General features: G+C 37.1%; 1 protein-coding gene and 2 long non-coding RNA genes across 12 annotated transcripts; 2 read left to right on the top strand and 1 right to left on the bottom strand.

The window, feature by feature from the left end:
* Positions 1-6,853: 6,853 nt before the first annotated feature.
* On the bottom strand, positions 6,854-173,869 carry NIPBL (NIPBL cohesin loading factor). Of its 9 annotated transcripts, none has more exons than XM_065047569.1 (49): positions 173,746-173,869; positions 172,108-172,259; positions 164,081-164,189; positions 102,159-102,302; positions 99,237-99,402; positions 97,932-98,062; positions 92,385-92,484; positions 90,987-91,138; positions 89,837-89,997; positions 85,904-85,997; positions 76,310-76,942; positions 61,919-63,544; positions 45,696-45,878; positions 42,643-42,840; positions 41,660-41,731; positions 41,484-41,573; positions 40,190-40,293; positions 37,870-37,956; positions 36,112-36,343; positions 34,206-34,357; positions 33,346-33,426; positions 31,413-31,513; positions 29,734-29,872; positions 29,457-29,539; positions 28,311-28,443; positions 27,256-27,399; positions 25,435-25,524; positions 25,012-25,226; positions 24,818-24,920; positions 23,849-23,947; positions 23,600-23,746; positions 22,345-22,479; positions 20,849-20,947; positions 19,627-19,680; positions 18,570-18,678; positions 17,852-17,988; positions 16,415-16,555; positions 16,002-16,095; positions 15,743-15,897; positions 15,382-15,472; positions 13,881-14,054; positions 13,266-13,456; positions 12,415-12,522; positions 11,673-11,873; positions 11,115-11,261; positions 9,385-9,680; positions 8,913-9,087; positions 8,125-8,310; positions 6,854-7,560 (listed from the first exon to the last, which is right to left on the bottom strand). In XM_065047569.1, exons 4-49 carry the CDS (start codon positions 102,220-102,222, stop codon positions 7,195-7,197), a joined length of 8,439 nt encoding a protein of 2,812 aa, XP_064903641.1. In that variant the 5' UTR covers positions 102,223-102,302; positions 164,081-164,189; positions 172,108-172,259; positions 173,746-173,869; the 3' UTR covers positions 6,854-7,194. The 9 variants fall into 9 exon arrangements, with proteins under 9 accessions (XP_064903641.1, XP_064903642.1, XP_064903645.1 ...); XM_065047570.1 differs by having other exon boundaries at positions 173,248-173,764; XM_065047573.1 differs by lacking the exon at positions 76,310-76,942.
* LOC135577463 (uncharacterized) lies at positions 163,314-166,301 on the top strand. The gene is made up of 2 exons (XR_010469271.1): positions 163,314-163,848; positions 164,000-166,301. It is a non-coding gene; the product is annotated as an uncharacterized LOC135577463 (long non-coding RNA).
* LOC110362979 (uncharacterized) lies at positions 168,288-183,884 on the top strand. 2 transcript variants are annotated; one of them, XR_010469273.1, is made up of 5 exons: positions 168,288-168,406; positions 169,609-169,666; positions 170,414-170,448; positions 174,176-174,264; positions 183,770-183,884. It is a non-coding gene; the product is annotated as an uncharacterized LOC110362979 (long non-coding RNA). The 2 variants fall into 2 exon arrangements; XR_010469272.1 differs by lacking the exons at positions 174,176-174,264; positions 183,770-183,884 and having other exon boundaries at positions 170,414-170,551.
* The last annotated feature ends 23,713 nt before the right edge of the window (positions 183,885-207,597 follow it).

Raw genomic sequence — 207,597 nt, 5'->3', positions numbered from 1 at the left:
TAAGGGATTCGGAGAGTAATAAAGAAAATGGTACTTACCTGTCACTGGCTGCCTTTAGCTACACATCTTCAGATGAAGTCTGTCTCTTTGTCAGAGCTCTGGCTGAGATATTTAAACTAAGGGACTACTAAAGAGATGTCAAATTGTGTGAAAAAGCAGCTTAAGATGCACAGGACTGGCATCTATTTAGTTTCCAAAAGGAAACTAAAGTAAAGGAAGTAAAGGAAGAGAAATAGGTATGTTCCACGAGGAACATAATCATACAGTGCAAGGTGGGCGCACTTTGTGCTCCCCAGCCCCTCACACCTCCTGAAGCTGGAGGAGAGCGTGTTCAGCTGTGGAAAGAGCTGCTTTAACCATCCTGCACAGGCTCCTAGAAAATCTGCATGGTGTTGGAACACGCACAAAAGCTAAGTCTGCACTACAATTTGCAAAATTTTGTGGGAAAAAGGAACAAATATGCATTAATACCTACCCTCCACACAATAAACGCAATCCTGAAGCTTGCTTTTGAAATCATATTGCACAGCTGCACGTGAGGCAGAAGAGGTAAGGAGTCAACAGGCTGCTCTGATCCCCAGCTGGAATATTTTCAAATGAGCTAAAATAATGGAAGCATTTTTCTTGTTCTGATGTATCAAGACATGCCGATAGAAGGAAGGTAAATTCAGAAAGCACTCAGAAAGGGCCTGGTGAGAGAAGCGAGTTCCTCGTGATGACCAGCGATGTGCAGCCTCCTAAAAACATTAGAAGTGTCATTTAAGGAAGTGGCCTGTTGCAGCAGGTTTCTCAGCCACCACTTAAAATCGAAGGTTGGAAGGAATTCCACTAACCGTGCAGCATCCAGGTCCAGTCAGCATTGCCCAGATAGAAAACGTGATTGTGCAGAAGGCTGCACACAGCTGGTGAGGAGAGTTTGCTCTGGATTACTTGAAGGCTGAACACAGACTCAGTGACAACGTCTGCCCCAGTTCTCTCATGTGGATTTCAATATAGAAGGAAAGGAATTCTCTCTCTCAAGAAGAGCAACACCTTTGAAAGAAATAGGCTTTCTAGTTCAGAATATAGCCCTGCCCCTTCCTTATGGTGTTCTGCTTTTAAAAAATGGCTGATACTTGGAGAACGTAGCAGGCAGACCCACTGCAGGAATAAATTGTCTGAGGATCAAATTTCTGCCTTTCCAGAGATCTCTAGCAACTGGACACCAGTTTAATCAACACATCATAGATGATTTTGACAAACTGAGTTCTAAAATAGTTTTTGTTAAAATTTCAGGTTTTCCAACCTGCTACTGAGCTGGTCAGAACTGAGAATTTTATACAATGTGTAACAGCTGCTGGATTTTTTTTAGAAAATCCCACTATGCGCATTGTCATTTTCTCCCAACCAGTACAAAAAATAAAAATAATTGATGAGGACTAACCCAAATGACAGAGAACTTGGTAGTACATGAATTTGGGCTGCAGATTTGCATGTGGAGATGACGTGGAACTGTTCAGAACCACAGGGATGCATCAGACAGGAGATGTTCAAAGCTGACCATGAATTTGAGAAATCAGTCTCCACTCAGGACTGTCCAGAATAAAAAAGCTCTCATTAAGCAAATGGATTTTATTAAGGAAGTATTGCACCTTGTTTGCCTGCGCTCACAGAGCATGTTCGGTCTAAGCAGGAAGCACAAACCCACTGGATTTCTCCTCAACACATGTATTTCTGGCTTACAGGAATTTAAAGTGCAGTTCAGGTTCTGTATTGTTTCTCTACAGACATAAACTCTAACAGGAGAACTAAACAAGTAAAAGAAGAGACAGAAAGCAGGCTGTTAACCAAAGAAAGCTTAAGTCTTCAGTCTGTGCCTGTGAAGTCAAAATGGGAACCAGATGATTGCTTTGTATGGTTTCCCAAGAATAAATTAACTGAAGTGACGAGACTTTGGCTGTTCCCAACAAATTTTGTAGCTCTCTGTGGCTGGGAAGAGAAGTGCAAATAAGCGGTAGGTAGGAAAAACAAATTCAGAAGTTATTTTGAAAGACGGAAAGGAGAAAATACACTAAGTTGATTGACAAAAAATGGTGTTGCGGTGCGGGTTTCACAGCCAAAGCCAGCAGCTGAAGCCGTGCCCCAGGCACCGTGGTTTGGTGCCAGTAACTACAGCTCCCGCAACACAGCGGCTACATCACAGACACAGAAGTATCCTGCTGAATCATTGGTCCCCTGGGGAGGTGGGGATGGGAATCAGCTACATCACCATTCCAGCTTTTAGGAAGCAGGATACTTGTTTACAAAACAGAAATATGAGCCTTTCAACACAGCAGCACTAAGTGCAGCCATGGAGAAAAGCTCTTTCAAAGTAAATAATAAATAAATCTTTAAATAGTCACTGAAATATGGAGAAATGCTTGTCTCGCTGTGTCACGAACTGTGACTGGGACCGTGAGCGACCTGGTGATGCACTTTCACAACGCTCCCTTGCCTGGATGGACAATTCAAAACACGCGACAGCTTGTGCAGCCACCGGGCTGGTGTGGGGCTGCCCCACTGGTGACCCTCCCCTCCCACCGCCTTGGCTCCCCCAAACCAACCCTCAGCCTAAGGAGTCATTGAGGAGGCTGTCTGGAGGAGACACATAGCAACCCGGGCAGCTGTGGGCAGCTCTTGCAGTTACATGCATGCTAGTGAAAGCTACCCCTTCCTAATACAGGGAACTCCAGAAGTAGGTTGGAAACTGCATGAGAATCATAGCACAGTTTGGGCTGGAACAGACCTTCACAGGTCATCTAGTCCACCCCCCTTGCCATGAGCAGGAACATCTTCAACTAGATCAGGTTGCTCAGAGCCCCGTCCAGCCTGGCCTGGGATGTCTCCAGGGATGGGGCATCGACCACCTCTCTGGGCAACCTGGACCTGTGTCTCTCATAGTTGTAAAAAATCTGCTCCTCATGTCTAACCTGAATCTCCCGTCCTCTAGTTTAAAGCCTTTACCTTTGTCCTGTCATAACAGGCCTGCTAAAAAGTCTATAGAATGCAGAAATTAGAAGGATGAAGTTATGTCTGATGGGTTGAACATGGACTGGCAGTAATTCTGTCAGAATCATCCGCAAATGTATTCCCTGGATGCCCTGCAGGTGAGCCAGGCATCACTGGAGCCTTGTGAGCAGAAAGCCATCAACTACGCGTATGCGCATTCTAGGAGAAAAACTTGCAAGTTCCATTTTGGAAGGGTCCAAACTGAACTCTTAAAACATTTATTTTAAATAAATGGAATATGAAAATACTATGAATTTATTCGTATATAACAATAACACTTTAACATTTAGTCAAGGAACCATGAAATCTAAAAACTCACTACTTACATTAAAAACTCACCCATTACAACTCAGTACTTTAATGACGACAGATTCTCTGAGGCACATGGAAACTCTGTATGGTTGTGGTGTGGCTCTTTGCTGAGCGGAACCCACCCGGGACACAGGACTTGTGCCTTGGGCTGTTTCTAGGGCACGAGATTGAGGAGCGTTGGGCATGTAACAAAAGCATGAGGTGCTGGAATTCAGTTCCACCAGTACCCAGGGTTTAGAGCTAAAACATGTTATTTTTACAGTAAGGATCGGCTGAACTCAATCCACTTACTACCTGGAACATCATCAACACCTGCATTTGGGCAGAAGACCCTGCTGTGCAATGAGCACCACAGGACCCGGTCTCCGTTACAAACTCGTTTGTCATGAGCAAATAACATATTTACGAACTATTTCAGTGCCACAAGGTATTTCACGTTAGAGCTAATGTTCAGCACAGCCTAATTATTCCATAGTAAAAACATTCTCACTAGTGACACCACAACAGCAAAACAAAGGCTCAAGTTTTACTCAAATTTTAAAATATTAAATAGCTTTTTTAAATGGCCACACCTCACTAAAATACGTATGCTGAAAATTGCCCATGCCTACATTTATACATGTTAGAGTTGTTAATATAAGCAATAAAGAACCTCAAAAAAATACAAAAAGGGCATTACTGAATAATTTAAAAAAATACTTATTTATAATTAAAGTTTTTTCAAAAACTATTGTGATCTTTTATAGCTGCAGATAATGAAAATACTCAAGAATTATTCTGCAATTTTACAGTACTGAAGTGGAAGATTAAAAATAATAATTTCATTCTTATTTAGATTGTGGAAGTGTCCATGTCTTCTTAAAAAGCACAATATGGCTAGTGTTAGTTCTAAAAGCCTGTCAATATCCCTTTGATAGGTAAGCTACCACAAGTTTCTGTATGCAGAACTTGTATTCAAAGGGAGAAAGTAGTAAGAATAAAAAAATTCAATAATTGTTATAGCTATGTAGGTAAAAATCTATAGCCATACAGTGAAAAAATACTACAGAGCTATGTCAACATAAAGAAATAAAATTCTGTCATTGTAACCATTACTGCACTGCAGCACTTAAAAAAAACCCCAACAAAATCAACAAACCCAAACCAAACCAAAACACCAACCCAACCCAACCCAACCCAACCCAACCCCCCAGAACACTTATTTTTTAATGTAGAAAAATCCCTATCTCGGTGCGTGCTGCTGCCAATAACGCGGCTGGTGCCGGTACCGGTGCCGGTACCAGTCACAGCCGCCACCTCGGGCTCTGTCCTCCCTCAGCCCAGTGACAGCCCGCAGGAACCCCCTTCCCAAAAACGAACACTTTGTCATTCACAGCAAGTAATCTGAATGTTTGTGACGCGCTACACAAAACTAGACATTACTCTAGGTGCTACAGAAGGGGAAAACCCAACTCTCAACTAGTGAGAACCTTCTTTAATTTATTCTGTAATTAGTGTGTATTATAGCCAACAGATCCCATCAAAGAGCACGTATCCCCTTTGGCATATCACATAATAACAGCAACGGTCCAAATCCTCTCAACTAAAACAACTCCAGACTTCAGGTTTCTATTGATTAATTATAACTTCTTTCTGATAATTTTATTCCAATAAATACCAAGCAAACTGAATTTCAAAAAAACCTTATTTGCTACTGGAAAGCCACATGACAAGGAAACAATTTGTTTAAGAACAAGGAAATATTTGTGTTACCTATTTAAAATAAGACACTTCAATAGAAATAGCATCAGAAATGGCTAACAGACAACTTCATTTTAGACTCTATCTGCATTAAATCCTTGTTTCTATCATTTCAGAGTTTCCTTGTGAAGCATTTTCAGCTCTTTCAACTCGTAACATACACGTCATACAATCCCTCTGTTCTCAAAGTATGAATTTCCCACTACAAAAGCTGCTCCTGGCCCTGAGAAATACAGTATTACATTGTTTGCTACAAAAATGTTCTGCTTCCAGAGCTGCAGGGGAGTGACTTCGGATTCTTCTACTTCTCCCTACTTTAGCAACACCTAACTTAGCCTGAGAAGTGGCTTTTTATACAGTGATGAAAACACCATTAACAGTGAAAACAAAAACATGCCAGAACATTTCTGTTCAGAAAAATTCCAGTGGTAAAACAGCAAAAAGGCATTTCCCGTAGGAACAATTACTAACTAGATTCTGAGGAGTTATGAATCATTTCAGTTTAATGGTTTTGTGTTCTTTTTTTTTTCTTTTTAACATGAGAATATTTTGGAATACTATTCCTCACAAACTGAATAACATATTTGAATTCTGCAAGCTACTTTGACAAGAATAACCTCCCACCATAAATTAAATTTGGAAAAGAAACATAATACAAAGAATTATTTACCTATGGAGGAACACCTGTTTTAGACAAATTCATCTGAACACACAGCAAGGTTTAACAGTCCCCAAAAAAGATTAACTTTTGGATTTTTCTCTGTTTGCAAATGCTGCTTTCCTTACTCTCTAGGAAGGTGAACTGTTTCTGAAAGGCTGTGCCAACACAGTTGAAGCAAATGCTTCTGAAAGCTCGCATCGGATTTTTCTCAATTTACAAAATGCGAAAACATCTTTCGGTTAGTAAAAAAATTAGTCTAATGTACAAACATTTTTTAACAAATTCATTTGTGAAGGAATGTGGTGTAGTTACCCAGACATACCCATTCACTCCTCAGATGCTGGTAGCTATCTCCCCTCTCTGTGTGAACCCAGAGAAATGCAGACACGGCCAGTCAGCCCAAGCACAATAGTGACTCAGCTTTCCCCAGATTTAATCTGCCATAAATTACCATTTGGACAGCACTAGAAAGAAATTGAAGCATACAAGGAAAAAACTATAGTTTCTTTTTATATCAAAATGTACTCTTGAAAATGTGTTTGGCACAGTGCTAAATCATATAGTTAATACTAAATATTGCAGGATACAATAAAAACCTGGAGTTAACTTGTGTTTACACCCTTCAAGGGATAAAAATAAAAAGATACCAATTATTCAGAAGTCAGCCTATACAAACTGTATAAACAATATTTTATGCCTTGTTTTGAAAACCACTGATATAGTAAATTTTACATAAAAGACTGCAAAATAATATAAATGGATTTAAACAGATCTTTACAATAAGAAATTCAAATGGAAACAGACAAGTAACAAAGAGAAGTAAAAAAATTTATTGCAGTATTTGTTCCACCAGGTTTGCTGGGGATCCCTTTTCTTGTATTATTTCAGGGTGACCTAATACATCAAAATCTACATTTACAAAAACTCCTCCTGCAGATAGGTCATAGATACTGCATGCTTTTTTTTTTTTTTTTCCTTTTTTTTTTCTTTTTCCTTTTTTTTTTCTTCAACAGAATAAATTATATATCCAGGAGATTCTGCCATTTTACAGCCTGGAAAAACAATGCTTCCCTGGAAACTGGGCTAAGCTAAAGAAAGCCATCCGCTGCTAGGTTAAACTCCAAGAACACTTTATTAAGAACATTAACAGACTAATTTCCAACATTCACTTGTTTATTTTTTTTAAACAGAAAGTTTTTTTCCAAGATATAAACAATTTTTTTGTTAAACTATAATACAGTGGGAGTAAAAATGAACTGAGAAGTTTCTGCTGCACAACAGCGAAGGAAGCTCCCACAAAAATGTTTACCAAACATTTCCTTCTTTTTTCCTGCGTCGCAGGTTCCATTCTTACTCTTCATTTAACTGATTTTTTTTTTTTTTGCCAGAAAGTTGGTATTTCAAGTTTTTCTGTTATTTCAATTCCTGTAAATTTGGCTGCATGAACAAATTCATTAGCTGGAAGTTCCATCCTTGGCGGCATACAGCGATCGTAAAGTCTGCACAACTTTATTAGTCAGCTTATTAGCACTCGTTAGAGCAATTTTTTTGTAAATAATGTCTGACTCTTTAATAGTGTCTACCCAAGGCACCAGTTTGCGGCCATCACGGCGCTTAGCCTCAGTCCAGGAGCCACTGTAGGAGCCTGCCATCCACTGAACACTGAAGCCATTGCTGGTTTTCTGTACTACTCTTGCAATTTGTGGTCGGTCTTTGTACTTTGGACAGCAAATAGCGATGACATCCATGACATCAACACTTTCATTCATCTGTGCTGCCAACTCCGTAGAGTCTGAATTTCGTTTTGACCTTCTCAATGACTAAAACATTGGGGGGAAAAAAGACCAAGTGTTACACAAAAGAACTTTAGTGAAATTATTGCTTTTATTGCTTTTAATCCCTTGACGCCGGGAGTTGGGATTTCCCGGCACACATTCCATTGCCGGCAATGAGACGCACCGCGACCGCCAGCGCCAAGGGGTTAACATATCCTTGTAAAACCACATACTCTTAATTTGTACCCGTGTCTTTATCTCTTATTGATATATAAAATTATATATACACATGAATCATAAAGCTACATATAAACTTGGCAACAATAGAAAGGATAACACACAGTACATTCCAAAGGAAAATTAATAACTTTTTATATGGGATAAATCTCATTGTCTAGGTTTTTTTTTTTTTTTATTGTCTTTTCTGTTAAACTTTCTACAAAAGTTGTATAAACGGTTAAGTAGAGAATCTCTATCTACAAAATGCTTTCTTTCATGTGGATTACATTACTTCGTGTACATTTAATATAATAGACTGACATTTATAAGCACATAAAAATCATTTTACGTAATACGCTGCGAAATACGTTGACTCCTCCTCCGCCTCACCCCTGAAGTGCCTCCTCCTCTATCCTCCCCATCACTTTCATCGTCCTCTGTCTCAGCTGCATTGTTTTTAGGGCTGCCTCCTCCAAGCAGCGAGGTAATTGCTTTGTTCCGAGCATTTGTGCTAGCTGACACCTCTCCATCTTCTTCCTCTTCATCAGGATCCAAATGTTCCATAAGGAGCTTGAACTATGAAAAAACACCAGATAGGTCCACATTGTAACTTCAAAAATAGACAGTTATATCACAGTTATACTAAATAAAAAACAAATGGAAAGGTAAAGAAACAGGGTGAAACAAATAGCAGACAACTTCAAACTTCAATAGCTTATGTTTGTTCTACAAGATTTTTAGTTTCCTCTCTTGTTTTAGTAGATATGTAAAAGCTTTCTTCCTGTGTTTCCAAAATTGCAAGTTTTCTCTAATTGATATTTAAAGACTACGGGTAGGTGAGGCGGCTCTCAGTTCCTCTTATGGAAACAGTCACAGATAAAGTGAACAAGTTATATGGGAGAGGTATACAAGATGGATAACACAAATTAGAAAACACTCCATAAAGATGAATATCCTTTAGCTGAAATTAATTTTCATTGTGTTTAAACTTATTAGAAGTCTTTGAAAGATAGATCTGCTAAACATCCTGAAAAGAAGTGGTAGGTTACCAGTACATTGGGTAAGATTGCCAGGAAGTATTAACTTTCGAAACCTTCATCCAATACATCGGCACCTAATTTCACACTTATACTGTGTTACCTAGTTTTCCAGGGTTTCCACAAAGAAAGTTTACTTACATCTAAGTACTGTTTTACTATACTCCTCTTCACTTCTTCAGTGATCTTGGAATTAGCCATATCACTCCGCAAAAAATCCAGAGTTTGTTTTGGATGGAAATGCACTCCTGTCTTCCTGTTTATCGCTTTATCATAAACTTTTGCAGATTCAGATGGAGAATATTTCTGAATTTTACTGTTTAAAGAAAACAAAAGGGAAGGGCTTTTAAGGAAAGTTCAAAGTAGCTTCAAGGAAAAGTTTTTAAAATTCTATTCCATATACAAGAGACATCGTGGTAAGAAATGAAATAATTGCTTTTTTGAAGCCAAAGTTTCATTTCATTCAACTTAGCACATTTGTTTTTTCTCTTATACAAATCTATGGCTTAAACAATTAATTACAACCGACTATAAAAAACACCTTCCAAACTTTATCCTTACAAAGACCTTACTAGATTACAAGATGGTCTATTACCTAAATAAATAGCCTTACCTATCAGAGAATCCACAGAGGTTCTTTAAATGCTGTTTCAGCATCAACAGTAACAATATGCCTTGGGATACATTTGCAAATTCAATTAAAGGAGCTGAATTTTCTGGTAAACATTTCATCACAGAATTTATATCATTTTCTTCATCGGAATCTGAATCAGATTCTACTCGTTTCCGTAACCTCCGAGGCTTTGAAGCTTCCTCCTCACTTTCACTGTCACTACCACTGTTACTGTCACTCTCAGTCTCCTCATCTGATGAAGGTTTTCTTTCCTTTTTTTTGTCTTTCACCATAGACTGCGAGACAGAAATTAACACACATTCCAAAATTAGAGTAAGTAGCATCATATATGTTTCTAAAAAAAAGAAAATCATTCAAAAATAATCACTGGCTTAAATTAACAAGAATTCCCTGAACAATGTTATTAATTTATAACTTGATATTCAAAACAAAAATTATTTATGGCAAAAAGATGCTGAAAATTTGATCCAAAGCTCATTTTTTGCAAGGTGGGTACAGAAGGAACTGAAGCAATAAGTATCCGCTGATAGGTTACTCCTAAAAAGGCTGCTCAAATTTGCTAGGGGTGACAGTAAAATGCAGTAGAGGGCCAAACACAATAAATCAGGAAGAATATCTGTTTCTCTTTTAGCTGGATATAATTTCTCTGTGTCACGTAGATTTCCATATGTACACTGGCACAGACAAGTCCAAGCTTGCTTTTAATCCTTGTCTCTTAAAATTCTGCAACACTAAGTACACTGTTGACCAGCGAAACCTTCAAGTGACCATACACAGTAGTGATACTAACCAATTGTACTACCTGTAGAGCTACAGAATTTCATACGTGCATTATTACACACATAGTGTGATTTTTCATAATATAGAACATAAGATATCTTAAGCAGGATCTCATTCTTTCTGTGCTGGATGGTACACACTGCTCCCCTATTTGAAGAATGTACTGTCTCTTTCTAGCAGCTTAAAATCGAGTTGGGTAGGGTGAGAGTTCAAAGCAGTGTACTTTCCAGGCACCAACACTGACTCGTACTTACTAGTCAGATTGGACATTCTAGAAACAAGTTTGCTTCCTGACAGTTTGTTACCTTCTATTGTTAAAGTTGTCCAGGAAATGAAGACATTGAAGTCTTTAAGCAGCAGAGGCCTTTTTGTTACAGGGTTGTGTATTGCCATAACAACAGATACCGTATTGTGATTTAGGTTCTTATATTCTACCTTAAGAAAAGATATATTGGGCATTCTTTTCTTGCAACAAACAATGTATTTCAAGTCTCTCAGGCAACACACATGCAATTGCCATCAGCTACTTGATAACAAAATGAACATACAACTGGACTTTATTATTAAAATTATAAAAACAATCACAATAAACTAGTATTTCATGATGATTCTGGGTTCATGGGCTTCCAGATGCATGCAATTACTTATTATTCAGCCATATCAGGGAATGATAATAGATTTGATATTAAGATCTCAAAATTAAAAATTCTTTTTTAAAACTGTAGGCAGCAATATAACAAGAGTTTTTAACTACTGTCTACCAGATGCAGGGCAGAACAGCATGTGTTGCTTGTTTTTTAACTTCTTACAAAGTAATGCTACTGGTCCATATAATAATAATGGTACTGTATTCACTGAAAAATTGACCAAATTATATAGAAGCTTATGTTGCCACCATAATAAATATACTGAAATATAAATGTACATACCTCTTTAAATGACTGTAGTAGGTTACTACCAGAAACTGATAGTGTAATGTCTATATGATGCATGATAAACAATGGCTCCTCCTGTGTTTGATAAGGAAAACAAGCTAGATTGTCTGCTATGTACAAGAGCATATTCACCTCTGTTTTCTGGAAGTTAAAAAAACAAAAGTACACATAAATACACATAAAAATATCTTAGATTTACACACTTAACCTCTGTTCTTAACAATCTAGAGCAAAAACATGATTACAAAATTTACTCTACTTTCACTCTCAAACCCACTCTAAACAACACATGTAGATGCAAAATTCAGTCATACTTGAAGATGTATTATTTCTGATCAGTCCAAACTGGGAATAGAAAGGTACAGAATAATGGAAAAGGAACAAATGCATTATACTATATAGGTAAATACCTTATATTGCAAAGCAAAACAAAGCACACTAGGAAAACTAAGTTACCAATAATTATGCCATAAAATACATTGTGAAGGGAGAATTTGAGCTTGTAATGCTGTATTTTGGTTTCTTTTTAAGTGAAAGAAATGCCATGCTTACTGCAGTATCATCAAAGAGGTTGAGTAAAGAAATTAGAAATGCTCGTCTGTGTTGACGGTTCCCTCGGATCATGGAGTACAGGTGTGAACACAATGCACTGGATGATTCATCATGTCTAAAACCTCTTACAGGATCTTTTGGGCAGGTATTGATAGCCTGTTGTACTTGGTAAGACATCTTCATACCAGCCACCGCTTTCATCTGAAATGGAAATATACTTATTTTTATTTAAACTACTGTTTTCAGTAGTAGTTTAAAATTTAAGAGGATGCTTACCTGAAGTTTAACTTTAAAACATGCACTGAGGTGATACTATCTTTTGAGTTGTCAAGTAGATTAAAACAGAACTTGTGGCAGAGATCAAAATGTACTGTGAATAGCTTTCACTGTAAATTCGTTTAGAAACATCCCGCTGATACAGGAAAATCATTACTAAACATTATGAAACAGATATCCTTACCTCTTATAAAATAAATGCTCTTAAGAATTATTCAGTGAGGAAACTATTATTATGAACTATAAATTAAATTTTTGACTGGAAGAGACACTGCAAATTATGTCCTTTTTGTTTCCAAGAACAGGAATCTCCGAACAGGAGAGAGTCAAGATCTTACTTACAAATGCTTATAGTTATTGTTTAGCTGTTACTTTATATTCTTTTTCTGCAGCTGAGGAATATTCAGGTTTAAATCACTAGAGAACATAACAACATTTTGTATAACATTAAATTAGAATTACTTACGTGAATGAACCCAGCATATTTTTTGTCTATTTCCACCAACTGCTGGTCAGCTTTATTTCGCATAGAGGGCTCTGGATCTGTGCCCATAGCAATTAAGTACGGCACACACTTGAAAAATAAACGAAATGATTATTCATTGTACCTCCTCTTTCTCAGTCTTCTTTCTTCTACGATACTGCTGTTCTTCCTATATTCTGACTACTGCAGAAACTAGATTAGGGAACTACGCAACTTACTTCCCGACTACTTTCTGCAAGCAAATAGTATAGAAGAAAGGAGAGACCAGCATGATGAATGACAGAAGTGTGTGAGGTTTCAGCTGCTATTTCCTTTTAACTCTAAAGTCAATTTACACTACAAAAAAATGCCACTAAAAAAACCCCACAATTATGACTGAACATTCACAATGGCAGCAGTATAAAAAAATAATTACAAAAATATGATGTAAGCAAGGAATAATGGAGGTGATGACTGAAATTCTGACAATGACTCTGGAATTCCACAGTGTTTGGAGGACATTGGGATTGAGGTAGAAGCTGATGTTTTCCAGGATAAAGAATCAAGTGAAGAAAACAAGTTGGCATACACCTGAAATTTATAACAGAAATATGCTCCAATGTACATTTGTACAGGGGTCTTTAGGCACTGGCTGGGTTTTTACATCTCGATCCAAAACCAGAAAACACAGCATTTGAAATCTCATTGGCTAAACAATGTAAAACAGATTTAAATACGCTTTCTGCGAAGGCCACTTTTTACAACAAGAAATTACTGTAACATAGCTGGAAGAGAAAAACTGGATATTTATATACCAAGAAAACCTCTGAGAACCTGAGTAACAAATACCATACCTGAACAGGATGGATGAGACCCTGGTTTAACGTCAGTGCAATGACATTTAGAGCAAAGTGGCGTACATTGGACTGGGTATGAAAGAAAGCCTCAAGGACCTGTTTGAGATATAGCTGCATGATGGAACTACTCATCCCTGAGGAAATATCACCCATTTCTTTCAGGTCTTCCTGTTTTGCTACTTTTTTCCCTGTAAAAAGGACAAAAGCAATAGCACACTCAACACAGTATAATCATTTACTTTGCCACTACTTGACACATGCTGATCCTTAAGGTATTTAATTTAAAATATTTCTTATGTTGTATTTATTATTGTCTATCTGCAAGTTAACCTTAGAGGAGCTTTTGATAAGAAGCACTACTACCATAATTACAGTAATTATGCATTCTGGATTACTTCCAGGATGTATACATCTCTGAAGTAAATAATGCATGTATAATGTGTATATACCTATGCACATAACGAACTTTCAAAAAATAATTCCAAGATACTTTGTGTGCAATATTATCGCTCATAGAACGATCTTACTCAACTCAGTTCACATATCTAGTAATAGTATGCCAGAAAGTTAGATTTTGTGTGCCTCATTAATACAGAAGAACTTGACACTTACAGTCTCTATCTGCCTGCTGCATACGTGTATCCTCCTCCTGCAAGTAGGTCTGAAGGTTTTTTAATACCTGGATTTTTAAGTTTACCGAACAGTTCTTATCTGAAAGAATGCTGTTGTAGAGAGTCTTCACTTCCTGCTCAAACATTAAACTTGGGTGTTGTATAAATGCAAATCCTAAGGGTGGGGAAAAAATAGGAAATAATTCCACGTTATTATCATCTAGAAATAGTATTTCTGCTTTTTAAGTCTTTCTTCAAAATAGAGGTATGAAATTTGTCTCCTCACAACAGCATAGTTTTTTTCTAGTCCAAACAGTATTGCTTTTCTACATGGACACCATCCATAGCTGTCAGCCATGAACGTTCTATTAACCATGACTCTGATGGATAAAGATGGGGTGTTGACCAAGGGCAGCTGCACTAAGAAGAGTCACATGGGTCTGGGCGCATGTCAAGCTCACTAGTCTGAATCTGAATGACTAGGAGTTCTCACAAGAACAAAGGAATAACGTTACTAAAAGTTACTCATTGTGGAGAAGAACATCCTGTTGAAACTGTGAAGAGTTATTCATACAAAGGCAGAGCAGATGTGGAAAAATTTATAAATATCACAAGTGTTTCTCACTGAATATCAAATAAAGATTCAGTCTTGGTCCTTATCCTCAGAGCCCTCCCCACCCTGAACTGAAGCAGGATATCTAAAAAAGCCACTTAAACAGCAGGATTAAGAGGCAAGTTCTTGTCCACAGTTAAACTCTAGAATGCAAGCTCAGGTGCTGGGAAAACAACTTTCTTTAGACTAAGCCATAAACATGAACTGAATTTTTCCAGAAACTGAGGCCTATTTGCCCCAGAAAGATTCTCTCACATGTACAGCTTTAGTCCATAAGCAGAGGATGGACATGATACAAACCATCTAATGGCTGTTCATGTACAACTGCAAGTCATTGAAATACCACACTAATGCCTTCAGATAACCTATTTAAAAGTGAAATATAGCTAAAATCCCAAAAGAAACTCTAACATCTAGACTATGACCACCTCAATGCCTTGTGAAATCTCAGAGCACTACCTGGCTGCTATAAACCGCCTGAGTCCCCTTGACTCCTGCAGCATATCTGCTCCTATGCTTAAAATGTTCAAAGTTTTTGCAGCACTATTTTTAGGTTTATTTTTTTTAACCATACTTTGTGGACAGAAAAACAAGATTTGGACTTACAAGATACTTGCATGCAGAGAAAAAAATAACATTTACATTATTTTGGAAATCCACTACAATTTAAGACTTGGTCACACATCAAAAGGCATTCACTGTCAAAAGCATCCACTCTGCTGCAGAAGTATTCAACTAGCAACCTTTTGTACAGCCAGTTCTCAAAAAAAAATGCACAGTAAATTCTGGTTTAAACAAACTCCCTTGCTATTAACAAATACATTAATTTTTACTGATATGCATGTATTTTTGCAATAGCAGAATAATAAGAGCTATTAATATTTCTTACCAAGGCCAATAATAGCTTTTGTCTGTACTTCTTCATCTGAATGTTTTGTAAAGTACATCAGCAGTTCAAGTACTTTATCCTTAATGTTAACCTGAGCAAATGAAAACAAAAATAATAGCTATTTGAAAATGAAACAGGTGTTTTTAATCTCTTATTAAAAGCATATAAGTATCAAAAAGAAAGGGAGAAACATAATCTTACTGCATGGTCTTTGCAAAACCATGTATTTAAAAACCAAAAAGGTATACTGTATGCATTACGAAAAGACATAGCTTTAAGGGGCTAGAAATAATCTGCTTTCAAATTAAAGTGGAGCATTCAATACATCTAAGACATGGAAAGTAAATGCAAGTTATTTTACCTTACTGCTGCCCTTAAAATCTTCCTGATCAAAATCAAAATGCCGACACAGTGCTCCAACAGTGAAAAGTGATCTAAGGAGTGCTGGTTTATTGGCAGTAAGTATTGTACTGTTGGGGTCTTCTTGGTGTTGACTTTTTAATTTCGAAAGTGCACCTACAGTAAGAAATGTTTTGATCACAGTAATTGTGGTTGGTCACCAAGATAAGACTTGTAGCCAAAACTGAAAAACGACAACTACATGTTGTGGTTCTACCTACCATAGTATCTATTAAAACAGGCCCACACAAATTTATAGTTCTGGGTGACCTTGTTCACAACAGCCCCAAGACAGCTCACACAGTGCTGAACAACCTAGGAGGAATAAAGAACAAACGAATTATATGTTTAGAGGTTAAACTGAGATTTTTGTGAAGTTATGTAGGAAAAAGCTACGCTGAACTAAAGCTAACAGTCTACCAGATGTACTGTCCATCTCCTAGACCACTCTGAAAACCTGCTCAAACTTATTAAAATATAGCCACAACACATACAAACTTCAGTAAAACAAGTACACTGATTTCTCATGGCTTGAAAGTTATCTTCATAATGAAGACAGACTTTCTTTAAACCAAAATCACGTACTTCATAATGTGAAATTGAATCAGTTGAACAGTAGAAATTAAAAGCTTACCGTCATGCCATATTTGATGATGAGTTTCATGAGATCTTCCTCAATAGTGGCAAGAAAAGTCTCACTTGGGTGCTCCATTAGTGGCACTACAAGCTCTAAGATTTTTGCAACATTGCAGATCACCATGAAATCGTTCTGTGTCTGAAACAACAGTATTTGTAGCATTTAACATTTCTGGTCATGTAACCTATAAGCTAAATACCTGTAAGTATTATTAACATGCAGTCATAGTCAAATATACCAATTCATGTAAGGTATTTGATAATGATCTAGAAGAATGTTTACAAAGTTTGCATCTGCTATGAAATTACATCCTATTATGACAGCTTGTTCTGTCTTCTACAGAACTTCTGGAAAGAAAAAAAATCCATCCAAACAGAAATTCACCTTTCATCAAGGCTGCGACAGACCTGAAAACTTGTCTGGATAATTTTTTGAAGTTCTACAATAAATCTAGGAACTCTTCCTGACACATGCACACTAGCGAACACACAACACCTGCGAACAGCTATCAGCAACAAAATGAAGTTGCGTTATGACTCTATGTGCCTTAAACCAAACAGACAACAATGTACAGAAATGTAGAAATTACAATTAAAATTATAACTTGTTTGCATTATCATGACTGTATATGTACTCTAAGCAAGTAATCTATTGAAAGAATTTATCTATTACAGATATAACCTGCTAGAAATCTACTTTTTTGACATATTAAGCTCACTAATCAGGATAGGATAATTCCCAAATGCTACTATCAAGCTATTCAACATATTCAAGCTGACAGTGGTAATTCTACATTTTATCTCAACTGATGTAACCCCACTATGACTGCAGCAAGTAAATTATCAGATAACCCGTTCCTATACTGTTTGATCAGAAGCAGCTCTAAAAGTCTGTTGCAAATGTGCCTAGAGAACGATTCAAGGCTCAGTCTGGAAAATGCTAGGCTATACCTACAGTCTAAGCTGTTAACAATGACTCTCAAGCCTGCAATGTGCAGCTGACCTAATGTAATGGATTGCTGCCACCCTCCAAGCCACGCTCCTCCTTGAGCCATGGCTGCATGATCCTGCCCTGCTCCTTTCTGCCAGACCAAGGGTTCATCACAACCTCCACTGATCCAGCTGTGCTAATCAAAAGGGCAGAATGTGCCACAGCATTTCAGAGAAGTGGGGACATTTTACTGGAGTGGGTGGTTCAGCATTATAGCTCTTGACCATTTTTGTGAGATAGACTGTCTTACAGGGGAAGACAATACAAAACCACTAGCCCTAGCGATCACCAAAAAGATCTAGTGTTTTCAGAAGCCATGATGCCCACAAAATAAACCCACAATTTTAATTTTTCTTTTCCTACCTTCAATTTCATCAAGTATACAAGACAGCCATTCACTTCCATGCTTAATTATAGAGGGGAAAAAAAAATTCCTTTACTTACACTACATTTAGTGGTCAGGTATGGCTGCATGGTCATGGCATGTTTGACCATTAGCTGGGGCCTGATTTTGCTGAATAAGAACAAAGTGGTTATGCAAGCAACCAAGCGACCAGAATTCACACCTTTGTTGTCAGAATCTGTAAGAAATTAGAAAACATAAAAAGGATATTAAAACAAAGTAATATTTGAGCAATTAAAAAGACATGGCTTAAGCACCATATGAATATCTTTTTCACAAAATTCAAAATCAATACAGAATATTCTTATTAGATTAGAGATGAGAACATAATGTCAATATTTGTATATGACTACAAAATATGTGAAATAAGAAGCAATGCTTTGAAGACATCACTAGCTTTTAAACTACTTACTGTACACAGGACACTGCTCCAGTCAATGATTTATATTACAACTGCAGAACATACTAATTTGAATAAAACCTGCCTGTTTGTTTTGGTTTTAGTGATCTAAAAGTTTGAACAAGCTACATTAAAACTAGTTTTGTTATCTGTGGTTAGCTAGTGACAATTATGGAAGCTTTATTATTATACAGTTCTCAAAAGTTCACAATGATCTCAAAAGCAGTAATGCACTAGCATCAGTTTTGTGACAGGAATTCTGTAACAGTAACTTCTCCTGGTAGTCATGTGAACAACCACTGTTACAGTATCATACAAAATTCAAACGAGTTTGGGTAAGGGGTTGTAAATAATATTACCTGATAAAGATTCCTCATATTTAAGAATGTGCTCAACCAAATTGTCAACAAGTTGAGTACAGGCTTTCTTCACAGGTTTATATGAGGCATCCTCTTCTGACTTCAACAGCTGTAGCAGATGAAATAGAAAATGATTTAGTATTAAGAGAGCTAACTTTGTGCTTAATGAAATAATGCCAAAACCAAAAACAGTCATACTTGCCAGCAGTAACTAATAGCATTTGAAGGTTTTTTTGAAATGTTTAGGAAAAAAAGAGCAAATTCAAAAGTAATGTTGTTTTTGACACTAAGGAAAAGAAAAATTCAGATGAACATGAAACATAGTTTTATGAACATTTTCATCAGTTAGCTGCTTTCTGTATGACTTCAGGTACTGAAATTGTGTCCATGAAGATCCTTTAATACCTAAGAAGGATTGAGACCATACTATAGCCTTTTCTTCAGCACAGGCATTACGAAGCTCTAGTTTACTTGGCTACCTATTTTCATGGCAGTCCAGGCTAAAGTAAAATCACAAGGGTTTTTCGCTTAAAAATTAACCAGTGCATACAAGAGGTAGAGCAGAATAACAACACAGGCTGAGAGATAAAGACAAAGCAAGCTCAATTCTTAGAAAAAACAAAGTATAATATAGAAGCAACCTATACTATGAAGATTCTCTTCTTCTATAAACCCCGTAACAAACACATTGGTTGTGAAAACACGCTTATCATTTAAAAAAAAGAAATTCTACCCTACACTAGATGCTTCAGTTCAGAATTAAGTACCTTAGCTGTGGACTTCATGTTCTGTCATTATTGAGAAGACTATGAAATTAAAACCAACCAAAACCCTTCCCATAACCAAGAAGTGAAACATTCTTAAAACAGATCATATGGAAAGACAGAAACTGTTGGAGACAAAATTGCATCAATGAAGATTAAAAAAGGTCAGTATTTAAAGAGCATGAATTGAATTTGTCCACTGTAAAGGATTGCTTTTGTAGTCCCCCTTCAGTGTGCTTTAGTACCAAAAGATATGTTTAAATTCTATCATACATTCAAAATTCATTACTTACATTTTGAAGAAGCTGTTCAAACCAATCATACCCTGTATCTCTACAAGCCGCAACCTAGGAGTATTTTCGAGAATAAACTGGTTAACAAAAACAGGTATCTGAAGGAAAATTTCTTAAATACAGACGGCATTTTAAAAGACCAGTAAACACGTATAGATACATATTCATATTCATTCAGTACAATGATTTTATCTCTTTTGACATACAAAACTGTCTTCTGCATTTGAAAAATATTCCTCACCATTTAAATGACTTCAGAATTCTTGTTCCATACAACACAAGGCCTACACATTTTACTGCAGATCATAGAACATTTTGCTTAGGTTAAAGCACAAATATAAGCCTGACATATTAAAAATGAACATGTGTATGTATGTATATATATTTTTATACAAACAAAGCCTTCACTGGTATCATATGTCAGGAACAGCTCACAGGTGCTCCAAAGTGGAATTGGCAGGAGAACTGAAAGTTAAGCTGAAGTCAAATCAACTGACTTCTCAGTCTGGAAAGACACAAGCTGGACTACCATTTTGTAAAAATATTGAAAAGCAGGATGAAGTTTAAACCCATAAGTTTAAGTAGTGAAATGAGTACTTTATTTGATACTTACATCTTGGTATAATTGATATCAAAACACCTTCTCGGCACAGTGATTTTACACAACACATTTTCATTACAAGTTAAAACATGTTATCTGAGATAGATAGTGTTATTTTGGCGACATGCTATTTAATTTGCAGCTCCTAAAAACTGCAGACAACTATGCAGATACTGGTTTATTTCAAGTGAGAACATGATCCTGTATTTGTTAAAACAGCTTATTAACCTTTCAAAATTAACGTTATCAGTTGTTCAAGAAAAATGTTCCTTTAAGTGACAACTTCTTAGTTACGCTCAACTATATGCCGCTACTAGCATTTCCTGGAAAAATGTTAAACGTAATAGAAATTTGTTGTGTTTTAACCAAACAAGTCTTTAATCCAACCTGAATATAGTGTGGCCTCAGTTATCATTGCCAGCAGATTAGTGAGCGTTTAGTTTCCTACAGCCTGTTCCAACACATGAATATTTTTGGCACATATTCAATGCCAGCAGATATAAAAAGAAAACCATCTGACAATTAAACCACTGTACTTTAAAAAAACATACAATATTTCAAAGATACTAAAAACATAATCAAATTTTGCACACAACCTAACTCAAATTCATTAAAACATACCACATCAGTGATGTTTAGTATTTTCCTTGTCATTGCTTCCTTGTCATGGTGTGGAGTTGGAGTAAACCAGAGCTTCTGGAATGTCTCATTTACTAATTTCTGAAGGAAAAAAAAAAATATTAGCAGAAATACATAAACTTATCTTGGCATATAGGTATTGTGTCTAACACATCCATACAATAGATTTGTTGACTATCCATGCCATTTTGTAGGGAATTATTCAACTTAATTCAGACCACCGTAGCAAATGTTATCTAAGACAGACACAGTTCTACTGCTAAGCTGAGATCTAAGCAATCTTCAGCAAAAGGACCACCTGGAACTTGTGCTACAGAAAATGGAGTTACCACCTTCCTGCATTGATTTGCATTCCTCAAGGAAAACACAGTACCCTGAGAAGCTGACGACTGAGCACAAGTTTATGATTTCTACAGCAGAACTAGCAGCAATGGTAGGTAACCCTGGAGTTTTGAAAACAACTGTGACAAGGTGTGCAAGAGAGAAAAGCCAAGCCTCTCTACTCAAATGCAGGAAGTACATTCCCTTCCCATGTTTTTGGATGATGGAAAAAATGGAATTGAATGAAAGTGAACAAAATTATTCCTATATTACTTATAAGGCATATGATTGTAAGAAGCTCTCCTCATTCATTGAAGATAATGCCTAATTTGTTCTCACATTGTTAGAAAGGCAAAGGGAAGGGGGAGAGAGAACAACGTCATCTTCCTTTGACAGCAGAACATTGCATCCAGCTGTTCATCTACTTCTTAATTAACAGTCTTCTCAGAAAGCTACTTGGCATCTCCGTACCTCAAGTGGTAAAAATATATGCTGCAGCTTTAAAGCTGCAGATTTCAAATACCAGTGAAAGTGTGATACAAAATTATTACAGGTGTGTTCTTAATTACCCCAAAATTTTAAAATTATTTTGCCAAATCAAACAAAGCCATCATTGTCAGGTTTACGATTTAACAAATAATCTGAGTTCTGTGCTCTTCTGCATACACATTGCACAAAGACTACAGTATGAACAAGCAAGTAACATTTCAGGGGGAATAACTGATTCACTGAGCATTCAGAATTAATGCAAAATCAGCACAGATATATACTTTATATATTTTATATGCAGATCTTACAAATCTGGCATATACTAACATCAAATACTTAATTTTGACTTAAAGTTTATTTTCTTTGCAGAAAGAAGTTTTATATGCCAATGTTACTTTTAGAAAATAGAAGTATCAGAAACAACAACTGCATGAAGGAAAAACAACTCTAGAAAATAACTTTTAAAAATGTCCTGATACTCAATAAGAACTTCAGGAAAATAGAGAAGAAAAAGAAAGAAAAAGAAGTTAAAGAGCATTTCAGAAAGCTAACATACTTGCTCTCAAAAATTAAAAGTGAACAGAAGCAATGCAATACCTTTATTGGTCAAAAAATAAAAACACTAAAATAACGATAACTGAAATCCTGAAGGATATATTTCATTCTACCTTAATGCCTTCTTCATCATTGACTCTCCGAATCATCTTGACGCACATCTCTGTAATTTTGGGAAATGTTGGTTGTTCAATGCAGATATCCCTAAGTATCTTTATGACTCTTTTTCTGACACTGATACCAGTATCCTGTGAAGAAAAAAAACATCACACTCTTTAAACACATCAGCCGTGGGAATTAATTTATGCATTATATGAATTAATATTTGAAGACCACCCAGTCTGACTTCCAAAGTTTACTTAGAAAAGGCATCTAAAATATTCTGGAGTGCCTTTTTACAAAAGGTTAGCAGCAATTCTATCAGAGGCCCCAGAATGCTGAAGTGCTTTCCTCCATTTATACCCTCACATCTAAGAGCTCATGATGTTGCAAATATGTAATTCCACCTGCTAAACTGAGATCTTACAAGATAGATGTGATGATGCTTTAGCCACTTCATTAGAAAACAAAAGATTCTTTGTAGATCTGGACTGTAATACTGCAAGCGTTTCGATAAACATTATGGATAGATACATGCAACAAATACTTTCCTAGATGGATGAGGAGCTTTATATACCTTATTCAAAACCTGTTGAATCGGAATCTCAGGATGAATTGCTTTACGCATGCTCAAATGCATGGGAGGCTAATCATCTCTAAAACCCTTCACAAACATGTTTGATCATGTAACTACAGCAAATGAGTAGTAATAGACTAAAAAACTGACACGGATGTTAGGAGCTAGTGCTATCTTACAGCTAAATTAACGTTGTATTTTATCTGAATGCCCACACAAAACCCACTTTTTGTACAAAGGCTCTAATAGGAAGCCTTTTAAAACACCAAAAATAGCACGGAAAAGCAAAGTAGTTTTATCCTTTTTTTTTTCCTTTTGGATTACAAACAGAAACTTTAGATTACTGCTCTTCATCACCAACACTACTGAACTGCCATCAGTGACACATTACTTCAAACTTCATAGATGTGGTGAAATTCCTCATTTCGCCTCATTTGTGCCTTAATAATGGAATCAAAAGGAATATAATCCCAGTTCTGATGCAGTACAACTTTCTATATATGTTCACTTTTTGATGTAACAAGGCCCCACTGGAAACAAGCATTCCATCAAAACATGATGTTCTCCATTAAAACAGTAAGATGTAATTTAGTCTTGGGGTCATCATTCAATATTATTAAACAAGTAAATTCAGTTGATGGCAAATTTTCCAATGCCACTTATTTTATCATAAATACCACAAGTCACCGTACCAATATTCTTTCAATCAGCATGTCATAATACTGCTCAGCAAGCTGAGGACGACAGAGCACAAATCTGCCAAGAAGCTCTACAGCTGCTTCTCGTACACTAGTGGAATTATCCATTAACCGTCCATGAACACCTCGTTGCATATCCAGCTAAAAAAGAACAAATAAAACAGAGATTCAAAATAAGAAATGAAGATTTATTTTAAGCATGACATAAGAACATATGTGCATGATGGATATTTCATTTTTTACCCTGGCTAGAATACTGGGGTCTACAGCAACAACCTCAGACAAACACTTCATGGCTTTTGTTCGAACAGCAATTGCATTTTCACCAAGTACACGCAGAATCTATTTAAGAGAACAAAAAGATTCAGTCACTTTGGGAAGGTAGCAAACAATGTTTAACAGGCAAAACTGTAGCAAAATAACATGAAAACAATTGAAATAAAATAAGTATATCTGTCTACTAAAAATAGAATATATCTTCTCAGACAGTAAAAAGGTGCATGCATGGCACTCATAACTCAGCATAAATATTTACTAGGATTTCCTACAGGATTTTTACAGGGTCCTTATGTTCACGTTAAGTCCCTTCATTTTAAACTACCTTCTTCATTTAGTTATGGCTTTCAACATTGTTCTTTTAACAGGAGAGCTGGATTTGGGCACTGTAACTTTAGGAATGGCTCTGTATGCAAATCAATTAGAAGTAACACAACTTTACTATCGGAGTTAAGCATGTCATCATGCAACATATCAGTGTTCTACTCTCAGAAAAAATGAAGAAACAACACTGGTCAAACAACAGCTTCCAAAGTGATAGTAACATGCCCTGCAAGCAACTAACCAGCATGGCTTCTATTTTCAAATCAAGTTCCATGAGTTAGTATTACCCAATGCACACATTTTACAGAAACTGTGAAAGTGATTTCAACATTTTGTAACTATTCTCTTACCACATACATCTAATTATAACGATTTTGCCATACACATACATGGACAGGTAAAATAATGTAAGTAGAGTATGTCATATGGAATGCATACAAGAAACATAATCACTCATGTTGTCAATTCAGAATACAAAAAAGCGCGGGGTACTATCCTGGGCTGCTAAATACCTGTGCTCAACAATGAACAGATATTGCACACTACTGTAAAAGTGTTTAGAATCAGAAAGCAACTGCATTTCACTGTTCTAAGACTTCTGGCATGGTTTACCTGTGTCAAATAAATATCGAAGCTCTGGGCAAACGGCCTCATAGAGGCCAAGTAGCGAACAATCAAACATGCATCTTCATAGTCCACAGTATCAGAATTCATCCTGCAACAAATTACATACGTTAATAAGGACATGTTTTATTTAAAACATCAAATGTATGGCTAATAAAGAAATAAGTGGTACTGAAACATACTTAAATGCACCAAAATGTGATGGAACAGTTTTAATGATGCTCCGAAGGAACTTTTTGCGACTTTCTGCTCTATGCATGATTTGTCCTGTGGTCTCAACATCTTTTGCATGATGAGTTCCTTCAGATGAATCCTCATCCTTCTGAGATTTAATTGCTTTCTCTGTCTCCATAGTTGTATCACGGAACCACTGAGCTATATAAAACTTCCGAGAAAACTGGAGAAGTATAGCAGGATGCAAAGAAAACAAAAACAACAGATAAAAAATGAAAATCAACAGATTTATAAGGAGACTGAGCCAAAAGTATATGTTAGAGTGTGAATTTAACTGAAGCACTAATATGCATAACTGAAAATTATTTTATTCAGTACATGTTACTGAAATAGTTTTTATATACACTTGACAATAGAAAGCTGAAATTTACCACTAAAGATGCATCAGTTTCTGTGTTCACATCCAGATAATCTAGTAAAGCCTTTTGCAGCTGTTGAATTTCATCTTCTCCTCCTGAAACCTGTCAGAAGTTGAAAAAGAGTTATATAAAAAAAAAATGCACAGTGGTAATTATAATCTAAAAATCTGAATGTCCACATACAAAATACACGGATAGCAGTAGTTTTGATAATTGCAGAACATTAACAATTTTTCAACAATTCATTATAAACTGCATAGGGACTAAAACAGACTGTGGCTTTGAAGCATAAAAAAGGTAAAGGCCAAGATAAGACTGTTTCCTCATTCTGTGGCCTTGGTATGAAGACCTTCTTTCAGAGAGGAAAAAAGAAGGGCTGAAAACACACTTAGCAGACTGACACAAAGTTTAACCAATACAAGTCACTGTTAGCTGTCTCGCCAATACTGAAACAGTGTTTTCTCACATGAACAAGTGATAAAAGGTAAAAAAGCAAAATAAAAAGAAACAGCAATAAAAAGGTATGGGAATCATCAAAGAAATAAAAATAACTTATCCCTTTGTAAAAATATTTGGTGTAACTGTTTTCAGGGATAAAGCGTCAATACAAAGAAAATGCAGCAAGTGCGCACGAACTAGAAAAGAACTTAGAAGAGGTTGTTCCCAGAACCATGAGAGCTCCAGCACTGAAGAATCATGCTCTTTGAGATTCAACTAAGTTTCTATCAGTCAAAAAGCTTCTGAACAAACACACATTTATAAAAAAATGCCACCTACTGCATAAAGCCTATCTGCAGAACAGGGCAATATTGATTTTCCTGTGAAGTACTTTTAAGATGCACAAAAAACATTAGATATGAAATACTCATGTGAACACTAGTGGCAGAGACTATATATCAGATTTGCAATATCTAAACTCTATGAATTTTAAAAACAGAATGTATTTTTTCCAGAAGGTTATTTAATAGGAAACATATAAGGAAATATATATTTCCCATACTTATTTAAGGCACACCACGAAATACAGGGAGGTGATTCAAGACAGTCAGTAAGAGCTTCAGCAAGGGCAAGTCCTGCCTGACCAACCCAGTGGCCTTCTGTGATGGAGTAACTACATTAGGGGACAAGGGAAGTACTGTTTAGTATCTTCATCAATGACACAGTGCATCGAGTGCAGATGACACCAAGCTGAATGGTGCAACTGACACACCTGAGGGGCTGGATGCCATTCAGAAAGACTTTGACAAGATCAAGAAGTGTGCCCATACGAACTTAATGAGGTTCAAGATGGCCAGTGCAAAGCCCTGCACCTTCTGTGATTCCATGTATATCCTGATCAAACAATGACCTTGTACATGATCATTAGACAATGTACTTCTCCCCATATACAGGTTATATATAGATATCCTTAGGTCCTTGCAGCTGCTAATGTTACAGCAGCCAAAAGGATCTAATCTTACAGGTCTAATAGTTTAACTCTCTACATCTGTACATGAATGCCAGAAGCTCAGATATCCCTTTGAAAATACACATACCTACATATTTTTAAGGTCACTTAAGACAGAACCCAACTGTTGCTCTGTTATTTCCTCTGTATTGTCACAAGAAAACTCACTTAAACACTGTAATTAACCACTTAATACAGTCACTACAGAGATGGTGCAATGAAGATGAGCTAACAAATGTGATACTTAAAACCTGAGTATATTTGCTTCAGAAATCTGAACAATGAAGACTGACTCTCCACAAGCCCAGTTTTTCAAACATATTTAAAATTTTCAAGTATTTGTGTGGATACATTTCAATCCAGCTGGCATTCGATCTCTTACACACCTGTTTGAGGATTCTGGCTATAGAACCTTGATCCATTTTGCTGGTGACAGCATCTTTCCTCAGTCTTGCTGCTACAGTTCCAAGATAGTCAAGTGATGCAACTCTTAATGCCATTTCTGTAGATTTGTTACTGAACTGATGAACCTAAGAAAAACAGAATAAACTGTTAAAGCCAAATATTTATTTATGCATTTGGGATTCTTCTCACAAAACATTGTTTGACCTTATTAAAAATTCCACCTAACTTTCATGCTGCATAAAATAATGTAATTTCCTATTCCATCATAGATACGCTATTTACATTAATGTTTCTCCCTTTACTGGGTCTCTATCTCTCTTTCTGCCGAGCGTGCCTGTTAGTTTTTTAAAATATGTATTTTCATAAAAACTGCACAAATAGTACAGAAGATATCCTTTGCAATAACACAGAGTTTAAGCACAGTAATGTAACTTCCCCATTATTCACACAAGTACAAAGAAAGCTACATTTTACCAGGAACAGGATCATAAAACATTTTTCCGAGAAACAGCTCAAATTACTGTGTTAATTATAATGTAATACTGAAGAGCAACTCTCAAAAACTTGTTAACAAAAATATTCACATTCTGTAAAATGTAAGTAAATCCTATTATTAGTATAAAACCAAACCACTTAATTGTTTTCAGGTTCTGCACTAAAGGAATACTCCAGAGAAGATACTTAACATAAATAATAACAGCTATTAGTCTGACTTTACTCCAAACGAATATCTACACTTATTTGATGCTATACAATGGCACTTTTTCAGGTTGAAAATGTCATGGAATAGTTGAAGTGGACTTCCATGACAAACCATATACAGACGACCTCTAAAAAGATCCACATCAATGACCCTCTAACTCAAATCTCATTATCTACATATTATGTAATAGTGACACATGTAAGAAAACCCTTAAATCCTGCATGTGTGTCAACAATCAGAAAGCATTCCTGTAGTAAGTTCAGTTGAAATAAACAGGTCTTATTATAATAACAACTAAATAAATACAATTTGTTAAAAGCAAGAATCCCTTACCAACAGCCTTCCTAATAAGCTAAGTAGCAACTCTGCAGCTGGCCATTCTGGCTTATTGACTGTGGAAAGAAGATCTTGAATGAAGTTCTCAAACAGTGGCCTGTAATCTTCTTCCCCTTGTTTACTGCCACATCTGTTTAAAAGAAAAATGCATTTTGTAAGCTAATTTAAGAGTCATTTAAAGCTTTCTTCTAACATAAAGAGAAGCAATCCTATGTTTAATCAGAAAAACTGTTCTATACAAGTCTAAAAATGTATCTGAAATATTATCAGAAAAATTGTTTTGTTAATTTATGGAGAAATAATTTAAACAGTTGCACTGCAAATAAAGCAGATAATTCCTGATAGCAGATTTTTTTTTCCTATGTTTTTTGCATTTATTGCTTTAAGTCTGCTTTAACATGGTAAAATTCTAAAGCTCATGCTGGAGTGAATTATTTAGGAAGTGTTGTATCTATATTCCTGAAGCTTAGCGTGATTTATCTGACAGTGATGTCTCAGTATTACGCCCCACAAAGGTTAAAACCAGAATGTAAAAAACAACCAACCAATCAAAAACACCCCCCCCCCACCCCAAATCCCCGCACCATACCTGATAGCATTTCATTTTTATATGGTGTTCATATAACTCTAATGATACCAGGAGTATGGAGAGAAATTCCTAGATGACTATTAAATAGCCAAGAGTAAAAATTAACACAATGAAAACCTCAGGACTTATTTTTAGAAATCCTTTGGTTATTCAGGTATACTCTATTTTTTTTTCCTCTGTTGAGCTATTGACATTCCTAAGCTAAATGGAAGTAATTTTTAGACTTTTTTTTAATATCTTGGTTATTCTTATGACTAAATAAATATGGTTTCATTGCTTAAATATTTACTCAGCCTTCTCTTCCAGACTTCAGATGAGTAAGAGACCCTTAATAAAAGGATCTTAAATATCTAAAAAACTTCCCACAAAACTTCTGTTTCGTAAAATTTTTTGTCCAGATGGGTAGCTCTTCTAGGGATCTACGAAGTACATGTAACAAATAACTTTATGAGTAGGTATTTAGCATTGTGAAGAAGTTAGTTTTGTCTTAAGATATGACAGACTTTATTTGGAGTTGGTTTCATCAATACGCTAAAGAATGTAACTGTACTTACTTCTTAAGGAAAATAGAAAGGAAGTTTTGTGCTGTTCTCATGGCTGTTTCATATGAGTTAGTAATAAGCACATCTTGATCCACCTAAAAATAACAAGATACATTTATCACAGGAATATGATTTCCAGATCAACATCTCTCATGCATCAGATAATTATAGCAGACATAAAACTATGTTTGATTATTAGAGTACCATAATACAATACCATACCTACAAACACACAGACTGATTCCTACATTAAAAACAAAATGTATGGCATTTAAAAAAAAGTTCTTACTTTTTTATTTGATTCCTCCTCTGAATGAGAATCTTTTTCTGCTGTTGGTAGGTGCACCACACACTGAATAAGCTGCAGAACTAGTGCTGTTACCATCTGAATATACATAGGCTCTCCATCGGTGTCACTACTGTTTAACCTGTGAATAAGGAAAGACAGCATTAATACTAAAACTAAACAAAAAAGACAAGAGAAATCAAAAAGTTTTGGTCCTATATGATACCTTTCTAAAATTATTACCACAGCTAGAGATCTGTATTCTAAACAGTTATCTAGTCCTTTGCTTCTCTCTTATGCAATGTAAGATTTGGTCTAACAAAAGCAGTGTTATTCTCAAGCAGAAGAAATGAACTGAAACAGACCACAGATAAGCTATCAGAACAAGTGAAGTTCATAATGCCACATCCTTTTCAAATGTAACACACAAAAAAATTACACCAGACCGTTTCCCTAATAATTTATTAGTTATAGATTATTAAATGTATGTGAAATGTGCAGGACTTTCAAACAGATAGTGACCATGACCTGGACTGACTCCTACAAGAGTTATACCTATGATAGTATGAGGTAGCATGACAAGACTATGAACTTCAGCATGCAAATGTGTAAGTGTATCTTAAGTGTATCTTTAATTTAGCAAGACCAGTATCCAAATGATATATAACTTGAGCAACATTGTGGTATTTACTACTGACAGATACACAAACATCACCTATTGTTACCCTGTTACTGTTACCCAGGTGGTAAACCCTGATGTCATCCTCCTCAAATTGTCAAAGTACTAAGGTCACATAAAACAGATAGTTATTATTATCTTTATGAAGTTATCTTTGACTACTTTTTGAGAGAAAAACCTTTAATATCAAATTTTGTGTAAGCTATACTCTTCATGACTGTAGCCAGTTACAAAATGCCCTTTACCAGACCAGAGTTAAGGCTTTATGAACAGTACAGTCATTGTTGCCTTGAGATAGTGACTTCCTTGTGATACAGCTCCTAATGCAAAAAGCATATACACCATTTATGCTCCTATTCTTACCACCTTCCTATTTGCTAGATCTCTCTGTGTCTATAACTAAAACAACAGAAAATAATAGGAACAAGCAGTCATGTTAATACTGGGGTCACCAAATTCAACTTTGAAGTTTCAGTATATATCTTTTCCTGGATATTTCCTGTTCATCCACCCTGGAATCTTCAAAAAGAGTTAAACAGAGTAGTTCCTAAATGAAACTAATTCAATGGGATAGTAGATTGATTTCCTTCCTGCGAAGAGTGTTCTGTGTGTGGCCTCAAAGAAATTCAGTCAGCATTTTCCTATTGAGCTTTAGCAACAAAGTAATTATGTAACTCCATACAAACAGAAACAAGAATTGGAAAAAAAAAAAATCTCTGAATGCACACTAACATTACACTCATTTACATCCTTAGTGAGACAAATAATAAGATCTTTCAATTACTTTTGTAAGGAGGCACAAATATGATAGCATAAAAACCAGTGACTAGTACAAAACATTTGTCAGGCAGTTCTGATCTCACTGTTTTGAAATATCAACCTCTAACAATGCACAGCTTGTGGAACTGCAGATGAGAAGTAGTTAATATTGAATCCTAAAATCCCACAACTACCTAACTGTAAATAATACTGTCTAAGAGTTATTATCTATTTCGGAAATTACCTGAAGTTTCTCAGACTCCTCTTGCTAGTCGGTAGCCTTGCAAGTGAAGTGAAAATTTCTTCTAGTATTAACTGCCTATGTTTTTCATACCTGGAGAACACCTATTTAAGAGTTACAGGATTGTTAAAAAATTACTTATTGTTCTACAAAATACCACTTGTTAAATATATTGTCGAAAATTATATACAAAGACAAACTTTGCATGACAAATAAATATAAATTAATGCACATCTTGTTTTTTAATATATTACGTTGTCTTTTCAAAGCAAGAATTTCTTTATAAATACATAGAAACTTTTAAAAATATAGATTTCTAAACATTTTCAAATAACATAAATGTTTAATAGCTCTTAAAATCCCTTAGGTTTTAAAAATTCCTGTCAATGGTAGAGTACATTGTAGAGGAAAGTCAAATGGTGTAATACGAAGCTTTCAGTACAGAGCAAAACTCTGTGGTAACACAAATTACATGAACAAATGTATGGTTGTAGAGCACACTTGAGAAATCTGTTTTACTTCATACCCTAAGCTTTAGTGTTTGCCTGACATGACATATTCTTTCAGTTTACAGGGTTAGGACTGTAGAGTTTGCCCCCCCGTTTTGTTCAGGCAGAATACTGGAGTATTTCATCCATACAAACAGAAAACTCCCAGTGGAACAAGCACATCTCTGTTGCACTGCATTTTTTCTGAAATTATATTTTACCTCACCTGTGAATTTTTCACATTGCTACTTCTTCTGAGAATAATTTATTCCGTTACGCAGAAGTATCCTACTTGTGCAATCCCAAGTAGGAAAATAATTTATTACAAAGACATATGCTATTTATGCACAAATACAGGCTGGGTGGAGAATGGGTTGAGAGCAGCCCTGACAAGAAAGACTTGGTGGCGTTGGCTGTTGAGAAGCTAAACATGAGCCAGCAACGTGCACTTGCAGCCCAGAAGGCCAAACGTACCTTGGGCTGCAACAAAAGCAGAGTGGCCAGCAGGCTGAAGGAGGTGATTCTACCTCTCTAATCTGCTCTGGTGAAACCCCACCTGCAGTACCACATCTAGCTCTGGAGCCCCAAACATAAAAAGGACATGGACCTGTTGGAGCAAGTCCAAAGGAGGGCCACAAAGATGATCAGAGGGCTGGAGCACCTCTCCTACAAAGACAGGTTGAGTCAGGGTTGTTCAGTCTGGGGAAGAGATGGCTCTAGAGAGACCTTACAGAAGCCTTCCAATACCTAAAGAGGCCCTACAAGAAAGTTGTAAAGGGACTTTTTACAAGGGCATGTAGTGATAGGACAAGGGGCAATGGCTTTAATCTGAAAGAGGGAAGATTTAGATTAGATATACAGAAGAAATTCTTCATCATGAGGGTGGTGAGGCACTGGAACAGACAGCCAAGAGAAGCTTTGGATGCCCCATCCCTGGAAGTGTTCAAGGCCAGGCTGGATGAGGCTTTGAGCAATCTGGTCTAGTGGAAGGTGCTCCTGCCCATGGCAGGGAGGTTGGAAACAAATGGTCTTTAATGTCCCAAACCATCCTGTGATTCTATGATTCTACTAGTTCTATACTTTATTCCATTGCATAAATTAAAATCTTAACATAGCAAATAAGGAAAACCACATTGCTAAGATTTATTACAACAAGAAAGGATAGGTAAGAGCAAGGGGTTTGTGTTTACACTTTAAACAACATAATCAAAACTAAGAAGTTCCTTGCTTAAATAGAATATTACTTCCTATAGAGTGCTCTGCAGACAAGGGCAGCCCAGGTAGATTTAATACTGTTCCTAGATTATGATATCAAACTATAAAACATGCAATAACAACATCAGTTCTAAACTTCAATTCTCCACCAGAGAGAAAATACATCCTATGTGAATGCCCTAGTAACTCTCAGAAGTGCAAGAGCATGAAACTTCAAACTAAAAAGTACTTACTGCAGTCACTAATTTGATGGCACACAACTGTAGTTCACTGACGTTTTCTACAAAGAAAGGTGTTATTCCCATAGACGATACCTATCAATGGAAAGAAATTATTATAAGTGTATTTGACTAACAGAAATGTAGGCAGTTTCACAAGTAGGTTATTCATTCAGCAGGTATTTAACAAGATGTATTACTTCACATCATTTGCAAATAAAGTTATTAAAGGATATTAGAGAACAAGACTTATGACAAGCACCTGAGGGAACTGGGGCTGTTCAGCCTGGAGAAAAGAAGGCTGAGGGGAGACCTTATCACTGTCTACAACTCCATGAAAGGAGCTTGTAGCATGGAGGGTGTTGGTCTCTTCTGCCAAGTAGCAAGTGATAGGACAAGACGAAATGGCCTCAAGTTGTGCCAAGTTGGAGAATTTAGATTGGATATTAGGAAAAACTTCACGGAAAGGGCTGTCAGGCACGGAAGCAGGCTGTGCAGAAAAGTGGTGGCGTCACCATCCCTTGAGTTATTTAAAAGATGTGTAGATGTGGTGCTTAGGGACAAGGTCTAGTGGTGGACTTGGCAGCATTATATTAATGCTTGGACTTGAAGATCTTAAAGGTGTTTTCCAAACTAAATGATTCTATGACTCTACATTTGAATACAATCAGGTACAAGCAAAGCCATTAAAGATTTCAATATCAAAATGTTCTCCTCCTGCTATACTACAGAACAAACTAGTCACTCTGATGTTAATAATTCCAAAGTTCGTACTGACTTCATACTTCATGTCACTGAGACAATCATAATTCACATTCTTTCTGGGAAAAGAAAAGCAAACATTCTCAGACAGAAATTCTTCCGATAAAACATACCTGAAGAATAGTTGTATCAGTAAGAAGCTGTATCTCCAGCAATTCTGACAAGCTGTTGACAATGTCACAAACTTTGTTATACAACATCACTATAACTCTTTGCTTGTGGGTTGAACACTTGGCACGTTTTGCTTTGGAACTTAAAAGACCACCTAGAAAATAAAGAATATCTTCATTAATATTTCCAATGTTTCAGATAAAATATTAGAAAAACCATCGTCCTCAAAAAGTGTCCCCAGAACAACTGCAGGCCTACAGCTTTGTAAAAGCAACTGCTTACATAAGATCAACTACTTAGTAGCATCTGCTGAAAAGCAAGAATTCCACATATTAATTTTACATAATTGCTCTAATTTTGGATCCAAGATTTTTAAAAAGGTTCTTGAAGTTGGATACCCACATCTAAACGCAAAAATTTAAGTTTTCACAGAAATAAATAATTATATACACAGAAATTATAACCATAAATTGATGTATTCCTACATACACTAACTATACCATTCAGAGGGACTTGGGCCCACAAGAACTTCCCTGTGTTGAACAAGGCCAAGTGCAAGGTCCTGCACCTGGGTAGGGGGATGAAGGGATTGAGAGCAGCCGTGCAGAGAAGGACCTGGGGGTGCTGGTGGATGAAAGACTGGACATGAGTCAGCAATGTGCACCTGCAGCCCAGAAGACCAATAGTATCTTGGGCTGCATCAAATGAGTGTGGCCAGCAGGTCGAGGGAGGTGATTCTGTCCCTCTGCTCCGCCCTGGTGAGACCCCACCTGGAGTCCTGTGTCCAGCTCTGGAGCCCTCAGCACAGGAAAGACGTGGACCTGTTGGAGAAGGGCCTGAGGAGCCACAAAAATGATCAGAGGGCTGGAACAGCTCTGCTGTGAGTACAGGCTGAGAGAGTTGGGGTTGTTCAGCCTGGAGAAGAGAAGGCTCCAGGAAGACCTTACTGCAGCCCTCCAGTCACTAAAAGGGCCCTATAAGAAAGATGGGGACAAACATTTTAGCAGGGCCTGTTATGACAGGACAAGGGGTGATGGTTTTAAACTAAGGAAGGGGAGATTTGGATTAGAGATTAGGAAGAAATTTTTTACAGTGATGGTAAATTATGGGAACTTGTTGCCCACAGAGGTGGTAGATGCATCGTCCCTGGAGACATTCCAGGCCAGGCTGGACAGGATTCTGGGCAACCTGATCTAGTTGAAGATGTCCCTGCTCAATGCAGGGTGGCTGGACTACATGACTTTTGAAGGTCTGTTCCAACCCAAACTATTCTGATTCTACACACAGAAGCTGAAATCACAGAATCACAGGATCGACTGGGTTGGAAAAGACTTCAGAGATCATCAAGTCCAAACCTTGGTCCAGCTTCAGTCCATTTACTAGATCATGGCACTAAGTGCCATGTCCAATCTCAGTTTAAAAACCTCCAGAGACAGTGACTCCACTACCTCCCTGGGCAGGCCATTTCAATGCCTCACTACTCTCTCTGTAAAGAATTTCTTTCTAATATCCAGCCTAAATTTCCCCTGGCAGAGTTTAAGCCCATGCCCCCTTGTCCTATTGCTAACTGCCTGGGAGAAGAGACCAATCCAGACAAACTTCTAAATAAATTAGTCTAAATACTTCGGTTACACTGACATTATTGCATTAACCACGAGTTTATATGATTAAGTTATTCAGAGGACATATTTAATTCATTTTGGTTTTATGTTACATTTCATTATCCTCAAACTAACATAAAGCATTAATTCAGGATGCTCTATGTAATGTGGAAGAACTATCAGTATAAGGTTGCATACAAAAATCTTATTCCAGAAAGTCATATCACTTGCATCATCATACAATAGATTATGTTTTGATTTTTTTTAATGTGGAAAGATTATTTTAAAAATTTCTTAGCATACTAACCACCATGAGGATCCACTCTATACACAGGATCATACTGAGGATAGAGAGTGTTCTGCAAATGAAATTTTGTGTATTGAATCACTCTTTCTATTACGTCCTCAATATATACAGCTTTAGGCATATTTGGTGATGTCATAATATTGATAGCAGTAAGACAAGCATCAGCAGACTTTGTCACTCTCTCCATAATAAGATCTCTCCATAATCTCTCCTCATCTTCAGTGTCATTGTTCTGTCACAGGCAAGAAAAATAGGATAGTATGAGCAAGAAGTCAAATTTTTATCCTTACCAAGTAAAAGATGATAACATTAGCTTAATATGCTTACATGCACTAAGGTATAAAATGTTGTATTCCCTTTTTGATACAGAAGCAGTTCAGTTTGTTTTAGAAATCAAATGTTTATTTTACTAGTAACCCATTTGTAATATGTCTCCCCAAGTTACAAGTCTACAAAGTCTCACCATATCCTGCCAGAACACAAAGAAGCTTTCTTTGTACCACTGGAAAGCACTATGAGGGAAGACTGCTGCATACTCTACTCAAGACTGATGTAACTTAAGCAAAATCTGAACTCATTCATCTAGTGTTTTCTTCAGTGGCCTCTGCACACCAGGTGCTGCTTTGATCAGTCTAATTTTTGCCACTAGAGGGAATTATTACACAAAAACACTGTTACAAGACATACAAAACTCAAAAGTATAGAACTTTAACTGCTTCATAGACTGACCCATCTGTGAATGGATTTGAACACATTTGATAAGATAAGTTTTGTTTAGATTTAGCATAGGGCACACAATGTCTTTATTTCTGTGTTTGTATGAGTTAGAAAAACATACATGAGGTTAAGTATGACCACCCAGCACTACTGAAATATTGTAATAAAATTAGCATAAAGACTTAATCACAGTGAACTACAGCAGGTAAACCAGCAACTTATTTTTCATATTGCTAAACACATTCGGAACCATATACTGAAACATTGAAAACCCTACAAACTATCTAAAGTATTTAGTTACAAATTGTGTATCTCTGATTTTCATTTCCAAGTTCAAATTCTTCCTTTCCAATATAATGAATTAGTCCCTATTCCTGCAGACCAAGGCTTTTTTTTCCTCATAAAAATCTAGAACCCTGTTCTTGCTAAAATATTGTTTTGACTAGAAAGTGTAGAAATAAATAAATACATTAATTGTGAAAAATCACATATCAACCTCATAAAAACTCCAAAAGCCCAAGTAGATTCAGGTACATAAGGAAAAAACCCCCTAAAATCTTAAACTTCTCATTGATTTTGTTTATGTTGATAACATTCATTTTGCAGTATAAGAACAGACTTAAAGCACTTCGTCCTGTCTTAATGCTCAGGAGAAGAATAAGCTCTGCAAAAAACCCGTAGTATTTCTTTCATTGTTTCATGGACACATAGCGAAGTAGCAAAGAAATGTCCAATGGTGCAAATTACACCAGTTACCATGAATATTCAGGATGAAACTGTGACATTCAAATTTAAAACAAAAGAAAACTCAGTTACTCACAATACACCGGCTAGTTATCAGTACTATTGCAAAACTTGTTTAGTATTGAGAAAAATCTATCAACTGAATTTTACTTCAAATCCTAAAATTTGGCAATCATATACATATCAGAAATTCCTTTCACAAACATACACAGTATTTGAAACCATCACTGAACAGGACTCAAGTGAACAAGACTCTATTCTACACATTGATGTGAAATTATGTAATTTGCAACTCACATGGTTAAGTAATGTAGAAAGTTTTGATCCATCCTGAATATTCTTCTCCAATATATTCAGGACTTTCACTGTTTTATCTGCTGAGATCTAAAACAAGAAAAGAAACACATCAAACACTGTAGGAACATAGAGGCTTCCAAAGTGCTAAAAAAAAAAGTCCACGGATAGAGAATAAAAACACTTAAATTGTAAGCAATTTGAGATAAGGATCGGTTTCTGACACCACATGATTGAGAATTCTGATTATACAAATAAACTAGGTGAAATATATTCTAAAATTGCAATCAAACTGTGTTTTCCAGCTGCAAAAACATAGAAATAGATTTAAAATTGCATACCTGTCATTAATGTTGTATAGTTATATACTTCTGCTTCTAGAAACATAAATCGTAACTGACTGCATAAAGCTTTACTAGGAGAAAATCCAAATTCCACAAACAAGCAGAAATAAAATACCCTATACTTGAGTCCTAATAAAAAGGAGATGTATTCTTAATATTAGTGTTAACTTTAGAGAACCAGCATGTTGAAAAAATTAACTCAAACTCACTCATTGATTTTCTACAGAATTATGATTAAATAATTTATAGAATATGCTAGCTCAAGGACAGCCAGTTTCACTCATCCAGATACTTTTGACACTCAGCTTTAGAAGCAACAAAGTTCTGATTTTATACATACATACATACATTCATGTATGTATGTGTGACAAACAGGCAACAGAGATTAAGGGTGAGAATTACCAGGAAAGAGAAACAGGCTGACAGGGAAACAGGCCACAAGGGAAGTCAGGGAGATGGAAGAAAAGTCCAGGAAGAATATTTGCATTTTGGATTAAAGAAAAACCTTCAGAGTGACTTTCACAATAACTGGCTTCACAGATGCTCCATAAATATAGTACGCAGTCATGAGTAGTCAAAGTTTTACATAAGACTGCCTGTGCTGGTTTGACTAAAAATGAGTTAATTTTCTTCACGGAGTTAGAAACCTCTCTTTTTCATAGCAAGCACAATCATTATTCAGACTTAGTTTGAGAACAAGAGATAACATGCCAGCACAGAGTTAATGTTTTTAGTTGCTCTGGTCTGAAAGCCAAGGGCATTCTGAGCACTCTGCCCACAGGTGGGAGGCATCACGGAAGGAAGGCCATGGATGGGGCAGAGCTTGACTGACATCCAGACTGGTCAATAAGAGTATTCCATCCCATTAGCATCATGCTTCATATTTAAGGAGAGTCGGGATCTTCTTGTCTCACTCTCTGGCTCTTTGCTTTCAGAGACCTGTTCATGGGTGTTCTGTTTGGGATATTTAGTTCAGCCTTTTGCCATTTTGCAGAGGCCTCTGGGCCTTTCTGCCTGTTTTCCTTTTTCCTCTCTTTGGCATCAGCTGTTCAGGACCAGATGCAGTTTCCTGGGACTGTCTGCTCAGTGTGGACAGAGTTCAAGAGGAATTGCATTGAGTATATTTTATTTTATATTCTCTTATATATATATATTTACTACTAGTGTATATTAGTATTTTGTTATCTTATTAAACTGTGTTTATCTCAATTCAAGTTTCTTCCTTCCCTACCAATTCTCTCCCATTTGGGAGGTTGGGAAGGTGGTGAGTGAGCAGCTATCACGGTTGTATTGCTAGCTAGGGTTAAACCGCTACACTGCCCAAAGCCAAGAGTTCCAGGAAGGTAAAGCAAGAACATTGTTTCTAGGAGGCTGGCACCAACAGCCTGCACCAACAAACTGCTCCCTTGAACAAAAGTAGGGAAGAGTATAGCAAAGAAACCACAGTATGTAGCCTACAGAAAATGAATCTTATTATCACCTGTGGTGTTAAATCTTTTAAGTTTGAAAGACCTTTTTGGAGAAATGGAGAAAGCAGGCAATTCAGTGTGATGCTGGCTGGACATCATACATTTATATTGCACTGATGGTATATATATGAAAAGGTGGATTTGTCTACTTTGTCAGCAGGTTCTGATTTACTGTGGTTGCTCACCAGCAGCTGCAAGAAGCAAACACTATGGGCTGAGGTGCTTTTGTCAAAGTAGATAAATTATTTTATTGCTCAGGTATGGGTATTACATATTGATAAAGAGTCAGCATTGACACAGAGAAGGACCACTCAACAAAGATGTCTCAGCCTCAGACACAGTAACAGTTAAGATATGGTAACTTTTTAAGTACTTCAACTAAGTCAAGAGAAGCACAGTATCTGTCAGATGCAAACCTGAGGAGGGTGGAATGCTATTACAGAAGACATAAGTTTTTGTATGCTTATCAAAATTTTATGTTCAAAAAGAGTTAAAACTACAGAGATGTACCTTGTCCATAATGCCCATTGCCTTGATTTTTGCAGATTCACTGCCCAACTCACTAAGCTGATGTTTTCCCAGTAGCAATTCCTGTGGAATCTCATCATCATCACCTTTAAAAAAAATAAAATTAATAATCAAATTTCTAATTAGACTTCAAGGAAATCAGTATTCTACAGCCAATATGAAAAGCTAACTGAAGAAAAAACTCATTTTCCAAATAGCTAGCATCTAATACTTCCTCCTAGAGAAGACTGATGATGACAACTTTTGGTTGTGTTGAAACAATTACTACCGGTTAAATATGACTGGTTTTGAAGTATCATTTAACAGCCTAAAATGAGGCATCCATTTCTGAAAGTCATAAACCAAAAATTTTTAATATAGCAAAACTAATTTATTGCAGCTCTTGTGCCATCACCTTCGTTACAGTAAAACGAATCTTAAATGTTTGTATTCCTAATTTTAAATATCCAATCTAGGGAAGTGCAATAGATCAAAAACAGATATGAAATTAAGTACTTTGGGATACACTGTCTCAATCGTATTTACCCTTATAAAAAATAAGGATGTTACCAGACACAGAAATAACTAATGACTTCACTTTCAACTTGGAGGTTGTAAACACTATTGCTTTAAAAACTGTAGTGATTTGTTTATTATGCTCCTCTCCTTGTTCTAATCCTGGGACAAAGATGGTAGGCAAAAATTAGTGAATACTCCCTTTCAATAGAAAGTCACCTTGGTCAACCTGAACTAATTCCTCAGACACTTACGCTAAGCTGGCTGAATTTCCACTGAAATGGATAAGGAGCATATAGTGATTCAGTGCCTCACCCACAAATACATAGAGACTCTGCTGCTTGAATTGAATAATCAAGCTGTTGGGTCAAAGGCCACAACAGATGCAAAATCATGTGCCTCAAACATTACTACAGACATTGCCATCTTATGCTAGTGTTGTTTACAAAGATGTCTGACAGAAGGTAACGCTCTAATGACATCGCAAAGAGGTATCCTTTCCACTCCAGGAGGCTACTCTTTGTCTCATTGTGATTTATGCTCCTTTTGGATTCTGCAGGGATGAGGAAGGAGGATTTTCTTCCTGCAGCAGCAAATAAAATTGGAAAGGTAAAGGCCACGACTCGAGGTGGAAATGACATAAATGCAGTATGCCCTAGCATGTACCACAGGCAACTAAATCACCAAGAAGGAAGTTCAAAAATACTGACATAATTTTTTTTTGTGTGTGTTTTTATGTTTCAAATAGTGGAAAACATTTTGAAAATTTCTGACATATTACCAAAAGCTGTAAAATCCATGTCTTCCAAGTTTTCCAAAATATTCTCTATTGAGGCAGTAAACCTCTTGAAAGTTGAAGAATCCATCATTTCTGGTGAAATAAGAAATTTATAAGTAATTATTTTATATACAAAAGATAAAATAAAAATTGTATAAAAATAAATAGTCTAAAATTACCTTCAGGTGTTAGTTTAGGTTCATAAGCTCTCCTCCTCTTTTGTTTTTCCTTTTTCTTCATTTTTCTAGCCACTAATGAAGAGAATAAAGAGTGAAACAAATGCTTTCTCAAAAATGAAACAAAGAATTATTTACATTTCTTACACTCGTACTCAATACTGCATGTAAGGATGTTTATTTTAAACTATTTAACATGTTGTCCTGGTTTTGTTGAAAACAGGACCAGTTTCTCTTTTAGTGAGTTTTCCTTTCAGCTAAGTTCTTCTAAGTAACTGCACTTTTCTGAATCTGTCTGCATGTTTTTCAGACGCTGTTTGCTCCGGAGGTGATAAAAGTAGCAATAGGATGCAGAAGAGACCTAGGTTTAGACTTATTGCTATTGCAGCCCAGGTTGCTGATAAATTTTGCATGTCCCGTAAGTGACAGGGGTGTATTTGCAAGGAGGGGTGTGATCAGAATAGGTGACTAAAACTGACCAACTAAGTATTCCATCCCATACATGTCATACACCCTAAAGAAGTGGGAGATCATAAGGGTCTCATTCTCTTGGACCATGGCTGGCATCTGAAGAGGACTGTGCCTGTCATGCCTGCGATCTGAGGCCTGGTTCCAGACTCTGAATCCAGCTCCAGTTTACTGTGAAATCCAGCCCAGGACTTCCGGGTGCCTACCCTGCAGCCTCTGGAACAACCAGCTCCCAGCTCTGCCGCAGGCACTACCCTGGGAAATTCAAGATTGGTTTTGTATATTTTGTATTATTTTCTCTATTGATTAGTGGCATTAGTAAAGCATTTTTAACTTTTTCCAGTTTGCAAGTCTCTCTCCCTTTTCCTCCTATTGCCTTTCCTTAGTGTGGTGGGTGAGGGGTTAACAGAGAGCATCTGCCATGGTTTACTGTTGCTCGGCAGTAAACGGTGACACATATCCATTAAAAATGCACTAGCACTATAGAATAAAATTAAATTTTTTAAATGATCAGTTACCATCACTGAGGCTAGGGGGAGAAGAATGATCATCCATATCAGAGTCATCAGGACTGCGATTACGGTAACGGCCACTACCAGAAGTCCTCCTTCCTTCATGAAAATGACCACTTCTCCTATGGTCAACAGAACTTCTTCTGTCATGTTCTTCATACTCCCAAGCTTCATCTCTATCCCTTTTATGTCTTTTACGAGAAGCTGGAAAATAAATGCATTTTCATTCTAAGTACAAAAATTCTACTTTTAATTGCTTAAAGTGAAACATTTTTAAACATTTAAAAGATGTGCAGATGTGGCACCCTGGGAGATGGTTTAGTGGTGGACTCAGCAGTGTTAGGTTCATAGTTGGATTTGATCATCTTAAAGGTCTTTTCCAACCTAAATGATTATATGACTTGCAAGTTAAACTGTACTGTATAGCTATTCTGTAAAACACGTGAACACTCTAAAACTTATATAAAACTACATAAAATCAAACCTGAGGTGACAATAATGCTCTGCATTGCACTACAGGTGGCTCCCACTTCTGAAAATGTTGCACAGAGGCAGTCCAAGTCTTTAAGGTAATAACTCATTCCAGGCTTTGAGCCGTACTGCTTCTGGATCAAACTTGCATCTGGAAGCATTACGGTCAAGATTCATGATACTTGAGCTACTAACACCACCTAAATGGCTAGAGTTAACTGTGACTGAAGAAATGGAGGGCCATCTTGGATACCTGGAGTGAGCGTTCAGGAGAAGAAATAAATATTTTATGGGAAAAGACTTCACACATATTAACTGATTCTTTTTCTGACATGGGACAGTATTTTGTGGAGGCAGACAACACCTGTCTCTGCACTTTAGAATCAATTTAAGCTCCATAGGATCAATTCTGACTCCAGCTAAATCTCCATGAGAAAAGTAACTTTCAATATTGCTTTCCAGCAGAATTTTAAATTTACGAGTTTAATCAATGTTGCATGACAAACCAGAATGTGTTACCGTTGTGCTGGCTCTGGAAGACAAATAAGATGAACACAGGAACACCTAGTCACAATCACTACTCTACAAAATATATTTTGAGGCAGATAAAATGGACTAAAAATGTAAGTATTAATAACATTTCAAGAGTTATTATAAATTTATACATAAATAAAGACTATCTGGAACATAAACACTCAATTTCCTTCTAAGTTCTGCCAAACATTTATGCAATAACACATTTAGCAGTTATTGGATGAGCACTGTTTAATAAATTTTAAATTTCTCATCATTTATTTAATGGAATGCACCTTCTTCATGAGATACTCAGAGAAATTTCTCTTCTTCTATAACAATCACTATTTCAGATTTTTTTAAAATTGATTTTGGACAATCAAAAGAATTCCAAAATACATATTTGTAACAATACAAATCTATTCAGTTTACTTGCCACAAATCTTTCATTCTCTTAATCATTTTGTCTTGGTTTACTTCAACTCAGTTCTGCAGTACTCCTTGAGAAATATTAGAATTTATTTTTAAACCAGATGTCCTCACTGAATTGTTTATAATGATGGTCAGACCTCTTGAGTGCATATAAGGAGCCTAGCATACCTTAAAACATATAATTACTGTGAAAGTTTTCCTTAATTTGCTTTACTTTGTATTTAAGAATTCCAACCGCCACAGTGGTTAATAGGCAGATTAAGATATCTGCTATTCCTGACAATCCTCTCCATTCCCAACCAACTTAAAAAAAATTGCTTTACTTTTTTATTTTTTAAGTCACTGTTCCAGATTATAAACATCATGAACAGGTGATATGACATGGTAAACAGAGAATATAGAATCCTGAATGAAACAAATCATCATTAATCCTTTTCCATAATCAAGACAGATTACATATTACCTCAAGATCTCATACTCGCAGTCAAAGCAGCACTATGCAGTTATAAGTAAAAGAAAAAACAAACAAAAAGACATTTTCTGCTTCACTTATAAGGAGCAGAGGTATTTCTATTATAATTTTTGTGTGTATGTGTGCATAAGCACTGCATATCTGTTGGATGAAAACACGAAAAATTAAAAAGCAGGACAAATAAGTCTTTTCTTGACCCTAAGAAAGACTAAAAAGCAAAACATTGTGTTTTAGAAAAGCTCAGTAAGATGCTTATAAAAGTGGAAAGACCCTAAAATTGGGAAAAGATCATTATAAGCAAGATGCATTCCCAGGTAACAGTAATAAGCCCTTCCGTAGAGCTGCATGGGTAACACAGGTAAGATGTTCAGTCAGACCAAACTGATTCATTGAGCTTTAAGAGTTTCTTTTCAGTGTTGACTAACTGAACAACCATGGAAACAAACTAACCACACTCTTAATAGTAAGTAGGAAACCCGTTCCTAGCTTAAAGGCACAGAACAATTTTCTGACACTTGGGAATTTCATGCAATCACACAGGAAAATTCTAACAACAAGCTTCCTCTCTTCCTTTGAAAACACTTAATCCAGGAATGCATGATCAGCAAACGGTATTTTGAGAAGCCATCAAAAGCCACTCCACTTTTTCAAGCATTATATGAGAGAAATAATAGAAGAAGAAATATATTAAGAAACTTCTGTGTAGTAAGTCTCTCAGTTTATCATATCAGAAAAATTCAAGAGGGAATCCTTTGCTTTTCTTATCAATAAAACTAAGAATAGTTTAAAATTTCTTTACTGAAATTCTTCTTTGCATACCAAAGTATGCAAGTTTTCTGTGCTGCTTTAGAGAATATTTTCCTTAATCTGACTGGCTAAAAATGTTCCATAGCCCAACTGAAAAAAATAAAATCTAGGTAGCAGCTTCCCATAAAGAAAATAGGAAAAGAACTTTAACAACCAGCTGCTTTTCATCTTGAGTGACAAACTGAATCTAAGTCATTTTTCTTGTAAAAGAAGAAAAGGGTTCTAGGCCAAGCAGCTGTAAGGACAGCAAACTTGTTTTCATGTGTTTTATATGTTCAACAACTTAAAAAAAAAAGTGGACGTTTTCATAAAAGCAAAATATTAGCTTTCTTTTGGATTAAGAACAGAACAATGTACTACTTACATTCAAAAGCTTCTTCACTGTCATTGTCTTCGTCAGAACTGATTTCAGCATATTTTGGCTTCTCATTAACTGTGCTACGTTTGCGCTTGTTCATTTTCACACGTTCACAAAGTGGCATGGTGGATTCGATTTCTGCCAGAAGCTCAGGAGGCAACTCTTTTAACACTGACTGATCTATGCTACCTATTAACGGAGAGTAAGAAGAGTAAAAGTGAACTCAAAGACAAAAATAAGGGCCCAACACGATAGTCCTTTCTCAGGAACTGCTTACATTATATCCACTAGTAATACCACAGTTAGATGTACCTGGATGTATTCTACAGCCATTTCTAAAGTTGCATTTATTGTTCAGACTACAATTAGAAATTAACATAATAAATTTCATACACACCTTCAATAAAATATTTTATCAGGAATATAAATATAAAAAAATGTCAAACAGTTGAGTTTCCTTTGTAAAAATATATCCTTGCTCTGTTCCACAAAACTTAGGCTTATTTCAGTGCATGCTCTGAATTCAACAGGTTTCCTATTCGCATAGGCAAATTAAGGATTCTTTGTGCATCATTAACAGTTCTGTTTAGTCTCATTCGCATTATTTAGTGTACACAAGACAGTAATCTTCCATCTTCCAACAAGCAGGGACAATCTGTGGCAGAACCACTGCAGTCTGATCCCTGAATACCATCCAAATCACCAACATCCCAACCTCTGCCTCAAGAGTTTTTTCTTACCTCCTACTAGTAGTTTTATAATGCAACTGAGATTTTTGCCTCTTTTTGTTACAAAGGAAAGCTGAAATATTTTATCTAACATAGATGAACAGCAAGCTGGACCACATCAGGTTTCTCTTCCACAGAAGTAAACAGGTAGACTAGGCTCGAAGGGGGATGGGGTTGTAGCTGGGCTTGTCCCAGTGGGGCAGCATTCTAAAACTGATGAGGACCGGGTGGCCTCCTGTGCCCCTAGGGAGAAATTGGTGTGCTCTGCTCGCTCCCTGAAATGCCTGTACACCAATGCGCGCAGCATGGGGAATAAGCAGGAGGAGTTAGAATCCTATGTTCGGTCAGGAGATTGTGATCTGGTGGCAATTACAGAAACATGGTGGGACAGTTCACATGACTGGAATGTGGTCATGGATGGCTGTGCCCTTTTCAGGAAAGACAGGCCAGCCAGGCGTGGTGGTGGAGTTGCTCTCTATGTGAGAGAGCAGCTACAATGTACTAAATTCAGCCCAGGAGTGGATGACGAACGAGTTGAGAGTGTATGGGTCAGGATCATGGGGCAGGCTGGCAGGGGTTATACTGTTGTGGGTGTCTCTTACAGGCAACCAGATCAGGCTGAGGAAGTTGATGAGGCCTTCTATGGGCAGCTGAGAGTGGCCTCACAGTCTCAGGCCCTGGTTGTTGTGGGGGACTTTAACTTCCCTGATGTTTGTTGGAAGGACCATTCAGCCAGCCAGCCACAGTCCAGGAGGTTCCTCCAGTGCATTGACGATAACTTCCTCATGCAGATGGTGGAGGAGCCGACTAGGAGAGGTGCACTGCTGGATCTCATCCTCACTAACAAGGAGGGTCTGGTCGAAGCAGTAAAGGTTGAGGGCTGCCTGGGTTGCAGTGACCACGAGATGGGGGAGTTCAGCATCTTGTGTAGCAGGAACAGAATAGCAAGTAGAATTGTAACCCTGGACTTTAGCAGGGCTAACTTTGGCCTTTTCAAGCAATTGCTGGGGGAAATCCCATGGGCAAGACTGCTTGAAGGAAAAGGGGCCCAAGATAGCTGGATTGCATTCACAGATTGCTTATTCCACGCTCAGGATCAGAGCATCCCCACACGTAGGAAGTCGAGGAAGGGAGCCAGGAGGCCTGTGTGGTTGAATGGGGATCTGTTGGGTATGCTCAAGCAGAAGAGGAGAGTTTACAGGTCATGGAAGCAGGGGCTGGCCACTTGGGAAGAATATAAGGCTGCTGGTTAGAGGATGTAGGAAGGCAGCTGGGATAGCCAAGGCCTCCTTAGAAGTACAGCTGGCGAGAGGGGTCAAGGACAGCAAAAAGAACTTTTTCAAATACATAGCAGATAAAACTAATACCAGAGGCAATGTAGGCCCACTGATGAATGGGGTGGGTGCCCTGGTGGCAGAAGATACAGAGAAGGCAGAACTACTGAATGCCTTCTTTGTCTCTGTCTACTCTGCTGGAGTAGAGGCTGTCCTGGCTGAGCCCTGTACCCCTGAGACCCCGGATGAAGCCAGGTCAATGGAGGAGTTTGCTTTAGTCGATGAGGACTGGGTTAGGGAGCAATTAAATAAATCCATGGGTCCAGATGGGATGCATCCGCAGGTGCTGAGGGAGCTGGCTGAAGTCATTGCTGGACCGCTCTCCATCATCTTTGCCAAGTCTTGGGAAATGGGAGAGGTGCCCGAGGATTGGAGTAAAGCAAATGTCACTCCAGTCTTCAAAAAGGGCAAGAAGGAGGACCCGGGTAATTATAGACTGGTCAGCCTCACCTCTGTCCTTGGGAAAGTAATGGAACAGCTTATGCTTGGTGCCATCTCAAGGCATATCAAGGATAAGAGGGTTATTAGGGGCAGTCAGCATGGCTTTACCAAGGGTAAGTCATGCTTGACCAACCTCATAGCCTTTTATGAGAATGTAACAAGGTGGATGGATGATGGCAGAGCGGTGGATGTGGTCTACCTTGACTTCAGTAAAGCCTTTGACACAGTCTCCCACAGCATCCTCACAGCTAAGTTGAGGAGGTGTGGTGTAGACAATAGAGTAGTGAGGTGGGTTGCAAACTGGCTCAAGGAGAGAAGCCAGAGAGTGGTAGTCAATGGTGCGGAGTCTAGTTGGAGGCCAGTATCTAGTGGAGTGCCTCAGGGGTCAGTGCTGGGGCCAATGTTATTCAAGATATTCATTAACGATTTGGATGAGGGAATAGAGTGTACTATCAGCAAGTTTGCTGATGACACCAAGCTGGGGGGGTGGCTGACATGCCAGAAGGCTGTGCTGCCATCCAGCAGGACCTGGACAGGCTGGAGAGTTGGGCGGGGAATAACCTGATGAAATTTAACAAGGGAAAGTGTAGAGTCCTGCATCTGGGCAGGAACAACCCCAGGTTCCAGTATAGGCTGGGAAATTACTTATTAGAGAGCAGTGCAGGGGAAAGGGACCTGAGGGTCCTGGTGGACAACAGGATGACCATGAGCCAGCACTGTGCCCTTGTGGGCAGGAAGGCCAATGGCATCCTGGGGTGTATTAGAAGGTGGGTGGTTAGCAGATCGAGAGAGGTCCTCCTTCCCCTCTACTCCGCCCTGGTGAGACCACATCTGGAATATTGTGTCCAGTTCCGGGCCTCTCAGTTCCAGAAGGACAGGGAACTGCTGGAGAGGGTGCAGCACAAGGCAACAAAGATGATTAAGGGAGTGGAGCACCTCCCTTATGAAGAAAGGCTGAGGGAGCTGGGTCTCTTTAGTTTGGAGAAGAGGAGACTAAGGGGGGGACCTCATTAGTGTTTATAAATATATAAAGGGTGAGTGCCATGAGGATGGAGCCAGGCTCTTCTTGGTGGTAAACAACGATAGGACAAGGGGTAATGGGATCAAGCTGGAACACAAGAGGTTCCACTTAAATTTGAGAAAAAACTTCTTCTCAGTGAGGGTGACAGACACTGGAACAGGCTGCCCAGGGAGGTTGTGGAGTCTCCTTCTCTGGAGACATTCAAAACCCGCCTGGACGTGTTTCTGTGCGACCTCACCTAAGTGTTCCTGCTCCAGCAGGGGGATTGGACTAGATGATCTTTTGAGGTCCCTTCCAATCCCAAACATACTGTGATACTGTGATACTGTGAACATCAGACCATTCTCATCACATGTTGAAACTGTGATTAGACCCACACGCGGCCAGTATCAATGAGACTTGCAGCCAAAACTTTTATAGCTGACACAAGGAAGCCAAATTAACTCAGAAATATTTCTTGGGATTTTGTTTATCTGATGTCTTTATCACATAACTTTCTAAAATTTATTTCCATTTTTTCACTAATATTTGATCTTCTAGTCCAAGATCAGTCTTTTCTTTTTTTCTTTCCCTCTTTAAACATCTTTAACTGGAATCAGAAGAGACTTAATATGAGAAAACAGGTTCCGGCAACAACTTTTTTAAAAGGGATCATATATTACTGTTTAACAAATACCTGCATCCAAAAAAATTGCCTACAAGCCATGAAACTAATGATCAGAAAATTAGTTTTCCTATAATTCTGATTCAAATGCATTAAAAAAAAAAAAAAACCACAAAATTTAAAATATTCACAATTTTGTAGGGAAATATCCATAAATAAAACTGATAGCCAACTGCTTCCCCCATGCTGTGGTCTTACTTCTGCTCTAAGCTGCCATCCTTAGATAATCACCATGTGCCAACTTTATCTCAATTCTCAATATTGCTTTCAAAAAATCTAGAAAACACTTCAAGTGTGGTCGACCATGTTGCTGTGACAATTATTCTTTGTGGGCTGGGGACTTGATTGAAGACAGGCAGAACTACACTAGCACGGGCAGATCAGGTCCTCTTTATGCACCACCAGCTGACTGGATGATAGTCAAGGGTAACCTGGATGCTGCACAGCTGTGCCTGAATGGTGGTGTCCCCACACTGATACTTCAGGTCTTTCTGTATGCCTATAGTGCCTGAAGAGTCTTCACTTACATCCAGCCCCAGACTACAGGAAAAATTAACATACAACAATTTTTAACACAATTTCTACAGGTGAAATCGCTAGGTGACCTCAGATCCTGGTTCTCTAAAACACATTTGTAGTTTTATGCACTGTTGGTAATTTTATTGAAATCAGCAGGACTACACACAGAGCATAAGGCGCACAGCAAATCTGGCTAAACAAACACTTTGCAAAACTCAGCTACAAGTAAAGGAACAAAAGTTGCATTAAATCCCCAAACAACAAACAAAAATCACACTCTCCTGCCTCCTAGGAATAGCTATTCTTGTATTCATTATTGATTTTATTCCCAGGTTAGAACACTACCCAATCTTTAAAAATCAATCAAGGGCCACTGTGTTAATTAGACATCAGTGAAAAAATAAAAATGCAACTACTTTAAACACTCAGAAAAATAACTTTATTTCCTTCTCAAATAGTCCGAGTTCTCTATGTTCTCCTGTGCTACATTCAATTAATGCTTGAATTGCACTCCTTCCTGTTACAGATATTTCAGGTGATAACATAAGCTTCCCTTTTTTCTTTTATTAGGGAACATGTACAGCTTTCTTTATTAAACCAGGGAAGAGAAGAAAAGAGAACAAACAGAATTATTGTAAAGTTCTCTATAACCTATCTTTAAAGTTTTTGTTTCTGTCACGTTTCCTGGAGGAAGTCTGCTGCATGTCCAGTTTCCTTAGCTGCTGAGGATTGTAAAACCAAATCTGAAGAGTACAAAAGAGTTAAGCGTGACTGCACAGGTATCTACCGTTCTGAAATACACAGAAAAGGACTCCCCATCCTTTCTGAAGAAATCCAGGGATACTACTGCGGGACTCCAGTCAAGAGCCTGTTAACAGTTATTTTGCTTTGAGTCTATTGCTTTGAGTCACAGCAATCCAATCTTCAATAGAAACATATTACTGACTTCCTTCTTTTATACCTCTCTATTTTATAATGAAAGTACTGTTAATTTGTTCTGGATAGTAACAAAATACTTAAGGGAATACAGTTCACCATAAGAACACAGGGGAACAAACATTAGCTTATAAAATGCATGCTAATGCCTTTTCAGTTTATGGGATACTTTTCAAAAACAATTAAAAGAATATACAATACAAGACTCTTTGAAAGTATCCACAAAAACCTGTATGACCACCTTCAGTTTTTAAATTTCTTTGATAAGCTGGCTAATACATGGTGCCTACTTTTATATTTTCACTTTAATCAGTAACATTCACCTCTACTTTGCATGGGTTTTTACATAGCTAAGGAAAAAGTAACTTCACTAACAAGTTACTCCACAGGTTAATAAGAATGCCCCAATACATTAGCTTTCTGAAGAGCTGTCCTCATCAATGGAATAACTCATTTTTTTGCAATGTGTGTAGTCAGTGTACACAATATGCCTGAAATGGGCTATAGGCAACAGTGTTCTTCAGGCATCACTTACACACATTCTCAAAGCTGTTGCATCTACTAAAATAAGCAGGAAACAAACAAACCAGAAGAAAAATACCATCATAACAAAAGCTTTATCTCACTGCAAATAACAGCATGTTAACAAACTCCACATTAACAAAACTGAAGGGCAAGTCACAGAATGAGTGTAAGAAAAATTTATCTCAAAGAACTGCATACATCAGGGGTGTCAAACCCATTTTCACCGGGGGGGGCACATCAGCCTCACTGCTGCCTTCAACTACACCTACATTTATACAATCCTAAAATCACATTTGCCCTTTGAAGGCAATGGCGAGGCTGATGTGGCCTGCAGTGAAAATGGGTTTGACACCCCTGGCATACCTGAACAGCCACTTCTTCAGTGCTTCTCCAAACCTATGCAATGCTGTCCATGACTTACATAATAGTTGCTTGCTGGAGGAAGAACAAGTTTTTGTTGGATTGCCATTACCAAAAGGTTTCTTAGAGAAGGTATTCAAGAATCTTCAGTTGTTACTGAATATCCACTGGCCATCAAGATACTTGTTTTCTCACCACGCAATAATGGGCAAAGTATAATTCAGTTGGAGATCAGCCAGAGGATTTTAGCTAAAAATGAATTAGTCTGAGAGCCTCCTCACGTATTCTGTTTTCATCTGGAAAGTTTGTCAAAGGGTTTTGCCATGTATAGTAGCAAGATTTATACAAATATCTGCTGGATGTAGTTTTTCTCTTCTTCATGTATGGCTTACAAAAATAATGGAAAGGCATAGAGTCAATTCAAATTTCAGCAATGATTTTTGTTCATAACTTGATGGGTAGTTTAGAAGTTTGTAGAACAGCTTTTAGCAAATATTTACACATATCTAATCTTAAGAAGGATCCAAAAATCATCTTGCCTTGAATTTGCAAGTCAACTGTATCTCCCTGATTCAGGCAGATGAATGTCTTCAAAACAGGTTGAACATTAAGAAAAAAGTAACAACATTATGGACTTCCACTGGATCCACTCAATACGGACAGCACAATTATTTCTTGACACAACAACCAGTGTGTTCATATTAGTTTCCCCTGGCTTGATATAACAACTTCAAACAAACAAGCAGCTACTGTAAGGGGGATGATGCTTGCTCATCCTTAGGTCAGCTGTCCAAGATCAGAGGGCCATTCCCACAATAAAATCAAAACCAGCACTAATAAACTCTATTATCTGTTCAGCAATGACTTATCTTTGCTTTCCAAACTGTGGAAAACAGATGTATAGTTTATATTTTGGTGCAACTTCCTATGAACTAATAAGCCATCAAAATTCAAATGCATTTAGAAACCTAAACACCAAATTGCTACTTCCATAACTATAAGAGACAGATAATACAGTGGAAACAGTTCTTATCAGTTTGCTTACATGGTTACTTTAAAAATCCTTGTGATGTCAAAATGACCTGTTTGCACATACATCTGTTGTGGCAAATGAACAAGTGCTTCAAGAGAACCTGTCTCTGAAGTTCATTTCAAAACTGAAGTTTATGTTAATGAAGTCTTTTGCATAACTTAGCCTCCCACAAATGTTGTGTTTTTCATTTCTGTATGCTAGTAGATTGTAATAAGCAAAACTGCAGTTAATGCAATTTCATATTTGTAATCTCTCTCTATATATTTGATTTTAAAATGCAACTTTATCCAACTATCAAAACATATGAAAGAACTCACATGGGTCTAAGAAGGTACAATGCCACTTGTTTGAAGTGAGGACGTCAATCTTAACTTTGCATTTCTCAGCATTTAGAAATTGAAGTTTAACCACTCCCCACGTTCTAGAACTTCTACAACTGTGAATTGCCACGCACCTTCATTTTGACATTAAAAATAAAAATCTAGATCTGCAGCTCAATTTTGCCCTCCTCTTCCTCTTTTTGTTTTGTCACAGAAGACACTACCTGCTTCTGGACTCATTTTGCTAATAACTAATATATCCAATCTTGCTGTTATTCCACAGAGGCCAAGCTCACCTTCCTTACATATAGTCCCTGAGCATGTGATAGAGGATGTTCCAGCGCTTTTGTGTATACCTCCCCTATGTATCACCAGCTTAATGTGTAACTTTCTCAAGTAATTTTTGGTCACCACTACAACTACACTGATAAAACCTCCTATGTCAGACCTATATGCAGAAAGGAAAGGTTTATTTCTGGATAAGCTCAAATAACTTTCAAACTCTGTGCTAAATCAAATAAAATGTGCTCTGACTACATAAAAAGAGTGCTGCCTTCCTGTCGGATAGCCATGTCATTGTAACTACAACAGCACAGACTCACAGCTTAATTCTATTATGACCACTCATGCAGATAAGGTCCTATTTTAGATAAAAAACTAAAATAAAAAAGAGGAGATAAAAGTACTTTGCACATCTGGAAAATAAACACCCCTTTAGAACAGTTAAGTACTGTTACAATATAGCACTTGGGCACTACAGTGCAAAGGGCCATGTGACTGACTGTGATTGATGAACAGCTTACTGGTTAAAGCCAAAAATTTTTTTGCTATTTCTTGGTGTGCAAATTCAATTATATCCTTTCCAGCAGGCTCACCCTTAAAATGCTCCACTATGTTCTTTATATGGTGCTCAGAGTCCTTGGTGATCAAAGTCCCTTTCCCACCAGCTTAACGCTCCTTCAAATAATTCTATGCCCTGAAAATTTTCAAGAACAGAAGTGGAAGCACAGGGAAATGGCAATCCTTTTCTCAAAGAGGAAATCAAGGTATCAGTAAGGTACCTCTGCTCAGAAGACTTTTATCTCAATAGCATATCTTCAGCTGAAAAAAAACATCATCAAATGAATGCTGGTGAAAATAATCTGAGAAGCAGTGCATTTAATCAAGTGCCTTTCCTCTTCTCCCATTTTTTGCCTTAAAGGTTATGGAAGGGTATACAGCTACATCCTATAAACATGGTATAACCCTCTACTGAGACCCTTACCCTCAACTTTTGACAATATCCATGAAGGGATAACCCCTGAGCTCAGCTTGCACACACATATGTCAGAAGAGGGTGGGAGACTGAGATGCTCTCACTATCACCCAAGGGACTGTGCCCACAGGATTCTCTGCTGCCACAAATTTGGCAACAGAAACAGTGTCAGCCAGAAGTGTATCCTATATGATTCATAGGATCTACTTGAAAACATCTTTCAAAAATCACTTTTCCTCATCTGTCCCAATACTGGCACAAAGCAGAGACTCCCAGCCTTGGGCTAAACAGAAGAAGAGGTTCAGACTTGCTGTTTATATCGCAGTCCGTAGCTCTGATCTTGAAAAATGGGACCCAGCCAGGCTGGTGTGTCAGAGAAGAATCTGGACACAGCAATAGAACTACTTCATTATACAGCAGAGGTCATAATTGCCCACAGCTAAGCAGCACAGATTCAAAAATAATTTTATGATAGTACAAAATACTCTCAGAAGCAAGAAACATTTTTTGATGGAGGTAAGATATTTCCAAGAAAATCCTGAAAGATCCAGGAAGAGAGCAGGGAATTTACCCAGCATGCGCTCTCCGAGGATGCCAAGAGAACTCACATTTACGTTGGTATCAGTAACTTCCTCAAGCTACCTGATTGCTGTGGCAACTGTAGCCGTAAGTTATTTTATTTCTTATTGCTATTCAGTGTCTTTTTTTTTTTTTTTTAGTAGAAGTTCATAAAAAAATACTAGAGCAGTCTAGTCTTGCAAGATACTTCACAAAAACCCCCTGGTACTTAGAGTGAAATGGAGCAAGATTGGGAATTGAAACAAATGCAGTGGTGCACAAAACCCCTCACTTTTATGAATCAGTGTTGGAACACTGCTTTTAGATTTTGCTGTCACTGCTCTTGAAAATATGCATTGAAATTTAAGCTAACTCAATTTTTGTACTAAAAGGTTACAACGTTTTTTTAGAGCTGCAAACCCCAGAATGTAATTTTCTGTTACTATTAATGTTTGGAATCTGAAATTTACGATTGATGGATTTTCCCAGCCATGCATTCAGATTAACTTAAAAACTGAGCGATAGGGTCTCACCTAAGAAAAAAAGGCCTTAATTAAATAAAATCAAATTACAACTCAATTTTTCTTCTCATTAAAGAAAAACTCCTGTATAAGAAATATAATACAATCAAGATCTTTGCAAAGAATAAGCAAAACAAATGCCATGATTTACATCTGATCTGTGACTATAAATTCACGAAGAAGATCTGTTTTTTCTTTATTCTATCACAGAAACATTCTCAGGCTTTATCTTTGAAAATATTCCTGTTCTCCTTCTTCAAAGTAACTTAATTACATTAGCAACAACAACAAAAGATTGCTGATGTTTTAACTTTTAACATAAAATACTACAGGAAAGTGCTCGGAAGGTAATGAAGCAGTATGTGTATTTAAGGATCCTTTAATCGATACAAACAACAGTTTGGCAGTTTAAAGAAGATAAAAGGTCTCATCCTTTTCTGTTCACTCAGATGTTCACACAGAACAAAAATGAATTACAAATTTCAAGTAAACAATTTAAATTTTCTAACACAAAATCAGTCACATATTACAGCTGAATATATCAAGGAACAGAAAAGCTATTTTATCAAAAGCAAACGTGAGGCTTTCCTTTATTTTCATTTTTCCAAATTTATCCTTTGTTTAGAAGAAAATTCAAACAAAAAATTTTGAACAAATATCCCTGCACATAAGCCAAGAAACAACATCCACATTGAGACACTTGGGTGTATGAACAGGTCTGCATTGTGTATTGTAAGTGATGTAAGACAAATTGCTGTAATGCATCGTTGCAAAACTGATTTATGTAAAATAGCCATAGCTATTCCCAGAAGTAAGAGGTACCTGATCAAGCATCCAAGTCTAGGAACCAAAGGCTGTTTAAGACTTTGGCACGTGATAGAAATTTAGTACCTAACTTGTCAGAGGAATTTGTTCATAGTAATTTTTCAAAAATGAACTAATTAAACAATGCACTCCTAAATCTGCAGACAAAGCATCGTATTTCAGATGAACCAAAGTACAATGAAACTAGTGACTTTGGTTGAATTTACTGCTGCTAAGAACTAGATGTGTAAAATATAAAGTTCACTCTTATTACCCAGAGAAAACTTCACAATTAAGAGAGCAAGAATCAGAATATTTACTTTAGTTGCAAAGACAAAAGTAGTAAATAACTGAAGTGGCCTCCAGGCAAAGCACTGCGCTGAAAATGTGTCCTACTCTACTGCTAACAGATCAACACAAGAAAGGATTCCAGTGTGCAACTGCAGAATTCCTGCTGCCTACCAATACCAGTGTATCCAACATCTACTTCTGAAAAACTGGCAGCAAAATAACGAATGCTCAAGAGAGTAGGTACAATGCTCATACAAATCCCAAGAAGTTTTCTGGGATAGGACTGACATGCCATACCTAAAAAAAGCCCTGCAAATAGAAACAATCTATTTGGGTGAAAAGCATGCTAGACAAATTAGATCTTCCTAGACTACTGGATTTAACAGGTTACACTTAGTTTGGTTTTGTCTTTTAACTAAACAACGCCTGGAATACTTTTCAAACTATGACTGTGTTCAGTTATTTTCTTGCAGAACAGCTGCTTGCCCCACTGATTTCAGTAAGTACAACAGCATGACTATTTCAGCAGCAAGAGACTGGGTTTTTTGGAAATAAATTTGAGTGAAGTCTAAAATTTGCTTAATGTATGAATATCCACATTGGTTTGCCAATTTTGTCCTTACAGGAGTCCTACACACGAAAGATTTAAACAAATGTTTAAAACTGATTCTCCCCTTTTGTCCACAAAACTGTGGACAGCTGTTTCAGAAAGCATTTGTGAGTAGCTCTGCTGTGCTAACTAGAAGACTGTGAAAGGCATCACAAGTTGGATCATGGACCCAAAACAATCTGGATACAGCTTTTCATCCTGGAATACTCTCTTGTCACTCCTACCTAGACAATGAGCATTTATTGATCATGCTGCTTCAGAAGTGAGACTGTTTCCAGCAGTGCTACAGACTACCATGTTACACAAATGCTAAGTTACAGTTAATATAAGCTCTGAAAAGTCACATGGAATTAAAAATAAAAAACAAACTATAAGAGAAACACAACAAAATACACAAGCATAGAACACAGAAAAATCTAGCAGCATTGTTTTAACTCTGTGACATGAAGATGATGAAGCAGTAAATTTTTTAGTTCCTCAACACTAGATGCTTTTAAGATTCAGAAGGACAGGGTGCTGGGTTATCTTGTCTAGACTGTACTCTTGCCAAGAAAGGTTGGACCAGATGATCCTTGTGGTCCCTTCCAACCTGGTGTTCTATGATTCTGTAAGAATATGTATGAGGAACACCTTTGAAGAAATGGCAAATCTTGACTCAAATTTCACAGCAGCAGAAAATGCAGTATATTTAGAAAGAGTTGTAGTGATCAACAAAAACCTGTGTTTCAAGTTCTGTGTTGACAGAAAATGATATCCTAGACAATCTACACAATGAAGGAGTACCATTCAGATATTTTTTTTTTTTTTTTTAAACAACAAACTATTTGTTGGTGATACTGGAAGACCCAAAAGGTGTTTTTGCACAAGTCTTAAAAACACACACACTCATTTGTGCTAGAACTACAACTTGCATTACATACATGATGTTTATTTTGGAAAGACAATACTTCAAACATTAAAAAACTCAGACATCTCCTTGTACAGACGGTTATAGCTTCTCTCATTCCTTTGTTAGAGTATGAAACAAATATGAGTAAAATTCGCCTTGGTCAGAATGCAGTAACCGTGAAACTGTTAAAAGCTCCCATTCCCAACACAGCTGATCAGTACAGCTCTAAGAAGCAGCAGACATGGTATTTGTGAAGCTCTGGAAAGCAAGGATAGTAAACATGACCTCCTCATTGCAGGTACAAACTCAAAGGGAAAAGTTTTACGGATTCACCAACAACATATATTTACATTAAAACCACAATAAAAGCCATTCACAAATGTTCATACCAGAAGAAAAAAGCAATAAAATTTATTCTGATCCACAGGCCACAAAATTTCACCTTAAGACCCCTTAAAGAAAATATTATTTTTTTAAAAATCCATAACTTTCATCTGAGGTAGAGCAAAACTTTCAGATAAATGCTCAAAGATCAGGAGAGAGATAAAAAAAGTTGCTTCGGCTATCCCTCCCATTCATATATTAACAAAATTTTAAACCTGTCTGTAAAATTGGATTAAAATGTTACTTTGTCTTTTTGCAGTACAGTTCAAGGCTTGTCTACACCCACAATGAAGGTATGATTTTCAAATTTAAAATTTACTGAAACAATGTAGAAATTGTATAGACTTTCAGTTTGCAAAGCTTTAATTTTAGCTTAACACACATCATAATGAATAGGCATTAGTCCCTTAAGACTGAGTGACTACCTAAACTGTACTTTGAATTAGCTCAACTAATCCTATTTTAAACTGGAATCCAGATAAATCACAGCAATGATGTTGTGAATGACAAAGCCAAGAAAAGACATTTTCTTGGGCGAAGAGTGGATGAAAAAGCAAAAACGAAGGTCAAGAAATACAAGGAAGTAAAATAAAGAAAGATGAAGCAAAATTCACTAAGCTATATGGAATAAGAAGGATGTGAGATGTGGAATAATGATGCTAAAAGGCAACACTAGAAAAGATTTGCTACAATCTAGTAAGAGAAATACAGGATGAACTAAATAGAGAATGTTTATTGAGATCACATTTACTAGCGTATTAAAATGTTTACAACTAAAAATGGCACAGGGTTAAATAGTGAACACTATTTCTCTCAGGTGGAGTGAGGACATGGTGGCAACTGCATTAATAGTTTCTATATCAGCCAGCTGTTGACAAATAGACTTTGGCTTATGAAGAGACACCTTTCTAAATTATGAACCTTTTCAAACATTGGCATTCACCTAGTTATTTAGCATAATATATCCTAGGAAGTAAGACACCAGGAAGCTGAACAGAAAACATGTACAACTAAAAATACATATGAAATATCTCAAGTTCAAAGATACTTTCTCCCATATCTGCCTGGTTGAACACTCAAAACTTGGCTTGTAAGAGAAACATAATTACAACACCATTCCTTCCACAAACGTCTTTCTAGAACCATTGTAAGAACCTTACTCTGAATACAATAGCAAAAAGACTGTTATTTAATTCAAATATTTTCTTTCCCTGGAAAATATGTCCCAAGTAATTTGAGAGTATGTAAGAAATACATGACTTTAGAAAACAAAAAATACACAAAAACATTGCAGAAAAGTTATAAACCTGATCTTAAAATTAATGCCTTGTTCATGTGGCACAGCTACTAGTCATGCCAATCACACAAGAGTCATTAAAACCTTTACATATTACTAAAATATTCCATTTAACTAACCGCATACAATAGAGAATACAAAAAAGTACTTCAGAACATTTTAGAAAGAATACATGCACTGTGTATGGTTCTGAGAGCTCTAAAAATTATTGATTTTCTGCACAAATAATTGTATGAATTCAAAACTTATCCTTCTGAGAACAGACCCGAGTTCCATCAGAAAATTTTTAGTATTTCCTATCAAGAACATAAAGGTTCCACCCAAAATTTTTAGATTAAACTGACGACAAGGATGTAATAATTGTATGTCAAACTCTAGATACCCATTATTTAAAATGGAATTTTTGCCTGTTCTGTATCTCAAAAAAGGACAGGGGAAATGTTTGTATTTCCAGAATAAAGAGAAAATATTTAACAAGGAGGCTAATATTTTACAAATAAGTAATACACATCCTGAATTAATAAGTCTTTAAGAGTTAATACAAATGAGTTAGTAGACAGAGAACAGACACGGCACAATAAATTCATTACACAGATATCACCTCTGTACACGTGCACATAACCACAGGTATACATTCATAAAGACAATTTCTAGGTAATTTCTTATCAGATCAACTACATAAGAAAACATTTTAATCTCAAATTCATGATATACCTGGAACTGCATTCATACATCATCCTGCATACAGCTGAAATGCTCTGCCCTACTGCTTGATTTCTCTATTTTCAGACATAACATGTCTATGAACATAACTACGCAAGAAATTTAAATGCTTTCAATAGTAAACATTAAAAGTGAAAGGAGCCCTGACCAGTTAGCAACATTGATTTCACAATGTGAAATGATCTACTTAAGTCTGAAACCAAAGAACTGAAACTTACGGCACCAAAGAAAGCAATCTTATTTTAAAAGTATGAAATCTGTAGCTGAGAAAATCAACCAGATATTACAAACTATCCTGAATTATTTGCTGTCCATATGACTAATCTGAAAATGCCAGCCAGTTGTTCACCAGTTCCTTTTCTCTTTCTGCATACTATGGACCCTAGAGACAATGAAGCCTGAATTCGCTCTCTTGAAGACAGAACCTTTTAGTAAGCTTATGGTCACACAGCCTCAAGTGCAGAGGCTCCCCAGAGCTGTATTTATAGTGTAAAAGAAGCAGATGGCACTCTGTAACTGTGTTCTTATTGCATCATGTCAAAACATGCCTTTGAAAAACACCTTTCAGTTCCAATTAAAAATATTAAAATCTTAGGGCTTGCATACATAGTATTTCCCACCACTTCAGCTATACTAATTTAGTTACAGTAGTATCAGTTCTTATACAGACACACTTAAACCAATTTAAATCACATCTACAACAGTTATGTTTTACTGGATAAAATACCAGGTTAAACTAATATTGCTGAAGTACAGCTTAAGATCATTTATTTAAGTGTTCCAACATTATGTACTTGCACTGCAGAAAATAAATATTTTCAGATACATTGTAGCAAGGTTTCCAATAACGAGAAGCCTGCAGATGCATTTCACTTTGTTCCTTAAAATTACCATGTAAGCAAGCATATAAACTGACTATCAAATGTCCATGTTCCATTTCTAACCACAGAAGTAGCAAATCTAAAAGAACAGGAGTGTAAAAGATATAATGCAATTAATATTAAAAAAAATCTTACCTTTATTAGATTTTGATGACTTGTTCTTGTTAGGTTTAAAACAAGAGCCCCTTGATTTATCTTCTCTATCCTTAATAAACTTCTGCACATCATCCAAAGAAAGCTTTTGAAGGACAACTACAGGCTTAGCTCCTTTATTTAGATCTTCAACTAGACCAATCTTCTCTACTTTGTCCTTCTGTTCACCTCTAAATTCAGTTTTCCTTGACTCCTGAGTAACATTTCCATCTTTATCACGCTTGATTTTTGGAATGACAAAATGTTTCAATGCACCAGATCTTGCCCCCAACAAATAACTGGGAAACTCTGCTTTATTGTCAGCATGTGCTTTATTACTATCTACTTTACTCTTATTACCATCTGTCCTTCGTTCATCTTTGCTGTTGGGCGACTTAAAACCAGGTTTATCAGGTCTTGATTTACTAGAATCCCCTTTACATTCCTGTTTAATACGAGGGCTGTCAGGTCTTGATTTCTGATCCCCAGAAGAAAACCTTTCCCTTGATTCACCAGACTCATGCCTATGTTTCCTTTCAAATTTCTCAGGTTTTGAAACATCAGATTTAATACCGTGCTTAGACTCATGTTCATTTTTGTTTGAGGATCTCAAATATTCAGGTCTTCTGACCTTGGATGGATCTGCTCTGTATCTCTCTGACTCCCCCCTATCCTCACATCTTTGTTTAAGGCTATCATGGTCACGCCTCGGTGTATCAGAAACTGAACGCCCATCGGGCCTTTGTTTTGTTGGATCAGCTCTACTTTCAGGTTTTACTCTTGAAGGATCGGATTTCACATCTAGTTTATTCCTAGATATTTCAATTTTCTTATCTGACAATGGTTTACTGGAGTCCTTCCTATTATCATGCCTATGTTTTGGTGTTTCAGGCCTGCCTTCACTCTTCTGTTTGGGTGTTTCAGGCCTGCCTTCACTCCTCTGTTTCGGTGTTTCGGGCCTGCCTTCACTCCTCTGTTTCGGTGTTTCGGGCCTGACTTCACTCCTCTGTTTCGGTGTTTCGGGCCTGACTTCACTCCTCTGTTTCGGTGTTTCGGGCCTCTGCCTTATTTCCTGTTTGCCATTATTTTGTTTTCCATCATTTTGTTTCATCTCCATCTGCCTGCTCTCGTTTTGTTTTGATTCTGTCTGTCTGTTCTCATTTTGTTTCACTTCCATTTGTCTGCTTTCAAGTTTAGCTTCTAACTGTTTGTTCTCATTGTGTTTACTTTCCAATCGTCTGCTCTCATTTTGCTGAAATTCCATTTGTCTGTTTTCATTTTGCAGGATATCCATCTTTTGACCCTCGAAGTCTGACTTTCTCCTAAAAATCTCAGGATGGTTTTCAGGTTTAAATTTAAGAACTCCAACAGCATCTTCTTGGGGAACACACACAAACCCGTCATTATACTGCTTAATTTCTTCAGGTTTTTTGATGGTGTCCAAATCCTGAGTTACCATTGCCTGAGAGTCCGCTCTTCCCGCTTGCTGCAGATCTATACTAACCATCAACGCTCGTCTTGCCCCATTTCCTGCAGAACCTGTCTCCTGAGAAGCTGCTCTATTCCCTCCAGTAGCACCTCCAGCCTCCTGTGGTTTGTTTTCTTGTTTTCGCTTCTTCAGAGGCTTATCTACAAGTTAAAAAAGAAAAATCACAAATTATATACATAGACTGGCAAATGACCAAGCAAGCATGTCCATACCCCACCAAATAATCCTCCCCAGCATATATGCACAACACACAAACCCCACTGAATTTAAAATCAAGAATAAAACTTCTCTAGCTAATACTTTTTCATCTATTCAGACTATCACTCATTATCAGTCTACAACAGGTGCCAATTAATCATTAAAAAAACTTCACCCTCAAAACATATGAAATCGAAATCCCTGTATAATTCCCAAGAGAACCATCTAATACAGCAGCTGCAATACACAACAACCAAACCCACCTTCAAGAAAAAATAATTTGAAAATCCAAACTAATCAATTATGCTTGAAGCAAAAGTCTGCAAACATAATCTTAATGTACACCTCCACAATTACTTTTTGAGGAATACTACTATAAAAAGATCCTCTTCTGCAGATTCAGCCTGCTTCATTATGCATGAACTAAGCAAGGATCTGCAACGCCTAAGACAGAGGTTCTCCCTACTTTGTTCAGTCCATCAGTTGAACGTCAGATGTATTTTAGAGTGGGAACACACAAACAATAAACAAAAATCTTTAAAATAACTCCAACACTCCATGCTTCTATTGAAGCAAAGCAGTATACCAAAAGTTGGAGTCTACACCATAACACATGTACTAGTGGGTGGTCACTACACACTTAATAGCTTGAGTATTTTCCTTTTGCAACCCTAACGTTTTTCATGGATGAAATAAAAGTTTCAGCAATAATTTTATGTACTGTCAAGAGCCTGATCCTCTAATAAGCATTTCAGTTTATACTAAAGAATTATTAAGAGCAGAAAAAACAAAAATAAAGTAAGCCCCGCCCCCCCCAGCCCCGTAATTTGGTAGAATTCATAGAAATGAGAAGCACACAGAAGTATCCAAAAGCGTATGTTCTTTTCATTTAAACTACAACCTATTTATGTTACTAACATGGTATTCTAAAATAAAATTAATTTCTGCCACGAAAATCAAACACCCTACCTGCACAAAGGCTTATATTCTCATTTCTCAACTATCATGGTGTAATTTGTCAAAAAAACAATGACTTTCTCTGTAATCAGGGAATACGAATAAGTCTAGGGAATGACTAAATATAGGTTGGAAATTCTGTCCCGGATCTATTGTCAAAATATCTAGACCATAAATGAAATATAAGAAACATAACTTATTTTGTGCCTACATTTGTAGTGCCTTATCACCAGATGCAATGAGCCAGGTCTATTTTTGGGAGCAGGACAATGAATGGTATGGAGGATGCAATCAAGGAAAAGGGAAATAAACTCCAAGGAAAAAAATGAAACAAAAACCAAAACAAATGCCATCCTCTCAAGTTGTAAACCAGAATTATAACATCTGCCTTCTAATTTCTATATTTATAGAGCATTCTTATTTAGAAGAATGGAAACCTTTAAGGACCATCTCCAAAATTAACATCAGAATACAGTAACAAGTAGTAACATGGTCAGTTCCAGCAATGTGAAGTGGCTTTTTCCCCCACCATTTTCATTCTTGAATCTATTTGTACAGCTCTAATTTCCTAAAACTCCAAAATTATGTGCAACATTTAAGATAGATGCAATAAACTCCATGAAGACACTGGTCAACTGCAAATAAGGAACTTTCCAAAGTTCAGTAAAAACCTGTAGGAATGCTTGTCAACTTTATGATAGAACTGTGAAGCAAAAGAAATTTCCCATGTCAAAGGCACAGCTTTTTGGTCTGAAGATTTTTTTTTTCTCTGAGAACTTATATAAATTAATTTCCCTACACTACTGATTAAAATGAACTTTATTTATTTTTTTTTAAACCTTCATGCAAGGGCAAAAAAAAAATATTTTTCTCCCTATGACTAAAAGGGCTTCGACCTCATTGAGTTTCATGGGAGGTCTTAGGAATGGTCATGAACTAGAAGCTTTCAGACTAATAGATTTCAGATTAGAACAAAAATATCTGTTTCTGTTTATATATATACATATATATGCATACAGCCACACACATCGTTACCTTGCTTCACGACTGCAACTCTTAGAAACACAAATCGAGAAACTTGTGTTAGGAAAAAGTCAGCTTTTTCATCTGAACACAGCCACACTGAAAAAAGTCCTTTAAAGCTCTGATGGTGGATCTAACAGTAGCCTTTCAGACATTACTGTTATCTGCCCTATTCCTTTAACTAATGTTATCACCTGTAGCAGAAGGGAATGCACATTTGTATTTCCACAAGCGCATTTCATCATCCAATGTTATCACCTTACGGCACTAATGAAGATGGCCTGCATTAACCTAGGAGGCTGAACAAGTCAGTTAAGCGCCAAGCAAATGTTTCCCTCTGCTACCCCTACTATAGAAGCAAGGTAGATGGCCAGGAGCTATGATACTTTAAACAGCTGTAGCTGGATGAACCAAAACTCACCTTTCAGAGCCCTCATGCGGAAGGCTCCAAGATTAAACAACCAAAACCATTCAAGTAGGACCAATTTTCTCGCTTGAACTTCTGTAACTGACCAGGCTCAAAATGCTGCTGCTCTTCATCATCCCAAACGTCAAATTGTAAGTCGAGAATATGTAAGTAGATGCTCACATCCCAACTTGGCATACATATTCCCTCTAAATACAGAGCTCTTCTGATGTACCTTCTTCATTTCTCTTGACAACTGAATATTGATGTTTTAGTAAGTTATTATAACCACAACCTATTGACATCTTATCTGAGAAGAAAGAGACACCTTCAAAGTTTTCTCTTCCTACATGGCAAGGTGATTGCAGAGTTACAGTTTACTCCTAGATGTCTTCATTTTCCAGTCCATCTTGATGGTGTTCCTCAGAACTAGACTTGATCATTACTGTTTTGCCTCTATGAGATTTTTGAATCTAGGATAAAAAAAGCTGGCCCAAGTATATGAAAATATCAGGTTGTACTAGGGCACAAAAGGTAAGAAGAGTACCTACTACCACTGTGTTCATCGAGCATAACGAAAAAACTCCATCAAATGAGCAAAAAACGTTTTAAGTTGCCATGAGAGCTGTGGAAGTCTGAAAGATGAAATACACCATTCAGCTTCAAGGGCTTTATAAAATCTTGAACTCATTTTGAACTATATGAGAACAAGAATCAGAGAGCCAAGGAGAGAGTAATTAACCTCTGAAAACAGATGTCTTCATGTCTTCTCTTTTACAAACAAACATATGTTAAATTTGCGCACATCTACTTTAAGGCATGAGTCCCAAGACTTTCTAGGGTTTTGATGTACAGATGAAGTTTGGAACTTTTACAATATCCATTCAAATATACTTCGTATCCTTCAAGGCATCAGTATTCAAGCTTCATCCACCACTTCATTCCATAGACAGTAGAATTTCTTTTTATTTTCAGGATCTAGGACCTAGCCAAAATATCAGACCAAAGTTTCTCTTTCAAATCCTGCAGACCTAGATTCATAGCTTGCCACAATTCTGAACATGTAGGCTTACAAGCTCTTGAGACCAGTAAAGTGTGATCAAGATCTTTTTGCTTTGTAACTGTTTTCATAATAAAAGGAACATATAGTAAGCCACAGAAGAGTTTTCTAACTATATTAAAGATCAGGTATCCAAGTTCTTTGTTTTCAGATTTTCTTTTTGTGGATGTCTTTCACTCCTGCCCCCTGCCCAGGAATGTAGATACATCCAAAATATTTTTACATTTTGTTCAACTCTTCAAAAAAGTTTATGACAGTTTAGAGCACAGTCTGATCCCAGTTATTCTCTCATTTACACATCCTTTTGGCTTGGTAAATTCACATGGATGTAATCTTTACATTGCAACATGCTTACCAGAAGGCAGTACCTTGGTAGTCAAAGCAAGATCATAAACTACCTTATTCTAAAAAACATTAGGAGGTATTTTGTCAAATTAAATGGGTCACTGTGGTGCAACAAACAAAACTTTACAGGAAGCACAAGTTTGAAATGTAAAAAAAAAATAGATTAGCTAGATTTCCAAATGGTTCTCTCTCACTTGTCGTCTTATGAACAGCATTCCTAGAGACAGGTTGTGGCATTCATCTTTGGAAATACCCGTATGTCAAAACGACAAGCAGTTTCACATTTAGAAATGAATTAATTACTCTGGAATATTTGTGCAAAAAAACATTGCATTGGAATAACCACAGATACTGTGAGTCAACTGTGATTTGAAGAATATCCATCCTGCAATTGGATATGCCTGGAAGCTGAGCAAGTGTTAGGGACAGCAGCTGGATTAAGAGAGTTGTATTAAAGAAGTATCTTCATTCTTCCATTTAACCTGCAATCTCTCCAAAGCAGCAATGAGAACACCATTAGTGTTGAAGTCTCTGATGTTACAGTTTTCTTGCAAACCTCATAATTGCCTTAAATCTCAGATAAAACTCGTTCAACAAGTGTAATAGGATGATAGCCTAAAAAATTTCTAGAACTGCTTGTCCCAGCAAACAGGGCTTTATAAATGTATGGGAATAGGCAACAAGCCTAAATAATAACCATATCCCTGGTTGCTAGGCTCCATTTTAGCAGAATGGCAAGACTCCACTTTATTAATACTGTTTGGTAGACTCTAAATTCCAGAGATTTCTGAACGATCTTGAATGATATCGAAGACACAACAGAAATTATCACCTCCCCATTTAAACCTTGTAAGGGACTCAACTGAAGACTTAATATCCAAGAAGGGTAAATGTGAATGTACTCCTCTTCAGACCCACAAAGAAGCCTGATCCTCTAACACTGAATTCTGGACAAACCATTTTTATGATTCAAGTACAAACTTTTTTTTTTTAAAGCATAATAATTAAGTCTTGTATCTTAAAGCCCTACACTTTTCAGAAGTGACTGGGATATGCCTCCACTTATTTGAACTATTGAAATCAGCAACAAATAAATTTAACCCAAATATACCATTCCTAAGCAGGTATTACTTATTGCCAAACCTTCCATTTTTAACATCAGAGAGAAGTCAGCAGAGATCCAATTACAAGCTTATCTCATTTAAGCTAATGGCCAAGGTTAGGAATTTTCAGCAGATAACATATATGTCTAAATAACAAAATTTATGTTTACTTACAACTGCTTTATTTTCTTAGTTATTTTTCACAGATCAAAGCACCATGTCCCCCACCTAACAATATTTTGTAGACCACAAAAATCTAAAGCAATTAATCTAATCTGGGTACAAAGGGGGTTTAATATTACTTTAATGGTACTGATGGGTGACCTACCAATGGAGTGAGGGCAAATATCCATACTTATCATTCTGCTACTCCATGAACTTTCAGCATTACTGACCATGAGAGCTTGCTCTCACCTGACATCTCCTCCAAGTCACATTCCAATAAATAAAGAACTGAACAACCAAAAATAACTCTTTTGAGTTTCCCACAGTACTAGGTCCTCCTCTTGAAGGAGAGACTTGGCACACACAGGTCAAAAACTATTTTCACTGCTTGCTCCTTACGGAAGAAACTAAGAAAGCAGAGTAATGATCCTGATATAGGAAGCGTTAAAGAACAAAGTCTCTGAAGCAGAGATCAGAGCACAGAAGGCTTCCAGTTGCTGCAGTTCAGAGGATGGGATTTTTAAGAATCTGAACAGAAACAGCTGCTAACTTTTAGTAACCCCTTAAGAGATTTTATCAAAGTTACGGTCACTGTACAAAAATGAAAGCCCATCAGGAGGGATGCCCAAACTCCTTCAGGACAAAACACAGAAAGAAACAAGAGTCTCTGACATGCCTTAAGGTGTAGGAGACTTCAGAACCTTAATTTTGGTTTTAGTTTTTTAGTTTTGCTTGCTTTATAAAATGTAATAATAATGTGATCAGGATAATGGGAGAATGAAATATGACCTTAAAAATTTTTGTACTTAAGGATGTCTGGTAACTAATTATATACTGTCAACTATAGTAATACAGTATAAACATTAGACTAGAAAATAACAAAAATAGAACTACAGAAAAGTATAATCAAGCACCTACACTTGTTTAGAGACTGGAAGCTGTAACTTAGCCTCCCTGAATTTAATAGTACTTTTACAAACAATACAATTTTAACTCATTTATGAGATAGATTTTTCTGATACAAATGCTGGGGTTTTATCCATGTGATTACTTTCTGAAGAATTATAGTTTTGTAAATTCAATTGTTCAAATATCTGGCCAAACCTGAAGTGCAATTACTTTTGAAATACACAACACCTAATTTCACAAGAATAATGCAATACACAAACAGCAGACTTAATTAAAGCTACTTATGTATCACTTGCAGATTAACATATCCAATTAGTTTTAAATTCATTTATATAAACATCAAACTTCAGAAATAAGCAATGACTTTAAAATCTCCCTTCCAGATGTTGATTTGATTCTGCCAGCATACTTCGCAATCTTCAATTAACTAGATTAACATTTACACTGCATGATAACAAATAAAAGGTCTGTGTCATCTTAGGCTGATGTCAAGAGTAATCTTGAGACTATGAACTACAGAAATACTGGGCTTAAACTCTTAAGAAGGTTTATTACTTATACACACTATTTCTTTAGCAAGATTTAAATTCATTATACAGAAGTGACTGTCACAGAACAAAATGAAGTCATTACTAGGTAAGAAATATTAAAAACACCCATCAATCCAACAGAGACAATCAGGGCCATACACTACCTTCAATTTATATTTAATTTTCTAATCTTAGTTTATGCTACAGATTTAAAAAACAAACCACAAAACAAACAAAAAAAAACAAAAACCAAACCAAACCAAACAAACCCCACAAAAACCAAGAAAACACCAAAACCTCCTTACCAAACTGGTAGGTTTTAGTTGTTTTCTATACCTGCTGACAAGAGCAGGTTGTCTGCTCTACCCTCCATAAAGCACAGCCTGCGATAAACAGGGGAATTTGACTTCATGTTACACAGGCACACCAAAACAAAGCAAATGCCATTAAAAATACACCTCTACTGTTTTTTTAAACCTGTTTTTCATTCAATCAGTATTTCATTCTTTATATAAAATAGAAAAGAATGCAATTTTTTCTAGATAGACAGATAGATAGAAATATTGCAACACTTCATTGCAATTTCTCTAGACGGCAGAGGAATTTCTTCCCCTTTTCTTAAAACACATCTGAACACACACACACACACACAAATCTTGCAAAGCTGCTTTTTTCTTGGGAAAGCTATGTGAGGTGCCAGTTTCATCATTCATGTCACACTATGAAAAAACAGACCTAATAAAAACTCATATACACAAAATACCCCATACATAATACTCACATTGTCCTACTACATAGGGATACAATTATTTAATATTTTACACTGTATCATTTAATCTTCTGATGTTAGAGACTGTAATCTTCTTCAAGATTACTACACAAATGACTACACTTGTAGCTCCATTTTTAAGGACATAAAATCCCTATAGCATATTTTTTTAAATGAATGCCAATATACTAGTTATAATTAATTTCTTTAATTGGCTACATAAAATCAGACATAAACAAACTATCAATTCTTAGTGTTCTTATCTTAGTTTCCTCTTTGGGGAACTTTTGAGGGGAGATCACTAATGGAGAGAAAGGGATAAGAGCTGGATAAGAACTTAAAAGGTAAGAGAAAAAGGTTACTTACCTATAACTGTAGTTTTGAGAGTTTTGCTCCGGCAGATTCACACTCCTGGGATGTGTGTCTCTGCTGCTATGGGCTTGGAACAAACTAAAAAAGAAGGGCCCACAGCAGGCATCCAAATGCCCCCTAACTGATCCAATTATTGGAAATTAAGTTATTACAGCTTCACTTCTTCCTAATTCAAAGAATCCACAGTAAGATTCCAAAGAAGTGGGTAAAATGGATCCTCAGAGACAAAATATATAGGGGAAAAAACCAGAGATACGAGTAGGTTTGTCTCATTTTAAAAACGATTCGAAAGATTTAAGTTTAAAAAAAATATTAGCCTCCCAATGAAATGGTTAATGATTAATGATTTCATTACTCTTCTCACAAACTCCAGAGAACAGTGCCCTTTTACAAGTAAAAGTAGAACTCCTTAATCTGTTAAGACAGCTGCTTAATATGAAAGTGTCTTTGAAGTAGTGCAAAATGTACCAATGAATACACGATAGTATGTACGGAAGAGTTCAAATTAAAATTTAACAATCTGAATAAAATTAAAAAACTAAAGCAATTTGAGAAAGAGTCTCTGAAAAAAAGATGGGTTATTTTCTATTTTTTTAAGTAATTTTCAAGGTTATCTTCCCTCTTTCTCTTCCTAGATAACTCAGAGCTCCTGTTCATATTTGTATCTTAACTATTTTTGATTCACAATATGTGGCATTTTTAGAAAAACATGAAAGTTCTTGAGCTCAACTCAAACCTGAAAATTAATTCAATAGCAGGTCTAAATCTTGAATAATAACAAGAGTTTAATGTAGGAAAGGTTTAAACTGAAACCAACTGACTAGCTTTGAACTACTTGACTATAGACAAAAATAACTGACTTGCATCTGAACAGTGGCAAAGCAAGAGTTAAGGCAAAGAACTGAGGTTACCAAAATGAAATTTATCCCTCAGCACCCCTTCCCAGAGCCAAACAAGAATGGGGGGGGGGGGGTGGGAAAGAAGATTCCTGAGAAAAACAGAAACATAATTTTCTAAAACTCAACAGGATTTCCTGTATTTTCTTGGAGTAGTCAACTTTAAAATGTGAACAAAGCACAATTCCAGTTAAGTGAACAAAATACATTTGGAATATGGAACTCTCCCTGTTTCTTAAGTATTCAACAGCACCAAGTACTACAGAAAATATGACTACTGATGGTGATGAGAAGAAAGTATGCATGAAGCTTCATTACCTTTCTAAAGGGATTACATAATCAACATATCACGATGCATGTAAGCAGAGGATGGTTCACTTGTTGACTGTTGTGGAAAAATACAATTCCTTTTCTGTATTAGCCCTTCTGAATAACTTTTTTCCAACTCAGATAGAGTGAATCTTTATAAATACTAGTTGAATCTATCTGTAGTACTACACATCCTTACAAAAGAGAATATATTATCTAGTGTTGATTGACAGTTTGTACCTGATGAGAGTACAGAGGCAACTGTGAGGGGGCAATGACAACTGAAGATCTGAGGCATGCCACATTTCATGGACTTATTTATCTGTTCTGAGGCTATTAAACATAACAGATGTATCAGAAGGTACCATTTTGTGCCAAGTGTCTTGATTTCCAAGATCTCCAACTATTTCTTTCCTTAACAGATACAGACAAATTACTTGCAAAGTTAATCAACAGAAAGAGACTTCATTGATGGAAGAAGTAGGAAGAGGAGATGGACTATTGTCCTCCCACACAGAGGACAAAGATGAAACCAGCTTTTTCAAACTTTACGTCTATCATGATGAAAAGATCACATAATCCACTTAATTCAAGATCCAAATAGACCAAAAGGATAGAATTATAAAAACAGAGTTCTGAAAAACACTCAGATGTGAGGTAAAGATTCATATTATAAAGTCTCTCCTCATGCATATATGACATATGTTAGGACAAATATAGCAGATCTTGCATTAGTGATTTTTTCACTAAGAATTTATTTTTCAGAAGGCAAAAGCATGACAATCAGGTTCCAGAAAGCTATGCTGCTCTTCAAAGAAGGTACTTCTGCTAAACCCCATGTTAGTTTCACCTCTGAAACAGAGACTGCTTCCCACTTTGAGAGACTTTGTTTGGTGGAAGCTCAATGTTTTAACTGTTTTGTTCGAATTAAGGATTTATTAAGAAAAGTTCTGTAATTATCAAATGTCTCCAAATCCCCATTTCCCACCTGTACCAAGCATTATAAAAGGAATTCAGCATTATAAAAAACAAACAAACCAAACAAACCAAAACAACAACAAAAACCTCAGCATTGCCTTAGGCAAATACAGCAGTTGTGTAATTTTTAGCAAGAACTCCCCCCAAAATATCTCTGCCTCTCCTCTGGAATAAAAAGTTCTACTGCACTACTGGTTCCTCAGAAAGAACATGTCATATCATCCGAAGCCTTAAAAGGAAAGCATCTGAAAACCTTTGATGAAGTGCAGTACTACAGAGATTTCATGTCTGGGGAAGACAAAAAAAAAACTACAGCAGAGACCACTAATCTTCTACGAAAACCTGTGAGTACAAATCTACTCAAAGTAATTTATGGAAGACAACATCTGCCTACACAGAAAGTGTAATGTCACTAATATGTATTCCCATGCCTTACTTAGAAAAGCAGTAAAGATGCTTTCATGCAGATTTTAGCATGTGCTGGCAATTCGAGTAAGTTCTCTAGCGGGATGCTTGCTCTTGTACAGCATTAGCTACCACTATGCATTCCCACTCTATTTAGTCTGAGTACATGTCACACTATTTTTTTGAAATAACGTGATCAAAATTTACAGTATATGTACTAAAATGCATAAATGTCAGACTTTTGCATAAATATAGGATGAGGCTTTGCAAAAATGAATAACGTATTAGGAGTTACTGGATGTGTTTCTAACATAGATATTCCCATAGGAAGAATAAAGGAAGCTTCCTCCTGAAGTCACACCAAACTGAACAGCTATAATGAGTATAAGAGTGTATCAACTTCTTGATATAGTACAAATTTACAAGCCGTGACAAAAGTATAACCGAAAAATAAGAACCACATGCTTCCAAAGACATAACTTTTCAGGAAATCTGCCCAAGACTGCTAAAAATCCTTCTACTCAATACCATTAATTCCTGGCTAAAACCTCAGTGAAAAGAGCTGGTTTCCAGCATAGGGGCAACGTAAGTTGAATAAATAGTGATGATTAGTCCCAATATTATACAGCAGCTCTTGCACCTGATTCATAGCAATTGGAGGAACTCAGAAAGAACTGAGACCTGGCAGAGGATGCAAGTACAAGGGAATCATAAGTTTGGAATCCTTATTTGGGAAGACGGTTATTGCACAGTAGTGAAGGGGAGAGATTACACTCTGAAAATCACTCCTTTCCTCCAAAAGAAACAAATCAGAGTCTATCTGTGTCTATGTAATTAAGGCAAACAAACTTTACAACTAATGTTCAACATTTCCTGAAAGCCGTAACAAAAGAGAAATCATGTTTTAGTCTTGTTCTAAGTGTTTGAAGGCTGCTATGCACCATCAAAAATGCACTGTGTTTTTCCAGATGCTTCTCAGCTAAAACATGTTGGAGATTCTACTCACAGTGTGTCAAAACAGAAGTAGCTTTTGAAGTACCAGGAAACAAGCCACAAGTTTTCCATTAATAAATTTAGAATTAGTAGAAGAGATGTAAGCAAAGTAACAAATTTCCCACTTCACTACATCAAAATTTAAGACAAAGATCTATTTTGAGGTGATCACACATTTTCTTCATCTATTCATAAAAAAGGTTTCCTAGAAAGACTTGATTTAGTTACCAAATAAGAAATATCTAAGAAGTTAAGCCTTTTACTAACTGCAACAACCACATTTACAAACACACAAACACTCTCTCTTCACCTTCCCCTTCAATCCCCACCCCAGCATACTTAAAAAACAATTGTTGAATAGAGAGAAATATTGTGCTCTTTCTGCTGATTAAATACCCAAACCGTATGTAAATTCAGTTGTGTCCACATAAATATGTCCAAAATTGAAAACTTTTTCCTATGAACTTTCAAAATAAGAATTTATGCTGTTTTCCACTGAACAACATTTTTCTTGGGAGTATCTCATAAATCAGCATTATGCTATGGGAGACTTTTTTTCTCAGAAGTTAAACACAGTGCAGAAGAAGCTTCTGAAAAATACTTATGTTAACCTATTAGTATCTAATATATAAAATACATCTTCTCTTCAAGACTTACATGGGACTTTGCACTTACTTTTGAGATTTCTGAAGCCTAAGACCTTCAAACCAGTTACCAACAGAGAAAAATACAAAACAAAACAAACCCAAAGACGATAGATTAAATGAAATCAGTTATATGATCATAGCTACTGAAATGAAAACACTTCAGATGCTAATCTGGTTCTGTGCTAGAGACCATACAGATACATGGTAGTACTCTAAAGTTTCTAATGTCTACATAATAATAAATATCCAGTTAAACAGACAATGGAGACAATATAGTAGTATGTATTACCCAGTCATTATACTGCCTTTAAAAGAACAGATATGATTTTGATCTAACACCTCCTTCACATTAAGTTCAAATGGGAACATGAATAGAAATGGCATAAAGGAGTTTGCCTGTATTTTCTCAAATCAGGCAACATGAGTAGTTAATTCATAATTCTAATACCAATACTTATTACAAATTTTGACTCATGGTGCTGCTGGGGTTTTAGACACTATAAACCATGTCAACTGTACTTCAACCAGTCACGTGGTTCAAAATAAGAGTAGCTTAAAAAGAATTTTGAAACAGAAGAGCTTCAATTTCCACCCATCAAGACCCCAAATAAAGAATAACAGATATTAAAAGTATGCATATATGGGAGATCACAGTTCATTGCTGGAGGGGAATGGAGGTGAATGTTGTAGAAGAACCTATACTGAATAAACAGATTTGAATTATGTGACAGTGACAGGAAGCTTTTATAGATATAGATATATATATATATATGGGGTTTATATGCATATATATATTTATATAAAATATATAGTGTATAAACACACACACAAGCCTTTTACCTTTATCTTGCACTTCTTTTGAAAATCGCTCCCTTTCAATAGCTGATTCACGTTCTATCCGCTCAATTTCAGCCAATGCATCCAATTCTACTTCATCATATGACGTTATAGTTCCTTGTTGCGAAACCTGTTGTTGTGTCTGTACCACAGGAGTCTGAGGTTGTTTTGCAGCAACTGAAGTGTTCTGTTGTAAAACAGGCACTTGTTGTGCCTGAAGGAAAGCTGTCTGTTCGTGCTGCGGCAAACACTGTGCAGCGTTTAGTGGGCGGTTAACATCCTGTGGAGTAACGGGTGTTTTAGAAGTCTGTCCTGGGTACTGCACATTAAAAGGAATATCACCCTCTGACACACTGCTGTTTTCCAAACCAGAAAGCATATCATCCTGCTGGTCCATATCCGAAGATCTTATACGAGAGAGTCTTAATGTAAGCTTAGTGGAGTCCTTGGAAGGAGAGCTAATGATATCATACATTGCAGCTTTTTCAGTCTGGTCTTTTTCATCCTTGCCTAACTTCATTTTCTTTTGTTTCTTTTGCTTTCTTTCTGGAGAATCTAACAGTATGTCTGGGGGAACATCTCTAGGTGATGAATAAGGTGGAGGCTGAGATTGTTGGATTAAAGGTTGTCTTGATCCTAGAATAATAATTCAGAAAAACTGAAGAGTTATGTTGTTTCAGGTTTATATAAAAACACACTAAACATAACCTACAGAATTTTAATGTGTATTTCTATATATATCTGTGTTCACAAAAGGGCTAAATAAGATTGGTAGGAAGCACATCATTCCTAGATCAAGATGTAACCCAGATAGTTGTGGTGTTTTTCCTAGGAATTTTAGCAGTCCGCTGCAGGTAGAGAAGGGATAATTTCAGAGAAGATGAACAAAAAAGTCCACCACCAAAAAAGAACACATAAAAACCAGTACCTGCATGTTTAGAATATCAACTATTAGAAAATGGTCAATGAAAGCAAATTGACTACAGAAAAAGGAAAGAAAAAGTATTCTTAATAAGGCCCAGTGATGAAGACTTAGTGATCAGTGCATAGGCATTAGCCATTTCAGCCACACATTTTTAATTAAAGAAAAAAAATACCAAAACATACAGTCCTTAACGTTAATTCTGACAGTTCATTTTTTACTTAAAAAAATATATATATATTTTAGGTAAACTTATTCCAACCTCCCCCACTCACTACTACCTAGAAAACACTAATTGTCTTAGGCAAGAAATGGTAGAAAAATGCCTTATCTCCCCCATGCTTCATATTTTTTTTTTTAAACATATGAATTTTTACTTCTGCATGCACTCATTACAAGCTTTCAGTGTATCTAGAGAAATTTTTTAAAGAGGACTTTTTAAATTAAGAACATTCTCCAGTTAATCACAACTAAAATTTTTGTTCCTCAAATTAAACCAGCTCCCCATAACTGTCAGCCCAGAAAGCTCTGAAAAACAGGGAAGCTTTTCAACCTGTCCCAATTACAATTTTGAGCTATAATTTTTGGCTTAAAAAGGAATACTGGGTGAGGGGGAGGGTGTAGTGGTGGTGAAGAAAAGCCTGTTGCCTGGACCAATAGGGTCAGCCTCCTCTTGTCAAAGACAATATATACCAGGTTCCATCCACCCATTGGGAAACACTGGTCCTCGGAAAGCAGTGACTGAGATTATTATTATTTTCTCTTGCTCAGGTCATCATAGGCCAGTACTTTTAACAACAATCAAAAAAATAATCTGAATACAGGTGCCAATACACTTCCCTGAAGAAACACCGTTAAACAAGAAGCAGCTTTAATCTGGAGCTTAATTTTTTAACAGATATTTTAAGAAATATCAAGAATCACTAAGGATTTACTGACCTGTAGATGAAAAAAAGAATGGATACGTCTAGCAAAGGTATTCACATGAAAGATATGCCTTTACTGATGACTTCTTTGCATAGACCACTACACTTATTTTCTCTTTCTAGTACATTCTGTGCAAAGTCCTATAACTTCCATGTGTAGAGAGCACCATATGAAATGGGTTTATGTCACCTGTTCTTGACCATGAGCAACAAATCCATATTCTGCCAATAACACCCACAACATTGGGAAGGCCTGTTTTGACTCATTCTGATTCTCGAGATCTTTCCACTACTTCACTTCACCTCCTCAAATTAGATACCACACTCAACCACCAGTACTGAAGTCCCGGCTAAGGTCTCTCACTTGCCTTTCACCACAGTTGCTATTCTTGTGATGCTCCCTCCCCCACTCCAATTACTGCCTCTTTTGGTAACTTACAAGATTATCTTAGTGTAATGTATACCAGAAATCATTAGCTACTGATTTCTTTTATGGTAGTAGCTATCACTCAGGAAATACAAGCTACATTTTTATTTTTACAAACATTAGAAGCAGCTCAGAACTTTTCAAAGACATCTTACTGACATCTTACTCTTGAATTACCTCTTAAGTGAATACTTCCAAAGTTGTAACAGTGGAACATTCACTGCTTTGCACAGCTAAACTTTTAATAGAGGACATGGATATGATTCTCCCTTGTCGTAAACTTTTATGTAAGTATGACAAGATTGTTCTGATTTGGTATTAATCTGGTATTTGTCATGCTGAAAAATAAAACTGCAGCAAGAGATAAGGTGGTTCTTTTTATCTTTCAGTAGACTTGAGGAGGTCAGAAGGATTTCAGTGCATTCCATTGAACATATTTAGAATCCAGTAAATGAAGAAACAAGTAAAGTTTTTCCTCTCCTAGGCAGCACTACGAATAGGTATATGAAAGTATTTTGCTCCTGAAGGGAATTCCTGAAAGGTGTTCACAGTGAGGCCTATCAGCTGTATTTTAAGAGCACATGTTCTGGCAATAATTTCACATATTTCTGAAACGTTGTCTCTGGCAACAAGGAGGCTTAGAAGCTGCAATGCCTATGTTTTGAGGTGAAAAAAAATTGAAAAACATGAAGCATTCTGGAACAGTTTCATTCTACCGTAGACGTTAGCATTTTTGAACAGGTATCACACTCTGAACACGTACCACATTCTTTTGGATGCTTACACTTCAGAAAAAATGTCACCCACTATACAGCGGGAGTTGTGCCTATTGCTGTTAAAGTCAGTCTGGAATACTACCAATGGGAGAAGGCTCGGGCCATTTGTATCTGTGAACAAAACTCTTGCAAGACTTGTTGATGACAGAAGAAATGTTTTTGTGGAAAAAGTTCACAGACGGGCACGTATGATCTGTTTGCTGAACCAGTCAAGATTCCAAGCTTCAGAAGGTTTATTCTACAAAATGCTCTCAATGTAGTAAATCATACAATGATCTTCGGAAATGGTCTTTGGGAATGAACTGCATTTCAGAATATTATCTTAGAACAGAGAAATATGTAGGCATCTTTTGAATCTACACCTAGGGCTGTGCAGTAATTGAGGAGGAAAAAAAGTCTGATTTTCTGTAGATGATCTTCCATAGTACCAGCAAAAGAAACGTGTGCTATTTCTTGTTATATGGCAGGAATATGTAAAATTTGCAAGATATAAAGAGATTCTCCACTGATTTGGGAAGGTCATTGTATCTTTACTGAAGAGCAAATACTGATGGTCAATGAGATAACACCAAACATAGCCAAGCAGCAAGTAACATCAACAGGAAATAAGGCCTCTACAGAGAATAAATACACCCATCAACAATACCTCCATAGTCTTTCAGTAACAGTCATTCTGATCACCCATTACCATCCTGGGACTAGTTTTCTATATTAATTAGTTTTCCTGATGGTTCCAAGTGGTAGGTGGCACTAAGTATGGAACAACTTTCATCAATTGTTCTATCAATTTCTAAACACCTTTCTTCTGTGACTCTTGACTGATTTTTTACCAAATCCTTTATAATGCAAGCAACTATAAAATGCATTACATTGACAGTGACTCAGCCTTCTTAAAAATGTAAAGTTTCAAATCCACTTCTTGTTTACCCATGGAATGGCTTCACTTGCTCCTTGTGCCTCAGTAAATTGTGTAGCAAACAAATAAGCTCCTGTCCAGGAGACTGCACAAATTACTGCTATCTCTATTTTATGTTTTTTTGTCAGCGCGCTTTCTAGTTGCACCACAGTACTCGCATTTTATTTAAGCATTCATGATACTTCCACTGATCATCTTTGAGCCTCTTCAGATGAAAGACTACTTGCCTTTCAAAGCTGATGCACCAATGTCACACAACTGATCACATCCATCATTGTGATCCACATGGTTAAAAAACAACTATTAAGGTAACCAGGAACTTGGGAGTCACATATTTTACAGATTTTTAAAGAATTACTAGCTTTGCACATGTACACCAACAACTTCCAAAGCATCACTCCAAACAGCTTCTTCATATTCCTATAACTGCCTTGAAGGTAGATTCCCAGATGTTGACAGAAAGTCTTTCACTTATCCTATATTTTCTTTGCCAAAAGTAGGGTTTCCTATGCATGAAAGCTGGAAAAATCTCCTAGTGAATAAATGAGGACTAAGGGCTAATACTTGGTTCACAGCACACTGGGGAGAAACTTTAGGAACATTCAGGTGCTATGCCTTTTAAAATCCATAGCAAAGTGATCCCTGAGACTCCAGGAACATTATTTAAGTGGGTACCAAATTGTTGTACAAACCTGGACACAGCATTCCAGACCTTTTAATGGAAAAGTCTTTGGAAAGAGAGACTTTAAGGAATGCATATGTGCTACACATGGATTATTTGACCTCATAACCAAATAATTATAATGTAAATAAGTTCCCAAAGGCAGAAGCTGGGGAAGAGAGAAAAGAACCACAGCACCCATATTGCCTTCTTACTGATGTTTGTCTGTTGGAAAAGCCGAGAACCTGGTGATGACAGAACCTGAGGAACACACTACTACCAAAAGATTTTAAGAGACTGCAGTAACAATGTGTAATTGGAAGTGTCTCAATTTTTAAGTTTAATATGATCCTATTCACCACTCACATAAATTAAATGTTTTCATGAAAATGTGATCAGAAAAATTCACCCTGGAACTCTGGCTAAACCAATCTCTGGCAATAATCATCCTGAGAATTTGTGCCTCCAGCAGACTCAAAATGGGAAACAGTCCCTTCAAAATGATGGTAAAGGACTGCCCAGGGTATTATACATAGTTTGAATGATTTAAGAAGATACTAGAAGAACAATTTCTCTGTAACAGAGATAATAATAAAGAGGTAGTATTCCAAACTGATATTGTTAAGAACAAGCATCAAAGAAAAAAAAAAAAGTATTCTCTAAAGTAGAAGGCTTTGTGGATTAATGAGAACTGAGTGCCACATCTGGACTTTAGCATGGCTTTCTATACACCTTCTCATAATAATTTCACTAACAAGCTGAGGAAGTAAGATCTAAACAAAAATACTGTAAGATTCCAGTATACCCTATTGCAAAACTGTGTCCATAGACTATTAATTATTCTTGGTAAAAATGGATTAAGAGAGTATAGATGAATGAATGCAGCTTTCCAGAGCACTGTCTTAAGAATAGTCATATAAATATTTGTCATTAACAACTTCTTGTGTAACAGAATTCGAGTGGTTTCTTAATCTAAAGATCATAACAGCTTTTGGTGTTGAGTCTTAGAGAAAGAGGCCCACAATTGCATTTAAAATCAGAATCAAAATTTACAATTGTATTGACTAACTTGAATAATGTTTTGAAAAACAAAAGAAATTCAGTGAGAAGAAGCACCAACTTTTCATTCATCTGAGAAACAGCAATTGTAACAACATGAGAAGAAGATAAATAAGCTCTACAGAAAGACGGCAATATGTTCAAATCAAGCTGCAATATGAATCTGAGTTATCAACAAAGAGCAGCTATACTGTCATATACAACAATAGTGTCATACAAAGTTTGTGTACCACACTTTCCTGACAACTCATCCTTTAAAGTCTTCAAATAGAGTCATAGATACATCTTAAGACAGCACAACATCAAGACAAATGCAGACCGATTAGAATTCAGATAAAAACAAAGACAATTAGAAGCTCAGAAATTATGACTTATGTAAAGATGATAGGAAGAAACCATGCTGTTCAGTCTGTAGAAGATCAGATTAGTGCGAGACAAGATAATGTTCTTTGATATGTAAATGACTGCTTATAAAAAAAAAAAAAGGACATTACTTCTTTTTCCTTGCCCATTGGAAAGAAGTCAAGAAGTGTCATGCCTAATTGCAACAAAAATAATTCAGGCTAAGCATTAGAAGAAAAGGTTTCTAGCACTAAGAATTCGAACAAGTTGCATGACAAGAGTAAGGAAACTCCATTACTGAAATTTACCTAAAAGAAAAGAAAAAAAAAAAAAAAAATGGAATTATTTGGAGTGATACTGGTACAGCTCACCCAACATGAGGCTAAGAAAATGAGAAGTCCCCAAGCCCTTTCCTGCTGTATTTTCTGAAAATCACAGAATCTTCCTCTGGAAATCTTCTTAAGTTTTATACTAGATACAAAGAAATTATTACTTCTTTTGACTAACAAACTATGTTGATATTCATTTCCAAAGAGCATAACTTAAATTAAAATTCAAACATAAAGGTAGAGCATATGAGAGACAAAGAAGAGAATACATTTGGTGAGGGACAGATTGTATTCACTTTGCACATACTGTTTCAACAGTTTTCGGGAACAATCCCAGCTCCTTTTCCAGAGCTTCAAATGCCTCATGAAAAACTCAGCTTTGGCTGTATTCAGAAGCATCCTTGCATTAAAAAAAAAAGAAGACTTGAAGAAAGAACCAAGAATGAAAGTTTGGTTTTGCCCTGTCAGAAAAAAATCTTTGCATAAATTTCATCCACCTTTCTTTTGAAGGAAAGAGGGTGAGATGATAAATTTTCTTAACAAGTATCTTTGAGAGCACTGAAGTCAGCACTACAGATTCTAGAAGATTCCTAATCTCCAACCTACATTCAGAGATCAAGTGTAGAGGAATCTCTCTTGAGAAGTCCTATAAATCCCTAAGACAATGAAATTAATATTTCCAAATTATTCAGAAAATAATCAAATACCCATTAACAATTTCTGGAGGAAATATAACTTATTTTAGGAAAAGAGTGCAAAATTATATAGTTTCATACCAGTTGTTGCTAGTCCTTACAGGTATTTTCCCAGGAGTTTAGGAAACTGTATGGAAACAGGACTAGAAATTATGTGAACCCTTTAGAAAGCATCGGGCTAAAAACATTGCAGAAGGATCTCCTTTACACTCATCTTTAGAAGTCGTCTCAGAAAAAATAAAATTAAAAAAAAAAAAAAATTTTTTGAGGTTTCAGAACAGTAGAACAAAGTGGAAAAGTAGAACAGATGGATAAAGGCTTTTGATGAGTAACCAATCTCAAGTAATGGAACCCACAGAATATTTTTATGAGATCAACAAAAGGAAAATACTCCATGTTAATTTTTCATAGATGAATTAATAAAAATGAAGTTTTCAGAAGTCAGATGTGGTAACAGATGATAGCATGAAAGCAGGGTCACTATTCTGTTTACATAGCTAAAAATAAAAAATCTACATTAAAAAAAAAAAAGAAAGTATAAAGACCAGCCTATATAGTCTGCATAAAACTTCAGCTGCTCTGGTACCTTTACTGGAGCAGAAGTGAAGCAAAGATGTCTATAACAGAGAAATTTTACTCCACTGAATAAGCAAATAACCAACCAAAATTAAAAAATGTAACTTCTTAATCTCTCAAATATTTGCCAGAGTTGCAAGCAGAAATTCCTCTTAATTCAGATTCTGTCAATCAGATGCTATGTTCAGTCTTAAAGTAATTCAAAACTGTGCAACCACATTCTCCAAGTCTCCAAAAGTCCTTGCTACTTCCATGTCAGAAGTACAGAAATACAGTTTACCTGTACCTTTGGTAATTGTCTGAAGTTTCTATGTCTTTAAGAAAGCTTATATGATATAACATCCTTCCTGAGACCTCTCTCTGGACTGATGATGTCTAGTGCCATTCTTTTCATTCTCCCAAACAAACAACGAAATATTTTGCTAATTTTCTGTGATCTGTCAACCAAACTTTTAAGGGCCAATTAGAGTAGCAGCAAAAAGCTCAGCATAGACACTTGCTGTTTGTTCATCCCTGGAAAATTTATCAGCACAACTTTCACTCAAAATCATAGGCCAAAAAACTCACTGACAAGGATCTCATGTTTTAAGTAACACTGCAATTATCCACATCTCTTCCATATATCACTAAAATACGAAATTAGAGGAAGTAAATGTCAGGCCAGATTCCTGCAGCACCCAGAACTGATTCTCTCAATCAGCATTCATTAATCTCTTCAACAAGGCAAAATGGTAGCAACACTAGTAACAGTATTTCAGTTGTGTGTTTTGGCAATGGGAAAAATAAAGCTAACATACAGGTAAACAAATCAAAAAGCACTTTTTCAACCTCTCTAATGCTAAAACACCACAATCTGAACTGTACAATCAGATTGTTTTCAGAAAAAAAAAAAAAATCTGAAAAGGTATGCCTTTAAAATGGGGTTCTGAGACAGCCAATTGAAACAGCAGCAACTTTAATAACTCAGATATTCTTATGGCTGAGTGGTAAACGTGTACCTGAGCAGAAATAACTCAGAGTCACAATGTTGTTAAACTGGTGAGATTGACAAAGAGAAAAAAACAACTAAATTTAGTCTTCGGCATTTACACAAGTCTCGCAAGCCCTTTAGCACAAGGCCTCCTGAAAAACTGATGCTTCTGGAATTTCATACATGCATTTCTAACTTGCCACTTCACCCACCTTCGCTCTATTGTTGTTTAACATAGTATATGCCTACAGAAGATGAACCACAGAGGTCATTTGGTAGTCACAGCATCACAGGATAACTCAGTTAAGAAGGGACCTCCAGAGGTCTTTAGTCTATCCTCATGCTCAAAGGAGGGTGAGCAAGGTCACATTATGCAGGTTTACCCAGCCTGACCTTGAAAACCTCCAAACACACAGATATCCAGGGCAACCTTTCCCAGTGCTCAACTGTCCTGATAGTGAAAGAATTTTTCCTTAGAACAAGCCAGAAATTCCCATTTCAATTTAAGTCCATTACATGTCATCCTTCCTCTACAACACTGAAAAGCCTCACTCAGGTCTTTCTGATAGTCTCCTATGCTATGTGTATTGAGTTAATTGAGCTGCTTTCTAATTTCATGTTCTTAAAATTTGATTATTGCAATTAAGACAGGCATTGCATGTTAAAACACTTTTGAGCCAGTTAAGAGTTCAATACTCGTAATGCTGCCTTTAAACCATTTCCTATGCAGAGCAACTGAAATCATTCTTACAAAGAATTTAATCCTCATATTGGAAAGGATTTAAAATCCTTCTGTCCTCCATGAATTTGAACTTTGTTTTGAAGATAGTTAGTCAATTTTTGGACCTTCAGAATTTTTTTCTGGATCAGGGCTCAAACTAATTTTGTAACCAAAATGTAATGACATACTCTCTAGTACTACTTGAATACAGAAGTCAGAAGGAATAACTAAACACCTCTTTAAAATCTTTGTTGTTTAAAACGGGGAAATAGACTACCTTTAAGGGTTCCATCACTTCCAGCTGGAGAGCATACTGACTGTGGTGACCTCAAGGAAAAAGATGCAGCATTTCTTATTGAAGGATCGCCATCCTAAAGTGACAATGATAAAAAAATTAACATTATGAGGATGAACACTTGGTAAATAAAGACTGAAATTAGTACATATACTGATAAAATGGATTGGACAAAAAGGCATACAAGAAATATTAGAAAAATATTTATTTACATTAAAAACTTAATAATTTAGATTCCTATTAGAGTACTATATAGGCAATATTCCAAAGCACAATTAGTCCTAATAAAAATCTATAACCAAAACATGCACGCAAAAATAAACCCATGTACCTGTCTTTTAGCTAAATAAGCACTTTTGATTTACATTAATATTCCATTTAGAAGTTTTTTTTTATTACAAGCAGGCATAGTAAAGAGCTGAAAAGTAGATACATGACCTCTATACAATACCAACTGAAAGAAATCAAGCATAAAATACAGATTTTTGAAACAAATACCATTTTTTCACTTAACCTACCCTTGAAGCTTATCTACAATGCCATCATACTTTTACAGTTGAACAAGTAAACGCTTTGTATTTATTTTCTCCAGCATACACACATTAGGACAGAACAAAATCTCAACCACTCCCATTGTAGCAGCTGAGATCGTTTTGTGTAAAACACAGCTGGAGTGACTTCAGCTTGTTATCTGCTTGTCTCAGCAGTTAGACAGGAAATAACTCAATGGCAATATGAAGCACTTTCCCAACATGCAAAACATGTTCTCCTCTCTTCTCAGTTTTGCACAGAACAACCTGCTTCAATGGAATTCATCATTTCTGACAAACTTCTTCATAATGTAATACTAATTACAATGCAGGGATGTCTGTGATTTATCTTTAAAAATGTAAATTTGTCTTTTTTTTTAATTTCCCTCTCCCCCGTCATTATCCTAAAATTAAATATGAAACCCACTATTTAAATTACCATTTAATATTCTACTTAGGATTTATATTCCTTTAATGGAGCCCTCTGCTGGTCAGGAGTACACTCATTCACTCAATGGTCCAACTAGATTTAAACTTCTATACAATAGTATTTCCCATTTTTAACACTGTTTTTTTTTTTTTTTACAACAGCTACAGCAATGTTTTGCAAAGAGGAAACTGACGACCAATCTATGAAGAAACAATTTCTATTATTATAAACAAATTGCAAAATGTCCGTTCTTTTAAAGACTAAAGTCATACAAAGGAAGATTCCAAAGAACTTTTATGGTTATTTAATCTGTTTCTTAATTAAATTGGTTATTTCAGTAGCAAATATGCTAACATGGCTCCTATTAAGGTATTTTTTCATATAACTTTTATTCCCCAAACTTGAATTATCTGATAAATACCTTTTATCCTTTCAACCTATTTCAATCCAATTAGTAGAATGTTAAAACGCTCAACGGTAATCATGTTTTTACATGTCTGTATGAAAAAATTCAGCAGCTGGCAGTAAGTTAAAAAGCTAAATTGGCACTTCAAGGAGACAGAAACCAGCAAAGCACACACTCCCTCAGCCAAATAGCTTATTTCCACACGCATAGCTGTAAACTAGACAATATAAATGTTACCCCTCGTGAAGACATAGTTCACACTGCTCAGGTAAAAGAAGGAGTTTGAATTTTATAGACTGAAGGTGCTTTCAAGTCAAAGACTATAAATCCATAAGAAACTAGATTTCATCACTCTCAACATCCACAAGCACTTAAAAAACAATTCTATTAGATTTTTTTTTTCCCCAACAAGACAATAAATCTAAAACTCAGGCTGTGCTATTAATTACACTTATTTTTGCAACATGCTTATAAAAAGATTTGTTGCCTCACACAAAGAAAGTCTCATATGCAAAGAAAACTAATATTCAGATTCAAAGCAATAAAAAGAACTGTATCTTAAACATATATGTCGTTACTTTAAGTCAAAGTGAATTAATCTCCTGACGAGTTACTCATTTATCAACTAGACTGAAATTACAGAGTTGATTTTCTTTCCAAACCTGACTTATCTTCTATTTGTAATAGATCTCAAAAAATAACCCCTGATGTTCTAGGAATGCTCTGAAGTCTACCATCATCCTTAAATTGAGGGGTGTACTTGCTGGTTTTGTAGAATCATGTATCACAAATACACAACATACTGTAACTATTCGCTTTTTTTAAAGCAATAAAATCCTAAAACTAAGAAAAAGAAGAAAAAATGAAGAGTTTAAGTTTTATGATTTAATAACCCTAATTCATTACTATCTTCACAGGTCGCACTGCTTCTGAAAAAGCAGCAATGTTATGATTAAACTTGTTATTCATACACAGATGCAAAACTTTAATCCAAATTTGTTAAACTGTTTTCTGAATGATAGCTACTAAAATCAGATTTTAAAGATATAATTACAAATAAAATACATGTAACACATTTGCTCCATTAAGAAAATGCACCAAGGGGTAGAAGTGCAAGTTTACTTCTACATTGTACATTCAGTATGTCTCCAATTAAACCAACCAATGAGGGTATGCTTCACGTTTTCATAATTTGTACACTTCAGAAGAGTTTCATTTCTAAGTTTTCATGAACTAGGATGTTGTTCCATTTCTTGGATCACAAAATTAGGGATTAATATGTTTAAATACTTCCTCTTTAAAAAATGTGAATTAAATTATCCTAATATTACCTTTTTCTAAAATCCTGTCTTCAACAACAGCAACATTCTCTTAACAGTGTACCTTTAACATAGCTGGGGTATATACATGTACATTTAGTGCCAAGAAAAGCTTCCTGTTTTGAAGAATTTGCATTGCTGAAGCAGAGACTGAAAAAACATCTGATGATTGTATATTATTATAGATTCCTTCATTACAACACCCTCTTGTTTAAGATACTACTTCTTAGCAAATATTTTTAATCAGCACAATTCTCACATTAAAAAAAGACTATTAAAACTAATAATTCTTTTGACGTTCTACTGTATTAACCCTGGCAAGGTATTTAGGTAGCCTGGTGCTAAAGTAGACTTGTTGAATATAACACTTTTTAGTTCTACAAGCTAATTCAGGAAGACAAGAGTTGCCTACAGTTTTCCTAAGCTAAATAAAACATAAATGCAATCACACACACACACACACACACACAAAGCCTCCTTGCCACCAGGTTTTGACAAAAGAATACAATTGAAACTTAAGTACTCTCTTCCCTGTTAATAAACTGAGTGCCCAACTTGTAAAGAAGAATCCCAACAAGCTTCATCTATGGGATGAGATGCTCATTAAGAAGAAAATTAATTAGCAGTTCAAAAAAATACAGGAGAAAGGTTTTGTTTTGCTTTTTCCCTTCAGATTCAAGCTTTATGAAAGAATTTCTTCCACATTAAATAGATTCACTAGGGGAAAAATTCTTACAATGAAACCAGGCCAAAAAAGCACATAGTAGACCAGTAAGAAAAAAATGTCCATAGCAATTTTTGCCTTTGACAACACTACTTTATTAAGTAGGAGGTTATTCAAATATGTCAAGTCTAATTGATGATTGGAGAGATCTTCAGAGAGACAAGTTAACTATGCATCTATTTAGAATCTTGTATTGTTTGCATCAACATATTGCTACAGTAGTTGTAGAGACACTTCACATTATGTGAAGATTTTTTTACTTTTGCTAATGTCATCAGAATTAATGTTATGGCTGGTTCCAAACTAAAGAGAGATCTAAAAAAAATTAGATCTCACACATTAAGCTTGCATGGTTGTGTGCATGCATCTGAAATTGAAATATATTTTCAGTGGTTTTACACATCAATAACAAAGTAAAATATTTACTTCTAAGGTAGATGAGCACATAGTTGCTTTATCATACTAAATATTTGCTTTATGATAAGAAATTGATTTAGGTAACATACATCACTACTTAGTCTGTGCACCATCTGTAGGTAGTCTTCACTTGAGCCATGTCTAGAACTATCAGCATGATGATTAGCTGAATTTCCAGACAACTGACTTGAAACTTTATTTTCATGGAGATTCCTCATCCCAGCTGTGACAATGGGACTGGATACTGAAGCTGAAATACAAAAAAATATAAGCAACTGTACTGATACATTCACATACTCATTAACTCTTAAAAAGTTTCAGAGAAAACACCATAATAGTGGATATTAATATGCTGGATGCAAGCAGTCTGGAATCTGAACAAGAATTGGACTTTTTAAACTGAATCCTTTCCCCACAAATACCTTCAATAAAATTAGACAACAATTAGTGGATTTATAACCTAAATTCCACGTACAGATTAGTCAAGCTTCTCTCCACATCTATCCTAATTAGAGTCAGTATCATACCCTTACTGGTTATAGAAGACTTTGTTTTCCTCTATATGATTTGTATTCAGTACGTTTAGTAACTTCCAAGGTATTCATGAGACATACAAGATTACATACATAACAGCTATATATATTTTAAGCATAATGCTAAACTTTAAGAACAAATTATTTAAAAGAATCCAGTAAGAACTGTACTTATCAACCAAAAAATGCCTAGATACTTTAACAGTGTTCAGGTTGTTCAAGATGGTTTTCAGAAAAGTGAACAAAAAGGAAATGCTTTCATTCTGAAGGTCATCTTTGCCAGTTACTGCATACCTTGAGCATAATTCTAACCAACTGCTTATTTGGCCTTAGCAAAAATGAGGTTTTTGCTAGTACAGATAAATGATGTCCACAGCTAATAAATAAAAGTTTTTAGTTTGTTTTGATGTTTTCTATTGTCATGTATACATGACAACTATGCAAAAAGGGTGTACATAGGGGAGCAATGCCACACAAACAGGTGTTTCACCTTTTCTTTTCATTTTACTTAAAAAAATATAGTATATACTACCACTCCGTACAGCCAGAAAAGCAAAGCTTAAACATACTCCAAAAAATCCCCTGCCAACTCAAAGATTTGCATGAAGCATGTGACTCCTTTGAAGAAATTAGAAAGCCGTGAAACATACATATCAAGGTAAAGCTGATGTGATAGCGGAGAATAAAACAAAGAACACAGAGTTACCTTGTTGCATCTGAGGATGTGGTGTATAACTTGGAGGATGTGAATATGGCATGTATCCTGCAGGACTTTGAGGAGCATATGGACTAGGCACTGGACTGTTCTGTTGAGCCAAGAATCTGTTACCAGAGCTTGTCTGTGGTGGCACAAACCGGCTAAAAATACAAATTAAAAAAGCTTTTAAAAGTTGGAAAAGCAAACATAGACAAATTTATCATTTCTTCTGGAATATTGTCCATTCAGATCATTACAGTTTCTTTAAGATACAAAATTCCAACACAATCAATAATCTCCCTCAAAAGCAGTATTTTAAACTATCAATACCTTCCGAACTTCACTTATTACTTAAGAGTCATAGCTTAGGTACTGCATTAGCAAAAGGAAAGAACAGATTAATAACCATTCATAAGACCCCCACATCAAGGGAAATGAAACACTGACACAAGAATCTACTAAAATAAGATCTGCAATTTCCAAAAGTTAGTCCTAGAAGTCTGAATTAAAGTGACAGCTAAGTTTTAATCAACAACTAGGTCACTAGGATTAACAAGGAGCCTTGTACTCTAAATATTATTTTTCCAGTAAGATTTTAATTATAACTTACATTCTTATAAATGTAAATCAAATAAACACTTCAGAAAGTAGATTACATGCTTTCACAACCCCCAGTTCTAGATAGCAACTCTATTAAAGTAAGCTTCTATAGAAAGAAATGGCAAAGTATTTAACACAAAGATTTTGCAAGGATTTTGAGAAGACTTTTTAATATTCATTGTAATGTTCATAATTCAGAAAACCTTCTTCAACATCCCTTTTACATATAAAGGTAGAAAGGTGCAGATACAGAGCATTTAATTTGCTAAAACAGAGTAACATGAAGTGAAATAAGTTTATTTTATAATGATATTATAGATGAAATCTGCTAAAGCCCAATAACTGCACTGAAACTACATGCAGAACTCTTTATTCTAGAGTATTTTACTATATTAATTAAGGCCTGGATTATAGGTACATGCTACTTGTCGACACTTGAAAGTTTAAAAAAGAACCAGAAAGTTGACAAGGATTCTGCTGGAAGACTGGCCAAATTACTTGGCCTATCCTCCTCTGAGTTGCCATTTGTATAACTGTTACAGCAGTACTCCATGCCTTTGCAAAAATTTTGGGAGGGAAAGAAAGTAGAGAATCATGACTAATCCTCAGAATACAAGGATTAATTCACAGAAAAAATGATGTTTATTTAACAGCTGAAGAAACTCACTCTGCTGTCAGACAAATGTAAAATTCGTCTTGACAGCAATCACCTTCCACCCACATATTTGCAACATGAATTGACTGTCACCATAGGAAGAATTTGCACTTTGCTGACTGTCTCACTCCATTTAAAAGAAAGTGTTTTACCTGGAAGGGCTATGTGAGATAGTGGTTTGTTGATAATTGGAAGATGCAGGACTACCACGCATGGAATTCTGAGAAATATTAAACTGTGACATCATCATCCCTATTAAAAAGAAGATAGTCGCATTACTTCACACACATTTCCTTTTTAATCAGTGAAGTCTCATTTCAGAAATTATTATATTCAAAGAGATTATAAACTTTATAGACACTATCATCATCTGCTCACAACACTCTGAAAAACTAAAAATTATCAATTCCACATAAGGTGTCCATTTTACATCATGACATAAAAAAGTGTTAATTTAGTTGTAAATATTAATAGTAGTTCCTTTCTTTGTTCCTTAGGGCTTCCAAAGCCCAAACCTACTAGCAAATAGAACCATTTTATAACAGGACATATATTGCATACCCCAGCCTGGTGTGTACAGTACTTACTGTGTCAATAAGTAAGAGATTTGGAAACTTCACAAGTCAGAAGAACACAGAAACTTATCTCCCATTTTTAGAGCAAGTACAGCAAACAATCACCTTGGGATGAATGCTTCAAGATATTCTCCTGGCTCCCATAATACCTTAGTGGTTGCTTTCTACTAAAGGACAAAAGCTTTCTATTCCACAGCTGCTACACTTACAAGGAATGTTATCAAAACATTTCAATTGTAAAGCAGAACCAATATCCCAACTGTAGGCTCCCACAGCCTTTAGATCTCCACAGTCATGCTTTGAAAATTCAGGAGTAGTACTAGCTGGCAAGTCACAAGTACCAATGTGCTTGAAATGAGCTAATGTAAGAGGCATTTGGACAACACCTTTAATAATTTACTTGAATTTTTGGTCAGCCCTGAAGGGGTCAGGCAGTTGGACCAGAGGATCATTGTAGGTCCCTTCCAACTGAAACAGTCTGCCCTGTTCTAATTCACATCATTATTAGGGAGAACTTAAAGGAATCCTTTCTTTCCCCTCTTCAATACTGGTACAAAGAATTCTTGAATAACAGCATGACACTGGAAATGGAAATGATGCAGAAACATAAAAAACATAAAAACTCAGACGAACTTTAAGATATTTTAATGATAGAGCTGAATGTCTTGCAGCTAAACATGTCAGAATTCATGTGAAAGCTGCAGCTTGGGAAGTCACAAGCGATCCATAGCTGTAGGTAAAAGCACATCAGTGCTACAAATATTTTAAACCAAAGGTTAGACAGAGGGCTGACAGAAGTCCCCCATGCAGAGTGTTTGGGAGCTGTAAATCCTTGAACTGCTATCACTGAATTCAATTACTGCAACGTTCACACAAGTAAAGCTAGTTTCAGAAATCCTCCTTGTCACCCTTTTTCTCTTCCCCTCTCCCTAGCAGAGAAGAGATATGATAATCCCTCAGGAATGCAGGCATTACTACCTCCTGGTAGGTGTGAAGTGCTGCATTCCAAGTATGTGTGCACACCAAAACTAGCCTAGAATAGAAGTGAAACTCCATGTTGTGCTGGAAGGAAAAAAAAAAAAAAAAAAAAAAAGCAGAGATCTCCATACTTCAATACAGAGCACATTTCATTGTCCTGAGTAACAGAAGGGGACTCCTCAACTCCTGCAAGATTTCACAGTATTACAGTATGTTTGGGATTGGAAGGGACCTCAGAAGATCATCTAGTCCAATCCCCCTGCTGGAGCAGGAACACTTAGGTGAGGTCACACAGGAACATGTCCAGGCGGGTTTTGAATGTCTCCAGAGAAGGAGACTCCACAACCTCCCTGGGCAGCCTGTGAGATTTGTGTAAATGGACACTGGTTGCCTTGCATAGAGGCAACTGAAGAGGAAAGTCCAGGAGTTTTGTGTTGAAGGCAGCACCCAGCAGGCTACTGTCCGCTCACCTCTCCCTGCCACTCTCAAGGAAGCTAGGTATGATATTTCAGTCAAACTACTTAACATTCAGGTACTGAAAGCTGAAGAATGTGCCCATACAGGCATGAACTGTGACACTAAGTTTCATTTTATGCTTAAAACACAGACTACACTTTTAAAATAGTTTTAAAACACATCTATTTCCTCCTCCCTACATTTAAAACATGTTTTGAACCACAAATGTGGTAGTTTTTGGTTTCCAAAAGTAACAGAAATGAATAATTTAATTAACGTCACTTAAAAACCCATAAAACTTATTCTGTGACAGACAGCTCTCACTTCTCTGTCTGTTGAGCGAGGTGTGCAACATGGGAGGCTCAATCTAGGTAACTTAAAAGAAAAAAGAAGAAAATAAATAACCATCCAAAACCAAAATAAAACAAAAAACAACAAAAAAAAAATCACCAAGAGTAAAAACAGTGTATCTAAAGTTTCCAAACAGATAGCAAGTATGCCTGATAATGATAATGAAAGAAGTAAAAATAAGCCAACATTTAGTTTGAAGAGGACTTGAAATTAGTCTGTGGCCATTAGCACTAAAATATCTTTTTGTACATTTTTACATTGTTGTGACATCACTAAGCAGCAGATTTATGGCTTCCATGTGTATTTCCATACCTTAAATATTTAAGAATCTCTTAAATGTAACCTTAATTTTGGATGTTGGTAATGTTCAGGTTTAAGAAAACATCATCCTAGTAGTAACATTACTAGAATGGATTTTACTTAACACATACTGCTAGTCTTGACTACAACTTTTTTGCTTGGAAAACACTGATATGTATAAACGTATTTTACCAATCCCACTAAATGCCAAAGAATGTGCTACATCACAGCTTGAGGCCACAGAAGAAATCTTGTATAATTTAACTGTATTACAGCATTATGCATGCTTAAGATAACTGCTCACCAACAGGTGATTTTTCAGTTATTGAAAGTGTATGTCTGCAAAGTTGTTCCCTTTTACAAACACACTTACACTTGACTCCTTGTATAAATGAAAATAATTACACAAGAAATTGACATTATTGAAAGATGCTTAAGATCTTAATGCCCCCAAATCCACAAGTTCTGATAAATAGCTTAAAGTAAGTATTAAGTCTTTTCTGAACCCTAAGCGATGCTATGAATACTAACCTATTGCAATATACTATTTTAGCTGATATTCCAACACATATTTGCTGAAAGACACAGACAAAACACTGAGAGGAAAAAGTGCAAAAATTATAAAGAAAACTGAAACTAAATAATATCTTAATTTTAAATAAATAATTACAAAGAAATACTCTTCAATCATCTACTACAAGATGCAAGACAGATATAGTTGCAAGGTGGCACCCATAACCTTCTATGTCATGTGATGAAAAGTTCTAAAATAAAATTAACATTTTGCCCTTTGTACAATGTTAGGCCTGATGCTGCATGGTGATTTGACTCAGTGTATTCAGACAACCTGGTAACAGAAAACAGACTGAAAAATCTAAGTAAAAATCTAATCTAAAAACCTAAGCTTTCATAAGAATTGAAAACAGACTATTCAGCTTTCTGAAGATGTCTTTATTTCCTGACAAACTCTATTGAACCTAGAATTTTATTCTGTGTTTAATGTAATTTTTTAGCCAGGTGATCCTCCTGCTCTTGCATCAAAAATGAAGGCTAGGAGAAACCAGTTTGAGTTCACTCTGTCTACAGTAATGCTGGAACTGACACTCAAGGGATCATGGTGCAGAGACCCATGCCAGGCTGAGTAAACAGACAGGGGGGATCCTGCTGCCCTCGCTCCTTCTCAGTTGTGGGTATTACAAATATGGGGTCACAGTACCTAGCACTGATTTCACCATATGCTGGACCCAAAGGTGGAAGGACAACATTCAGAAGGAAGACAGTAAGAACAGCAGAAGACATGAATTTGAAACACTAGAAAAGAGCCTTACTTCATTCTTCTACACCTATGCTTTTCCCCTCTTGCCCCTTTCTTTCCACCTTTCAGATTTCACACTTACTTTCCAATGCTTGTACTGGCACAAGCATTTATAACAATATAAAATAAAATTAAATATTCAAGATAATTTTAAAGTCTGATATCTTCTGGTTCTCTGAAACACCTCTGTTAATTTTACTAAAATAACACCAACTATTATTTTAAGTTTCATGTTGAATTATCTTTTATTCTGAACTAATAACTTCCTCCGAGCACAGGCCAAAGCATATTTACTAAAGATAGAGGTGCTTTTATTTCATTAAGGATTATTCTTAACCTACTGAATCAAGCTACAAAAGCATTTCTCCCTGTAAAGCACATGAAGAGCAAAAATTAGAAAGAAATTAACTTGCTTTGTCTTTCTTTCAAAAACCTCTGTTGGAACAGATAATTTCAAAAACGATGTCTCCTTTTTGCACTGGCAAAAATTATTCTACTTTACAAAACTGGTGGAAAACTCTAATTCGGGTGAGTATTTCTTTTGGACCACTCTGCAAACTGGCAGAACAATCACAACTCTTCCCACAGCTGGAAAAATCATACTCCACCACAGCTACCACTAAACACAGAATCTGGAGACTGTTTTCAGAGCTTGCATTTCAGGATATGTATATATGTATATATGTATGTATGTATGTATGTATGGTTTTGTGTGTGTGTGCATATATATATATATATATATATATATATATTTGAACTTACAAATATTTAGTACTGTCTTTCACATTTCCATTCCAGCAGATTTTTGCTTTCTTTCAAGGAAAATCATATATTCCGTCCTTAGCAAGTTCTTTTAAAATATTGTGCGGCTTTTTACTCACCAGCCTAGACGAACAAACCTAATAATCTCATTTTATTATTTTTCCCCCCTCTAAAAACACCCAACACTTCCTATCCCCTGTGGACTCCAGTAGCACTTCTTTCTGTATCACTTCAGTACAGAGATAGCAAAGCTCTTCCTCAGTGTGAGGATAAATCTGTAAATTCTCCTACTCATTTAATAGTTTGGTATTTAAAGAACATCCTTCAAGTACAAGTCTCCAGATCTACACCTAGAACCTGTTCAATTAATCCTTTGCTTGGTCTCTCTCCTCCTTCATCTTTGCTATCCAGCAGTGTATCTCACTACATCTGTCAAAACAGTAAAATCTGTAGGGCATCGCGAATTGCCACGATGACGAATGACAGGGGGGAAACTCTTAAGTATGGGTCATTCAACTTTATTCCTTATCCCAGAACTATTAAAAACTACCACTGCAATGACACACCGTAATGCTACAGATTTTCACTAAGATTAAGGCATATTTTTCCAACTTCAATCATTTACTAAGAACAATATATGAACCTAGCTATAAAGAAATTCAAATAAAATAATTGTAAAATAAAATCCAATCACTCATCCTAGAGATTAAATTTAGTAGTGAAATGAAACTTTTTTTTTTTTTTTTTTTTAAAAAAACCCACCTGGTAGAGCTTATTTTCATGGTTATTCTAACACAATTGCGCTTAGAAGATGTCAAGGTACATGGCTTTATACAACTATCAAATACAAGGTAGGGCATAAATATCACAATTGTGCTCCATATATAATTGTGGTTAGTATCAGTAACCTAAACTTACAGAACAACATAAAATGCAGACAATAAATAATCAAAAATCCTTACCGCTTTGTACCCCGTATCTGTTTTGCATGCTTTTCTCCCTGAAAACATTAGGATTCCTTGCCAGGATAGCCTGCAGCAAGACTGGTATATCTCCCTCTGGATCATCACTGCCAAGGTTATCTTTCAACTCTCTGGAATTGTGGAAGTAAGCAAATAAAGAGGCAAATGCATTTTCAAATTATAAGAAACTATGAGTCAAGTAGGAGAAAACAAAACAAAACAAAACCAAAAAACCAAAACCAAAATGAAAGAAGACAATTTACTATTAAAATGTAGAAAAAAACACGTCTGCAAAGCTCTGTTCCCTGCCTCAATTTCTGCCCCCCCTTCTTTAAAGAATGGATGAAGAGCTCTTCCTACTAGTCTCCAAAATTATTTTCTGAAACTAAGCACTTATATATACATGGCTGTCAGTTTCAGACTATTATAAAAAGTTTCCTATGCCCACTTTTATACCGCAATTTTCTCCACAAAAGAATATTTTGGCATAACACCAAGAAAATTTTATCGTAGAAGTGAAAATAACATACGCATGAATGTATAAGATTGAGGTTGCAGCTCAATGCTTTGAGAATCTTTTATTTTAAAAATTGGAACTGGCATTTCTTTGACATGACAGGATTCCCTCTGAATCATAAAAAAAAAAAAGCTATGAATTTGCTGTAAATGCATCCATGCTTTCACTTATTGTTTGCTTTGAGGACTTTTAAAAGCTACTTCCACTTGATCAAAACAATTGGTTGGAACACGTAGGAAAAAGACAGAGTTGGTTGTTGACAAAGGACACTGGGGAAAAATGAAAAAATTAAAAATTAACAGAAAAAAACCCCCCAAAGATATTACATTAGCATACTTGCTGGTTCAATTCTTAAAATATTTAAGTTGAACTCCTAATCAGAATTGGCATGGGCTTTACATGGGCATCTCGGAAAATTTTCTTTTTCTGTGATACTGGGTATATAATTCGTCTTTGCACATTACTAACCAAAGTGGGACACAAATGAGTATTGCACAAACACCACAAAGTCTGCATTTCTAACTTGGAAGAATGGAATAGCAGCAGATCTGTTAAATAAAATAACCCCTACAGTTATGAATAAGGGCTGCTGGACAATTAACAACATTCTCATGGACTGACCATTTGACACTTAATACAGTTAAGCAAGTAATCTGCTAAGCAAGCCTAATAAAAACCCTGCATGTTCTAATTTTCAGATTCTCACAAACATACTTCTCAATCCAGTTAATTTTGATTTCAAGGAATAAGGACAGTTATCTGATACAGCTGAAGTTCAAAATACATACATGTGATCTGTTGACACCTGATTGAGACTGTGTACAAGCTGTGAAACCAGATTTTCATCCCTGCAAGCCAGAAGGCAGTTCACCTCTTCAGCTATCCGTCCATTGAAAAGCAGGCTTTTCGTTGTTGTAGCAGGTAAAGGTGATGGAAGAGGCAGCTGGTTCAAAACTGTTACGAGAAAAGAGAAAGGAATTCAGAATCATTGCATGAAACACAAGCATACAAAGACTGGCACCTTCTTACTCCCTCATGTGACAGACAGAAAAATATAGGGAAGATTTTTTTTAAAGTCATGAACACAAACACACATGCTGGACCCTGTTTTAAACAAAGTAATGCACTCAAGGCCACAAGTTATATTACTATATTACTGTAATTTTTAAATTGTGCTAATGCAAGTATTATTTAAAAAACACACACTTTTGTAAGTTATTTAATATGTTATGGCAGCTTTGGAACCCATCACAATATTTCAATCAGATCATAAAGAAGCACACTTTACTTTCAGAGGTTGTTCCTACATCTACAGATGTAACAAGGAGGTGTATCATATAAAGAAAGCCTTGACCAGATGACTGGCAGAGGAACAGAGACAGGAGAGGCATGGGCCAGAATAGGCTAAAATGATAGCTACCTACAGAATTCACCTTCATGGGTCCCTGAAAACAAGTTGACTCTGACTTCAAGTTCCCAGGCTGATTAAAACTCTGTGATAAAGGTTTTAACTGAACCATCAGAAATAGCTTGAGAAAAAAAAACAGCTTAAGTGAAATAGACTCTTTTGGCTCCTCTGTATTTGGAAATTCTTTCTTTTTAAAAAAAAAGGGGGGGGGGGAAGGCAGTGGGGGAAGAATTCCATTATTTTACCCCTCTATATAGTGTATAACATTACTGTATTTAGAAATAAATTGCAATTCAGATAGAAATGTATAATATTGAAATAGCTAGCTTTCATTACTTTCATCAGGTTACCTTAAGTGTGCCAGAAATTTGGAAAAAAATGTCAAGACCAGCAAAATATATCTATTAAACCAGTATAAATTCAGCTAGACTATTCTCCTGCCTCTAGTCATCACGTCCTCCATGTTTTTAGGGCAAGAGGACTTGCTCATTCCAGTTCCTTCTTTTCATGCAGAGAAAAATAAGGTGAAGCAGTTAAAAGCCTTTTTCTTTCAGCTGCTCCTGAGTTTCTAAACATGAGATAAATACAACAGATAAAGAAACAAATGCACATAGCAGAAAGGCTAATCCCACAAAAGGTAGTTCAGTGTTTCAAGAAAGTCTTGCAACAGGAATATGGCCAGTGACTTTTACCCGTAAAGTATTTTGACTTCCTTTATGACCTTATGTGAAAATACTTAATGCTGGAAAACAGCCCATGGCCGAGAAACTTATGATTTGCATCTTGATGGCCCATTATCAGGCATTCATAATGATACACATATACATTTCTACATACATAAGCAGCATCTTCCAATCTGATATTTCAGAATATCAGAAGGACATGAAAACTTTTTTTTTCCTCAAATATATCTGCTTTTTTTACTGTAGACAATTAAATTCAATTGCTGGGCATATACTTTCATTGTCTCCTGGAAAGTCTCCAAATTTCAACAGTATAATAATAAAAACAAGAGCTCAGAAAAAGTACCTGGGTCACTGAGTCCAATTATCCTCAGACAACTGAGCTATAAACTCTTCCTTATACTTTATAAACAAGATGCATCTTTGTCCCAACTGTTCTTAGTGCAATGGTTGTTCTAGAACGTCATTACAGTAATTATAAATCTCCTCTTAGTTTTTGTGAGAAATGTATTTTTGGTCACATTATAACCATTTGGTTTAGTGCCAGTATCAGCTTTTAATGTAAACAGTGCTTTTCCTTTCCTTGCATTCTGTTTTCCTGACATATTTAAAGACAGTGCACACACCCCATCTGCTCCTTCTGTAGGCTCAGCAGCTGAGAAAGAAGACTCATAGCTTCAGCTGCCTATTTCCATTCTAGCAGCCATGCTTTGCGTCTAAAAATGAGAATAACTTTTTTGTACTTTGTCCAAAACTAAGGAACTAGGTTTCAAGTATATTCACCGTATTCCACAACTCTTTAGTTAGTTCAGCATCAGCTTAATCCTCTCTCTTTCTCAACCCCCAAGTGAAGATGGTGAGATAAATTTTTTAGGTAAGAACTGTATCATCTGAGGGAACTGGGGCTGTTTAGCCTGGAGAACAGGAGGCTGAGGGGAGACCTTATCGCTGTCTACAACTACCTGAAAGGAGGTTGTAGCATGGAGGGTGTTTGGTCTCTTCTCCCAAGTAGCAAGTGACAGGACAAGAGCAAATGGCCTCAAGTTGTGCCAGAGGAGGTTTAGATTGAATATGAGGAAAAAAGTCTTCATGGAAAGGGTTGTCAGGCATTGGAACAGGCTGCTGAGGGAAGTGGTGGAGTCACCATCCCTGAAGTCATTTAAAGGACATATAGATGAGTTTCTTATGGACATGGTTTAGTGCCAGAGTTAGGTTACGGTTGGACTCAATGATCCTGATGGTCCCTTCTAACTGAAATGATTCTATGATTTATGTTTTTTCCTTTTTTTGTGGGGTACCCAGATATGCTACTGAATGATAGTCCAAGCAAGCAATTCCTATATTTTGTTTCAGGTTTTTTCAAGGTTGTTTTTGTTTTTGTTTTGTTTTTGCTTTTTTTTACCTACATTTCACTTCATGTTTAAATTAGCAGGATTTGAATATATTTTTAAAATCCAAGCAATGACAAAACTAACATTTTTAATGCCAAATCTGATTTTGAACAGACTTACCTATAAGAACTTATTTTATAAGACTATTTTTAGTATTTTGAAAATGCAGATATCTATTAAAGAGGTAGAAAACAGCATAGCAAATATAAGAAAAAGAAGAGTACTCACGGTCTGTAAGACTAGCAATCCCTGCAAGAGTAGTGATGGGAACATGAGGCATATCCCCATTCATCCTGAAGTTCTGGGATAGTAGTGCCTACACAGATATTTTAGTTCAGGTGCCAGCTATCATTACTTCCCATCTCCCAAGCACTAAGGAAAAAAAAAAAAAAAAAGAAAGAAAAAAAATTGTCAGTTTACTTTTTTAGAATTTTAAATGCAGTTACATAAATGCAACACATATAAAAACCTCAGATGCATACCAAGTAAATTTTGTCAAGAGTGGGTAGAACAATGCAGATTTTGTATATCAAATGGTACTAAGGAATCAAAAGGCAAGCTTCAGGTCTCAGAGGCAGAACCCTTCATCAAAAAACATGCAACATAAGGCAATCAAAGGAAAATTTGTTCAGGTCTTACAGTACCAATTTGAATATTGGTAACAAGGCTTCTGTTAGTTCATACTGAAGTGGATAGCTCTTAGTCCATAACCAGCCTAAGTATCAGCTGCTATATTCACTTTTCAGTTTTGCTAAGGAAGTATTTTTCATATAAGACGAGGCTATAAAGAAACAAACGCAAACAAAAGGAATAACCTACAGATGTAAAATTCAAGGAGTAAACAAAGTGACAAATATAAAATCTTAGTATGCCTAATAACTAGTAGGTATTTCCAAATTGATCTGAAATTAACACTTTAATATTAAACACTGTCTGGTTAAACCACCAGAAACTGTATCACCTCCTCCACAAAAAGAAAAGGTTTAGACACCACTGGACCAACTCATTTATTTCCTGTAAAACAGAACAGTTTACATTCAACTACTGAAAAAAAACTGTTTACCCCATTACTGTACTTCCAAAACAGCAAAGATTCACAAAGATCACACATTACAATCCGCTATTACACCAATGTAATGAGGAAAACCGAACATTATATTTTCTGAAGACAAACAAAATAAATTTTAAAAAAGAACTTGATATATAATGAGTTTAGCTATTATAGAGAGGCACCTGTGTTAACAGTTTGGAAAACAGTAAAAAGACTTCTTCTGTAAGCATTTATATTATGTACTGAAGATGTTGAAATCATGATTTGCTGACAATTACTTCATAAGCCAACATTTTTGAGAATTACATATACGACACATACAAACAAAAGGATCACTGTCATTTCCTTAGTAATTTTTATCTCATTCTTTCTTATGTCCCACCAATGACAATACATAGGACACCACCGCTAATAAATAGATTCCAATCAGCACAACCAAATGTTTCAAATATTTTTCCTGCTCAAAGTTGTCACAAAACACTGAAAACTTTCAAGGCTTCCCTATCTAGAAAAACAACTTAATTATTTGAAAAAAATACCAACACTGAGGTTACAGAGAACTGACAATGAGCTTACTTCCTTTGCTGCACCTGCCACAGACTCATTCTCACCACTAAACTACATTTGTTTTAAAAAAATAGAGTATGTGTACAGAAACCTGGTTAAGGAAACTGCTACAGATAGATATGCTTTGTGGGTTGTTGTGTCTGGGTTTTTTTAATCCAGGAGAAAAGGTCCTTCAAACACCCAGAAAAGTTTCAAATACTACTCAATACTTGAGTTTCTTTACCCCAAATGAATACCAATATACACAGAATTCCAGTGGTTTCTTAGTTTCACAAATGAGGAAAGGAAGAGCAAGCGAGAGTACAGGGTAAAAAAAGAAAAGATAACCTAATGTTTTCCACTATGAACCTGCAAGAGCAACCCACAGGAGTGAATACTTTCAGCATTTAAGATTTCAGTGAAAGGTTAGTAATTGAAGAAATTAAAAAACAGCTTCCACACTGAAATTATATGTACAATAAAAAGGTCATGTCTGCATCAAAGCTGACTATGTCAGTAGTCAATATTATGGGAAATCTTGTGTGTAACCCAGAAACAACAACATCACAAATAAATAAATAGATAGATAAATAAATGGATGAATAAATAAGTGACTGGATAAATAAATAAATAAATAAATAAATCTGCCCATTTTTCCTTCCTGATCACCTGGCAAAGTGGTAAGCATCAGGAGCAGCCACTACTAATGCAAGTTCTTTCCTGGGATTACTGCCACAATAATTTAATTATGCTGATACTCAACGGGAAAAATTCCTCCAAAGCCACACACTTAAGTTAAAAACCTTCTCCACAGATACATGATAAGAAACCCAAACTGGTAAGATCGAGACTTGAGAGTGTAGCAAGTGCAGTGAGCTACGATGGTCAGAGGAAGAGTAAACTTTCTTTGTAAGAGGACTGTAGAAGAGGTTGCTTTGGTTAGCTAACAAAACAAAGGTCAAGAGGGGATGTGGTTGCTCTCTCTAAGGTAGTCAAAGAAGTCTACAGAGGAAGAATGATACTGGGCAATGCTAATACAACAATAAATGGAGGCATGAAAATAAACAAGAAGAAAATCAGAATGGAACTTCTCGCCATCAGAGCTGCCACTTTCTGGAACGGTCTTCCATTAGGACCAGCAACAGAGATAAGCAACACCATTACTTTAAAGATGGATCACACAGATGTTGCAGAAGGCAAAGGATGCGGTCGCCTGCACCAGCTGGGAACAAAGCACAACGGTTCAAGAAGTCTCTTACACTACAAAGTCTTTGTAACTATGACGATGTGAGTAAACAGACAAGAGTAAAACAAAAGACAAAGGGAGAGTGATGGGATTAAGTGATAGGATTAATTTATACAAGAAACAATACAAAGAAACCACATAGGAATATCTGGGTCCAAATCTGTTGTGTTGAAAGCAAATGATGTCTCTTATACAACTGGCAAACAAGGTGGGATTCAATTCCAGAACTAGAGACACAGATCCAGTTAAACTAAAACCCAAATTTGATGTCTCTGAGAACGTTAATAAACTCACTCATTTAAAGAATTTCAAATATGGCAGCTGAAAATGAGATACATTCTTTCTTACAAAACATCAAAACAGTAGCCAAACCATTAATTGTTCCATGTCAGGGAAGTTTTATTGCTTTGGTTGGTTGGTTTGTTGTTGTTTTTTTGTGGTGTTTTTTTTTTTTTTTTGGTTGCTTGGTTGGTTTGGTTTGTTTTTTGGTTTTTCTTGTTTTTTTTTCATTCTCCAGCTGTAACAAACACTACATTGTAGCAGCTCACAATTAATCAAGAATAATCAACATTTCCCAGTATTAAAATAATTTTACATTATAATCTTTGTACAGTAGCTATTAGCAGTAGTACAGCATTTCTACCTCTAGATTGAAAAAATAAACCTGTTAGTTAATTTTAGCTGAATTAAGGAAATCAAAGAACTGCTGCATCGGTAAGCTTGTAAACAATGCAGTGTGGTATAGCAGTTCAGACAGAGAAGCAGAAATCCAAATTGCACACATGCAAATGAGGTCTTGCATATTCAGTATATATGTATTTTGGCTTTTGCTTCTTTGTAAGAAACAAGGAATATCATAAAAAACATTTAAGGGAAGAAGAAACTACAGTACACAAAGGAAGTGATACAAAGAACCCCTCAATGAAAGAAAACCAGTGAAACAGCAGCATATATTGAGAATAAGTCATTCATAATACAGAATAATTAAGTAAAGCTAAGCCAAGATAGAAGGTAACATTTTAAAAAAATCATGCTAAAGATAATAAGCACACATTTGAAGTGCTATTCCTGTATGTTAACTTCTTCCTTTTTACCACAGTATCACAGTATGTTTGGGATTGGAAGGGACCTCAGAAGATCATCTAGTCCAATCCCCCTGCTGAAGCAGGAACGCCTAGATGAAGTTGCACAGGAATGTGTCCAGGCGGGTTTTGAATGTCTCCAGAGAAGGAGACTCCACAACCTCCCTGGGCAGCCTGTTCCAGTGCTCTGTCACCCTCAATGAGAAGAAGTTTTTTCTCGAATTTAAGCAGAACCTCTTGTGTTCCAGCTTGATCCCATTACCCCTTGTCCTATCGTTGTTTACCACCAAGAAGAGCCTGGCTCCATCCTCATGGCACTCACCCTTTATATATTTATAAACATTAATGAGGCTGCCCCTCAGTCTCCTCTTCTCCAAACTAAAGAGACCCAGCTCCCTCAGCCTTTCTTCATAAGGGAGGTGCTCCACTCCCTTAATCATCTTCGTTGCCCTGTGCTGCACCCTCTCCAGCAGTTCCCTGTCCTTCTGGAACTGAGGGGCCCGGAACTGGACACAATATTCCAGATGTGGTCTCACCAGGGCGGAGTAGAGGGGAAGGAGGACCTCTCTCGATCTACTAACCACCCCCCTTCTAATACACCCCAGGATGCCATTGGCCTTCCTGGCCACAAGGGCACAGTGCTGGCTCATGGTCATCCTGTTGTCCACCAGGACCCCCGGGTCCCTTTCCCCTACACTGCTCTCTAATATGTAATTTCCCAACCTATACTGGAACCTGGGGTTGTTCCTGCCCAGATGCAGGACTCTACACTTTCCTTGTTAAATTTCATCAGTTTATTCCCCGCCCAACTCTCCAGCCTGTCCAGGTCCCGCTGGATGGCAGCACAGCCTTCTGGCGTGTCAGCCACCCCCCTAGCTTGGTGTCATCAGCAAACTTGCTGATAGTACACTCTATTCCCTCATCCAAATCGTTAATGAATATCTTGAATAATATTGGCCCCAGTACTGACCCCTGAGGCACTCCACTAGATACTGGCCTCCAACTAGACTCCGCACCATTGACTACCACTCTCTGGCTTCTCTCCTTGAGCCAGTTTGCAACCCACCTCACTACTCTACTGTCTAGACCACACCTCCTCAACTTAGCTGTGAGGATGCTGTGGGAGACTGTGTCAAAGGCTTTACTGAAGTCAAGGTAGACCACATCCACCGCTCTGCCATCATCCATCCACCTTGTTACATTCTCATAAAAGGCTACGAGGTTGGTCAAGCATGACTTACCCTTGGTAAAGCCATGCTGACTGCCCCTAATAATCCTCTCGTCCTTGATATGCCTTGAGATGGCACCAAGCATAAGCTGTTCCATTACTTTCCCAAGGACAGAGGTGAGGCTGACCAGTCTATAATTACCCGGGTCCTCCTTCTTGCCCTTTTTGAAGACTGGAGTGACATTTGCTTTACTCCAATCCTCGGGCACCTCTCCCATTTCCCAAGACTTGGCAAAGATGATGGAGAGCGGTCCAGCAATGACTTCAGCCAGCTCCCTCAGCACCCACGGATGCATCCCATCTGGACCCATTGATTTATGGATGTCCAGACTACTTAATTGCTGCCTAACCCAGTCCTCATCAACTAAAGCAAACTCCTCCATTGACCTGGCTTCATCCGGGGTCTCAGGGGTACAGGGCTCCCCAGGACTGCCTCCGGCAGAGTAGACAGAGACAAAGAACGCATTCAGTAATTCTGCCTTCTCTGTATCTTCTGCCACCAGGGCACCCACCCCATTCATCAGTGGGCCTACATTGCCTCTGGTATTAGTTTTATCTGCTATGTATTTGAAAAAGTCCTTTTTGCTGTCCTTGACCCCTCTCGCCAGCTGTAGTTCTAAGGAGGCCTTGGCTATCCCAGCTGCCTTCCTACATCCTCTAACAGCAGCCTTATATTCTTCCCAAGTGGCCAGCCCCTGCTTCCATGACCTGTAAACTCTCCTCTTCCACTTGAGCATACCCAACAGATCCCCATTCAACCACACAGGCCTCCTGGCTCCCTTCCTTGACTTCCTACGTGTGGGGATGCTCTGATCCTGAGCGTGGAAGAAGCAATCTGTGAATGCAATCCAGCTATCTTGGGCCCCTTTTCCTTCAAGCAGTCTTGCCCATGGGATTTCCCCCAGCAATTGCTTGAAAAGGCCAAAGTTAGCCCTGCTAAAGTCCAGGGTTACAATTCTACTTGCTATTCTGTTCCTGCCACACAAGATGCTGAACTCCACCATCTCATGGTCACTGCAACCCCGGCAGCCCTCAACCTTTACTGCTTCGACCAGACCCTCCTTGTTAGTGAGGATGAGATCCAGCAGTGCACCTCTCCTAGTCAGCTCCTCCACCATCTGCATGAGGAAGTTATCATCAACGCACTGGAGGAACCTCCTGGACTGTGGCTGGCTGGCTGAATGGTCCTTCCAGCAAACATCAGGGAAGTTAAAATCCCCCACAACAACCAGGGCCTGTGACTGTGAGGCCACTCTCAGTTGCCCATAGAAGGCCTCATCAACTTCCTCAGCCTGATCTGGTGGCCTGTAATAGACACCTACAACACTATCACCCCTGCCAGCCTGCCCCTTGATCCTGACCCATACACTCTCAACTCACTCGTCATCCACTCCTGGGCAGAATATAGTACATTGTAGTTGCTCTCTCACATAGAGAGCAACTCCACCACCACGCCTGGCTGGCCTGTCTTTCCTGAAAAGGGCATAGCCATCCATGACCACATTCCAGTCATGTGAACTGTCCCACCATGTTTCCGTAATTGCCACCAGATCATAATCTCCCTACTGAACACAGGATTCTAACTCCTCCTGCTTATTCCCCATGCTGCGCGCATTGGTGTGCTGGCATTTCAGGGAGCAAGCAGAGCACACCAATTTCTCCCTAGGGGCACAGGAGGCCACCCGGTCCTCATCAGTTTTAAAATGCTGCCCCACTGGGACAAGCCCAGCTACAACCCCATCCCCCTTCGAGCCTAGTTTAAAGCTCTCCAAATGAGCCCAGCTAATTCCTGCCCCAGCATCCTTTTGCCCCTGCGAGATAAACCTTTCCCGCGTGACACTGTCGGGACTGGTGTCTTATAAAACCAACCATTATCAAAAAAATCCAAAGCCCTGCCTGTAGCACCAGTCTTGGAGCCAACCATTTAGAGACTGAATTTTCCTATTCCATCCCACATCGTCACTTGAAGATGGAAGGAGTGAAGAGAAGATCACTTGAGCCCCTGAGTCCTTCACCATCCTTCCCAAGACCTTGAAAGCATTCTTCATTCCCCTCAGACTACGGGAAGCAGCTTCCTCCCCATCTGTCTGGAAGACCAGCGGTGGGTAGTAGTCTGTCGGGTGCACCAGTTTGGGGAGCTCTCTAGCGATATCCTTGATCGGGGCTCCAGGTAGACTAGAAACTTCCCTAAGATGAGGGTCAACTCTGCATATTGGGCCCTCTGTTCCTTTCAGAAGGGAATTTCCTATTACAAACACCCTTCTTTCTTTCTTATCAGAGGCAGTCTTAAGTTGTGAAGTCAACCGCCTCTTCCTATGTGATCTTATAGGCAGGCTTGGCACCACCTCCTCACCTACCTCTTCTTCAAGATCCAGAGCCTCAAACCTATTACGGAGGGGCACCTGGGGAGACAAAGCAGGCAGGGAGGGGGGCTGCCCGTGACGCCGAACCGGAATACACTTCCAACCTTCGTCATCTTTTAGGTCCCCTACCTCTGCCCGACAGCAACAAGGGCGGGGCCGTCTCAGGACTTCCGCCTCTGTCGGAGAGGGCAGGATGTCCATCTCCTTTTGGGGGGTACCTCCCTGGGACCTTTCCGACTGGCACATCAGGGTGTTACTCCACCAGTCGATCTCCCTTTCGCACTCCCTGATGGTCCTCAGCCTCTCAACCTCCTCTTTAAGTTTCACAACCATGTCGAGCAGATCTTGCACCTGCTCACACCTCACACAGGTGGAGTGCTGGCCTCCCTCCCCCGGCAGCAGCAGGCTCTGGCACTCCCTGCAGCCGGAGACCTGAACAGCCACCGTTCGGGACAGAACCTCCTCAGTCTACGTAGCCACGGTCTGTTTGAGACAAGCTCTCCACCTGGAGGCAACCGTGGTCGTCAGCACTCTGGGATGCTGGCAATAAGTTAGAGGGGCTGACAAGCGACAAGTGCTCTCTGCACCCTGCTATACAAGGTACCACACCTGCTGCTGCAGCACAGTGTGAGTGGGACTCACCCGCTACACAAGCTGGTTGCTCCTCTCAGTAATGGTCAGTAATGTATATTCTCCTTTAATGCAAATCAATATTTCAAAGAAAATTCTTATCAAAATGTTAAAGTGTTGTGGGTTATTAGGTTTTGGTGTGGGGGGGTGGTTGTTTGCTTTTTTGGTTTTGTTTTGTTTGAGGGTTTTTTTTAAGAAGAAAGTAAAGACGTGGTTGGTAGAACGGCAGCACAAGGTTTGGGCTGCATCATGTGCATCCTCTCTGCAATTCATCTCTCTATATATTCTGCATTTCTTCACCATAGTACTGGCTAAAGGCAGAGTGGACAACTAACAAGAAAAAAAATCTCTTTAGAGAGAACGGACAGGCACAGGTAAAATCAAGGGAGGAGGAAAGGATTAAAGTTGTGAACAATTTAGGTAAAGAGTTTGTGATTGCCAGTGAAAAGAAGAGGCACCACAACCAGGGAATGAAAAACAAACAAACAAAACAACAAAAAGCCACCACAACCAACCAAAACACAAAGCACACAACCCAAGCAAACAACAGATACCCTCCCAAAAAAAAAAATCCAAGAAAAAAAAGAAACAAACTGCAATTGCATTTTTTTTTGCAGATACTGCAGCATCTGACTATCAAGAAAATGACGAGAGGACTCTGACCAGTAGTTACCATACAAAGGTTCAAGCTCTGCATTTATGAGGCTTTCGTCTTGGCTGAAAAACATTCTTGTCTCCTAAATGAATACACCAGTTCTTCCACAACTCAGCTATGTACATACATGAGAATGGTGGAAAACATAATAAAAGGAAAAATCTGTTTATGTGCAGTAATACAAAGACTCAATAGTAATGCAAAGATAAGTAACCAAACCCAGGATTCAGAAATTTCCTATGTACACTTAAATGTTTAATTCCCCATACTCCAGGATATTCTTTAATGTATTAGATCTTTGTACGTTAAAAATAAACTATATATGATTGAACTAATATATTTCCAAGGAGAAGATTAAAGATGAAACTAAGTGGATTAAAATTAAATTTTAGAGAAGAGCTATGGTATTAGGTCTCCATATTTTTCTTTTTCTTTTTTTTTTTTAAGCATTCTATTCAATAGAATACTTTAAATATAGTTGTTTCATTTAGTTTATATTCTGAAATCTTTGTTTAAAATAGAAAAACTTTAACAAGTGGTTTTCATTTCTTATACATTGAGTGACATCATATTGATGTAACCACAGCACAATAATCAAAGCTGACTTCTGCAGCTGCACACTCAAACCACTACAACTCTCATATCAGCTATTTTATAATTCAGGTGAGCAGGGAAATTCTATTTTAAATCAGCAATTATGCTATTAGAAATTTAAGAAGCCTTGCCTCATAGCCAGTTTTAAAGCTCCGCATTTTGCAATAAACTACTTTTCTTACTAGTTACTACCTGAATCTCTGCCAGTTATCATGTCCAGAAACTGTCTCTAAAAAAAAAGATTTTAAAAATCTCTTAAAGAATGAGGCAGAGAAGCAGAAAGACAATGAATGAATATACTGTAGTTCTCATTTAAGTAAGATACCATGAATGAGGTACATTACACAGATTTACCCACAAGAGGGCGGATTTCTGGTTTCCATACCAGAGCTACAGTTTGATACAGTGACGGTAATTCTGTTACAAGTTTACAGAAGTAAATGCTTTTAAAAATATTTCAAAGAATACTAAGGAAAGAGATCTGGTTGCTGAAACATAGTCTAACACTTAAGTACCTTTGGGGGTAATATATATATTTAGATATCTGGATATATATATTTTCACACACACATTCACAATATTAAGCATCTTAACACTAATTCAATCCTAGAAAAAAGTCTGTATTGGAAGTGACCAACTTACTTTTACTAACACTATAGTATTACTATCATTGATGCAGCCATCTAAGGTTAAAATAGAAGCCAAAGCCAACTGGTATGAACCTAAGTTTAATAACCAAAGTGGCATGGCGGTTGTGGCATGTGGGAGAAGGTGAAAAGAAAGGGCGGAGGGGGAGGGAGGCAGTGCTGGTGTTGTCAGAAATCCAGAAGACTCATTAACAACAACAACAAAAAAGCCCATGAAAACACATCACCATTTATAAAGCCAGGAAATTCACAATATGTACAGAACAGTTTCAACTTTCTACAGTACTGGCTACAGAAAAAACAAAGTTTGAAAATACAGACACAGAAATCCCAGAAGCACAAAACCAGATGAAATTCCGTGTACTAGTGAAATATGTATGTTTGGTTCACAAAGTGATCAGCTAGCAGAATTGGTGATGCTGACAAAGCAAGTGAAAACTTAAAGAGCTTTAGATGAAAATTACCTAGCACAATTTCTATGCCAGTATTATCATGCTGTGTTCTTCTAGAACTATTCCAATAGCATGTGGCCAAATCACTACAAACTACAACCACTGTAAGAAAAGAAACCTTAATGAAAAGTACTGTACTGGAAAAACTTTAAGTTGCTTCTCAACATAAAGCACCCTTCAGAAAAAAATTTTAGAGCAACCTGTTTCTTCCTCTGGCTACAACAACACTCCCTTCAGTCCCTGTAACACTGACACGGATGTCTCAGCTGCCTATGTGCGAGCAGAGGCAGTGACACCACAGTAAATGGCAAGAGAAGGCCCAGTGAAGATGGTGGAAGCACACACAGCCCAAGAGGCCTGTGGATTCAAGGAAAGATGCCCCTTAACGCAGGAGCACACTCATTTCTGCCAGGGTAAACTAACATAGGGCATAATTGTGCTTTACACCTGTAATAACTCTTCCTGGGGCAGGAGAGAAGGGAATTGACACAATCAGGCCACATATACACCAAAAAAAAAAAACCAACAAGAAAGCAGACTAGGCCATGTGCAGAGGCCAGATACCTATGCGTAGTACGCAGCTTCACTGATCTACACTACATAAACATCTAGCAGGAAATGCTGACCTTTCTTGCTACCTTGCAATTACGAAGGCTGAAAATTCACTAGAACACAAGTCTCCTGGAAAGAAGGAATGGGTCCTCAGCAGCATTAGGACCATTTTTCTCTTAAAGTAATTTCCTTCTTTCAAGCCCAGGAATTTCTCCTTTTTATTCATTTTAATTCACGTAAAAATTAAAAAGCACTTATAAACAGCGTTCTGAACTTTAAACAACATCTCAAATATTTAATTTGGATGCTTTCACACACGGAACTCTTTAAAATTACCCCATATCAAGTCCTTCATACATAAATAAGACATTTAAGCACCAAGAAAAGTCTATTCTTTCAGGCCATATAACCTCACCCAAAAAATTGCAGAAAATTAAATTATATTTACAAAGTGTTGTGGTGATCAATAAGTGTAGTTTATTTCAGCAAAAGAGAAAAATAATGTATCTCAGAATTACTGATTTTCATGGGAAACACCCAAAGCATCAATGGGGCTATGTAAATAACCAAGAATGCTGTTCTACAGGAAAGTATTTCCTGCTAATTTATTGGAGAACTAACACAAAACAGAATCTACTTAAAGAGCCTTACTGTTAGGCAGCTCAGTTGTCCTCTTAAAACATGGGGATTAATTTTAAGTGAATGGAACAAAAATCTTGCACCTCGTTCCAAAATAAAATACTACTGGTGATACAAGATTAAGTCCTACTGATAAGGTTGGAAAATGTAAACCAAAGAACTTATATGTTTTTAAAAGCTAACCTGTATAAAATACACATTATTTCTGCAAGTACAATTACACTGACTGCTATTAGACATTAAATACTTCAGTAGGGTAGTTATGTTCACTGGTTCTGTAAAATAAAGCAGCTAAAACTTCTGTCAGGGAGAATCCCATTATTCAGGGAGTTTGTTACTGTTCTTTTTCCAACTTTTTAAGCAATACATGTTCTCTCTATGAGGTTCTCCTTTCATCCTTGCACTATTGAGAACTACCGGTTTATTTTTTTTTTTTTCATCCTGCAGAAGCAAACACAGAATTAAACTGTAAAAACCTGACTCTGCCTGGCAGTAGTCACAACATTAAGCACAGTTGGGAGCATCAAACATAAATGAACAACTTCAAGCTACTTCAGTATTTCATACATTTATTTCCTATCAGCACTAAATATTCCACATGCAACTTCCAACAAAGCACAACTATAATTGTGCTCCTTTTGGTGGGCACAGCCCTTTTGCTTATTCAAGCACACATGCAACAGCTGATATTAAAGTTCATTTTGTTGAAAGAAAACAGCTAAGACGTGCAGAAGAGCAGGAGCAATTAAAATGGTTCGTTACATCAGCTCTGTCAAATGAAGATGCTTTAGGTTGCAACACACATCTCTGTTAACAGAACAGTTTTAACAGGTATGACACAGGAAGTAGTATCTTCGTTTCTTTCAACTTTTTTCTTGAATGTCTCATTTATGTTCGCTTGTAGTAGTGCTGTTCTTTTCTAAAAACAGTTGTGTACTGACATTTACTTATATTTTAAAGGCTTTTCGTTCTTTAATTAGGTTGGATACTAACCAGGCTAAAACCCTCGTGAGTAAACACTGAATCAAAACCTACCTAATTCAGGAGTCTTCTCCAATTTTTAACATTGCATTTCTGTCCTTTTACTCTTTCAAGTGATTTACAGCCTTTATAAAACACAACTGGGAAGAAATAAACCTGCTAAGGTAGCAACTTTGCCTCCTTTTTGGCTTTGAAAAATAATTAAAATACCTCTAGGCTTCTCAAATACACACTAAAAAAACAAATGCACAAGAACAACATTTCTTCAGAGATCCACAATAAATGCCAAAGTAAAATTCTATCTAAACATACTTTGTGTGTTGCATTTCAAAAGCAGGCCACTGCCTTTTCATTTTGGAATTAATATGTTACTCCCTTTGTCCTAATACTCATCTTATTGTCTGTTTTTCAACTTAAGTGCCTTACACATATGAAAGAGATGCTGGGTAGCACTGCAGGTGGTTAAGATGCTTTCCCTGTGGATTGTTGTATTACTTCCCCTCATCCTCTCGCTACAGCAATGCAATTCATCTCTCCGAAGGCTCCATGACAGCCCTCTGTAGCACACCCAGTTTCCTCCACTCACATCAAATCCATTCTCACACCTCTCAGCTGCTAGATGGAAGACAGAGCATGCTGCAGCCTCTTCTTTAGTGAGTACATGGTATCTCCTCTATCCAACAATTAATTTTCACAACTGGAACTGTCTAGAGACTTCCAGCCCCAGTAAAATATAACTGGAATTAGGTGCTTCTTTCCAAAATTAGACTGAGGGACTTACAGATAAACAAATGCCATAACAATTAGGCAAATAATGATCAAATAAATCAGTGTTTTTACCGACTACATGCAGAAACACATGAAGAGCTTTGGTTGTACTGTCCATTTGCAATTACTGGTAATGCAATTATTATTGTAATTTTATAGCATTCACTATACAAAATTTGTTCCATCTTGTTCATTTTACAAGAAGTAGTTTGTACCGCTCATGCAACACACAGATAAGATTCTCTCTAAAGGAAAATATGCTAACATTAAAAAAAAAAAAGTAATTTAACTTTTTAATTAAGATTACTAACACTTTGAAAAGCATATTGCTTGGGAAGACTGAACATGAGAGCAAAAGTAACTTAAAATAAATGCAGTGTTAGTGTCTAACAAATAATAGACTTCATATATAAAAAAATTTTAATCTCTTGATAATTGATTTTTATTGTTTATATTCTAAATTGAGGATAAACTTTTTGGCATATACCATCCAACTTAGCAATCCTAAAAACATAGAACTCCATGATTTTGTGACTACAAAAGTATGACTCGTGTCAGGAGTCGCTGACTCTTTCCTTTAAGGCATTTCTTAAAAATCACCTTCTTATCCTATTTAACCATTCCTATTAACATTATAAACAAAATTATCAGTAAGCATGTAAAACAATAGCACTAGTCAGTCAAGATATTCCTTCTTCTCAACTGAACTCACAGTGTGGTCACTAAAGGCTTTTCTTCATATGAACATTATAGTCAACTGAACTTTTGCAGCATGATGAACTTGAAGATGTAGCACGAGACTACAGCTGCAAAAATCACACATATTCAAAGTTATTAATAGGCTCTGAAGCATAGAGCACACAACACCTAGAGGTATCGTGTTGGAATTACTGCTAATCAGCTAAGCTGAAATTATGACCAGTTCATCATGAACAACTGGGCTGAGATGGTAACAATCAGGCATCTCTCAATAGCTATGAAAGATACTACTACATTGAGGCGTGTTCTTTATAGGTCTAGGGATGGATTCATACAGTTACCTAGGAAAGTGCCCTATGTCATCCTGAACTTCTGCTGTTGCCAGTTCTCCTATGTCAGCAGCACAAACAGAAGTTTCTTAAGCTGGCAAACCATGCTGAAATGAGGAATGCATTTACCTAAACAGGTGTGTCTTTCACCTAGCTGATCACATTCTATGTGCTACCCTTGATAGGCTGCAGATGTTGCAAATCTAAACCAAAGCTACCTAGGAACTGAAGCAATTCGTTTGAAAAACCGCTCACAGGCTTGGTCAAGTTCACAGCATCAGTCAAGCTTAAACTTCCCAACTTTCAAATTTTCCAAAAATACCAACATCACAGAATAAACAAACATTCCATCAATAACAATCAGGCAGAATCTCAAAATTATGATGACCATGCAGAAAAAAGCTTGGGGATTTTTTATGTTTGACCTGTCCATGTTAAACATTTTCAACACAACTGAGAATAAAAGGAAACACAGAACAGTTGTCAACAGTGAAAATATACTTGGAGAAGCAATAATTTGGAGCAAACCAAAAGGTATTTGCATGGAGACAACTACCACAACCCAGTTATTACAAAACAAGCACAATGAAGTACACTCCTTTGAAGAAAATCTCTTTAAGCACAGAAATTCCCTAGAACACAAAACTCTTTTTTTTTTTTTTTTTTTCCCCCCTTCTTTGTTTTCTTTAAGAGACTTAACTACCTCAAACCAGTTTGGATTTTTTTTTTTTTCATACTTAAGGAGTTCACTTAATGTAACTTAATCTTACAGTAAAATAAAAACAACTGAATCCAAACTCCTAATTCTGAAAGAGAATGTAAACTCAAACGTTTAATGTAGCTCAAGTAAACCACTTGAATACTTCCTGTCAATTTACATTAAAAGCTGTAAGTATGATTTGGTAGACAAGGTCTGAGTAATCCCTTTATTTCTAATTATTTGGACAGTCAGTCACACATCTTGAAATAGTTCAGCTGAACACAAACAATACATCTGTGAACTAGCTTCAATTTTGTTTTTTCTAATAAATAGGGAAAGTTTCACATTTAAGTTACACATTGTAAATGTCTGTTACAACTTCTGGTACAAACTTACCAATAAGAATAAAAGTGGGTAGGACAAATAAAAGAAGATATTTACTATGACATTTCAAGATTGAAACATTGTCAATCTAGAGGAAAACAAAGGCATATCACTAGAGACCAAGTAGAAACACTGCAGATCATATGAAGAGATCAGACTGTGTACAATCAATAGCAGATTTTATTTTCCCTCCAAAGAGCTAAGCAGAATCATAGTCCATGACACCAAAAGCTAAGGAACTTTCCCACTGAGGAACCATGCTAGAAATTTTCCCTTCATTTGCAGACTGTTTTGAAAAACACAGAATACGGCTGTAGTGGCTACATTTTCCTTGCACAGCAATTCCAGAAGGCACAAGGTTGAAGGAGCCATAGCAGGCCAAATATCCTAGAATAATTTCAATTGGAAGAGACCCTCTGTACCATCTAGTCCAACCATTTAACAGAACAGTCTATGAAACTAATGTGAATACCCACCAAACAGTTTATTCTTCACTACCCTTTCTCCAACTTTTTTTTTAATATCACGTCTTTGTATTCTAGTCTGGTTTTGTTCTGCTTCCTCAGGTCTATGTTTTGCCAGCTGTCTTTCCCAATTCCCAAGGATGAGGCTGAGTGACAGAGTTAGAAAGCTGCAGCTCAGTTCCTCAGACAGATGGGCATGCATACATGCATGCAGACATAGAGAGCCTGGGGAAGAAGCTGGAGAATGAGTTTAGATACATGCAATCAGTAACTACAACTGGGATCCCGTCCTCTTATGGAATAGGCCTTCTGCTGACTCAGAGGACAGCACAAAGACAAATGAGTAACAAGGCAGACAGTTACACTTTTATGAACACAGCTTCTAGCTGACTGAAGGCAAAACACACAAACTTCCTGATGTGCCTTTCTCCTGCCTCAACAACTTATCATTTTCCTCATATCCATGATTTATGTATCAATCCCATTCCTCCACAAAACATGTAATGCGCATGAAGATATTTTTATAGAGCTCTTCTTTTCAGTATGCAACACAAGGAACAGCAGAAAACACGTCACTTTAAATTTGACATGACTAAAGATTACCACCAAGCTAACACTGGAAGTACCCTACACTGCATTGAATAATGCCTTTCAGTACTAATGAGGTAAATAGTCCACAACAAGTTACCAAAGACACTGCATATACTCATTTTCTCTCTTCTCCCCTGCCCTTTGAGGGAAGAGGAAGGAATAGAGGACTACTTCTGTGCTCATGCATCCATGATTTTGCATATGCTCAAGCAGGGACACCAAGATCAGGTTGCTCAGAAAGTAGGGGAGGAGGGGGAAGGTTCAAAAAGAGGAGGAGATGATAGAAAAAAAGCCCAAACACAAAATTATCTCAAGAATGTACTCCCACTGGCTACAAATTTTATTTTCTTTAGCAGTACTCTTTATTATACCTGGCATATAACTACCTGACTTGCTCTTCAACAAAATAAATCCAAACACAATTCAACCATTCAGACAAAATATTTTATTAAACTAAGAACGTATTTCCCAAAATCTGAGGCTCCCTATTCCAAAAATAAAAGTGTAAACAATCAATTGAGCAACATTTGTTAATCATATTAACAAAATTAATATTTTCAACAATGGCAGAACACTCAATTTTTTTTCAGCTCCACTAAAAGCAGGCATTTTCTCCATTTTCATTTTAAAGAGAAGTAGCGAGACTCAGAGTACAAAGGCCCCAAGGAAAGTTACATCTAACATTTATAATCTTGACATGGACAGCAACCAAGCAAAAACTTTCCCTGAAGTTCACTACATAAACCTGTTTAGACCAAGTTATAATTAATACATACACTTTAAGAGTACATACACTTTAAAAAGTCATCACAAGGTAAAAGAGCATCTGTAATCCAGAAATTGCAAATTCTGCAAAGAATTAAGTCTACACTTAAGTTTACTTGTTTAAGTTTACTTGTTTCCCAAAGCTATTCCATCTTACAGATTTTACTTTTGGCTTGTAATCCTAGTTCTGTGTTACATTGATGGAAGGCAGAAACTAAGTTATTCCTTGAATAGAGTTGACACATACATTGAAGAGTTGTACTGAAAAAAAAAAACAAACAGAAAACAAACAAACAAAAAACCAAAACCTAAACAAAACAAAACAAACACAACATAAAAAATCCCTTTTACTGCAAGTGAGAAGAACAACGAAGAAAAAAAACAAACCAAATACAAACCACCAGTGGCATTTTAAATGCATCTTGCAAAAAGAAATGGGTAACTCAACATCTCTAACTGGAAAAGTATTTTTAAACAAAATTAGAAATATCCACAACGATGAAGGCATTTTTTTTTTCCCTTATGTGGTTAATGGATGCAACAAAGTCTTCACTATTCTATTCAAAGATTCATGAAACTGGAAGAGATTCAGCTTCCAGTTCCAGTTCTTGATAGGAGCCAAAGGCTTCCTATTCTTGCTTTCACAAATACAAGGACCTTCAGTCAAAAGATCTCTCTGCAACCAGATGAAGTGGATGAACTTGAAGCACTGGATCCCAAGACCTAACACTACCCCTATTAGACTGTAGCTATAGTTTAGTACAACCACCACAGTTATTCAGGATGAAAAGCAGGTATGTTCATTCCTTAAGAAAAGATCTCCAGCCAGCAAAGCCAGGCCCTTTACAGTTGCAGAAAAAAAAGTATTAAAATAGTTGTGTACGATCCTAAATTTCCAGTCTGCATTACAATAGTTTGGATGTAAACCTTCAATTCTGTTTTGTTGAACTTTAATTTATTACACCTGCAGAGTTTTATTAATAATAAACTACCCTGAACAGTATATGATGCACTACAGAGCTGAGCCTTAAACATAACATTACCATTACAAGATGTTATCTATCACTATGTAATCAAAGCTAACTGCTTCATCTGCTATTTCCATTGTACTTGCCTCCCATTTATTTTCTTTTGGAGAATATGCAATACAGTTTGCAAACATGCAATTATAATAAAAGGGTAAAAGCTTAACTACAATGCCCACGACTTTGCTATGATTGGTAAGAGAAATTAAGAGCTCCAATAAGATTGAACCATTTCCAATAAGGTGCACTTTCAGAGAAAGATGAAAATCTACCTGTCCCTAAGATTTCTCCTTTACCACTAATTGTTCTCTCAAATCACTAAATACAATGCCTTTGATTTGCTGAAGTAACCATTTGCTGAAGTAACCACGGAGCATACAGATTCCGAAAGCAAAAGGTTTGATTCGCAAGCCTTGAAGGAACAGAACATTTTGGCCAATTGCTCAATTCTTCCAAAGTAACTTTTACCGCATGTGATGGGCCTGAATTTTTTTTTGCTGGTTTCAAAGCAATGATCACAACTATTGCAACTGTTTTAGAAACATATATGGCTGCTTGTAATGACTATCTGACCGCTCTTTACTGACTTCCTTCATTTTGATTCAATTCAGTCATCCAGCAGGACTTTGCAACTCTGTACCTTGACCCAAGGGAAATCATCGTTATCTGTCACACAGAACTTGATAGTACATCATCCAAAGCTTGAATGATGCTGAAAATTACACCCTAGTTTAAAAAACAAACCAACCACGAAAAACCCCACCACACAGCAACCCCCCCCTCAAAAAACCCCAACACCACCCCACCCCCCCAAAACAAAACAAAAGCAACACAAACCAACACACACACACACACAAACAACCAACAAAACAAAACAAAAACCAAAACACAAGAACACCACAAAACCAACATCTTAAGATATTCCTAGAAATGCCTTTACTAGACCTCAGTTCCTTTTGGAAGAAAGTCCTCTGGGATCACTCCACACCACAAATTTTAAAACTAGATGGAAAAAGGACTGGAATTGCCCTAGCTCTTGAGTTGATTCCAAGGTCTCAGTTCAGCAGATAATTCTGGTATCCAGCCTTCAAAAACCATACAGAATGTCTAATACAAGTGCTATTGTGCTATTTCAATGTCCATGACAGGCAATCTTTGAAAGCTATAGGCAATCACTCCAATAAGATTTCCATTATGTTTGTCTACCTCTTTTGAAGAAAATTTAGTAAGAAATACCTCACTGCTTATTAATACATGATGAACAAAAAGGTTTTCTAATATCAAAGGGAAGCTGAATTCCACTGCATATCATACAAGAATAAATTCTAGCTGGAAACCAATTTGAGACAATAATTTGAGGAAACTGGAAAAGTTCACACTGCCAGTATCTAAAGTGACAATGTCCTCTATAGTAATTCAGGGAATAGCTTTACTTTGAAAAAGATGTAGGAGAACTTGCTTTTCTTTTTTTCCCAAATTACGAATGACTATACTTATTATATCAGCAAGCACAAAAATTCCAGAGTAGAGCCACTTAGAAAGCAGAATTTTTATCAAATGTTAAGATCCAATTAAATGTAATGAAACTCAAGGTACATTTCAACAGTTCAACAGCCATGTTTTTTCAACATTGTTCATGAGAAACACTCAGCAACTTTTCTTGGTTTTCATGAGTTATCAGTACCACCTTTTACAACTGTGTGTTTTCCTTTTAGAATTAACACCTCTTCTGTCAATGATGAAATTGGGCATAAATCTAAACCAAGTTTCTTATCATATTTATTCTTTAGAATGAAGTATCAATGTAGACTGCATACATAAGAAAGGTAGGGCATGGCCTTTAAGCTCAAAGCGCTCTTTCTTTTTGCTCTGTGGCAGAAAGCTGTCATCACAATTCCCACTAGTAAACCTAAGAACTTTAAACTGCCCCTAGTAACTTACTGAATACTTTTCCTTCCCAAGGAAAAATAAGAGGAGTGAATAAGATACTTTTTAGTAAAATTAGAACACATGAAGGGGTATATTTTAAACAAATCAGGACATCCCATAAAGCTTCCTATATACACTAATGCAAAAGCCTTAAAAGTAAAAAGACAATGAAGTATCTAGGCAATTAATTGCCACTTCCGAAATACGAGTGGGACAAGAAGCAGATTTCACATTTCCTGGCAGTAAAATATATGTGAAAGATAAGTTACTTAAGTCAGGAAGTAATGCTATAAACAAATTTTGCAATAGATAGCTGGCATTTACCAGCTGTGGTGATTTGCACAACGTGAGTACTTTTTTCTGTCTTAAGAGAATTATGTATGAAAAAAAAAAAGAATCCTATTATGTTTGAGGTTGGAAGGGACCTCTTGAGGCTATCTAGTCCAACATCCCTGCTCAGAGCAGGGTCAGCTACAGCAGGTTGCTCAGGGCTGTGTCCTGTCAGGTTTTGAGTAAATCCAGGGATAGATACTCCACAACCTCCTATATTCCAATGTCTGTCCACCTTTAAGTCAAACAAGTTTTCCCCTAAATAGATTTTCTTGTATTGCAGTTTGTGCCTGCCCATGGTCTCTTGTCCTGCCACTGGACAACACTGAGAAGAGTCTGGCTCCATCATGTCTCTTAGCAACATATTGATAACCTTGCCCTGAACCACCTTTGCCTGAGGCTGAGCAGTCACAGCTCTCACAGCCTCTCCTCAAACACCAGATGCTTCAATCCCTTAACTATCTTCATGGCCCTTCACTAGACTCACTTCAGTGTGACCCTGTCTTTCTCATGCTGAGGAGTCCAGAACTGAACACAGCACTCCAAATGGGTATCACCACTGAAAAGCAAAAGTAACATCTCCTGTGACCTTCTTACAAGGCTCTTCTTAATGAAGCGCAGGATGCTGTTTGCCCTTATTTGCCACAGGCAACACCACTGGCTTATGTTCAACCCTATCCATCAAGGCCTCCAGGCCCTTTTCTGCCAACCTGCTTCTCAGCTGATTGGTCCTCAGCCTGTACCGTTGTATGGGGCTATTCACTCCCAGGTGCAGAACTCCACACCTCCCTTCGCTTACCTGATTTATGTTTCTGTCTGCCCAGTTCTCCAGCATGTTGAGGTCTCTCTGCATAGAACCACACTGATTTGGTGTATCAACTGCTTTTCCTCATCTTGTCTGCAAACTGGTTGAGAGTGCACTGTGTCCCATCATATGAGGATGCTAAACAGTACTAGCCCCAGCATCAGCCCCTGGAGTACACCACTGATAACTGGCTTCCTGCAGCACTTTATGCCATTATTCACAATGCTTCAAACCCAGCAGTTCAGACAGTTTTATATCCACCTCACTGTTTGCTTATCTAGCCTATACTTTACTGATTTATCTACCAAGGACACTATGCAACACAGCGTTGAAGGCCTTACTAGAGTAAAAGATCAACGTGCCCTCATCCAGGTTGCTAATCATGTAATCACAGAAACTATGCAAAAGGACTTATTGAGCATGATCCCTCCCTCCATAAATCTATGCTAACTACTCCTAATCATCTTCCCGTCCTTCATGTGTTTGGAAGTAGTTTGCAGCATGAGTTGCTGCATCACCTTCTCAGGGATGGAAGTGAAGTTGACTGACCTCTAATTTTCCAGACTCCTTCCTCTTGTCCTTCTTGAAGATATGGGTGACATCTGTGTTCTTTAAGTGCTCTGGTGCTTCCCTCAGTCACAATGACCTTTCAAAGACTACTGAGAGCGGTCTCACAATTACATTGGCCAACACTAATGGATGCATCTCACCAGGTCCCATGGACTTCTACATATTCAGTTTGTTTAGATGTTCTCTAGCATGATCCTCCTCTACCACAGTTAAGTCCTCATTGCTTCGGCCTTTCCCATTGGCCTCGGTACCTGGGATTCCTGTAGTCCAGTCTTACCAGTTAAGATCAAAGCAAAAGAAAACCATGAGAACTTTACCCTTTTTAATGTTCTTTGACATCAAGGCCCTATCCCCATTCAGCAGTGTGTCATCATATTCCACTATGTTCCTTTTGCTGCTGATGTACCTGTAGAATTCATTCTTTTTGCTCACCACATTTTCACAGCACGGACCTCCAGAAAGAGTGTGGCTTCTTGAACCCCACCCCTGCATGCTTAGACAGGCCTGCATTCTCCTGGGTCACCTGACCCTGCTTACGCTTCTTCTGCATTTTTGTTTTGTCGATAGCATCTTGGTCCTCCATGCAGACCTCCTGCTATCTTTGCTTAACTTCTTGCATGTTAGGATGGACCATTTTTGAGCTGGGAGAAGGTGATCCTTGAAAAAAAATCAACCAGCTTTCTGGGATTCCTCTTGTCTCCAGGGCTGTATTCCCAAAGATTCTTCTAAGCAAATCCCTGAACAGGCCAAAGCCTGCTCTTCTTCAGTCCACAGTTATGATCCTGCTATTTGCCCTGCCCCCTCCTCTTGGGATCCTGAACTCTACCACTTCATATTGCTGCAGCCAAGGCCTAGCCTTGTATCCCCAGCCAGTTCTTTCTTGTTTGTATGGATGAGGTCCAGCACAGCCTCCCTTGCCAGATAGTCTGTCACCAGTGTCAGGAAGTCACTGCCAAACTTTAGAAACCTCCTCAATTACTTGTACCCTACTGTGGTGTCACTCCAGCAGATACCATAGTGGTTAAAGTTCTCCATGAAGACCGGGGCCTGCAAATGTGAAGATTCATCCAGTTGTCTAAACAAGGCCTCAGATGGTACTTTTTCCTGACTTTTTAAATCCAGCAGCTATGTAAATGTGAAAAGTACTACTGCAGATGGTGCTTTTGAGTGTATAACTTAAAACACATTTCAAATTGTGTCTAGAATGACCTGCAAGAGACTTCATAATAGAAAACAGTGATGGAGAGGTAGGCAGTTAAATTAAATCCTCAATTCTATAATAATATAAAATATCTAAATATACTTAGCCTTAGTGTCCTATACAGAAATATCAGGAAATTAAAACAACTCCAGGCATGGAAGAACTGACTATCACATGACAGATTACTAACTATATTTTGTACCATCATTAGTGTCTTGATAAGAACTGTAAGTCTGTTTCCCACTTCTTAGCACATTTTATTGCCAAATACAGGAGTCTATCCAAAATATAGGAGTGCTTTGAACAGTGTGATTAATGAGAAGGATTTGGTGGCATTTCATCTAACAGTTCTGAAAGGACTGAAGATCAAACATCAAATTGAAAAAAACAAATGATCAAGAACAGGTGCCTCCAGGGGTGCACAGTGGTCAAAACTGCATAGCTCCTCCAAAAGGCACTGAATGACCTTGTGATTTTCATACTGAGCTCTACTCTCAGTATCTGAATAGGTGGCTTAAATACCCATTAAAAGATAAAACTGAAAGATGTGACTCTGATAGTCAGGAACCAAACTCCACAACAACTCATGAAGATTTTAAATTATGGCATTTTAACTACAAGAATTATGGACGCTTGAGAAGTATGACTACAGATGTTTGTGAATCTATAAATTACATACAACTGATTTCAAATGGTTTCTAGAACAACCTGTAAGAAATTTTGCAAGGGAAACTGGTGACCAAGCAGAGGGAGGCAAATAAATTAAAAGCTGATTAACGCACTCCAAAAAAGGAGTAAATGGTTAGAGCTTAGCACAGACACTTATCAGGAACTCAGCAATACTTCCAAAGGCCTTATCAAAATCTGCCACATGTTTTTTTCCTCATCTTGCTTTAACCACACATTCAATATTACATATCTTTCCAAACTAGCAGACTGAGAGCTGGAGATCAATACAAAAGAATAATAAAAACAAAAATCATAAGGACTTTAAGTCCTATAGACTCTATTTCTACAAAATAATGATTAGGGGGTTAAAATGAGGGAGAAACTAAAAAATGATGAAGTTTACCTCTTTCACAGTGCACTGCAGAAGAGCACAGAACTTCTTTAACTAGTACAAATAGGTACAAACTAGGGAACAGTGACACATCGTAACAAAACGTTCAGAGAAAGAAAAAGAGCAGGCAGTCAGAAAGCAATCAGTTTCCCTCTGATTACTGCTTCTGTCTGCATTTAAGCTTTTAGCTATTAAAAAAAACTCACAATTCCCTAGTTCAATGTCTTGTGTTAGGAATACATTTTTTCTGTATTATGTAACAATTCACTAACAAAAATTACCCATCAGCAAAACTGCACCTTTACTAGGTACTCTACTAGGACCACCAAGGAAACATCACACTTAAATTCCTAACAAATGTGTCTGCAAAAGTTTCTAGTGCATAGTGCACCCTAGTAAATGATATGGCACATTAATATTGTCTCCTTATCTGAAATACTGCTTTCCATTAGGAAACCTAATTCTAGAAAGCAAAGAAAGAAAAAGGCCAAACTAATCAAAGCTATAACCACTATGAGAAATTTAACATATAGAGCAGGTGTCTGTAGATAAACCTTTGCAGAAATAACCACTCAGGTAAAAAGTGAAAAGCAGCTGGGAATCTCAATATTCTTATTCCATCACAAGAAATATGATCCACTAAAGCGTTAAAAGACAATAGTGCTGCTTTAATTCGTTTTTAAGCCAGAAAAGCAAATGTTACACATTACTGAAGGAGCTAGAAATTAAAAGTTCGTACAGCACACTTAAATCTGCAATTTCAGTGTTCTTTCACATATTTTAGTTAAAAGAATTGTCAGCTTACTACAAATTATTTTTAAAACTTGAAGGATAAATATATACTGAAGCTTTCTGCCCTCAAAACAGAAACTTCCACACATACCCTGAAAATCAGTAATGAAAGTCTCTCTTGAACAATCAGCTGGAGTAGGAACAGTTTTCTCTCTCAGCCTACCAATGTCACCTATGTGAATTAAAAAGTCCCACTTACCAATCCACAGAACAGTTTTGGTAAAACTAGTAAACACCAAACACACATCTTTCATAGCTGTCTAACACAATACAGCAGCAAGGAAGTAGCAAGGGCAGTGCTTTTACAGAGGAGAGCTGGAAAGTAAGTTTAAAGACTGCAACCCACCCACCCCCACCAAATACCCTGTCATCCATCACCTCTCTATCCACTGTTTTAAACTTGCATTGCTGACTGTTTAACATCTTGCTCTACCCATTCTCTGTTTTGCAGCTGAAATGGCTAGGTTTGACAGAGAGTGAGGTATTTTTTCTGTAGAAGTTAATATAACAGGAGAAGAAAGTGGTAGGGAGAAATGTGCAGGAACAAACAGTTTAAACAGAGTGGGAGATATGTTTGACATGGAAATTCAGGAGCAGGATCAGCAGGACCATTAGATTTCTCAGAGATGTTTGCTTTTGAGAATGTACTATTCTTGCAGTAGATCTCAGCTGCTTCATATTTGAATAGGAACATTTGGTATATATTTACCCTTAACATTCTTGTTGCCTCTTTCTGAACAGGTATGTTAACATTGCCATCAACGGCATGATCTATATTATATATGACACGATCTGATAGATAAATGAGATAAATTGCACCAGAAAGAGGTGAAGATGAAAAAAAAGGGTAACAGTCAGTCATTCTGTAATTCACAGGTCTACACATATCTTCTCTGTGACACTAATTCTTGCTGAAAAAAATATTTCACACTCTTCTATATGACTAATTTTTTCACTTTTCCACAATATTGTCAAGAGATAGCAGGATATGTCCACAGCGGAAAAAATACAGCATAGCTACCACATAAAAAAAGTCCTTAGCTCCATTAATAGCACATATTACTAAAATTACAGTCAAGAGTTTAGCAAGAGAAAGAACAAAAAGAGGTCAACTTGTTTCCTCTTAAGTTTTGGTTAAAATGACAGAGAGGCATTATGATGCTAAACAACACAACACACAAACAATCCTATCTGCAGCAGTACAGTTTATTTAAAGCACATAATATTTTTAAAATACAAACTTCGTATGACTCTGCTTTCTAGAAAGCACCAATCTATCTTTTGTTTTAAACGTAGCAGTTCTTGCTACTTCATCATCCATATTTTACAAGTTGTCTCCAGGAGGCATAAAAGCATGAACATGGCACTGCATACCTCCAAGCAATTAAAACAATTTCTTTATCTTTCAAACAAAGTACCTTGCTTTAAAATCATTAATTAATAAAAGCCTTTCCTTCTTTCTCCCCACCGGAATTAAGTAGGGCTTTTGTTGGAGTTTGGAGGTGTGTTTTGGTGATTCGTTGTTTGTTTTATTCTGATGTTTGTTTGTGAGGAGTTTTTTTGTTTTTTGGTTGGTTGGTTTTTGTTCGTGGTTTGCAGATGTTTGTTTGGTTTGGGTGTTTTTGTTGTTGCTTGTTTTTAAATAAACTCTCTCTGGTGTCTTTCTCCCAAGACAGTAAATCATGTGCTGTGCTAAGACTTTTTTCATTTAAAACATCACACTTAAGTATCGCTTGTTTGAGAAATTTGCTACTCCCTTTGCAAGAAAAATGCCATCAGCAGTTCCTGCAACCAGAAGTTCTGTGTTCCCAGTCCCACTGAAATTATAATATGGTACATGTATTGCACAAGGTGTTATTTCACACAGGAAAGCAAGAAGGAAGAAAAGGACAGGAAGAACAGACTAATCTTCTAATCAAGAAGAGGGTAAAGAGGCATTCAATCCTACAGGTCTCACTTTCCATCAGTAACAGAAACTACTACTCTCTGTTCTCCCACCTACTCCTCTCTTACAAGTGTCAGACTTCTTCCTGATGGATTCCTGCCACTGATAGTTCCCCAAACCTGGAGAGAAGGGGAAAAAAAACAGGAAGGGGGGGAGGGGAAGATAATGTCTGCATGGTAACGCTGTCAGAATCAAATTATTAGACCAATTGAAATGGTACATGGAGTGAGTTTTACATGGCTTCTTCTGAGGTAGACACCAGTTGTATCATTATAACTACCGCAGGAGCTAAATTTTCTGACCTGGGTGGCCCTCATCAGTCCCATGTCACTCTAATTTCTTGTACAAATAACAGGGAGTGAAAGATACTTTTCCCTGAGTATCAAACCAAAATACACTGTCCCTATACAACTGAACTTTTTGAAAGTAACTTTTAAAAATGTCTCTGACTTCCACCTCTGCTGAGGCACCATGAACTTCAAGTATTAAATTCATTTGTGTACTGTATAAAAAGGATTTTCCAAATGTCCATGAGGGATAAGGAACAGACCATAAATTATGACAGGAGCCTGGCAGGACTGTGTTATGCAAAAGGTTATGGGGAACACTGCTGTACCAGGGATTAGGGTATATTCAGAAAAGCACAGGATGATGTGGGGCTCTGTTGAGTGTTGATGTTAAAACGCATGAAAATCATATTCACATACACCTTCCCCCTCCAAAATACCAAGTTTTCAACCTTGCATTTAAGTGGACTGAATTACAAAACTAAACAAATACAGCTGTAAATTAAATCACTAACATGTGTTTGCAGATGTAGATGTCGAGAGTTTTAGACCTCCCTTTCCTTCCAGCACAGAATGATTTTTGATCACAGAATCACGGAATGGTTGTGCTTGGAAGGGACCTTTGGAGATCATCTAGTCCAACCCACCTGCTAAAGCAACTACACCTAGAGCAGATCGCACAGGAACGTGTCCAGGCGGGTTCTGAATGTCTCCAGAGAAGGAGACTCCAGAACCTCTCTGGGCAGCCTGTTCCAGGGCTCTAGCGCCCTCAAAGTAAAGAAGTTTCTCCTCATATTCAGACGGCACCTCCCGTGCTTCAGTCTTTGCCTGCTGCCCCTCATCCTGTTGCTGGGTACCACTGGAAGGAGACTGCTCCCATCCTCTTGACATACACCCTTGAGATACTTATAAACAATTATGAGATCCCCTCTTAGCCTTCTCTTCTCCAGGCTGAACAAAATCAGCTCTCTCAGTTTTTCCTCATAAAAAAGATGCTCCAGACCCCTGATCATCTTTGCAGATCTCCACTGGACTCCCTCCAGTAATTCCTTGTCTTTCTTAAACTGGGGAGCCCAGAACTGGATGCCCCACTCCAGATGCAGCCTCATCAGAGCAGAGTAGAGGGGGAGGAGAACCTCCCTCGACCTGCTGGTCACACTTTTGTTGGAGAGGTGAAAGGTTTTACCTATACAGTAACATTCCAGAGCAGCATTTAAATGGAAATGTGTGGCCCATTTTATCTGTTACTGACTACTGGAGAATACAAGCTTATACCACCACCCTGAGGTTTTATTTACACATATTTTCCACAATTGAAAGGGTTTAACTTTGCAAGATGATAAATTAAGACTCAGTTCCTTCCTAGTGAACTGAAAGTGCTATGACTCTTCACCCTAAGCCATTCACCCTGTATCACCTGAATAGAGTTTTACGTGCCTAATCTCCAACCAAATGGTTGGGTATCTCATTTAAATTGCAATAGAAGTTTTGTTTCTTCTGTAGATTTAAGAAAACAAACAAATAAAATATAAATAAATTTAAAAACCACTAAAAACCTAAACTGTCAGAATAGGCAATATTTTAAAGTCAAAACAAATTCCTAGCAGAAAACCAGTGCGCACAGCATCTGGAATAAAGAACATCTCTAAAACTAAATAACTGTTTCTCAGGAAATACTCAAAAACCAGTTCCAGCTATTGTTATGAAGTGAGCTTATGCCTTTTAAAACTACTTCTGCTTCAAGTTGCCTCACCTTCACTGCCGAAGAAAGTGGGTTTGAAGGCTTCCAGCATGGACTTCAGAAACAGAAAAGAGTATAAGTAAGGCGATAGTGATAGAAGAAGTGCATCCACTATGTATGCACATTGTAATTTTCATTATTTTTTATTTAGCTTTGGAAGTTAATAGGAAGGAAGTAGGATGATTACAATGTTCTTCTCTCAAAGGGACTGAAACCCTCCATTAGAAAAAGCTGCATGACAATAAACTCGAAGTACAGGCCACAACAAAACACGTGTTACCTAAACTATATTCAACTGAAGTTTCTTTCTGGCCAACAAATACAGTGGAAAAACAAGGAGCTCCTTTCCAGAAGCCTTTGCCAAGTTACCACAAACACATTTGCACAGGTCCACGTAGGCCTATTAAAAAACATCTCTAAACATGCACAGTGTAAAACCCTCCAGCTATCTTTCCTTACTTGTGCCCATCCTGCACATCACAGCTCTTCAAAACAGCATGAGACTGAGTGCAAATATTCACATATACCTTCCATAGTGCTGATTCAGAAAGCTTGCTGACTGCAAATTATTTTTAAAGTCTTTATGTAAAGAGACAAGCAAAAAAATTGCAATATGGATTATACGGGAAAGAAATTGCTCTCATAAATAGAGTTTAACATGTCTTCAAATGCACATGGCAAGTTCTCACAATTCCCTTTTTAGTTAAAGAATAACATCACAATTACTGGCCCTAATGCACCCAGGCTCGGTAAGCTTTCTTTGGTCTACACAGGGAAGCGACAATGCGAACTTCATCAAGACAGGGAAGCCACATATGAAAAGAACATTCAGTGAGCAGAAAAAACTCTCTTAAAAGGCTTGCTCCAAAGAGGAGAGGGGGAAGAATGTGTAAACCAAAAAGAAATCAAATCCAGTATTTTCAATTTTAATGTTCCTACTTATTCCACCTAAAACAAGGGCTTTGGCTTAAACAGAGTTAGTGAACAATCCTTCACTGTTTAGCAAAATGTAATGGGTAATTTGAAAGGAAAGAGATAACAGCAACCTTTTAAATATCATTTGGGAAAAAAACAAAACAAAACAAAAAACAACTTAGAAATCTACTATTTTCCCACAATAAACTGTAACTTAATGAAAACACTGATCACCAACAGTATAGAAAGTTATTATTTTGTCTCATGCTTGATGTCAGCTGTTATGTGATATATATATATCACATTACATATACAGCTGTTATATAGAATCTCTAATTGCAGGTAAGTCTAACTTCTCCAGTACTACTTGCTGGATATACAGGGTGTTTAAAAGTTTCACAGAAATATTACTATCCTGAACACTGAATCCGAATTAATAATGATTGTGGACAGCCAGGGTCTCAGTGTTAGATTCGTTCTGTGATGCTGAACCTTTTACCACAGCTTTTCTGTGTAAATAAAATCTTGTCTTTGAAAACCTCTATGAAATGGATGGTAGATCCTTTACTTTTTTATTATCTACTTGAGTTCAATTTCCCACCAAAGCACCAATTGATTCAATATCTCACCTGATAAAGAATATCTTAAAGGAAGGAAATTAAGTGTCTCTTCAAGTTTAACGCTGATTGACTTACAGTAAGCTTCATTCTACATTTTTCAGGTATCAATTGTCTATGGATTAACAAAATGTTAAAACTTTCCATCTTCCGAAGACATAATCCCCAGGAATCTTGTTTTAATAAATACCTATCCTAACAATCATAGCACTGGCTCCTTCTCCGGGTATGGATAAAGCCATCAGATATAGTTTAAATGGGTAAATTCAGATAACCACTTATGACAGTATTTTAAAAAGTCTGTATGTATTGAGTAGTCAAGATTAAAACTATGCATTCTCCTCTGACATTTATTTGACACACTTCATGATGGTTTCAGTTGGATTTCTACCTCAAAGCTAAACAAACACTGGCCCTTGCAAAACTGAAGAATATGATAGTTCTGTGGTTGTATAGATTTTTTTTTGGCTGTGTGGGGTGGTTTTTTGTTTTGTTTTTTTGTTTGTTAGTTAGTTTTGGTTTGCCTTTTGTTTTTGTTTTGTTTTGTTTTAACTTAACTACTCAGTAATCTAAGATTCAGCGTCAAATGTTAGCTACATAGTTTCTGGATGCAAATAATTACACTTTCAGCTAAAGGACTGCTGCTTCGTACTACCTGTACAGATAGATTACCATATTATTTTAGCTGTGAACACAACTGAATGTTTTACAAATTATTCTGTATTTTTGACGTCGTTCAACAATACTGTGCCCAATTTATAAGGAACTACAGAACTGACCAGTAAACAGCGCACACTGATAATTTTACAATTTCCCTCTTTACCAGATTACTGAGGACTAAATAAAAAACAGTTGAACTTTTAGACCCTATAATACTGGTTTTCTCATTTGTTGCTGCAGCTGTTGCAGCAGGTTCCACAGGTCTGTCCTTCATCTCAATCTGACTTCCGTTTCCATGTAGCATGTCCCTCAAGAAATTACTCAGTCAATCGTTACCTTGAGAATGTTCAGCTTAGTTTACAGACACCTCCTTCTTTGTAAAAGATTTTAGTCACTTTAAATGAACTTTAAGTAAACCAGTAACATACCATTTAAAAACAGTAACTAATATAACCTTAAAAAAAAAAATTCAAATAAACTAGAGGTAATTTCACCATCTAAATTTACACATACTACATATATCCACATACTACATATACACACACACCATAATGGATGATGATAGTCCATATTTTTTATATCGATCATTTTAAAAATAAAACTTTGCTTTCTTGCTTACTATTTCAAGACCATAATGCATAGGCTACACATTGTACACATAATGAAGTTGGCACAATGCGAACTCACAGTTCTAGTTGTCTGATCACAAGTCAAAACCAAGGTAACTAATGCAGCTCAATATTTTAGTAGGTGGGAGGAATTTATAGTGGAAAAAAATAAAGACTAAACTTGCATACTTTGACCATAAAATTGAAAGTCATTTTCAATAAAAATGCCCAGTGGGTATCCCAGACAGATTAAAAACTAATGAAAATTATACATACGATCAAACCAGTTTAGAATATCATTTAATATGACCCAGAATTTTTTTAGAGTAACACTGCTGCAATTTGAATATTCTAAGATAACTGAAAGAAGATTTCAATAATATAAAGCAGCATTTTCATACAAAGCCACAATGCTGCATTTCCAATTCTACCGTACCCAACAGCTAAATCACATTTAAACCATTGATCGCACAGATGGCAATGACAGTGACGAGTATCTACCAATGATTCTTGAAGATTTTGGATGTAAGACGAATCACTGTTGGACAATCTGCAACTTTTTAACTCTGCTCCTCCTCAAAGTCAGCTATTTAAGTTCTCCATTTCACAGCTAACACATCTCTCAGTCTTCACCTTACAAATGCCACAAAATTTATTCTTGCTGAAGCTGCATGGTAGGAAGTATTTTCAACATTATGAGGACCCGAAGCACTTGATTTCTACAACCAACACTACATACAGCATAGGAGAAAAAGGCAGGCAAGTCAAAGCAGCTTACCTTATAAAATACTCTCTGCTACCAATGAAAACAGGTAGTAGTCACTTCCATAGATGTAGAGGAGAATGTAGTTTTATCATTCTAACACCCACTGAAGAACTCGATGCAAAAAAATCCCAACTAACCAAAAAAAAGAAACCCCAACAACCTTATGAAGTTGAGCAGAACTCTCTATGTAAAAAAGTAACCAGAATAATGGAAAGTAATGTCTTTAAAATTTGGGTCAGAAATGTTTCTTGATTATAAACTCACTTTTATCACAAACTATGAAGTATTTTTTAGGTTTTAGAAAGCATGTGAGAACTTTAAATCTGTATTTCAGCTCCACAAAACTGCTTTGGGGTTCAGGGGGCATAGAACTCTCTAATTCTTTTGGTACAAGTGTCACTCCTGGTGAAGTAGCCTAAAACTGCAAGGTTTGCCCTCTCAAAGAGGTGTCTCGGTATTGCCAGTGTGGTTTAAACAAGTGATATTTAAAACATAATCTGAGAATTCTAGCACACTTCAGAGTTCAAATATTTTGCCACACAGGGAAAGAATCAAGACATTATCATTCAGAAGCTCTAGATATGAACCATAAACACTTTCTCTGTTTCTCTCCCTATCGGGGTGGGGTTCAGGGTGATAGAAACAGCAAAACAAGCTGTTCCATGTGCGGCAGAACTGAGAACTGGTTTCATGCAGCTTTGTATCCTATATTCATCCTACTCCTAACTCAGTGCTAAGTGGATGATTTAAAGTGAAGTTATGATTGATTTTATTCTGAGATAACATAGCAGGGAGGACTAACTAGTCCTTGTACCACATTCAGCCAAGACAGTCTTCATGCAGCCCACAATTGTCTTAGAACTTAAGACTTGTACTCCTCTTCCAGATACAGCTGCTACTGGCAGGGAAGATTCAGAATTTGGTACAATCGTCTCTTTCTCTAGTAAATCAAGCTAAGGAATCACATAGCACTCATAATCTTAACAAATGGTTATCAATAGATAGGGAAACACCACAGAAAGCGACATACGATCATCCACAGGTCCAACGTACCAGAAATTTAACCCAGAGTTAAGGGTAACTTATCAAATCCCTGATTCAGAAGAACAGGGTTCATAATGAAATGCTGTTGCAATTTAGGAAGTCATCAAATAAAGGTGGCAGCAGCAACAGTAATCTAAAATATTAAAGTAATATAATCAAAGTCTCATTTAACCTGTATACATTTGGAGTTTTACTTCACGGATACAATTGAATCTGCTTGTATGAACTTCTAATCTAGTTTCATATGAATTTTATAAAATTCAAAAACTTTAAATATTTCTCTTTCTCAATAGCTTTAAATATTTGTATTTCTGTAACTGCTGAACTTAAAAGTTTTTCTTCCAAACCCATTTCAAATTATTTCCAACTAATCAAAAACTTGTAAGAAAAAAGCACAACAGAATCACTTAGTACTCTGAAAGCTGTCATGCTTTTTCTATTGCCAGGGACAGAAATTGTGTACTGCTGACAACAAATGGTTCAGACAAAATGAGTAATAGCATCTGAAACTTTCATTTTATTAACATGAAGTAAAGAATAATGATATAACCAAATACCATTATGCTATTCACTCTATTTATGAAGTTCTTGGGATAGGGGAATTGGAGAAGTGTCTTTCCCTCCTCAGCTGAGGAGCTCTGATCTTTCTGGGGAAAAAGGGAAGATTAATCACCAAGTCCTTCACCTTTGTTATAGGGCTACAGTTCAAGGTGGTGAGAAACTGTTGTGTTCTCTGATTTTCATAGAATACAGGTTTCTCTAGCTCACAGCATTTGGATTGAAATCACAGCAAAAGAACAGGGCTGCAAATTGCACTAGGAAGATAATTGTTCCTTTTTTTTGGCTAACAATTAATTTGCCATATGATTTTGACCCAGTCAAATTCACTTCTTGGTACCTCAATTTTTCTTCAAAATTGGACAGAAACTGAATGGTAACCTACTCTAGGCTCTATGCACTTCTGCACTAAGATAAACAGGGAACAGAAGACTAAGCTTCTCAAACTCCCCCATCCCTTGCACACACATTTGTAAAACCTATCAAACATGGTCATTCACAAAAGTCCACTCTGAAATGTCATGAACACAAACTAAAACTATTTTGGACTAGAAATTAAACAGACAAGCCTATTCCTTTGAAACAAATACAGGAACCTCAGCAACAGAAATAGTTTTGGCAAACAACTAGTAATATAATACGCATTTAGAAAGTAAGCTTTCCAAACCAGGGTCTTAACTACATTTCTGTAAATCACATAGCACAGTGCCATTCTCATCTCTTGAATGAAAAGCAGTAGGACAACTACAAATCAACACCACCATTTATTGTATTTATTAAAAAGAAAAATGAACATGCAAAGCAAATAGGTTTGTTTCTTCAAGTGTTCAGCTACAACCGTAGCATCAAATCTGGTTCTTCTTTCAGACACATCACTTCTGTAGCTTCTGCTACAGAAAACAGTTTGAAACTATAAATGTTTGTATCATTTCCACCTTAAGACATCTGTAAACCTTAATCCTATTAACACCAATACATTTACATATGAGTAGTAACTTCCAACTGAGCAAAGTGAGGGGGACAAATTAATCTATTAATCTGCCTTGCCTTCTAGTAGCAGCAATGACTCCATTCCTAACAGTAAAAACCCACAAACAAACAAACAAAAACAAACCAACAAAAAAAATCAAACAAACAAAAAACAAAACAAAACAGAAAATAAACCACAACAAACCATTGAGTTATCGATGTAAAAATACTATGTTCAGAATATACTTTAGTAAGCTGTCTGAATAAATTGGATATAAAGTTGCGTTTCAAAGAGATGTACAGCCTAAAAGTACCAGGAGCTGAAGGTGTAACAGCAATTCCATGACATAAAATATGGCTAAATCTAGTAGTCCAATAATGTGATTTTCAGGTGCTTGTAACTTTTGCTATTTACAGATTTTACGTTTTCACATTAAATATATCAGATATTATTAAACAATTTATAACACTGCTTGCCTAAGAAATAAGGATTTCCCTGATCACGAAGTCCAGACCCTTATAATTTACAACACATACTGTATTTCAAGCATTTAGTAATTTCATAATTTTTTCTTTCTTAACTAGTTAAAAATTTTGCCCTCATCATTCTTACTGGAAGGCAATTCCTGTATGTCATTCTTTTGCATTTTAGAGCTTCATATCCAACTCCAGACTGGAATTATTCAGAAGCAGTACTTTGCATCATCTTTGCCTGTAGCTCCCTTCCTACCCAGATGTGAACCCTTCCAGAATAGAGAGCTCATTTGTACCATCCTTCAGCAGCCCGCTAAAGATGGAGCAGTAGAACATAAGAAGTTTACAGACTTGTCAAATTTAACAGCAGGAGCATCACTTCAGGGAAGAAAAAAAAAGGCAAAAAAGCATGGTCGCAACTTAGAAGAGGAACAAGAAAAGCTTGGGAATCATTGCATGAATAGGTGAACTATTAAGAGGCCCACTCAGTATTACTCTGAGCTAGTTGGACATGAACCAGATGTAGCTCAGAAGCCACGTAAACAAATTAGTTCAGACTGCTGCACCTTAAGTTCTGATGAGTCTCCTCTTACAAAGTAAGTTTTCACATAAAATAAATATTCTCAGTGTTCTTACTAACCTCTACATTTTATATCATCTGATTATTTTTTCCTGAGCACAAAGGAACCATGCATCAATGTGAACTCAATGTGTTTACTCTGATACTTTAAAATCTCCACACAGACATACTTCTCCTGATATATTAAAAAACTGCACATGCTTTTTAATAGTTTCATTTTACTAATGACCAACTAGGTATCTAGTATTAGCATTAATATACATGGCTCTTACGCTTCCTCTGTCACACCCAGCCAAAGAGATGTCTGCTTACAGCAGAAATTCTAGTAATTAATCTCTCCATGTACCAACATTCATCCTACTTCTCTTTCTGCAGCTCTCAAGGTTATCAAATTTTCCTGACAGGTATTTCTGTCCTTCCTTGTACTGACATTACATAGCAACTTCAAATCTGCAAATGATACCGTTAACTTATTTTTTTAATGAATGGGTTTTTAACAAATCTCCTATTTTAAACAGCTTGTAGATCCATCTACAGGACTTGCATTTACTATTAACAATCTTTTAATGTTTAACACTGCTTTACAACAAAAGTGTGTTCCTTCTTGCACTTACCTACAAAATGAGATCCCATACCAGCATAACTTTCCAGTAGCTAAAAGAATAAAAATACATTCTCTATAGAAGATCAAATTATATTTCTCATACACCACTAACTGTGAAAGAATGCTGAGTCAAAGCTATACAATAGTCCCTTATCTACAAAAATAATCCCTCCATGGAATAGGAGACAACAAATAAAAATCATTTGAAGAAACTGAACTTCTAATTATGACTGCTTTGAGTAACAGCCTGTAGGAAACACATCTATGCAAGATACTTTAGTACAACTATTCCCACTCTTTCCTTCATCATTTAAATACAGAATTTCAAAAACTGGATATGCAAATGCAGTATATTAGATACAGAAATTTGAAAATTCATTTTTAAAGCTACCTTTTAGATAAACATCTTAATCTGACCTATTCAACTTCATCAAATCCATTAGAGGTGCCATATAATTAATCTTAGACAGAAAAACTTCCAAGCTCTGTGTTTAAATGAAACTACATTCATGCTTGAGTTATATTGAATACATCATCCAAGTAAGATTTAACTGGTCCAGTATTTTAACAATGCTTTCCCTCAATAATTCCTGTTGCTAGCAGTATACATGGATGATCCTAAACAGAAGTTGCCATAAAATCATAGAGCTATCTAGGCTTAGACAGACCTTGGACCAAACCTCTGTTCAGAGGAGTAACTTCAAAGTTAGGTCAGGCTACTAAGGGCCTTCCCAGTCAAATTCTGAATACTTGCGAGGATAGAGATTCATTGTGAATTCTTCCCCATTAAATTAAATCAGTATTTCCCTTACTGGAACAAGTAGCTGTTGCTTGTTTTGCTGTATACCTCAGAGGTATACTTGTCTTGTCCTATGTATAAATGCTTATTAGCTAAAGACAGCATTTCAATCTCTCTTAGCTTTCTCTTCATCAAAGTAAACAAATCCAGCTACCTCAGATTCTCCTGCATTTCATGCTCCAGACCCCTAACTGTCTCAGTGGCCCTCTGTCACACAAGCTCCAGTTTGTCCACATCTTAGCTTCTTTGTTAAGTGATCACATCATTTACATTCTGGTTTCATACTGATTTTGCCTTCATGGCCCACAGCATAATTCATTGTTAACAACTGACTTCAGGATACTGAATGTACACGATTTGTCTCACATCACACTTCATTCCACCTTCTCCATGCTGTCAATAAGCCCATCTCCCTCTATCATTTGCCCTCTTCCCAATAACCATCAAATGTTTTGTTCTGCCTTCTGTATAGAAAGTACATTTCCTAAATTCACAAGTCTGTTGTGTTCTCCACTCTTTTGAACAATATTCTCCCTGAAACGCATGGAACGCTTGCTGATTGTCAAACACGAGGAACAACTTGTACACCCTATTTATATAAACTTGTAAACATACCTGTATTTACCTACTTTTACGTACCCACAAATTATCCCATCTTTCCCAAGACTGAAACGTTACTGCAACTTTTGGTTTAGAAGGCAATCATGCAGCTGAGATAATGAGCTACACTTTCACCACTTCCGAAACTGCTTATTTCAGGAATGGATTTTATTATTTTCCTGATGAATCGCTGCATGAGTTTTAATTCTAGTTCAGTACAAGAACTGTCATCATCAAGTTTTCCTCTATGCATGTATTGTCAATGTTCTGGCTTAGGGCTCTTCTTCAAGCTACTGGATCAGCTGAGCTACAGTAATTTAAAACATTATGCTATCAAACTTGGACAACAGAAGTTTGTCCCTAGAAAAAATATCCTTTATACATCAGGAAGCTTTCAATTTAATTTACTTTTGCATTAGTGTGGTAATTTTAACAAAAATACGTGTTTCATATTTTAAGTCTGGATTAAAGACACAGAAGCAGGAGTCTGGATCACCCCACTGTTATTCATATATTTTTAATTTAGACCATTCACAACATAAATTAATTTACATGGCTTACTGTATTATGTACATAAAAAAACTAGAGCAAGTAGTAGCATGATCAGTTGACAAAAGCTAGACCTATTACTTTCTCCAAAGTAATGCATCAGGAAACAGGACTAGTAAATAGAAACTAATATACAAAACAATAAATGCAGGACAATCACAGAATCAGAGATACTGAGTTAAAGTAGTAGCACTAAAGGTGCTGACATAAAGCGTGGGATAATGTTCCATGTAACAGCTGAACTGTTTCAGTGGCTTACTGCCACTGAAAGCTCCTGCTCTCACAGCACTGTCCCTGATTCATTATTCATTTCAACAAGAAAGGACAATATAGTACACAAATAGGAGGGTAAGAATGAGATGACCTAATCTTATCGTGAAAGCGGGTACTGAAAAATAAATCTATATTCTAAATTCCTAATGCAATTAAGAGCTGGGTTGAGAAAGTGAAGAAAGGCACTAATCATTTTTGTATCTCCTTTTGCTCCCTGTGTATTTTCAACCACTGAAGCAAAATCAAATATGCCTCTTTCCTACTACTGTTGCTACTAGTGACTATTCAAAATACTGTTTTGCAAAAATCTTTCCTCAAATTCAACTATTTTACATCTTACTACTTTCCTTTTCTCTCAGTTTTATTCATTAGCCAAGTTTCCTTCCACACTGTCCCCACTGCTTCATGCAAAGATCATGAGAAACTGGTACTACAGAAACACCAAGAAAAACTAGGATTAATCCTGCTCCTTTTGTTCCCTCAGGAGAGGGGACCTGGAGTGTATCAACATAAGTATTAGTAGAAACAAGGGTGAGAAATTCATGCAATTTTTGAGAACACAGATGTCCTGCATTCTTCTGTCCAGTCTGCCAGTATTTCCAAACTCTTAATTCTACATGGTTATAATTTAAACCTGAGATATGCACCTGATCCCAGACAGAGAGGTACCAAAAGGTACCAAAGAAAACAAATCAACCAACCAAAACACAAACAAAAAACCCCAAACAAAAACAGCAACCACAAACCAAACAAAAAACAGAGGAAAGTCATGGGAACTTGATCATCAATGACGAAAATGATTCTCTAATGTAAGGCCTCTCAACTCCAAGTATAATGGAGACTATCCGGTGATCTAAAGTAGGTAATTTTTTGTTTCACCTGTTGCTAAACATCTTACCAAAAGCTGTTCTATATGGCGAAATCAGTCAAACACCCACACACCCATATTCAGTCCACTGTCAAGCACTCTACTGGTTCCACACACATCACAAAAGCCTTCAATGCAACTCTAGCATTATCTGTACCTCTGGCAGGGTAATTATATAATGATAAGTATCAGGATGTAAAAAATAATGTGCAAGAACAATGTAAAATAAGCTGGATTTAAAATAACACCATATACTACATCCATATCAAAATAAAGACAAAATCACTATCCCATCCACTATAATACTCAGGTCATTGAAGATATTCTATTAGGCTATTCTGCAGAATCCACATAACTTTACCTTATGCAGTTCTGCATGGCCATGGCTCTGGAGGTCTGGCTGTCCACTGAATAGAGAGGAAAGCTGAAGAAAACAGTTGGCCTCAATTTGATGCTGTTACTATACTTTGTGCTAAGGTAGGCATTTGTGGTATGTATTTCTGTTGTACTGTTCAGAAGACACACCACAGGGAAAAGAGAGGTCATTTAAAAAAGGTGACCACCAGTGTTCTGCTGGTATTTCACTACTCTCGTATGATGGGAGAGGTATACTTCAGCCTTCTGTATGGGATGGAAGCTGCTGAGGTATTAACTGACCTGTAGAAACTAACTTAGGTCACTGAAAGTTTTGCAATACCTATGCAAGAGAATGGTTTCTGCAATCCCTTGGTCATATGGAGATCTTTGTAGGGGTAAACTTGAAAAGGATTTAAAAAACAAGGATATCAGAAATCGGAGAAGCAAAAAAACTGGCTCAGGAGAACACTGTTTTAAGAATTGCTTCCGGTATTTTACTGTTACTGAATGTACTTCACATTTTTAACACTGACATTTTCAGGTGCAATATTTTGCTCTACTATTGTCTTTCTTGAGCAGTAAGAATCATAGTCCATGTCAGTATTTATACTATTCATAATCAGACACAGTTCAACAAGCAATGGAGTTCAGTTAAGAATAGAACCCGCACTAGCTAATGCCCAACATGAAGGAAAACACCCTTCTTATCCAAATGTTAATTTTGGTTTTGTTTTTTTTTTTAGTTAATTCTTAAGCTTATAACACTTGGTGGTTTTAATTCCCTTGAAAAGCAACTTCATTGCCTAGGTCAGCTAAGAAAGATCTCTCTCAGTTTTACTAGTTTCAGCCCACATGCTTCAATCCCTGGTAATTCTGAGAAATTATGAACAAGCATTGTAAGTCAGTCTTTGGCTATAGAAACAGAGAGGATCTTTGAGATTGCCTCCATCAAGCACCACCAACCACTCAGGATCTCGAAAACAACAGTGAAAGCAAGAAGCATATGCAAGCTTTGGAAGAGACTTTATGTTACTATCTTATACATGTACAAAAAGATAAATCATTTGATAGCCACAAGTTTAAGAACATTATCCAGATTACATATATATATATATACACACACACACACACATATATACACCTGTAATTACACACACACATATATATATATATATGCATATATATAAGACCCCTATATATTAAGTACAGACAAGAGACACTGGTGAAAATCCCACTTCCCTCACCAGTAGTTAAAAGATTTATGCAGATCCTCTCTCCCAGACAGCTGTCCATTAAACTGAATGAGAGTTTTTTAAAATCAGAATGTTTCACTGAAAATTGTCACTTGTCAAAGTGGACATAATTAGAAAAATCCTTCCACTTAAACAGACTTTATTCTGAAACTATGAAACTAATGTGTTTCACCTTTATACCGTTTCAAATTTGTAAAATAACACTTCAGTTACACTCTGATTTTAGGTTTAGCACACTTTGATATTTTCCCACAAATATCACTCTGTTGTTTTCAAATGTCAACCTAAGTATTTTTACTGACAATACTTTTCCAGAAATTTGATCAGAGACGCCACATATTGTTTGTATTTTGCTTTGGAGTAGAGTGCCATCAAAAACTGTACAACATACCATACAGAAAATTCACACTAGTTCACATTCTTTCTAAAACTAAACACAAGTAAGCAAAAAAGACAACATATTAGTGTATGCTAAATCTGTATGTCCCCAAAAGCAAAGGAAATAAGATCGATGCAGATTCATCTGTTCTATTATACTGAAATTTTAAAGTCATTAACATCTCCCAATCAGCCAAAACATTTCTCAGGATCTATTGTAGTAACATACTCTGAAAGTCAGTGTTCCTAAATCATGTATAGATACTTTTAATCAAACACTGAAATACTGTAAAACAAATTATGAATTTATTCCAGATCAGCAAGCATACTTGCTCAGAAATAAAATTTTCTCCTACAAACCTGCCCAAATTCACCCAAGCCAAAATGTGTCTGTTCATATTTTGCAAGGTGAGAAAGGGACTAAACCATTTGCATCTTGTTTACAGCACACACTTGCAAAGCTCTCATTTGCAAATCTGTTGTAATGGACAAACCAGAGAAAGTCAGTCTTATTCATACTCCACCTAATAAACCTCTTCTGCCAATGCTCCGAAGTAAAACAGGAACAGGTAAATTTCTATTTTCCCCTAGCCCCGAAGCAGTCTTCCATTATTTGGCTTCAGTTACTGAAGTATATAAGTGGCCTTTCCATAAAGCATATTCTGTCATATACACAATCTCACTCACAAAAGCAAGGAGGTAATGAGGCTGACAAATAAAAAACATGGCAAAAACCCCACATAGTAACAGAAAAAAGTACTCTTAGAATTACTTCTTCAAAGAAGTGACTGGTAAAATCTCAAAGAAGATAAATGCACTGTTGCTACTTCTCTATTCATTTAATATGACAAATATTTTTTCACAATTTATGTAAGTCACACCTTCCAATATGAGAAAGTGGTTCACCAATTAGTGACTAAAACAGCAAAAACTGCATTTTCACATTTATGAACCTTATGAGTTGCAGGTACCATTTTACTGAATAAATAAAAATCCATGTGTGTTCTATAAATACATCTTTAAATTTCAAACTGATACACTAAAAGAGAAGCACATCTTAGGCCAGCAAGACAGTTCCAAGTTACTGACCAAACTGCCAAGCTATGTTATGTGCATATGGAGAAAATCCAAGAACTGTTCCGTGAAGGTTAGATTAGCCCTCACAGAAGCATGCCAAGACAATCCACACTGAATCCTTCCATCCCTGCCTGTATCCAACCCGCAGGTGTCCTGCTTATCTTCTGTGTCTTCTATTCTTCATTCCAAATGACAACCATCTTCTTTTCTTAAGGATTCAGAATTCACTACTGTGGAAGGGAGGATTAATTATAGCCCCCTATTTCTCTGAGGTTTTAATACAAACCTTTCTGCAACAGAATTCAGACAGCACTAGTGTCCCGGCTGTTGCTAAGGCAAAGGTGAACTGTAGCCCATATGCTACAGATACATGAACAAGCACAACTTAACCATGCAGATAAATCAAATTAATAAATAAACTGAAGACTAGATCACTCAAACTTGCTTAACATTTTAATATCTTTTACACAATCGCATGCTGAGCACCTTATTTTTCATAACTTGTTCAACTGCAACAACTTCCAATTTCTAGTAAGGCAACAGATTTTTAAATCCAAGTTAAGTTGTATCTGAAGCATCACAAAGGGTTTTACCAATGTTGAAAACACATAAAAACCCACTGAAATTGGATTATCATCACTATATATTTTTTAATTACTTAAAGACTAAACATGTAAAACTAACCTACAAGAAGAGTGCTATGTATTTCAGGTCATCCTGTTGTGTGAAAAAATACAGTTATAGCTGTTTGCCTACTATCATTCACTGATGACTGAAAATCAGTATGTACAAAGTAAGATGTAAACCACAGCACTGCTATAAATATGGATTTGTAGGGCAACACCTATGAGAGAAAACTAAAGCTAATCTTTGCAGTTTTCCTTGAGATGCAGGTGATAACATCCACCCTTTTAGAGACGTAGCTCAATCTTTCTAGTGTGAAACATTACCATTATTTCACAAGTCACAGACTCATTTTGTAGAAGATTCTCTGTTCTCGGCAGCTTTGCTATTGAAGAAATAGAACAGATTTGGGTTTTTTTCCAAACTGGAAATTGCTACAGCACAAAGGAGACCCAGAGGCTACGTATCGTTATGAGAGTATTCTGGCAATACAGAAGCATTAAAAATGAAGCAAGATACATTCCTAGTTTCATTCACACACCATTTAAACAGAAACCAGAAGTGGCTGAAACGGATCAGGCCTCAGCTACCTCAAATGTGCATCAAAACCAACATACACACCGAAGTAGTAATGAGGGATAGCTAGTTCTCAGTTTTTTCTTTTTACTTCAGATGTCAACGCACCTATACAGGTAGGAACACTGCCCTTTGCTAACTATTCATCTGGGCCGTCAAACTACAGAGTTTTTGTCCTGTTTTCCAGTACTGTAATCACCAACTTACCACCCACCTCTGTGGATAAAACATATAACTGAGAGGAGAGCAGCTAAGTAGCAGAAACAAGGAAAACATCTTTCCTGTGGCAACAGGCAGTTTACCTCCACAAAAAAAAAAACCTCTTCACAGCAAACTCAGAGGACCCAGGGATGCACCTCGATTCGTAATACTTTTTTCTCTTTAACAGTTGCTGTTGGAGACCATAAATTAGAGCTTGCAGTACCATAAGTGGCCTTTCCACACCACATATTTGACATTGTTGTCCACATGCTTTGGCACACATGATTGTGTTTGACACACAAGTTTACACTGACTGCTGTATTCTGGATAGTACTAAACTGCTATCTCACGCAATCAAATATTCCTTTACATTTTTGTTTTCCAGGTTCATATTACAAGGAACTTCAGCTCCCTCTCACTGCTAATTATTCCTGAAGTTTACACATAGCAAATATCCTCTTCCCATCTAAATCTTCTATGACACTGGCTGTCAAGTAGTTATTTCTTATTTCTGAAAAAATTTAAGGCAAATTTAAAAATATGACTCTGTCCTTTTCAGTGGACAAGTATCTGAGGTATTATCCAATCATATATTTAAAACTTTTCCACAGGTGTTTATAGAAGGAAAAAAAAAAAAAAAAGAAATATTTCAAGTTACCTGAAGTTAATTAACATCTACCTTAACATATCACTGATGAGTATGTTAGTAAGCTACATGAGTGTTGACTTTGGTACCAAACTATGTTCAGAGTTCAGACAGTTATTGCAAACAAATCACAACAAGTGGGAGCCTAACATTACATCTTGGCAATAAGTACTCCAGGTCACAACCCTCTCCCAGCCCACCCCCCCAAAACACCTTTAACTTACAAAGATTCCTAAAATGCTTAACAATGATTACGGTAAAATCCAAATTAACCCCAGAAAAATACTAAGTAACTACGAGAGAATCATTAAATCTACTGTTTGTCTTAATGGGGTAAATCTAATCTACAAAATAATTGTATTTACAGAAAAACAAGAATGCTTAAAGTAGTCTTGTGTGCACTAAGACTTTACTACTATAAACACAGAGTTCAGTAAACAAGTATTTTACTGTAGATTAATATCGTAACATTTAAGGACTCAGCTTTTTGAAGTCCAACTAAAATTCTAACTTATTTCAGGAAGTAAATATGTTGATATCTATCAATTTTAAGTAGCTATACCTGTGGAAACCTAGTGAAGGCAATTCATTCACAGAAATATCACTTTAAAGCATTATTTGGCACACAACCCCATTAATGAACCTGTATGTAACTTGATTTACAGAATACTTATTTGTCATAATCATAGACATGAAACTAAACTGAATTCCTTCTATCAAGGTTAGCATCATTTTACTAGTAAAACCTCTAAGTTTTGTACAGCAAATTTAATGTCTTTGACAACTGACGCTATTTCTATAGGGTCACCTTTAAAAGTAAAGTACATCTATTTTCTAATTTCTGTTTGATTTTCATTACAAAATAGCATAAGCATGTAAGCTTCATCATCATAAAACTGAAGAAGTTTTTCTGTTCTTGTTTAAAATAGTTATCTACAACAAGCTTTATGATATCTTCAAACAGGGTTTCAAAATGAGTGTATTTTACAATTAGATGTTTAACCCATTTTTACTATCCTTCCCAAAACACTTGTTAAAATTTACACCTCTGTCAGGAGGTATAGGAGACCTTAAACAGTTTTGCTCAAGAAAAATACTGTTCTCCCCCAAAATTCATACAGACTTACATAGAGTGTCATCTACATTTGGACAAGTTAATTAGCACAGACTCTCAAATTACTGTGCATCAGTTGACTTTCAATAATTGTGAATATACACTTAGGCCACGAAAAATGCAAACTAATTAAGCTTCCATAGCCAGCAACAAAACAGGGTTAAATTAAATCAAGTTGTGTGCAACTGCCACAGGCTACATATACACAATTGAACACTCACTGTAGCTGAGTATGCAGTAAACTGAAATTATCAGAACTTAACAAGTTATGTCAAATCCTTAGAAGTTCATTTACAGAGCTTTTCATAAGACTCCATTGGTTAATTATTTATCAAGATGAGATTAAGAATTTGCTTAATCCCATGACATGACATGTCTACTTCAAGCCTAGAAAAAGGACTTGTCAAGAATAAATGTAAATATTTACAGAAAAACAGAGATAATTCCTTATTCTGAAGCCTGCTAACTGAATATAACCATTTAACGTGACACTAAATTAAATAAGTAGCTTTCACTATTCTTGCTCTAGGTTGCAGGCTAAGATTACAGTGCAATGTAAAAATTGATAATGTTTACCTTCCAGTATTATGATGGTTTGTTCACATAATGATAGAGAATTACAGACAGAACAGTTTTTAAACCATACAATTTTTATTGCAATTCCTCAAATATTTTAATGATATTTTCCATGGTAAAAATAAATGATCTATTTCTGTAAATAACATGACTAAACTTTACATCATGCTAGACAGAACCAGAGAGAATTACTCCAGTGAGTAAATATGCAGAGCCATAACTCTAATCTTTTATAACAGTGACCCTAGAGTGCACAGTGTGTTACTAAAACTCTCTAAGTCATTAGTCACCTAAATTAACATCAGAAAAGTTCACCTACAGCTTTGCTTCCGTGCTTGTCAGAGCTGCCTCTACTTTCGCAGGACTAAGCAGTTCAACACCTGTTTTACACCTAAGCCTGGGCAATATCTCCAGAATAGGAACGTCCAGTTATACACATGTTTTAAACATGGCTAACACACAAAACAGATTTGTTTGCTCTGCATAATAGCCACCAACTCCATCCCTTTACTCAAAATCTCAGCAGAACAGAGGAATATTAATTGCTCAGGATACCGGACACACAGATTCTAAAATCATCCTCAGTAGCAGGAGGTTCAAACACGCATCTGTCACTATCCATTAGAGTCTTTGACTGGCTCTTACGATTTTATGGGGTAGTAAGCAATACCCTCCTTACCCTCCTCTTGTTGAAGCAGTACTAATCACAGTGCAAAGAAAATTAGACTAGGGAAAAAAGCATGAAAGAGATAATATGATTATCCAATACATTGATTTTAACTCTCTTTCAGGAGGTAGAAGTCTCCTCAGTGTCTTCTGCTGACTAACCAATATGGATTCCTTACTCAGCACCACAGGAGTTATGATTTCCATTTTGGACATTCGCACATCTCAAACTTTGATTGACACTCAAGGGCTGACCTTGAGTGTCAGCAGGATCACAACCAAAAAGTCCTTTTTTGATCTTACTGAAATTTCTTTCTATGATACAGAAACCAAAATTAAAACTTTTACTTACTGCACTGTGACAGCCAGTTTACAAGGCAATACTTTAAGAGCTATTATACTAAATGCATTTCTGTATGTTAAAATGTACATAATTAAAAATTTTGAAGATTTGACTTAAAAATCACCTCTAGAACAGAACATTCAACTCAGAAAAGCTGACATCAAAAAATACCCAAACATTACTTTTTCTGTGTATCATCTCAAAGCTTTCTACACAGAAAATCCTGCACCACAAGGCTGAAATATCACATTCACAAAGTCAATCAAAAGTTAATAAATGCCACTTGCACTCAAGAATTCTGACACAGTCCTTGAATTATATAACTGTGTAACACTCCCATCCCACCCCCAGGCCCAATCTTCACTCATCTTACAGCAGGGATCTGCTCTGGAAATGAATCAGCGGCTATTCATAAGGCTCTAAAGGTCTGTTGCATACATGACTCTTCAAGTAAAAATGAATGAGAAGTATGAAGGGAAGTAGGCTACAGATCACACGGCACAAACAGAAAGATGCCACTCTTGAGAAACTCATTCTATTTCTATTACTAATGGTAAACATTTCTGTGTTCCTTTTTTTCCTGCATGCTCTGAAGCCCAATTTGAAAAAGCACTGATTAATCATATTTGTAACCAAAATTAACAACATCTGTTCTAATATTATCACACGTTATGATGCAAAGAAATTCAAGTTAATTTAAAAATTAGGTCCTACAGTTGCTCCAGTTAGACTTCCAAAGTTATAAAGACCAACTTTCATATCTCAGTTTCTCAACTTGCATGATTACATACTCTCCTCAAAAACGCATTTAAAAAGTAAATATTCATGAAACATTCCAATATTACAATACATGTCACAGAAAAAGCCAGTGAAGAAATTAAGAACTCTATCTCTGGAGCAGGGCTTAATGGTGTGACGTGATTAAGGCAAAGCACTACACATTGAACACCAAAGAAATAAAAACACTTACTCATAAAAGACAATATTGAAAGGAATCTCAATAGTCCAGCCCTTTCCCCAAGGCAGGATCAACAATATCTAAGGCCAATACTAGGAGGCATTAATATAACCTGTTTGGGGTTTAATTTAAAAAAAATAAAAACAAACAAACACTCCATTAAGGAGGCTACATTCCTCCACACAGTCAATGAAATAGGCAAACTACCATAAGGAAAAAAAAAAAAAGTGATAACAGAATTAAAGACTACCACAATGCATTCACAAAGATGCCAAATGCAGACTACACAGGTAATCTGAGCTACAGAATTCCCTGTTGTTTGCAGTTACGAGATGTACTCCATGTTTCTGAGCTTTTTGTTTGTTTTGTTATGTGATTTCCTCAGTTTAACCAAAAAGAAAAACAATTCAAACACTGAATTCCTGTGTATGAAATGATGCTTCTTTGCCCAACCAACCCTTGTTTTGTACTTTTAGCTTCTCAGGCAATTTGTTCTTCCCCTTTCTGGCCTCTCTCAGCACACACTTCCCACCCATTCCCATCCTTAAACTGCTTCCCTTGACCATACATCCATTTCCAGAGCACCCGTCTGTCTTGGCTTCTCGTGAAGCTGTTTCACAACTCTTCCTATATCTTTACTAAGGACACTTGCATCTGCCCCACCACCTCCTTTATCCAGTCCTCTCAGTTCAGCCATTGCTTCCTTAGGAATTCCAAGCTCCTACCCTCCCACCAGTTCCTGCCCTTGAAACTTCCACTCCTTCCCCATTATGTGTGAGTCTGGTTTCAGTCCACCACTCTTCTCCTCCATGTGTTCACCCTTCCAGCTATCTGCAACCTCAGGTCTTGTCCTTTCCACGTTCAAACAAATCAGCACTGTAGATAAGCAAGACATGGGCACCAGAAAACCAGGAATCTCTGTGGGACTATGATGGATCCTTGGATTCCCTGATAGAGGGCAAGGGAACAGAAATTAGCCTTGAAGATATTAAGGCCTATCCGTCAGAAAGATGGGAGTAAAGGAGTATCCGGAGATGTTAAGGATGTGCCCGTGAGAGAGAAGGGAGTAAAAAAGTAACATTAATGATAGCAAAAGTAGCCAATGAGATGTTACTGCTGTAACTTGTAACCAACAGTGAAGAGACACATGAATGGGTAAAACTGTATAAAAATGCGCTTGTGGCAATAAATGGCATCTACTACTTCCATCCTGGAAGAACTTGGTCTATGTCGTTTGTCCACCTCAACCACGACATATGGTGACCCCCATGTGATCCTGCATGAACAGGGTCTCGCATGAAGAAGAGACAGCGATGAAGCTGTGGCAGCCGAAGAGCTGTGGAGATGGAGCCTGTTACAGCTGATAGAGCAGCAGGGGGGAGCTGCCAAAGGTCAGGATCCTTGAAAAGACACCATGCCAAGAGTTGGTGAGCTACTGGGAACAGGGGGGGTTAGAACTTATCTAAAGAAGAGGTTACTATATTATCTACATGGAAGTTGCTTCTGAAGAAGCAAGGTATTAGCCTTCTGGAATTGACTTTACAAAGGACATTATTACAGGGCAAAGCACTACCCAAAGATACAACTGAACTGTTAACGACATGGCACTTGTTGCTAGAGACTTCAAGAGGATTAAAAGAGCAATGGGAACAGGCAGAGACAGTGGAGGGGGATGGCTTCCTGGGCCAAATTTGGGAAAAAAAAAAAAAAAAAAAAAAGTGCATTGTTTTGAACCCCCCTGTTACTAATGATTCTCCAGCACCGTTCAAGTCCGTGTTATCTGATGACTTGGATGAGGATGAGGGTTAGCAGTATTTTCTTGAAAAGTTAAAAGGAAAAGGAGTATGTGTACATGTTGCCCTGAGATCAGATAAAAACTGTGAAAGACTCGAGCAAAATTAGACCTATGCAATGTAACAGCTCTAGATCATTTAGGATGGAACAATGGGGATTCGTTGAAAGGGGCAGGTATCCCCCAACTCTTGGAAGAGACACTAATTGACACACCACAATTACAGGCACTATTAGTTTCTGAAATCCTGAGGCAATCAACAGACCTTGCATATTAAGCCATGATAAAGGTGCCTGAAACCGACAATGCAGCCAAATAATTTACAACTATTAATCAGGGTCCCAATGAGAATTACATGGAATTTATTGGTCATCTTCAAGAGGCCATCAATAAGCAGGTTGAAAACTTAGAAGCTAAGGACGCACTAGTGTTGAAATTAGCAGTAGAGAATGCTGCAACAATTTACATTTAGGCATGCCAAAAGCTGTGTTGTTAAGAAAATCAGCTAGTGCAATTTACAAGGACATAGATTGCAAATTAAAAAATCAAATTTAAATTTCACAAATGGTGAAAGTCTTTAACATCAGGTCACAGACCATACTTGTATCTGGTCTGATCCTACATACTTGCACAGTTTTTGTTGATGGTTCTGGGAAGTCTCATAAAGCTGTGGTGGTCTGGTGTGAAGATAACAATTGGCATCATTCTGTAAAAACTACTGAAAGTTCAACTCAATTAGCAGAACTTGGCACAGCTTTACATTACTTAGAGCTTTTTAAGGAGGAACCTCTAAATTTGATATGTGATTCTGAGTACGTAGTCAAGGTCCAATGCATGTATCTGATTCTGAATTGGTTTTGTTGTGGGTTTTTTTTTTTTTTTTCAAAAACAAAAAGGAGAAGTAGGGGAAACACCACAAAACCAATTGTCAAAAGCATTGTATGTGATGAATCACTTATATCTAAGTGGTGCAGCCCAAATTTGCCTTGTGATGGAACACTTTGCAAGTATGACCCAAAACCATGCTAAAACAGAAAGAATCTACATTAGTTATAGTCAAATCACTAGTTAATGGTCAACGGAAAAGGCCACATCAATTGATAACCTGGGGGAGAGGCTATGCTTGTGTCTTTACAGATCAAGGGCTGCAATGGTTGCCAGCATGAAATGTGAAACCTGTGTTATCTTCCTGACAATGACTGCTGCAGCTGCTTCGTTTTGGATGCCTGCACAGACAAAGACTAACATGTGGATTACTTTAGCTAACATGACTGACCAGGACTCCATATACCTAGCTATGGCATCTCAGGAAAACCCGTTCCACACATGCTTGGTTGGTATCCCCCTTGATGACTACAGCAGCATCATACAACTGTTTCAAAACAGTGGTTGGTGCAAGGGCACTGCAATGAACTGTAATAATACCAACATGGCACTTTGGATTAATTGCCTCCCGGAAGCAGATGTTGAACCACAGGAACTGGAATTGCTGGCATGTATGCCCATGGACGCTTCTATCCGGCTGGTTTGTGAAAAGTGTCAGAACAATATACAAGAACATAAATGGATAAAACTGCAAAATGTTAATGCTACCCTTGGTGACTATAGAAATGAAACTCAATGACATAATGCCTTGCAGAAGAATCCAAGGGCTACCATTGATAATGTGGGACAGTGACCCTAAAACCTCCTGTATGGTGTATTCTTGATCTGTGGAGATAGAGCCTGGCCAGGAATTCCTTCTAATGCTGTTGGAGGGCCCTGTATTTTGGGATGATTAACTCTCTTAACACCCAATGTATCTATGATAATAGATCACAGAAGAGCAAGATGGGAAAAACACTTTTTGCACGTATATGAGTCAAAATGTAATGATAATATAGATTTTTGGGACTCAGGATTAAGGGTTTTAGGATCTCTTGTACCTGGTGTTGGCACAACTAAAACTTTAAATACTTTAGAAAAATTAGGATGCTGGTTAGCTACGCAAACTAACAGAACTTCTAAGGCTTTAAGTGGACTTTTGTTAGATGTAGATTCTGCAAGACACCCTACACTACCAAATAGAGCCAAAATAGATTTTTTGTTATTAGCTCAAGGACATGGGTGTGAACATCTTGACGGGACGCGTTAAATAAATTGTTTAGTGGCTGGGGATTTCAGGGTTATTGTTATCAGTAGTGAAAACGGGACTGATTGTCTTGATGATTGCTGTGGTTGTGTTACTAATGTTGCCATGCCTGATTTCTCTGCTGCAAATGGCCCTGCAGCAGGCAATGAAGGCAATTTTTTTTAGCACAAATACAAAAAGGGGGAATTGTGGGACTACAGTGGGTCCTTGGATTCCCTGATGGAGGGCAAGGGAACAGAAATTAGCCTTGAAGATATTAAGGCCTACCCGTCAGAAAGATGGGAGTAAAGGAGTATCCAGAGATGTTAAGGATGTCCCCGTGAGAGAGAAGGGAGTAAAAGAGTAACATTAATGATAGCAAAAGTAGCCAATGAGATGTTACCGCTGTAACTTGTAACCAACAGTGAAGAGACACATGAATTGGTAAAACTGTATAAAAATGCACTTGTGGCAATAAATGGCATCTACTACTTTCATCCTGGAAGAACTTGGTCTATGTTGTTTGTCTGTCTCAACCACGACAAATCTGTACCACATCTCACTGCTTAGAACTGTACTTATTAAGAAAGTCCTATAATGCATACAAAATTTTTCAACATTAGTGCCTACAATCAGAGAAGTCAGCTAGTTTTTCAGACACTAATAACTTCCTCAATTTTTGGACAAGTTTTCAAATGGCAACAAAACACACATCCCTAATGCAAAAAGTCACCTGACCCGCAAATTTTAAATTCCTTTCCCAAAGAATGGGAGTGTTCAAATTACTCGAACAAAAGGTAATTAATTTTTTTTCCTCTAGCATGACCCTTACGAGCCAGTGAACTATCTGGGTTTTAAACTTTATTAAAAAAGTCAGTCAAAGGGCAGTCACCCAGCATAGAAAATTTCAGCCCAAATGACTGAAGTTTAGTAAAGTCAGAAGTAAAATCAGTACCTTTAAACAGTGTCAAGAAACTAAAGAGGAGTCACTACCAACCCTACCTGTACAAAACAAGCAGGGAGCAATGTGCATTCTTCAAGTCAACTAGTAACTCTGTTATGCAATGTTTCGATTTCTTGTAACTGCCAAATTTAAATAGGATACACTGACATTTTTCTGTGTTACAGGTTATGTCTCAACATGAGTTTTTAAGGAAACTGCCAGGAAGAACCAATCACCACTGAGCATGCTAGTAGAAGAAAAATCCATTTCTCATTATTTAAAATAGAGAGGGGAAGAGAGGGGGGAAAAGAAAGGAAGAAAAGAAAAAGGGAAGGGGACCTAGCATCCAGGTAGAATAAAACAATCGTATCTCTTTAGTCTGAACTAGAAATTTAACAAATTAATCATCAGGCAGATTTTTAACTTTTCTTTCAGGAAAACAATAATAAATTTTCTTTTGAAAAATAAGTTAAACTGATTTTACATCTCCACAAAGCACTCCACATGAGCTCTCATCATTGTTAGAGTCTTACAGAAATTTTCCCAGCTTTTAGACTACAAAAAGCAGATTTCAGATCACTTTTTCTACAGGTGCTAAAGCAGCTGCTGTATGTAGCATCTGATGAGGTCTCTTGAAATTTTCCCTCTCACCCTTAATATCCAGAAAGTACAGCTGAAGAAAAACAGAAAGCAATATATCTGAATGTAAAATAACATGCACAGAAGGCCTCTATTAAAACCTAAGACTTGAAAATAAAATTTCAGACAAGAAGTACTTGTAACTTCATTCTGAATACCTAGGCAACACAGAGGAGAGATTCTTAGATCAAAGATGAGAGACAGGCGTTGCGCTACCACGGACACAGGTTTACAATCAAGAAGCCTGAAGAACTACATAATATTAAAAACAAAAACAAAAGAGAGGAAAAAAAAAGGTTAGTACTATAAACACATGCAATAAAGTATTAAGAATTGTCACAATTATGATCGCTTACACCTACAATTCAGTCTCTTGTGTATTATGATAGTCAATCATTAAATTATCATACACTGGTTTTTGTTATTCACAGGATCTTCACCTCATATGCCACATGACATATTATGTCATGAAACAAACTATTAAAAGGAAATGTCTTCTATGGAACATTACACTTTTTTTACTAATCATTTTGAATAAAACATAGTTAATAAATCTAAATGATTAAAAACACTTTTCCATCCAACAGATCTTTTGCTGGAAACTGCAATTTATAAAAATCAAATCTGAAAAAAACCACAACAAAACAACAACAAAAATCCAACAACTTATTTTCACAAAAAACTCCCACCACAACTGAAGAAAGAAATAAAAACAAAGGAAAAAAAGACTGAACACTACTTATTCTACCTGTTCTACAATATACTCGCAGCCTCTGGACCACACCCAGAGCATATAACATAAAAAGGCATATGGGGGGGGAAAAGCTCAAGAACTTCTCTGCCTGACACTGAGTAGACATTTGGACCAGGACTTTCTACATCCCAAAAGCAGTGCTCTGGCTAGGAATACACTTGCTGCACCTCAGAACAGTCTTGCTTTCCTAACAGAGCCGTAGAGCAGCTGGACAATTGCCTGACATTGCAATGAAACGGTCTGACCACTAAGCTGCAGAGGTTTCTGTTCAACTAGTTTACATGAGGCTGCAACAATTACCAGTTTAATAGACAGAGTTTTATCCCTAACAGCCAATAACCAATGCTGAGGATACCCTCCAGAGTTGCTAGTTCCTGTTGAAAGTTAACAGAGTAACATTTTGAATCTCTCCAATATTGCAGGCAAATCACCTAATTACTTGTGCGATTTGGGTTATTATGTACTTGTCGTCCCTGTTCTTTCTGATAAACTTTAACTGATTTAGGTTTCTTCACAGTATGGTGGGTAATTCTTTTTAATTTTTCAGGACAAGAAATCTATTATTTTCCAGCTGTTGGCATGATCAAGGCTGTTGAAACTTAATAGAAGCTTAAGGCCATCAGCAAAAACACCATTCTGTACTTCTTAGGGATCCAGCATGAGAAACAATGAGCCTGATATGTTGAAATGCAGGGTACTCGCAACCAGAAATAAACTCAAAGAAAACAATGTTAAGAACTTACTAAGTGCTGTAAAGTAACTCCAAAATTCTGAAGAATAAAGGATGTCAAATTAAACAAGATTTATAAACACTTTTAAAACTTACTATTTTGACTCTGTTTCAGTCTTCCATCTGTAAAATGGAAATAATATTTTACAGATGTGCAAAGACAACTCTCTAATGTTTGTGAAATGCAGATACTTATTTGAGATCATTCCTACAAATTAACAGATAAAAACACTTCAGCTTTCACAAAAGATTTGGATGATTACAGCAGGTAATAAGGCAGCAGGCTGCACACTGAATGGCAAATAAAAACAAATATATAGACTAGGTTATAACAGTATACCAGTCAGCTGGCATTTCCCATGCACTGTATGAGGCATTGAATTTGGGCTGCAATGGTAAGGGGGACAACAATAATGTAGTTAAAGGCCCAGCATATGGAGAAGGGGGGTGGATTATGTTTGTTTCTGTAATCTTAGTCTGCTTTTTCTTTATCTGAGTCCCTTGCTTTACAGGCTAGCGTTTTTTAACACTGCTTCTCTAAAATGCATTGCACATCTACACATACACACTGGTACAAAAAACAAAGCACTTCAAATCGAACCACAGTAATAATGTGAAAATGTAAAATATCTACTTATATAAAGAATTCTGAGATCTCTGATTGTAAAACCATTTAAAAAAACAACAGATACAAATACTAGAGACCATAAAAATAAACTTTTCTATAATTTTTTCTAACATGAAAAAAATGGTCTTCAGTGTTAGGTTTTTTATTTCAAAGTTATTTGCATAAACCAAGTAGTCACTTTCAAGTACCGTATCAACAACTGTGTTCAATTTGACTGGAATTCCTTTTAATTTCTACATACATTTGTGCTAAAATCCTTTCTCCATTCCCTTTTGCTAGTGAGATTTTTCCATAGTGCACAGTAGGGACAGGAAGTCAGACACAAATCATAGGTCCTGCACAATCTCCTCAAACACAACTGCTGGGGTGCAGCAGTTGTCAATATAAAGCACTCCTCTCACACGTACTTTGGGGGTCAGGATCACCTACTAAGAAGTATGGTGGTAACACTAAGAAAATAAAAACACAAATACAGATGAATGATATTAAAGATGTTTAGCATGCAAGCCTTTAACAAGTGTAATTTTAAGAGGGCTTCCTTTAAAAAGGATCATTATTGCAATAATACACAGGTATTACCAATTTCAAGCATTTCCTTGTAGGTATCTCTGTGCAAAGTAGTGTTCATTACTCCTGATTCAAAATCAGAAGCTAACCTAACCTGTACTACTTCTACTAAAGTCACATGGAAAGCAAGATTGAAAATAAGCGGTATCATATTGACATGGCCAACTTTTCAAATGTTAAATATTTCTAGTGATGTATTTTGTGGCACTACATAACTACCCTAACACTGGATGACTCACCTCATACATACCAGAAATCAAATTCTAAATCTATTACTATTCATGGTTTTCCAATTAAGTATGCCCATAATTGTTGTCAAATGTCCACACATTCTATTATACACTCCTCTAGAACAATTTCTAGAAAGCATAAATATCTGAATTTCAGATTTAATTTCTTCCCTAGGTCTAGATATTCAGAATAGTGTATTTTTTCTAATTACAGCTATTATCCACTAACTTTACACTTCTTGTGCAATATTTACAAGGCAAATGTTAATACAAATCCAATATAATGACTCGAACACTTTGTAATATAATAAATTATCACACTTGCCACGAACACAAAGAAAATTGCAATAGAAATTTTTTTTATATCAATCCCTGTCTCAAATCAATTCAGAGTTTGACTTTTTCATCTAATATCCTTCAAAATATAGTTACCTATATTGCATAGGAAGAAATGCATGAAATAGTTAGGCCTAAGGCTTTATTACCTTAACCACCATACAAACACAACAACAAAAATTGGTTCTATCCCAAGCAAATTAACTACCTATTGCCCTGTTTCTTCAAAAGTCATATGAACATTAACAGAGTTTCAAACATGCAAGAAGGTTACACAGGGGTACCTGTACACTTACATAGAACAGGTATCTGCAAATAGTTTTAGTAATGCAATTTTGCTTTTCTGATCCTTATGCTTCTTCTACATCAAAATTTAAACATTTCAAATGTAAATATATATACATATATATATATACACATACATATTTTACTGGTTTGCCTGTTCCTATGTCTTTATTTTTTTTAAGTATAAAAACAGCTTTAAAAGACAGCAAAAGGCCTCAGAGAAACATTTTTGATGGAATATCTTCAAGTAAAATGTTTAAGAAGTTGAGAGGAAAAAAAATAAATAAAACTTGTATACAGGAAACAAACTCAAAATGTACAAGATAGTCAAAAGTAAAAAATAGAAGATAACAATAAAGTATTTCTCTTTCAGTTGAAATAATTATTACAACTAATGTCCTGAGAATAATTAATTTTGTATTTCTGCAACATTGATAAAATAACTACAGACTCCTTAAGCAGCTAGCTGCTGTGATAAACAGTGGACCAACACCAGGAAAAAAATTACATAGTCTTGCTTCACATACACACTTAAACGTGACCAAAAAAAACCCCCAATCTAAACCAAAAATAAGCCATCTTATAAACACTTCCAGGTTAAATATCTCTGTCCACTAAATTTATTTTTCTGAAACAAATAAATTTACAACTACATAAACTGTGATAAGGCAAGAAACTAATGATTAAGCACAAATGGCTCTGAAGAACAAAACCAAAAAATTAATTACAAATCACAAATAGCATCTAAAATTTCACTCTATAAAGACATCTATTTTTCATACCAAAAAACTGCATGCTTCCTGACTTAAAAAGAAAAAAGTGTCATAAACACAACGCTCGCAAGACAAACTTGACAGGAGCTACGTAACTACAGTAGCTTATTTCCCATTCATGTCTGGTATATTTAAAGCAAAACTCCTTAAACGAAAAATAAGTCAGGGAAGCCTATTATTGTTAGCTTAACAAACCCATTTCTGTTAAAATTAGACCTGTTTGAAACAGACGACAAAAGAATTGCTAGAGCTCATGTCGCTTCCTGATGATGAAAACTACCCAAGAGCTACAACTAGTTCTGCACAGTCCTTTCTTTCCTGTGAAGCAGAGTTACACTCGGCCTGTACGCATGCTACAGACCAAAAGAAAACACAACAAACACAGCAATTCTCTTGCTGCACACTGAGATAGGGACAGTTAGAGACAACTAGTGGCTCCTCCTGCAATTCACAAAGTTTAAAAATAAAAAGCTGCTTTTTCGACAGTGTAAATGGTTCCTCTCTGCGCATGTAGGCCTGAGGCCCTGTTGCAAACAGTGTCTAACAGGACCAGGCAGCACAAAGACAGGAATGGGAGATTAGTGGGAGGGAGGGAGGCCGGGATTGGGGCTCAGCAGGATCTTGAGGCTTTTTAAAATTCAAACTGCTCCCTGACCAATACAAATCACGGACATGCTACTGACTACTACACGGATTTACAGCATCAAAAACACGCCTTCTACGTGACAGCTATATTAACTTCACCCTTTTAAACATGCATCAGGGCACTAGGAGGCATGATAGCACAGTTTTATAACAAAACTCTAACACAATACATGAGAAAGTTACTCTATTGGATACATTAACCATTTATTATTACAACATATCTAACAGAACAACTAAAAGCCTGCTGAAAAATTAAAAATTATGTAATGCGGATACTTGTTTGCCATTTACAAATTTCCTTTCTTTACCAAAGATGAAACTTTGTATCTTAAAATTTGCCTAAATAATGTAATTTCTGTAGCAGTAGTTTTACTAGTTCACAAGGTGTCTGCTTTAAATCTGCCTCAATTTTTGGTAACACTCACAACTCTGCCACACACAAATCTGAGCTTTACTTCACTGCAAATTAGCTACCATTTACATATAAAGACCTGACACTTAATCAAGCACCATTTACAAAACACATTTGACCTGCTAAAATGACACCTAATTACATATTCAAACATCATGGACATGAACAGCCAATAACAACCTCAGGATCTCAAAGTGAAATGGCCTGACAAGAAAGGATGACACTTTTTAAACATTCCTCACTTTTGACTTTATTAAATTTCGTTTGATTTTCAAGTACTTTGAGTAAGAATTCATCTTCACCTTGGTCCCTTAAATGTCATAAACACAGCACTATACACACAATTCCTCTCGCGTTTTCTATTTATTAGAAGCATAAAATAGTGTTGCTTCTGAATTTATTATATATTCCTGTAACACACACACAGCACATAGACACTGAGATCGTGTGGAGCACTTGATACAATATATTTGCCTATCTGTATTTCCTGGGTCTGCAGGTGTCTGTGTTGTATCAATCAACCCACAATCACTAGTTTTATACTATAAATATACTAAGTGATTAACACACTAATCAATCGTTATATTATTTAGAGATTAAACCTCTGCACACTATAAAATCCGTATGCATTCGAACTTCAGAATGTTCAGAACACAGTTGGTTAAAATAAGGCAACAGCAAAGAGAGCTGGTATTTTTGTTCCTGGGTATTTACATTGTCTCCCCTTATTTCTCCACTTACTCCTTCCCCACTTCAGAAAGCTGTCTGCGCTGGGACCTTCCTTCCTTGCCTCGGTGAAGTTGTAAATATGGCAAAGGATCAGTGCACATTTGCAGCTAATTGTATTGTTTCCTCCTCCTCCTGCTCCTCTCCGGGTTGAGGCCTGTCACTGAGAAGCCGCTTCGCCTTTCTAATCCCCGAGCTGGAGTAAAGGCGCTGGCCGGCGGGCCTGCGCTCTCCACCGGGCCTGGGCCTTCCACCAGCCCGGGAGGAACCAATCTCCTCCACCAAACCCGAGTGAGCAGGAAGGGGGGCTGCGAATAAACACCTCCGGTTGCCACTTATTCCCCTCTACCCCGGATAACAGCTAATCCCCTCTGCTCCCGGCAGTGCTGGGCCGCCTGGGCTGGGAGGCCCGGCCCGCTGCTGGAGAGGACAGGGAGGGGAAGGGGAGACAAGGAGGGGGGATTACCTGAGCAAATCGGCGTCTGAATCCAACGAGAATCCGAGAGAGGGGGAGAGAAATCCGCCCCCCTCCCTCCTCAGAGGAGCCGCCGCCGCTGGGCCGCCGCCGCCGCCGCGGAGCAGGAGGAGGAGGGGAGATAATATAACAACAATAATCCGGGCCGGGAGGGGGGCTGGCTCCTCTTCCGTCTCCTCCTCAGTGCAGCGAACATGTAGAGCCGGGGGGTGAGCGGCCGAGATAAATCCCTTCCCCCTGATCCTGCTTCACAACATCAACCGGGGCCGGGCCGCGCCGAACCGGTTCCGAGAGACACTCCGAGCCGCGGCGAAGCAAGAGGGTGGCCGGGGAAGCAGCGCTGCCAGGGGGCCGCCGCCGCTCCCTCCGTGTGCGGGAGGGCGGGGGAGGGGGCAGCCTGGGCAGGGTGAGTCGGTACCGGGCGGGGGGGGATAGGGGAGAGAGGAGGAGGGGGAAGGATCCTGTGTGTGTCTCTCTCGCTCCCTCTAAGAACAAAATGCCGACCGGAAGTGCAGCTGCAGGAATGACTCCCTCCACCGGCGCCAAACACCAACAGCCTCCCCCTTCCCTCCACTGCCTCCTCCTCGCCCGCTCTCTCCCTCGCTTCACCAGCGCCGCTTCCGCTGCCGCCACTGCGCTTCTCGGAGCCGCCGCAGCTGGAGCGGCTCCCTCCGCCTCGCCTCGCCTCGCCTCGCCGCGGCGTGGCTGCCTCTGCCCTTCCCACCCCTCTGACCGCCGCCCGAGCTTCTTTTTTTCACCTTCTGGTGTGCGGAACGAGAGCGGAGTTTACGCTTAGGCCTGCGCCGAGAGGAAGGCAGCCAGCGATTTTTGAAGAAGTGAGCGCTGAAAAAAACACACGTCTGGGGTTTTGGTGGGGAGGACTGCAAAATGCCGCGTCGCGGGAGGCAGACCTAAATAAGGCGCCTTAAAATGAACCCACAAAGGCGGCCGTCGCCCTCCGTCCCGGCGGTGAGATGTGTCAGCCCTGGGTCACTCGCTGGAGTTACTGTTGCCGCTCACGTCCGTCTCCGGGGTGTAAAGAGGCAGTGTGGCAGGAACTGAAACACCCGATGCTGAAAGCGTTGCCGGGGCGAGGGATTTCCAGGTGGATGTACCGAACTGGAGCGGCTTTTGAAAACAACCCTTTTGGACGAACACTGGGGAAAATGGTAATGTTCAGGTGAAGGGTCGTTTGTTGGAGGCTGATGCTCCCTGCTGCCACCAGATTTACTGGAAATATTTTAATTGTGGGTTGTGAATGAGTGTTTGGAGAAAGAGGGTGTCCTAGTCTGAAAGATTTTCTGGTGTTCCTCCTTACAGGTACAATTGTGAATAATCATAGTACAGAATAGCGAAGAAGCGTTTATATCCAATGAGTTAACTATGTCTTTTTGTACTCACATCGTTTTGCCGTCAGTACTTGAACCAACATCCTTTGATTTTTCGCGGAAGCCTTGCTTGTCTGTGGACTTCAGGATTCAGCCGCAAGTTGGACACAGCTATAAATACCCTGTGGCATGTAAAGACACCTTTTCAGCTCTGGATGGATATTATTTCCACAAAGGATTAATATCTTACACCAATGCACTTGAATATTTCCGAGTCTTAGGATTTCCTGAATAATGCTCTAACACAGATTTAAGTGCCTCTCTCAAGCTTAAACAACTATTAAATTTGAAATGTTGGATTAATCAAAGTTCGTTTTGCAAGTGTATATGTTTTTGCTTGAAAGTACAGAAATGAAGATGGCACTGGAGAATACGGTAATTCAGTACTGGACATATTAGTATCTATGTAAGTTCAATGGAGACAGAGTGAACCAGGCTCTGAAAAAAATGCATTGTATACCTTCATTCCAAGTTAATATAAAAGGTCACAATCCTATAATTGTTTACAGATTTACAATTTCAGGTTATCCATTTGAAATAAAGGGGAAGAATTGGTGTAGTTCATCAAGTGTGTTCATAAGTCTTTGTGCTTAATTTAAGACAGTGTAGCTCTGTAACTCAAGAGTGAAAATATTTATCTGTTCTTGGTAAAAAACTGAAGTTTAATGAACTACGTATTTGGAGTTCACCCACCTATATGTATATGGATATATACACTTAAGAATTCACATGAAAATGCAATTCTAAAATGACAAAGCTGGCCAAGAAATCTATTTCTAACTGACTTACCAATTCATGTTGATGGAGTCTTTCTGTGACTTTAGTAATTCATTTATATAACATTTTATTTTCTTAATTGGTGAGTTAGTATGTAGTTAAAATGTTAATACTGAAATTTTCATTTTCAAATGCCAAATATGGTTTAGCCAGTACAAACATCATCATAAGACACAACATATATTTGACTACGGTTCAGTCAGAATTTCCCTGTGAGAATGTCACTAGACTGTCTTATGCTTTTAAAATCCTGTTCAAGTAAGTGAATTTGTAGAAACAGCTATTTTGCTTGAGTACTAGGATGTTACTACCTGCAGTATAAAACAACTAATTTAGGCCATTAGTTGTTTTAGAAGGTGGTGCTGTAACACAGATGAGCAATTTTTTTTTTCCCTTAAGGGAAATTAAACATGTTTTATTCCATTAGATATTACTGCAATCCACTTTTAAAAATGAAAGATCAAATTATTCAATTGCATTCAGCCAAGTGGTTCTGTTTATTCCTTTTCTCTTCAAAGGTCCATTCACAATTTATTGCAGAATGCAGTTTCACCATGTTCCTAAAAAACACTTCGGTATCCATGGGGTTCATCTCATTATGTCTGAAATGGTCTGAAAAAGGGATTTTAGTATATTACCTGAAAGCATACCAGGATACTTCAAACCTTATATAAGGTTCCAGGCCTCAGTCATGGGGTGGAGATAGCCCTAATCTGTATGGGCGGAGCTATGCAGTCACATAACCATAACGGTGGCAACAAGGCGTGTGTACTGCGCTGAACAAAGCTGGTGGCAGTGCGGAGGAGAGCAAAGCGCTCTGAATTCCCCTGATAAATCACATCGATGTTGTCCTGAAAATGAACTGCAAATTTCAGGGTAAAGCTTTAGAACCTAATCCTCCACCCTTTGATGTCAAGGGAGAATGTGTCTTTTGCCTTAAACAAATGACTGGGCTCCCATAAATCTAAGTTATTTGCACAGTCAGTTATTCTGAGACCTGTTTCTTGTTCTTCAAAGAGTATTTTAATGCAGCTTTAAAAGGCAGGAATGAAAGATCTTCATGCAGACAGTACTGTTTTAAAAATATATGTTAACGCGTAGGTACCTCCTGTGCTGCTGTTTACAACTGTGTACTGAGATAAGCAAAGATAGCAGTTGTGTGTACACTGTTGAGAATAGTGAAGAGACCTCTTTGCCCTCCTCATTCTGATGTTAACTTCTGTGACAGCTACATGCTGTTATTTAGCTTCATAAATTATGGACAGCATGTAATACTACAGTAAAAACAGACCTGGCACCAATGTTTTGTTAGAGGTTACTTGGTGTCATTTGATTTTTTCTATCTAGAATTAATTAAAAGTGTATTGTACATTTCCTTTTTTGTCTCTTTAAGGGCTGGTATTATATACAGGATATCTGATGTTTTAAGTTGTTAATGGGGTACGCAAATGTTTTTATATTTACATTTTAGTAATCTATAGGCAGTATGTATTTCTGGGCAGATTTTTTTTAAAGAAATGTGATGTGTCAGCAAAAATTAAAAAAAAAAAATTATTGTCTATTTTTTGTATTTTTTCATAATTGAAAAGAACTTTCCTATAAAATTTTGGGAGCTCATTATCTGAATGCAATACAGTAATGCAATCATTAGCTATCATCTGAAATTTAAGTATTCAAATTATTTAGAATCTGGTGTTAATGCTGGATTACAACAGCGAGTAGAAAGAATGTAATAATGAATGCCATATGACAAGTAATATAAATTTATGTTCTTTGCATTGACTTTTGTTCACAGGAGCAAATAGTAGCACCGTGTAATTAATTCCCTGGGGAATATTCATTGTGAGAAGTAAGCAACCAAAATATCAGATGAGGCCTTCAGTGGTACAGGTAAAATAAAAACCAAGGAAGCCTGCAGATCGAGGACTAAAGTTTTTGTACAGTTACGTGCTCTAAGATTACAACTTGATGGTGACAGATATCTTTTTTCTGGTAAGCCATACAGAGGTAATATTTTTTTCCCCTTCTAATTTTCAGCATAATTTATCAACAAGAATTTAATATGAAAATGAATAATACTATTTCATTTTATCTAAGTGACAAACTTAAGGTATCTCTACCATGTTAAGAATGTGCTTCTGATTGTATGAAGACACGATATAAATTCTATGGCAGATATATATTTTAAAATGTGTAAAAACCAGATCTCTTTGGAGGAAAAACGATAGAAGGCAAAGCTTTAGTACTTTCATTTGAATGTTACAGTGAGTTCTTTATTATGCAAGGCACTAGAGATTCTGAATAACGTTAAAATATCGATAATGTAAAACATCTAATTTAGACAATAAAACATCTAACAATAAAATACATTATATAACAGAAAAATAAGTCAGTGATGGATTGCTAGAGAAGACTGTCCCAGTATTGTTATATTCGGGCTGTAAGAATAGACTGAATAGCAGTTGTTTTTGTAGGGAAGATAAATTATCAGCTATACATTGTCATTTAAAGAGATCTGAAATCTGGCTGAACATGCTCAGTAGGCTGTTTTCCGTGAATTCATGATTGGTGAACTTCAGAGGGGAAGCAGGTACCATTCCTGCTACCACTACTCCCCCTCCCCGCCCTGGTGTTTTTTTGGGAGTTGTTTGTTATTTGTGGTTTGTGTTTTAAAATTTGCTTGGTTTGGGGTTTTTTTTGGTTGGTTGGTTGTTGTTGGTTTTATGTGTTTGTTAGGTTTTTTCCTAATTTGAGCCTTATATAACTCTATCCTCTCAAATACCTTGTTTTGGATAGGCCCTGGGAAAACCATTTACTGGTATGTTTTACAATAGATACAGAATTTATAACAGATATAGAATTGTATGTTAATTACATAAGAAATCCTGTGCAATTTCATACAAAAGCTGTGTTACTATAGATTATTTTGAGATATAAGAACACTTGCGCAATATTTTGTCGTTTTTGACTTTTTAAGGTGTAAATCAGTACAGCTTCATGGGCCAGCAAGTCACTGTGGACATTCATCTTCTGGCAAAGGACAAGAGTTAAAAATTGGCCTTAAGTACTGTTGTATTCAGTGCAAACTGAAAGCCATATTTGTATGGATTAAAGAAATCTGAGCACCTCACATCATGCTTAAAATGCCTTGCCACTGTGTTTTTAATGATCTTGCCAGTAAAAAGATATATGACAGAGATCTAAGTCATGTAAGTTAGAAAAGCTTCTCGGGCTTCAGCTTTTAAAAACTGAGTCTTTGAAAGCAAGCAGAACTTCTCTATTCTTCACATACTGAAGCGTTAACCACCTCAGCCAGAAGAAGATTCAATAGCAACATCTAAACTAGCAGGCTAAATGTGGCTGGGACTGTTCTCTGGTGATGAAGCTGGCAGCCACATAATGTTTCATGCCTGTATTATTAAACTCTTTTATTCTTCAAAACAGGATATTCATAGGCATCTACTGCCCATTGGGAATGGTTCCTGACTCACACTAACTCCCAAACCCAGCCCAGGAATTGTTTGGGAAAGTGCTAGCTGGCATGCTTTTAGCCTGTGCCAAGGTCTGTTTGAACATTTTAATACACAATTTTTATACAAATTATTTCCAACATCCATGAATGCTTTGTGGTGGTTTCATTTTCATTGCATTTTATAGACAGATCTAAAGCAGTCTCCTTGGAGTGATTAGCCAAAAGGAAGGTAAGAGGGAACTGTCGTCCCCCACCCAGAGATAAATCATATTTGTATTGCCAATCCTTTACTGAAGCAATTAATCACCTAATTTTTTATCCAGAAACCTGACAAAAGAAAATTGATTGGAATTTGGCTGTCAAGTTAGCTGTTTGTTCACATGAAGACATTACAGAAAGTCCTATATGGTGGCTAAAACAGCCCTCTGACCTGTAGCAGATGTCTCTTTTTCTTTTAGACGTCCTGTGGCCCTTATGAAAGGATGTTACAGTGAGAACAGGAACACAAAACGCATATTGTGCAGTAAAGTGAAATAACCACAAGTAACCTTTGCACTCCATTAAATTATGACTATTAACATAAATTTGTAGTGAAAATAACTTTTGAAGTGCAATTTACTAAGATAAGAATGGAAAAGGATTAAGGATAAATAAAACATCATTGGGCATTTTCTGAATCCTCTCACAACTTCTTTTTTTTTTTTTTTTTTTTTTTTAAACACACACACAAAAAGAGATTATTCCATTTTGTACGTGGACACATGCTGGCAATTCGCTTCTCAGTGTGGCCATCAGGACAAACACCAGTCCATCTACTTTGTCAGCACTTCAGAAGAAGCGGGGATGCTCCATTAGTGAGACAGAAAGCACTGTTAACTTGTCACACATCTAATTTCTCATAGCCCTGCAATGCTATGCATTCTGAAGCACAAAGCCTTTTTATTTTTTTTTTTTTTTAACTTTTTACAGGGACAATAACTGGTCCAGAAAATTGAATTGTTGACTTGAAGAAGCTGCCTAGGCTTTTACAATGCAATTAAATACAAATAAATGTCTCTGCCTCAGTGATGTAACTCGGTTGCAACAGAAAACAAAAAGGTCAAAATAAGAATGTAATTTTTAGGAATAGTAAGCATGGAATTCTCAAAGAGCCATAACTTAAAAATAAAAATAATCTATTTATGAAAAATATCTTTTTCTGTATTATGATGTATATAAATTCTAGTTTTTGATGTTTAAATTTCTGCATTTGTCCTCCCACTGTTTTTAAGTACCTACATGATTTCCCTCAGGTTCTCTAAACATAATTCATCTTTGAAGAGAAGAGCATAGATAATCTTCACTTAAGAGGTATGTTATTTGGAGAAATAACAGGATAAGCATGAGCAGTTTTCTTAAAGTTTAGAGGTAAGTAGAAATTATTTACAAATCCTGAGTGTAATGAAAGAACACTACTGTGCACAGTATTGTTAATTTATGGTAATTTATAGTTTTGAGTTACTATTGAACATTTTGTAGACTTGGTAACATCCTCTACCATATTCTCACTAAAAGTTGCAACTGAGTGCAAGTATTCATATGAAAGACAACGTGACTCTTTTGTGCTTTTGCTAGTATGTTTTCCATGCAGGGTTCAATTCATTAATGTGGCCTGTTATCCATAATATTGCTGTTAGATAAAACATATTGCAGCTAGCTGTCACAGACAGTGCTCTTTAAAATCACTGTAAGAAGTACTTAAACTTTCTGGAAAAAGGACAGCCTCCATGAGAACATGGGTACATGTCACCACCCAAAACAAGGACACATGTGGCTGGCACATGTTTTCTTGGATATCTGAGGATAGGCATGTGTGAGAAAAAAGATATAAAATGTCATAAAAACAGATGAAGACACAGAAACCCATACACAGGCCTGGGCAGTCACTGGGAATATAACTCTTAAGAAAAATGGAACAAGAGAGACTCAAAATGACTGTCAACAAAAAAGCACTTGAGACTTTACTTTCCCATGGTTTCAGAGGAAAAGAACGTATGTGCAATCTTTCTAAATGGAGTTCATCGAAACATCTGATGCCATCATATTTTTTTTTTCTAGCAGAGACAATGCACTAGCCATTCAAGTCAAAGCAGGTAAGAATACATTTCAAATTTTAAATACAGTTGCCTTCTAAATAGATCCATAAATTACAATAACCTGACAGCATTCAAAATACGAATTTTTCTGACAGGAAAATATACACGTGTTATAAAATATTTTTTATACTTTATTTCACTAGATTTTTTCTTGAACTTACTGCCATTATCTTCCATGGTTCCATGCCTGTTTCCCCTCATTTCCAGAATTAAGTCAGTCTTGTGCTTAGTCCAGGCTACACTAGTGATGATTCTCTTCTACTCACAGTGTTTTTTTTTCCTGCACTTCCTTGGGTAATGTTTGTCTTTTCTCTGATGTTAGATGGTATTTTCCTTCATATTTTGGATTTTTCCTTCTTACTTGCTCCCAAAGATAGAGGCAGCATATAAAAGCCCTTACTTTCATTCTTTTCCTATTTTGATTCTTCTTCATTCAAAAATAATCCAAAATATGAATCTCCACCTGTTTTTCTTAAAGAATCCGCTGGCTTAAGAGCGGATATCTCTATAAGCAACGATCTTAATGTTTTTATTTTTTTCTGGTAAACACATTCACAGACTAGTCAAGTGGTCATAGAGGCAAAAAAAGAATGTACTGTGTCTTTGAGTAGATGCTGAATGTAAAACTTGCTTTGGTGGGTATGCCATTTTAATACTATAGAAAAGGTATTTGTGTTTAAATAATGTTTGCATTTAAAAAGTCAGTTAAATAAGGGATAATCTGTTGGTAAAGAGATTAACTGTGAAAACCATGCTTTAAAATTTAAAGTGTAGTATAGCACAGAAAATACTTGCATGAAAATATCGTTTCACAATTTTTTTTTTATATGCATACACTTGACAATAACATCTTTCCAGTTTTTCCAAACCTACTTTCAGAAACTTCATTCAGAGTGCAAATGTTTCATTTACTTTATTCAAGATGTAAATGCTGTACTATGTTTATGATTGTGGATGATTTAGCACATTGTTTATACTATGAAAACTTGGAAGTTGCCTGGTAATCTTCAGTACAGAAGTTGACTGTCCAGCCCAGGGGCATGTTTAATTAGAGCTGTACAGGCTATGTATTTTAATGTTACGATCCCCCAAAATTTTCCTTAAGAACGCAGTTTCATTAAAAATTTGTCATATAAACAAGTACTAATATATGTTTGGGTGTTGGTTTTGGTTTTTAAACTAGATTAATACAAGAAATGCAGCTTTTTCTAGTCCATTTGAATTTTGAATGGGAAGCATCAGTTTTTATTTACAGTTAGTCATTATATTCTTATGATCCCTTTATCTTCTATACCTTCTCAATAATACCAACTAGAGCTTGAAAAGTGAGATAAATGCTTAGTATTCCTACATTGTTGATGATTTACAAAATATTTAACATGGCCTACAGGTGAAAGAGTATCACATACATTATCTTATAGCCTGTCTGTGAGACTTTGTTTCACTACTATTGCCATTGTGTTACACAGCATTCCGATAACCTTCACAGTGTTACGAAGTTAGTACAAACTGTTTCAGTGTTGAATATTCAAGATCTATCAAACTGTCTGCCCTTAGCAGTTATTTACATGTTTTTTTCTCTTTCTCACTCCTTTAATAATCTTCCCTCCCAACAATAAAAACAAATGTGTATATTTAAATGAAGATATTTCTTACCAGGCCTGTATCAGCTCTGCCCTCTTCTAAAAGGAGTTCAGAGATGTCTATATGAAACTTCTTTATGTTGGGTGTCCTTCAAGTGTAAGAGAAATATTCTGTCCAGTTCCCCAAAATTTCATTCAAAATGCTATAGACTGATGCCAAAATGCCTGGAATAGAAAATTCACATGTAATTTCAGGGAAGTTATAGAGCTGCAATAATCTGGCTATAGGAATACAACTACATGTTTAGGTAGCTCTGTAGTTAATTTTTGCCCTTAGGAATATGTTTTCTTTTCATCTGCAGAAATATAAAGGACAAGTTCTTAGAACTGTGTGTGTACCAAATGAAAAGTGATAGTACTATTAATCTAATAGGTTTCCTCCAGCATACACACTTCCCTTTGATTGCAAAAACACACTGCAGCTTTTTATTAATTAAATGCTATTTTTGGATATGTGTTAATGTAGAGCTCAAGAAAGGTTCTGGATTGCTAGCTTAGTGCACTTTAGTCCTTATTTCTCGACAAACAGTGCAGAACAATGATTAAAGCAAACTTCCTGGTGCTGTTTCACTCATGTGCCCCAGAGGGACCACCATTAAAGTTATAATGTAGATCAGTCTCTTATGTCTTTCTCTGGAGTATGTATATTCTCCATATACACTGTTAGCATAGTATTACTGCTTATACTTTTCAGCTGGTACTGAGGAGTAATTGGGCAGACAAGAAATGTTTTTATTAATCATACAAAATACCACGTTAAAAAATTAATTTGGCTTCCCAAAGATGATACCCCTCCTATTAATCTAATTTTATGCTCCTAATTTGTTTATTCTGTGTGGTTTTGGTTCGCTTTTAAGTTTTAGAGTTTCTCAGAGGAAGTGGGCTTGGCATTTTGTAGTTGCCTGGGAAGCACTGCACACAGTTATGATTCTGAAGAAACATTTTTAGTACGATTTATCAGTAATTGCTGCTCTTAAACCACCTATTTCATTAACATTTTAAGCGCCCTTGGTTTCCTTCTGTCTATATGTATATCAAAGAATCCAGTTCCTCACTTTCTTGAGAAATTATTATGGGCATCTAAACCAAAGATGCCACTGTATAATCTGTTAATAGCAAAATGTTTTGTTTTTTTTTTTTTTTATACACTGACGTTTTAAATCGATCCTGAAGAACACAATCGGTACAACCAAGATACTCCAAAACGGGTGTAATCAGGTGTCTGGAGAAGCCCTCAATCCCCACGCATGTTCCGAGAGCTGCCTGCGGTGCATCTCAGCCCCCAAGTTCTCAAACTACTCCCGTGAAACCCGGCAGGGTTACTTGCATTTATGCTCAGGACTCTCGTTAGCCAAGCCCGTTTATTATACCTCTTCTGCTTAACAGTTTTTGGCTTAGTATGTCAAATAATATTGTGGTTTGCACTAAAGCAAACCGCTGGATTGCTGACTGAACGGCACCCCGGGCTGCCCAGCACTGGCCGCTTCCCGCGCCTTTGTCACTCCCGCACCCGGGCCCTCCCCTTCTTCTTCCAGTCCCGGTCAGGTAAACAAGGCCTGTTATGAGCAGCCACTCCGTCAGTCAGGCAGGAAGCTCTGGGGATGCTGGAAGGAGAAATCAAAGTGGATCTAAAAGCTCCAAACCACCCTACCAGCCCCAAATCCGCTAGCATGGCGCAGACTCGCCTCCTGCCTCGGACCCGCCTGCGACACCGACCCGGCTGCTGAGTGGAACTTGCCCACGCAGGAGAAAGTAGAGAGGTATCCACAGGATTCCACCTCAGGTTCACCTCTTTTAACTCGTAGATCTCCTCCTCGTGCTTTATAAAGTCTTCTTATAGCTCTCCTTTTATTTTTTTTTTATTAATTTTATAGCGACTAATTAACAGTGTGTAAGTAGGTTCCCCCCTCCCCGGGTAATGGAACAGTCCACTGGGTTCCTCCGTGCGGACGCTCAACTTTTAACTCCTTTTCTGCCAAATCCCACCACAGACTGTAGAAGGTTTTTCGTTTTGTTTTGTGTTTGTTTGTTTGTTTGTTTTTTGTTCGGGTTTGTGGTTTGTTTGTTTATTTTTTTTTCAGAGGCTTGGATCCTTCCTCAAGCTCTGCCACACTTAAACACCACAGAGAAGTCAGAGCTGTAAGAACTGCCTCATATTAAACAACATCAGGTAATGTCATCCAACACGTGTTCTTCTTGGCAAGAAGAACTTTTCAGAAACTTTTTTTTTTTTTTTTTTTTTTTTTTTTTTTTTTTTTTTTTTTTTTTTTTCCTCCTTGAGCAATAACTGGAGGCATAGAGGTGTCCTGACCCAAGACCTGGGGTCCTGAATTGCATTTCTCAATTTAAGCACGTAAGTGCCTATGGTAAGATGGTATGGATTTTCAGATATGGTCCTTCACAATTCCAATATCATGAATAAAAGAGTGTAAAAAACCTGTCCACTTCTTCTCAGTTCTGAGTCTCCTGAGTTGCTTGTCTGTATTGAACATCAGAAACCCCATTTTGCTTCTTGGAATTGTCTCCCAGGTTCACATCACACTGGATATCTTTGGAGTTTCCCCTGACCTTAATGGCTGCAATTGTATGTTCTTCTTTCAGTATTTTCCATCTTTCACACCTTTTCTAGATCAGCCTTCCTTCTTTGGGCCACGCTTTTTCTTTCCATTCTCTGTTTATTCTCTAATCCCCACAGGATAATGTTCTGAACCACACTGAACAGTAAGAGCCGTTTACATAATTTAGGAAAAAAGGGAGGCCTATAGCTTAAAGTAAATGCAAAATAAAATTGTTACTTTTAGTCCAAGTTATTAAGGTTATTAGCCGTGTGTTAATAGCTGGAAACACGTGGAAGAAGTTCTGGTTGAAGAACTTCTGCAAGAAGTTCATGTCCACTGTGCTAGTGCAGGAGAGCTTTATCCAGGAGCTGCTTCTATGAATGGGTGTATAAATTGCAGCTCCTAGATGGCTTAAGGCCAAGAGAAGTGAGTTACTTCTGCTGGTGTCTGACGATTCATGCATATTGGTTTCATATTTCCTATAACAAACTAGGCATTAGAGTTTTTTTTTTTCAGATGTGTAACTACTTGTCCGAAAAGTGTTTTGCGCATGTGGTTTATATTTCAACATTAAGCGTAGTATTCTAATCTAGAAAGGACACATGGTGCAACACCAACCCTTAAAAATAAAAAGAGAAGGGAAACATTTTGCAAAATAACAACAATTGATTGCAAGATTTTATTTAATAGAAATGTGAGAAATGTGTGTTTCTGCTTAGAGAACTTTTGCAAGTTTCAAAAGAGAAGTGTGAACTAAGGTACTGTATTCGCTCAGTGAATTTCACTTGCTTCTCTTCAGTCAAATGCAGAGCTTTCCTTTTCATATGGGGAAGTGCTCAGAGCCCTGAGAACTTTTGAAGTGATGGTCGGTTCTGTTGACCTCCTGATCCCCTCTCCAGTTAGAGTCCAGAAAGCACCTCCTTACCCTTACACTACAGCCTATTGCATTGCAGATGGCTACTTTTGTTTGGTTGGTTTTTTTTTCATTTTGGGTTTTGTTTGTTTGTTTGTTTGTTTGTTTGTTTGGGTTTGGTTGGTTGGTTGTTTTTGTGTGTGTGTGTTGAAATCCACATCTTGTTTTTCTTCCTTCAGAAATAAACAAGGAGATAATATGAAACCTTTGTTTCTGCTTTTCTGCTCTGGGTTCAGTCTGTCAGAACAGCAATAAACAGCCATAAAAAAGAACTCAACTCTGTATTGACATTTGATGAGAGAACTGACACACTTCAATAGTTGAAATGTAGTTAGGAAGCATGTACACTAAAGTACCTCAGTCCCAGTAAAATTTTCTGAATGCTTACCATGTTGCTGTAATGTCCCTGAAAATATCAATGTAGCCCTATTTGATAAAAGATTTGTCTTGGAACCCATTTTTTCCTTTACCACTTTGCTAGAGTTACTGCAAAAAAAAAGGAAGAGAAATATGGGACCTCTTCCTCTTTTCTTTGAATTTTTACCCCAAAGACATCCTTTTCTACCCGTGTCCTCTTGTCCTTGTTTCGGGGTTGAGCAAATTACGTTCAGTTGTTTCATTTTCCTGAAATAGTCTCGCCAGTTTTGTTGCTCGTTGACTTACGCGCAGGAGCGCCGGCCTGCGGCCGCTTCCCGCAGCGTCCCGCTAGGTGGTGGCAGAGGAGCAGCTCTGGCTCCTCTCCGCAGGACGGCAGGTTCCTCTCCTGCGGGCTCCAAAAAGCAACACATTCTCACTCGTGCAGTGCCTCTTAGATGTAAACGGGGATTTACAAGTACTTTCAAACAAACTCCTTGCCTGTTTCCTAGCAAGTGCAGCCTATGATAAGATTGTGAAGAGGGATGAGCTTTATCAGGAGAGTAATTAATGTGTAAGTATGTATGGTGATAATACTGATGTGCAAAACTTAGTAGGGCACTTTGGAGGAAGATAGATTCTAGAAATTTGACATGCTAAACTTCTTCAGTCATAATCTTTTGCCTGACTCAAAAAGAATGGCTGAATTCAGCACATTGCAATCTATCATTCCATACAGCACAAACGATTCTGTGGAAGGCCTTAATTGTACCAGAGAGAGCGGTGTGTGGAACTACATATCGTACAGGTACCTGTGTGTCGGGGATTGGCTCAAGGAGCACAGACATGAGTCCACCAAGCAACTGTACGAGCAGAGCCCATTTTAGTTGACATAAGTAGGCCTTAGTAAGCTTGTCTATTAGGCCGTGGGAAAGGGGGGAACGGAAAAGTACTAACTAAGGCAGGGTCAGGATATTTTTGAAGAGATAAGAGTCAGAAGAATGTGGGATGTGCATAGCTAGCTAAACCCAAGTAGGTGGAGTAAGTAAATGTGCTTAGCCTATTAGATAGAGACAAGTATGCATAATTATGGTATTTGGTATAAATGCACGCTATCTCGGGCAATAAAGTTGAAGTATGCTTTATCACTCATATTGAGTCGGCTGCATTTCTTCCTCCGTCCGCTTGGGTCTGGAACTCTGATGGGATTTCTTCCCGCACCTGTGTGTGTAAAGACAGCAACAGAAGTAAGAACTATTAATATATTTAGAAAGACAGGTACTTATAACAAAAAATACGTGTCATAAATATTAGGCAACTGGATGTTAGAGAGCTGTGGGAAAGTAACGGCACATATGGAAAATAAGTGGTAACAATTCAAAGTCTCACATGTGGAACTTCAGTTTCCTTAAAATAAACAGACAAAAGTCCTCTTCACTTAAGCACTTTTAGACATGTGGGCTGCTTACAAAAGGTTTACTCCACAGCTGTTGTTCCCCAGTATTTTTTCTGCTGCTTCCTTTGATCTTCTACATGTGATCTGAGTGCTTGTTCTCAAGGCCTGGTACTTCTGAAAGGTTCTGAGTTATCCAAGATGCAGCTACAACTTTTAAAATATAATGTGTGGTATACAGGAGCATTGAATAATAAAGTTAGTTTGGAAAGCTTGAGTTTGGGGCCAGAAAGAGAATCTTGCATCCAAGTAAATCAGCTAAGTAGAGGAGAAATCTCTAAATACAGGCTGAAATTCAGAAGTTATCATAATCAAAGGGCACTGGCACCATTGTGGCAAGGATATAATTAACAATGAAAATAAGGATATAATTAACATTTTTTTTATGAAAAAAAGAATCTGAGAGATTTTACAAGCCACTGGAAAGAACATTTGAAATGCTACACCACTGTATTACAGTGTCACTAAAAGAGGGAATCAGGTTTTATTCCAACTTCAACTTGCTCTGGTTGAAAAAGAAAGCTGAAAACATCTGACAAGTTTTCACATAAAAATTTACACTTTCAGCATGCTGCTATCTGAAAATTGGTGGGTTTATTATTCCAGAATTAGGCATACACACACAATTAGTGGTATTTTAATTAGTGTCTTCTATAGATAACACTTTATCTGTGACTCCAAACCAGGTTTGTTAATCATTAGTAAGAAGTTTTTACAGAGAGGCTAAATGAATTGCTCTGAGTGGTTAAATTGATCAAACAATAGCTTCACTCCCTACACTGAAAAATTTATATTGGGCTTCGTAGTTTTCCTTGCCAGCATCCAGTTTTATTTTCTGAAATACTAACAATGATTGAAAAATGCTAGGAATAGACAGAAATTGGGACATTCTAGGAAATAAGAGATTTTTCCAGCATGGATTGTTTTGTTATCAGTATGACTATTAACATCAGATACCAACACATTCTGCCTCAGCCTCACCAGTTCAGACCTTCCTTTTGACTTTCTTGAGAGGTATATTGATGTTATCCTTCATCCTGTCCTACTGTATCTCTTATGAGTGTTAGAAAGTTCTCTTCACAACATTGATAATTATTATCTTTGCAGGCAGTAAAATGCCTTTTTCTGGAGAAAGCTATAAGCTTTTTTCTGTACTAATATTGCCCTGGGTAGAGGCAAATGACATGGAGACATTTCCATGCTGCCTACACTGTAACTTCCACTGTTAGAAACACCAATAGAGTTGCATTAGTGGGTGGAAAACAAACAAAGAAGCAAAAATTCTTACAGACATTTATCTAAGGTTGTGGCATGTATTTGCTGGAATTCCTACATACAATTTAATTGCCCTTTTTACCTTGACTGATACAAGTGGTTGGACATCAGCTCCTGGAGAATGATCCTCTCTACCTTCTTACTCGGGGAACATGTAAATTTTAACACATATTTTTTCTAATGCCCTGTTTACTTCCCACAGTCATTTCTGCTTCTAATTCAAAGTTTCTGTCTTCATTTTTACAACATACCATAGTCTTGCATTTAAGAAAGAGCATTTCAAGAGATAGCTAGATACCCTCCACTAAAAAAAAACACCAACAAAACAAACAAACAGGTAACATTAATATTCCACAGTCTCATCACTGAAGTAAATGATTTTTGGAACCACAGTTTTAGACAACAGATTTCCAAATTTGAAACAAACAGATTTAACATAGCAAAAAAAAGAGGGAAAACTGAAGTGTACATCAGCTAGGTAAACAAAGTAGTAAAGCAGTAGCATTAAAAAAGTACTCAGTGTTGAGTAAATAAGTGATTTTTCTTACTTATTACCTGCTGCCAAATTTGTGCTTGTGCCAGGAGCTAGCTGTCATTGCAAGTATGTTTAGTATAGTGTAATAAACAATATAGGACCATTCTGTATTTTATGTGCCAGTGAAATCTGAATCTGAGAAGTTCACGTGTAATAGAAAAATTAAGAGCTGAGATACACCTAGAGTGGTCTAAAAGATTTATGAAACAATGTTTGCCTCTAAAAAGCCAATTTCATACTTCCTTCTCTAGTAGTATTTTCTACCAGTTTCCTTGCAGGGAACATCAGACTTTCTAGGCTGTAGTTCCAGGTTAATGGGCAAATTGTTAATAACAATGATTTTATTTTATGATGGTTATGTTGTGATATGGGAATTATGGGAGTTTACAAGGCAAAAAAAGAAAAAAATAGGATTTTATATTGAAATAGATCAGATACCATAATTTTAATTAAAGTGATGAAAATAATAGCTTTACAGAAAATTTTATGGAAACAGACTGAGGACCAAGCCTTAGTCAACTGCATTTAGTGGCAAACTTACTAATAGATATGATATCATAAATTGTGGTTACCTATCATAACAGAATGGGATACTATCACTCAGGACTAATAACTGGTTTCTCCTCTTCTGCACTGTGTTATACATGTTGTTTTTTAAGACTGGCAAATGCAGATTTTACTTTCTGAATGTATTTACTTTCTGAATGTATTCTTACAAATTCCATAAATACAACTATGAATTTATTATTCTCATACTGTGTCTGTTCTGGTTTACATCTTCTATTTGCATGAATGGACAACTTCTTGATCATGTTTCTCTCTTAAGTAGACTCAGTACATGCCATTGCACACATAATTTTTTAAATTCAGTTCATAGATTTTGATAATCTATTGATTATACCATGTCTTCAGTGATAAACACACACATATTCTTCATTTGCATTTTGAGTGAAATAACTTATTAACTAGGACTTTTGTGTAGCCTTGACATATTCAATTTTTCCATTAAAAAAGAAGAAATTAATTACACTGCAAATAGGGGTGTCTGTAAAATAACTGTGTCATAGCTTCTGTGTGATATTGCCACTGGAGAAAGGACACCCCTTGTTTCAAACCCAATCATTGTTGTCTGTTGTACAGTGTTACTGTAAAGCTTGGAATTTTTGTCTCAACAGCATTTTGGCTTGGGCAATTTCAAGTGTCTGGGAACTATATAATATTGGATTTCTAGTTAGAAACATCCAGCTTTGTGAATGAGAGTCATGTTCACACCACAGTGATTCCCTCATGCCTGATTTTCAACCCTTTATGTGCCTTCGAGTCCTTTAACCTGAGCTTCCCCACTGTCCTTTCAATGCTTCCTGTCACTGTTGGCACTGTCAACTTCTCTTCCTTAACTCCTGGGATCTGGATTATTCATCAATTTAATCTCAGATGATTTACAGTTTTCTAGGCTGAAGTATGGAATCTATTTGCTAGTCCTCTTTCTTGTTAAAAAAATCTAGTGAGTTTGTATGAAAGTGAATATATGTTGTTTTTTATAATACTTACTTGTTAGTAGAGAATGCCAGCAATCTTTACTGAAAATACAAGAGTCAAAATACAACCTCCTCACCCAAGGTAGCTTAGAGTTTAGATAAACAGCCAAGGGAAGAAGGGCTGAATGAGAAAGAATGGGAAAGTAGAACAACTGAGCAAACTGAGCACTTCAGTCGTATCTTTATCTTATTATGCTCTTTGTTCCCCCTTTTTTTTTTTTTTTTTTTTCCTTGCTTAGAAGTTTAAAAGTGCAGAGTATTTTGTTTTCTATCACTGGTCTGTGAACATTTCATTGTGAGGGGATCTAACATCTGTAGGCCTTTAAGGCCTGCATAAGGGTATCAAACAGGAAAATAATCCTCTTATTTGTTTTTTTTTTTTTTCTATTAGAGAATTTAAAATATTTGCTCAGCAAAAGAAAAGGAAATGTATTTATCAAGTTTTTATTTTTATTTTGGAGGACTAATCTGTAAATGTCAGTACCCCAGACAAACCTTCTTTATACAGATTGTTGTAGTATTCAAACTTGGGAGCGGAGCAACAGTTACTTCAGTGTTTGTTATGAGATTTCCATTTTTCCAAAGAAAAATGCTCTTTCAAATAAACTTGTTTAGGATTAATGTGCACTCCTAAATTGTGTAAGTTTCTGCTGATATAATTTAGAGCAGATGCATTCTGATAATAGAAAGTTTTACAGGAAAGGGTAAAAACAGTTTACAATTGTTTTAAAGCATCATTTAAAGTCTGTGCTACACCCCAAATGGATAAGACTGAGCATATTGGGTCCATGGCCAGTACATATCCAAAGCTGTTTCTATTTAGAGCAGTTTCCATACCATAAGTCTTATGTAATCACATGAAAATTATGAAGAAAGCTTCCCACCCTGAAAAATCTCAGGGAAGGTTAATGGTGCAAATACTGCCTGCTGTCCTGCAAAGATGAATCGCTCAGTGACCATAGTGCAGTCTCAGCTGGAGCAAGTAAGTTTAATTTGCATGCTGGATGTTTGCAGTGATGAACAGCTCTCAGAATCTGGAAGAACAATATGCTGTGTCTTTTACCCAGGAAAAAGCTTATTTGAAAATTTTATTGTTACATTTTAGTAGCTACTATGGACAATGTGATTCCTCTCTAGTCTGATCAACAAAAGACCTTTTTAAAATATAGCATACTGTTTTAGTTTCTATTTCACTGATTAAGTTTATATCCTGCTAGGTAATCTTATGGATTGAAATGTGCATTTTCAGAAAAATTTCTTCCTCGTTGTTTCACAATCACTTCATTTTCCTGAGTTTCCCTATAAATCTGAATAGCTATTGCTTCAGGCCTAACAGACATACTGTGCTATTATTACTGAGTCATATAATTTATCTCTTAGAATGTTCATAAATGATTCATTGGACAAGACATAAAAATAAATACATTAAAATGAACAATGCATTAAAATAACAGTCAAATTAAGCTGCACTTTCCACAAAAGATACATTCTAAATTATATTAGTTAAATATCTTACTAAAATGGTAATTAAAGGAACCCTCAAAAAGAACTAATGGGCTTAAAGGATTTTCTTGTGCTGTGAGGGATCTTAAGGTAAATTAAATGAAAGTCTAAGAAAACTTTTGAAATGGTACCAGACAGTCCATTTGCTGATATATTTTAGAATTACAGGTCTATAAAACAACTTCAAAGTACTTTTTTCATAAGGTAACAACATCATAGGAATATAAATATATTCTGCTACTGGGATAGGCAATTTGTGATAGATTGTTAATGACATTTCTGTAGCTTGACATCTGCCCGGCATTATCAAGCTCTTGAAAACTTTTGCATCTGAGTTTTGCATCAGACATTTTCTCATTTTAAAGAAGTTCCACTACCCTTAATAGATTTTTTAAATGTGGATGATTTGTTTTAGTGTTATGAGTTCGCCAGGTTTAAAAAACATGCTAACATTTTGCAGTGTTTGGAAACCTAGTCAGTAAAGCATCATTTGTACAGAGAGAACAAAAACAAACTAGGCAGATAAAAACTAACTGTGATTAAATTAAATTTAATACAAATAGGAACTGAGTTTATTTTTGTATTTACAAACCACCACAATAAGTAATTTATTCTAGTATGGTATACTTACGCAAAAAGTATCAAAATAATGAGCTGGAAATCTTATTGCCTAATCAAGATTGTGGTCTCTGGCCTAAGTAAGTTCATTGGAGCAGTCTCATGATTGAAGTACTGCTATAGAATTTAAAACCTTATTAGGAAGGAGAGACAGAAAAAGAGAAATAAGGTATATTAAGGCATACGTGCTTGCTCTGAGAGGCAGAATCTGTCAGGAGATGAATGTGTTAAAAGCCCATAGTGATGACAAAAGAGAAAAATAACAAAGGTGCTTTCATGGTTAGTCAAATATATAACATCAATCCAAGGCGATGAAGTAGATGAAGTAATTTCAGACTAGGCTGAACTTTGGTAGAAGTAAAGCATGTAGTAGGATGAAAAGTATAAACAAATTATTGGAATACATTGGCCAAATTTTTTATTGCGACACTTAAGAAGGAAAACAGGGTGAAGTGCATCTGACATGGAAATCATAGGTATAGAGTTGTTTGAGAATTTGAAGGCAAAAAAGCAGCGTTGACGATTGTGGCAACAAAATTATAGACGTCATGATTCCTAGGCAGAGAATAAAAATACCATTAGTAAATAAAATCTCCTAGGGAAGGATTCTAATGGAAAAAAAAGAGCTCTGAAATGCCAGCAAATACTTAGGAAAAAAAAAATTAAGGGTATAAACGAGAAATATTTCAAAGTGAAGGAGATTGGAATAATAAGATGCAAAATGCAGAGTGGAGAACGACAGATTTGTAAAGCAATATTAGGGAGTATTAGTAACTATCTTGACTATCTATCAGTACTGTTGTGATACTGTCCCGTAATCAAGCACGATATTTAGATGCTTAAATAAAAATATAATCTGTAAGGTATATGAAGTAGTATGTCCACTGTGTTTGAAACTGATAAAGTTAAACTGGAGTATTTTGTTCAGTTTAGATCACTGTATTTGAAGAAAGTTTTGCACAACTGGAAAAAATCTGCAGAGGACAAATGAGAATAATCTCCTGGAAGACATGACCCACCTATCAACTTTGAGTGAAGCTGGGCTGATCATCCAAGGGAAGGCTTGAGGAAGCTCTCAGAACCATGTTCAAAATGCAAAGTGTATCTGAAAATGACACGGGGAGCACCGATGTTTGCTCTGGATGGGACAAGAAAGATCAGCTCAGTTTGTAGCAAGGAAGATTTATGTTAAGTATTAGAAAAAAAAAAAAAAAAAAAAGGCTGATATTTGCTGACACAGATGGCCTGGACAGATTGTAGAATCTTTGTTGCTGAAGGTTAAAGGACAGGTGCTGTGAATAGTTTAGATCTTGTCTTTGGACAAGAGAATGAACTAAATGTGTTTCCTTCACATTCTTTATGATTTTTAGATTTTATAACTACTTTAGAGAATGAAATCAGCTGTGAGAAGAAGGTCCAGAGTAGTGTCAGGGTAAATAAACATAATTTTAATCTGAATGATTGTCCTCTGTTAATGCAGGTAGAGATTTGCATTGAGATTTTAAAAGCAGAAGACCTTGCATTTTTAGGTTCCAGATGGAATGTAAGTTTGCAAGAAAGAATATAAACAAATTTCATATTTCTAATGAGACATTGACGATAAACATGTGGGTTTTTTTGGTAATAATTCATTATATTCTGGAGCTAATAGGATTTGTATTGAAAGTATTTCCTGTAGATATGCAATAGTATAAGGAAGGTAAAGCAAAAATTCTTTATTGAGAAGGACCGATGTGATCTGCTCTTTTGATTTTAAACCCTTCAGACTATACCTATTATGAAATAATTTCTTTCTATTGGATCCGCATTATGCAACAGTTACAGAACATCAGTTGTAGGTCGGTCTTGACTGTGGCACGACATTTAAAATATTTAACTATATTAAACAAAATTTAAGGTATGGGACTGCAGTCAAGAAGCTCTTTGGCCATTAACACTATGCATGTTAGTGAATAATAAATTTTATTGTCTTTTAACTTTTGTTTTGTTTTTTTTCCACTGACTACAGTAACTCATAGATGATACAAGTCTTTCTCAAGTTGAAAACAGTAAGGAGTTTGCTGTCAGAAATTACATTTGATAAATTGATTTGCTTTGATAGTTTCTGCTTTGTTATTATATTGACTTTATTATTCACGAGCTACATTTCAGATATTGTAAGAGTGGTGTGATAGCTGTGGTGGTTTAAAGAGACAAGCAAAGCTGAATTTGTCCAAAGTAATCAGGGATTGTAGATTTTAAAACCAATTAAGATGATGAATGATTTTCCTGTGTATGTGTTGGAAGTAGCTCTCACTGATCAGTCTGCTCTCTTTTCTCGTTTGTATTGGGTGGATTCTGTTCCAAATATATATTTCAATGTCTTCTATGTTTTAGTTCAGGTATGTATTATGGTTGTGATATAGTTTTGCTCTGTGTATTTGACGCATTTACTTGATGAATCATTCAGGGATGATGGGCGGCCTGACTTAAAATCCAGTTCTGTCAGTAAGACAGTCTCAGAGAATGCTGAACCAGGGTGTGCAGGCCAGCACACCCTCTGCAGTCTAGCCACCATTCATTCCATGGGACTGAGCCCTGAAACACAGGCAGAAAGGATGCTGGTCCTCAGAACCACTGCACAAATTGACTCCTCTTGCCCTCTACTACTTGTTAACACAGACAGTACGTTTCATTCTTTGAAATGTTATTGTTTGAAGGAATTATTACTGTCTGATTTAAGCAACTGTCATAGTAGTTTATGAAAACTTGTGGTCTCTTGTGACAGGAGTCAAAAGTGAAACTGCACTTTAGAAAGTGCCTGAATCAGAAATTTTGGTATCTAATATTTTTTATATCTTTTCTTTTCTTTTCTTTTCTTTTCTTTTCTTTTCTTTTCTTTTCTTTTCTTTTCTTTTCTTTTCTTTTCTTTTCTTTTCTTTTCTTTTCTTTTCTTTTCTTTTCTTTTCTTTTCTTCTCTTCTCTTCTCTTCTCTTCTCTTCTCTTCTCTTCTCTTCTCTTCTCTTCTCTTCTCTTCTCTTCTCTTCTCTTCTCTTCTCTTCTCTTCTCTTCTCTTCTCTTCTCTTCTCTTCTCTTCTCTTCTCTTCTCTCCCCTTCCTCTCCCCTTCCTCTCCCCTTCCTCTCCCCTTCCTCTCCCCTTCCTCTCCCCTTCCTCTCCCCTTCTTCTTCTCCCCTTCTTCTTCTCCCCTTCTTCTTCTCCCCTTCTTCTTCTCCCCTTCTTCTTCTCCCCTTCTTCTTCTCCTCCCCTTCTTCTCCTCCCCTTCTTCTCCTCCCCTTCTTCTTCTCCCCTTCTTCTTCTCCCCTTCTTCTTCTCCCCTTCTTCTTCTCCCCTTCTTCTTCTCCTCCCCTTCTTCTCCTCCCCTTCTTCTCCTCCCCTTCTTCTCCTCCCCTTCTTCTCCTCCCCTTCTTCTCCTCCCCTTCTTCTTCTCCCCTTCTTCTTCTCCCCTTCTTCTTCTCCCCTTCTTCTTCTCCCCTTCTTCTTCTCCCCTTCTTCTTCTCCCCTTCTTCTTTTCTTCTCCCCTTCTTCTTCTCCCCTTCTTCTTCTCCCCTTCTTCTCCCCCCCTTCTTCTCCCCGCCTTCTTCTCCCCCCTTCTTCTCCCCCCCTTCTTCTCCCCCCCTTCTTCTCCCCCCCTTCTTCTCCCCCCCTTCTCCCCCCCTTCTTCCTCCCCTTCTTCCTCCCCTTCTTCCTCCCCTTCTTCCTCCCCTCCATCCTCCCCTCCTTCCTCCCCTTCTTCCTTCCCTCCCCTCCCCTCCCCTCCCCTCCCCTCCCCTCCCCTCCCCTCCCCTCCCCTCCCCTCCCCACCCCTCCCCTCCCCTCCCCTCCTTTCTTTTCTTTTCCTTTCTTTCTTTTTTTTTTTTTTTAATGCTTTTAAAATTAGTTTAATACTACTTCACTGATGCTATACTTTGTTTTAAAGTACTATTCCAATGTTTTCCTGTTCATCTATGCAATAATTCTGGCTACTTTGAGAAAAAATGTGTGACAGTCATTAGGACAGAGGAGACTGGAAGGCTGTGAGCTGAGAGAAGGAAATTATTTCAGGTCCCAAATTCTTTGTGTTCCATAGGCATATACTGACAAATTTGTAACTCATGAAAGGTGAATTAATTTTCACTGTAAAATTTCACTACTTTCATTGTTACATCACATTTGAAATATAAATTCCACCAATATATACTAAGCCAAAGGTCAACCATTTAAAGTACTGTATTTTATTGTAGAAAACAAACGTCTGGTTTTGATTACTGTATTTTTTACAGTGCTTTGAAGTGATTTTGGCAGGAAAGGTACTATAGAAATGAAGGCAGCATGTTTTCTTTCTGTTACTGTACTGTCATCTCAGTACACCTGCACTGGTGTCCTTGGGATTGTGCGATGGGAAACAAAATGCCTTGAAGATAAATCATGGAACTGATGTAATGACAAATGAGGTTATGCAAAGTAATTACTATTTATGTTTTTTCCAAGTGTATGAATAGTACGATTTTTTAAACACAGGGAAATGGCTCCATCTATTAGCTGCTTGAAAATGTTACTTCTTAGATCTAAATTCAAAACAGGAAAAGATTATTTTCAACTCAGAAGGAAGAAGCAGAAACCTATATGCTGTTTATAGAAAAGAAAAAAGCAATATTCATCTTTACTAATAGCATATTATTCACAAAGCCCCAGGCTGTTTTAGAATGTTGGAATATTGCAGACTGCATCGTGGACTTTAAAATAGAAAGTCAACCCAGCCTTGATTGCAGTAGCATTCCATGCATTGTTATAGTAACAATTTAATCTGTGATTCTCCTGCCAGCCATCAAATCTGTCAGTCTATGGCAGCTGAGAGGTGCATTTATAACAATATACAACTTTATTTAACACATCTAAACTAGAAAATACTTTTCTTTTTATGAATAGACAGGAGTAAGTTCAGCGGCCATGAATGTGGTCACCTTTGGGGTGAAATGAGACAATGTAACAAAATGAAGTCATGCTCCTTAGGTATCTTTAATGTGAGAATGGAGATGATTGTAGCACAGATCAAAAACTGCAGGAAGAATTTTGGTAGAATTGATTTTACTACTCAGGATGCAATCTGATGAAATTACAAAAAGAAGGTGTCATTCTGTTCTTAATAACAGGTTGCAAATGAAACAGCAATGTTAAAAGAAATATAAACATTATCTGCAGCAGATATATTCCTGACAGTCTTCAATTCAAAGGCTGGTGAACTTGACCTAATGTAACTTCTCATGTAATCTTGTGACAAAGCTAAAAAACTAAGAGTGAAAATGTATCTTTTTAATTCCCACTAATTTATGAAAGTATTTAATTTCTTCCTTGCGGTAATGGGTGATTCACTTGATACTTACATATTTCAGAAGAGAGATCTAAGTATGTGCCTTTGTACATAACCATTAAGTACAGCTTATCTTTGTTTAATTCCTATTGCCTTTTCTGGTTGCTATTTTATGGTGTTTTCTAATAAGTACTTCAGAAATTTAGGTTCTGATCTCTTATATCCCTAGTTCCCCTTCATCTGTGACCATATATTAATGATAGTTTTGAAACATCAGGTCCCTTAAAAGTTTTATCATTCAGCATCTCCATTGTGTCCATTAATTTATGTATCTATCCTCTGGACTACAATGTAAATCTTTGGATTCATATTGCCTTCACTTCTGCTGCAGTCCTCATTAATTCCATGACTATTTTCTACTGTCCACCTTGCAGTTCTTCCTTTAAAACAATGCTTTAAAAAGCCCTTCCTTTAAAACAATTCTTTAAAAAGCCCTTCCTAAATTTTGGGAAACAAAGTATTTAGCTACTTGGGGAGACTGACTGAATTAGTCTATTTAATCCTCTTGTAAATTGGTAGAGTATGAATTTTTTGAATCTATATAACAAACCCCTCCCTCAGTCCACTTCCTGTATCCGTCTCTTATTTTGATTCCCTCAGCTGCTCTGATCTTACCCTCTTCTCAATGATTCTTGCACCTGTGAGAAAGGAGATGTCACTAGTGACAGTGCTTTGTCCCCCAGGAAACCAGATCTTTGGATCTCACCTTAAGGCCTTCTGTTTATCTTTGGCCTTTCCTTTTTGTTTCATAATATCATACATACTACGCATATTAAAAAACAGCAGGGGGTGGGTCAAGACCATATTGTATTACAAATCAAAATTCAATGCTTGGACACATAGAAAGATTACATCATATGTTCAAAAAAAGGAGGGGATTTTGTGGGTTGTGTTTAAAAAAAGATTGACATTGACTGTCTGCTCTGATACTGTCTGATCCAAAAGCATTGGCTAATGGAGCTCTGATATTTCCTCTGTCTCTTCCGTTTCTCTCTATCAGTAATGTAATTTTACTGTAGTTGTTTTATTATATTTTAGAAGGAGTTTACTGCAAAGAAATTTTGACTTTTTGTTGTTTGAAAGGATTAGGTTTTTTTCTACTATCTTTTTCTGAGAAATGGATTTCTTCAGGTCCTCCTTCTGAAAAGAGAAATGGCTATTTTATTTTTAAAGACAATAGCAAAGAAAACATGATTTTTCAAATACAAGCTGAAAGAAGAATCCCTTTCTTCTGTTAATCACTTATTTGGGGAAAGACTCAAAAGTAAGGGTGAAGTAATGTCACCTGCAACACTTCACCTCTACACAGCAGTTTCAAGTTCTCTGTAGAGTTGCTGCTTACTGGTTTTGTTGGAGATCAGTCCCATTCCTTCCTACCCTCTCACACTGGGAAACACTGTATGCAACCATAATGAAACAGTGGTCTCCATTCTTACAGTTACAGCAGGATAACATTGGAGACTGAGTTAATTAAGACTAACACATATGAGAGGCACTTTCAGTTAAGGGCTGGGAAAAGCAAAAATTGTTTCTGGACAAGAAAAATAAAAATCATGTTTATCTTCATTTAAATTTAGTTGTGCCTCACTAAAATTAAAGAGTCAGTTTTTAATCTGGAAGTTTAGGTATATTCCCGGATTACCCAGCTTTCCCACTGTTAATACACTTCTGTCAAAAATTTCAAAGGACTTAATGAGCTTCAGCTAAATAGCATGACAGACCAGTGTCTTTGAGCTAAAATTCTGTGGCAGCTTCTGATCCTTCTCATTCTAACCAGAATGACTAAAGCTCCATGAACTTCAATGATGTGAGTTAGAGGCCCCAAGACAACATTTAGGGTACCAGTGTGCTTGTTGATCATGAACATGGCCTTGTGTTTAACTCCACTGAAGACTTGCGTACTCTTAACTGGATATTTATTCAAGTAGAATTTTATAGATCATTATGTATTTTGAGTGAGAGCTCTTCTAATGTAGTAGGATGGTTCTTTTTGAAGTTCTTCTAAGACAAGTAAGATAGGAAGTTTTAACTTGATATAATTTTATTATAAATCTTACTACATATTGCACTGTGTTCACTATTTTTATTCCATAAACCAAGAAGGTGACATTCAAAATTCTTTATAGGCAGAATTAATATGTTCTAAATACCTTAGTCCTTTGAAAAAGTGTTGAGAAATAGGTTAGCTTTCTGTTTATATTTACAGTTATAAAAATCTTCAATACAAATCAGCAAATTATGATGTTTCTGAAAATTCTGTAGCTGAGCCTGTAATTCAGTGAAGGAAATAATTACCAAGAATAAAATCATTCTATGTATCAGCTGTATGAAAATTTAGAAGGCAGTTAATAAGCATTTCTTTTATTTAGTGAGGCAGGCAGTAAAAAGATCATCACGTTGAGAATGGAAAGAAGAAATTATCATGAGACACCCATATGCTGAAATATGGAACACAATAAATCCTATCATTGGATTTTTTAAGAGCATTGGATTTTTAATCAGAGAAGATTAGGTACATTTCAGTGTTGAAACTCCTGATTATGGCTGCAAAAGTCATGTAATCTGCCTTAAGTGGAAATTGCTGAAGAGATTTAAAGGGAAGGTACCATGTCTATATAATCACACATAATGTAAATACATATACTGTAAAACCAATGGCAAAATAATTGCTGATAGCAATAGAAGTGGAGCTGATTCAATAACTTTTGAACAACAGAATTTATTTGTAGATTTTTTTTATATGTAACTGCAACATGTATTTACAAAGAAATGAAACTTACAGAAAGTATGACAAACCAGTAAAAAGTTATCTTTGGTCTAGGGTCAAAGAAATTAGAACGAAAATAAAAATGCTTTAGTCATATCATTTTCTGACATTTTGCATTTAAAAAGTATGACAATTCTGTTTCAAAGTTCAAAGGGAGACCCTGCTTTATATTCAATGTACATCTTGTAATTTCTAGGCAGAGGAAAAATACCAGTGTATGTTACAATACTACTAAACCAAAGTGGCAGAAGACTAATCTGGTGTCAGTCTTAGCCATGAAAAGAATACTGTAACTTCTCAATATCTGTTATTCTTTCAGAAAATAATTGAGATGATGAAGCATTAAGATTTTGAGAGGGAACACTGTTCTTAGGGGGATTGGCTGAAATGCTTTGCCTTTATACTTTTTGCTGCAGAGGAGAGACACCATTTAATCTGAGCAGTTCTGCTAATCAATAGGCAAGCTGTCAGAAAAAACTAAAACATACACTTTATGGTTGGCTACCGAAGAATTAGATGTTTATCTTAGTAGCTTTTGTATTTAATGAGTTAGTTGATTCACCATCTAGCAGCAGATAAAACATAAAATCTGCTAAACCATGTGTCTGAGGACGTTGTCCAGTCTCTTCTTGAACACTGTCAGGCTTGGGGCTATGACACCCACCTGGGGAGCCTGTTCCAGTGCTCCACCACCCTCTGGGGGAAGAACCTTTTCCCAATGTCCAACCTAAACCTCCCCTGGCACATCTTCCTGCCATTCCCTCGAGTTCTGTCATTGGTCACTAAAGAGTTCAATGCCTGCCTTTACTGATCCCCTTGCAAGGAAACTGTAGCTGTGATGAGGTCTCCTCTTAGTCTTCTCCAAGCTGAACAAACCAAGTGACTTTAGCCACTCCTCATACGGCTTCCCCTCCAAACCCTTCACCAACTTCATAGCCCTCTTCTGGACGCTCTCCAGTACCTTTATATCTTTCTATCCTGTGGCACCCAGACCTGCACACAGTGCTCCAGGTGAGGCCGCACCAGTGCAGAGCAGAGCGGGACAATCACTGGCCTGCCTGGCTGGCAATGCTGTGCTTGATGTACCCAGGACACGGTTGGCCCTCTTGGCTGCCAGGACACACTGTTGGCTCATGGTCAACTTGCCGTTGACTAGAACCTCCAGAAATTTGCAGCATCTTGTCCCCCAGTCTGTATGTACAGCCAGGGTTGCCATGTCCCAGGTGCAAAATCCAGCACTTGCCCTCGTTGAACTTCATGCCCAGTTCTCCAAATTGTGATTGCCCAGTTATCCAAATTGTCCAAATTCTCCAAATTGTCCAGATCCCTCTGCAAGGCCTCTCTGCCCTCTAAAGTCTTGACAGCTCCCCCAGTTTTGTGTCGTCAGCAAACTTAGTTAGTATTCCCTCAAGTCCTATGTCAAAGTAATTTATGAAGACATTGAAGAGTGCTTGCCCTAATATGGATCCCCGCAGAACCCTGCTAGTGACTGGTCACCAGCCCAACATAACTCTGATTACTAGAACCTTTTGAGCCCAACCTTGTAGCCAGTTGCTCACCCACTGCACTGTGTGTTTATCCCTCTGTGTGCTGGATGTCCTGTCCAGGAGGATATTGTGAGAGACAGTACCAAAGGCTTTCCTGAAATCCGAAAAGATCACATCGACAGGCTTCCCTTGATCAACTAGGTGGGTAACCTTGTCATAGAATGAAATTAAGCTGGTCAGGCAAGACTTTTCCCTCATGAACCTGTGCTGGCTGGGACCAATGGCTGCATTGTCATTCAGATATTTTTCAATAACTCTCAGAATAATCTTCTCCATGATTTTGCCAGGCACGGAAGTGCGGCTGACAGGCCTGTCATCCGCATGGTCATCCCTTTTGCCCTTCTTGTATATTGGGACAATGTTTGCCAGCTTCCAGTCATCAGGGAGCTCTCCAGATTCCCGAGAGCGTTAAAAAATCACAGAGAGAGGTCTTGCTATGATGTCAGCCAGCTCTTTAACCACCCTTGGATGAATCCCATCAGGCCCCATTGACTTGTAGAGATCTGTCTGGAGTAGCAAATCCCGTACAAGTTCTGGATTGATTGGCAGTTTATTGTTCTCGTAGCCATGGTTCACTAATCCAGGACTATGGGGGCACCCAAATCCCTCAGATTATTTTCTTCTTTTGGTATATTCTGGTCACAGAACAACACCCCTTCAATATTCATCCCTTCATTACAATTGTCTAATTACCAATTATAGTCCCAAGCTAAATCCTCCTAATTCGAACAACAGCAGGCTGTTTTTCTGAGTGCTCTTCTGTGGGTGCAGAACACCTACACTCCATTTCACTTCTCAGACAGCATCTCAGTAATGTCTCTTTCATCTTCACTCATGAAGAGGCAAATATTGGACATTTCATAAACTGCAGCAGCCATACACCAGCAGTGAGAAATAGGTTGCAAAAATTAGATGTTATCAAATTATGATAATTTCCTTTTCCCTGGAAAAAACAGTCCACCTTGAGATTCACTGCATAATTTTGATGGTCTACAGTTGGAATGATAATGAAGCTCTATGGTAAACTTTTGTGCTCTGCTTGCTTAGATTTGTTTGTTTCTGTAGGATCTGCTGGGGTGTAACTTAGGAGTGGGACCATTCGACACATTGAAGAGAAACAGACTGTTAAACGTCGAGAGTGTTTGAGACATTACATTTGTCTGTTTTATTTGCATTAGGCTAATTGTGTTGTGTATCCTTAATTGTGCTGTTTATATGGAATGATGTTAGTTATTTACACCACATAAGGGAATGTCAGTTTATATTTGTGCTTGATGTCTATACCTGATAAGGAAGAGTTAATTACTAGGATTATAGCAATAAACTGTCAGAATAAGATAGCTTTTTGCCTTTGTACACCTGAGAATTACATGAAATAGCTGACTATTGCACATGTTGAGGTGACTTGAAGGTATCATAGTGAATTATTCTTTCATTGGGGAGTAAATGAAAATGTAAAGTCTTTAAATAATGGTCCCCTCCCATTTTTAAAGTATTTACTGTAAAGTAATTGTTGTTTGTGAAATATAGCCCTTTGGAGCCACAGCTGTTGCACAGAAATCAATAGCTACTGAGAACTTCCAAGCTAACAGCAAGCCCAAATGCTTGAGGGGACCACAAACTACTGCTGAAGAACCTTTTCTTCAAGTGGAGTATTCTGAAACTGTTATTTTGATTTTCTGTCCATAATTCTTCTCAACCCCTGTTCTTACCTGGTGTTATATTACCTTTTTGTTTCCTTTGCTCTGTTTTTCCCTTCTTCTGCAGCTACTAGTGCAGACAGTGTTTCCATGCATCAAACACTGATGTGTGATTTGTCATGTCCCAGATGAGCAGGGTTGAGAACTGATACATGGCTATCCCTGTCAGGAATCAGGATGTGATTGAAAATAAATATTTTGGGTGTTCTAAGAGAAAAAAAAAAAAAAAACAACACATTTTCAAGCTATTAACCTCTAAAAATAATGTTTAACAATATTTGTAGGACATGCTCCGTTCCAAAGATCAAGATAAATTTATATCTAGATGCACTTACTGATATTTGGTATGATGTGGGACATCCTGGACTACCCATCTGAAAAGAAGAGGGCCTGTGCAATGAAATCTGAGCAGAGGATCTAAATTAAAGGTGTTCACAGATCCTTCAGCTACAAACTCCTAAATCAATTCCCTTTCAGATTTCTCACAGAGCTTCTTTAATTCTTCTAAAGACATTTCCAGAAAAAATGCCTAGTATGTAACATTAAGCAAGAAAACTGTGTTATAAAATTGATGTATAGGTGATAAAGTTGTGAAGAAGGCCAACCTACCTGTATTCTGAAGAGAGCTTTGCATTAATTTGAAGTACTATCTTTCACCCTTCTAAAACGTGACTAATATTTCTCACTTACGTTTCTATGCATGTTTTTAAATGCAGTCAGTCTGATTTGGATCTGTAGTGTAACTGCACTTCATTGTTTGTTGCTCTGTAGCACTCTTGTATTTTGGAGTTAGGGAATTTGTTCAACATCACTTCTGTGTTTATAAATTCTGTTGATGATCCTTGTAGATTTATTGTAATTGGACAAGAAGACACAACTTATCAACAGAAGCAGCAAATACTCTAAACTTAACAGATAGCTTACATATTTTTAAGACATTTTTAAAAATTATAGCAAATATTTCCAGACTTAATCGCCTGGACAAGGGCATCTTTTTTTTTTTTCCCAAAGAAGACAGACAAGTAAAATGGGATACCTTTCGTAAGTGTAGATGACTTGCTGAAGTAAACCTTTGGGAGAAGCTCATCTGCAGCATATTGTGTTGCTCAGGAATAAGGCTACCTCAACATTACCTTTGAAATGCAGTATAAAGTTAACACTAAAATAACGACACTACCACCATGGTGTTTGGGGACTAACGAATATTGTTTGGGTCATATAGACAATTAAAGGGTAAAGTTCTTAAATGATGAATGGTCTTGTTTTTTTGTTTGTTTGTTTTCTTGGATTGTTCTGTTTAATATCCCCATGTGTGATAATGTTACAAAAAGTACAGAGAGTGCTGACAGCACTTGCTTACGAATTTAACAGCAAAAATGGTTGGTAAAATTCTTAGATTCACTGGTCTGAGATGATAAAGAAGAGTGATGTAGAAGTTGGTTATAAGATGACTGTGTATTGCACCTATGAAAAAGATAATAGCCTGCCATGGATCAGATAAAGCATTGCCTATAGCAATAATTACTATACAAATAAAAGGCACTTATGAGCCATGATCTAGGCCAGTCTAAGCAAGACTGGCCTCCTGTACTTAAGGAAAAGGAACTATTAATAAATACGAGTAAATTCCAAGGTTTCTTACTACTAGGGAAATGAAGCTTCACAGCAGCATTCTAATAGTAGAAATGGTAGTGAGCAACCTGTCTTTCAAAAGTGGAGCTCAGTAAAGGTACGAGAGAATATATTATTAATAACATTGAATTTATAATCATACTTTTAAAATGGCATCACCATTTCTTTAACACATGGACTGTGGTTGTGGTCTCTGTAGAGCTGTCATTTTTCTGTAGATGTCCCTGAGATGTACCCAGCCATTTTCAGTTTTGAAGCTTCAGTCACCTTAGGAGGTTATTGATGTGAATTGGTACAACTGAACAGGAATCTGTTCACTTATGCGTCTCTGAGACTTGTGCAAGTACAAAAGAAGTCTCTTTCAAAGAATACTTATGAACTGGGCACAAAGGCAGTTTCAAAGTTGTTATATGACAAATTTGAATAACTAACCAATTTATCATTGCATTTCCCTGTAACAACTTTGAAAGATTCTGCCTTTGTCATGCATTCCAACGGGAGATGCATTCCACAAGTCCCATGCACTCCATTAGTCTGTCAAAATGGCACTATCCTATTTTATCGCTAATTACTCTTTTTTGTTACAGAGTAGCAAAGACACTTTGCAGGTGGTTTTAAAGTGATTTACTCTTCCTTGTCTTTAGATGGTGTGATTAAAATACGCTTTATATTATGCCACTGTTTCCTTCAAAGAATCACATTTATGTTGGGGAGAGAAGAAGCTCATAAAATGACAACCTACTTGGACAGGATTGTCCCTTTAGTGAATTCCTATGCTATCAAAAAGCCAATAATTTTTCTTTGCTCAGAAGTCACGCTGTAAAAAGGCAATCTACATTTAAATAGTATACTGTAAGTTATTTGAGAGCTTATAAAAACTATTACAAGAGACAATCTTTATTATCATTCTCCAAGAAAACATGGTTTACTAAGGGAACACAGGAAACTTCTTGGCATTCTAAGCCAGTTTGCACGGTAGATCTTTTCCCATGAATTACTAATTTTTCTGTATTTGGAACTAGTTCACCAATATTAGAGATTAATGAAGGTATCTGTTAGGTAATTGTACTCGTTGTCATTTATTGTGACATTTATACATTTTTCATCATTCTGCATGTGCTATATACAAGACATTTAATTTCTCCCTCCCACTTCCCCTTTTGCAGTAAGGCACTATGCTTAAATTCAGGCAAAATGTTACTAAAAGAATAATATTATCATACTCCTACAGAAATCCCACTGAAGATAACTGTACTTGGATTTTAGACTAAGATTTTCAGACATTGATTCAGTTACAGTCTAGTGCAATCAGTACACTCTAGACAACCTGCAGTTTTAGTTGCTAAGGCATTTGTTGATACTTGTACTATCAGAGCAGAAGCTGGCAGTGCAGTGGAAAAAGGTGTGTCAGAGTTTCCTCTCTTACCAAGTGACTAGAAGACATTCTGCCAGTTAAGTACACCACAAAGAAAAGATGAATGGATATCTCAGGAAAGAACTAACCCTGTTTTGGAGGACCGTTCCTGTATCTGCAAGGCCTTGAGTGTGTCACTCAGAGTGGAATCTGTAATACTTGTGAGGGTTTCTTGTTAAGGTTCTAAGTATACTGTTCCAAGGGGAATTAAATGCGTCCTAGTCTAGAGAAACCCAGACAGGGACAAGAAGCTAACACATCCTTGTTTTCTGTTGCTATGCTCATGATTCATGTGGTCCTCAGCAAATTTGACTCCTTGCCTAATATAGTTCTCCAAGAGTAACTCTGCAGGCCCTGTGGGCTCCTAGAGGTCCAAGTCCTCATGTTCTTACCAGTTCTCCACATCTGCAGGCCACATATTCCGGAAGGTTCTATAAAAGGCCGTGCCTAGTAATACACAAAGCAGTTATTTTTAATCTCATCTGGAAGGAGCTATAGTGCTGGCACAAAGTAGTACAAGCTATGACACCTAATGTGTGATTAATGTTTGTCTGGACTGTTCCTATATGTAGATCTCTGACTGTTGGGAAAGCTCCTAGGGAAAAATATGAAGATACTGGGTTGAAGCTGGGCATCCTCATGTAAAGTGACAAATATAAAATTCAGGAAACTCAAGGCTGTATTGTTTCTACAAAAAAGACAAGAACTCAACTTGCCCACCAATTCTATGATAAACCATATGAGATATTCAGCAAGGAGCTGAACGTGAACTTGACAGTCCAAAGCCCTGTGCTTTTGTGACAGGATGTCTGTCATAAGTAGCTGTCATCAAGGCAAACAAGGAAATAAGAGAAGGGCCCTTGTTGCTAAACCACCAGAGTTCACTTTGTTGACTTTTTCACTGTCAGAGTGATTGGCTAGTCTACAGCAAGTCTCTGATCTGTGAGGAGCCTAGGTTTAATGTGTTTTCTTAAATGTCACTTATGGATCCCGAATGTAATCCTGTTAAAGAGAGAGGATCCTGACAACCATGTTATGCAGCAGACTATTCAAGACAGTCCAAGATTAGAGCACACTGCTCTAAGTCCAGCCTAAATAGGGAATTTATGTCAAATCACCTGCCACAGTCTAGTGGTCTCAACTATCAAATCTGTTTTCCAGAAAAGCGAGTAGCAGAAAGTTTTCAATCTGTTCAACATTCATAGCTAAGCTGTAAAGAGGCAGCAAGGGTGCAGTAAAGATGCAGTTGGTACCTTGCAGAGGAGGTCTCACACAGGAAGTTAGAAGCTATTTTTTTCAGCTAAATATATAGATGAGATGATACCACTTCCATTAAGAGATAGAGGAAAGAGAGACAAGTTTTCCAACAGTATATGGAGAACCAGCTCTAGCTGGTGAAACATAGAGCCTTATGTCTGTTGCTGTAAATCTTAGAGCTAAATGCTGAAGCAGCAGTGTAGAGAATATCACAGAATCACAGAATGTTAGGGATTGGAAGGGACCTCAAAAGATCATCTAGTGCAATCCCCCTGCCAGAGCAGGAACACCTGGATGAGGCTACACAGGAAAACGTCCAGGCGGGTTTTGAATGGCTCCAGAGTAGGAGACTCCACAACCTCCCTGGGCAGCCTGTTCCAGTGTCTGTCACCCTCATTGAGAAGAAGTTTCTTCTCAAATTTAAGTGGAACCTCTTGTGTTCCAGTTTGACCCCATTACCCCTTGTCCTATCATTGGTTGTCACCAAGAAGAGTCTGGCTCCATCCTCGTGACACTCACCCTTTATATATCTGTAAACATTAACACGGTCACCCCTCAGTCTCCTCTTCTCCAAGCTAAAGAGACCCAGCTCCCTCAGCCTTTCCTCATAAGGGAGATGCTCCACTCCCTTCATCATCTTTGTTGCCCTGTGCTGGACTCTCTCCAGCAGTTCCCTGTCCTTCTTGAACTGAGGGGGCCAGAACTTGACACAATATTTCAATATGGCTGTTGGAATTAACAATATGTATTGTCAAACCTGGACATGCCTAAGGTGCCCTCATACGTGATGTGCTACAATGGACACAAGCTTCCATGTACTCAAGGGTGCTAGCTGCTCGTGATTCTCAGTGCAATGGTCTAAACAAACATGAGTAGCAATAGCCTCAGAGAGAAGGTAGATGTTGACCTCTCTTACAATAATTAAATTACTTGATATTATAAAACCCTTAAGACTTCTGAAAGAAAAATGTTTCTAAAAATAGAAACGCATATGGACAGAATGAATTGAAAACTGTCTTTCTGAAACGCTGGAGAGGATGAAATCTTATAAATTGAATGAAGTCTGCTGTGAGACTTAAGTATTTATGTAAAAATATAATGTATGGGAAATATGGATATGAATTTGGAAACAGAAAGTACTTGCAAGGATAGTAAAAATTCTGTTTCACAAGTAAAATTCTGGGAGCTATAAAAATGAGGAGTAAATCTAATTATAATAGAAAATGAAAGAAAGATGATTGGATACAGGAACCAACATTTTTCATGAAGAAATAAAGAGATGACAACACAAATTAGTCCTTTTAGTCCAGTCCTTCTTTTAATAAAAGGAACAAATACATAAAACTGCCTACTTTTCTCCACAGTTTTTCAAGAACTACAGAATCACTTTTACTGAGCAATAGGACAAATCTCTGATAAGCCTGCAGCATCAAAGTCTTGGTTGGGTTTCTTGATAGATGTGCAAAGTTTGACTGAAGAGTCATTTGTAACCCCAGAAATAAACTAATTGAAACTGAAGTAGATTGTTTAATTAGTATCAACTAGCATTGCCAAAACAGAGTGGTTCACTGCCACTATCAGCCCTTTGTCCATCCTAGCACAGGTGTTCGCACAGTCAGGTAACCCCATCAGCCTGTGAACTGACATTGACTTTTGCTTGTGCTAGTTTCACCAGGTGCTTTGCTTTGTGACTGGGAAAGCACTTGTGCCATGACAAAGAAAATGTTGCAGAGGTGGGAACAATGAGAAGGTGCTCAAGACATACATAAAGTATTAGGCTGCATTTCTAGACAGGTGCCCAACCACAAAAAATTAGTGGAGGGGAGAAGATTACAGTTTCCAGGATGAAAAGGGTTGTTTTAAACAGTTACACAAAGACACCTGCATCTCAAAGCAATTTGAAATTACTTCTGTGCAGAAATACCACACTTTTGAGTAGAAAAGCTTGGACAGTAAGTTGAAGCATACAGTATTATTCCAGTATTATCCAACAGATGTAGAACTTGCCCAGTTGCCCTGTACAGGATGCAAAAAATAAGCTTTAAGGACTGAATGACTTTACTAAACCAGGATACGTTATAGATGATATCTCCTATTGGTAAGGATTCCTATAGGATATAGAAAGAATTATGAATTACATGACTTTTACATAGCACTAAGAAATTAATTACTTGAGTTTCATGTGGCAGCAAGAAATGAAAACACTTCCATGTTTCCCAAGATAGTGAAATTGCTATTAAAAAAATATGCTGCTAGGTTACTGGACAATCATTATGATAAAGCCAGATAAGCTCAGAATTATGATAGGCTGAAGTAAGGTCCTTAAATATCTGCATTACATAATGAAATTTGCTCAGGAAGAGATTTTCAGCTATGCATGCAAGTAAAAAGTTTTGGCAGCATCAGATGTATTGAAAAAACAGCAGCAACAACAAACAAATACAACAAAAACAAGCCAAACCAAAACCAATCAAACAAAAAACAACAACAGCCTTCCCCTCCCCACCCCCACAAACCACACAAAGACTGCACTTTTCTTTGCTGTCTTTCCGTTTATGTGACTTTCCTTAAGTATTGCCTGAACAGCAAGGCACAGTCATCTGGGTCTTTCAGGGTGAAAATAAACATCAGTGAGTTCTTGGTATGTGGTGAACCTGATGACAACTGTGGGCTGTGTAATGCTCTGCTAGGTGTGAAAGAAAATAACTCATCAATGAAGAGGAGCAAATGCCAGACAGGACTGATTGTGGTTAGTTTGAGACATGCTGAGTAACAAAGGCACAGCAGAAAGATGAAATGCATTGTATATGTGAAAAGTGAAAGATTATAAAAGTTTCACAATACCTATTAACTTCTTTCAGTTAATTCATCCTTTATTTGCTAAAATAAGAGTTCCCCTCAAAATTCCTTGGACAGGCTTTACAGGTAGAGATGAACGAGGTGAGGAAGATAAACACTGGAAGAAATGCTGTTTTAAAAATTAACAGCAGCAGTGTACTCTGAATCTATTTTGAAACTCATCCTATAATCAACCTATGTAATCATATGCAGAATGGAAGTTCTTTTTGTAACATTGTCTAATTGTTTATGTTTGCAGAGCACTGTGTAAAATGGAAAAAAGCAGCTGAAACAGGAAAACTGACAGTTGTTAGATTTTGAAGTGGCTTCTTGGATCTGTGACCATTAGGAGTCCCATTACATTTGTGTAAGGCACCATCTACATTTCAGAAAATGATAATTCCATTATATAATTGATTGTTACATATGAAATACCTGGCTGCAGGACTGGTGTTGCCAGCAGAATTTTGAGTCTTTTGGTCATGAGTTGGTTTCCATGACACCTGGTCTGCTGGTGGCAAATGGGATGCACCTGTTTTAAAGGGGGAAAGGGATCCTTGAGCAGGAGTTAGCATGGATCATTGAAGGGCTTTAAACCTGATTTTAATGCAGAAGGGGAGAAAACCAGGCACAGCAGAGGCAAACCCAAGGGCAGCATGCCAGCCTTTGAGGGATGAATTGCTAGCAAGGCCCTTTGGTCTGCTGTCTCAGCAGAGGCAGGGAGTGGAGAGCCATGCAATAGCAAAGACACAAGGGTTACTGCTATATTAGAAACCACAGAAGTGATTTAGAATGGTCACAAAGGAATTAGGGCTTCTCACTGCAAAAAGGCGGCAGGATCAACAACCCAGCAAAAGTGCATGTATACCAATGCATGCAGTATGGACAGTAAAGAGGAGGATCTGGAAGCCATTGTGCAGCAGAAAAACTACAATATAGTTGCCATCATGGAAACATGGTGGGATGACTCCTACAACCAGAGTGCTGCATTGAATGGCTGTAAACTCTTCCGAAGGGATAGACAAGGAAGGAGAGGAGGTGGGATAGCCACTGTATGTTAGGGAGTATTTTGATTATCTAGAGCTTAATGATGATGATGACAGGGTTGAATGTTTAAGAATAAGGGGAAGGCCAACAAGGCAGATATGATAGTGGGAGTCTGTTACAGACAAACCAACCAGAATGAAGAGGCAGAAGAAATATTCTGTAGGCAGCTAGGAGAAGTCTCACAGTCACTAGCCCTTTTTCTTGTGGGGGACTTCAACCTACCACATGTCTGCTGGAAATACAACACAGCAGAGAGGAAACAGTCTGAGAGACTCCTGGAGTGAGTGGAAGACATGTTCCTGATGCAGCTGATTAGTGAGCCAACTAGGGAAGGCACCGCACTGGATCTGTTGTTTGTGAATGGAGAAGGACTCATGGGTAACGTGTCAGCTGGAGGTTGCCTTGGGCATAGCAATCATGAAATGATTGAGTTTTCTGTTCTTGGACAAATAAGGAGAGTGGTCAGCAGAACTGCTACCTTGGGCTTTCAAAGGGCAGACTTTAATCTGTTTAGGAGGCTGGTTGGTAGAGTCCCATGGCAGGCAGTCCTGAAGGGCAAAGAAGTCCATGAAGGTTGGTCATTCTTCAAGAAAGAAATCTTAGGAGTGCAGGAGCAGGCTGTCCCCATGTGCTGAAAGGTCAGCCAGCAGGGAAGGAGACCAGCCTGGGTGAACAGAGCTGCAGCTGGAACTCGGGATTAAAAGGAGAATTTATAACCTTTGGAAGAAGGGACAGGCTACTCAAGAGGACTACAAGGATGCCGTGAAGTTATGCAGGGAGAAAATTAGAAGGGCCAAAGCCCAGCTAGAACTAAGCCTGGCTACTGCTGTTAACGGGAACAAAAAATGCTTCTATATCAGCAACAAGAGGAGGGCTAAGGACAATCTCCACCCTCTGGTGGATGGGGTCAGAAATCGTGAAAGAATGAAGGAAAGGCTGACGTACTAAATGCTCTTTAACCCAGTCTTTAATAGTCAGACCAGTTGTGCTTCAGGTACACACCCCCTGAGCCAGAAGACAGAGATGGGGAGCAAAATGTAGCCCAAATAATCCAAAGGGTGACCTGCTACAGCACTTAGACATGCACAAGTCTATGCAGCCAGGTGGGATCCACCCAAGGATACTGAGGGAGTTGGTAGAGGTGCTCACCAAGCCACTTTCTATATTTCGTCAGCAGTCCTGGCTAAACAGGGAGATCCCAGTTGACTGGAGGTTAGCAAATGTGACACCCAGGTACAAGAAGGGCCAGAAGGAGGATCCAGGTAATCACAGGTCTGTCAGTTTGACCTGGGTGCTGGGGAAAGTCATGGAGCAGATCATCCTGAGTGACATCACAAGGCACATACAAGACAACCACGTGATCATGCCCAGTCAACGTGGGTTTATGAAAGGCACATCCTGCTTGACCAACCAGATCTCCTTTTATGGCAAGGTGACCCACTTAGTGGATAAGGGAAAAGCTGTGGATGTTGTGTGTTTAGACTTCAATAAAGCCTTTGACACTGTTTCTCACAGCATCCTCCTGGAGAAACTGGCTGGAGGGTGGGTCCCAGAGAGTTGTGGTGAATGGAGTCAAATCGAGTTGGCAGCCAGTCACAAGTAGTGTTCGCCGCGGCTCAGTATTGGGTCCAGTTCTCTTTAACAATGATCTGGATGAGAGGATTGAGTGCACCCTTAGAAAGTTTGCAGATGACACCAAGTTGAGTGGGAGTGTTGATCTGCTGGAGGGTAGGAAGGCTCTAGAGATGGATCTGGACAAGCTGGATCAATGAGCTGAGGCCAATTGCATGAGTCTCAACAAGGCCAAGTGCCAGATCCTGCACTTGGATCACAACAACCTCATGAAACCCTACACGCTTGGAGAAGAGTGGCTGGAAAGCAGCCTGGTGGAAAAGGATCTCGTGGTGTTGATAGATAGCCATCTGAACATGAGCCAGCAGTGAGCCCAGGTAGCCAAGAAGGCCATCCTGGCTTGTGGCCAGGAACTAGTGTGGCCACCAGGATTAGGGGATTGATCGTCACCTTGTACTCATTGCTGGTGAGGCCCCACCTTGAATCCTCTGTTCAGTTTTGGGCCCCTCACTATAGGAAACACATTGAGGTGCTGGAGAGAGTTCAGAGAACAGCAATGAAGCTGGTGAGGGGTCTGGAGAACTAGTCTGATGAGGAGCAGCTGAGGGAACTGAGGCTGTTCTGCCTGGAGAAAAGGAGGCTGAGGGGAGACCTTATCACTGTCTACAACTACGTGAAAGGAGGTTGTAACATGGAGGGTGTTGGTCTCTTCTCCCAAGTAGCAAGTGACAGGATGAGAGGAAATGGCCTCAAGTTGTACCAGACAAGATTCAGATTGGATATCAGAAAAAAATTCTTCACAGAAAGGGTTGTCAGGCATTGGAACAGGCTGCCAAGGGAAGCGGTGGAGTGACCATCCCTGGAGGTTCTTAGGGACATCGTTTAAGTGACAGAGTTATATTATGGTTAGACTCGATGATCCTGAGAGTCTCTTCCAACTGAAATGATGCTATGATGCTGTTCTATGAAAAGGAAGCACAGACAGGAACATCTGAGGCTTTTTTTTTTTTTTTCTGACTAAAAGCAGTGAAAGAAAGGAACTGCTTGAACAGAATTCTGAAAGGAAAGTAACTCAAGACCTCTGTGTTTTTTTTAGAGCAAAATTTGAAAACCTTTAAGGCAAAACAGTCCATTCTGAAATCTTATGAAAGAAATTACTCAACAGAAAAATTTCCAATCAGCTGGAAGCAGAGAAAAGTACTGGAGTTATTGAGATGAAATTGCTCCCTACAATGGCATTCTGTACAAAGTAGTAGTCATATTTAACAATTCCCAGGGAATGATTGTAAGGTTATGTTACTCCCACAAACAACTTAACTTCCATCAGATTTAGGCAGACAATCCAGAAATTTTCTGCAATAGTGATTAGTTTGGGTGTGTTGATCCGGTTTCTCTAATGCATTCTTATCCATTCTGACACTTATCCATTCTGATACACATACTGTATCACCAGAAAAGAGGATTTTCTGTTCTCAGGGTGTGCTGCTAATAATTTATTACAATTTTGGTTTGCACTCTTTTGAACAGACATACCAAATCTTCTGTGAAAGTTTCAGGAAATCAGTCTGACTTTCAGGTTTCCGTGTTAGAAATGTTCTTTCAGGGTTACTACTAGAATACATTTACAGCAATGAGCCATTCCTCACAAACAGGAACGTAATTTTCATTGTCAGGGTCTTGTTGAGAGGATTTTGTGAGCACCAAAATAATTCTTTTAGTACCCAGTTTTGCCTTTGTTAACAGTAAATGTTTTATCTACATATACACATGACCTGACTGAGATACATGGTAGCCAGCAAGATCTATTGTCATTAGAAATGCCTCTTGTTTGTCTTTTATTTTTTAAAGATGAAAATGCCATTTTCTGTTTATTTAAATGGGATCTACACTGTAGTGAATAAAATCTAGTGAAAGATCATAGATACTCTTCTGGTCTATAAGATACTCACTACAAATACTTGAACTCACTTTTTCTTGCAGTGGAAGTGTTTGAATATGGCACCTCTCCCTTTTGCCCTGTTTGCACTTCAGAAACATTAACTTCATTTTCCTCACGTTTAACTGTTTTTCAGAAAATGTTAATGTTCTTGAAGAAGGTTATTTTCCCTATGCCTTCCCTCTGGATAACATGACACTGTGACAGCAGTGTGGAGAAGCATTTCTGTGTTTTGAATATATTAAGTTCATCCTGCAGGTTTGTATGGTTAAGGTGTTTAAAAATTATCACAGTGTACAAGGAGCAGCTCCAGAAATAACACATTATTTCTGCAGATGGGGCATCAACTACTGCTTTTTGTTTTTTCACAGCTATGGTGTTGTAGTACCAGTACATACGTATCACACACTCCCAGGTCATTTTGTAAATTGGATGTTGATATATTTAAAACCTCTAAGTATGTCAATATTTATTTAAATGGTAAGTGGCATACAACATCCACATCAGCCCTCCACAAAGGCAACATTTTAATATGCTATTCTCACGAGATTTTGCAGTGAAATTTCTGCTTCCAGACACTGCTGCCATCTGCACACAATAAAATGACATACTGTTGATCACCACTGACCAGCCCGGATATTTGCAGGTCATTTGTGATAGGAGAGGAAGGCAGCATCATCACCAGAGTGAATAGTGAAAGAGATAAAATGTTATCTTGATAGATAATCCTTGTAAGAGGGAAATTGGAAAGTATTTAAACTTTCTGCTTGATACTAATAGGCTATTCTGTAGGATTAGATCTAAGATTAATACTCAGTATTCATAGATAAAGCTTCTTCTGTACAATTTCAAGCTTCTCTTGGGTCTTAGGTGACATGCTTTTTTCTAGACGGTATATACATTTTTTTTCTTCTGATTATCAGAGCAAAACTGTATATGGTTTTAGAAAAAGATAAGATTTTTTTTAAAAGAATGTCTAACATTTTATTCTATTTGTTATTTAATTGCAAAGACAAAATTGATATTTTAAATTTTGATCTAGTTAATAATTTTATTGAGAGTCAAAACCAACTGGAAGTTGTTTCTTTCTTCTAGTTGTAATAAAGGCAAATTATCTTTCTCAGGGAATGAAATCTTCAGGTTCTTCCTTGGAACCATGTTCTCTTTTACACACAAGAAGGAATGGCTCAGGAGTTCTCCTTGCCTTGGGTTGCTCATGAAGGTGCCAAGTAGAATTGCAGCCTTTTAACAGATGGAGGTGGAAAGGGCTCCTTGGCATTCCTGCTCTTTCCAGTGGAATGATACAGATCTCCACTGCACTGTAAACTATGTTTAACAGATTAACTCTCAGTGTTGTATTGGGACTATCGCAACATTTGAACTATGCTAACAAAGAATAAGTAAATGTGTAGAACTGACATTGTTTGTCAGCATAATTCTTAATTCATTACTAGCATAAGAAAGATCTCCTTATTTGGTTGAAGCCTAAAAAGGAGAATATGGACTTTAGATCATTGAATGCATCTGTCAGACATGTAATTAGAGTATATAGTTGAAAAGAAAATATTTAGGAGCAACAGGAAAAATCTGTTAGTTCTTTCAATCTGCTAATTTTTGTGAGTTCTAAAAATGAAAGTAATTTTCATATTTTAACTCCTCTCTTTTATTACCTCAGTGAAGAATTGAGAACTAGAAATT

Source organism: Columba livia, chromosome Z (assembly GCF_036013475.1).
Source record: "Columba livia isolate bColLiv1 breed racing homer chromosome Z, bColLiv1.pat.W.v2, whole genome shotgun sequence".
Lineage (NCBI taxonomy): Eukaryota > Metazoa > Chordata > Aves > Columbiformes > Columbidae > Columba > Columba livia.
This window is presented reverse-complemented; position numbering and strand designations above follow the sequence as displayed.

Bases quoted from the DNA above. Each gene is read 5' to 3' on its own strand.
- NIPBL (XM_065047569.1), bottom strand. From the start codon at position 102,222: ATGAATGGGGATATGCCTCATGTTCCCATCACTACTCTTGCAGGGATT. The intron at 92,485-97,931 runs GTAAGGATTTTT...TCTTTTTAATAG, and splicing joins CAGATACGGGGTACAAAGCG to GGATGATGATGTCACAGTTT. The intron at 9,088-9,384 runs GTAAGGCTATTT...TTCTTTAAACAG, and splicing joins CTCTGTGGATTCTCTGATAG to TAAAATTCAGAAATATTCTC.